The sequence below is a fragment of the Diceros bicornis genome, chromosome 7, assembly GCF_020826845.1.
Source record: "Diceros bicornis minor isolate mBicDic1 chromosome 7, mDicBic1.mat.cur, whole genome shotgun sequence".
In the NCBI taxonomy this organism is placed as follows: domain Eukaryota; kingdom Metazoa; phylum Chordata; class Mammalia; order Perissodactyla; family Rhinocerotidae; genus Diceros; species Diceros bicornis.
The window spans coordinates 10357289-10601081 of NC_080746.1; the positions used below are offsets into that span (position 1 = coordinate 10357289).

Consider the following 243793-nt stretch of genomic DNA (forward strand, 5'->3'; position numbering starts at 1 on the left):
ATCTATTTGTTTGTTTGTTTGTTTAGTGCTGCTAAAGGCTAAGACTTGGAAGAGATGGCCCTTCACCTTGGTAAAGACATTCCACATAACATCAGTAGATAGTGAATGACTTTTGACCAGCACTTATGTGTGGCAGGCACCGTTTCATGTTATTTTCATAATGTTCCCACTGGGTAGGTTTTGTCATGCCCGTTACACTTTAGGCAGAGGGGTTGAGGAATTTGTCCAAACTCACACAGCTAATGGCGGCAGCAAGAGGATTTGGATCTGGGTACTTCTCTAGAACCTGGGTCCCTAATGCAGCACCACACTACTGCTTTCATGAATATCTAAATAGGAAATGGGACAGAACTGAGAAGGGGCTGGTGAGCTAAAGGTGCTGTGTAACAAGGTAACAGCGGAAAAACCTTTGAGAACCCCCAGATGCAGCAGAACTGGGCCCTTCCCAATGAAATGAGAAGGGGTGAGCCGCCATACATCTCACCAGATGGCAGTTTGAAGACAGCAAGGATATTATTCTAATTGAGCTCTTATAATGGGATTGTTCATGGTTTGTTTACACACAGAAGTCCCAGTACTTATGTACCAGTTTCTCAAATCCCTGTGACTGTTTCTTGAAGGAACTTGAAGTCACCAGGTGGTTCAATCCTATCTATGACATCACCTTGGTAGGGCAGCAGACATGAATGAGACTCACTGAAAACCAAGGGAGTAGTGGGGACCCCATGTTGGACACCATTTAAGGATTGGAATAGAGGCGACAGAGCTCTTTTTTCCACCCTGCTGGGAGAAAAAACGTGGGAAAGACGAGAGAAAAGAGGTCTCTCTCCCCAGTCTCATGCCCCACCTCTGAACTTCCATCAAATGATTTTCTCGTAGTTTTAAGTAAACTGTGAAACAAGTCATGTTCCATTTATTTCAACAACTGTGTAAAAACCACAAGTTTCATCAATATAGAAAAGAAACTTTTCTTTGAACTTCTCTCATAGAAGAAAACTATGACCATCCTTTTTCAGGAGAAATGAGACGGGGCATTTGTATTAAAGACTTGAGGAGAAATAAGCATGTGTGCTACATGCCCACACATTTCCCTTGGCACACGTTGGAGGGGATGGACAGTTTGCTGACAGCTGTCCACGCAGAATGGAGCAGGCAGCCTCCAGCTGAGCACCCCCAGGGTGGGCTGAGGTCCCCGCAGAGGGGAAAACAGAGGGGCTGAAGTGGTGTTGGAGGTGGGGGAGCCTGGAGCTGAGCAAAGGTGTCAGCATAGACAGCGTCTGGACGGATACAGGGGGACGCTGCCCCTCCCCGGGAGGAGGGGTAGTCCACAAAGGCCCATCTCCTGTGCTGCTGGGGGACATTGGCCAAGGACTACGTGATTTGAATGACTATAATAACTGCTACGGCCTAGGACATTTGGGTTGTTCAAGTAGTTATATCCCCAGAAAGACTCTTCTTTAGTCAGTTTATGTCTTTTTTTTTTTCAAAAGCTGTGACTCAGAGCTTCACTGCCCTGCGCAATGTTCCACATTCACTGAGGCCTGTTCTGTGCCAGACACCAGCTGGTGTTGGGGATGCAGAGAGAACCAGGGCATGGCACTGCCCACGAGGGCTCTGAGGGGCCCAGGTGAGGGTCACACGAACAGGTCAAGTCAACTGCATTGTGGGTAAATGCAGTGACAGATCAGCACAGAGCATAATGGGGACATGGGGTAGAGAAAATGACATCTCCTGGGAAAACTGGGAGGTGACATGTGAGCTGGGTCCTCAAGGAAGAACTGCAGATTTCCTGAGGTAGAATGGAGAAAAGGACCTTCCATGTGGGGAGGCTTAGAGGCGAAGCCTCATAGGGATCAGGACAGAGCTGGGGATGAGAGAGACACGTGGGATATTTGCCTGAAGCCTTATTGAATGTAAGTGTGGACGCTGTCTCAGTTTGCTAGGGCTGCCGTAACCAGATACTACAGATGGGTGGCGTAAACCACAGAAATGAATTTTCTCACAGCTCTGGAGGCTAAAAGTCCAAGATCAGGGTGTTGGCAGAATTGGTTTCTCCTGTGGCCTCTCTCCTTGGCTTCTAGATGGCCAGCTTCTTGCTGTGTCCTCACATGGGCCTTTCTGCCTGGGCCAGTCTATCAGGTGTCTGTGTCCAAATTTCCTCTTCTTACAAGGACACCAGTTGGAGTGAATTAGAGACCACTTTAACAGCCTCTTTTTAACTTAATCACCTCCTTAAAGGCCTTACATTTAAATAGATTCATATTTTCAGTTAGTTGGGATTTAGGGCTTTGAAATATGAATTTTGGGGAGACACAGTTCAGCCCATAACAGATGTGTTGTTTTGTTATGATTGTATTTCCTTCATGTCATGTATGCATCATGAAGTGTTTATGTAAATGTGCATGTCACTACCCCTGAACTCATGGTTGGATGTGGGGTAGGAGCAGGCTGAGGGCAAGATGAGGGATGAAGTTAGCTGGGTTTTCCAGGATGTGTGGCGTGGGGTGGTGAGGGTGTTGGGGAGTAGACAAGAAGGACCCTCCTCCCGACTCCCACGGCATTGACCTGGCTCTCTGCCTTCACTGTCTTTACTTGAGGACTTGGAGTGAGTCTGTGTTTGAGTCTTCATTTTTGTCTGTGATAAGCAGTGTGACTCAGCACAATCACTTAACCTTTTGAAGCCACAATGTCCTCATTGGTAAAGTCCATACAAAACTCCTGTCCTGATCCATGATGTGCTGTGAAGAATCCAGTTGGGGCCCGTGTGTGCAGTTCCTTTGAAACCACACCTGGCTATTCGGATCTGATGACCTTTCCCCATCTCTGCAGCAAGGAAGAGAACCTTTAAGCCTGCCCTCTGCTCTGTGACCAGTGCTTCTGAGTGAGATAACTCCTCCCTGGTGAGAAGAGGGCTAAGGGCAGAGGGTCTGTTTAGGAAGGTGGCCAGGAGCACGTCCACAGGCACCCGCCTAGGTCAGACACCACACTCTCCCCTGGCTCACTGGGAAACAGGGAAACAGACCTCTCCTGAGCCGGTACTTCTGAGTTAAAGACGTCCTTTCCTCTCCCTCAGCATGTCCTCTTCCTCACCTTCCTCTTTGTGATTTAAACCCTGCTCTTACTTTTCTCCCCTCCTCTCCCATCTCTCTGTGTCTCCCTCTGTTTCTTTCTACCTCTCTTCCTTCCTTCCTTTTTCATTGAGACATAATTGGCATACTATAAGATTCACCCTTTATAGTGTACAAATCAGTGGGTTTTTTTTGTACATTCAAGAAGTTGGTCAACCATCACCACTATCTAATTGCTCATTATTGGGCCGGCCCCGTGGCGTAGTGGTTAAGTGCGCATGCTCCACTGCTGGCTGCCTGGGTTCGGATCCTTGGTGTGCACCAATGCACCGCTTGTAAGGCTATGCTGTGGCGGCGTCCCATATAAAGTGGAGGAAGACCGGCTCGGATGTTAGCCCAGGGCCACTCTTCCTAGCAAAAAGAGGAGGATTGGCATGGATATTAGCTCAGGGCTGATCTTCCTCACAAAAAAACAAAATAATAATAATTGCTCATTATTTCCTCACCTCCGGAAGAAAGCCTGTAACCATTCCCTCTTCCGCTAACCCTGGTGACCACTAATCTACTTTATCTTTTAATTTTTTAATTGAAATATAATTTTCACTCCATAAAACCCACCTTTTAAAACTATTGGGCCAGCCCCGTGGCTTAGCGGTTAAGTGCAAGCGCTCCGCTACTGGCGGCCCGGGTTTGGATCCCGGGCGCACACCAACGCACCGCTTCTCCGGCCATGCTAAGGCCGCGTCCCACATACAGCAACTAGAAGCATGTGCAACTATGACGTACAACTATCTGCTGGGGCTTTGGGGGGAGAAAAAAAAAAAAGGAGGAGGATTGGCAATAGATGTTAGCTCAGAGCCGGTCTTCCTCAGCAGAAAGAGGAGGATTAGCACAGATGTTAGCTCAGGGCTGATCTTCCTCACAAAAAACAAACAAACAAACAAAAACTATATATTATAGTGGTTTTTAGTATACTCATAAAGTTGTACAAACATCACCACTATCTAATTCCAGAACGTTTCCATCACCACAAAAAGAAATCCTGCAACCATTAACAGTCACTCCCCGTATCAGCCTCCTCCCAATCCTTAGTAACCACTTATCTGCTTTCTGTTTCTATGGATTTTCCTATTCAGGATATTTCATATAAATGATGTCATACAATGCGTGTCCTTTTGAATCGCTTCCTTTGTTTAACATACTGTTTTCAATGTTCATTCATGTTGTAGCATGTGTCAGTACATCATTTCTTTTTATTGCTGAATAGCATTCCATGTACAGATACACAACATTGTGTTTATGCATTCATCCATTGGCACTGATGGGTTTTTTTCCATTTTTTGGCTATTAAGAGTTATACTACTACAAACATTGTGTGCAAGTTTTGTGTGAGCTAGTTTCCATTCTCTTAGGTGTATACCTAGGAGTAGAATTGCTATCTCATATAGTAATTCATTGTTTAACTTCTGGAAGACCTGCCAAAGTGTTATACAAAGTGGCTATACCATTTTATATTCCCACCAATGATATATGAGAGTTTCCATTTCTCTACACCCTCACCACACTTTTTATTGCTCATCTTTTTGATTATAGTCATCCGAATAGGTGTGAGTGGGTACCTCATTGAGGTTATGATTTGCATCCCTAATGACTAATGGTGTTCACCATCTTTTCATGCCGTTATTGGCCATTTATAAATCGTCCTTGGAGAAATGTCTATTAAAATCCTTTGCCTATTTTTTTATTGGGTTACTGTCTTTTACTGTTTAGTTCAAAGTGTTCTTTGAACATATTTGTTATAGTAATATACTTATATATTTATTTATTACATATTTATATGTTCTGGTTACTTCTGAGATCCATGATTTGCAAATATTTTCTCACATTCTGTGGCTTTTCTTTTCATTTTCTTGATAGTGACCTTTAAAGAACAAACACTTTTAATTTTGATGAAGTCCAATTTACCTTTTTTCCTTTGGTTGCTGTGCTTTCAGGGTCAACCTGTAGGTGAGGTTTCCACATGTGGGCGAGGGGTTCATCAGAGGCCCGGGGAAGGGCTCTGTCCATCACTGCAACTCCAACCAAGTGCTGTTGAACCCTCAGCCTTTTCAGTCTGGGATCCATCCTCAGGGGGACAATCCTTTCCCTCAAGGGACATGCTACACAGCTAGGAACAGTGGAAGCACCTTAGAGAACAAGAGCTTTGGAGAACAGGACAGCAATGCATAGGCAGTGATCGTGCTCACGGCCAGGAAGAGTCTGGCAGGGCTGCGGGTGATCAGAGAAAGTGTTTGCTGAGCCTTGAGTTCTCAAAACACAGGTGAGGGAGGTACTGATATTATTAAGCACATACTAACTGCTGGACACTGTGTCAGGCTCTTTACGTTCTTGGTCAAGGTCAATCCCACCTGCCTCTGAGGCAGAAGAGGAAATGATGGCTGGGGAAGGTTAAACTGACCACTGAAATCACAGATGTGGTCAGTGTTGGAGCTGGGCCTGACTCCAAGAACTCTCTATTATGTCATGGGGCCCTTAGCACCTCTAGAGCCTAGAAGACGTAGAAGGTAGCATCGCAGTGGGGGGTGCAGAAATATCATCTCTTTTTGGTTACCTTTAGGTTGAGTTAGTCCTTCTACACCACAGGTTGCCTATTCCTCACATGTTGGAAGGTAAAAGGCCAGAATATTGTATGTAGCTGTGAGGCAAATCCTTCCATCAGTTCTTCTCTTCCTCCTAGACCGTGACTTACCTGCTTCCAATGCCCTATCACGTTTCTCATCTTCTCTTGGTCAACAGACTTCTGAGTGGATGATTGCCCAGCTAGGCATAGGGAGCAGTTAAGTCAAGGCGAGGATTAACTTAGCTCAGAGTATCAAAGAACAGCAAGAGATGACACCAGGATTAGACAGAGTGAAAGGAGAAAGAGCAGTTAAAGGAAGGAAGAATGGGCTCACCACTCACTACTGGGACAGTTACTTAATCCCCTTCCCACACCCCCGCACACCCCATTTCCAGGCTGGCCTTTCCCTCCTGCGTCCTGCTATGCTTCAAGTCCTGAGGCTGGAGCCCTCTGATTAATGTCTCAGTTTTGAGGGGTAGGGGCTGCAGAGTTGTTCTTCAGGGTGGGGGGTTGTGGGCAGTGAGAACCTGGCTGCTTCTACAACCTCCTTACCGTTTTTAGGCCCAAACCTCATCCCACTTTGCAATTCCTGGTGGCTCCAATTCTGGAGCCTTTCTGGGATCCACAGGGTCCATCAACTCCTTCTGGTTCTCCCTCCACAGGCCCTGAGGATCTGCATCAGTCAAGTCATTTATCTCTCCCCCATGGGTGTCCATCTCCACGTGCCGTAGTTTGGTGTTCCAAGTGCTTTCACGTTTTCTCCAAGATAAAGTGTGCACTCTGTCTCCCATCCTCCTTGTTATGATGAGTGGTCTCTGAGAGGAGAGAGAAAGAAGTCTTTTTCCTCTGTCATTGTAAACCTGAAGCCCCCCTGAGAAGCCCCCCATAAGCCATTATTCCCCTGACTGCAGCATCCAGACCTGCTACTAAAAGAACTATGCCTGTTGATTTGTAAGTAGTTGACCAGCTCTTCTCTCTAAGAAAGGAGAGTATCTCTTCTTTCTACATAACATACTGAAATTTCACAGTGATGTGTCCAGATGGAGTCTTCTTTTGTTTTTCTTCCTGCACACTTGCTAGGCCCTTTCTGTTTGAAGATCTATGCCTCACTGCAAGTAAAGAAATTTCTTTTATATTTTTTTGGTAAATTCTACCATTCAGCTTCTTTGTGTGTCCGTTTGTTTTCTGGAATGCCTATTGGTTAGTGTTGCACTCTGGGTTGATCCTCCATATCTTGAGTAATTTATTTTTGTCTATGTCTTTTTTCCCTGCTCTGAAAGATCTAAGGCAGAGATGGCGGGAGGGGAGGGAGGAGGGTGCAATATCGTGGAACAGGTTTTTGAGAAGGAGGGAGCAACAGATCACAAATGCTTCAGGGGACTTAGGAAGAGAGGGGCTGACAATGTTGAGTCCCAGTGTCCTGAGCTTCCTGTCCTCTGTGGCCACGTGAAGCTCAGGGCCAGGTGGCCTCTGAGAGGGCAGCCAACTCTGATGGGGTCTGAATGGCTAAAGTTCCAGATCCTGTAAAAAATGCTTTGAAGCTGGTGTTGCTCACATACAACTTAAAAAATGGAAGCACCTCAAATGGCACATCCCTCAGATCCACTTAAGTTTGGGTCTTCTCACCTGCTCCAGCCCCCAGCCTAAGCCAACAACCCAGAGGCTTCCCCAGGACTCTACTGAAGGCCTCACTGACACAGCAATTAAGTGCTCAGCAGAGGAAAAATCATCCCCACTTCCTGCTCCTTGTCCCTGTGATGCTTCACCCTTCTGGCTGCAGTAGGCCCTATGAAAAGGAGAATACCTGTGTGGGGCCTTTGGGTGGGGAAGTGACTCCATCATGCAAGTCCTGGCTCCAGGCCTCAGGGCTTGTCCTCCAGAGCACATGAGACCCTTCTGTTAGTTCTCTGGAGCATTTGGTGGTGTTTTCTTCTTTGAAAAACTTCTACGTTCTCCAGACTCCTTGTTACCAAGCAGTGGGTTCACTATACTTGCTACAATCTGAGCCAATTAATCACAACAAGTTAGGGATCAAGAAAGGAAGTTTTAATTTGATTAGCCGGCATAATTGGAGAGATGGAAAACAAATGTCTCAAAAAAACAATCTTCCAAAAATTACAGAGTCTTGAGGCAGTTGCATAGGGAAAATGGGCAGTAAGGAAGGGATCCAGAGATGTTGGTCTCCAGGCGTCACAGACTCCAGGCGTCACATTGTTCCATTCTTCTGTCGGCTTTGATGGGTACCTTGTAGGTATGTTTCCCACCTGTGGTCAGCCTGTTTCTGGAGAGAAACTCATAGACCAAAATTCTAATTTATCAAGCTATAAGAGAGTACATGTGTAAGTGGAGGCCATAAATCAGGAGAATATGTAAATTTTTTGGAGTACATGCAGAGCAGCAAGTAGTCACACAGGGGAGGGGCTGGGGACATTTAGTGTAGCAAGACGGCCTCATTTATGTTCACTTACATGCTGACTACTTAAAGACAAGGGAAGGGGAAGTCCTCTTCTTTTATTGGTCATTTTAATGACTGCATATAGAGGAACCCCAACTTTTCTGTGGTTTCTCTGCAGCCTTAGACAGCATTGGCCTCACCTCATCCTCAGTCTTGGGTCTCTCAACCACTGCCACTGAGAAAGTGGTCCCTGTCCCCATTTCCCCCTGACCACCTACCTGTCATGGACTTGTGCTCATCCATAGCTAGGAGGCCTGCAGTTCCTACCAGTGACAGCCATAGGACTGGTAGCACATATTCTCAATCCTTTAAGAACTTCCTACCCATTTTGATAATCATAAATATTTTAAAGCAGAGTGTGCATGAGGGGCAGGGCATGTGCAAGGGGCAGGCCTGCATTGGTGGAGTGTGGGGGCCTCTGCAGCGGGATAAGTGGGTCCACTTCAGTGTGTTGGGGCGTGTGCACAGGGCAAGATTTTGTTGACAGGGTGTGTGGATCTGTGGGTGGTGGGGCTTGTCAGTTGCAGCAGACTTGTGTTTCTCAAATAGCCACATAGGGGATTGGCCCCAACATCCAATGCTTGAAACAATTGTGTGCTGCCATGCCTGGGGCCAGCCTCCCCAGCTGCACTCTTGAGAGGGCTGACAACAGCCTTGCAGGCCAGAGGCCTACAACAACTGTAAGCTCCTGAGCCTAGCAACCAGCCACACTGGGGCCTACTCACTTAACAGAAAAACTGCAGCAGGAATGTGCTATTAGACCTTGAAGCCAACTGTGCTGGGGCTCCCCATGCCCGAGAGAGTGACTTAAGGAACCATAGCAGCCACATGCAGCTGAGCATTACAACCAGCTGGCCAGGAAGACAGCCTAGCCTCCCCAGGCACCTGCAGCAAGAGCAACCCTGCCACAACAGAAGGACACACATAGCCCACACAGGGGACACTCCTTGAATATTTAGAACTGGTGATGAGAGGTAAGCACACTACTGGGCCTCATAAGGCATCTCTTACATAAGGCTACCTCTCCAAGATCAGGAGACGTAGCTGACCTACCTAATACATAGATATAAGCACAGATAAAGAGGCAAAATGAGGAGACAAAAGAATAAGTTCCAAGTAAAGGAACTGGACAAAACCTCAGAGAAAGAATTAAACAAAACAGAGATAAACAATCTACCTGACATAGAGTACAAACTAATAGTCATAAGGATGCTCCCTGATCTTGGGAGAAGAATGGATGAACTCAGTGAGAACTTCAACAAAGAACTGTAAAATATAAAAAAGAACCAATCAGAAATGAAGAATACAATAATGGAAATAAAAAATTCACTAGAGGGACTCAATAGAAGAGTACACAATACAGAAGAACAGATCAGCGAGCTGGCCACAAGACTAGAGGAAATCACCCAAGCTGAACAGACAAAAGAAAAAAGAATTAAAAAGAATGAGGACAGTCTAAGGGACCTCTGGGACAACATCAAGCACACTAACATCTGTATTATAGGTGTCTCAGAAGGCGAAGAGAGAGACAAAGGGGCAGAGAATCTATTTGAAGAAATAATAGCTGAAAACTTTCCTAACCTAAGCAAGGAAACAGGCATCCAGGTATAGGAAGCATGGAAAGCACCAAACAACATAAATCCAAAGAGGCCCACACCAAGACACATTATAATGTGTCTTGAATTAAAGATAAAGAGATAAAGAAATAAAGGTAAAAAGAAAATCCTAAAAGCTGCAAGAGAAAGGCAACAAGTTACATACAAAGGAAATCCCATAAGGCTATCAGCTGACTTCTCAGCAGAAATCTTACAGGCTAGAAGGGAGAGACACAGTATATTTAAAGTGCTGAAAGGAAAAAACCTACAGCCAAGGATACTCTACCTGACAAGGTTATCATTCAGAATGGAAGGAGAAATAAAGAGTTTTCCAGATAAGCAAAAACTAAAGGAGTTTACCACCACTAAACAAGACTTAGAAGAAACATTAAAGGGACTTATACAAGTGGAAAAGAAAAGACCACAAATAGGAATAAGAAAATTATCAAAAAAAAAAAAAACCAATAAAATCACTGGTACAGGCCAATAAACAGTAAAGGTAGCAGATCTATGAAGCTAGTATGAAGGTCAAAATCAAAAGTATTAAAATTATCTGTTTCCATGATAAGCAGGTAATGGATAGCCACACAAAATAAAGATGTTAGATATGATATCAAAAACATAAATTGTGGGAGGATGAGAGTAAAAGAATAGAGCTTTTAACAAGAAGTCAATCTTAAGAGTCCATCAACATAATATGGATTGCTATATACATAGTTTATTATATATGAACCTCATGGTAATTACAAACTAGAAACTGATAATAAACACGTAAAAATTTAAGAAAAAGGAACCCAATATAATGCTAAAGAAAGCCAATAAACCACAAGAGAAGAGAGCAAAAGAAGAAAAAAGGAACAGAGAAGAACTACTAAAACATTCAGGGAAGAAAAGTAACAAAATGGCAATAAGTACATTCTTATGAATAGCTACTTTAAATGTCAATGGACTAAATGCTCCAATCAAAAGGCATAGAGTGGCTGATTGGATGAAAAAACAAGACCCATATATATGCAGCATACAAGAGAGACACTTCAGACCTAAAGACACTCACAAACTCAAAGTGAAAGGATGGAAAAAGATACTCCATGCAAATGGCAATGGAAAGAAAGCTGGGGTAGCAATACTTATATCTGACAAAATAGACCTTAAAACAAAAACTGTAACAAGAGACAAAGAAGGGCACTACATAATGATAAAGGGAACAATCCAAAAAGAGGACATAACATTTGTAAATATCTATGCAGCCAACACAGGAGCACCTAAACATATAAAGCAACTATTAACAGACATAAAAGAAGAAATAGACAGCAACACAATAATAGTAGGGGACTTTAACACTCCAGTGGATAGATCATCCAAACAGAAGATCAATAAGGAAATATTAGCCTTAAATGACACACTAGATGAGATGGACTTAGTAGATATATACAGAACATTCCATTCAAAAATCACAGAATACACATTATTTTCAAACACACAAGGAAGATTCTCTGGGATATATCACATATTAGGCCACAAAACAATTCTCAATAAATATAAGAAGATTGAAATAATACCAGGCATCTTTTCTGACCATAACTGTATGAAACTAGAAATCAACTGCAGGAAGAAAATTGGAAAAGCCACATATATGTGGAGATTTAAACCAAATGCTACTGAACAATGACGGAGTCAACAAAGAAACCAATAAATACCTGGAGACAAATGAAAATAAGACATGTCAAAATCTACAGGATACAGCAAATGCGGGTACTAAGAGGGAAGTTTGTAGCAATACAGGCCTATCTCAAGAAACAAGAAAAATCTCAAATAAACAATCTAACAGTGCACCTAAAGGAACTGGAAAAAGAAAAAACAAAGCCCCAAATCAGTAGAAGGAAGGAAATAATAAAAATTAGAGCAGAAATAAATGAAATGGAGACTAAAAAAATAACAATAGAGGGGCCGGCCCAGTGGCGTAGTGGTTAAGTTCATGCACTTTGCTTGAGTAGCCCAGGGTTCGTGGGTTCGGATCCCTGGTGCGGACCTACACACCGCTCATCAAGCCATGCTGTGGCAGCATCCCATATACAAAATAGAGCAAGATGGGCACAGACGTTAGCTCAGGGCCAATCTTCTTCAGCCAAAAAAAAAGAGGAAGATTGGCAACAGATGTTAGCTCATGGCCGATCTCCCTCACCAAAAGAAAAAGATATAGAAAAGACCAATGAAAGGAAGAGCTAGTTCTTTGAAAAGATAAACAATATTAACAACCTTTAGCTAGACTCACCAAGAAAAGAAGAGAGAAGTCTTAAATAAATAAAATCAGAAATGAAAGAAGAGAAATTATGATGGACACCTCAGAAATACAAAAGATTATAAGAGAATACTACAAAAAGCTATACACAACAAACCGGATGATCTAGAAGAATTGGATAAAATCTTAGAATCCTACAACCTTCCAAAACTGAATCAAGAAGAAATAGAGAATTTGAATAGACCAATAACCAGTAGGGAGATTGAAACAGTAATCAAAAACCTCCCCAAAAATAAAAGTTCAGGACCAGATGGCTTCCCTGGTGAACTCTACCAAACATTCAAAGTCTTCTTTGAACATGTATCCTTCTCAAACTCTTCCAAAAAATTAAAAAGGAGGGGAAGCTTCCTAACTCATTGTAAGAAACCAACATTACTCTGATATAAAAACCAGACAAGGACAACAAAGAAAAAGAAAATTACAGGCCAATATCACTGATGAACATCCATGCAAAAAATCCTCAACAAAAACCTAGCAAATTGAATACAACAATAGATTAAAAAGATCATACACCATGATGAAGTGGGATTTATTCCAGGGAGGCAGGGATAGTTCAACATCCACAAATCAATCAATGTGATACATAACATTAACAAAATGAAGAATAAAAATCACATGATCATCTCAACAGACACAGAGAAAATATTTGCCAAGATACAGCATCTATTTATGACAAAAACTCTGAACTAAATGGATATAGAAGGAAAGTACCTCAACATAATAAAGACTATATATGACAAACCCAGAGCTAATATCACACTCAATGGAGAAAAACTGAAAGCTATTCCTCTAAGAACAGGAACCAGACAAGGATGCCCACTTTCCCCACTCTTATTTAACATAGTGTTTGACGTCCCAGCCAGAGCAATCAGGCAAGAAAAAGAAAAAAAGGAATCCAAACTGGAAAGGGAGAAGTGAAACTGTCACTATTTGCAGATGACTTTATATATAGAAAACCCTAAAGAATCTACAAAAAAATTTTAGAAATAATAAATGAATACAGTAAAGTTGCAGGATACAAAATCAACATACAAAAATCAGTTGTGTTTCTATACACTAACAATGAAGTAGCAGAAAGAGAAATGAAGACTACAATCCCATTTACAATTGCAACAAAAAGAATAAAATACCTAGGAATAAACTTAACCAAAGAGGTAAAAGACCTGTACACTGAAAATTATAAAACATTGTTGAAAGAAATTGAAGAAGACACAAAGAAATGGAAATATATTCTGTTCTCTTGGATTGGAAGAATTAACATAGTTAAAATGTTCATAGTTCCTAAAGCAATCTACAGATTCACTGCAATCCCTATCAAAGTTCCAATGACATTTTTCACAGAAATAGAACAAAGAATCCTGAAATTTATATGGAACAAAAGACCCCGAATAGCCAAAGGAATCCTGAGAAAAAAGAACAAAGCTGGAGGTATAACACTTCCTGATTTCAAAATATACTACAAAGCTATAGTAACCAAAACAGCATGGTGTCGGCACAAAAGCAGACACACAGATCAATGGAGTAGAATCGAGAGCCCAGAAATAAACCTACACATCTATGGACAACTAATTTTCAACAATGGAACCAAGAACATACAATGGAGAAAGGAAAGTCTCTTCAATAAATGGCATTGGGAAAACTGGACAGCCATATGCAAAAAAATGAAAGTAGACCATTATCTTATACCACACACAAAAATTAACTCAAAATGGATTAAGGACGTGAATGTAAGACCTGACACCATAAAACTTCTAGAAGAAAATATAGGCAGTACACTCTTCGACATTGGTCTTAGCAGCATATTTTCAAATACCATGTCTGATCAGGCAAGGGAAACCAAAGAAAAACTAAACAAATGGGACTACGTCAAAGTAAAAGCTTCTGCACAGCAAAGAAAACCTAAGGAAATGAAACAGACGAAACGAAACAACAAAACGAAAAGACCACCTAACAATTGGGAGAAGATATTTGCAAACCGTATATCTGATAAGGGGTTAATATCCAAAATATATAATGAACTCATAAATCTAAACAACAAAATAACTAACAACTCAATTAAAAAGTGGACAAAAGATCTGAACAGACATTTTTCCAAAGAAGATACACAGATGGCCAACAGGCACATAAAAGGAGGTTCAAAATCACTAATTATTAGGGAAATGCAGATCAAAACTACAATGAGATATCACCTCACACCCATTAGAATGGCTATAATTAATAAGATAAGAAATAAACGCTGGAGAGGATGTGCAGGAAAGGGAACTCTCATACACTGCTGGTGGGAGTGCAAACTGGTGCAGCCACTATGGAAAACAGTATGGAGATTCCTCAAAAAATTTAAAATAGAACTACTATATGCTCCAGCTATTACACTGGTGGGTATTTATCCAAAGAACATGAAAACATGAATGAGTAAAGATATATGCCCATGTATGTTCATTGTAGCATAATTCACAATAGAAAAGACTTGGAAGCAACCTAGGTCCCCAACAAGGGATGGATGGATAAAGAATATATGATATATATAAACAATGGAATACTACTCAGCCATTTGCAACAAAATGGATGGACCTTGAGAGTACTATGCTAAGCAAAATAAGTCAGAGTGAGAAAGTCAAATAACCTATGATGTCACTCATAAATAGAAGATAAAGACAAAAACAAACACACACATAGAGACAGAGATTGGATTGGTGGGTACCAAGGGGGAAGGGAGGAGGGAGGATGGCAAAAGGGTGACTAGGCAAACGTGTATGATGATGGATCATAACCAGTAGCTGGATGGTGAACACGATATAATCTACAAGGAACATGAAGTATAAACAAGTACATCTCATATTTATGGAAACTTATGAAACAATGTTACCTCAATAAAAAAAAAATCCTTATACACATCTGCAAAGCCCTTTCTTGCAATTTCAGATCACATTCACAGCGTCCAGGGATTAGGACATGGATGTCTTTGAGGACCAGCATTCAGTTGCCCACCCAAATTCCAAGCTACATGGCTTTCTTTAAGGCGACGTGTATTTATAACTGTACCCAAAACATTTGTTTTGGCCAATATCAGTGTGTCTCCCTCACCTCACCCCCAAGGGAATCCCCAGGTTGCCTCAAGTCTACCGTGCCCAAACTTGGGCTGGAAGGCTGGGAGCCACGTGCCTGTGTCTTCCTGCTTTTGCCAACTCTCATCTGTTCTGGTCACAGGTGCTGCTGAGTGCCCCTCTTGCCTCATCTGGTGGCCTTCTCAAGGGGCCCTAGTGGATGGGGCTTGCTTGACCTCCATTTTCCAGCCCTTGGAGGAAAACATCTTACGTTGATGCAGACTTTCCTTCTAGAAACTACCTGAGTAAATTGAACAGTTGCTGTTGAAGCAGGGCTACATTACACCTTTTCCAGGGCCCAGGAGACTTTGTCTTTATGGGTCTTCTCCTCCACAAAATGTATTAAAATTCTATTTTATGTCTGCACTGGTATAAAGATGCATATGTTACTACTATATATTTAAATATGATCTTTGATTTAAAAGTTCATTTGTTCTCTTCTGATCCGAAAATGTTTCCCAACATTCTCGTGGCTCTCTCACAGTGTTGTGAGTCCTAAGCGCTAGGGCTGTCGTGCCTGGTGGGTAAGTCAGCCCTGGTCTGAGGGTGAGGGAATGGGCAAAGTCCGCTCCCTGCTCTACGACTCTGGGATTCCAACAATGCTGGTGAATGGACACCAACGTGAGTTTTCCCAACATGTGCCCTTAAGAACTCTAGAGAAACACTTGGCACTTAACAGTTTATGAAGGTTCAGTTCCATTGCAGTGAAGGCCAAGATTTTTTGTTGTGGTTTTTCAAAGCGTGAGGTTTTAATTTCTTTCAGCGTGTGTAAAATATCACTGCATCCAGAGTAAATGACTCTCTACCAGGTTCCAGCATATAATATACTGCATTTACACTTTGAAACCATGTCGCACTTCTACTACAACACTTGTTGGCTCCTTGACATTTATTTTTACTAATTTCATCCCTAACGGGAATGAAAGATGCCCTACATCAGAGATTTTTGTTTTTACTGATTGTCTGACAGTAAGTGATAAGTGTACCATACCCCCTTGTCCCAGTCTTTCCTCTTGGGCAATAACAGGTACACGGAAAAATCGCCTTCACAGGTGGCTGGGCACTCCATAGGTAAATTTGGAGAAAAAGGATTTTTGGCTATCTGTTTATATTATCTATTTATGAGAGAGACAGCTGTCCTCATCCCTTCCTAAAAGGAGGGAGAAAAATCTTTGTTCCATAGCTATAGGACATAAAAGATCTTCTGGATTCCCGCTGTAACTCTCTGCCATGTCAATAGAATCTCTCCAGGAGCTAGGTAGCCGCAGGTGTCTCTGGCCTTCTCAACTTAGAGGTCTCTCCAAGGCCAGGCCTCATTCCTGCCCGAGATGTCAATGCCTCAGGGAAGGGTGCTCCAATCTTTCTGGGACCTTGGGAGCTTCCCCTAGGGGCCGAGTTCAGGCTGTAACTATTTGAACCTTTCAGAGAGATAAGGGAAGTTTATTACTCTTCTGGATCAGAGCAATTAGTAGACAAATGGTTAGACATGTAATCCTTATGGCCTCTGAAAACTGAAGTGTTTCAAGGAGCAGCAAGAGCAAACAGTTTTATCATGAAACCATGCCCGTCTCCATGTCTCAAGAGGCTGGACCATTTTATAGGAGCACGACGAAATCCAGGGAAGATTCACTTCCCAACCAGACGTTAAAGAATCACTTTCAACATGTGTATTGGACACCAAAAAAAACCTAATATTTTGGTTTCCCTCATAACCTTACATTGTAGAGTGGGATGCGTTTTAGACATAAGCACACGTGATTTGGTAGAAATCTCTCTCCTTAGGCTGGAGAACAACCCAGAGGATAAGACGGTGATTCCCAAGGCCTCCCCACTGCTGGCTGTCTATCTGGGAATGTCTTCATCTCACCTTCATAAGTGAAAGATGAATTTTCTGAACAAAAGACTCTTGGTTGACATAGTGTTTCCTTCAGTGGTTGGAATGCCGTTGGCCCTTCCTGTAGGCGGACGCAGAACCCAGGGATGTGGAGGGCTGACCAAGGGACTTGAGCATCCTCAGGGTTTGGTCTCTGAGACGGTCCTGGAATCACTGTCCGCGGATACCGAGGGAGGACTCTACATCATCCCACTGCCTCCAGCCTCCGTTATTTATGAAGACAAGTCAGCTGTAATCTCATCGCAGCTCGCTTGCATGTGATGAGTCTTTGTTTTCTTGCTGCTTTCAAGACTTTTTCTTAGTCTCTTAACATTTTTACGGTGAAATATCTAGCTGTTGATCTCTTTGTGTTTATCCCACTTATTATGTTGAACTTCTTGGATGATGTATTGGTCGGGGTTCTCCAGGGCAACAGAATCTGTAATATATAATTACATAAATTATATAGATATATTTTTATATATGTAAATTGTAAATTATATGTATTGTATGTATAATATATGCTATAAGTATATACTATATATAATACATATACTATATGTGTTTCATATATATACTATATTCTCTAATATATACAGTTTGTAGGTGAGTAAGTAAGTATCCTCTACTCTTCTAGAGTCTTCTGGCTGTACCAAGAATAAAATTTACAGGAGGCAGACGAACATGAGAAAAATCAAACTAATTTCAATGACACGTATACCTGGGATTCCAAGGAAAACTGAGTTGTTTGCCAATGTGGCATAAACCACCACCTTAAATACCATCTCCTGCTGAAGACAATGAGAATGTTGCAGGTAGTGGCTTAGGACTTTAAAGGGCAAGAAGTCAATTCACTTGGAAATTGAAAAGCAAATGTTTGGTAAACAAATGTATACCATGCCATGCAGAGACATTCTTTTGACAATGTCTTAAAGTTTTCAAAGACAATGTACTGGTCTTTCACCTCTTAGGTTAAATTTATTCCTTGGTATTCATTCTTTTTATTCTAAATGTAAATGAGATTGTATTCTTGATTTCTCTTTCTTCTAGTTTGTTGTTAGTGTATAGAAACGCAACTGATTTTCGTCTATTTGTACCCCACAACTTTCCTGTATTCATTAATGATTTCTAATAGATTTTGGTGGATTCTTTATGGTTTGATTATCTCAGTAGATGCAGAGAAAGCATTTGACAGGATTCAACATCCATTTATGATAATAACTCTGAATAAAATGAGTATAGAAGGCAAATACCTCAACATGATAAAGGCCACATACGAAAAACCCACAGCCTACACCATACTCAATGGTGAAAAATTGAATGCTATTCCTCTAAGAACAGGAACAAAACAAGAATGCGCCATCTTGCCTCTCTTCGACATAGTGTTGGAAGTCCTAGCCAGAACAATTAGGCAAGACAAAGAGATAAAATGTATCAGAATTGGAAAGGAAGTAGTAAAATTGTCACTATTTGCAGATGACATGATTCTATATGTAACATAGATCTTAAAGATTCGGGGAGAAATACTTTACTCTGCTCTTGTTTGCCAAAACATCACAAAAAAAATGTAAATGTGTTTCATTTCCAAGAAATGAGACAATACTGCCAACAAACTCTATTTGTGTTCTGACCTGCACTTTACAAAAGTCTCAGCATTTGTTTATTTCCCCGAGTTTCTTTTAATAGGAGAGTATCTTTACTAGGAGTATCTTTGTTCACACCATACTTCAGAAGTTCCCTTAAATATGCCAAACCTCTTTAGATGATGGCACATTCACTAACTCACTTTCCCAAATCCTTAGGCTACAAACTCAGACTTTATTCAACCATTTTACAATTGTGAAAATGAGACAGAAAAGAGCCCGGTCTTCTCATATGACTCGGCTCCCTCAGTATGGCCAGTGGAAGCGAGCAGAGCCAATAATGCTGGGAGGAATGCAGCGCCCTCGTTCCATTAGGCACTCCGTTTATTCTGTGTCCTGGGGAAGCGCACTGCCATTTGCTGATCCTCCCAGCCTGGGGTTATAAAGCTGGGATTCTCAGAGGCTCTTGATGCCTCCAGTTCTGTCCTCTCTTCAGGCAATCCTTGGGGCTGTGGACAAACCAAGAGATGAGTAAGCACCTCCTGCTGTCACTGGTCATCCTGTCCTCGTTGCTGGGCTTCCTGCAAGGTGAGCTGGGGGAGCATATAGGAGGGCAGTGGGACTGAGGAGAATCTGGGTGAGTGGCAGTTTATATTTCCAGGCATCACCTCTCTCTTTGACTCTAAAGCTGCCTGCCTTGTCAGTAGAATGGACAACAGGTGAGATTACCACATGAGTTACGATGGGATCCAGGACATTTTCTTTTTGTAGGGATACATTTCAATGTCTTTCTGCTTCTAATTTGTTTTTCAAAATTTCAACAAGTTAAACACTTTTGAAAGCTGAGATGTTTTGGTACTCTGTTGAATACTTAAGATTTGGAGTTATCCTATAGAAACAAGATGGGCCCTCACCAAAATTTGCTTCAGATTCAAGACTGATGATGCCACGACTTGACCTGCACCAAGAGGATATGAAGAAGTTTATTACTTACCCACTGAAGCTTTCCTGGGAGAGCAGGGCTTGCTTCCAGGTTGGTCTTAAACTAGCCTGGAGGAACAGGGAAAGCAGATCGGCTTGGGATTCACATGGTTATTAGGACGAGAGGCAAGGTGAGGGTTCCTGCATGAAGGCAGGGGCTTGTGTGGTTTGAAACTCCCACCAGTGGTGAAGGAGGGAGCTTCTGGGGCCCAGATGTGGGGCTGAAGAGGTGAGTCTTAGAGCTGTCAGCTAGCAAACATGAGAAAAATGGAGTCAGATACTTTATTACATGAAAAAAATTTAGGGGACTCTCACGAAATGCTCAATACCATTGTAGGACATTTAGATTGAATAACAAAATAGTTCCTCAAAGGCTTAACCATTTTCAAAATCTGGTTAATAACAGGCGACAGGGAGAAAGATTGCTGAACAGTATATTTTATTCTACTTCACTTTCATCACAAAACTTTTATAGTTATTCTACCTGTGTGTGTATATACATACATACATATATATATAAATATGTATGAATTCATTTATACCTGATATGTGTAAATACACACACACACACACACACACACACAGTCACACTTGTTTGGACACAATTAGGACACAATTAAGAATTATGTATTCACCAGAACTAATTACAAATGTATTTTGTTCCATAGATTCTCAAGTAAGAACCTTGTTTTTGCTACAATGTTATGCTCTACTAGAATTTATATTTATACTATCACCATAAAAATCAATTATTTTATGTTCAATGTGGACTTTTTAAGCTGAATTTATATAGCATTCACAAAAAGTCAGATGTTTCACCTTCTACAGAACACATTCCTACAGCTTTTATTTGGTTCCATGGATTAATTGAAAAATGGAATGATGATTGGCATTAACTGGCAGCATTTGTTTGCAACTTTCTTCCTCTGCAAAGGGAATCAGCCTACCAATAGTCAGCATTTCTTTTTTTGTTAACGCACAGGAAGACTTGGAATAAAAAATCTGCAAAATAATTTAGAAGAATAGTCATTTGATCTAAATGAAAATTCATCATCCTGGCTGGTGTTCCCCCAGAAGCTGACTCTGAGAGAAAGGTATGAGTAAAAACCACATGTCTGGAAGGTGGTCCCAGGAAATGCCAGTTTGGGGAGTGAGGAAGGAAGACAGGGAAGGGGAGGAAGCTGATAAAGGATGGGTCATGGAACTAGACACTATGGTGGGCAAATGGAGCTTAATCCTGCGGGGAAATCCTGAGGACAGGGCAGAGCCGGCCTCAAGCTACCCCAACTCAAGGGTGAGAAGGTTGGAGTATTATCCACCAGCACCCCCATTGTTCTTGGGAGGGGGATGCTCCCAGGGGCCTTTGCCCTCCAGTATTCCAGCTTGTCCTGGGTGCGAGCGAGTGTGCTCCCACCTTCCCTGTGGAGTTGCGGGTGTTTGCAGGAGCACCTGCAGCACCTGGAGGTGAAGGGGAGGGGTCCAGGGAGGGGTACTCGTTGCATCTGCTTCAGTCAGTGATACACGAAGCATCCACTGCAGCAGCACATGGTAAGTCATCTTTGCGCACAGTTTTCTTAAAATAACTACTCACTCTTAAAATAGCCGCTGGAATCCTTAAGCAGACTTGCGTCTTCAGGAGGTTTCCTGTGATCAGTGATGGCGCAGGCCCGTGGGGGATGGTAAATGTCGACAATTTGTACAGTTATATAGTCATCATTAACTTGTGGGAAGAGGAACTGAATGTTCAGATCTTTATTGAGCATGCACTTTTCGAAGTTCGTTCCTGTTGAAAAGCTTTATTGCTACATAAATAAACATTAGTAAATAATAAAATAAATGTATAATTTTAGATTTAAACTCCATAAAACATGATGAAACTGTGGTGAGGGCACTTAGACTCCCTTCTCTTTGCTCTGTTGTGGGTTCTCAGCCTCTGTTTCCTCCATACATATTGCATTTATACCTGACCTACAATTTTTCACGTTTTGCGTTGACTCCAGTGACTGGTAGCTTTTTTACCACTTCCTGTTTCCACCATGACTTACCTGGGCCTCTTTTACTCTTTCCTTCTTTAAAATCCATTGTCTGCACAGCTGCCAGAGTGTACTTGCAAAACATAAACCAGTTAATGTCACTCCCTATTTAAAAACCTCCCATGGCCTCCTCCAAACGGAGAATAAAATCCCATTTCTTAAAATGGCCTCAAACTGTCCTGTCCAAGTATAATATAAGTCAAGTTACATATGAAATTTTAAGTTTTCGAGTAGGCATATTAAAAAATAAGGAATGTTTAAAATTAATTTTAATAATATATTTTATTTAACCCAATATAACTAAATATTATCATGTCAGCATGTAATTAACACTAAACTTACTGATGAGCAATTAAAAGAATGTTTTTGTACTAAGTGTTTGAAATTCACTTACAGCCCATGTGCTGTGACCAGTCACATTTCACATGCTCAATAGCCCCATGTGGCTGGTGGCTGCCGTGTTGGACAATGCAGGTCTAAGAGATGCTTTAGGGTCTGGCCTCTACTGACCTCTTCCATCTCACTGTCTAACACACTCATCCTTCTTCACTTTCCTCCACCTGTGCTGTCCTTCTTGTTCCTTGAACTGAACAAGCTGATTCCATCTCAGAACCTTTGCACTTGCCCCTGGATCTTCCTGGAACCAGTTTCCCAACTTCTCCCAGTTATTTAAATAGTCAGATTTTTTTTTAAAAAAATCACTCAGCTTTGAGTTTAATAAGCCCTAAGAAAACTTTTCTGAGCACTGTATGTAAAGTAACAGCCCCGCTACCTCACCCACTGCCTCTATCACGCGTACTCAGTCTTCCCTTTCCTCAGCCTTCCACTGTCTGCCTCCTTCTGTTCCTTCTGATCTTCCCTTTTACTTCCCATCTCCCCTGCCCCGCATTCTTTCACTCCTCTCCCTCCCCCAATCAGCACCCCTTTTAGACTGAGTCCCGTGGTTCTCCTAAGGAGCCTACTTTGGGGATGAAAAGGGAGAGTGGAGAGTGCCAGCTCTGTCTGGAGGAATGTGAGGAGGGGCTTTGTGATGCTGAGGGAAGGACAGAGTGGGCATGGGCAGTCCTGATTCTTTGTACAACTCCAACAATTCACTTGTTGTGTTCCAGCAGATGCCATTTACATGGAACATATTTTGAATGGTGTCCCTTGGTGTTGTGCCACAGGAGAGCCCTGAGGTGGAGGGATAATCAGTGGTAGAGTGGGTCAGGCAGAGCTGCACTGTAGCACATGACCTACTTCCTCCAGCAGCATGGTCCATCCTGGGAGTGGAGGGAGAGCCTGTCTGTACTTGGGCACAGATCCAGCACCTAGAGACACACAAGCCTCCTCCCAGGAGTAAGCCAAGCACGGAGAAATCATACAAGGCTTTCAGCACATTCATCAGGCAGTGGGAACTGGTCATTGTCCAGGCTGAGTCTGGGCCAGAGAGTGTGCTTCCTTTACTGACCAACTGGGAGGCTGGGCCAGAAGGGCCTCATTATGCTAGTTTTTACTTTCCAGCTCTACAGTGCTACCAGTGTAATCGAGTCAACGCCAGTGGGATTTGTGTGAGTGGGGGAGGCTTCTGCCAGACTAAAGGCAACCAGCAGTGCTTTGTGAAGAAGATCTATAAAGGTAGGTGGGTCCTGAGAGGTCTCCTGGGGTGACTTTTACTGAGGGTAGGGGCTGGCAGTGGGTATTCAAGGTGGAGGGTGGTATGAACCACCCATGGGACCACCTGGGAGCCTGGGCCCCAGTGACACTGCAGAGTGCCTGTAGGACCAGGAAGGTGGCCCCTCAGGATCTCTGGGAGTAGGAACAGCATAGGCAGGGAGCTGGTTTTCATTTTTTTACCTAAACTAGTGAAGCAGTATCAGCTGGTTCTGGTCCTGGGCTGACACTGGCCCTTATTGGGTTGGTGACCTTTAAAAGGAGAAGCAGCAATCTTCTGTTTAGCTCCTGAGGGTGACTGGAATTGGGCTGCTCAAATTCCCCTGAATGGACCTGAGTGTGGTAGAGTTTTTGGGAACTGAAGACAAGTTGGAGGAGAGGCGTAGGGGAGATTGGATAGGGTAATTTCTGTTCCTCCCTATCTGCCCTCTCTTGTGTGGGGAGATGAATTGAACCCTAATATAGAGAGCCCTCAGAGCTATCCTATGATAGCCCACTAGGGGGTCCTACCTCAAGCATCTCAATCCCAGGAGGCAGATAGTCATCCCTACCCAAGAGCATGAGTTCTTGATGGAATATGCCATTTTCTCCCAATTCCTTGATTAATTTGTTGATGCTTTGATTTACTGCTTCATTTAGCAATATTTATCATGAGCCGGGACAAGCCAGGCCCCACACACCAGGGTCTGAACCGTGGGCTTCTGGGGTCTCACTTGCCTTCTTCTCTGCCTCTCCAGATAACATCATTTTCTATGGATACCGGGGTTGTAGCAGCCTATGTTCTCCTATGATGCTTTTTAATCTCAATGTTGCTGTGGATTGGAAATGCTGCAATAACTCATCTCTCTGCAACAAGTTCTAAAGGCAGGGCCCAGTTTAGGCTTTTAGGGGCAACAAACTATAGGAAGGTAAATATATGGGGAAACTAATGGAAGATAAGGGCTACTTAGTAAGATGTTTCATATAGATTCCTCTGGGCAGAAGAGAATCTAGAGATGTCTCTGGTGATTAAGCATCCTCCTGCCCTCCCTACTAGAGAGGGGGAGGCCAGAGACTTTTCTTGTATTTGTTTCTTCCAAATTGCCTTCAGCACAAAATTATCCTTATGTCAAAGTGACATATTTTGGGGTGGCATACTCTGAACCATCCATGGGGCTGGACAGAGTCAGAAAACTCACTGTTCCCTGTCTGGCTTCCTACATTACTACAATCCCAGGCACCTACCCCTGACTTCCTTTTCCCAGGGCTCCTCTCTGCACATGCTGCACACCTGAGTCTTGATTAGGCTCAGCAGGGGACATCTGACACATTTGTTGATTCAATTACTTGTGCGTCCTCTTATAGACGCTACACACTCTGATTTTAGACCCACTCATTCTGATGTGACCTGGCACTTCTATGAAAGCCGTTCTTTCATCCCCTGGGAGTTTCATTAGCTCATACAGCTTTCCCTCCTCGGAAAAGTCTGGTTATAATTGTGGTTATCACCTGGTAATGGTGTCAGGATGGCCAAGCTTTCCCTTGTATTGAGGTCAGGCCTAGGCTCACAACATGCCATGGGCTGGGTGGGACAGTGGGTTTAGACACATCTCCTCAAACACCAAACCATGTGAACATTCCAAGACTCTCTCCTCTGGTCTCAGTTCATTGGATCAGTGGTGGATACTTGACCCAAGCCAAGTCAATAAAATTCTCTTTCCTGGGAATTTTATATTGAATTTGAGAGATGAATTCTTTGTGTGTGATTAGAGCTGTAGTATGAAACTCAGGTGCTGTGGGGTGCCATCTTGTGCTATGTGATGGAGAAGCCGAGAAATCTATCTGCAAGCACAAAAGAGTGAAGTAAACATGAGAGAGCAGAGGCATCTATGTGTGAGAGAATCTGAAGTTCTGACTTCTTTGTTGTTCTTGATTTCTGCATCCTGTCTCCCACCGCCAGCTAAGGCCAGGAGAAATTCCTGACAAAGGTGTCCATGATTGATCTGAATCATTATATTCATCCCCTCGCTTTCTTCTTTTGCTTAAGCTACTTTGACTGGGGCTCATGTTTGGATTTGTGAGAATGTAGCTACTAACAGTGGCTGAAAAAATCCATCAATAAATAGCAAAACCCAGCAGTTCCTGGAGATACAGTCTTCAGCTGCCTGGTGGTGACAGTGAACACATAGGAAAATTGCACCCGTTCAAACTGTTTGGGAAGTGCTGGGAGGAAGAGTGGGTGGGTGTCTGTAACCTTGGCCCTAGCTTTGTAGGATGTCCCCCCTTCCTAGAGTATTTGCCCCACTTAAGATTTATTTCCCAAAAAGAAAGCAGTGTGGAAAGGCAGGAACATTTTCATCCTGTAGGAGAGACAGTCCTGCAGGAGTGAGGAGGAGAGGCAATGGATTCAAGGCTTAAATCTGTTGGGTGAATTGCTTGGTATTAGAGCCATGCCCACCCTCTCCACTCCCCAAGGAAGAGTGGTCAGTGTGGGAACACCACCCAGAGAGCTAGAGCTGTCCCCTATGCAGGCTGTCTCTCGGCACATTTGGTTGAAAAGAATGAAAACCCACTCAAGTTAACTTAGGTAAAGGGGACTTCCTGTAAGGGCACAGGAGAATTTCCTAGCACCAAGTACAGAAACTTAGCTAAGCCTCAAGGGAACAGGGAGGGTGGCAGGCAGCCATGTTTAGCTTTGAAGTGTTTTGGGCAGGAGGGTAAATATAGGTCCTGTCACACCACCTTGAGGTAGAAGATCAGATTCTGCTTCACAAAAAACCTCTTTTCGTACTCAAATTGTCTTTTTTGCCAAACCATTCAGACATTTCCTCCATCCTCCTCTTTCTTGTGTCTGTAAGATAGCAGCACATCATACACATTCTTAGCCAGGCATGATTCATGTTAATGCTGTCCACTCACCTGAGAAGCATCAGATGGTATGTTCTGAACTCCCTCAGGCCACAGTGGTGTGAGGTGTTTTCAGTTGTTCCCTGAAACTTTCCTGCAGAATTTTGGAAAACTTGCCTATTTCTAGGAAGGTACGTAAGCAGTATGGCCACCAAAAAAGAGAGTACTCTCACCTGAATTGGGCTCTAGACATGGTGTGACCCTTCAAAGTAGAAGAAAAGAGGAAGAGGAGGAAGAACAGGATGATTAAAAGACTAAAAGTCTATCTGCCCAGCCAGCTTCTGGAGCATGAGAGACCCTAGGAATTGGCTGCAGAGAGAAGTCAATGTTTAGATTTTTCAGAGTATGTACTAGAAAACTAGAAACTTAGAATTTTTGAGAGGAAAGTAGCTAACTAGCAGATGGAAGAATTCCCAAAGATGATGAATGGAGAGGAATCAGGAGGGGTTCCATAAGGACCACATCCCTTCCTTTACACCTGCAAAGAGTCCAATCTACAAATCCAACAATAGGAGAAAGTATTCTTTAGTCAGGTGCTCTGAGCAATGCTGCAGATAGGAGTCATCCTCCATGTGCATACAGGAGAGGAAGGGGCAGGGCTCGCATTGAGTCCGTGAAGGTCAATTTGCTCTTCCACTAACCACCCTCCACAGCACCATGGCCATTGAAGACTCCTTTCCCAAGCCCAGATGTGTGACGGGGCCCTGATCCAGCCTCTTCATCTCTCCCTGATGCTCAGTCCTTCTCTGGAGCCAGGGTCTTTCCAGCACTTTCCCAATGAGAAAATGCAGCCTGTTGTGCACAGCGGCCCTGCTCTGTATTTTCAGAAATGAGTCCTGGTGGTGTGAGATGGAGTAGAGCATTGGAGGATGCAGGGTCTCAAAACCTGACTGGGTACCCCACTGATCACAGAGGAATGGGGTGCTCCACATTCAAGGCCTTTCTTGTCTTTTCCACTGGCACTTCTGACTTGCCCTGTGCATGGGTTGCATGTGCTCCAATGGCCAGAAAAGAGGTCTCAGGCACAGAGCAGTAGCTGTTGGCTGTGAGCAGCCTTTGGGATGGAGAGGGAGTGCTAAGAGGAGGATGGGGACAGGGCACCAACAGTATCTGCTATCCCCATCATCTCACTCATGCAACAACCTCTTCTCCCAAGGCTGCTGACTTCAGTCTTCTCAGTTCTGCCTTTTCCTAAGGGCCAAATAGGCTGCTCTTATTCCATCTTACCTTCTTTCCTGCAGTGGTCCAGAAAAGCACTGGCTTGAGGCTTGACAGGAAAATCTTGGAGTGAAATGAGCAGGAGATGGTGGAATTCTCTTTAGAAAGAAGTAGAGTGCTTATGGGATCTAATTCTGGCACATTGAATACCCACTTTTCATCTACCTGTGCTTACTGATTTAAATATTTCACCCCAAGCTGCACTTCATTAGCAAAGCTCTTCAACCTCATTAAAATGTAGTAAGCTCTTATGATTTTTTATGCTCTCAGCATTTATATCTTCAGGTGAAACAGGCAGTAATAATACCAAAAATAATAACCATATATTGCATTTATCAAAAGCAGTACTTTTGCATTCATTATATCTTTTGGCTCTCACAGCTCTGTGAGGAAGGTACTATTATTATTCTCATTTTATAGATGAGGAAACTAAAGCATAGAGAAGAGTAATAGGTTCCCAAAGAAATGGAAGCAGATTGCCACCCAGACACTCTGTCTTTAAAGTTTACAATACTGCCTTCCTACCCAAAAGTTATTGATTGGAGCAAGGATAGAAAAATTTTCTCTGTAAAGAACCAGAGAGTATATATTTTAGGCTTTTTGGGCTGTATGGTCTTTGCTCTAACTATTCATCTCTGCCATTTGTAGCACAAATGCAGCTTCGGAATATATGTAAATAAATGAGCATGGCTGAGTCCTAACACTTTATTCATGGATGCTAAAATTTGAATTTCATATAGTTTTCACGGGTCATTAAATATTATTCTTCTATTGAATTTTTCCAACCTGAAAAAATTGTAAAGTGACATCAGCATCATGGCAAAGTGAGTTGTTCCCTTTATCTCGCCTCAAAGTTACAACCTGTGGACATCCATTGACCAACAAAGGACTCCCTGCACAGCATACCAGAGTGCCTGAGAGATCCATGCATCTATATATCTGAAGGTGGGTGGGCTGGACCTCTGGGAAGCAGTAGAACTAGGGGAACAGCCCCCTCCACCTCCTCTAGCAGTGGTGATCCAAAGATGGATGCTCCCTGCAGTGGCCGTGGTGCCTTGAACTGAGGTTTTGAGGATCACACCAGTGTGCACTGGCAGCCAGAGGCTGCAGGAGCAATAGATGCCCTCACGGCTTAGCCTCTGCCCACCCCCAACAGTAGTGGGTGTCGTCCACAACTGCAGGCTTCAGGAAACACAGCAATGCCAACAACCCAACCCCTCCCACTCCCCCATCAGTGGTGCCAGTCTTTCTAGCTGTGGGGACAACATTCAAAATGTGGATATTCCTGGAAGCGGTGGTGATGCCCTGCCCTGAGGTTTCAAAAAGTCCACTGGAGCACCTCAGGGACCAGAGGCTGCAAAAGCAGCAACAGCATTCACAGCTAAGCCCCTACCCCTCCCCCAGCAGTGGTGGGTGGCACCTGTGACCTGAGGCTTTAAGAGCCACAGCAGAAATCATGACCCAGCCCCCAGTGACAGCACCCCCAACACCAGCTCTACTAGCAGCAGGGACTGCATACAAGACCCTAGGCTCCGGTCAGTGACAGCAACACCCATGAACCCAGCACCGCAAGTGCAGTGCTGCCAGCACCCCTAGATAACCCAGGAGCAGCGGTGCAGGTGGTGCATGGGGTAGCAGCACCTGAATTGTGGAGAGCCCACAGAGAACCAGTGGGGAACATGAGACCCAAGTGACCCCAGAAGCAGCAGAAGTGCTCACAGCCTGGTGATCCTGGTGGTGACACTCGAGACTGCAGTGATATCATAAGGAACAAGGCACCATAAACCTTGGAGGACAAGAACACAAGGAGGGCATTGATGATGCCTCTGACAGAGGCAGTGGAGTGTGGAAAGCCTAGGTTCTCAAATAGAACCAGAAGAAGCTCAGAACCAAAGCAACCAAACCCTTAGCCAAATAAGAAAGGTATTTACTACCACAAACTCACTGGCAGAGGATTAACTCATGAAGAACTACAGTAACTCAGTAGAATAGAAAGAAAATGACAACTCTCCTGAAACAAAACTTGAAATCATAGAAGATTGCAATCTAAGTGACAGAGAATTCAAAATAGCTGTCATAAAGAAACTCAATGAGTTACAAGAAAACTCAGAAAGATGGTTCAATGAGCTCAGGAATAAAATTAATGAACAGAAGGAGTACTTCACAAAAGAGATTGAAACTCTAAAAAGAAAAATAAATACTGGAGATGAAGAACACAATTAATGAGATGAAATAAAGATGAAAAAATAAAATTAATGAGATGAGATAAAGTTGAAAGCATTAAAAATAGAGCAGACCATATGCAGGAGAGAATTAGTGAGTTCGAAGAGAGAAATCAAGAAATGAATTCGGTGGAAGAAGAGAACTAAGATTGTTTTTAAATGAAGAAATTCTATGAGAAATATTCAACTCAATTAGGAAAAACAATATAATGATAATGGTTATCCCAGAAAGAGAAAAGAGGCAGAAAGGAGCAGAGAGCTTATTCAAAGACATAATAGCTGAGAACTTCCCAAATCTGGGGAAAGAATTGAATATAAAAGTACATGAAGCTAATAGAACTCCTAATTACATGATTATCACTAAAAGGCCTTCTCCAAGGCACATAATATTAAAAACTGTCAAAAGTCAATGATAAAGAAAGAATATTAAGGGTGACCAGAGAGAAAAAAAAAAACTTACAATGGAACCCCCATCAGGCTATCAGCAGATTTCTCAGCCGAAATTCTACAGGCTAGGAGAGAGTGGAATGATATATTCAAAATACTGAAGAAAAAAGCTATCATCCAAGAATACTCTATCCAGCAAAGTTATCCCTCAGATGTGAAGGGGAAATAAAGTCTTTCCCAGACAAACAAACGCTGAGGGAGTTCATTGCCACTAGACATGCCTTACAAGAAATTTTGAAAGGAGCCCTCTTACCTGAAACAGAAAGGCAAAGATTACAAAGCTTTGAGCTAGGTGATAAATAGACAGACAGAATCAGAAAATTGCAACTCTATGTCAGAATAGGTTAGTGAACAATTAATTATAACAAAAAGTCTAAGGGGCAAGAAAACACCAAAAATAACTATAACCACTTCAATTTGGTAACAAACTCACAACATGAAAAGAGATAATTTGTGACAACAAAAACATAGAAGGGGAAGAGGAAAAGAATGGAACCTCATAGGCTAATGGATATAAAATGCCATCAGCAGAAAAAGGAGTATTTCATCTATGAGATCTTCTATACAAACTTGATGGTAACCACAAAACAAAAAATCTGAGCTGAGTCAAAAATCATAAATAAAGACATCACAGAAAACCACCAAACTGAAATGACAGACAGAAATACAAGGGAAAAGACACAATGGAAATATAGAACAACCAGAAAACAAAAGATAAAATGTCAATATTATTAATCTATTAATAATCACTCTAAATGTAAATGGATTGAATTCATCAATCAAAGACACAGAGTGGCTCAATGGATTAAAAAACAAGACCCAACAATATGCTGCCTCTAGGAGACTCCTCTCTTCTCAAAAGACAAACATAGGCTCAAAGTGAAGGGATGGAATATGACACTCCAAGCAAACGGCAACCAAAAGAAAGCAGGAATAGCCATACTTATATCATAAAAAGTAGACTTCAAGCCAAAAAAAGATAAGAAGAGACAAAGATGGGCACTATGTAATGATAAAAGGGATATTCCCACTAAGAAGACATAACACTTATTAATATATATGCACCTAACATAGGAGCACCAAAGTATATAAAGCAACTATTAACAGAGCTAAAGGGAGAAACTGACATCAATAAAATAATAGTAGGGGACTTTAATACCCCACTTACATCAATTGGTAGATCATCAAGACAGAAAGTCAACAAGGAAACATTGGCCTTAAATGAAACACTAGACCACAGATGGACTTAGACATTTATAGAACATTACCTCTAAAAGCAGAAGAATACACATTTTTCTCAACTGTACATGGAACATTCTCAAAGATAGACCATACGTTGGGAAACAAGGCAAGCCTGAATAAATTTAAGAAGATGGAAATTATATCAAGCACCTTTTCTACCCACAATGGTAAGAAACTAGAAATCAACTGCAAGAAGAAAGTTGGAAAAGTCACAAATATGTGGACACTAAACAACATGCTACTGAACAACTATTGGATCAATGAAGAAATCAAAGGAGAAATAAAAAGATACCTGGACACAAATGAAAATGAAAACACAATATACCAAAACTTATGGGATGCAGCAAAAACAGTACTAAGAAGGAAGTATATAGCAATACAGGCCTCCCTCAAATAATGAGAAAAATCTCAGATAAACAATCTAACACTATACCTAAAAGAACTAGAAAAAAAGAGCAAACAAAGCTGAAGTCAGTAGAAGCAAGGAAATAATAAAAATTAGAGCACAAATAAAATGAAATAGAAACTAAAAAGATAATAGAAAGGAACAATGAAACTAAGAGTTGGTTCTTTGAAAAAATAATCAAAATTAACAAACCCTTATCTAGACTCATTAAGAAAAAAAGAGAGAAGGCTCAAATAAATAAAATCAGAAATGAAAGAGGAGTAATTACAACAGATGTTACAGAAATACAAAGGATTATAAGAGAATACCATGAAAAGCTATACGCCAACAAACTGGATAACCTACAAGAAATAGACCAATTCTTAGAATCATACAAACTCCTAAAACTGAATCAAGAAGAAATAGAGGGGGCCAGCCTGTGGCCTAGTGGTTAAGTTCAGTGTGATCCACTTTGGCGGCCTGGGTTCGCTGGTTCAGATCCCAGGTACAGACCTACAACACTCCTCAGGCATCCTGGGGCAGCAACCCACATACAAAATAGAGGAAGATTGACACAGATATTAGCTTAGGGCTAATCTTCATCAAGCAAAAAAAAAAAAAAAAGACTAAGGTTGGCAGCAGATGTTAGCTTAGGGCAAATCTTCCTCACCAAAAAAAGAAAGAAGAAATAGAGAATCTGAATAGACCAATCCTAAGTAAAGAGATTGAAACAGTAATTAAAAACCTCCCAAGAAACAAGAGTCCAGGACCAGATGGCTTCTCTGGTGAACTCTACTAAACATTCAAAGACAATTTAATACCCATCCTTCTCAAACTCTTCCAAAAAACTGAATAGGATGGAACACTTCCTAAATCATTTTACCAGGCCAACATTACCCTGATACTAAAACCAGACAAGGACAAAACAAAAAGGAAAATTATAGGCCAATATCATTGATGAACATAGAGGCAAAAATCCTCAACAAAATATTAGCAAATCAAATACAGCAATACATTAAAAGGATCATAAACCACAATCAAGTGGGATTTATTCCAGGAATGCAGGAATCATTCAACATCCACAAATCAATCAATGTGATACACCACATCAACAAAATGAAGAATAAAAATCATATGATTATCTTAATAGATGCAGAGAAACCATCTGACAAAATTCAACATCCATTTTTGATAAAAACTCTCAATAAAATGGGTATAAAAGGAAAGTACCACAAAATAATGAAGGCCACATACAACAAACCCCCAGTCAACATCATACTCAATGGTGAAAAACTGAAAGCTATTCCTTTAAGAACAGGGACAAGACAAGGATGCCCAATCTTGCCATTCTTTTTCAACATAAGATTGGAAGTCCTAGCCAGAGCAATTAGGCAAGAAAAAGAAATAAAAGGGATTCAAATAGGAAAGGAAGAAGTAAAACTGTCACTATTTGCAGATGACATGATTCTATATATAGAAAACCCTAAAGAATCCACCAAAAAGCTATTAGAAAAAATTAATGAACACAGTAAAGTTGTAAGGTATAAAATCAACATACAAAAATCAGTTACATTTAGGTAACAAAGAAGTGAAACTCTCACTATTTGCAGAAGACATGATTTTACATATAGAAAACCCTAAAGAATCCGTTGGAAAACTATTAGAAATAATCAACAACTACAGCAAAGTTGCAGGGTACAAAATCTACCTACAAAAATCAGTTGCATTTCTGTATGCTAATAATGAACTAACAGAGAGCTCAAAAAGATAATACTATTTACAATTGCATCAAAATTAATAAAATACCTAGGAATAAATCTTACCAAGGAGGTGAATGACCTATACAATGAGAACTACAAGACATTATTGAAAGAAATCCATGATGACATAAAGAAATGGAAAGATATCATATGCACGTGGATTGGAAGAATAAACATAGTTAAAATGTCTATATTACCTAAAGCAATCTACAGATTCAATACAATCCCAATCAGAATCCCAATGACATTCTTCACGGAAATAGAAAAAAGAATACTAAAATTTATATAGGGCAACAAAAGACCCCAAATAGCTAAAGCAATCCTAAGAAAAAAGAACAAAGCAGGAGGCATCACAATCCCTGACTTCAAAACATACTACAAAGCAATAGTAATCAAAACAGCATGGTACTGGTACAAAAACAGACACATAGATTAGTGGAACAGAATTGAAAGACCAGAAATAAAACCACACATATACGGACAGCTAACTTTTGACAAAGGAGCTAAGAACATACAGTGGAGAAAGGAAAGTCTCTTCAATAAATGGTGTTGGGAAAACCAGACAGCCACATGAAAAAGAATGAAAGTGGACCATCTGCTATCACTATTCGCAAAAATTAACTCAAAATGGATCAAAGACCTGAAGGTGAGACCTGAAACTATAAAACTCATAGAAGAAAATATAGGCAACACACTATTTGACATTGGTCATAAAGGAATCTTTTCAGATGACAGGCCTACCCAGACTAGGGAAACTAAATAAAAAATAAACAGGTAGGACTTTATCAGATTAAAGAGCTTCTATAAGACAAATGAAACCAGAATCAAGATGAACAGACAACCCACCAGCTGGGAGAGAATATTTACAAAACATACATCTGAGGAGGGGTTGATCTCCATAATATATAAAGAACTCACACCACTGAACAACAAAAAAACAAACAACCCGATCAAAATATGGGCAGGGGAAATGAACAGACACTTCTCCAAAGAAGATATACAGATGGCCAATAGGCACATGAAAAGATGTTCAACATCACTAATCATCAGGGAACTGCAAATCAAAACAACACTAAGATATCACCTCTTGCCCGTCAGAATGGCTATAATCACCAAGACAAAAAACAACAAATGTTAGAGAGGATGTGGAGAAACAGGAACCCTCATACACAGCTGGTGGGAATGCAAACTGGTGCAGCCTCTATGGAAAATGGAATGGAGATTCCTCAAAGAATTAAAAATAGAGATGCCCTATGATCCAGCCATCCCACTACTGGGAATCTATCCAAGGAACCTGAAACCAACAATCCAAAGAGGCTTATGCACCCCTATGTTCATTGCAACATTATTCACCATAGCCAAGAAGTGGAAGCAAACTAAGTGTCCCTTGACTGATGATTGGATCAAGAAAATGTGGTATATATACATACAATGGAATACTACTCAGCCATAAGAAAAGACAAAATCATCCCATTCGCAACAACATGGATGGGCCTGGAGGGTATTAGGTTAAGTGAAGTAAGCCAGAAGGAGAAAGATAAGCACTGTGTGATCTCACTCATATGTGGAATATAAACCAACACATGGACAGAGAAAACTGTATTGTGGTTACCAGAGGCAATGGGGGTGGGAAGTGGGCACAAGGGGTGAAGGGAGTCATATATATGGTGATGGACAAACAACAATGTACAACCCAAAATTTCACAATGTTAAAAACTATTAAAACATCAATAAAAAAATCAGTTGTATTTCTATTCACTAACAATGAACTAGCAGAAAGAGAAATCAAGGATACAATCCCATTAACCATTGCAAGAAAAAAAATAAAATACCTAGGAATAATTTTAACAAAGGAGATGAAAGTCCTATACATTGAAAACTATAAGATGCTTTCGAAAGAAACTGAAGAAGACATAAAGAAATGGAAAGATATTCTGTGCTCATGGATTGGAAGAATAAATATATTTAAAATGTCCATATTACTTAAAGCAATCTACAGATTTAAGGCAATTCCAATCAGAATCCCAATGACATTTTCCACAGAAATAGAACAAAGAATCCTAAAATTTATATGGAACAACAAAAGATCCTGAATAGCCAAAGGAATCCTGAGAAAAAAGCTGGACGTATCACACTCCCTGAATTCAAAATATACTACAAAGCTATAGTAATCAAAACAGCATGGTATTGGCAGAAAAACAGACACACAGATCAAAAAAAGAGAATTGAAAGCCCTGAAATAAAACTACACATCTGTGGACAGCTAATTTTCAACAAAGGAACCAAGAACTTACAATGCAGAAAGGAAAATCTCTTCAATAAATGATGTGGGGAAAACTGGACAGCCATATGCAAAAGAATGAAAGTAGACCATTATCTTACACCATACACAAAAATTAACTCAAAATGGATTAAAGACTTGAAGGTAAGACCTGAAACCATAAAACACCTAGAAGAAAATATAGGCAGTACACTCTTTGACATCAGTCTTAGGAGTATCTTTTTGACTATCACGTTTCCTCATGCAAGGAAAATAAAAGAAAAAATAAACAAATGAGACTACATCAAACCAAAAATCTTCTGTATGGCAAAGGAAACCATGAACAAAATGAAAAGACCAGCCACCAAGTGGGAGAAAATACTTGCAAATCATATATCCAATAAGGGATTAATATCCAAAACATATAAAGAATTCATACAATTCAACAACAAAAAAATGAACAACCTGACCAAAAATGGACAGAGGATCTGAACAGACATTTTTCCAAAGAAGATATACAGATGGCCAACAAGCACATGAAAAGATGTGCCACATCACTAATTCTTAGGGAAATGCAAACCAAAACTACAATGAGATATCACCTCATACCCATCAGAATGGCTATTATTAAAAAGACAGGAAATAACAAGTGTTAGAGAGGAAGTGGAGAAAAGGGAACACTCATACACTGCTGGTGGGAATGCAGACTGGTGCAGCCAACGTGGAAAACAGTATGGAAATGTCTCAAAAAATTAAAAATAGAAATACCACATGATCCAGCAATTTCACTTCTGGATACTTATCCAAAGAACATGGAAATACTAATTTGAAAAGATACGTGCACCCCTATGTTCATTGAGCATTATTCACAATAGCCAATATTTGGAAGCAAACTAAGTGCCCACCAATGGATGAATGGATAAAGAAGATGTGGTATATATATATAATGGAATACTACTCAGCCATAAAAAAGACAAAATTGTGCCATTTATGACAACATGGATAGAACTTAAGGGTATTATGCTAAGCAAAATAAGTCAGATGAGGAAAAACAAATACTGTATGATTTCACTCAAATGTGGAAGATAAAAAAACAAATACATAGATACAGAGTACAGATTGATGGTTACCAGAGGGGAAGGAGGTGGGGGGGCATGAAAGAGGAAAAGGAGGACATATGCATGGTGATGGATAGAAACTAGACTTTGATGGTGAACACGAAGCATCCTATACAGAAGCCGAAATATAATGATGTACACCTGAAATTTATATCACGTTATAAACCAATGTGACCTCAATAAAATAAAAAACTAATAAAATAAAATAAAAAAATGTAAAAACCATCCTTAGCTCACAGACCATCCAAAATCAGGAGTGTCTGGATTTAGCCCCTAGGAGTGGTACAGATCCCTGTCTTAGATGCTCCTGATACCATATGGGAACAAAGAGATGAACCAAAGGTAGCATCTCAATAGCTCAAAACCTGTGTCAGCCTCTGAGATGACTGGAGGTAAAGGTGCCTTAGATGTCATCCAGTGAACTTGTTCTCTCTACTGATGAGGAAACTGAGGATTACATAGGTACATACCCAGGCTTACAGAGCTGGAGGTTTTCTGGATAAAGCTCTTGTCACTACCACACATGACACTGATTTTTGGAAAATTAACAGTTAGCAAAGCAGGTTCATACAACCAACGAAGTTGTGATCTTCACAGTGTTGACTCTTTGTGTGTGTGTGTGTTCTGGGAGTTGAGAGAAAATCTAAGACTGTGGCCCTAAGAAACCATGGATCAGCTCTGTGGGAGGTCTGTGGGTTTTGAAGGGTATGTCATGGTCTCCAGCCCTCTCCTGGGAGCTTGCATTGACAGGGGGAGTGGAGAAAGTTTCAAATCACTGTGTTCTTAAGAACCATGAGCAAAGTGAAGTTGATGCCATTCCAAGAGGCAGGGAGTAGAGAAGGTAGACTTTATATCTTCCACTGACAAAGGGAAAGCTGATATGAAAGTTAGAGGAAAAGGTGCTCCCTTATTAAAAATCAATCCAGAACCCTAATTAATTTTAGTAGATAAGAATTCCAGGAAGAGAAGCTCCAGCTGAGGGATGAGGAGGGACTGACTGAGGAAAACACTATGTATGAAGGATCCATGAATGTATCAATCTACACAGAGACATCAATTGTTTCCCCAATACCCTTCCCAGAAGGTTTAATTTGTGGGTGTGATGGATGGGAATATTTCCCTCCTGTAATAGATTTTTTTTACTAGATTACTGATTTATTACAAAGAATATTAAAAGATAGGAATCAACAGCCAGATGAAGAGATACATAGGGTGAGGTCCTGAACAAAGGAGCATTTGTCCTTCTCCACAAGGAGCTGGGGGCATGGTACATGGAAGCATTCTGGTTCTCCGACATGGAAGCTCTCCAAATAAGGTGTAATCAATTATTATAATCCTTACTCCATAGGCTTGTTATGAGAGTTAAAATTGAGACAAGGCACACAAAGTTCTTAGCACAGTGCCTGGCAGATAGTAAAGTTTCAATGACAAAGAAAGTTATCTGTGTGTGTGTGCGTTATGGGATTAGTGCCCTTATAAGAAGAGGAAGAGACATCAGAGCTTCCCCTCTCTCTGCCATGTTGGGACACAAGAAGAATCTACAATCTGCAAAAGGACCCTCACCAGAACCCAACCATGCTGGACCCTGATCTTGGACTTCCAGCTTCCAGAAATGTGAGCAATAAATATCTGTTGTTTAAGCCACCCAGTCTAAACTATTTTGTTATAGTAGCCTGAGCTGACTAAGCTAGTGGTCAAAAAACCTGGTGGTATAAAACCCCTCTGTTAAACCCCCAGACTCTCAAAACCCTTGTGCACACAAATGCCTTCTGTTATTTTGGAGGAGAAGATGAATTCAGAAAAGGGGCTAAGTTCCTTGTGGGGTGGGTGTGAGCACAGACATGAGGGAAGCTGTGGAAGGCTAAATGCTGTGAGGTCATGAGTCCAGGGAAAGGAAGAACTTGAAGCCAAGAGTGACCACGAGAGAGAAAGTAAGCTTGAAGCCAAGAGTGACCACGAGAGAGAAAGTAAGTGCTGCCTGTACCCACATGCATGGATGCAGAATTGCCAAACAACCAGGGTGTTTTCCTGGGTAGGGGAGGGCAGGTCCGGGGCAGAGGTGCCTAGACCAGTCCATGGATCCCAGTTGGCTCCATCTGTGGAGACAGAATCCCATGGACACTGTGTGCCCATCCAGGTGGCACCTGCTGGAAGACAGATGTCAAGGAAATGGGTGTTTCCTTAGGAAGGACACACCAGGACTGGAGAGGAAGATTTTGAGTCAAGTGGCACTTCTAGACTAAGATGTTGCAGAACAGGCAGGTCTCTGAAGCAGAAAGGAGAAGGGGGCCAAGAGGAAGTCTCCCAGCAACCTGAGAGGGCTGGGCCTTCTAGGTCAAAGTGTCCATCGGCACCCACAGGAAGGAGGAAAATCCTCTGAAGAGTGATGTGAGCAGAGACGTGTGCCCAGTGCAGTGCCACAGGGGCTGTTGAACAGCGGACAGGCTGAATATGTGCCCCCAGGACCTGCAGTTCCTACTAGTGACACCAAAGGCCTTGTAGCACATCTTCTCAATATTTAAGAACTTTCTACCCATTTTGCTATTCATAAATATTTCACATAGCCGACCCCCTTCTCCCAAATACTACCAAGATAAAGAGCTGCCTGGGGAAGTATAGTTTTAACCTTCCCTTTCCAGGCCCCACTTACTCAGGTAGAATCTGTGGTAGTCTTCTTTCTCTGAATCCTCACAGTCAAGATTTTTCATGTTTTACCTTCTGTAGTTTGTGTTATTACAGCAGTTAATGTTTGTTTTCTTCTTCAAAATAATCACTGCCCAGGCAGCATTGATGTCCAGAGGTTTAGCCCTCAATCACTCATAATCCAGGGGGCTAAGCACTATAAACGGGGAAATTAGAGAGACCTCTAGGCTGGATTCTTTGTAGAGAGAACCAGGGAGAAGCTCCAAAGAAGCCAATCCCTTAGGGCTGAGCTAAGCAGCTGGGCCCACTCCCTCTTCCTACCTGAGCTCTTCAGAAATCAAATAATCAGCAGTCTAGAAGAACCATTTGAGTAAAATAGTTCTTTGTAGTCAGTGTGCTTATGGAGGCCAGGATAGGGCTTAGAATAAGGCCGAAAAAGCCAAAACATTTTTTTAAAAGGGCCAATTTGTCAACAAATAAGAGGCATAAACTGCAAGAGAAGCAAAAAGTTTATCTGGGGTCTCAAGAATTGCAATTTGGGGAGCACAGATTCAAAACCAGATAGCATCCTGCTTGGGAGTAAAAGTTAGAGGCTTTTAAAGGCAAAGAAGGGAGATTGTATTACAAAGAATTTTAATTGGAGTTGGAGGCAGACATTGATTGACTATTGATTCTATCTTCAGATAGAAAGTCCACAATCCTCAGTCTTTGTGATCAGGATGTCTGTTCTGCTGACTTCTCAAACAATCGCTTGTAAAACAATCGTCATTTCTGCCCAATCCAAGCGATACCGAACTTCTTAATCTCAAATTCATGTGCCTGATGCCCAGTAAACCTAACGCTGAGACACTGGTGCTTAGAGATGGAGGAAGATTTATTCGTATTGGCCAAAACAAGCAGGTGGGAGCCTGGGTTCCCTCAAATCCACCTCCCCAAGAACAGAAACCAGGGGATTTTATAGAGCTTGGAAGGACTGGCTTCAGAGAAACAAAAGGGTCGCTCCCGAAAAGCCTCTGGGCAATCTGACTTCCAGGCTTCAAGAGCTGCTGAGGGCTGGCCATCGGTGATCACAACATCCCCGAAGGCATTCTCCTTCTCCTGCAAAACAAGCTGACCAGTCCTTTGGCAAATAAGCTCATAAACCCTTGAGACCCCTGAGTCACCCCTCAAGTTACACAGGAAAAACAGCAAATTGGTTTAATATCTACAGTAATCCTCAGGTACCCGGCTTCACAAGGTTCAAGACAGTGAAGTAGTTTCTCTGAAAAGGCAGCTCTGACTCCATTTAAAATGGCTCTATTATAGTAAATTTTGACAAATTCCAAGTTAAGGACAAATTGATTAAATGGGTAGTAGTGGTAGAATATGAGTAGACACACAAACTGGCTCACCTATGGCAGAGCACAAAGGAAAGAGGTGGCTTCCATAAAAGCAGATTAAAGCATAAAAGCATAAGAGTTCATTAGCTAACTTTATAACAAGTATTAAAAACCAAGTGAGAACTTGAGTGTCAGTTTGAAATAAACGAGGGATTCAGACCTAAGATTATTTTGCACTTAGTTGCAACCTCTATTCCAGAGATGATTACCCAGTGCTAATGAGAAAGAATTGGGGCGTGGTAGGAGACCAGATGGAGCCCCACCCTCCACCCCACCTCCCACATCTATCCCACAGCCTTGCAGACTTGCAAGACCTGATCAGCAGCTGCTAGGAGAAAGGCACACAGCCTCACTTGCTTCCCTTGACCCTTTTTTCCTCTGAAGCAAATGTCTTAAATTGCTGGGGAGGTGCAGAAAATCCTATTGACCCCAGGTCACAGGCAAAGTCCTATTGTGGGTAAGATAAGGATAGAAAAAACAAAAAATCTTTACTTCTATGAAAGGGGCAAAAACTATCACCCAAGACTAAACACAGAATAAGGCAGAAAGACACAGAAAGGAGGGGCAAGAGTACTGAAAAAATCATGGTCCTGAGGCCCAGGCATACAGACACAGCCTAAGATTCCAGTTGAACCAGGTAACAGAGAGTCCCTCTGTTGCAACCACAAGTTTAGTAGCAGCGTTATAATGCTGAGAGAGGAGTGAAAGGGAGCAGAATATACGATCCCCAAATATACCTCTTATGAGGATTATTTTAGGCTGGTTATTTTTAAGAAACAGCAGACACAGGAGAAGCTCTGAGAACTGAGTAAAAGTTACCCTTTTGTAAGAGACATTTACATTTTTAAAGGAAATCTCCATTTGGAAGGATGTCTCCCTCTCTGCACCAAGAAGAGGAGGATGACTAAATCCCTAGAAATTCTTATCAAAGGAGAAGGCAGTGACTTAAATCTGCATAACAATCTTACCCTTGCTTACTGTGCTTTTCCTGGGTCACCTCCCATAACTGGCTCCCCCCTCCCCAACATCTTCTTTTGTCTTTAGCTGGAGATGGTATTTTAAGGTGGTGGCTTGGGCCATTTGCGAGAGTTACCCAGTTTTCCTTGGTCTCTCCCATGTATACAGAAGGTATGTATGTTATTAAACTTTTGTTTGTTTTTCTCCTTTAATCTGTCTTTTATTACAGGAGGGGTCTCTCAGCCAAGAACCTGGGAGGTAGAGGGAAAATTATTTTTCCTCTCTCACAGCAGCATAAGCTTGGAGAGAGTCCTCTTCTGTCATGAAGGAGTGCAGGGATATGTAAAAGCTGAGTGGGGAGGAACACAAAGAAAAACCCCACAGCATCCCGGACACCATCCTAAGCACAAGAAAACAGCAGCCCGTCACTAGAGGAATTTGAAGCCTGTGGCACGTGGACACTAATGATAGCAACAATAAAAAGTAACCTGTCATGATTCTTGACTAGATTGACTCAACCCCTCCTACTAACAGCCTGACACAAAAAGAGGCACATTCATTTCCAGGCATCAATATTATTTATCTCATTTTCTACTCTTCTACCCACAATGCTACGCATTTGATAAAGAAATTACAAAGACAAAAATGCAAAAGAAAACAATCCATTGTCAAGAAATAAAGTAATCATCAAAACTAAACTGAGCGATAGCCCAGATGTGGAAACTATTAACAAGGGACAGTAAAATAACTTTAATTAATATATAAAAGATTGAGTGGAAAAGTTAGACAACATGCATGAACAAATGAAGAATTTGAAAGGAGAAATGAAATCTCTAAGAAACAGTCAAATGGAGACGCTGGAAATAAAAAAACAAAATATCAGAGCTAAAGAATTTCTGTGATGGGCTCGTCAGTAGACTCACTACAGCTGAGGAAAGAATCAGTGAACTCAAAGACTGGGCAATAGAAATTATTCAACTGAAACATGAAGAGACATAATAGTAGTAGTAGTAGTAGTAGTAGTAGTAGTAGTAGTAATGATAATAATAATAATAAACCAGCCCACATTATCCAAGAGCTGTAGGATAGTACCAAACATTCTAACATATGTTATTATTCTCCCAGAAAGAGAAGAAATAGAAAATGGGACAGAATATATACTTAAAGACATAATAGCTAACATTTTCCAAAAATAGTAAAAAACATCAAAACACAGATCCATGAAGCTGAAAGAATCTCAAACAAGATGAATACTGAAAACACCTCCACCACCACCATCAAACTACTTAAAACCAAAGATAAAGAGAAAACCTCTAGGACATCAAGAGAAAAAAGCACTTCACGTATTTCAAGGTAAACTGTGATAAATTAAAGACGTATACCATAAGCCTTATGACAACCACTAAAAATATTTTAGAAAAGTATAACTAATAAGCCAATAATGGAAATAAAATGAAATCATAAAAAATACACAGTCCAAAATAAGGCACAAAAAATGCCTAAATTATTCTGTAGGAAAATAGCAAACAACCAGCAAGATGGTAACTTATAATCTAACCAATAACTACATTAAATATAAATAGTATAACACTCTTCAATTAAAAGCGGAGAAAATCAACTCACATTAAAAACCAAGACCAAATATATGCTCTGCTCAAAATACAAACGCACAAAGATATAGGTAGGCTAAAAGTAAAAGGATGGAAGAAGATATATACGCAAACACTAACCCAAAGAAAGCTGGAGTGGCTATATTATTATCAGATAAAGCAGATTTTAGGAAAATGAATATTACCACGGACAAACAGGAACATTAGTTAACTGTTTAAAAAGTCAATCCACCAAGAAGACTTAATAATCCTAAATGTTTTCTGCACTAACAACAGAATTTCAAAAAGCACAAAGCGAAAGCCAATAGAATTGAAAGAAGAAATAGACAGATTCATAATAATAGTTACAGATTTTGAAACTCATCTCTCAGTAATTGATAGAACAAGTGGACAGAAAATCACTAGATGGAATATCTGAATACACAACCAACCAATTAGTCTTAATTGACGTTTGTAGAATATACAACAGTAGCAGAATATATATTTCTTTCAGGCACACATGGAATATTCACAAAGACAGACCACACTGTGGGCCATAAAACTTCAACAAATTTAAAATAAATTAAATCATACAAAGTATGTCTCCTGACTATATGAAATTAAACTGGTAATCAATAAAAGAAAGACAACTGGAAAAACCTCCAAATTTTGGAAATTAAATAACACATTTAAAGGTAAAAGGAGGAAATAAAAGGTAAAAACTAGAGAATATTTTGAATTAAATGAAAATTAAAACATAATATATCAAAATTTGTGCGGCATAGCTAAACCAATTCTTAGAGGACACATATAAAATTAATCCCAGTCAAAATATCATCAAGCACTTTTTTTAGAAATCGTTAAGCTGATTTGAAAATCTTCATGGGAATGCAAAGAACCCAGAATATTTAAAACAACTTTGAGAAAGAACAAAGTTGAAAGATTCACACTACCTAATTTCAAGATTTACTACAAATCTACTGTAATCAAGGCAGTATGGTATTAGCATAAGGATAGTCATATAGGTCAATGGAAGTAAAGGGGGAGTCCTGAAATAGACCTACACCAAAATGGTCAATTGATCTCAGACAAAGTTGCCAAGGTAATTCAAAGGAGAAAGGATAGTCTTTCCAAGAAATGGTGCTAGAACAACTGGACACTCATATGCATAAAAAAAAAAAAAAGACCATAGACCCACACATAATTAACCATAGTTGAAGGAACTGTATAGCTAAAAAGATGAATCTTACTGTATGTTAATGATGACTTAATAAACCTGATTTTTCAAAAATTGAAAATAATCTAAATAACTGTACAGAACTTGTTAAATAAATTTTGTAGGTCATATAATGCACTAAAACGCAACCAACAAGGGATGGTAACAGAGAAGTACAGTTGGAAAGATAAACATGATACATTACATAATAAGCAGGTTATAATCTTTTAATATATGTAAATGTATATATATTTATATCTATATACACACATACATACACATCATGACCTGCTTCTGCTTTTAACAGCCTGGAAATATAGACCTGAAAATGTAAATAAGGTATGTCTCTGCATGATAGGATGGGATTGCTAGTGATGTCTACTTTTGCCAGTATTTTAACTTTTTCTAAATTGAATATGTATTTTACTCATATAATTAAAACATAAAAATAAAAATTCCAGACAACACAAACATAAAAAATTACAGGATTTATTAGGAAAAAAGCTAAACAGCAGAAAAGGAGAAAGACTGAGGAAGAGTGCACATGTGTGTGTGCATGTGCACATGTGTGTGTAAAATGAAGGGGGTGGTGAAGGAGTCCCTTCCAGCCTTAAGTTCTATGAATAAGAGGGAGGCAAGATACTGGAGCCATCGTGACCCTGGTCAGCCTGGCAGAAAGGGAGCCATTATACTGAAGGCACATTGAGGGCAGGGATCAGGTGTATCTTATTCGGTGTTATATAATCAGCATCTAATTACAGGGCTTAGCCGTCAGAAAATATTTGTTGAAGAAAGGAAGGAAGAGAAGGAGGAGGGAAGGAGAGCCTGTGATGTGCCAGACAATAATGGGAGAAGGGAGGGAGAGATGGAAGTATGGAAAGAGAAGAGGAAGGAGACCAGAATCTGAGGAAGAGAGAGGGAAGGAGAAAGCATCTATCTGGTGGGCTAAACTGTTGAAACAGCAACACCTGTAGCTGAGCAGGAGCAGGTTTCAGGGTTTGGACAGTGCTGGGGAAAATGAACTGGTCCTTTGAGGCTACAGGAGTATAGAAAAGGGCTAAATAAACAATTGAACAGAGCAAGGAAGGGCCAAGTCTCTAAAACCTGTTACAGAAAGATGTGTCACTGCAGCATACAAAATCCACTCGAGCATTTTGTTTGAAAAAAGACATGGAGAGGCACAGGTCCCCACAGCCCTGGTATCCATACAGGAGTCTGTCACCTGGAGAGGAAGAAAGACAAGAAATTTGTGGCCTCCAACTTCAAGTGCTTGCCACATAAGAGGTAAGCAATAAATATTTGTTGAGAGAATGAGTGATTCAACAAATGAGGAGAAACAGCACATTGTCCTGAGGAGTCAGACTGCCGGGTAGGGAGGGACATCAGCCACCCTGTGATGATTGAGATAGGCCCCTAGTGGGCCATCCTCCAAGGCCTCCAGTTCCCCAAAGTGCTACCACAAACAAGCTCCAGTGGAATTGTTATAGTCCAATTCCTGTCGTCCCTGAGTATGTATGGGGACTACCCAAGGACCCAGGGACCCTTCAACAAGCATTTCTTTCCTGATAGGTCTATGGGTCCAGTCAAGCACCAGTGGCAATCCAGCACCAGATCTAGAGGACACTTTCCCAACGTTTTAAGGAAAAAAAAAAACCCTCCCACACTCTCTGCTTCTGCCTCCTGGGCTCCTGAGCGAGCCAGCTCCCTCAAGATCAGGCAAAGGTCACCCCAGGAGACTTCTCAGATCCCACCTACCTTCATAGACCTTCCTCAGAAAGCACTGCTGGCTGCCTTCAGTCTGGCAGAAGCTTTCTCCACTCTCGCAAACCCCATTGGCATTGACCCTATCACACTGGAAACATTGTAGAGCTGGAAAGTAAAAACCAGCATAATTAGGCTCTTCTGGCATAGCCTCCCCGCTGGTCAGGAGAGGGAGCCCACCCTCCAGCCCAGACTCAGCCTGGACAATGACAAGTTCCCACTGCACTGAAAGCAGGTGATTTCTCATGCTGGGCTTAAACCTGGGAGGAGGGCTGCGTGCCTTGGGTCACTGGGTCTGTGCCCAAGTACACACAGGATCCCCCTGGACTCCCAAGGATGGACTGTTCTGCTGGAGGAAGAAGGTCAAGGGCTACACTGCAGCTCCGCCGGACCCCACTCATGGACCGTGATCACTCTTCCCAGTCCTTTCGGTAGCAGCCCACAGACAACGAACCTTCTTTGCTCCCTTTCAACTCAAATTCAGGGCTCTCAGCAAGAAAGCTCGAGGAATTGGGGAGTATCAGGGACTAGAACTGAGGTGGGAGGAAGATGGAGGCTGAAGCAAAATGGGGGAGGGAGGAGGAAGAAAGGGAAGAGGAACAGAGTGGGGCCAAAAATGGAGGAAGCAAACCGAGAGAGGAGGCAGAGAGGGAGGAAAAAGAATGGAGTGAGGATGAAGGCTGTGATCACCTCTAAGGTTAAAGTTAGTTCCTTGTGCCTTGCTCCTCGACTCCCCACGGCCCATCAATCCACAGCCCCATGTGGGTCTGCTCACCTAGACCCAGTCCCCAGGGTCCTGCCAGATGTCCCACAGGGGCTCACCGTGCAGGAAGCCCAACATCATGGAGAGGCCTAGCAGCAGCAGTAGGAGGTGCGTACCCATCTCAGACCCAGGACCAGAAAATAGCCAAAGGCAGAGCTGCAGGCCCTGAGCCCTTGAGACTCCGGCTTTATAACCCAGGCTGGGAGGGGCAACCAATGGGAGCTGAGGCAAGGGCTGCACATCCACAGGAGGCAGAGTGGACAGAGAGCCTGATAGTAGACCGGCGTGCCTGCCGGCCTCGCACGCTCTGCTTGCCTCTGCTGGTCTGACCGAGGGAGACACGTTCTTTCATGGCTTCTTTTGGTCTCATTTTTCCTAGCTTTAAATGGAGAATCACATCTGCCTTACTCAGCCAGAGGATTTGTGAGATTCCAGTAAGCTAATGAACCTGGAGAGGTGGGGCAACCTAGCCATGATCTTCCATACATAAGGGGACTACTTTCCTGAATATGGTGTGAATCCAGTTCTTGAAATCTTCTGATTTCATGGAAATGGATATGTGCCTAGACTGTTGCTAAATAAAGCACTAAACCCAAAATAGCAGATTTGGGTTTATCTTCCAGGCAGACTGCATTCCAGACTAGATAGAGATTTTTTACTTGTTGATACGCTTGATGAATGTAATCTAAAAACACTGATCTGGAGAAAAAGCTTTGTAGCTTTGGCATCTGGCTTATGCAGCCCGAGGCACACCCCAGAACCTGGGTCCACCCTTTCCCAAACACCAGACTTCAAGAATGAACATATCCCATCTCCTTCTGCATTAACTTTCTCTCCCAGCTTAAGAACAGGAAACTCACTGAAATGAAAGTTTACTCTTTAGGGGTATAATTATTCCCCAGCCCAGCTCTGAAATCTAAGGAGGTTGTGTCACCTACCCCATTCCAAAACGACATATGACATGGATTGAGAGCTTGCTATATGCCAGAGATGGTGCTAAATACTGGAACAATATGATTCCATTTGATTTTCATACAACAGCCTATATGGTAGTTATTAATATCTCCGTTTTATTGATGAGAAAATTAAAAGGAAGCAATTGGTAGCAGGAGACAAAGAGGATAACTGGCAGATTCAAACCCAGATCTGCAGACTCCATTGACCCTGTCACTCTGCCAAGGAAACCCAAGTCATGGTGAGTCCCAAGAGCCTCCAATTAGTGTCTGAGGACAAGAGGATGGGCTTCCTGCCAGAGATGGCTCTTTTAGACACAGAAGGGCCCTAGCACCAGCTCCACATTATGAACAAGAATGGACATATCTCAGCAGTAATAATTTTCTATAATCTACTAAGAATAAGGTTTGTACTAAATGGTTCTTCTGGGACTCCCATTTAGTCCTAAGCCTAGAATGCTTTGGAGGGGGAGAGGGAGTGGGCCCTGCTGCTTAGCCCAACCCTCGGGGATTCTTTTCTCTCTACTCTTGGAGCTTCTCCCTGATCCTCTTTCTGGAGGGCCTAGTTGTCCAAGCTGCCCGAGACCAGGGACTGCCCCTCACTCCCTCCACTGCAGTCCTTCCTGCAGTGGAAAAGACAGACAAGACCCATTTTAGCCCGTGGGGTGCTGAGGGACTCAATATTGTGCATCGTGCATGAGCTGGGGGTGGGGGCAGATAACATCAGAATCTTAGGGTGGGAGAGCATGTGTCATTTTAATAAATATATTAATATAGTTAATATAATACCCTTGAAAAAAAGAAAATAAAACTTAATTGCTTTCTTAGTACAGTCTACACAAAGCTTGACTAAATCATCTCAGCCCATGGAGGCATCAGAAAGCAGTCAACCCCCTGCTCAGCCACCGTCAAGGTTAAAGGGTATAGTTTTACACCCTAAGATTTTATATGTTTACCAAAACATAGTATGCATTTTTTAAAGATTAAGCAACCCTGCTCTGATGCTATCAGTGCGTGGTGAGAAAGAAGCGGTAAAGGCAGGAATTCAGTTATTCCCAGGCTGATGCAGGGGTCAGCCCAGACACTGCAAGAGAGATTCATTAAGGAATAAGCATGTCATTTAGCTCTGATCCCAGCAGACAGCGTCTCCCCAGATCCTCCCCGCCATGTGGCCTGCAGTCCTGGGAATAACTCCAGCACCCCCATCCCCAACCAAGATTCCTTGCTGATGCCCCTGAAATCCTGCTTCGCATCTTCCATCTTTTCTGAGTGCAGGGGACCAAATAACTTGGGATCCTCTGAGCCAACACTGTGTTGCCCATAAAACTTCTCCACAATCCTCTTCTCTGTTATATGACATAAACATAAGAACTTTGTGTACTGAGATAACTTAATGAGATATTTAGTTTGTGTGCTGTTTGCTAATTCTCCTCCCTGCCCTCAATTACAAGAAGGTAGCCTGGTTCCCTGGCAGAGTCTCCAGGAGTGAAAGGAGGCATGGCTGCAGATGCACCCAGTGAAGGCAGAGTCCTGGGCATCTCAGGAAACATTCCAGGGTGAGACCTAAGCTTGGCATGAAGGTGGCAGAACTCCAGGACTTTAGAGGAGTGTAGGCCCTTATATGAAGGTTACAGATAACCTTTATCAGTAACCAGTGGGTACAAAAGACTGGATACACTGGTCCCAACCATTAGTGCAAATTATCATTCCTCATCTGGCTTCAACCACAGTGGAATCCCTGGCTGTTAGTTTTAAAACTACTTATCAGTTGTCCTGTCAGATAGGAATTCCTATTCTGAATAAGTTTGCAAGCTTTCAGTGTGGGTCATCAGTGAGAAGTTGGTCATCAACTTTCCCAGGTGACAAGTACGTGGGTTTAGCCCATTGGTATGCTGGTAAATGTTTAACAACCAGCTTGTGGGGTGAGGGAGGGTAGGCAGAGTGCTGATTTGTAGCATTTGTATATTTCTGTGGCGTAAACGGCAATTTCGAGCTACCATCCTGACATCACTGAATAGAGAGTGGAGAAGAGATGTGCACTCCATTATATGTATTTCCAACATACAGATACAAGAGACCTAAGTAACCTTTGAGAGTGCAGACAATAGTAAAACATAGTAAAATAATTAATAAGTGGTGAGGTTTTGAGTATTTATTATCTTTGTTTCTAATACAATTTGTCAGTTTATATGTTAATTTTTAATAATATTCGTGTTCAACAACCAGGTTGTAAAACTCTGAAACTTTAACAATCAGCTCTCATAAACCAGTTCAAGTGAGCTCTCAGCATACCACTAGTTGAGTCACAGTTACGAAAAGTTGGTCAGGTGAAAGGTAGAAATTGCTCTATCCCTTTACTCACACAATTCCCAGTGATATCACCCATCCTATCCCTGACTGATTTGCTTTATCACAGAAGGGGCAAATCTATATGGACAGGCAAGCAGAAGATTTCCCACCTTTCAACAGGCCTCTCTTTTTCAGGTTCGTGGAGTCTGACAGTGGAGATGTAGTTTCTCAAAAGGACTGTGCAGATGTTTCTAACCAGCTGTTTGCATGCTATGCTATTGCAGGGATGTAGGGGTATGGAAGATGAAGCTGGAGAAGCCCTGTGACCTTGGAGATCTTTATTTGGAGTTTCTGCAGAAGATTAAGAGGCACTTTATTGCTCAGAATTTTAGTTTTAGAAGTCAGTTTTGGCATCAGAAAAAAGGAAGGTTCTGATAAGGACAACAGAGAGCAAGACAAAGGTGTTCCAGTGGTCCAGGGGAAAGAAGATGAGAGCCTGAACTTGGGTTACGTTAGCAGGAATAGAGAGGACCTGATAAATTGAAGAACTACTTAGAGGTAAAACTGGTATGTGTGAGGTGAGGGCAAAGAAGAAGTCAATCACTGAGCTAAAGGTCCCAGGAACAGAGTTGGGGTGCAAATGGTGAATTCAGTATTACAAGTGTTGAGTTTGAGATATTCTAGGATATCTAGATAGAAATGTCCAGCTGGTGGGGCCAGTCTGGTGGTGCAGCAGTTAAGTGCTCATGGTTCGCTTTGGCAGCCCGGGGTTCACAGGTTTGGATCCCAGGTGCGCACTGACTCACCGCTTGTCAAGCCATGCTGTGGCGGCGTCCCGTATAAAGTGGAGGAAGCTGGGCACGGATGTGAGCCCAGGGCCAGTCTTCCTCAGCAAAAAGAGGAGGATTGGCATGGATGTTAGCTCAGGGCTGATCTTCCTCACAAAAAAGAAAAGAAGAAAAAGAAGAAAGAAACGTCCAGCTGGTAGTTGGATATATGAGTCTGAACTAAAAAGAAAGGGATCTGTGGGCCAGATTGGTAGATTTGGGGAGTCTTCAGTTTGTAGGGGGTGAATTGACACGGATAAGACTTCCCAGGGAGTATGTGAAGAGTTAGGAATTAATTATCCTCAGGAAGATGAGATGGAGAAGTACAATTTCAGGAAAAGTGGGGAGGAGAACCATGAAATTGCAGAAAGCATCGCATATTCAGAGGATGATTATAAGTTGCATATGGAACTGCCGTGGGATGGAGCTTGGGATGAAGATGGAAGAAGGGAAAAGGAGGAGCAGAAAGATGAGACTGAGGAAGTAAATGTGGGGGCAGATTTCAAAAGGTCTCAATGCCTTTCATTAGCAGTAACACGGCACAGATGAAGCAGCATGCCTTACAATTTTACTGCACTGCCCTCCAATTTTTGGGGAGCTTCAGAATGGTTACCACAGCTATGACCCTTTCCTAGGTTTCTTAACATAGATCACATAGACTCTCCACTCTGGCCACCGTGAATTGCATAAAAGCCCTATGAGGTAGCCTGACATTAGAATTTTGTGCAAAAATGGTGATAGTGAGAGGATAAACCACTGAGATTCTCTCTTGAAAACTGAATGTGAGGAGAGTCAACAGTGCATATTAGGGCCAAAAAGTAGACAAAGTCACGCGTCAGGAGAGGTCAGGGGTAAGCATAAGCTGCGAAGAAACGGAAGTCATGAGTAAGCAGAAGTAATGAACATTCAGAAACTATAAGTAAGCAAAAGTTATGAATCAGTAGGAGTTATAAATAAGCAGAAGTCACAAATTAGAATAGAGAAAAGTGAGTTTAGAACAAAAGCAGCAGGAACATAGGCAGGAAGAGTAGAAGAAACTAAGGCCTATAAGGTAACTATTACTAGAACTGCTGTATCTCCAGAACCACCTTTCAAGTCACGGATTATCTTCAGGTCTCCATGAGGCCCAGGCTGGGTGGTGTGTATTCCTACATGTACATCTATGTAATTCCCTGTTACTTAAGATAAACTGACTGAGGCAGTGTCTCTCATCTCTTTTGTGTTCTTTTCTGTTACTCTCTCTTGGACTTCTCAGCTTGCTCATCCTGCATTTGGCCCCAAATAGTGGTCTCAGCACACAAGTCTAAATGACCTTAACTCAGTTCTCCATAGCTAATTGTTTCTATTTTTCTGTGTTCCAACTGCAAATTCCTAGGAGAAGACCCTGTTTGGCTCTGCTCATCTTTTTGAACCAGGCCACAAACATTACAGGGGCTGAGCTGGCTGATTCTTTGATTCATTTAGGGACTTTAGAAACTGGAACACCAGCTCATTTAGAAGAGATTGGCAGAGGAAGGAGACAGGGACTGAAACATCTCTGGATGTCTCAGCTCCAGAACTCTTCCAGTTCTGTGGTGAATTCTCCATCACCACGTGTTTTCTTATCTGGTGTGCTCAAATACACACAGGTTTGGCTTTGAAGTGTCAGACTGCTGGACACAGGGAGAAGATTTCCAAAGTAGACCCCCGGGAAAGCCAGCTTGGGTGGGATTCTGATACAGTCCTTTAAAGCCAACCTTAAGAAAAGAGGGAGGAAAAAGTTGAAGAATTAGGTCTAAGGAGAGAATATTCAGGCTTTAAGTTCCTGTCTTTCAGTACCGTGACTCCTGAGGAGGGGTGAGGCAGGGATATACCAGAAAGTTTTGATAACTGCAAAGAGGAGTGCCACCAAACTTTAAACAACTGGTGGGGAGTAGAAATAGCACCACTTCCTTTCCACTAATTTCTACTTCTTCTATAAACAAAAGTCTGACTCAATGTGATCCCAGAGCTATTTCCCCAAACTCACTCCACATGAAAGAAAGGAACTATTGACAGTATGCTCTTTCATGTCTTTCTCTACTCCAGAGGAACCTAGCCTCAAATCTAGAAATCCTAGTTTTGTCCTCCAACTCAAGCCAAGTAGGGTAGGCCTCCCTCTGCAATTTTTGACCCCTAGTGAAATCTCCATAGATTTTTCTCCATGAGGCAAAAAAAGGGCTCAGAAAAGACAATTCATTTGTTCATTCATTCATTCAGGACACATCTATTAAGTACCTATTATGTGGCAAAGCCACTGGTGATCTAGTAGTTAAGATTTGGTGCTCTCACCGCTGTGGCGCAGGTTCATTTCCCGGATAGAAAACCACACTACCTGTCTGTTAGTTGTCATACTGTGGCAGCTGCATGTTGCTGTGATGCTGAAAGCTATGCCATCAGCATTTCAAATACCGGCAGGGTCATCCACGGTGGACAGGTTTCAGTGGAGCTTCCAGACTAAGACAGACTAGGAAGAAGGACCTGGCCACCCACTTTCGGAAAAACCAGCCATGAAAACCCTGTGAATAGCAGCGGAGCATTGTCTGCTATAGCGCTGAAAGATGAGAGGATGGTGGAAAAAGATCAGGCTGAGTTCTTCTCTGCTGTACACAGGATTGCCAGGAGTTGGAACGGACTGGACAGCACCAAGAACAACAAATTTTGTGGCAAACTGCTATAGGTACTGGGGATACAACAGTGATCAAGACAGACAAGGACCCTTATTTCAAGAAGCTTAGAGTCCAATGGGGGAGACAAATATTAAACAAATAATTATGAGTGATATATACATCTATTCTAGATCCAGCATTTAGTGGTACATGTAACAAAGTGGTCCAAGAGAGGTGGGCAGGGGAGAAGTAGGAGATAAGGGCTAGAAGATCTCTGCCACTCAATCCCCCAAAAGTTCTAGCTTTATACCAAGTGGATGCCTCACCACATCCATCTTCTCAACTTGGTTACCTCCATGTTAGAAGTTTCTGCTCAAGGCACAGCTTTCAACTATCCCTTGTTGATCACTTTTCTGTGCCCATATCGCGTAAATTCTCCTTAGTTATCCATTTGAATTTGCCATCTCTTTCCTGCCAAAGCCATGATTGATATAGGCCTTTATGAAAAGACCATTTACAGAAGTGGTCATGGTTAAGGAAACAAAAAGAAGGAAAATTGGGGCATCTAGGTTTTAGCAATAGTAAGAGACCATCATCATCGCTAGGCTTAAGGGAGCAGGGGAAGGAAAACATGTTACCATAGCGTGGTTGAGAGCTGGAGCCGTGGAAGAGAGGATACCCAACAGAAGCTTTGTCATGTAAAGACCCAGCCAGTGTCAGAACTGTGGCAGGGAGGGAATAGGAAAAATAAATACTTCAATTTTAATCTCTCTCGCTCTATCTCTGTGTCTATTTCCCCACTCCAGTCATCCATTGGCTAAACCCAATCTGAAGCCAAACCCAACCAGCACTTACGTGATCAAGTCAATAGAGATCAGCCTTCTGGGGTACAGGGCCAAAAAAAGGCTGATTATTTTAGAGAGCAAAACAGAAAATAACCAGCCAATCACACCTCACTGTCAAGAACACTGTAAAAAGAGAGCAGATATCTTTTAAAATTTATTACAAAGAGTATATGTTATTTTGGTAATAAGATTGTTTTTTCTAAGATAGGGCGGAGAGCCCCAACACGCCACCTTACTCATGGCAAATTAGACTTCACTGATACAATTTGCCAACCTGCCTAACAGCCTACATAAGAACCTCAGAGCACAACCCATTGTGAGGTAACATGGGTTGTTTCTGAGGTTCTAGAAGTCCCAGAAGCTGTGACTCAGCATTGGGAGCTTCTGCTCACAGTTTTTCTTCACGGCTCTTGGGTGCCCCACACCAGGGGCCCCTCTTTCCCAAAATCCAGATGAAGTTTCTCTTACTAATCAGTCTTTATCTGCTTAGATCTGCCAGAGGTGAGTCTTCTACCTTGGCTTTGGGTAGATATGTAAGAGACCTCTTTAAGGTGTTTCAGCCCTTGAAGAAGGAAGACCAATATCTTAGTTACCCAAATCAATCTGACTCAGAATCAGGAATAGCTAAACAAGTTCAACTCTGAGAGCTCCTGAACCAGTTAATTCCTCCTAGTTATGGCTTTACCGTCAAAGGGGCCCACTGGTCTGGCACAGTCTCATTCCTACTTCTTTGAGCCACTCAACATTTTTACCTGATGCTCTGTGAGATGAGGAGATAGGTCTAGGTGTGCTGTGGAAGTCCAATGAATGTTTGTCCCAATGAGTGCAAGTGATCTTTCTGTAGTTAATATGGCAAGGAAAGATATAAGGAGATGGGAATGTGATGTGCCTAGAAAGCCATCTCAGAACACAGCAGGGCTATGAGCCAGAGACCTTACAAGTCTCTCCCTCATGGCTATATTCTATCCATCCAGTTGTCTCTGTCCCTCTCAGGATCCTGATTGATGCTGAGCGGTGTTCCCTCCCTCCTCCCACAGGAAAAGAGAGAGGCCATGAGCTCTCAGCTGTTGGTTAAATGACAAAGTGTTTTCTGTATTGTCGGTTCTCAAAGATCTTGTTTTTTGCCTTCTTAAACTTTCAAAAGTTGACTCAGAAACGTAGATACATAGCTGCCAGATGTGCCAGCCACATGGTGAAGCAGTGAGTCATAAACTATAAGAATGACTAAGAAATTAGTGTGCTTTTTCAAGCCCCCTTTCTATATCAGAAATATCTCTTTATTAAAACTTCTGTTAACTGTTGAAGAATCAGTCAAGCAGATAATATTTCTGTAACAACTTCTTAAAATAAAAACCTAAAAGCCTTACTAAATCTTATGTTTCCTTTATCAACATATTCTAATCCTAGTCTTTCATAAAGTCATTGACTATAATGACTGCAAGTCACCCAGAACATGTATACATATCTATTGCATGACTCTCACAGAGCAGAGTACTTTGAGGCCTTAGGCTACCTCAGCCACAAAAATCTCGTCATTCCTCTCAGCTTTTGTTGAGGATTAATAACTCAGTCATCATACTCTACTTGCCCTCCTCTAGGTTACTCAGTCTAATCAGAGTAATAATCAAATTGTCTGTTTAGTGCTACAGTCAATAAAATGAAAGTCATACTTAAGGAAAATTTGTTTGACAGTCATTGATGAGATGGATTAAAGGTAGAAGAGACTCACCAGACAAGAATGACCAGCTAAGAGTTTTGTAATTCCCAGTGTAAGGTGAGGAAGAGAGAAAACTAAAATTAATTAAGCACTTAGGCAATGGACTAGGCACTTCACAATTTCTTACTGAATACTCATGACAACTCCATGAAGTGGGTGTAAATGGTATGTCACAAGGAATCTCAATTCAGAGATATATAAGCAATGAATGTTTTCTTCTTAATAATAGATAGCAACTTTGCTTTGAGTCCCCAACCCGCAAGGATTGGGGATTGAGTGTGGGCAAGAACTTGAACTTGCCAAATAAAGGTGTCTTAATCCTTTATGATAATTTTTGTGGGTTCATTAGATATTTGTAAGCTCTAGTTTAAAATTTATCTTGTCCAAAGTTTAAAATCTTCCACCTTCAATTTTGACTAGAATTACTCAGCTATTGAAAATGACTTGCTTTCTCTCTCTGTCTTGAATCTCCATTCTTCTTGCCTTTCACCCATAGAGGAACTAGAGGGAAGGCTGGTGGTGGACTTCTGATTACATGAGTGATGATACATTGAATTCCTGATGCTAGCTTTGTCAGGGAGGCACATTAATCTCCCTTCAGGTGCTTTTGGTGCATGGGTGAGTCAGCTTCCCCACCGTGCATTTGTTAATATTATGGATCTTAAAATTCTTCCTTCAATCCCAGAGGTGGTCTCTGTGTGTTTCATTAACATCTCTGTCCTTCATGGTCTCTTGGGTACTTAGTTGACTTCCTCCAACATCTGCAATATCTTCAGGTGCCTGATCTAGGCCCACAGGAAACCTGGGAATCCCAAAACATTAGCCTTACTCTATACAAAAGTAGTCTTTACCCTGGATATTCTTTCTCTCATTTTCACCATCTCTCTTCTGTTACTTCTCCATCCCAGGAGCATCAGGTCAGCCTGATGAGCCTCCTGGCTCTATGGGTCACCAAGCTTCAGTTCGACAATTATCAGGTGAGTACTTTTCACTTGCAAACCCTTCAGATGGTGAGGCTTTATATGAGACTTCTTCAAGCGGGAACACTTTAAGTGAGCATGCTTCAGGCGACCACACTTCGATTGAACACTCTTCAAGTGAGCACGCTTCGGGTGAGCACGCTTTGGGTGAGCACGCTGCAGGTGAGCATGCTACAGGTGAGCACGCTGCAGGTGAACGTGCTTCGGGTGAACATGCTTCGGGTGAGCATGATGCAGTTGAACACGCTGCAGTTGAACATGCTTCAGGTGAACATGCTGCCAGTGAGCACGCTTCTGGTGAACAACCTTCAGGTGAACAACCTTCGGGTGAACAGCCTTCCAGTGAAAAGTCTTCAGGTGAACAGGCTTCAGCTGAACAGGCTACAGGTGAACAGACCTCAGGTGAAAAGCCAATGGGTGAACAGCCTTCAGACAGTCCAACTTCCAGCACATTTTCAGGTGAACCACATTTGGATGGGTGCTAGTCCTTGACTTCAGGTGGGAAGTAGGCAACACTTCAAAAAACCCAATTTTAGGGAAAGAGCGTAGGAGAAAGAATAGTTCACAAACAGCTCTCCCACAGACTCTCTTTACAATAATACCAGGAAGCAGGATCCAGGTTTTGTGGGATCCTGATGGCTAAACAATTTGGAGGCCCCTCCTTAAAAAAATAGCACAAATACAAAATGCCAGCAGTCCCTCCAACTTTACTCTACTTGAGAAATTATGTATACAAAAGCCCACAGCTCCCCTGGAAGGAACTCATGGAAGACTAACCTTCATGAGCTTCATACTAAATCTACCTCTCAACAAACTACATTAGAATACTTTGCAAACCCTGTGTAGAGATGTCTAGCATTGGAGCTGGTGGCTCCTTGTTTTTTTGTTTGTTTGAACATGGAAAGTAAAACATGCAGACACTTTTGTCTGTTAGATACAGAAATAAGTTCCCAGGACAACTGAAGTTCTTTAACTCTTACTAAAAAGGAATTGTTCAAGGAAGGAAAACAAGATCCAAAGTTTGATGCCTCAAGTTATTACCAGACATAAGTAATTCATATATCACCCCACTGCGTAAGTAGTGCAAAGTACTCCAAATTTTCAGATGAGAGAAGTGAGGCTAACATCACATGGCTAGAAAGGAGAAAACCTTAGATTCAAACTCAGGTCTAACTCCAAAGCCCCTATTCTTTCCACTGCTTTATGCTTCCTTAACTAGGGAATTGCCAATGGAGATAGTAAAAGAGGCAAAACGGAAGCATTTCAAAGAGAATGCCTTTGTGACAAGTTGACCTTCAATAAGCTCAATTTGAAAATGGAGAATGATGCAGACTCTCTACAGGGTTTACAACATCAGAATATTCTAACATAGCTTATTAATCAGTCAGATTTTACTCCAAGTGTTTGTGCCTTGTGGATAAGTGAGAGTATGATGGGGAGTACAAAAAGTCACGTGATAAGTTCTACTTTGCTTCTATTGAGTCAGACATGGCAGAAGGGCATTTAATTATTAATGTCTAGGAAGCCAATGGAGATATGAATTGGAGTAAAAGTTACAGTTACAGAAATTTTGGATCCATCAGCAGTGAAAATCATAAATGAAGCAGTAAGAATGAAGGAATTGCCTTTGGTGTAGAAGAGAGAATATGCTTTATCAGACAGACACAGAGCCCTCAGATCCCCAACAAGAACCAGGAAATGAAATGTGTTGTATCCAAGCTACTTGTTGCCCATCATCCCTCCCTAGATGTGTTATTCAAGGCTACACACCTGGTCCATAAGGGAATTTCACCAGGCTTATCTTAAATTTTCAGGCCCTGTTTTAAATTGCCACACATGCTCTTTTATGAATGATCAAGGAAAATGCCTTCGTGGAGAGGGAGTCTGCTCCACTCAGAACTCCCAGCAGTGCATGTTAAAGAAGATCTTTGAAGGTGTGTGGGGACTTCATGAGGCAGTCTGCCAGAGAACACATCAACCAACTCGAGTACTGATGGGGAGCAGTTAGGGCAGCAGGGGCCTGAGGAGGATCAAACTGTGATTCCCCAGAAACTTGGAGATTCAGGAGAACCTTATCTTTTCAAGAATTAAGAGTAGAATTCTAGCTACTGATAGAGAGGTAGAGAACATTTCTAGCAGGCCTAGAATGTCTTAAAAGGAGGTAGATAGACTGGCTGTCTCTTCCTGTTAAAGAAATATGTGAATTGCCCCTTGAGCCATTGAGACATTGACTGTAAACTCAGGACTGTGGCTATATATTCTTAGCACTTAGCACAATGTCCAGAACATGGTAGGCATTTAGTAAATATTGACTAAATGAATAAACTAATAAGCAATTTTCTATCAGTCTGTGTTCACAGGTTGCCAGACCTGTCTGAGTACATTCCCACATGTCTCCACCCTTACACTCACTCCTTATCCCCAAAATAAGGGATCTTGGTTACTTACATTCCATGAACCACACTGCCTGACTTCCCTTGTGGTTTGTCTGGTCCCTTTCTAAAGGGAGCAGGCAACTGATGGGGTGAAAGGGGAAGAGGGAAGAAGAATATACAAGTTGGAGGTCTTGGCGTGCCCGCATGGGGACACTGGGGACCATCGAGGAAGACTAAGGCTAGAGGAGGAAGCCTCCTCACTGTAGTCTGTCTCTGCTTCTTTCAGGTGGAAAACTCCAATTCATGGTTCAGGGGTGTGAGAATATGTGCCCATCTATGAACCTCTTCTCCCACGGAACCAGGATGCAAATTATATGCTGTCGGAATGAGTCTTTCTGCAACAAGATCTAGAAGCCTGTGCCCTTTCCTCCTTCTCTGACTCAGGCAGCAAAAATCCTCCATCACCCTACGGGGCTCAATTTATATTTAGTTTTTTCCCCAGTCAACAACTAATCACATCTGCCTCTGCCTGAGTGTCAGACAGAATGCTCAAATATCTTATCTTTCCTCTCCTATCCATGCCCTGTTACACATTCTTCTCTGTCCTCTGTCTTCCCTATTTCCCAAACCCATCTCTCATCATTCTTTTCTTTTTCAATAAATACTGCATGGTTAAAGAATATAGACTCCAGAGAGATTTCTTTTCCCATCAGCCAGTTTCAGGGTTAGCTTGAGCTTCCCTCTACTCTACACACTAAAGTGGATGCATTTTTAAACCACTCCATATTCATCAAAGTGAAGGGGTCCACCAGGTCAGAGACCACAAAGAGGAATGCAAAGTAGGTGTTAACTTTTTCTGAGCTAAACAATATTGTGAATCCTTCTTTTCTGACACCTCACTTTTCCATCCCTATAGCCACCCTACCCCCTTCTACTTATCATGGTGTCCAAAACTCACCCCTTCTTTGGCTCTCGAGAGTCTTCAGTCTTCAAGAGCCTACTGCTAACATAAGTATAACAATAAAATGACTCCTTTTCATTTATTTGCTAAATAAATATGTAGCAGATCATAATGCTTAAATCTTTTTCTCACACAGTGTTATTTGATCATCTCAGCATAGAGGGGCAAGCAGGTGAAAACACTATAACAGTCCCTTTCACTTTGTACATTTCACCTTGTATTAGTGTTATGTTCTTCAAGGTGCTTTCATATACAAGGTCTCATCTGATCCTCAGAAGAGAGCCCAGAGAGGTGGACAGGAAAGACAGCATCATCCTTATTTTATAAATAAGGAAATAATGACATAGAGATGTTTTATTCATTCATACTCCATGTTGTTCCAAACTTGCCAAGGTTATAGAGCTACAGTGAGCCAGGGCCAGATTTCAAAACCAAATCTGCATGATCTCAATCTGAGCTGCTTCTACCACACTATGAATGTTAGCCAGAATGATTCTTTCAAGACCAAAATCAATCCTCTCCTCCTACACAAGTCCATCTCCTTTCAGCCATTGCTCCTCTATACCTCTGTTTAAAAGCTCCTGAGATCAGCTGAGTGGTCTTAACAGTGTCTTTTGTAGAGCAAAAGCCTTTAATTCTGATAAAATCCTATTTATCAATTTTTTCTTTTGTGGATAGGGTTTTTGATTTCATGCCTAAGAATTATTGGAATAGTACACCAAGAAACAAATTCTACTATATGTAAAGTTTAAAAATTATATATATATATATATATATGCATTATGGACCCTCCCCACAAAACATATTGGTAACAGGCTCTTCATTGGCAATGAAGGCTGGAAGACAATGGAACTTCAAATTTCCTTTTTTTTAACAATCATTTATTAGTAGCATAGGTTTCTGACCATATAATTTTAATTTCCATCGCCTAAAACTCAATGATGCTTACATTCATATTTGTTTTTATATGGGAATATTGAAATTGACAACACATTTAAAATTTTTACTTTAATAGAGAAATACAAGCCATGATTAATCTATTATTTTCACCCATGGATTTAAGTATGTAGATATTTGGTTCAAAACAAATGAATGGACTGGGCACTGACTTCAGATGTGTATTTCCATGAAGATGATCATGAATATACCTATGCTCTCTCTTTTAATCCTGAAAATAATCTTACAAAAATGTTAAGATTAAATGATCCTAAGCAAGACAGACTGGAGAGTTTTGTTACAGCTGAAATAAGTGGTGGCAGCCCAGAGACATTTAGGCTCCTTTTCAAATTTCTGAGTGTAAATTATTTTGAACATATAGTTGTATCCCTGGATAAACTGGCATTCAAAATTAAAGGCCAAAAACCCGGAACTAAAATCCTAAACAAATTCTCAACTTGAAACATGGTTTACTAGGGGGAAGGAAGAGAAATGAAATCCTACTAACATTATTGACACTTTTTTTTTTTTGAGGGAAGAGGATAAATATTAGCTAAACCCATTAGCTATGTATGTTGGAGGAAATAATGTAAGTTCAAATATGTTGTTAAAATTTAAAGATAGGGGACTTATGGTTTCCATTAATGGTGAAATAGTTTGGTTGAACTAACCCTCCTTCAGATAACAATGATAAACTCTGGACAAAAAATAAGAAACAACTAATTGAAAGTTCCTCAAAAGGACCTGGAGAGAAGTCACACCTAAAAAAACAGAACAGCACTGAGTGAGATTTGCAAGTCTGTGGCTTTATGCCTGAGGGTACTTCTCAATCCACATATTATAGGGTAGCAAAAATCCACAGTTTAGTGGTTCAAGGGTTCAGAGAACATAGATTGGGGCTGGCAGAGCAGCTGTAAAATTAGGAAGAAATCCTGGGAAGAAGGGAGCCACAGAAGCCCTAAAACTAGAATATAAACTGTGACCAAATTCTTGGCTGATCGCTGACTCCAGGAGGCTCAACAACAATAGCAGCTGGAACCTGAAAGAACTGAGCAGAGATTTTAGCTGCTGTCCACCTCAAAGAGGACAGAGTTTGGAGTTCAAGTCAATCCGAGTTAACTACCTACTAGAACAAAAGTCAACACTCTTCAGAGGAACATACAGAATCCAGAATGTCTGTAAATGCATCATTGACTATGTCCACTATATAATAAAAAATTATTATACATAGAAATAACAGGAAAATATGGCTTATAGACAAGGGAATAAAAAAACAATACTGACCCCAAGATGAACCAGATATTGGAATTAGTGAACAAAAGCAACAAGCAACTATCAGAGATATGTTCAAGAACCAAAGGAAAATAGTGTCATATGAATAAACAGATAGGGAATCTCAACATAGAAACTAAAACTTCAAAAAAGAATCAAACGGAAATTTTAGAACTGAAAAGTACAATAATTGAAAAAAACCACTAGATAGTATTAACAGTATATTGGAGACCACATAATAGTCAGCAAATTTGAAGATAGAGCAATAGAAATTAACCAATCTGAAAAACAGAGAAAAAATATTTTTAAAAAATGAACAAAACCTTCGGCCGGCCCCGTGGCTTAGCGGTTAAGTGCGCGCGTTCCCAGGTGCGCACCGACGCACCGCTTCTCCGGCCATGCTGAGGCCGCGTCCCACATATAGCATCCAGAAGGATGTGCAGCTATGACATACAACTATCTACTGGGGCTTTGGGGAAGAAAAAAAGGAGGAGGATTGGCAATAGATGTTAGCTCAGAGCCAGTCTTCCTCAGCAAAAAGAGGAGGATTAGCATGGATGTTAGCTCAGGGCTGATCTCCCTCACCAAAAAAAAAAAAAAAAAAAAATGAACAAAACCTTAATGACATGTGGGACAATATCAAGCAATATAACACATAAGTAATTGGAGTCCCAGAAGACTAGGAGAGAGAATGAGACAGAAAAAGCATTTAAAGAAATAATAGCCAAAATTTTTCCAAATTGGATGAAAAACATACACATCTAAAAAGCTCAGTGAACTGAAGGGAGGATAAATGTAAAGAAAAATACATAGGCACATACTAGTCAAATTCCTGAAAGCTAAAGAGAAAAACTCAAAATTGGTCCAAACAAAAGATACATTGTAATAGGTACATAGGGGAACACTGATACAAATGTTAGCTCACTCCTCATCAGAAACAACGGAGAGCAGACAACAAGAGAATGACGCATTTAACAGCATAAAAGAAAAAGAACTGTCAGCCAAACGTTGTAAACAAGACAATTACCCTTTAAATGAAGGTAACAAAGACATTTCCATATAACGAAAAACTAAGTAAATTCAGAACTAACAGAAAAGCACTACAAGAAAAGCTAAAGGAACTTCTTCAAGCTAAAGGAAAATGATAACAGATGGAAACTCTGCTCTATAGGAAGAAATGTACAGAACTAGATATAGTAAATATGTGTGTAAATTTAAGACATGCATACTATTTCTTTTCCTGATTTTAAAAGCCAAGCCTGCTTAAAAAGAAACTTATTTTTCATGTGGGTATGATATATATGACAATAACAGCAAAAACAATGGGAGAGGTAACTGGAACTATACTTTTGAAAGGTTCTTATTTTTAAGTGAATAGTACAATATTACTGTTAATTAAACTGTGATAATATACAGTAATCCTTAGAGAAAAATCATTTTAAAAATACAGAAAGGTATAGCTAAAAAGCCAAGAGAAAAAATAAAATGAGCGTGCCCACGCCCTGGCCCCAGAGGCAGCAGCCCCCCAGACCCCCAGTCCCAGTGATGGCAGCTCCACATTGCCCCAGTCCCAGTGGTGGCAGCACACCCATTCCCCGGCCCCAGAGGTGGCAGCCCCCTGGTGCCCCAGCCCCAGTGGCTCAAGCCCAACCACACCCAGGCCCAAGCTGCCCAAGCTCGACCGTGCCCCAGCCACGGCTGCATTGGCTTGACCATGTCCCACTCGCAGATCCTTTGGCTTGACCACATCCCAGCTCCAGCTGCTTTGGCTTGGCTGCATTCCGGCTCCAGCTGCACTGGCGCCAGCTACTTCAGCCCAGTCACACTCTAGTTCCAGCTTCTTTGGCCCAGTGGCATTCTAGCTCCAGCTCCTGCTTCTTTGGCCCAGCTGCACTTCAGCTACAGCTGCTTCAACCCAGCTGCACTCCAGCTCCAGCTGTGTTGACTAGCCACACTCCAGCTCCAGCCCTTCCCATGCTCCAGCTCCAGCTGTTCCTGCACTCCAGCCCCAGCAGCCCCTGCTCAGCCCTGCCTCAGCTCAGCTGTGGGCTGACCAGAGCACCTGCAGCTAGAGGCAGGCACAGAATATACAGCTCTTGACTCCCCACCCAGTGGCAGCAAGAGGAAACTGTGACCAGATATTTTCAATATGAGGAAAAATAAGCCAACACCAACAGGTACTATGCAAAAATATATTAAATATCCAGACCAAAAGGAAAATTACAAGCACCTAGAAATCAACCCTGAAAGCACATGAATGTATAACATTAATGACAGAGAACTCAAAATAGCTATCATAAAAAAGCTCAAGGAAATAAAAGAAAATACAGATAGACAATTCAATGAAATCAGGAATTTCTTTACAAAAGAGATTGAAACTATAAAGAAAAAACAATCAGAAATCTTACAGATGAAAAACACAATATAGGAGATAAAGACAAATCTGGAAGCTTTAAGCATCAGAGAGGACAATATGGAGGAAAAATTAGCAATATTGAAGACAACAATGCAGAAATTCTCCAGATAGAGGAGGAAAGAGGCTAAGACTAAAAAGAAATGAAGAAACTCTCTGAGAAATATTTGACTCAATTAGGAAATCCAACATAAGGATTATAGGTATTCCAGAGGGAAAAGAGAGGGAAAAAGGTGCAGAGAACTTGTTCAAAGAAATAATAGCTGAGAACTTCCCGAACCCGGGGAAGGAGCTGGAAATACTAGTGAATGAAATCAACAGATCTCCTAAATATATCAAGATGAAAAGACCCTCTCCAAGGCATACATTAGTAAAGCTGGCAAAAGTCAATGACAAAGAAAAAATATTAAGCAGCTAGACAAAAATAATAAGACACAAAGGAATTCCTATGAGGCTTTCAGCCAATTTCTCAACAGAAACTTTACAGGCTAGGAGAGAGTGGAATGACATATTCAAAATTCTGAAAGACAAAAACTTTCAGCCAAGAATACTCTATCCAGTGAAAATATCCTTCAGATATGATGGAGAAATAATAACTATCCCAGATAAACAAAAGCTAAAGGAGTTCATTGCTACAAGACCCCCACTACAAGAAGTGCTCAAGAAGGCCCTCATGCCTGAGAAAAAAAAGAGAAAGGGAATACAAAGTTTTGAACAAAGAGGAAAACAGGTGAACAAAACCAGAAAAAAATCAGCTCTCTATCAGAACAGATTAGAAAACACCTAATTATAAAACAAATGGGAAGGAAAACAACAACAAAAAAATAACCTCATCACTTTAAACACAAACTCAAAACACAAAATAGAATAAGTTGTGATAGGAACAACTTAGAAGAAGAAGAGGAAAGGGATCGAATTGACTTAGTCTAAGGGAATAATAGGCCATCACAAAATGGACTATCACATCCACGAGAGTTTTTATACAAACTTCATGGTAACCACTAACCAAATAATCAGAACAGAGTCACACACGATAAATAAAGAGAAAACTAAGAGAACCACCATACAGAACTGCCAAACTGAATTGGTAGTCCAAAACACACGGGGAGAGAAACAAAAGAAATACCAAAGAACAGGAAATTGAGTGATAAAATAGCAACATTAAGCCCTCATATATCAATAATTACCCTAAATGTAAATGGACTGAACTATCCAATCAAAAGACACAGAGTGGCGGGATGGATTAAAAAACAAGACCCAATAATATGCTGCCTTCAGGAAACACATCTCAGCTCTAAAGACAAACACAGGCTCAGAGTAAAAGGATGGAAGACAATACTCCAAGCTAATGGCAAACAAAAGAAAACAGGTGTTGCCATACTTATATCAGACAAAGTTGACTTCAAGATAAAACAGGTAATGAGAGACAAAGAGGGGCAATATATAATGATAAAAGGGACACTCCACGAAGAAGACATATCATTTATAAATACTTATCATTTATAAATATGCACCAAACACAGGAGCACTAAAGTACATAAAGCAACTATTAACAAACATAAAAGGAGATGTTAACAACAACACAATAATAGCAAGGGATCTTAACACCCCACTTACATCAATGGATAGATCATCCAGACAGAAAGTCAATAAGGAAATAATGGATTTAAAGAAAAACTTGATGAGATGGACTTAAAAGATATATATAGAGCACTCCATCCAAACACAGCAGATTACATGTTCTTCTCAAGCACACATGGAACATTCTCAGGAATAAACCACATGTTGGGAAACAAGGCATGAGTCTATAAATTTAAGAAGATTGAAATCATAACAAGCATCTTTTACGACCATAATGCCATGAAGCTAGAAATCAACCACAAGAAAAAAATTGAGAAAGTGACAAAAATGTGGAGACTAAACAACATGTTACTGAACAACAAATGGATCATTGATAAAATTAAAGGAGAAATCAAATCCTATCTGGAGACAAATGAAAATGAAAATACACTGTACCAACTCACACGGGCTGCAGCAAAAGCAGTCCTGAGAGGGAAACTCATAGCAATACAGGCCCACCTTAACAAACAAGGAAAAGCCAAAATAAGCAACCTCAAACTATTCCTAACAGAATTAGAAAAAGAAGAACAAACAAAGCCCCAAGTCAGAAGAAGGAGGAAAATAGTAAAAATCAGAGCAGAAATAAATGAAATTGAAACCAAAAAAAAAAAAAAAAAAACAGTAAAAAGGATCAATGAAACTAAGAGATGGTTCTTTGAGAAGATAAAATTGGGAAACGCTTAGCCAGACTCACTAAGAAAAAAAAAAAGGCTCAAATGAAGACAATTTGAAATGAAAGAGGAGAAATTACAATGGATACCACAGAAATACAAAGGATTTTAAGAGAATACTGTGAAAAACTATATGCCAACAAGTTGGACAACCTAGAACAAATAGATAAATTCTTAGACTCATATAGCCTCCCAAAACTGAATCAAGAAGAAATAGAGAATCTGAATACACCAATCACAAGTAAAGAGATTGAAACAGTAATCAAAAACCTTCCAAAAAATAAAAGTCCAGGATTAGATGGCTTCTCTGGAGAATTCTACCAAATATTCAAAGAAGACTTAATACCTATCCTTCTCAATTAACATAGTTAAGATGTCCATACTTCCTAAAACAATCTATAGATTCAATGCAATCCCTATCAAAGTTCCAACAACATTTTTCACAGAAATAGAACAAAGAATCCTAAAATTTATATGGAACAACAAAAGACCCTGAATAGCTAAAGGAATCCTGAGAAAAAAGAACAAAGCTGGAGGTATCACACTCCCTGATTTCAAAATATACTACACAGCTATAGTAACCAAAATAGCATGGTACTGGCACAAAAACAGACACACAGATCAATGGAATAGAATCAAAAGCCCAGAAATAAACCCACACATCTGTGGACAGCTAATCTTCGACAAAGGAACCAAGAACATACAATGGAGAAAAGAAAGTCTCTTCAACAAATGGTGTTGGGAAAACTGGAGAGCCACATGCAAAAAAATGAAAGTAGACCCTTACCTTACACCATACACAAAAATTAACTCCAAATGGATTAAAGACTTGAATGTAAGACCTGAAACTATGAAACTTCTAGAAGAAAACATAGGCAGTACGCTGTTCGACATCGGTCTTAGCAACATATTTTCAAGCACCATGTCTGACCGGGCAAGAGAAACAATAGAAAAAATAAACAAATGGGACTACATGAAACTAAAAAGCTTCTGCACAGCAAAGGAAACCATCAACAAAACGAAAAGACAACCTAACAATTGGGAGAAGATATTTGCAAACCATACATCAGATAAGGGGTTAATTTCCAAAATATATAAAGAACTCATGCATCTCAACAACAAAAAAACTAACAACCCAATTAAAAAATGGGCAAAAGACCTGAACAGACATTTCTCCAAAGAAGATATACAGATGGCCAACAGACACATGAAAAGATGTTCAAAATCATTAACTATCAGGGAAATGCAAATCAAAACTTACAATGAGATATCACCTCACGCCTGTCAGAATGGCTATAATTAACAAGACAGGAAACAATATGTGTTGGAGAGGATGTGGAGAGAAGGGAACTGTCATACACTGCTGGTGGGAGTGCAAACTGGTGCAGCCACTATGGAAAACAGTAAGGAGATTCCTCAAAAAATTAAGGATAGAACTACCATATGATCCAGCTATTCTACTGCTGGGTATTTATCCAAAGAACTTGAAAACACCAATGCCTAAAGATACACGCACCCCTGTGTTCATTGCAGCGTTATTCACAATAGCCAAGACTTGGAAGCAACCTAAGTACCCATCAAGGGACGAATGGGTAAAGAAGATGTGGTATATATACACAATGGAATACTACTCAGCCATAAGAAACGATGAAATCCAGCCATTTGTGACAACATGGATGGACATTGAGGGTGTTATGCAAAGTGAAATAAGTCAGAGGGAGGAGGTCAAATACCATATGATTTCCTTCATTAAGTAGTAGATAATAACAACAATAAACAAACACATAGAGACCAAAAAAAAAAAAAAAGCTAAATACATATTTGTATTCTAGCTATTAAAAAAAACCAAACAAAAAAAAAATACCTATCCTTCTCAAATTATTTCAAAAAATTGAAAAAGATGGAACGCTTCCTAACTCATTCTATGAGGCCAACATCACCCTGATACCAAAGCTAGACAAGGACAACACAAAGAAGAAAAATTACAGGCCAATATCACTGATGAACATAGATGGAAAAATCCTCAATAAAATATTGGCAAACCGAATACAGCAATACATTTATAGGATCATACATGATGATCAAGTGGGATTTATACCCGAGATGCAGGGATGGTTCAACATCTGCAAATCAATCAATGTGATAAACCACATTAACAACATGAGGAACAAAAATCACATGATCATCTCAATAGATGCAGAGAAAGCATTTGACAAGATCCAACATCCATTTATGACAAAAGAAAAAACTCTCAATAAAGTGGGTATAGGAGGAAAGTACCTCAACATAATAAAGGTCATATATGACAAACCCACAGCCAACATCATACTCAATGGTGAAAAACTGAAAGCCATCCCTATGAGAACAGGCACAAAACAAGGGTGTCGACTCTCACCACTCTTATTCAACATAGTACTGGAGGTTTTGGCCAGAGTAATTTGGCAAGAAAAAGAAATAAAAGGTATCCAAATTGGCAAGGAAGAAATGAAACTCTCACTGTTTTCAGATGACATGATCCTATATATAGAAAACCCTAAAGAATCCATCAGAAAACTATTAGAAATAATCACCAACTACAGTAAAGTTGCAGGAGACAAAATCAACTTACAAAAATCAGTTGCATTTCTATACTCTAATAATGAACTAACAGAAAGAGAAATCAAGAATAAAATCCCATTTACAATCACAACAAAAAGAATAAAATATCCAGGAATAAATTTAACAAAGGAGGTGAAAGATCTATACAATGAAAACTATAAGACATTATTGAAAGAAATCAATGATGACATAAAGAAATGGAAAGATATTCCATGCACATGGATTGGAATAATAAACATAGTTAAAATGTCCATATTACCTCAAGCAATCTACAGATTCAATGCAATCCTAATAAGAATCCCAATGACATTCTTCACAGAAATAGAACAAAGAATCCTAAAGTTTATATGGGGCGACAAAAGACCCTAAATAGCTAAAGCAATCCTGAGAAAAAAGAACAAAGCTGGAAGCCTCACAATCCCTGACTTCAAAATATACTACAAAGCGATAGTAATCAAAACAGCTTGGTACTGGTACAAAAACAGACACACAGATCAATGGAACAGAATTGAAAGCCCAGAAATAAAACTTCACATCTACAGGCAGCTAATCTTCAACAAAGGAGCTAAGAACATACAATGGAGAAAGGAAAGTCTGTTCAATAAATGGTGCTGGGAAAACTGGATAGACACTTGCAAAAGAATGAAAGTAGACCATCTTCTTTCCCCATACACAAAAATTAACTCAAAATGGATCAAAAACCTGAAGGTGAGACCTGAAACAATAAAACTCCTGGAAGAAAATATAGGCAGTACACTATTTATCATCAGTCATAAAGGGATCTTTTTGAATTCCATGTCTCCTAGGACAAGGGAAACAAAAGAAAAAATAAACAAGTGGGATTTCATCAGATTAAAGAGCTTCTAGAAGGCAAATGAAACCAGGATCCAAAAGAATAGGCAACCCACCAGCTGTAAAAAACTATTTGCAAACCATATATCCAACAAGGGATTAATCTCCATAATAAAGAACTCACACAACTGAACAATAAAAACACAAACAAACCAATCAAAAAATGGGCAGGGGAAATGAAGAGACACTTCTCCAAAGAAGATATACAGATGGCCAATAGGCACATGAAAAGATGTTCAACATCGCTAATCATCAGGGAAATGCAAATCAAAACTACACTAAGATATCATTTTACACCCATTAGAATGACTATAATCACCAAGACAAAAAACAACAAACGCTGGAGAGGCTGTGGAGAAACGGGAACTCTCATTCACTGCTGGTGGGAATGCAAACTGGCACAGCCTCTATGGAAAACAGTATGGAGATTCCTCAAAAAATTAAAAATAGAAATACCTTATGATCCAGCTATCCCACTACTGGGTATCTACCCAACAAACCTGAAGTCAACAATCCAAAGAAGCTTATGCACCCCTATGTTCATTGCAGCATTATTCACTATAGCTAAGACGTGGAAACAACCCAAGTGTCCCTTGACTGATGAATAGATAAAGAAGATGTGGTGTATATATATACACAATGGAATACTACTCAGCCATAAAAAAGACAAAATCGGCCCATTTGCAACAACATGGATGGACCTGGAGGGTATTATGTTAAGTGAAATAAACCAGAAAGAGAAAGACAAACATCACATGATTTCACTCATAAGTGGAAGATAAACTAACACATGGACAGAGAGAACTGTTTGGTGGTTACCAGGGGCAAGGGGTTGGGGTGTGGGCAAAAGGGGTGAAGGGATGCATTTATATGGTGACCGACAAACAATAAAGTACAAAAAAAACTCACAATAAAGAAATAAATAAAATAAAATGAAATACTATAAAATGTTTGATTAACTCGAATAATGGCAGAAAAGGAAGAACAAAAGACAGCAATTAGTTGGGCCCAACTGAAAAATGGTTGACAAAAAAAGAAGTACCAAAATGGTAAGCAAAAATCCAAACATTAATAATTGAGAAGGACACATAATCACTACAGTGGTCTTCCTATCAAAAATGCATAACCTGACTCTAATCATGTGAAAACACCAGACAAAACAAAATTTAGAGATGTTACCTGAAGTAACTGGCCTATAATCTTCAAAATTGTGAAGGTCATGGAATACAAAGACAGAGGAATTATTCCAAATTAAAGGAGAATAAGAAGAAATGAAAACCATGCACAATCCTGACTTAAACATAAACCAAAGGGAAAAATTTTTATAAAGAATATTATAGGGGGCCGGCCCCGTGGCTTAGCGGTTAAGTGCACACGCTCCGCTACTGGCGGCCTGGGTTCAGATCCCAGGCGCGCACCGACGCACAGCTTCTCTGGCCATGCTGAGGCCGCGTCCCACATACAGCAACTAGAAGGATGTGCAACTATGACATACAACTATCTACTGGGGCTTTGGGGGAAAAAAAAAAAAAAGGAGGAGGATTGGCAATAGATGTTAGCTCAGAGCAGGTATTCCTCAGCAAAAAGAGGAGGATTAGCATGGATGTTAGCTTAGGGTTGATCTTCCTCACAAAAAAAAAAAAAAAGAATATTATTGGGACAATTGACAAAATTTGAATATACACCATGAACTAGATAATAGTATTATATCGATGTTAAATTTCCTGATTTATGTAAACTAAAGTAGGTTGTTTATGAAAAAGTCCTTATTCTTAGGAAATACTTATTGAGTTATTCAGAGGAAAAATAATACCAGTTGAGATTTAACAGTGGGAAAGATTATTTGGACTAATCCTCACACTGAAAAAAATAACTAAAAGTACTAGAAAATTTAAAAATATTGTAAAAGATCCAAAAAGCTAACAAGATAGTATGAAATTAACAGGCCAAAGTTAAAAGGAAAACAGAACCCAGAAAATAAGTAAACAACTGAAGCCACTTTTTCCTTGCGGTCATTTGACAATTCCAGCAAACTGGAACTTTTATTTTGATGGCCTCATGGAGTGAAAGGGAGAGAAATTTAAACTCACAGCCCACACAGGAGGTAGAGACCCGCTAGTGGCTATATCTTCAGTGTAGTGGTGAACCAGAAGTAAACCAGCCCTCTCATAGAATTGAAGCCCAAATTCCCATTTCCTGAAGAGTACAATAAACCTCAAGTGTTGAACTTTATTCAAAGTGGTTCCAAAGTGGTAATACCTAAAAGCACACAATATAACCAAATGCATATCTTCTCTGGTTGAAGACTTCTTCATTTCAGGCCCCAATTTATTCCTAAAAATAATTTTTCAAGGATAATGAGCAGCACATAGTAAAAGATACACGAGCATACAAGGAAAGAAACAACAATGAGTAACATTAGAAATGACACAGAGAAACAGATCCACAGAGACTTCAGATTGGAATTTCAAATATATAAAACTATGTACAAAGACAAAAAAAGAAGAAGAAATGATCTGGAATGTAGCACACAGACAAAAAGATAAATGAGAGATTAAGAGACATAGAAGATAGTAAGAAGGTCAAGACAAGTTTAACTGGAATTTGAGAAAAAGAAGAGACCAAAAAATGGGCCAAAGGAAATACCCAAGAAGATAATGACTGGGAGTTTTCCAGAACAAATGAAAGGCAAAAATTCACAGCCTGAATATGCCCAATGAATCCCAAGCAAGATAAACATAAATTTACATCCATACAAAGCACAGTGAAACTGCAGTCACCTCAAACAAAAAGAAAATCTAAAACATCAACCAGAGAGGAAAGAGAGATTCCCTTGAAAGGAACAACAGCTGACTTCTCAACAGCGATAATGGAATGGTATCATCACTGTGCTGAAATGACTACCAGTGCAGAAATCTCTATCAGACAAAAAATATTCTTCAAGAATTTAGGTCAAACACAGCATTTTCAGCCAAGTGAAAAAAAACTAAGAGTTCACCACCAGCAGACCCTCACTAAAAGGAAAAAAAAAAAAAAGATAAACTTCAAACAAAAGGAAAATGATTCCAGATGGAAGGCCATAAGAAGGAATGAAGAGCAAAAAGAAAATTGGCTCAATCTACATTATATGAATAAAATAATAATAATGTCTTAAGAGATTAAAATATATCACATATTTACATTGAAACTTAAACACATCTAAACCCCTGGACACTATATATAAAACACAAGAATCAGAAAGGGAGAGACAAGAAGTTAGACCAGCTAGGAAACTCAGGACCCAAGAAATGACAGTGTAAAGTTCCCTGTTTTTTTTTTAACCTCATATATTCCAGATGTGGAGCTGAAGAATCCAGTAACCTGGAAATGTCAATGGGCAAAGACAAAAACAGCCAACAAGGGCCTCCTATCTCTAAACAAAGAACCAGTTAAGAGGTTATTTGGCAATACAGAAAACTTTTAGACAATAACCACTCTATTATAGCTAAACGCAGAACCAACTACAGTCCCACCCTCACCCATGCAAGCAAAGGCCAAATGACAAGCCTACACTTCCACCCTAATGAGGCTGCCATTTAGGTGCCCAACATCCCTGCTGGGGTTGCATCAGAGAAGGCCACGTAGGGAGCCAGGAATTTCATCCCACCAGTTAGTAACAAGGCTCTTGCCAAACAGTGTCAGCGCAGGCCACATGGGAAGCCAGAAATTCCACATCCACTCAACAATAGTGGGGAGTAGCTTCCCACCCCCACTGAAGCAGTATTAGAGGAAGTCTAGTGGGAATCAGGACTTTCACCATCACCCAGCAGTAATGAGGCAACTTCCACTGGAACTTCCACCCCTGCAAAGCAGTAATGAAGAGCTCTCCAACTTGGGTGTCAACAGAGGCCAATGATGACCCTGGACATCTACTTCTACCTGATAGTGACAAGGTAATGTCCCCTCTCGTTGCTGGACCAGTGTCACAAAAAGCCAAAATAAAAGGCTTAAATGAGATTCAGTCTAGAATATAATACAAAATTTCCAAGTTTCAACTGAAAAATCACTCTTCATACCAAGAATCAGGAAGATCCCAAACTAAATGAAAAAAGAAAATCAATCGATGCCAAAATTGAGAAGACAGAGATGTTAGAATTATCTGAAAAAGATTTTAGCAGCCATGATAAATGTTTTCATGAGGAATTACAAACATCCTTGAAAAAAGTAAATAGCCTCAGTAGATAAAAAGTTTCAGCAAAGAAATAAAACACAAAGAAATACAAAATGGAAATTTTAGAACTGAAGAATATAATAACCACAGTAAAAATCTCAGTGGATTGGACTCATTAGCAGAATGGAGAGGAGAGGAAAGAACAAGTGAACCAGAAGATAGAACAATAGAAATTATCCAATCAGAACAACAGAAAAGAAAGAAACTAAACAAAAATACAAACGCAAAGAGCAGAGCCTGAAGGATCCAAGAAACTATAACAAAAGATCTAACATTCATGTCATTGAAGTCCCAAAAGAGAAGAAGAAGGAAAGCAGGACTGAAAAAGTACTCAAAGAAATAATAAGTGAAAACTTCCCAAATTTGGGAAGAGACAAACTAGATATTCAAGAAGCTGAGAAAACACCAAACAGTAAAAGTCTACATCAAGAACCATCATAATTAAACTTCCAAAAACTAAAGACAAAAGGAAAACCTTAGAAACAGCCAAAGAAAAATAAAACCTTATATATAGGGAGAAAACAATTAGAACTACAGTAGATTTATCATCAGAAGTAATAGAAGCCAGAAGTGTCACAAGTTTTCAGGTACTGAAAGAAAAGAAACGTCAAACAAGAATCCCATACTCAGCAAAATATCCTTCAGGAATTAAGGAGAAACCAAGATAGTCTCATGTGAAGGAAAACTAAGAGAATTTGTCACCAGTGGATTTATTCTAAAAGAATAGCTGAAGGAAGTATTCTTTTTTTTTTTTTTTTTTGTGAGTAAGATCAGCCCTGAGCTAACATCCACGCTAATCCTCCTCTTTGTGCTGAGGAAGACCGGCTCTGAGCTAACATCTATTGCCAATCCTCCTCCTTTTTTTTCCCCCAAAGCCCCCAGTAGATAGTTGTATGTCGTAGCTGCACATCCTTCTAGTTGCTGTATGTGGGACGCGGCCTCAGCATGGCCAGAGAAGCGGTGCATCGGTGCGCGCCCGGGATCTGAACCCAGGCCGCCAGTAGCAGAGCGCGCGCACTCAACCACTAAGCCACAGGGCCGGCCTGAAGGAAGTATTCTAAACAGAAAGGGAATAATGAAAAAAGGAACCTGGGAACTTCACTGTGGTAGGCAGAAAAAATGTTCACATCCTAATCTTCAAAATAAACAAATGTTACATTACATGGAATAGGAAAAGTAAGGTTGCAGATAGGATTAATGTTGCTAACCACCTGACTTTAAGATAGGGAGATTATCCTGGATTATCTGGATGGGCCCAAGGTAATCACAAGGGCTTTTACAAGAAGAAAAGGGAGACAGAAGAGAAGGTGAGAGCGATGTAATGTGAAAGGGACCAGATCCTCTGTGCTGGCTTTGAAATTAGAGAAATGGGACCATGAGCCAAGGAATGTGGGCAACCCACTGAAACTGTAAAAGGCAAAGAAATGCCTCCAGAAAGGACCACAGGCCCCTCAATACTTTGATCTAAACCCACTGAGGCACGTGTCAGACTTTTGACCTACGGAAGTGTAAAATAATAATTTTACGTTCTTTTAAGCCATTCAGTTTGTGGTAATTTGTTAAAGCAGCAATAAACAACAAATACAAGCAAGTAGACAGAAAATCAGCGAAGATACCATACGCCAAACCATACACCAAAAGGATCTAATCAACATTTATACAACACCCCACCCAATCCAATAGTTTACACATTCTTTTCAAGTACCCATGGAAAATACAAGATATGGCCCATATCATGGGTGATAAAACATACTTCAACTATAAAAGAATTAAAATCATATAGATTTTGTTCACCAAACACAATGGAATCAACCTAGAAATCAACAATAGAAAGATAGGAAAATATCCAAATACATGGAAATTAAAGAACATATTTCAAAATAATCCATGGTTGAAGAATTATCAAGGGAAATAAAAAATACATCAAACTGAATGACAAAAGAAAACACAATGTATCAAAGTTTGTGGGACACAGCTAAAGCAGGGCTGAAAGGAAAATTTATAGCAATAAATGCACACTGTAGAAAATAGGAAAAGGCTCAAATCAATTATCTAAGTTCCCATCCTCAAGAAGCTAGAAACTGAAAAGCAAAATAAACCCAAAGTAAGCAGAAGGAAGTAAATGATGAAGATAAAAGTAGAAATCAATAAAACTGAAAACAGAAAAATAGAGAAAAGCAATAAAACAAAGAACTGGTTCCTTCAAAAGATTAATTAAAACTGACAAACCTCTAGCAAGACTGACAAAGAAAAAAAGAAAAGATACAAATTACCAAAATCTAAATGAAAAGGGGATATCACTACAGATCCTGAAGACATCAAAAAGATAATAAGAGAATACTACAAACAACTCTATATACATAAATTTGACAACTTAAACAAAAAGAACCAATTCCTTAAAAAACACAAACTACCAGAACTTGCTTATTATGAAATGGATAATTTAAATATCTTTGTAATTATTAAGGATATTGAATTTATAATCTAAAAACTCCCCCAAAAGAAATTTCCATGCCTTGATGGTTTCACTGGAGAATTCTACCAAATGTTTAAAGAAAAATTAACACCAATTCTACACAATCTCTTCCAGAAAACACATGTGGAGGAAACACATCCCAATTATTTTAAGAAACTAATGTTATCCTGATACCAAAACCAGATGAAGACAGTATAAAAAAAAGAAAGAAAAAAAAAAACAGACCAATATCTCTCATGAATACAGATTTAAAAAATCCCGAACAAAATATTATCAAACAGAATTCAGTAACACGTAAAAAGAATTATACACCATGATCATGGGGTTTATTCCATGGATGCAAGGCTGGCTCAATATTTGAAAATTAATCAATGTAATCCATCATATTAACAGGCTAAAGAAGAAAAACATATCAATTCATACATAAAAAGCATTTACCAAAATTCAACAATCATTCATGATAAAACTCAGAAAAACAGAAACAGAGGAGAATTTCCTCAACTTAAAAGATAAAAAAAACTACAGATAACATTGTCCTTAATGATGAAAGACTTAATGATTCCCCCTGAGATTGGGAACAAGAAAAAGATGTCTGCTCTCATCACTCTTATTTAACATGATGCTGGAAGTTCATAAGCGAAGAAAAGGAAATAAGAGGCACGAAGATCAGAAAGGAAGAAATAAAATTGTCCCTATTTGCAGACAACATGATGCTCCAAGTAGAAAATTTGAAGGAAACTACAAAAACACTCTTAGAACTAATTATTGAGTTCAGCAAAGTCATAGAAAACCATATCAATGTAAAAAAATCAGTTGTACTATATACCAGCAATGAACACTTAAACACCAAAACTGAAAATACTGTATCATTTCCAATGGCTCAAAAAAAGAGAGAAATATTTAGATATAAATCTAACAAAATATGCATAGGCCATGTAGGCTGAACACTACACAATGCTAATGAAAATTTCAAAGATCTTTTTAAAAATGGAGAGACATACTGTGTTCATAAACTGGAAGACTCAGCATAATAAAGACGTGAATTCTCCCTAAATTGATAGACAGGTTTAACAGAATTGCTATCAAAAGCCCAGCAATGAGGAGTGACATCAGCAAGATGATGAAATAGCACATAACTCCAGGCTCTCGTTCCCCCACAGAAACATTAAAAAAAAAAAATAGAGACTGGCTAAAATAACTTTATAGGAGCTCTGCAAAACAGTCAAAGATCTATAGCAAACAACTGAACACTCAATCAAGAAAAAGTCACATTAAAAATGGTAGAAAACTTCATGGCATTTTTACTCGTCCTTGCCCCATCCCCTTTTCCACATGGTACAGTCAGGAGGAAGCAGCAGCCCAATTGCCAATATACTCCCTCCAACTGGAAGGAATAGAGCAGATCTCATTTGCAATGTTCGAACCTGTCTGGGGGCTGCCTGAAGGGCTGCTCTGTTTCAATCAACTCCAGAGCTCAGGTAAGGAAAAGCAGAATAGCTCAGATCTCAGGCTGGGAAAAAAAACATGGAAAGCAATGAGCACTGCTTGTGAAACCTGCAGAAGGATTACAGACTAACAGATGTCTGAGCAAGAGATTAGGCATAGAGAAATACAATGGAACATCTAAAGCTAGGAGAAGCAGCTGGGGTGAGATATTCTGAGAAATTAAGTCTCTTAAAAGCAACTGTGTATATGGGGAAATAGAAAAATAATGCACACAAGCCCAAGCAAGACGAATGCCAAGAAGAGACCAGAGAAGACCTAAGTCTTCACCCCAGGCTGATCTGAAGGCTCAGAAAACACCCTGTTAATTAGCAAAAGTCTTTTTCAGCATGGAGCTAGTTTCTCACCATGGGAGAAGTAGTTGTTTTTCCAAATGCCTTCTTTTCAAAAAAAAAAAAAATCACAAGACATCCAAAAAAACAAAAACAGGAAAACATAGCCCACTCAAAGGAAGAAAATAAAGTGGCAGAAACTGTCCCTAAAGAAACAAAAGCACTGGATGTACTAGACAAAGATTTTAAAACAAAGGTCTTAAATATGCTCAAAGAGCTAAAGGAAAATACAAACAAGTAAAAGTAATCAGGAAAATAACATATGAACAAAATGAGAATATCAACAAAGGGAGAGAAATCGTAAAAAGAAACCAAACAAATCTTGGAGCAGAAAAATATAATAACTAAATCAAAAAATTGACTATAGAGGTTCAACAACAGACTCAAACAGGCAAAAGAATCAGCAAATTGAAAGACAAGTCATTCAAGATTATTGAGTGTGAGGAATAAAAAGAAAAAGAATGAAGAAAACTGAAGAGCTTAAGGGACTTATGGGACACTATCAAGCAGAGCATATGCATATTATTGGAGTCCTAGAGGAAGAGAGAAAGGGACAGAGAGATTGGAGAGAGATTTGGAGAAATAATGGCCAAAAACTTCCCAAATTTGAAGACACGAATCTATAAATACAAGCTCATTGAACTCTAAGTAGGATAAACTGAAAGAGACCCAAACCAAGACACATTATAATCAAACTGTAAAAAGACAAAGACAAAGAGAGACTCTCGAAAGCAGCAAGAAAAAAGCAATCCTCACATACAAGGAATTCTCAATAAGATTATTGGTCAACTTCCCAGCAGAAACTTTGCAGGCGAAGACAGTGGGGTCATATATATAGTGTTGAAAGAAAACATGTCAACCAACAATTCTTTCTCTCTTAAAAGCATGCCTCAAAAATGACAGCTAAGGAGGCTGGCCCGGTGGCATAGCGGTTAAGTGCGCACGCTCTGCTTCTGTGGCCCGAGGGTTTGCGGGTTAGGATCCTGGGTGCACACTGATGCACATCTTGTCAAACCACGCTGTGGCAGCATCCCATATAAAGTAGAGGAAGATGGGCATGGATGTTAGCCCAGGGCCAATGTTCCTCAGCAAAAAGAGAAGGATTGACATCAGATGTTAGCTCAGGGCTCATCTTCCTCACACACACACAAAAAAAGACAGCTAAATTAACACATTCCCAGATAAACAAAAGCTAAGGGAGTTCATTATAACTAGACCTGCCCTTTAAGAAATACTAAAGGGTGTCCTTCAAGTTGAAATGAAAGGATAGACAGTAAAATAAAGCCATATGAAAATATAAAGATCTCTAATAAAGACATAGACAAATATATAAACCAACATTATTATAATTTTGTTTTGTAACTCCACTTTTGCATAGGATTTAGAAGACAAATGTATAAAAAATAATTTAAGTCTATGTTAATGGGTATACAATATATAGAGGTAGTTTGTGATATCAATAAAATAAAATGGGCAAGGGAAGGAGCAAAGCTGAAAAGGACAAGAGTTCTTCTACCCCAAAATTAAGTTGGTATTAATTTTAAATATATTGTTATAACTTTAGGATGGTGCAAATGTAAAATGGTGCAGCCACTGGCAAACAACACAGTGGTTCCTCAAAACATTAAAAAATAGAATTACCATATGATTCAGCAATCTGGATCCAACCATTTCTAGGTATATACCCAAAAGAATTGAAAGCAGAGACTCAAATACATATTGGTACACCCACGTTCATAGTAGCATTATTCACAACAGCCAACAGGTAGAAACAATCCAAATATCCATCAAAGGGTAAATGGATAAACAAAATGTGGTAAATAAATACGATGGAATACTATGCAGCCTTAAAAAGGAATGGAATCTGATACATGCTACAAAATGGATGAACCTTGAAAACAGATGCTAAGTGAAATGCACCAGACACAAAAGGACAAATATTGTATGAGTCTACTTATACGAGGGACTAGAAGTATTAAAATTCATAGAAACAGAAAGTAGAATGATGGGTTCCAGGGGCTAGTGGAGAAGGGTAATGGGGAGTTATTGTTTAATAGGTCCAGAGTTTCAGTTTGGGAAGATGAAAAAGTTCTGGAAATAGATGATGGTGATAACTGCAGAACAATGTGAATGTACTGAATGCCACTTAAATGAGACACTTAAAAATTATTAAAATGATAAATTTTATGTTGCATATATTTTACCACAATTAAAAATAAAACCTAGCAAGATATTTTGTAGACAGAGACAAGATTATTCTGAAATTTATATGAAAAAGTAAAGACTAGTATAGCTAAAACAATTTTGAAAAAGACAAAGTGGAAGGAATCAGTTTACCCAAATTCATATTATATAGGTACAGTAATCAAGACTGTGAGATATTATTGGAGAGAGAGACAAATACATCAATGGAACAGAACAGAGAACCCAGAAACAGATCTACAAATTCGCCCAATTGATTTTTTACAAAAGTGCCAATTCAACGAAGGCAAGAAAACATTTTCAACAAATGGTAGTGGAACAACTGGATATTCAGAGGCAAAAAATTAAACTCGACTTAAGGTTCACACTTTACACAAAAATTAACTCAAAAATCCATCACTGTCAAATGTAAAATAATAGATCATAACACTTTTAGAAATAACATAAGAGAAAATCTTCAAGATCTAGGCATAGACAAAGGATTATTAGACTCTGTGTAATAGACACCAAAAACATCATCCGTAAGAGGCAAACTTATAATTGGACTTCATTGAAATTAAAAACTTTTGTTGTTTTTAGATCTGTTAAGAAGATGAAAAGGCAAGCTACAGAAATATATTTGCAAACCACATATTCAACAAAGAACTAGTATCTAGACTATATAAAGAACTTCCAAAACTCAATACAAAAAAAAGAAAAATCCAATTAGAATATGAATGAAAGACATGAAGAAATATTTCACCACAGGTACACAGATGGCAAATAAGCACATGAAAAGATGTTCAACATCATTGGCCACTAGGGAAATGTAAATTAAAACCACGATGAGATATTACTATATACCTATCAAACACAATGGCTAAAATAAAAAATAGTGACACCACCAAATGCTGGTGAGGATGTGAAGCAACTGGATTACTCACATATTGATGGTGGAAATATAAAATGGTATAGCCACTCTGGAAAAGTCTAGAAGTTTCTTTAAAAACTAAACATGCAACTACCATGAGACTTAGCAGTTGCACTCCTGGGCATTTATCCCAGAGAAATAGACTATGTTCACACACACAGATGTCTATAGCAGCTTTACTCCTAATAGTCAAAAGAGCAGAAATAATCCAGATGTCCATCAACAAGTGAATGGTTTAACAAACTGTTAGTCATCCATACCATGGACTACTACACAGCAACAAAAAAGGAACTAACTTGATATATGGTAACGACCTGGGTGAATCTCCAGAGAATTATGTTGAATAAAAAAAGCAATCCCAAAAGGTTACAGTACTGTATGATTCCATTTATATAACACTGTTATAATGACAAAATTATAGAAACGGAGATTAGTGGTTGCCAGAAGATGGGATGGAAATGAGTATGGCTGTAAAAGGGCAACATGAGGGATTCTTGTGGTGATGGAAATGTTCTATCTTGACTGTCTCAGTGTTAATATTCTGGTTACGATATTGTTTTACAAGATGTTATCATTGGGAAAAACTGGGTAAAGAATACACAGGATCTCTGTATTATTTCTCACGACTACACATGAATCTACAATTTTCTCAAAAGCATTTATATAGACATATTTACATACACACACATAATATTAAAATACACAACAACAATAGTATATAAACTAGAAAAGTATAAGATCCCTGGATTGTCCAGAAAGAGTACAAGGGATTAACTTCAGATTTTGATAAGTATGTATACTGTAAATTCTAGAGAACCCTCCCAAAAAATAGAAAAGAGTTTTAGTTTCAAACTAGGAAACAAGGAATAAAGAAAATCATTTTTAAAGAAAATACCAAGCAAGACAAAAGAGAGAGAAAAGAATGCAAATCCAGCGGGACCAAAGTAAGATGGTAGAAATAAATTGAAACATATCAGTAATTATATTGAGTGCAAATGAAATAAGTGCTCCAGTTAAAAGATAAAAATTGTCAGACTGGATTTAAAAAATAATTAAAAGAGGTACATTTTACACATGATTTACAAAAGTTAAAGGGAAAAGGATAAAATAGATATGCCATGGAAACATTAACCAAAAGAAAGCTTATGGAGCTATATTAATATCAGGCAAAAAGTATTACCATGTCTATAAACAAGGTCACTTCTAAATAAACAGTTTAATTCACTGAGAAGACATGACAAGTGTGCGCCTATATACAACCTAAGAACACAGCCCCAAAATACATAAAGCAAAATTAATAGAATCATAAGGAGAAATACACAAACCTATAATCACAGTGAATTTTAACTTACTTCTTCAGTAATTCATTGAATAAGCAGTATGGATACAGAAAATTTGAATATGATTACATGAGTTGATCACATAGATATATACAGAAGTCTGTACCCACCCAATAACTGTACACACCATACTCCTTTTAAGCATAGATGGAATATTTACAAAAAATTAACTATATTCTGAACCACCAAGCAAGATTCAACAAATTTCAAAATACTGAAACCATACAAAGTGTGCCTTATGACCACAATTAAGCTAAAAATCAATAAAAAAATATTCTTAAAACTATTACCACCCAGCAATTCTACTCCTAGGTATATATCCAGGAGAAATGAAAATGTATGGACATACAAAAATTTGTGCAATAATTTTCCTAGCAGCCTTGTTCATAATAGCTAAAAAGTAGGAAAAAACCCAAATGTCCATCAACTGATGAATAGATAAACAAAATGTGATATACACATCCAACTGAATATTATTCAGCCATAAAAAGAAATGGAGTACTGAAACATGCTACCCCACGGATGAACCTTGCAAAGATGAAGTAAAAGACACATATCATACAATTCCATTTATGTTAAGTGCCCAGAATAAGCAAACCCATTCAGACAGAAAGTAGATTAGTGTTTCCCAGGTGTTGAGGGAGGAAAAATGAAGAATGACTACTAATGAATGTGGTTTCTTTCCAGGGTGATAAAAATGTTCTGGGATTAGGTAGTGGTGATGGTTGCACAGTTATGTGAACACACTAAAAACCACTGAAGGATACACTTTAAAGGGTGAATTTTATGTATATAAATTATATCTCAATAAAAATTTTTAAATAAAAACAATCCCCAAAGGTTTGGAAATTTCAGAAACATAATTCTAAATAATCCGTGGTTCAAAATATAAATTTAAAAATATTTTTAAAAAATTTGAGCCAGAAAACAAAAATCCAACACATGAAAATTTGCGGCATGAAGTGGTACTTAGAGGGAAATTTATGATTTTAAATGCTTATATGCAACACATATAATTGACACAAGAGTAGCATCCTGAATGTACGTATTTAAAGGAAACACAGAGGATAGAGGAAACATGTGAAACTGTACCAGTGATGCAATCAGCAAACCCAGACTAAAAAAAATTATAGAGTAAACCAGCTGGATTCTTCCACCAATAAATTGCAAGGGGAAAAAAAGTCAGAGAGAGGAAGGGAGGATGAAGGGGGACTTTATAGACCAAAAGCAACTTACAAGACACCAAATTGGTAGTGTGTACTTTATTTGGACCTTGATTCAAAACATACTGTATAAAAAATAAGAATTGGGTACCTGAACACTGAATGGATATCAGTTTAGAGCACTGGGAAAAGGATAATCTTTTCAATAAGCCGTGCTAAATTGTATAGTCATATAGGAAAAAAATGAAACTTGACCTCACATTATACACAAAAACCATTTTCACATGGATTGTAAATCTAAATGTGAAAGCTAAAACTATAAAGCTTTTAGAAGATAATATACAAGAAAATCTTCATGATCTTGAAGGAGGGAATGAGTCCTTAAATAGGAAGCAAAAAAAGCTAGCTAAAAGAAAGGTCATAATTGGACTACATTAAAATTACATGAAACACATGTAATTGACAAAGAACTAGTATGCTGAACATATGAAGAACTGAAATCATTAAGAAAAAGAAAAAACAATAGAAAAATGAGCAAAAGACTGGAACAGGCACATCATAAGATACTCAACCTCATTTAAAGTTAGGGACAAGCAAATTAACACCGAACTGAGATATTACACACCAACAATCTGGCAAAACTTAGACTGAATACATCAAATGTAGGTGAAAATTTGGAATACTAGAAACACATATTCTGTTGATATGAAAATTCTTATACTTTAGTAGATCATTCCAAACTGTTTTTCCAGTAATTGCATACCCTTTCCTACGGCAGTATAACTGGTACAATCACTTTAGAAAACAACTTGTCATTATTCTACTAAAGTTGAAGATATGCATATCCAAAAAGTTAGCAATTCCACTCCTAGGTGTATACCCTAGGGCCTAGAGAAATTCATGGACATGGTACAAGAATGTTCTTAGCAGGATTGTTAATAATAGCATCAAGCTATAAACAACCCAAATATCCATTAGCAGTAGAATGAGTAAATAATTAGTGGTATGTTCACAAATGACATCCTATATAGTAATTAAAATCAATGAATTCAATACATATAATAGCACGACTATAAAAAAGCAACACAAAAAATATATACAGCATAATTTCATTTACATAAAGTTCAAAAACAGGCAAAACTAAACTATACCCCTTAAAGATGCATAAATAGTTGTGAAAACTTAAGAAAACCAAGGAGAGGATTATTACTAAAGTAAATTTTGTGATTACTTCTGGGAGAAGGGAGTGGGTTTTAATGGGAAAAGAGTACATGGAGCCTGGAAATGATCTTTCATTAACTGAGTTGTGGTTAGACAGATGTTAACTTTATAATTGCTTGTTTAAACTGTACATATTTTATGTATTTATATTTATCTCAGCAAACACACGTAGTACACACACCACACTACACACACACACACACACACACACACACAGAGCATGGGTTGACCTTTCCTCCATAATTTTAGCTGTTATCTTCGGGTAATAAGTTCTTCTCCAGGCTCATTTCATCACTTTGCAAATTTTCACTGATAAGCAGATATTACTTTGAATACTGAGCGTAAATACCCTCTCCCAATAGCATAAAGAACACTGCAGAAAAATTATGGCAGCTTATGTTTACTGAATACCTTTTTGTGCAACACAGTATTCTACACTTTTGGTATTCATTAACACACTTAAGATTAAAAACAACTCTAAAAGGTAGTTATCATCAGCCTCTTTACAGAGGCAATTGCCAATGTCCACGTACTTATAAATGTCAGAGCTAACCGGTCCAAACCTGAATTGAACTTTTTCCACCATTCTATACAAACTCCAATAGCTGATAAAGTTTACTCTCTATCTATTCACCTTCCCCTCACAATATTCTATGGTATTTTCCTTATCTGATATTTAATTCATTCATTCATTTATTCAACAAATATTTATTTAGCACCTACTATATTTTAGGTACTGTTCTATATAGAGGATATACAAGGGTGAAAAGAAATGACAACGTCTAAGCTTACATTTTGGTGGGGGAGACAGACAATAAGTAATTTCAGACAGTGATCAGCTCTCTGAAGAAAACAGAATAATGTGATAGTGATGGGGGTTAGCAGAAATATTTGGGCAGAGAGTTGAATGCTAAATCAGCCATGCAAACTAATGGAAGGGGTTCTGGGCAGAAGTAGCTGTAAACATCAAAGCCTTGAAAAGGGAATGAGCCTTGACATATTCAATGAACAGCAAGAAGGCTGCCCTGCCTGCAGTACAGTGAGTCAATAATGCAGTGCCAGGTCAGTCAGAGCAAAGAATTTAGATTCCATTCTTAATGCAAGAGGCAGCCATTAGAGGTTTTTAAGTAAGAAAGTGTCAACAGTATAATTTACCTTTTAAAACAATAACTTAAGGATCTATGTAAAAGAAAGACTGTTTGAGGGAGACAGGGTTGAGAAACAGCAAGAGTAGAAGTGAGAAGACATTTGTTTTTATTAAGAAATCCAGGAAGGAGATGAAGGAGCTTGAACTAGAGTGGTACCAATAAAAATGGAGAGAAGCTGAATGGAATTCAGCTTCCAGATATATTTTGAGGGTAGATCAATAAACTGAGTGTCTATTTCTTCATTAACCAACTATTTATTGCATGCTGTAATGTATCTGGCACTGCTGTAGGTGCTGGGGATACAGAACTGAACAGGACAGATAGGGTCCTTGACCTCAAGGAGCTTACATATTACATATTCCAATGGGGAAAAGAGACACTTAATAGATAAATAAATATATCCTATAACGTCAGATAATAAGTGTTACAATGAAAAATAAAGGAAATAGAGTGAGATAAAGGTAGGGTAATATTTTAGATAAATCAGGGAAACACCTTGCATAGGAGGTGACACTTAAGGGAAGACTTAAAGTGAAGCACAAGCCACACAAATATTTGGGAGTAAAGTACTCCAGGTAGAGGGAACAGCAAATGAAAAGACCTTGAGGTGAGAATGTGCTTATGTAGTGAGGAGACCAGCAAGCCAAGGTGGCTAGAGCAGGATGAGTAACTGGTTAGTGGCAGATGAGGCCAAAGAGGTGGCTAGAGGGCAGATCCCATAAAGCCATGTAGGTCATAGAGAAAATTTTGCATTTTGTTTGAAGTGTGACGAAAAGCCATGAGAGCTGACAGTAGGGGAGGGATACCTGATTCACATTTTAGAAGGATCATTCTGACTGCTTTTCTGAACTGCTGAAAGATAAGTAATAGGAAAAGAGAGAAAACAGTGCCTTCGACTAGAGTGCTAACAGAGATATGAAGTAGGATATATTTTGGATATGTTTGCTGAATTAAATAGGATTTGCTGAATTGAATGTAAAATATGAAAATCATGTCAAGGATGATTTCTAGGGTTTTGGCTTAAGGAACTGGGGAGCTGAATGCAACATTTACTGAGATGGGGGACACTAGGGAGGAAAAGGTTGGAGGACAGGGATCAAAACTGGTTTTGGTCATGTGATCACTATTAGTCAAGTGGAAATATCAGGTAGGCTGTGGCTATAAAAGTCTGGAGCTCAGCGGACAGGTCAAAGCCAGAGATAACTTTGTTTTTGAGAGTTACTAATGGGTGAGAATTGTCAAATTCTCAAGAACAAAATTTCTTTCATGTTTGAGAATTTACGGGCTCAATTCTTAGGCATTGCCTATTAGTTCAAATTTATTCCTCCTATGGGTATACTGCAGTAACACAATTTACCAATATACACTAATAATTGATAAACTCTAACCATAAAATTTCATATGTTCTTGGCTTCAGACTAAGATAAGTGATTTTTATAAATTATCAAGAAAAAGGAATACAAGCCCCAACCTAATACATTCAAAAGTTAATATAAATTTTATTAAAAGAACAAAGTCTTAGTAAATCCATTGGTAAAAGAACCAGGAATCAGATTTATTTCTTTTATAGCTTCCTTACTTCTCCCTCCTCTTTTATTCCTTACCACCTAGAAGCTTAGTCACCAATAAGTTCACAGAGTTAACTATTCATTTTCAAATAGAATTTATTTTTTAATAAAGAATTAAAATATGGCTGTGAAAGTAGAAAATAATATAGAAAAATATTTAAAATGTGCAACAGTAATTTTAAAGATAGTTAAGCACTAGAGTTTATGCTCAACTTCTACTTGAAAAACCAACCAGTATTTTATATTATTAACTACACCAAAAAACCCATATCTACTTGCAATTTTAATTAATAGTTATAATTCAGGGACAGGTTTATATACCTGGCCAGGTCCTTTTGAAAATATAAGTACAAGTCTTGGGGATATATTTTTTGAAGTTGACATCACTTCATAGACTGATAAATCTACTGTCCAAAAGTCAGAGGATTGTTTTTACTAATTCATCCATATAATTAAATCAATGTGGAGGAAATATGTATTTTTTGGCAGAAACCAAATGTTTTGTTAAAAACAGGACAAAAGTATCATCTTTCATTATGTTGGTATAAAAGTTAGTAAACTCATGTATCCCCAAAGCTTGGTTTCCACCAGGTGGGTCTCAAATTCAGACACTAAACACAGATGAAGAAATATTTAATGAATTCTATCCACGTCTCCCCAAAGTTTTATTTATAATTAAAATATAGGTATTACTTGTATGAAGAATATACAAAAAGCAGTGGAAAATGTTTTGGGAAGATGACTCTTCAGGGTTGTTTGCAGTTTGCAGAATAGGATAATCTTCTCTAGGAAGAATAACGTCAACATAGCAGCACTATATTCACCAGGAATCTCAGAGCCAATGGATCTATCATGTGGCAGGAAGCCACACCTTCTGGCTGCTTACAACATCACTCAGCTTCCCCTTAATCTTCAGGAAGTGTCTCTTGAATTCCAATCCATCACCCTATATTAGGAATAATATCCAAAAATAATATCAAAAAAAAAAAAAAACCACTATGCCATAAAATCAAACTTTCTTTAGTGGTAAGTAGAGACAAACATCCTTAGGTATGTCCAGCTACAATTCCCTTCAAGTCTTCTAATGAAGACCAAATATCCTGGTAGAAAAAACAGCTACATAAATAATTCTGACTAGATAGCCGGCCCATCATTATTTCCCATCACACTGGTCTCAGAGAGCAGAAACAATGACATCCTGTCTGTTTCAAGAGTCAGTATCTCTGGACATAAGTCATTTTCCATAGGGCTTGGGGTTTGTACACTAAAAATAACAACTACAAGACTTGACAAAATACTGTGGCAACAAAGTCAGTGATTCACTTATGAGAAAAATTTCACTACACCAAGATCTTAATAATTTCATTCCATACCAAGCATTTGGACAACAGTATCCCAGCAAATCTCCAGTATAAAGAATGTGATCTACAACTCCAACCTCCTTTAATTTTTTTTTCTTTTTTTTTTGTGAGGAAGATCAGCCCTGTGCTAACATCTGCCAATCCTCCTCTTTTTTTGCTGAGGAAAACTAGCCCTGGGCTAACATCCGTGCCCATCTTCCTCCACTTTATATGGGACGCCGCCACAGAATGGTTTGCCAAGTGGTCTGTCGGTGCGCGCCCGGCATCTGAACCAGCGAACCCCGGGACGCCGCAGTGGAGCGAGTGTACTTAACTGCTTGCACCACCAGGCCGACCCCCCAACCTCCTTTAGAGTGACGTACAATCTCTCAGGAAATAGAGAAAATCCTATTTTGGTCTTACATATCAAGGGCTTTAAAAACTATAAACTCAGAACCAATAATTTCTAAAGAAATAATCAGAAATGTGAACAAAACTCTATGTATAGGAATATTATTATAGAATTACTTGTAATGGATAAAAGTTCATTAACTAAATGTGCAAACATTTTTGAAAAATCATAATTTTTATTAAAAAAATATTCTATATGAATTCAGTAAGAAAAAGTTTAGAATGCTTGAAAATATTAAGAGTAATTACTGCTAGACAGTATAATTTAAATTATTTTTATTTTCTTATTTGTTACTTATTTACATTTTCTATAAAAAACAAAAACCTGGGGCTGGCCCAGGGGCGTAGTGGTTAAGTTCAGAGCACTCTGCTTCAGTGGCCCAGGGTTCGCAGGTTCAGATCCTGGGCATGGACCTATACCACTCATCAAGCCACGCTGTGGCGGCAACTCACATACAAAATAGAGGAGGATGGGCACAGATATTAGCTCAGGGCGAATCTTTCTCACCAAAAAATAAATAAACAAATAAAAACCAAAAACGTTTATAATAAGGAAAACGTCATTTGAAAAAGCTATGTTTAAGAAGAATAATGACAAGAACAAATGTTCAAAATATTAAATGAAGAAAGCAAATTACCACATATTTACAAATGCCATGTATATATAAATATAATGCCATTTAAAAAAATCTCCACCTAAGAGTATTTCCATATGGTATATACTATAAGCAGGAGAAAGACTACTATAATGAAATATATCAAAAATAAGTCTGTGTCTTCTCTAGATCATAAGATCAAACTTGATTCCTATTTTCTTTTTAATACTTTTTGTATTTTTAAAATTTCTACAATGAACATGTGTAATACTTCTTTAAAAATAGCAAAACAAAGTTTTTTTAAAAAATGTGCTCTTCAACAAAGTTTTTTTAAAAAATGTGCTCTTCTACATACCTTAGAAAGCCGGAAGTCAACCAAAATCTTCTCATCCATTTCTACCAAATTCACTTTGAAAATCAGTTTATTGTTTCTTCTATCAGTTGTTGATACAGTAACCTAAGGCAATAAAAATAAGGTTAAGCTAGATGTGTGGACAGAGAATACTCTAAACTAAAACTATAATCTCAGGTCAATGACATTACTGGAATACAAATTTGAGAGGCACTTCTATAACAGAAGCAGTGCCACATGAAAATCTCACTCCTTCCAGGGACTTCCCTCTCCCAGTGGGCGTGTGTGCTCAACCCAAACCAACCTATAAACAGGATGCAGCCCCATTACCAGGATTGAGTCTTCGCAACAAGATAAATTTAGAATTTTACCAAAATACAACTGAAAGAAGAGACAATTGAACAGAATAAAAATAGGATGGGAGGAAAAACAAGATTATTAAAACATAAGAAAGAAAAGGAGAGGCCAGATTTGTGGCTGAAAAGCTACAGCAGCAATCAGAAGACGGCGAAGGTTTTGAACGGCCTTGCCTTCCACTTCCAGTGTTTTAGAATACCTTCCACTTTCAGTGTTTTAGAATATTCCTATGGTCTATAAAGAAGCCTAGGCTAGATGAGCAACATGAAAAGAAAGGCCCAGCCAACAGTCAGCACCAAGACCCCAACGTGGATGAGGCCATCTTAGACCACCAGCCACAGTAAAGCCATCAAATGACTACAGACGGATAAATGAGCCCAAGCAAGATGAGGAGAAGATTTGCCCAGCTATGCGCAGCCCAAATTACAAAAACATTTGTAATAATTTTCACTTCAAGGAATGACTATAAAAAATATACAGTGTACCACAATTGTGAAATACTGGAACAACACATGTTCTGGGAAGACACTCAACACATCTGAATTAAGCTATTAAACTTCAAAGAGGAAAATTCTTAAAGGATTCAGGCAGCAAGAGTGAATCAAAAAATGATGTCAGTGAAAATGGAGAAGTAAGGATCTCCAAAAGCCCACTAACTCCACAAAAGCAATAAAAAAAAACTGGCAAAAATTGTCAGAATCAATTTTTTCAGAACACTGGAAACTAAAAGCTTGCAGCAACACAGAAGCAGTCATACAAAACAGGTGAAACTCAGTAAGAATAGTGAGCTTTCTCACACTGTAACTTAACCTGTTCCCATTCCCCACTCCTCAGCTCAACAGTAGCCTTGAAAATAACGGTCCACATTCCAGGTACAGGTACAAGTGGCAGCACAATAAATCTCATTCACAAATTGTCTTCAGCTGATCTGGCTCCCTGGAAGACCTGCTCAGAACACTTGTCTTTATTTTGCCTGACTGACTAGAATTCATCTGTGCTAAAGCTGCCACCTGGGAAGCATTTGTCAAAAACATTTGCAGGCAAATGCTTTAGCCTCTGCTTACTGAGGCAATAGATAACAGTTGGGGCAAACAACAGATTACTCAAAAAGGTTGGAAGGAAAGGCTGGGGAGTAAGACGTTTTTGAGAGATAAGGGCTTTGAAAATCTTTTACATATTCCTGGGAATCTAAGGGTGCACAGGGCAGTGGACGTACTCAGGAAAGATCCGAAAAAGCCCTAAGCTTTACCTCTGGCTGACTATGAGGCATTGGACAAGCAGGAAGTGAAGGCTAAGGCAGAGTTGTAAACTGCCTGGCTGAGTATTAAAGGCATGCCCCAACACTCACACAGAACCTTTCTGCAGAAATTAGATTTTTTGGTTCCAAAAATTTAAAGAACTCTCTGCCCAATGATTAGCTGACTTCCTAGCTAAGAAAACAAAGATTTCAGAGGCTACACATGACAAGGAATACAAACTTTGCAAAATGAGATCAGAAAAGTCGCTAAACAATCAACAACTACATCAAGGATCAACAACAAACCCTGGGAAAATGGGAAAATCTGATTTCCAGAGCTGTCACATTATAATATTCAAAATGTCCAGTTTTAAACAAAAAAATGACAAAGCATATAGAGAAACAAGAAAATATGGCCCATACACAGGAAAAAAGCAATCAATAGAAACTCTTGCTAAGGAATAGAGAGAAAGAAGGAAAAGAAATGAATAGAGCCTAAGAGATCTGTGGGACATCATCAAGTGTATCAGAACATGCATAATGTTAAGTCCCAGAGGGAGAGGAGAAAAAAGGCAGAACAAATATTTGAAAAAAGTAATGGCCAAAAACTCTCCAAATTTGATGAAAAATTACCTACATATCCAGGAAGCTCAATGAACTCCAAGTAAGATAAAATGAAAGAGATCCACACTGAGATACATCACATTCAAACTCTCAAAGGCAATGACAAACAGAGAATCTTGAAAGCAGCAAGTGAGAAGTGACACATCATGAACAACAGACACTCAATAACATTAACAGCTGATTTCTCATCAGAAACCATGGAAGCCAGAAGGCAGTGGGATGACATACTCAAAGTGCTGAAAGAAAAATTGTTAAGCAAGAATTATATATCTGGCAAAACTATCCATCACAATGAAGGAGAAATTAAAACATTCCCAGTCAAAATATGAAAGAGTTTAAAACTACCAGACCTGTCCAAAAAGAAATGCTAAAGTAAGTCCTTCAGGCCAAAATTAAAGGATACCAAATAGTAACTGAAATCTACATAAAGAACACTGGTAATTTACATAGGTAAATACAAAAGACGATATTAATGAATTTTTTGCTTGTAACTCCTATTTTTCCTACCTAATTTAAAAGACAACTATATAATTATAAATCTATGTTGATGGGTACACAATGCATAAAGTTGTAATTTGTGAAAATAACAGCATAAAAAAGGAGCAGATCTACATAGAAGCAAAGTTTTACATACTATTGAAATTAAGTTAGTATTAAGTCTAACTAGACTGTTATAAACTAAGATATTTGCAATCAGGGCAATCACCCAGGAAAAAAACTAAAAAAAAAGAGTAAAAGAAATGAAAAAGGATTTTAAATGGTACACTAGAAAGTATCTATTGGGAAAAAAAAGGCAGTAATGGAAAAATTGAGGAACAAAAAACACAAGATACAGTAGTCCCCCCTTATCTGCGGTTTTGCTTTCCACAGTTTTCAGTTACCTGTGGTCAACCTCAGTCCAAAAACATTAAATGGAAAATTCCAGAAATAAACATTTCATAAGTTTTACATTACATGCCTTTCTCAGTACCATGATTAAATCTCACGTTGTCCTGCTCCATCTCGCCCAGGATGTTAACTACCCCTTTGTCCAGCATATCCACACTGGATACGCTACCCATCCATTAGTCACTTAGTAGCTGTCTCAGTTATCAGATCGACAGTTGCAGTATTGCAGTGCTTGTGTTCAAGGAACCCTTATTTTATTTAATAATGGCACCAAAGCACAAGAGTAGTGATGCTGGCAATTTAGATATGGCAAAGAGAAATCATAAAGTGCCTCCTTTAAGTGAAAACATGAAAATTCTCAACCTAATAAAGAAAGAAAAAAATTCATATGCTGAGGCTGCTAAGATCTACAGTAACTTTTATTACAATATATTAAAATAGTTCTATTTTATTATTAGTTATTGTTAATCTCTTACTGCACTTAATTTATAAATTGAACTTTATCATAGGTATGTATGTATAGAAAAAATAGTTATGATTAGGGTTCCATACTATCCACAGTTTCAGACACACACTGGGGATCTTGGAATGTATCCCCCATGGATAAAGGGAGACTACTGCATGAGGAAAACAGCAAAAAGGCAGAAATAAGTCATTTCTTATATGATCATGTTAAATGTAAATGGATTAAACTCTCCAATTAAAATGGTGAGACTGGCAAAACAGATTAAAAAAATATAATCCTATAAATATATGCTGTCCATAAGAGACTCATTTTAGATTCAAAGACACAAATAGGTTGAAAGTAAAAGGAAGGAAAATAGTCCATGCAAACTACAACCAATACAGAGCTGGAGTGGCTCTATTAATATCAAACAAAATAGATTTTAGCAAAAATTTTTGCAAGAGACAAAGGACATTATATAATGTTAAAAGGGTCAATACATCAAGACACAGCAACTATAAACATGTTTACCTAGTATCCAAACTCCAAAATACATTAGGCAAAAACTGACAGATATTATAAGAAATAGAGTTCAGCAATAGTATTTGAAGAGTTCAACACTCCACTCTCAATAATGGATATAAAAATTAGACAAAGATAAACAAGGAAATAAAAGATATGAACAACACTATAATGCAACTGGACCTAACAAACATAAAGAACACTTCACCCAACAACAGCAAAATACACATTCTTCTTAAGTACACACGGAACATTCTCCAGTACAGACCATACGTTAGGCAACAAAACAAGTCTCAATAAATTTAAAACGATTTAAATAATATTAAGTATCTTCTCTGACCACAATGGAATGCAATTAGAAACCAATAATAGAAGGAATTTTGGAAAATTCACAAATATGTGGAAATTAAAACAACATACTTAAATAACCAATGGGTCAAAGAACAAATCATGAGTGAAATTAGAAAATACTTTGATATGAACAAAACTGAAAACTCAACATACCAAAACTTGTGGGAAGCAGCAAAAGCAGTGCGTAGAAGTACATTTATGTCTATAAGCACTTAAATTAAAAAAGAATGATCTCCAATCAGTAACTTAACCTTCCACTTTAAAAAAATAGAAAAAGAAGAGCAAAGTAAATCCAAAAGAAGGAAATAATAAAGATAATAATGAGATAAACAAAATATAGAATAGAAAAACAGAAAAATCAGTGAAACCAGAAGTTAGTTCTTTGAAAAGATAAACAAAATTGACAAACCTTTAGCCAATTTGACCAAGAAAAAAAGAGAAAAGACTCAAATTACTAAAATCAGGAAGAAAACTAGGATCTTAATACTATGAAAAATTGTATGCCAACAAATTGGAAAACCAAAATGAAATGTATAAATTCCTAGAAACAGAAACTGCCAAAACTGACTAAAGAAGAAATAATACATCTAAATAGATCTGTAACAAGCAAAGCTATTGAGTCAGTAATCAAAAAATTTCCAGCAAAGAAAAGCCCAGGACCAGATGGCTTCATTGAGAATTCTACCAAAAGTTTAAAGAATTGGGGCTGGCCCCGTGGCCTAGTGGTTGAGTTTGGATGTGCTCCGCTTTGGCGGCCCGGCTTTGGTTCCCAGGAGCAGACCTACATGACTTGTGAGCAGCCACGTTGTGGCAGTGACCCACATACAAAATAGAGGAAGACTGGCAACAGATGTCAGCTCCGAGCTAATCTTCCTCAAGTAGAAAGAGGAAGACTGGTGACAGATGTTAGCTCAGGGTGAATCTTCCTCAGAAAAAAGAAAAAAAAGTTTGAAGAATAAATACCAATCCATCTTAAATTCTTCCAAAAAACAGAAGAGGAGGGAACATTTCCCAACTTGTTCTATGAGCCTAGTAGTACCCTGATACCAAAATCAGACAAAGACATTGCAAGAAAACTACAGACCAAATCCCTTGAAAAAACTGAGTAAAAAAATTCTCTGCCAGCCCTGATGGCCTAGTGGTTAAAGTTTGGCATGCTCCACTTCAGCAGCCCGGGTTCAGTTCCCAGGATCAGAACCACACCATTCGTCTGTCAGTAGCCACGCTGTGGTGGAGGCTCACATGGAAGAACCGGGACTTAAAATTAAAATACACAACTAGGTACTGGGGCTTCGGGGAGAAAAAGAAAAAAGAGAGGGAGATTGGCAACAGATGTTAGCTTAGGGCAAATCTTTCCCAGCCAAAAAAAAAAAAATCCTCAACAAATACTAGCAAACCAAATCCATCAACACACTAAAAGGATTATGCACCTTGATCAAATGGAATTTATCCCAGGAATGCAAGTTGATTCAAAATATGAAAATCAATAAATGTAATATACCCTATTAACAAGGAGAAAAAGCGGAAAGGAAAAAATCCCAAAAGATCATTTCAAGAGATGCAGAAAAAGCATTTGAAAAAATATAACATCTTTCCTTAATAAAAACACTCAACAAACTAAAAATATAAGGTTCTTCTACCTGATAAATGGTATAAAAAACCCACAGCTAACATCATACTTAATGGTAAAAGACTGAAAGTTTTCCCCTAAGATCAGGAATAAGAAAAGGATGTCTGCTCTCGCCATTTCTGTTCAACATAATGCTGGAAGTCCTAGCCAGGGCAATTAACCAAAAAAAACAGAAATGAAAGTATCCATACTGGAAAGGAAGAAGTAAAACTTCTAAATCTCTATTTGCAAATAACATGGTCTTATATATAGAATGCCCTAAAGAATCTGCAAATAAACTACTAGAGCTAATAAATGAGTTCAGCAAATTTGTAGGATATAAGACCAGTTAAAAAATATGCAAAAAAAGTTGCATATCTACACACTAGCAATGAATAATTTCAAAATGAAATTAAAAAACATTCCATTTACAATAACATCAAAAAGAATAAAATCTTAGGAGTAAATTTACCCAAGGAAGTACAAGACTTAACACTGAAAACTACAAAATATTCTTTAAAGCAATTAAAGAAGACATAAATAAATGGAAGACATCCTATGTTAATAGATTTGAAGACTTAATATTACCAAAATGGGAATACTCCCCAAATTAATCTACAGATTGTAATCCCTATCAAAATTCCAAATGCCTTCTTTGCAGAAACAGACAAGCTAATCCTAAAATTCAGATAGAAATGCAAGTGACCACAAATAGCCAAAACAATCTTGAAAAAGACGAACAAACTTAAAGATTCACATTTTCCAATTTCAAAACTTACCACAAAACTACAGTAATCAAAACAGTATGGTACTGGAATAAACACAGACATAGAGATCAATGGAATAGACCTGAGAGTCCAGAAATAAACCCATACATCTATGGCCAATTTATTTTCAACAGAGTGCCAAGATCACCCAATAGAGAAAAAATAGTCTTTTCAACAAATAGTACTGGAAAAACTGGATATCCACATGTAAAAGATAGAATTTGGACCCCTACCTCACATCACACACAAAAATTAACTCAAAATGGATGAAAGACCTAAATGTAAGAGCTAATTCTATAAAACTATTAGAAGGAAACAAAGGTTAAATCTTCATGATGTTGGATCTAGCATTATTTTCTTAAATTTGACATCAAAAGCATAAGCAACAAAAGAAAAAATAGATAAACTGAAATTCATCAAAATTAAAAATTTTTGTGGGTCAAAGGACACTAACAAAAAAGTGAAAATAGGAGAATTTTCTCTCACAGGATGGGAGGAAATATTTACAAATAAGACATCTAACAAGGGTCTAGTGTACAGAATATATAAAGAACTCAACAGTAAAAAGAGAAACAACCTGGTTAAAATATGGACAAAGGATCTGAATGGATATTTCTCTAAGGAAGGTATATAAACAGCCAATAAGCATATGAGAAAATGTCAACATCATTAATCATTAGGGAAATGCAAACCAAAAGCACAATGAGATAAAACCTTACTCACAAAGACAGCTATAATCAAAAAAGCAGAAAATAAGAAGTGTTGGCAAGGATGTGGAGAAACTGGAACTCTTATACATTGCTGGTGGGAATGTAAAATGGTGCAGCTGCTTTGGAAAGCCACTTGGCAGCCCTTCAAAAAGTTAAACATCGAGTTATCATATGACCTAGCAATTCCATTCACAGGTATATACCTAAGAAATTGAAAACATATTGTTATGGGCTGAACTGTGTCCCCTCAAAATTTGTATGTTGAAGCCCTAACCCCCCCGGTACCTCATAATGTGACTGTATTTGGAGACAGGACCTTTAAAGAAGTAATTAAGTTAAAATGAGACCATTAGGTGGGTCCTAATCCAATCTGACTGGTGTCTTTGTAAGAAAAGGAAATTAGGATACAGAGAGAAACAGATATCAGGGATGTGTGCATACAGAGGAAAGACCCTATGAGAAGGCAGCAAGAGGGTGGCCATATGCAAGCCAAGGAGAGAGGCCTCAGAGGAACCAATCCTGCTGGCACCTTGATCTTGGACTTCAGTCTCTAGAACTCTGAGAAAATAAATTTCGGTCGGGTAAGCCGCCTAGTCTGTGGTATTTTCTTACAACAGCCTTGACAAACAAAAACACATGTTCAAACAAAAACTTGTAAAAGAATATTAATTGCAGCATTCTTCATAACAGCCAAACCATAGAAACACCTCAGATGTCCATCAACAGATAAGTGGATAAACAAAATGTAGTCTATCCATACAATGGAATATTATTCACCTATAAAAAGGAATAAAAGTACTGATAAATGCTGTAACATGGATTAACCTTGAAAACATTACACTAAGTAAAAGAAGACAGACACAAAGAGCCATATATTATATGATTCCATTCACATGAAATGTCCAGAATAAGCAGTCCATAGAGACAGAAAGTAAATTAGTGGTTGTCAGGGAATGAAGGGAAGGAGGAATAAGGAGTGACTGCTAAATGGTATGAAGTTTATTTCTGGGGCAATGGAATGTTCCAGAATTAAATGGTGATAGTTGCACAATCTTGTGAATATACTAAAAACCACTGAATTAAACATTTTAAAATGGTTAAATTAATGATTTTTATGTTATGTGAATTTTATGTCAATAAATCTACCTAAAAAAAAAAGGTAAATTATCTATACAAATGAGAGGAAAATCAGGCTGGCCTCAGATTTCCACACAAACATTTCCCCCTAACTTTTAATTTTGAAAGCTCACAAATCTACAGAAAAACTGAAAGAATGGTACAACAAATAACCATATACCCTCATTGGCCTTATCAAACTAGGTAAGTATATGTTTACTTATCTTCTTTTACATGGTTGATTGTTTTTCAGTTTGTTGGTTTTTTTTGCATGTGAGGAAGATCAGCCCTGAGCTAACATCCAATGCCAATCCTTTATTTATTTATTTATTTTTGCTGAGGAAGATTGGCCCTGGACTAATTATCCGTGCCAATCTTCCTCTACTTTATATGGAACGCTGCCACAGCATGGCTTGACAAGTGGTGCATCGGTGTGCACCCAGGCCACCAAAGCGGAGCGTGCACACTTAACCACTTGCACTACCAGCCAGCCCCATGTTTTTTAGTTTTTAAACTAAGTTACAGATGGCATCACTTCACTTCAACATGTTTCTCCTACAAATAAAGACATTCCCCTACAAAACCACAATATTATGACTACACCCAAGAAATTTGACACTGATACAAAAACATTATCTAATATAAAACCCATATTCACATTTCCCCAATTGTTCCAATAACGTGCTTTATAGTTTTTTTTCTTTAAATCCATGATCTAGTGAAAGATCATGCATTGCATTATTTATCAGGTCTCTTTAGTCTCTTTTATTTTTTACTTTTTTTGTGAGGAAGATCAGCCCTGCGCTAACATCTGCCAACCCTCCTCTTTTTTTGCTGAGGAAGATTGGCCCTGAGCTAACATCTGTGCCCATCTTCCTCCACTTTATATGGAACGTGGCCATAACATGGACTGCCAAGTGGTGCATCGGCACATGCCCGGGATCTGAACCGGTGAACCCCTTGGGCCGCCGCAGTGGAGCACACGCACTTAACCGCTTGCGCCACCAAGCAGGCCCCGTGTCTCTTTTAATAGAGAATATTCCCCTCTATTTGTTTTTCATGATAGTAACATTTCTGAAATGCCTAAAGTCAGATTAGAATGTCAATGTTATAAATATGCTATAATAACATAAACAACAAAAACTGGTAGGTGGGAGCAGGGGAGACGAAAGTGTGAGATTGTTAATGTATTCATCTTTCATAGAAAGAAATCAATTGTTACTGTTACAATTTAAGTATATATAGTTTTTAAGAAAATAATGACATAAATCTCTTAATATTTTTAATAACCTTAGAGAAGTCTTTTAAGAAATATTATTTCTTAAGGTAAAAAAACATTTTACTTAAATTCCTTCAACTTCAATTGTTTCTTTTTCAAATTAAACCAATTACTTTATACTTTTAAAATATACTGATAATGATAGTTTTTTACACAAATATTTAAATTTTTCTTCAGGCAAAAATATAATGAAAATCAGTGAAACATACCTGATTCATACAACTCTTCTTCCATTGATAGCCCAGTTTCTCACAAGTCTCTTTCAGGCATTGATAAGATTTGTCTGCATCCAATTTGGTAAAAAATCGTGTCATTCTTTTGACCAAGCGCTGCCAAGGGTTCTACGTGTCAAACAGAGAAGAGCTGATAAATCTGATACCACCAAAAGCAGTCATATCATAGCTATTTCGTCTGAAAATTATTTTCTGTGACTTAAGATTCTTACAGATGACGGTCTCCTTTAATTCTCTCCTCCTTGTCAAAAAAAATCTGTACAAATTGAAGTGTTAATACTATATTTCTAAGATTTAAAGACCTAAAGACAATAAAAAATAAAGGGCTTCCATATTTACTTGAAAAACTGAACCCCTTACCTGTGAGGATCCTGGAGTACCAAGTAACTGACTATTCAGAAGCATATGATCAGGACATGTGGGCTGGGAAAAACTGATCCCTTGTACCAGTTTATCAATGTATGAAGGGCTGGTGTCCCATAAGGAAAGACCCGTCCGCGGCTCTGGCTGGGAACTGGAGTACTTCACATTTTCTTCACTGAGGCATTAAGATATGAGGAAAAATATACCTTTAAATAATATCTGTCAGGCCTTTCTTATATCACATTATCATTCTCACACTGATAAAAATTATATTCATTATTAAGAAAAAATATATACATTATTATTTTTCATTCAACAACTACTTGTGATGCAAATAAACACATGTGAAAGTGAAAAAAAAAAAAACCTACTTGATCTTTATTAATTAATCTTACCTTGAAGCACTGTTTACTGGAGAGAAGTCCAAATTGGATTGAATGTGCTTAGAGAATCCACTAGGAGACTCTGATACACCACCTGAAGTAACTCGGGGCCTCTTCGCCCCTAAAAAAGAAAACAGTAACACAAATGCTTTTAAGTCTTCTATGCAGAAATTTTTTAATTAACTCAACTGGCAAGTTGAAGAAGTAAAACCACATCTAAATCCATTTATTTAACACGATATTTATACGACAAATAGTGGCTCTTCCTACATGATTTTACAAGAAATGTGGTCATTATGAACTTACTAGCATTCACTCGTCAAATTACACGTTTCACAAATTCTGACCGGTAACTGTATTCCAAGTGTGGGGTATCATGTTAAGGCCTTAATTTTAGTGGTACCATTTACGGTATCAGAACAATATTCCATGAAGACAGAGAGACCCAGCTAAAGGATCAAAACTTTTTAAAATAAAAAATAATTTAGGATAATAGCAATAAACATTATCAATTTGCACTATCCAACATTCTACGCTCCCTGGGAAAATCTTTACCAAGGATAATCATTATATAGAAAATGATGCCACCATAAGTTCATGGTTACTACCCTCAGCTGTATCCTCAACACTGAAAGTCAGTCCTATGTTTCTCTAGTCAGTTTCCTCTCCCTCTTTCTGCAATAATTGTTTTAAAACTTCTACACTTTTGTCAAATTTCCAAGACCATCTTCCAGCACCTCATTACTTACCATATGATACCATCTCCCATTTCACAAATTGGGTTTTGTTCACAAGTAAAGAAAATTTCCTAACTCCTTCACTTGCCACTACCAAATCTGCTAATTTACTTGCATTCCTACCCATCCTCTCTTCCCTTCCATCTCCCATCAAACGTTCATCCCTCTACTTGTATTTGAACCCATACCCTCCTTTCTCCTCAGGGATCTTCACGCTCTCTTATTCCCTCTCTCAGACTTTCAGCCTCTTCCTCTCAACTGGATCTGTCCTGAAATCATTTAAATACGCTTAAGTTTAGCCAAACTTTTTATTTATTAATCTACTCATTCAAATATTTTATTGAGCCTGCTATGCATCAGGCAGTAAGATGGGAGAAGTGGCATGCTGGTGTGCTGATGAGAAATACCCTGTAGAGAGGGATAAATTAATTATGCAGGAGAAACAGAGAAGAACTGCTAGACAATGACCCTGAATAGGCAAAAGAGAACTGAGCCTAGCGCACAAGAGAAAGAGCTGGTATATCTGGAGCAATTTATCCATAGCAACCGGGGAGAAAGCAGAGTATATGAGCATAGAGGCAGTTGGTTAGGTGGGTGGAGATGATGTGGGAGCTTGTGGAAGTTCCCTTGTGATGGCTTCTATTTCCCAGTGAAATAGGAAGTACTATAACCAACTGAGAGTGAGGATGAGGAAGGAGGTATTAGAAGCTGAAAAGAAAACGTATAAAAGTGTGATTTTGAGGTTGTGAAAAAAGTGGTGAAATGCATTATGACTGCCTCGCACAATTAAGGGACCACTTGAGATCAATGATCCCGAATTTAAAGTGAATGTTGTTGTGAATTTTTCTCCAGCTGCAATTAGCTGTGCAAGTATAACTGTAGAGTAGGTAGAAAACTGGATTAAATTTGAGTTAGGTTTTTCCCAGTGAGTATGATGAAAAGGGAATGCGGCAAGGAAGCTGAAGATGAATGTAAAGAAGTCATTATAATGACTGACCTTGGGATTTAAAGCAGGATGGAACTCAGGACCTAGGAAGGGGCAGATAACAGATAGTGAAAAGGTAGTAGAATTAATGGACTGCAAGTCCAGGTAGGGTCAAAGAATTGTTGGAGTCAGGGTACTAAAGAGAGGAAGCCAGAAAAAAAATATGCTGGTGGTCAGAGTAGAATGCTTGAAGAGAAGATCACTAGAGAAGAGAAGGTCAAGGAAATGTGAGGTCAGGATACTGGAAAGATCATCCAAATAAATATTTAAATCACCAAGAACCATGACAAAAATTATATCAAGAGTCGTGTTGGAGAGAGCGACAATGCAGCAGGAATTTTAATTTGGGGTTCAGAAGTTGATTATAACAAGGAGGGAATAGTGGGTGGTTGAGTCTGATAAATATGAGATTCAAAATGGAAGGGAGAGGAATGTGGGAAAAAAGGAAAGTGACAAGAACAAGAAGAATGCCCGACCCACTCCCAGATCAAAGGGTACAAAGGTGTGGGAGAGAAAACATCTACCACTTGAGAGGAAGCAGTGTCCTCAGGGGTGAGTTGAATTTCAATTAGAACGAGGTGAAAGGTAAAAGAAACATTCAGAGAAGAGTTAAAAATTCCTCATTCTCCCGCTGTCCTCTCCTCCCACTCACAGCCAAACTTCTTGAATGAGCTACCTATACTCTGCTTCTTCACCTCTCTTTTAGACTACAATCACTATACTCTAGAATTTACTCCCAACTCTCCACCAAAACTGTTCCTGCCAAGATCATGAATAACTGCCATATCACGGAATCCACTGGACAAATTTTGAGGCTTCATGTTATTAATTCACTTAACAGTATCTGCCACTGTCATGCATTTTCTTCTCTTAGCCTCAATTACTCCACATTCTCTGACGTTCCTCCCACCTCTCTGGCTACTTTTCTGTTTCCCTGGCCCCCACCTACCACTTAAATGTTGGCATTCCTTAAAATTTCATACACTCAATTTCGTCTACCATCATAGTTTACATTACCATCTATCTGCAGAAAACACCTGAACTGACATCTCAAGCCTCACACACACATACACATAAATACCTACTGGACAGTTTTACTTAACTTCTCAAATTCAACATGCCCAAAATCAAATAAAATTTTCCCCCAAATCTGTTTTTCCTCCTGAGTTACATCCCAGTAAATGGTATCACCATTTATACAGTTGTTCAAACCAGAAAGGAGTCATCATTGATTCCTCATTCTCCTTCATTTTCTACATATAAACAATCATCAGTCCTATCAACTATCAATTCTAGTTCTTAAATTTCTTTGGAATATCTCTCTTCTTTCCAATCCCACTGTCACCAACCTAGTCCAAGCTACCATCTTCTCATGTCTAGGATCAAAAACAACTTTTAAAAAAAGTAGCCAGAAAGATCTTTTAAAACCAAATATATGATCATGTCATTTCCTTGCTTAAAAGCTCTCAAAGGTTTCCCCAATGCCCTTGAGCTAAAGCCCAAAATCCTTAACATGGCTTACAAGGTCCTCCTCCACTACTTGATCACTACCTACCTCTCTGGCCTCATCTCAAACATCTCTCCCTTCTCTCTTCACTCCTTTACTCAACAAACATCTACTGAGTGCCTACAATGCACCATATACTGTGCTAACCACTAGTGATACAATGAACAAGCCAGACACAGTCCATGCCATAGTGGCCTTCTTTCAAATTCCTCAAATGCACCACTTTCTAAACCCCAAGACATTCCAAATGCTGCTTCCTCTGTTCAGAATCTGCTACTCATCTTGCTAGCACTCATCTGGCTAGCTCCTCTTTAATCTTCAAACCTTAGATTTAATATGATTTCCTCAGGAAGACAAGTTTTCTCCGTCACTTAAGACTTGGTCAAACACTTAGCTATAGTACCCTGACTTTCCACTTTATAATTATTAATAAATGTAAAATTATTTTTATGTTTGTTTTTCCTACTAGTCATTATAAGCTCCATGAGGACAGAGACCACAGCTATCTTGTACTGTTGACTTGTGATACTGACTTTGCAAGTACCTTTTCTTTCACAGAAAAATATACTTGTTTTTTAGGCAAACGAAACCAGGATCAAAATGAATAGGCAACCCACCGGTTGGGAAAAAATACTTGCAAACCATATATCTGACAAGGGATTAATCTCCATAATATATAAAGAACTCACACAACTGAACAATTAAAAAACAAACAACTTGATCAAAAAATGGGCAGAGGAAATAAACAGACACTTCTCCAAAGCAGATATACAGATGGCCAATAGGTATATGAAACGTCACTAATCATCAGGGAAATGCAAATCAAAACCACACTAAGATATCATCTTACGCCTGTTAGGATGAATATAATCACCAAGACAAAAAACAACAAACGCTGGAGAGGCTGTGGAGAAACGGGAACCCTAATTCACTGCTGGTGGGAGTGCAAAGTGGCACAGCCTCTATGGAAAACAGTATGGAAATTCCTCAAAAAATTAAAAATAGAAATACCTTATCATCCAGCTATCCCACTACTGGGTATCTAGCCAACAAACCTGAAACCAACAATCCAAAGAGGCTTTTGCACCCCTATGTTCATCATAGCATTATTCACTATAGCCAAGATGTGGAAGCAACCCAAGTGTCCCTCAACTGATAAGTGGATAAAGAAGCTGTGGTATATATATAGAATGGAATACTACTCAGCCATAAAAAAAAGACAAAATCATCCCATTTGCAATAACATGGATGGACCTGGAGGGTATTATGTTAAGCGAAATAAGCCAGAAAGAGAAAGACAAACACCACATGATTTCACTCATACGTGGAAGATAAACCAACACACAGACAGAGAGAACTGTTTGGTGGTTACCAGGCCTAGTGGGGTGAGGAGGTGGGCAAAAGGGGTGAAGGGATGCATTTATATGATGACTAACAAACAATAATGTATAACAAAAATTTCACAATAAAGAAAAAGAAAAAGAAAAAAAAATACTTGTATTTTAAGGATATTACCTTTCTTGAGTGGTTTGTTGTACCATCTATCTTTTTTGATGTCAGGGATGGTAATCCTTACTGACGGATTCTCAACTAGGATTTTATGCAGTAGAGCTGAAAACAAAACATTAAGACAACATTTACAAAAGAGTCATGCACATTAGAAAAGCCTATAGCCTGTGGTATGGAACACATTCTCTATTGGTCTCCTTACAACCGAATATTATTTCTAGGGAAGAGAAAAATAAAGCTACTGAAGTATTGCTTTAATTTCATGCAGTTTTTCTTTGCTACTGTCTATATCTTAGAATATTCTTCCCAGATCTGATTCTCAGTTGTCTGCAACTAAGAAGAACAAGAGCCAGGTGGAAATGCTTCCCCCCATGTGATAACATTAACAAAAAAATACAAAAACCCCCTTATCCATTTTCAGTACCCAACTTCATTGGTCCAATATGTCATGTTAAATCCTCATTCACACAGTTTTATAAGGACAATCTACTTTCCAAAAACTTTTTCTTTTGGTGAGGAAGATTGACCCTGAGCTAACATCCGTGCCAATCTTCCTCTATTTTGTATGTGGGATGCCGCCACAGCATGGCTTGATGAGCAGTGTGTAGGTCCGCGCCCAGGATCCAAACGCTTGAAGCCTGGGCTGCCAAAGTGGAGTGTGCAAACTTAACCACTACACCACCAGGCCAGCCTCTACTTTCCAAAAACTTTGAAAGAGACAGTCATATAAGCAACCATCATCCTAAAGTATCTTAATTATCTTGACAAAAAATTCATACATCTCCCACTACCAAAATCATTTTCTAATGGACCAAAGATTTAAATGAAAAAATGGAGCCATGAAAACATAGGGAATTTTTTTCTAATATTAGGGATAGAAAAGACCTTTCCAAACATGACCATATAGTGAGAAACCACAAAGGACAAGATAATAGATTTGAATAAATAAAAATATAAAACTTTTGCATGTCAAAATAGCATAAACAAAATAAAAGTACATAAATGGTGAAAAATATTTCTAACAAATGTGAAGATCTAATGACATTAATGTTTAAAAAAAAAAACTCACACAGTAATAAAACCTCCCTGTCAAAAATGAGCAAAATAGACAATCTACAAAAATAGACAAAAAGCCAATAAATATATAATGGATATACAACCTCATTGGCACTAAATTTAAAATAAAAATAAAAAACAGTGAATGTATTTTTTAAAGGCCTATTAGAAAATTAGTCAAATATTTTTTTAAAAATATAAACCAATGAGATGGTGATAAAATGGTACAAACTTTCTGGGAAGCAATATGGCAAAGTAAACCACAATAATTAAAAACTATATACATCCTTGACCCTGTAGTTCCACTTCTGGGGATTTTTTTAATTAAACAATTTAAAGGTATGTGCATTACATGGATGATCATCATTATCTCTTTCATAACAGTGAAAAATCAGAAAAAGTCTAAATCTCTAAAAAAGTGAACGGGATGAGTATAGTAAGGCATATCCACACAGCAGAATACTATCATAGCCTTTAAAAACAATGATGTAGACCTGCAATTATAGTTATGGAAAAATGTCCACAAAGCATTAACATAAAAAAACAGGTTACAAAATAGCATGTGTAATGTGATCTCATCTTTTGTCAAAACACACATACTTATAACTAATATACATATATAACAAACATATATTAAATATTTTTACAACAATGTCTAGAAGCACATATCAAAATATTAAAAGAAGCTATTTCTGAATGCTGGGATTATAGGGTTGGTTTTTTAAAAATTTTTATTTATTATGTTCTAATTTATCTACAAGGATCATGGATTATTTACATGATTATTTAAAAATTAAAAAGAAAAAAAAATGTAAGAAAAAAATTCAAAAGGCAGTAGGCTTCATTATCCAAGAAATCAGTACTTTCAATCAAGATAACCCAGTTACCTAGAGGAACAGAATCGATTTTTTTCCAAGGGTTGAGGTATGTTTTTTTTTCTTTCCAATCAGAATATTCTTGACAACTGTCACTGGGCTGGTCCCATGGCAATTCTAAGAAAGAAATAAGTCCCAGTTATCTGAGTGCTCGCATCGTTATACAGTAAAGATTTTAAGGGAAAATAATCAATTACACAAATCCATTAAAAGTTTCCTCAAAATTAATTCAATATGGTTTTCAAACCAAAAATGCAACTCACAAAAATTTCAGAGGCACTTCAAAGATGGATGAATCACTTCCTGCCCTACTCTTTCCAAAAGTATTCACATGAATCTTAAAAGAGATAGCTATTGTGTTACCTCATTTATCAGCTATACATACCTGATTTTTAAAAACTTTTGGGGTTAAAAGTTCCAACTTAGTTATAAATAAGTTACTATCACATAAATATGGATTCCCTTGGTTTATTTCATTCATTTTGGTCTAACACATTTGGCTTTCCATAAGACAGGAGTTTTATCATGATTAAACAGCTGTTACCTCCAGCCAACATCGCAGTAAGTACTATTCCACAGGACCAAACATCAACCGGTTCTGCATGAAATTCTTTCCTCTTTAGAAGTTCTGGAGCAACATAAGGTAAAGTACCACACATCTTGTTCAATAAACGTTCACGATTATTATGCCGAAACACTGTCGCCAAGCCAAAGTCAGAGATTTTGAGGTTATCTAAACCAAAGGAAAAAAGAATAGCACCGGATAAAAATGTTTTGTATATAGATATACCTAAAGGAATTAAGTTTTATTGGAAAATCCCTGTTGTTACTTAAGGTTCATAGAACTTCTCTACCTTAAAATGACCAAAAAGAAATTTTAAAAAACAACAAATAAAAGACATCATCATCTAGCTATAACTAGAAAAAGGCCTCATTGCTTCTATCAACTTAAGAGAAATACCATCAACACACAAAACAATATGGACCACGTTAAAGAAAGATACTGCCTTCTGGAAAAGTGCATTCCAGACTTAGGCTGAAAGCAGAGCTGAGCCTTTCATCAGATTGTGCAGAGGGCAGAAAGGAAACATCAACAATATACTAGGCACAACTTTCTCAGAAGCAAACAAACCCAGCTGGCAGGATGGTCTTTCTTTTTTTTGGAGTTTTTTTCCATGTTTGTATCTCTAAACAATATATTTTACATATTTTTGACCTTCATAAAAATAGATTCATACTTGTATGAATTCTTCTGCAACTTTTTTTGCTCTATATCATTATATTCCTAAAATTCATCCATGTCATTACTTGTAGCTATAAATCATCCATTTCATAATTTATCTGTTCTATTGTTGATAGACATTTGAGTTGTTTCCAGTTTTTTGCTATTATAAACACCACTGCTGTATATATGCATAATGTTTTATTTTTTAAACCAGGTGGGTACACAGGTGTTTATTATATTTTAATTTATTATATTATGTATTATACATTTTATATAAATTTTTGTGGGCCTGAATTTTTTTTAAGTTTTAAATAAAAGTAAAGGTTTTTATGCTATACAAATACAATGTAAAAGGGTAAAAAGTAGGGGCTGGCCCAGTGGCATAGTGGTTAAGTTTGCATGCTCTGCTTCAGTGGTCGGGGTTTGCAGGTTCAGATCCCCGGCGCAGACCTATGCACCATTCATCAAATCACGCTGTGGCAGGCGTCCCACATAAAATAGAGGAAGATGGGCACAGATGTTAGCTCAGGGCTAATCTTCCTCACCAAAAAAAGAAAAAGGGTAAAAAGTAAAGTCCATATGCACATAAGAAAAAAGCATATATTCTATGATCTAACTTACATTACGTTTTACACATATCTCCACTTGGGTTGTGAGGATAAAGAAGAGAGATATCATATCTCACAACCCAAGTAGATTCTCTTACTCTGCCCATTTTATAGATGAAGAAAGTGAGGCAGAGAGAAGTTAAGCAATTTACCCCAAGGCCACACACCTATTACAAGGTGGCCTAGATTAAACCTAGGTTCAAAGGACTCTAAAGCTTAAGCTCTTAATACTATGGTATACCACCTCTCATATTTAAAGATACATTCAATCCTTCTTTTCCAGAGGGTTTTATGTAGCTTGAAACCTGTATTTAATCAAAAAAGGACTTAATTTGTAGATGAGGAAGGGGAAGAACTAACTGTAATACCATCAAGGCTATTAACATTCAAAAAGTAATGGAAATAGAATGAAAAATGGAAGCGAAAGAAATTTTCCCAGCTGTGCTCTCATTTCTCAGGATTCATCAACAGACCATTCTACAGTTCCTTTTTTCCCACACAAATTTTCTGAATATCTAAAATTTTGCTACGTGCCTTATGAAAGGCCAACTTACAGTAGGTTAAACAACCAAGGGAGGATCTTAGGTAGCTAGGTTAGCAGATGGGTTAATAAAAGGGTATCTAAAAGATATTCATCAAAACATTAACAGTGATTATAACTGATTGGTGAGCTTCTGGTGATTTTTTACTTTCTTCTTTATACTTTTGCTCTTACTTCATGATTATCTTTTATCTTTATGAAGGGAAAAAAACCAATACTTTAAGTTTGGGAACAAAGTTCTCATATTCCAGATATTATTACATACTCACATCTCCATTTTTTAGTAAATAAAGTGGCTTCTCTTAATTTATCCCCTCATATGAAGGTGAATTATAGAGTTCAGGAAGAGGTTAGGAGGCTGATAAGAAAGTACAGTTACCTGTCATGGTGAACAATGCTGCCAGAAACACTAAACCTCAGGGTTAGACAAAATCTTAAAAGTACTTTGGTCCAACTAGCCAAGCAACGTTTAAATTCCCCTTACCATATCCCTGATGATAATAATCCAGTGTTTGACTCTCATGTTATAAACTCACTATATTCTAAAGCAACCTATTAAGTTTCTGGACAGATCCATTAATGGGGGTCATCCCTGTACTACCTTCCACATAGTTTTCACCCACATATTCTGAAGAACTGTATTCAACAGGTAGCAAGTTTCCACCGAGTTCCTTCAGTTATTCCTTATTTTACATAGTTTGTGGCCCTTTCATCATTCTAGTCAGTCTCCTATAAAAGTACTTCAGTGGTCTACGTGCCTTTTACACTATTGTCCCAGGACACCCATTATTTCCGGTGTGGCCTCACTGAAGAAGTGTTGGACTGCCATCTTCCTCATTCTCAATAACATCAACTTAAGTTTCCTAATGACCAAATTACACTGGGAACTAATATGAAGTTTGCTGCCAGCTAAGTCTTTTTTAACCTGCTTTGCTGCCAAAGATATGCCACTCAACTATACTTACTTGGTTAGTTTTTTCCATCCAAATACTGGACTTTAGATTTTTCTCTGTTGGAGAACAACTTGTTAAATCTGACCCATCTCTCTGGTCTGCTAAACTCATTCATTCAATAAATATTCTTGAAAGCCTATTTGCCAGGCTCTATTCTAATGCATTAAATAAAGCATTAAACAAAACAGACAAAAGTCACTGCCTCTTGCAGCTGACATTTCTGTCATCTCTCTTTTTTTTTCCCCCCAAAAGCCCCAGTAGATAGTTGTATGTCATAGCTGCACATCCTTCTAGTTGCTGTATGTGGGACACGGCCTCAGCATGGCCGGAGAAGCGGTGCGTCAGTGCGTGCCCGGGATCCGAACCTGGGCCACCAGCAGCGGAGCGCGCGCGCACTTAACCGTTAAGCCACAGGGCCGGCCCTCTGTCATCTTTTTGGATTCTGATTCTATAAGCTAACACTTTCACTAGCCATCCCTCTCAGTTTTTATGGCATCCATAAAATATATCTAAACTCTTTTCATCCAAATCATAGATTAAAAAGAACAAACAGGGGCACAAAGCTAAGGTCCAGGGTATTCCAATAGAAACTTCCCTTTATTAATTTATTAAAGAGTTGTTTAAGACTATTCATATAGTTATTCATATAGTGAGCTACCCTTGCATCTAGGTCAGATTTCTGTTTCATCCACAACTATATCATGAAAGACTCATAAAGTCTAAATATACTGAGTCTCTCAAATTTCCTAGACTTTTCTTTGGATTTTTTGCCCTGAAATTTCAATAACACAAAAGCCTTGATCCTGCGTTGTACAGCTATATTAAAATAACTTAGGTGGCAGTGACAAAATGCTCAACTTACCCCTTTCATCCAATAGGAGATTTTCTGGCTTAATATCCCTGTGAGTTATTCCAATACCATGCAAATAAACCTAGGAGGGAAGCATACCAAAGTTCAGTAACTTACTTCAGTCACACTAATTTTAAGCAAAAGGAAAAGAGACAACTGTACCTACCACCCCTGCCATGAGTTGATGGAAGAACCTCTGAGCATCTTGTTCAGGCATGCCTATGTCTGGCTCTATAGGAATTAATTATGAAAGTTAGTTTACCAGGTAAATATAATCAGGCATCAACCACAAAGTCTCCTAATGCTAAGGTTAGACATTTGTGATTGTACTGTAGCAACAGAATCTTATGCTAACAGTTAAAGACTCTGGAGTTCACCAACTCATATAGTACTTAATAGCTCACATTTTCCCATCTGTTCGTGGCAAAAATAAATTAACATCACAGGAAAATTACAGAGACCAAAAACTATCATCCAAATCAAGAATGCAAGCCATACCTTGAAAGCCCCTGCTCATCTTACACTAACCATGATCTATATGGTATCCTTCAAATTCTCCTCTAATTTCTTCTAAATGCTATAACAATATTTCTCCTACCTCTGAAATGTAATTGCCAAAGTGTAAGCCTGGGCAAATCTAAGCTAATTTCACTAAATAATTAACAAAAGATTTAAATTTCATATACTCTCTCACTACTACAAAGCTGTGAATGTCTGTGAAGTTCCTTCAGGAAATACAGTTTTATTAAGAAATGTTCTATTGTCAGTTATCTTTTTGTACTTTGATCTCCCTCATTAACTTTTTTTTAAACGTTTTATTTTTTATTATTTTTTTCCCCCAAAGTCCCAGTAGATAGTTGTATGTCATAGCTGCACATTCCTGTAGCTGCTACATGTGGGACGCAGCCCCAGCATGGCCAGAGAAGTGGCGCATCGGTGCGCGCCCAGGATCCGAACCTGGGCCGCCAGCAGCAGAGCGCACACACTTAACTGCCAAGCCACGGGGCCGGCCTCCCTCATTAACTCTTGATTTTTTCTACACTCAACTCTCTCCTGAGATACATATTGGAGATTCTAATAATCAGTTTTTAACTGTTAATACAATAGCTTTAAATAATCAATTTAGATTCACAGAATATAATTTATGTATTCCTCAGTGTTCTGTAATATAAAGCCTTTGAATCTACATAGAATATTTAGGTGGCAAACACAGACATTACTTAATATATATAAAGCAATCCTAGAACATTCTCAATTATTTCATTTAAATAAATAAAGAAGAAATATAACAACATGCTATTATTTATTATTTTGTATCTGTAAATGTATGCAATGATTTTATGTAACTAGAATGTCTACAAAGAAAAAAACTGTCTAGGCAAACAATAGATTGCAATTATAATACTTCACCATGAGATTAGTTTATCATTCTTAAACTCTACAAAACAGCAATCTCAACCAAAATCACATATACAACTTGGGAAAAAAAGTTTTCTTTGATGACTCTATATATGCTTTCATGTGTTAACATAAGTTGCTAAAACAAGAAAATTTACTCCAATTTCATTATTGCATAAGCAATTGGACAATGATCAAATAGCAGACCCAAGATTCAAAACCAAATTTAGAAATTCGTTTAGTAGAATAAGTATCTTAAATCTTTTCCATACCTATTCTATCAAAAAGTTCTCCCCCACTGCAGTACTCCAGAAATAGATACTGGATATTGCCTTCTCTCCTGTGACCATAGAATTTCACTACATTCTCATGATTTAACATTTTATTGATACAGATCTCTTTCTTAATATTTTCTGGACAGTCTATGGCACGCTTCATGTCTACTATCTTCACTGCAACTGCTTCTTCAGTTCTTCTATTCACAGCAAGTTGAACTCTAAAAAGGAAAAGGAAGACATTTGAATTCTTTCTTTTAAAACTTCAAAAGATTAAACATGACTCATCCAACTATTTTACCTTTATTACTTTCTCTACAAAGGAGAAACCAAGGAAACAGTTTCTGCCATGTTCTCAACAGATACTACTCCTTTCTGACATGTAAGGTATGATAGTTAATGTCCCAAGGAAGTCATTATGCTATACATCCAAAAGTCATTTAATAAACGCTTGATAAAATAAATTAAAATGGGATAACAGCAATTGTATGCCACATCACATATATGCATACACTATTCATTTAATTTTAATAACATTACCTAACATATATCAATCCGACACTACATACACCTGTGTTAACTGTTCTAAGCATCTATGCGGTAGGTACTACTATTGCCATCTCACAGCTGAGGAAACAGAGGCACACAACCGCATTAAGAAGCTTGCCCAAGAAAACAAAACAATGACCAGTATGTGACAGAGTGAGGGTTCGAAACCAGTCTGACTCCAGTGTCTGTTCATTTGCTCACTTAACCACTATGCTTAAACCCCAGGAAGGGATATGTGGGAAGAGAAACTGACTTTAGAAGTCTCTTCCAGCTCTTTACAAACACTGTTGGAAAAAAGCAAGAAAAAAATTAATTCTTACAAAAGATTGTGCAGCTTCAGTTCCCAAAAGTCTTGGATTTCAAATGCAAAGATCTGTTCGCTAAGGCACCACTGTATTAGAATAAACAACTCCAAAACAATGAATATGTATGTACTCAAACAAGACAACAGAGAGAAAACTAAACAAGCGTGAAGGCAGGGTAAGCGGACTCAAACTCACTCTCCATAGGCACCTTCTCCCAGGGTTTGCACCAAGTCCCAGTCTTCCACAAAGGGCACTGCCATGACTCCACTACGAACCACGGCTGCAAAAGGTAGGAACCCAGAAATGATGGGGATGAGAAGAAGCCTCAATTATCTGTAAAGCCACTGAGCTCTGGCTCTTGCCATGATTCCTCAATATAAATAATAGCTCTTGGTTTCCCCTTACACCTCATCCACATTTTATCCAAGTCTTTTAACCACAAGCAAGTATGTATTCTAAATTCTGGCACTTTGTTGTGTTAATCACAATCCGCATTCCCACGCAACCCGACGGCTGAAACTCCGCCTTCCTCAGGCCTCAGAAGAAATTTAATAGTTCTGTTGAGGAGCTGGGGTACAAATGCTTTACGGTGGATGACTGGGGAAGAGGGTGAAAGAGGTGGGGTTTGGGTGGGAGAGTAAGAGGATGCGGCCTCATGGGGGCGGAAATAATAACTACGACCCCTGCAGCCCCTCCTCTCCACTTGCTCAGTCCCAATACCCACTCTCACCCCGTCCCAAAGGCCGGGAGGAGCCGGGGCGGGGCCAAACTGCCCCAAGAAGCGGAAGGGCTGGGTGGCAGACGGACGGCCGGGGCCCAAACCCCTGGGGTTCTCAGCCAGCAGAGAGTTGGTCTCTCCAGTCCCTCTACAATGGGGACCCCCAGTACTCCTCCACCCTCCGAAACCGCCCTCCGTGGGAGTCTCTCCGATCCCCTTCGCCTGTCCCCGGTAACATTCTCTCGCCGTGCCCCTCCTAACTAATGTGGACCCCGAACTCCTTCTCCAAACTGGTTACCCACCCTACCGACCGCCTCTCCTCACCCTCGTCCTTTGCCTGCCACCACAGGAATCCAAATACGGCGCTTTTCCCGCCAAAACTTGCTCGCGTCACACGGTCGCAAACGTGCGCACCCTTGCCGTAAAGCAGGAAAGCGCGCGTTCCCGTGACCGCTGCCGTAAGAGTGGCCGCTTCAGGTGGCGGGCGCCGGGAGGTTACCCCCAGGTTTAAGCAGGCCGGGCCTTGGGTTACTTTGGAGTCGAGGCAAGGTCCTGGCTGAAGAGATTTAAGAACTGCCCGCCGCATCAGTGCGCATGATCTCTGGGCCCAGACGCGAAGTGGTCTCCGGTGTGGGACCTCGGCCAGGCGGCCCTCACGCTCCTGGGCGGAGCCGAAGCCCCTCCGGAGATGTGCCTTGACACAGCGGGCGGCGCGGTCCTCGCGTTCGCGCCCCCTGTGTTCTGGACCTGGCGGGCGGGCGGGATACGTGCCTACACCGACCAGCTCGGGAGCTCCGAGCACCTCGCCCGGCTGCTGGCAGGATTGTGAGGATCACATGCAATGACTGTTGCCTCTCTATGTAACTTTAAAGTGCGCTACAGAAAAAACGAGAGCGGAGAAGCTAAGAGCTGCTGTTGTAATTGATCTTTTGAAGAGTGAAAGGAACTTTGTGGTGGGAGCCAGAAGCATCAAAAAAGACTGGCCACAGAGGAATGAGGGTGGGAACGCGCCCGGATGAAGAAAGCTATTTATTTGTAGTTTGAGGTCATGTCAGGATAACCAATCTTATCATGTCTGAACTGGCTCCAAAACAAGACCTTAGCCCAACCTTCGTAAAGTAGGAGCATCTGCATAGCTTAGTTCTACTCGCTTTTTCATTCTTAATGTGTAAGATACAGGCAGGTAGAAGCAAAAAGGCGTTTCGCCTCATTTTACAATGCCAATGTTAAAAGTAACCAGTTTAAATGGGAAAGTAAATTCAGGGAAAGGGGACTTGTTTGAGCACAAAATAATGTGGAAAAACTGAAATAGGTATACCCCCTTGACAGTAAACTAGACTGGGAACTCAAAACGCAGGCAAGATCATCTCCATTCAATTCTCCAGTTCTTAAAACTGGGCCACATACGTTGAGCATAACTTGCTCTTGCCTGTGATACTGGTAATAGAGTAAGTGTAAAATATATTACACAAAATTGCATACATGTGTCTTAAAGTAGCAAAGTCAGGGCTAAAAAAAACAAGACCAGAACATTTCAAAATGCTTACGCAAGAAGTTTTTAACCATGACATCACAGTTTAGGCTTCATATAATAAAGTTTTCGAAGTCATTTACTCCATTTTCTGTAGTTTCTGCACTGTGTGCTGCAAACAAAGAATATGAAGAGAGAGGAGGATCTGTACAGTTCCTATGTGTCTGGATAGAATTAAGGTATTTTAGCCTGAAAGAAATCAGTATACAGGATTCAGGCAGAATACTACTGCAAGATAGCATGTGGGAGAATGAACGAATGCACACAGTAGCCTCTATTCTCTTCTGAAACTTTACTAAAATAGTAAATTTTAATAGTAAATATTAAAATAACAAAATAGTAAAATTTACTATTTTAAAATAATAGTAAATTTTTAAAAGGCAATAACCCACAAGAATAGAGTATGAAAAAAAACCTTTTGGAAAGTGGCAAGTCTTTAGATGAAAGGTAACTTAGATGAAAGAAAGACGAATCCTAACGCCAGCAATGAGAAAGCAGAAAAGCAACATGATTTGCATCCCAGAACTCCCAAAGGCTCAAGTAGAATTATCAACACCAGGTAACTGAATGTGGAGGTGAACATGGGGCTAAAAAGAGGGTAGGTTGAAAGACTATGTAAGAAGCAAATAAACCCTTGGATCCTCTCTGTCCTCTGTATACCCAAAGAACTGCCCCTCCCTGAAACAGACACAAGACTTGAGAGGGTAACACGTGGTATCTGAACTGGACAGCATCAGGCATAGCTAAAGGCTGTTGAAAACAAAGGGATCAAGTTTAAGTTTATGCACTGAAAGTAGAACCTCTGAGCCTTTTTTCCCCCACTTTACTCCCAGAAATCTGGCAACTTGGCTTGTATCCTTAAGAGGATATACATGCCTTCTCCAGGGAATCTTATCTATATAAAAGAAAAGATCAAAAGATACCAATATCCGGACTTCCTAACAACTCAGATCACAGGAGAGGGAAGCCCACATTCAATAAGCCCCACCCCACCCCAAAGAGCCCTTACAATCAACTTTTTAGGGTCCCACTCTTCAAAAAGGGCAGACAACCAAGAATTTGAAAAGGCCTTTAATAGGAAAAATGTCAAAACAAAGGAATATTCAAACAAAAAACCTCTTGGACATTTAAAAAATATGATAGCAGAAAAAAAGGAAACTAAATAGATATGTTAGAAAAAAAAGTTTAGGAAATCTCCCAGAAGGAAGAGTAAAGATGGAAAACAGAAGGGTAAATATAAGAATATTGAAAGACTAATCCAGGAAGTCCAACATCCAAATAACTTATTTTTCAGAAAAAGAAAGGGAGTTGAGGGAATCCACAAATAACTCAAGAAAATTTCCCTTAACTGAAGATCTTGATTTTCTATACTTAAAAGTTTAAAGTACCCAGCACAATGGATGACCCACTCCAAGACACATCATTAGGAAAATTTCAAAACATTACATACAAAGAGAAGATCCTAAGAGGTCTGGGGTGGGAATGAGAGGGAATGGCCACATACAAAAAAATTAAGAATCAGAATAGCATTGCATTTCTCAACATGTAGAAAATAGAAAATAATGGGCCAATGCCTTTAAAATAATTCTAAGGAAAACTTCTTCCCAACCTGCAACTCTACCTAGCCCACCTCTCAATTAAATGTCACAAGAAACATGCAAGATCTCAAGAAATTTATCTCCCACAGGCTTTCTCAAGAAGGTACTTAGAGGTGATAAATCAAAGAAATCAGAGGATTAACACACACAAAATGACAGTGAAAGAACACACCAACCCAAGAAGTGTGTAATCTAGAGTAAACCAATCCAAACTGGGACATACCAAAACAGAAGACATCTCTAAGAATGAGTTATCTAATAAGTCTGAACACATTAAAAGGATTAGTTGGGGGCCGGCCCCATGGCTTAGCGGTTAAGTGCGTGCGCTCTGCTGCTGGCAGCCCGGGTTCAGATCCCGGGTGCGCACCGACGCACGGCTTCTCTGGCCATGCTGAGGCCGCGTCCCACATACAGCAACTAGAAGGATGTGCAACTATGACGTACAGCTATCTACTGGGGCTTTGGGGGGAAAATAAATAAATAAATAAATAAGAAGATTACCTTTAAAAAAAAATAAAATAAATAAAAGGATTAGTTGGCACAAATGAAGGAGAGTTTGGGGAGAAATTAGTGACAAGTACAAAAAAAAAAATGAAAAATCTCCCTCCGAAAAAAAGTTATGCAGAGAAAAAATAGTAACAGTATACCACATGGTCTAGTTGTGAAAAGCCATAAGGTAAAACCTATGGAGCTAACCTAAATCATAACTATAATAGAAGCTTAAAGATGGTAAGAACAAGTGTGGCCATGGGAACAGCAGGATGGGGAAAAAGAGCTAAATCCTCCATTTCCACACCAGAAAGTCAACCTAAAATTGAAAAACCAACACATACCAAAATAAAGCAAATTATTTAATGATATGGAGGTAAGTAATGTGAGAATCAGCAGAGTTGAAATTCATTGCCTCTAGGGGGTGCAAAACAGTGTTGTTGCTTTTTAGAATTATTTTATTATTTTTACACTAAGAGCACTATAACAATGAAAAAAGAAACGTAAATTTTTTAAAAAGATAGCTTCATGTAGCCTAGAAAGGTAACAAAATTAAAATCGTAAGAGCAACAACTATAGTGATAAATGAAAGAGTTATCCCATATATACTATAGATGAAGATCACTAATGATCTCTAACTGGTATTACTCATATAGGTAAAAAAAAGAAGAAAAAAAAACCCCTCAGAATAAGCTCTTCCACTAGGAAGGAATTCTGTATATATATCAAGTAATGTATTTACATACAGTAAATCAAATCTTACATCAAATCTAAATCTCACCCACAGTTGAAGCGCTTGGTATATAAATTGGTTTGGAAGGCTGTTTCCTGGGTATACAAGTATACCTGAGCATACCCTTTAGGAGCACCATTTTGACTTATCTAAAAGCCATGTAATTGCTCCTGTTTCTTAAAGAGGTAACACTAAACAGTTACCCTGTATTATTTCTAATGACTTAGGGTTTATATATATATCACTGATATGTGTCTTATGTTGTAAAATACATATAATGTCCTACTGTACTGAACATAAAGCTGTTTGTCCTGACATTAAATATCGATGGGACTACTACTGTGTTTTGAGTTAAAATTATTTTTAAAGTTTCTCTTCCCCTGCAGTTAGGCTAGCACTGCTCTCTAGGTACCTGCTAATAGCAATTCTTCCCCCTTCTAATTTGTAGCTTGTCTGGCAAGGGCTTCAAAACCAGATCATCAAGCTTGTTAGTGATATTTAATAACAACAAATAGGATAAGACTAAGGGAAAAAGAAGCCCCCCTTACATAATCACAAGAGTTTTAGTGCAAAAGCTAAATCAAATGAGCAGAGACATTTACTGTATCATGGATAAGTGAGAGTACTGAAAAGCTGGATTTCAAATAGATATGTATGATTATATTTCAGCTGATTTCAAAAACACCTACTGACCAAGTTCTATACATAATGTTGGAGGGGTTTTTCCCTCTACCTTGATAACAATAATTCTACTGTTTGCCCTGAGTCTTCAAAACTGCTGACTTTGGTCTTACTTGATTTATTCCTGCTCCAAAAAAAAAACCTATCTAGTCCCAAAAAATTGCTGAGATCAGGTATGGCTAGCCACCTTCTGTCCCTTGCAAAAAGAGCCTCTAAGGACGAGATGTTCAGAACAGAGACATGATGGCAACAAAGCTGCCTTTCCTGCCCAGAAATCCACTCCTCTGGTCCCACAAATATTTATTCATTTGAAAAAAGTTTATTGAGCACCCACTATGTGCAAGGCATTGTGCTATGTGCTGCAATTTTTGAATTGACAAAATTATTTGTATATGTAGGATCTGAGCTAGTCCTTGATAGTTTTCCTGATTTGAGAAAGACAGAATGTCCCTACGTGGCTCATTTAGGGAGCAAAGAACATGGATGAGGTCTGCTTTCTGTCCTATCAGCCCAGCAAAAACTTTTGCCTTCCTCAAATCAGTCATAAGTCAAAACGAATAAGGCACATTTTTAAAAAAATTCCCCCCTTTAATTGACCAAAGTAAAGCCATGACATTTCATTTGGTAACCTGCTCAAAATTATAAAAATCATTGCATTTGACCCAGCCCATACTACCCAGGGCAAAAATTCCAGACAATTCTAATCCCATCGTGCTCTGTTCTTATAAACTGCATATTTAAAAACATCTTCAGCGTCCTAAATGTGACGCGCTCAGTGCGAAGCATATCGGAGCTGGATGTAACATTTATGTCCTTGACAAGCCTCGATTATCCAGGTCCTTTACCTGCAACATAAAGATGTCAGTTTAATATTTACAATCAGATTAGCTTAGGAGAGCTTTTCTACTGGGTTGGGTTCACCCAGACAAGAAGGGAGTATGTTGGATTCTACTCCCTGGTTTGGCTTTGTGACTAAACGAGCACCGGTTTGAGACTAGCTGCTCTCTGCTTAGCCTTTTGGAGTACCTCTGTTAGGGGCAGTATAAATGATCTACTCTCCAAATGTACCAAGGGTTCTCAATCTTTTCTTACATAAGAGATACAACACACTTCTACGTGACTCTCTATGCCATAAATTCTTCAGCGGGAGAGAAGAAAATGTAGTTCGAAAACACAAACATAGACACTTTCTCTTTTTTACCCCATCTAAGCCTGATAATCACTAAAACAGATCAAGTACAGGCCCAACTGGAAAAACTATCATTGCAACCACTGCCAAAATGACAGCAGACTGAGGCGTCTACTTTCTAAAAACAATCTAAAATAAAAATAGTAAAATTCTGAGTGAGTTGCAAGCTACTTTTCAGACATTAGAAATGTCCCTATTTTAGAAATATGTGGCCCATTTTGAAGCACTTGAAGCATCTGCTCACCTTGTATATCCTGACTAGCCAATGTTCTGTGGTATATGCTTCCTCCAGGACGTCAAGCTCAAAGTCTTTATTCCCAATCTCAGCATTCCGGACACGGTCAAAGCCTGGTGGACGCTCTAGAAAGGGACAAAAAAGGAGACACACTTCCTTCTATAGTGCTGATTTCCTGAAGAAATAGTAAATCAGTTTGGTAAATTGTCCACTAATTGGAATGTTACTCCTCAGCCTACAGTTGTTTATAGAGAGTAAGACCTGCAGAAAAGGACATCAGATACTAAGGGCAAATCAAGTGTTACCCTAACTCAAGTTCTCTCCAAGATGATACTTGGCAGAGTCCATGGAGGTTATCTCTTTTAAGAGATAGGGGGCTGAGTTCCAAGCCCCTCTATTCCTGAGGATTGCCACCCAGAGGCCTCTGTGATACACCAGTAACGCTTGCATGGATCAGAGAAGAACCTAGCAGAAGTCAAAGGCCTGCATCTGCTTCAGAAATTGTCCCTAGTGCAGAACCAAGAAATTGAAGTCAGAAGGAGAGACTTAACCTAATCAAATTACTATCAATGTATTTATCTGAAAAAATGATAAGTCGTTTATCTCACTCTATCCCCCTTCATTCCTTTCTCCATTGCAATATCTTTTACTGAGAGGCAATAAAAAGTAATGGGTAAAAGCACAGAATCTAGAGCCAGGCTGCCTAAGTTTAAACTGACTCTGCCACTAGTAATGTGACTTTGGGCAGTTAAGTAACCTATTTATACCTCAATTTCCTCATATAAAAAATAGGAATAATATTAGTATCTACCCTTTGGGTTGTTGTGAGGATGAAATAAGTTAATAGATGTAAAGCACTTAGAGCAGTGCCTGGCATATGAAAAACACTATATGCGTTAGCTATCACTGTTCTTACTATTGTCATTAGTGTTAGTATGAATCACTCACTGGCTTCTGTGTAGACCTGTCCAAAGCGGTAGTAACACATCTTGTACATAAGGCAGTTGAGCAGCACTGGAGAACCCTCACGGTCCACACGGAATTCCCCAGTTGGAGTATAATAATCATGCTCCTTAATATGTTTTCCTGTGTCTGTGCTCCCTCCAATCCGGACCATCCACAGAAACTTGTTGATGTCTAGAAAAAAAAGAAAAAGAACTGCTGCATCAAAAAGGTTGCTGGAGCTAAATCTCCTAATGAAAATGTTACTATTTCTAAGGAAATTCCCCAAAATATTTTTCTAATGGGGAATGGTACCATTTAACTCTAATTTATGAAAATAGGAAAAGACAATGTGCGGACAAAACTTTTTTTCCTCAAAATATACAACTTATAGATTATTAGACTCCTGAAGTCCTATGGTCCAGACTTAAATCATAACTGAAATTGGTCCCAGGTATTAGCTATGGTTAACTGTCCAATATAGTAGCAACTAGAAACATGTAGCTACGGATAGTTGAAATGTGGCTAGTCCAAATTAAGATGTGCTGTAAGTATAAAATACACACTGGATTTCTAAGACTTTGTCCAAAAACAAAACAAAAGTGGGCAAAATATCTTGGTTACATGTTAATAATGTTTTGGATATATTCAGTTAAATAAAATTATTAAAATTCATTTCCTGTGTTTCTTTTTATTTATTTTGATGTGGCTAAGAGAAAATTTAAAATATGTGGCTCCCATTATATTTCTATTGGACAGTACTGACCTAGGAAGTAGGGAGCTATACCAGAAAGGTAGAGGAGACACGAATATGCTCCCTCTTGACCTATAGTTGCACAGTTACAAACCACCAAAGGGTATCTATGAGAAGTCAACATTTCTATGTCAAACACATTACCAGGCTCCATAAATACTGATACCACCATCACTCAGGTTCTCTCTCTTAGAGTATGTCACTCTTTGTATCTCTTCCACAGGCTTTATGGAAACAGATGGTTAGTATAAAAAGTATTATTGATCCATAAGAAAAAAAGATTCCTACTGCACTACTGCAAAGAGTTCCAGGGGATATCACAGTGGTTAAGAATACAGACTCTGGATCTAAACTGCCTAGGTTTGAATTCCAGCACTGCCAGTTCCAGGCAGGTGACCTTGAGCAAGTTACTTGACCTCTCTATGCTTCAGTTTCCTCATCTGTCAAATTATAAAAATGAGAGTATCTACAACAATAAGAATGCTATATTATTATGAGTAAGAGCACATAAGGCATTTAAATACATCATTTGTCACATATTAAGCATTCAGTAAAAAATAATACTCTCCTCAGATACTGTCAGCATTCTTACCTCTGCCTTACAAATGGAAAAACTGAGGAACAAAGACTGAGCCTAGATCACACAGCTAGAAACAGAATCAAAACAAAACCCCAGAGTGTCACCTCAACAGTCTTAGAGCACTGGTATTATAGTTTCCTGGCAGGTATGTCTGAATCAAAAACCTGACAAGCTTTAAAAATGGAAGCACGGGGCCAGGCTGGTGGGACAGTGGTTAAGTTCATGTGTTCTGCCTCGGCGGCCTGGGGTTCGCAGGTTCAGATCCTGGGCATGGACCTCTGCACCGCTCATCAAGCCATACTGTGGCAGCGTCCCACTTACAAAATAGAGGAAGATGGGCACAGATGTTAGCTAAGGGCTAATATTCCTCAGCAAAAAGAGGAAGATTGGTAACAGATGTTAGCTCAGGGCTAATCTTCCTCACTAGAAAAACGAAAAAACAGAATGGAAGTGTGCACAGCAAGGGACACAATCAACAAAATGAAAAGACAACCTACGGAATGGGGGAAAATATTTGCAAACCATATATCAGATAAGAGGTTAATATCCAAAATATATAAAAAACTCATATAACTCAATAGGAAAAAACCACACAATCCAATTAAAAAATGGGCAAAGGACCTGAATAGACATTTTTTCCAAAGAAGATATTCAAATGGCCAATAGGTACATGAAAAGGTGGTCAACATCACTAATCATTAGGGAAATGCAAATCAAAACCACAATGAGATATCACCTCACACCTGTTAGAATGGCTATCATTAAAAAAACAAGAGATAACAAGTGCTGGTGAGGATGTAGAGAAAAGGGAAACATTGTGCACTGTTGGTAGGAATGTAAATTGGTGCAGCCACTATGGCAAACAGTATGGAGGTTCCTCAAAAGATTAAAAGTGGAAATACCATATGATCCAGCAATTCCACTTCTGGGTATATATCTAAAAGAAATGAAATCACTATCCCAAACAGATATCTGCACCCCTATATTCACTGCAGCATTATTTACAATAGCCAAAATATTTAAACAACCTAAGTGTCCAGTGACAGATAAATGGATAAAGAAAATGTGACATACATATATACATAATGGAATACTATTCAGCCATAAGAAAGATTGAAATCTCACCATTTGCAACAACGTGGACAGACCTTGAGGGCATTATGCTAAGTGAAATAAGTCAGACAGAGAAAAGATCATCCACTGTATGATTTGTGGTTGCCAGAGGCTGGGGGAATTGGGTGAAGGTGGTCAAAACTTACAAACTTCCAGTTATAACACGAATAAGTTCTGGGGATGTAATGTACAACATGGTGACTAGACTTAATACTGTATTGTATATTTGCAAGTTGCTAAGAGAGTAGATCTTAAAAGTTCTCATCACAAGAAAAAACAATTTGTAACTATGTGAGGTGATAGATGTTAACATAATTTTGCAATATATACATATATCAAATCATTATGTTGTAGACCTTAAACATATACAATGTTATATATCAATTATATCTCAATAAAACTGGGGGAAAAAAGATAATATATAAAAGAATAGGTATGGCTGTGGTTTAATAAACAGACCCCTGGTCTACTGGATCATCAGTCAATGATATGTATCTGATCTTAAAATTTCCACATAATGTAATACCTAAGAAAACATTTTAAATCTCTCATTTGTTTTCTTTTCTATTAAAAATTTCAAAAATTACAAAAGAAGAATGGAAGAGTGTGAGAAGTAACAGGTACAGCATGAAGGACAGCCCACTGCTGAATGATATTGTTGTTTACAAAAAAAGCTCAAGTTAAAGGAGGGTAGTATTGTATCAAACTCTGACATAAGAGAATCTGGACTACCATCAGATCTAAATATTTTATTTTAGATCTGTGTAAGCATTATTTTTTTCGTGAGGAAGATCGGTCCTGGGCTAACATCCATGCCAATCTTCCTCTTTTTGCTGAGGAAGACTGGCCCTGAGCTAACATCTATTGCCAATCCTCCTCTTTTTTTTTTTTTGCCCCTTTTTCTCCCCAAAGCCCCAGTACATAGTTGATGTTATAATTTCACATCCTGCTAGTTGCTGTATGTGGGACACTGCCTCAGCATGGCTCGACAAGAGGTGCGTCAGTGTGCGCCCGGGATCCGAACCCAGGCCGCCAGTAGCAGAGCGTGCACACTTAACCACTAAGCCACAGGGCCAGCCTCTGTGTAAGCATTTAATAGAAAATGAGTAACATGAAATAAACATGCTTTGCCAAAATGGCACAATCTTGTTCATGACACTAATATCCCAAAGAAGTTTAAATTAAGAATATTTAAGAAACATGAGATGTGACCATGAAGTGATGAAACTTTTTAAAAACACTATAGAATTTTTATACCCAAATGCCTGTTAATCCCTTTAGAAAAGGTCATTTTTGGAACTTGTACCACTTAGCATAAAAATGCTCAAAATAGTCTGGAATTTCTCATTTGGAATCGTCTTCAGAGCTCAAGTCATGTGCGTGTGTGTGTTTTTTTAAAAACCCATGTTAGGGGCCGGCCCAGCGGCATAGCGGTTAAGTGCGTGTGTTCCACTGCAGCGGCCCGCGGTGGGCAGGCCCGGATCCTGGGCGCGCACTGATGCACCGCTTGTCAAGCCACACTGTGGCAGAGTCCTATACAAAGTAGAGGAAGATTGGCACAGATGTTAGCCCAGGGCCAGTCTTCCTCAGCAAAAAGAGGAGGATTGGCATCAGATGTTAGCTCAGGGCTAATCTTCCTCACAAAAAAAAAATAAATAAATAATAAATAAAAATTTAAAAACCACTTTATTGAAATATGATTGACATATATAAAGCTGTACATACTTATACAACTTGGTGAGATGGGTTTTTTTTTTAAATAGACTCAGTAGAGACAAGAATGATAACTGAAGATGAGTTGGGGCAGGAGGAGGAGGGATCAGCAATTAAGACAATACCAATGACTGTTTTTTGGCACATATTTGTATATGTGTCTGTGTGTGTTTGTGAAAGATTGAGAGAGAGAGAGAAGCTATTCTAAAATGTTAAAAAGCATTCACAGAAGGCACCAGCTGGAATGTTACCATGATTAAATAACAACAACAATAATAATAGTAATAATCTCTAGACTTTGGGTTCACTCCTTTTCCTTGTACAATACTTCTCAAATTTTTCAGAATTCCAATAAAGCCTAATAATTTGAGCTTGAGAAATAAATTCAATGTGAGAAAATAAACCAATACTGTCTTCTTTCATGATTTTCACATGCAAGCTTTCATGAATTTAGATAATAACATTGTTCAAACTGTTTTTTAAATAGTAATCTTATCTTTCTAAAAAAAAAGTCTAGCTTCCATACATAGGTCAGATTAACTGTCAAATCATCATCTTTCAACAATTCAAAAGCATAGCATAATGTCCAAAGAAAGGTTCTCTGTTAAGGCTTTCTTTCTGAATGAGTCTTTCTTTATGTAAACCTAATCTAAACTACCATTCTCACAAATTAAGCAACCATTTGACCTAACTAAATCTCTGATTTTCACATTTTTATAGTCCTCCATGACCAATTTATTAGGAAGGAGCAGCTTGTCCATCTTCATTAAAACATCTGTATTACCACTACATATATGCACAAATGAAAAAGATTTCTAATACCAAGCATAAGCAAGGATGTAGAGCAACGAAGAATTTCAGACACTGCTGGTAGGAATGTAAATTGGTACTACCGCTTTGGGAATTGCTGCCAGTATCTATTAAAGCTGAACAACATGCATTCTCTCTAAACTAGCATTTCCACTCTTGGGTATATATGTTTACCAGAAGACATGCACAAGAATGTTCATAACAGCATTATTCATGATAGCCCCAAACTGAACATAACACAGATATCCATCAACACTAAAATGCACACATTGTGTTATATTCACACAATGGAATACTATACAAGAATAAGAATTAAGAAATTATAACCACTCGCAACATGAATAAATCTTGCAAACATAATAGTGACCAAAAAAGCCAGAAACAAGAGTACATACTGTACTACTCCATTTATAAAGTTCAAAAATATGCAAAACCTCCCAGGTGTGTGTATATATATATTTCAAAACTTATGAAATTACAGATTTTAAATATGTGCAGTATACAGTGTGTCAATTATGCTTCAATAAATCTATTTAAAAAACAAACAAATGGCATTAGAAGCCAAGATAGTGGTCACCTTTGGGAGATGGGGGAAGATACTGCAAGAGATATGAGGAGGAATTCTAGGACACTAGTAATGTTTCTTGATCTGGGTGCTGGTTACATGGACATGTTCCCTTTGTGAAAATTCATCAAGCTATACACTTACAATATCTGCATCTTTTTAAATGTTAAACTTTAAGAGAAAGTTAACTTTAAAAATCTGTATAATCCAGACCTCTTGACCTTAGCACTATTTCTTTTCATGCTAAGTTCCTTTGTCAAGTTTTCACATGCTAATTTCCTTAACTTCACACAAAAAAATATATGTTCCAAATAATGACATTCACTTTTATGCCAGCATTAAACATACACTTCTATTCACCTTAGCAGGCAATAAAAGGTTGACTGAAAGTGGTCACTTAGCACTAGTGTTAGTGCTAACACTCCAGGGAACTATCTTTCTATCACATATATGTGTACATCCGTATATATAAAAATACATATACATACAAACATACATACACACACAAAATACTTTCCTGTAGTATCTGGATATGGTATTATCATTAGAAAGAGAAAACCTATAAACAATTACACACAATCAAATAGTGCTGGTGCAACTGTTTGTGAAAGTTCAAGTCTGTGGACACACGTCATTGCTATCATCATGCTTCCTCTGCTTGTACTAGACACACATGGAAAGCAGTCTTATTACTTTATACTGACACTTTATATGTACTATCTGGGTGGGTTTGTTAAGTCTGTCTATATCAGAGGGCACAGATAATCTAAAATTCCAACATCTTTAAGAAGCAGCCATATATTCAAAGAAAATTAAGATAGAAATATGATAGTAATTATTAACTATGGGAAAACAAAAGTTACTCTAGATGAGAATGTAACCACAGTGCACTGGTTGACTCAGCAGTGAATAATATTTACATAGTCACGGTTCTGAAAACACTTTATTTGGATTTAACTAAAAACTAAAAATTAACTCTACTGAGAAGATCCAAGAGGGAAAGGGGGAGAGGCAGTGATACAAAGGACTAAATTCCTTATCTACTATAACAATGAGTTGATACAGTATATCTAAAATGATCAGTCAATGAATAGCAGAATATACATATTATTTAGAAATATGAATGTAAGTACTAGAAGAAACAATGGAAGGAATGATTGCCTCTGGGAACTGATGTTATAAGGGGGCTTAGGTTTAGGGGCAGAGGACTACCACTTTTTATTATAAACCTTCAGAAGTGTTTAACATTTTAAAGTATAAACAGCTATTTAATTTTTTAAAAGTTTTTTTTAAGGCAGAGAACTGTATTTGGATGATTCTTCTAAAAATATGGTTTTGCTAATAATGGGAACATGGTAACATATACCATATATATATAACACATATATATAAAACATTTTAAGCTGGCAGATGATTCTACAGCTTAAACCCACTAAAAAATGCTAATTAAGTTCGTTTTCAGAAGCCTTATGTTCTTTGTTTATTTACTGGTTGTGGAACTACTCCTAGGTCTTTGAACAATTACAGCATGCCGTACCTACATGACAATTATCTACATTTACTTCCAACTTGCTGCCACACACACAAAAAAGTAATCAAAATTATTTTGATATCAAAACTTATCAAATTACAGTTTTGAACCTCAAGTTGCAAATACTTAGGAACTTTCCCAACTAAGAAAATAGTCTCCTGTAGCTAGAAATAGAATCAAGTACATTACCATCAGAGGAATACCCAGTAAGGCCTCCAAAAATGACCAGCACATAGCTAACATCAAGCTCTCTCATGATCTCATAGGCTTTTTCTTCTGTGGATGCCATTGCCTAGAAAAATACATGCACATTTCTCAGAGCAAAATTCCAGGTCATGTGATCCATCATGGAGAAATATTTCCCACTAGACTCTGTGCGCCAAACACTAAAATGAACCCTTCACCTTACCTGCCCTACTCGAGAAATATGGGTATTATTCCAAGTGTTGTTATCCACTAAAATCGTCCGATTCGCCATAGCTGTAATCTGGTAGCCATAATCCCACCATGACATGACCTTCGCATCCTGACAGAAGAACAAGAAATGGAAATAACAAGCTTCTCACTGTCTCCAAAAATCAAATACAAAAGAAGGAGTAGAAGGGCATCTGATAGGAAGTGAGGCATGGCTAATTAATTTCTTCACAAAATAATGCATGCCTAACCAGAAAATAAATCTTGCCACCTGGTCCTACATTTATATACAATCATGAACTCTCAGTGCAAATTATACAATCCAACATTCCCAATACTTTCATCCTGGATCACCTTATACAAAACAAGCACAGTGGGGTCAGAAGTGTAGCAGACTGTGCAATATTTCCAAATAAATAGCGGTGTCATAAGATAACCGTATTAAATAAATGACCTTTAACAATGTCACAAAAATCAGTTATTATAAATATGGGGAGAAACACAAATCACAGGATATGATGGGCAAGGATTAAGAAATTCTTCAAGTTTTGATTCCTAAGAATCTAACTCAGAAATACTGTTCCCAACAGCTACTGCAAAGGAAATCACTTCAGATTCTCAAAAGTCATAAAGCAAAATGTTAAAAATGGTTATCCTCAGGTGATCACTTCATGGAAAATTTATCTTTTTTCTTGCTTCTATTTTCTGATTTTTCTACCATGAACATGTATTATTTATTTGTAACTTTTTTTCTTCTTTTATAATTGGGATGGTCTACCTCATGATAAAATCACCATGCTGTCAATACAAGTGTCCAAGCAGAGTGTAGATAATTACCAGTAAAGGTCACTATAGAAGAAATCCTAAATTGAATGAAGGCTGATCTTTAAGGCTCATTCAACACCAGGGTTCTGTAGTTTCAATTTCTCCAAGCCTTCCACCCATCTAAAAGCTGTATGATTCACTATAACATCAAATGTCTCCCTCTTCCCCCTACCCCACAACCCCACTTCTCCCAAATCTTCACCTCTGGCGTATTGTGACGAAGCCAATAGTACGCTTCTCGAAAGTCATCAAAAATGATCCTACTGCCATCCCCACCACGGGCAGAGAGCACAATGGAGGGAGAAGAGTAGGCCTCACTGGTCACCCAGGTTGAATGAAAGGTGTAGGTGATGAGAAAGAAAGCCATGACCAATATCATCCCACTTGCCACCTAAACAAGGAAGAAGAATTGTGTTGTAAACCAAATTAAACTTACACAACACAGAACAGTTTCTAATACACAGTCAATAATATAGATGAGCCGAATCAAAATAAGTCAGGGGCTACATGAGTTAATTCTGACCACTTAGGACAGAGCTCTACTTTACTTTCTCACTCAAAAAAAAAATATACACACACAAACACATGCACACACAGTTTCCCAAGCCCATTCCTAGTGTTGTTTAATTCTCACTTCATTCTTAATAGGGTAGGTAGAATCCTGCTGCTTCTTGCTCTTCTTGTCTGGACGACTTATGTCCAGATTCTTCATGTAAGTGGACAGCACCTGGGAAACTCCAATGCCAGAAAGAATGCACATAACAGGTGCCAACACTAGCATTAGACGCACCTAAAAGAGACAGGAAGCAAAATCACAAGATAATCAGTGTTCTACAAATTAAAGATTTCGACCTATTAGAAGATTATGACATCAATTTAGGGGTTTTCAACAAACATGATTCTTAAATGAAACTGAAAGAAAAAGAAAATACTTAATAGATCTATAGTAGTAGAAGAATATATTCTTAAACTTTGTTTTTAAGTTATATATAATAGATGTATATATGTGCATACTGAGTAATGATACGATATAAAATGTATTTCTTAACTGTGGTTTGGGGTCAAGAAAGTGTGAGAAACACTGTCATACTACAACATATAAAATCTCTCCTCTTTTAACAACCTAGCACTCAGCAATCCTCCCACGCCTTTAAGAAAAAAACATCACCTCCCTTTTAAAGACACCCAGAAAGAGAGCAGAAGGAACCTGGCCAGGGTCACTTTCTCCAACAAACGTAAAAGTGCCTCTCCCTAACACAAGGTTATGTATCCGAAAAAGTTGACCCCACAATCAGAATTCCTGGGAAGGGTCAACAACAGTAGGCAGCTTTAAAACTCAGCTGCTCAAATGCTAAGGGAAGCATCTGTACAATCATCAGTACTTTCTGAATCCAGCCATGCAGGAAAAAAAAGCACCTCAGAGTTAGGGGTGGAAAGGTTTGCTAGGACTGAGGGCATTCCTCACCATTACAGCTGAGAAGTACATGCTGGTCACACCATACATGATGATGAAAATCCTGGCATCAGACAGGTTGCTAAAGCAGTAATAGAGACCAACTACAAAAGTAAAAGTAAAAAGAAGTAAGCAACTGAAAAAACAAACTGTGCGAAGATGTTTACTACAGCACTCTTTAAAACAGCAGAATACCAGAAACCACCTAAATAAATGTCCAACATTAAGGAAGTACTTAATTATAGTGTATTTATAAAATAGAATATAATACATCAATTAAAAATTGCTGCAGGAGATTATGGACTATTTGCCTTCTTCTTTACACATCTCTGTACTTTAAAAAACTAATAAATTATATATCTTAAATACTGTTTCTCTAAAATAATACTAAGTAACAGAAATTACCATGATTCTTTATGAAATGAAAAAAATCAGGGGAAAAAACTGTATCACCTCATTTTTATTCAATAAATAACTGGATGAATATACATCAAAATGTTAACAATAGCAACAGATGAGTGGTGAGAACTCCTGAAATTTTCACTTTTTTACTTGTCTATATTTTTTACAATAGACAACTAACTTTCATAATAAGAAAAAAACGTGAAAATTATTTTATAAAAAAAAAGAAAGCCTCCTATGACTGGCAAATTCCAAAACATATCTGGATTGGCCAGAAGATAAGTTAGATAAAGAGGCTTTACAATCAATCATGGCTATTCACAAACTTCAATACTGCCAAGAAGATAAATGGGGAGGAGGCAGAGATGCAGGTGGTGGGAGAGAGGTACACTAGAAATGCTCCCCTGCAAAAAAAAATCCTGAAATTAGGGTTGAATTTTAACTTATAATACAAATTAACAGAAAACTGTCAGGCTAATTTGCCAGTATCTGCAACTGTTCAACTTCTGACTCTACTCTGCTTCAAACACTAGAAAAATGTGCTAGCCATCCTCTGTACTGCATAGAGTAAACAGGCAAAAAACAAAAACACAAGGATGAGCGTAGTTTACTTATTTTGAATCAAATGGCAATTCTTACAAAGAAGGCCACTTCAGAACACAAGGCAGACAGACCTGGAAACATGAAGACGAGAAGCTGCAGGTCAAAATAGTATGAGGACCAGGTTGTAGGCTGATGCTCAGACACAGAAGCAATGATGGGGATGTTGTTCTTAGCATAAGAAGGATCCAGCAGTGAGTAGAAACGCCCCGTCCAGGGAGATATTTTTCCTGGCAGCAAAGAGGCAACAAATATTTCACAATCACTCCTGAAACAAAATAACATCTGATCCTAACTAATCGCAACTTCTCGTTTTAATAAGGTTATCTGAGACAGAGAAGGACTTGGTTTTTGTTTAAATGATACCAATACTTTGAGAATTTCACTCCTTTCTTTCAAACTGGAAAGTACTTTTGTCAGCATAGCCAGCAGAATAAAGACAGGCTGTATATAAGCTCAGAGAGAAGAAGGGAGGCAGAAATGCTCCCAAGAGGGTTTTAGGCCAAATCTGATCAAAACCAAGACCAACTCTATACACTAAGTCAACTAGGTCTTCCAGTGCTGCTCTGAATACACAGAGACTTGGGCAAAATCAAATCAGCCTCTAAGAAGTGGAAGTGAGGAAAATGAAGGAGGAGGAAAATGTGGCATGCCAATCAAATGAAACAGCCACAGTTTAGCGCATTTGGGATTAGATAAGGCCACACTGTAGGGTATGACAAGCAATGTTAGGATTTCTCCCACCCTACCAATAGTAAAGAAAAGAAAAGAAAAAAAAGAGAAAGATCATCAGGTAAGCTACAGTCCTTTCACCAAGTGTAATTCTTCTGAGACTAAGAGCTGCTCTAACAAGACATTCTTTGCTATGCTGAATTCAAACACTGTGCTAACCAGTGGACTGAATGCGAAGAAGTAGGACTTTATATGCTTGAAATGAAAAAGAGAAACAGGAGGAAAAAAACAAATCTTTCTGTGGTCAGGAAATAATCTGCATTTTTGGAGTTTATCATATGCCCATACCCATTTACATTTAATACTAAAAGCTGTGAGCCTTCCCTACCTGTCAGCATGAGAAGAGCTCCCACGGTGAGAAGGACAAAGCCTACCAGGGAGATGACACTTCGGAAAAGAACTTCAAATTGCTGTGGATTCAACTTGCTGCGCAGATAATCCACAAAGGCATGGATCTGGCAGAGACCAAAGACCCCAAAGGCTGCCATGTGCTCTGATGAAAGGACGGGCTGTAGGTGAAAGCGTACGGAGAACTATGTTAGGAAAAGAATGGGGCCAGCCTAGATACGAATGAGTTCTGATGCCTCTAAGGAATTAGGGACTCTCTAGGGAAGAGTGTAATTCATCTGTCACATTATCCAAAAAATATTTAGAGTCTCCCAAAGAATACCATACTCTATCATTATCATACCTCTAGCCTTTGCTCAGGATATTTCTTTAGCATGAACTGCAATTTTCTCATTTTCCCAAAATTCACTGAATTCAATGAATTTTTCAAAATTCATTTTCAGCATTTACTGAAATTCTCATCATTCAAGGCCCAATGCAAATACCATTTCCTCCTAATCTGCCAAACTGAAATCTATCACTCCATTCTATGTTCCACACACTTTATTTTTATTTTTTTTGTGTGAGGAAGATCAGCCCTGAGCTAACATCCGATGCCAATCCTCCTCTTTTTTTGCTGAGGAAGACTGGCCCTGGGCTAACATCCGTGCCCATCTTCCTCTACTTTATAGGGGACGCCACCACAGCATGGCTTGACAAGCGGTGCGTTGGTGCATGCCTGGGATCGGAACCTGCGAATCCCAGGCCAACAAAGCAGAGCACACACACTTAAACAGCTATGCCACCAGGCCGGCCCTCCACGCACTTTGGATCTCTTCTGTTGCTTAAAAATTCTTTGCTTAGAACAGTGGTTCTCAAACTCTAGTGGGCATCACAATCATGTGGGGGATGGGGAGAAGAGGGAGTGTTAAGACATGTTTTGCTGGGGCCGGCCCGGTGGCGCAAGCGGTTAAGGGCGCGCGCTCCGCTGTGGCGGCCTGGGGTTCGCCAGTTCGGATCACGGGCGCATACCAACGCACCACTTGGCAAGCCATGCTGTGGCAGTGTCCCATATAAAGTGGAGGAAGATAGGCATGGATGTTAGCCCAGGGCCAGTCTTCCTCAGCAAAAAAAGAGGAGGATTGGCAGATGTTAGCACAGGGCTGATCTTCCTCACAAAAAAAAAAAAGACACGGATTGCTGAGCCCACCCCCAGAGTTTGATTCAGTAGGTCTGTGGTAGGGCCCCATAATTTGCATTTCTACCAAGTTCCCAGATGCTACTGATACTGCTGGCCCAGGAACTTCATTTCCAGAACCGCTACAGACTATAGACACGTAGTATAGCATATACTTCCTTCCCCCCAACAAGACTGTAACTTCCTTAAGGACCAGGACCATATTTTCACTTTTTATATTTCCCATAGATTAGTGAATTGCATACAGTAGGTGATCCATAAAGAAGTACTTGCTGACCTCAAATGTTCCACTTTCATAAGAATTTTACATGAGAACTCAAACACACTACATTATTCTCTGATTTAATAGTTGTCTCTCAACCCTATAGGGTAATGTGGTTAAAAAGTTTGTGCTTTGCTTCCTAAAGGACTTTCACTTAGGCCCCCTTAGGAAGTTCAGGGGTCATGACTATTAAATGGGGTTATTATTAGCATTAAAACGGACTAGAATAACTTTGATCACTCACATCAACTCAGCTCAACCAAAATATCCCTCCTCCCCCCACAAATCTAAGCCAAATTAAGTCATTAAATTATAACTTCATGGAGTAAATATTAATACACTCCTGGAAGCAGACTTTAATGACCAATTACCAATGATTCTGTTGCTTCAGTTAACACAAGAAGTCCAAGGTTAGACCCGTGAATAAGTTCAGAATCCAACATAAACCAATCTAGTTGGAGCTGCTTAGAAAAAGTGGAAGAAACTAAAAACTCCACTCAGCCTAGGCTCACCTGGAAACCCACAAAGGAGATCTGCATGGAAAGAATGGTGCCTAGACAGTAAACAGTACAGTAGGCCACATAGATCCGGTGGGAGAAACGTCCTGTGAGCATCAGCACCAGCACATGGAGAGGGATCAAGTTGATCAAGAACACATAACCTCCCCATGAAGAGACCTGTGACAGGATAAAAAAGAATAGTTCATCTGAGTACTACTCCTCAAACCACCACCATTATACCTTAGGAAATCACCTGTGACCTTTTTAAAGAACATCTCTTACAGTAACTGTAAACTTTATTTATGCCAAGAAGCTTAAAGAGTTTGATTTCTTTAAACAGGAAAATCAAATTCACACCTATTACTGTAACTCAATCCCCTGTCCCCTATGGCTCCTGCCACCATGATCACAAAACAAGAGGCACCCAACCCTCAGGGTTAATCCAGATGCAATCTATTGTAAGGTCAGATGGAGGATTTAGGGATACATGGGAAACGTGAGCAAGTGGAGGCAGTTAAGGGAAGAAGTCTAAGTGTATACATGAGATTGACCAGAAAAAAATATATTAGAAAAGGAAAAATTTTAAGGGAATATATCAGAAAAGAGAGTCGGCCAACCAATATGTACCCCCCCAGAGGAAATACAGTATCGGGAGAACTTGAAAAATTAAAAACATTATCTCTAGCTTGCCATTATACAATGGATATCCATGCCTGCCTTGGACTGGGCTTTGTATGGATACAAGAGACAAGACTTTCAGCCTCCAGTCCACGGTCTCAAAGCCCAAGAGCTACTTCCATTTTGTATCAGTTGATCCCAAGGGATATTCAGACACAGAGAGACTTCTGGAAGAAAGGAGTAAATAGTTACCATGTAGAAATAAGCAAGGGCACATTTGGCTGCCCAATAGATGGAACCAGTCTTTACTGCTTTGATCCACATGTAGTAGGTGAGCAGCATGCAAAAGATGGCAATGCCTGCCAAAAGAACACAACAAAAATGCAATAAAAGGCCGTGCTGGCATAATACTTAAGCATACAGTTCTGGAGCAGACTTCCTAGATTCATATCTCAGATCTACTACCCATTAATAGTGTAATTATTTTACCTCTCTTTGTCTCAGTTTCCTGTGAAAAGGAGTCCATAACAGTAACTACTTCATAAAAGTGTTGTGAAGACAAATTTAATTATTCCATGTAAAGCACTTAGAACAGTACCTAGCATACAGCAAGCACTCAGTAAGTGTTGGCCATTATTATTACTGTTCTTTCCAGGCACTAAATTCCCTGCCTGTGTAGTCCAAAAGATATCCTGTACTATCCTGAACCTTCTTGTCTCTACATCTTAGCACAAGCCGGTCTTTATGCCCCAACTGCCCCTCTCCTTAATATTTACCTAATGAAGTCTCAACTTCAGGGCCCAGTTCAACCTCAGCTACTTCTAAAAAGCCTTCCCTGATCCCCAAATCTGAATTAATCTCTCCTTTCACCAGATTCCCAAAGTACTCTGTTCATACTTCTCTCATGGCATATAATACTGTCTGTCTGTTATTAGTTATTTTTATAGGTCTGTATTTATCTTAATAGATTATGGGCCAAAATAATTTTATTCATTATCTATCTCTATAATTCCTTAATTACGAGCCAAAATAATCTTATTATCTATCTTTATATTACCTACCACTGTGTTTTCCCAATAACATTCAATAAATATAGATTGAACTGAAAATAAGTCAATAAAAGTCATTATAGTTTTAAGACCATCCATCCTTCTTATCTAGGAAAATAAAGCAAATGATTACAATGTTAAAACAATAGTACCATTCAACTAACTAAAAATTAACTCTATTTTCATGAGTCCAGCAATGAGTCAAAGGCCTTATATAAGGAAAATTACCAGCTACCTTTCTAGAGGGGATGATGGAGAGAATATAAACTTATCTGAGGTCCCTCCCTGTCCATTTCTAATCTTCTCACCCAGACATCATTTTTGCTATTGCTAAACAAAAGATTTGAACCCAGATTTTACAGCAATTCATGAAGCTCTCTTGGATAATGAGGTAAACAGATCCTACTCAGCATTTTAAGTCTTACCTTCATTATCATAGGAGCCAGCCACAGATCGAGAGATATATCCAGGAACTACAGCAATCATGGCAGCAGCAAGAAGTCCAGCCCCTGCGTCCTGTAAGAAAAGAAGTGTAAGAAGTTAACACCAATACATCTATGAGAGAGAAGATCCCCTAGAGATCCTCTAGAGAGGAGATCCTCTAGAGAAGATCCTCTAGAGAGGAGCAGGATCCACTAGTCCATTCTGTTTATAATGGACCCAGAGAACAGTCCAACATTTTCCAAGGTAGATGCAATGCTAGAAATGCTAGAAATGTTCACAGCACAAGAAAGCTAAAATCTTCACAACCAATTCCCCATGACGATACCAAGTCTGAAAGTGAGTACACACATGCTAAAGACAGACAAATCACGTACGCTGTCAGACATCAGACATTGCCCCAGAAGGGGCTGTTTGGCTGGAGTGTCCCCAGGCTTATGAGTCCCTATCTCTAACAATCTCTGCACACCACAGGAACACCAGTCACACCTCTAAAAGCTATTCAAGGACAATCAAAGGAAGATAATTATTATTTGAGCTAAAAAGCCAACAAAGATAGGAGATAATCTATAGGAGATAATCTATCTGGACTAAAGATGCCAGGAACGTAGATAATAAAGTTGGAAGATCACCAGGTAATCTGTGAGCTCTGGAAAGAGGAACGACAAAATATAACCCACACTCCAAAAGAGTAAAAACTTGTCTGTTGATAAACGTTAAATTTTGGATCAAGGGCAGCAAGGAGAAGGATGAAAAATATTCCAAACTAAACTCAAGTTTCCCAAGCCCTCCTACTAGTTTATCACCTCTCAGATCTCTCTCTGACACCAAAGCTACAAACTAAGAACAGCATCCAAAGAGCCAGGGTAGGCAAAGCAGAAACCTAGAAAAAGAGAGTCAGTATTATGGAGTCTACTACAAAAGCCAAGTGGTTTAAGAATTTTTAAATACATGTTTAAAAAAAAAAATTAGCAAATAATTGCTAAGTGTCCATTTCCAGCAGGAAGAACTAACCACTTTGGAAAACTTCCTGTATTTTTCCTCTCCCTTAGATTGTAAAGACTTCAAAATCTAAACCTTACATTTTGCATTTTAAATGTTTTTTTCCTTTATGTAGCAATTTACATTTGACCTTCCAATGTTCTCTTATAAGGACAAACAGTTGCTAATGATAAGAAACTACATATTCTAGGGAGAGGCTGGAGTGAACTCAATGATTCAACCCAGTAAAAGCTGTCTTTAGCCTCTGGCTCCCTGCTCTTCTCAGGCTCTCAGTCCCCCACCTTTAGCATCTACTAGAGAGGTTCAACAACATTCATTCCCAAGCCTCCTGTCACCCCAAATCCTTCACCTTGAGCTCTTTGGTAAGGTGGTACGTGACGATGGTGGTGAAGGAAGAGAAGAGAGGGGCCAGGAACACACAGACATTCCGAATGTCGATGGTGATGTGGAAAAAATGGAGTACATGGTAGATTGCAGCAGAGGTGATCATTAAGCCTGTAACAGGAAGAAGAAACTCCATTAGGTTATCCTAGTAAGACAAAGAACTTAAGGGAAAGAGAAGGAAAATCCAAATATCAATAGTGACAACACAGGTCTCGACAAACCACCAGAAATATTAACACATCAACTGCAGTAGGCTATAAATGTCTCTCCTAAGGATTCAATCAGAAGTCCAGAATTTATAAAAAACCACCCATCCCCACTCTCCCATTCGTGTTCTCGTGTCTATATAAGATCTACTTTTAGGAATCTGTAATCAGATTGAAATCACAAGTGTCACAAAATGAACATATTAGAAATAAAAGAAACTGTTCCATAATATACAAATACCTTATTTCTGTTTTAAAAAAAAAGAAAAAATCCTGTTCGCTTCACCTGGGTAAATGGTTCCTCCAATGATTCGTCCCAAAGGGTACCAGGCCCGGTCATCAAACCAGTTATGGAATTTATAAAATCCCTCCTCAGCCAGGAACCGGGTAGTCCGATAATTAAAGTACCTACAGCAAGAAAGAAAAGATCTCTGTCTCCTCTTCTTCATACTCAAATACTTGCATCAATTTGCAGTGAATTTTGCTCCTTAAGTTATACCACTGAGGAACTTATCATTTCTCTAATACAAGTCAGTTTGGTAGCAAAAATTATGCCAAGCATGAAAACCATTTTAAATTATCATAAGTCTCTTCATTTCTAGCTCCATGATTGTCTCAACTAAAGTATTGCTTCTCTCATAAGGAAATGCAACTGGACCCTAATATTATAATAAAGCCCTCAAGCAGGATACTTCACCAGGCTGGCATACAGTAGGCATCAGCACCAGTAAGAGAATTCAAGTACCCAAAAGACAGGACGGCTGAGATGTGGCCACTAATAAATTTGGCTCTTTTCAAAAGACAGGAACATACAAAAGAACATATCCATTCAACACACAAGAATACATGGATAATTTCAAGTGATGAGCATCTCTAAAGATGTTGGTATAACACCATACGCAGAATGAAAATTTTTTAATCCACTCCATAACACAAACTTCTTAATGAGTGTTTAAACTTGTAACGAGGTCTACTCATGTTGTTATTTAAAACAGTTCTGGGGGCCGGCCCCTTGGTGTTGTGGTTAAGTGTGTGTGCTCCGCTGCTGGCAGCCTGGGTTCGGATCCCGGGCGCACACCTACACACTGCTTGTCAGGCCATGCTGTGGCGGCATCCCACATAAAGTGGAGGAAGATTGGCATGGATGTTAGCTCAGGGCCAGCCTTCCTCAGCAAAAAGAGGAGGACTGGCATGGATGTTAGCTCAAGGCTGATCCTCCTCACAAAAAAATGAATAAATAAAAAAAAATAGAACAGTTCTGAATGCTACATAGCAGTATAAAAATATAGATTACATTAAAAATATTTGATATAAAATGCTTATATAGCATTTTGCAAAGACACAGTTCTTTAGATCCAAGCTATGTAACTCCTTCTCTTAAGTTTCTCATTTAAAAAGAAATTTAAAAAAAGGCAAAAAATAAACATAAATAAAAATTTAAGTAAACAAATAAAATAAAAGAACTTGTTTAACTGCTAAAGATAATCATGACTAACCATCTTTCCTGCCCACCCCTCTAACCCTATTTCCTCCTGGGTCAGTCAAATTTTAGCAGCTGAAGTAAGTAGAAGTAGCAGATGGTAGAAATCTCTATCCTTCTGTTTGTTGCTGATGAATGTTATTTTGGTAACCGTCAGAGAGACAAAAGGGATGAGGGCAGCAGGCAGTCAATATGTGTTAGAATTGTGTCTTTTACCCAACAGTAGGAGAGGCAAAGTGAGACAGAGGAAGTATAAGTTAATGGGAATAGGCCTGGACTGGGGTCACCCCCTGGGCCTCGGTTTCCTGCTCTGCAAAAGGAAGTATCAAATCACATGATCTTTCCAGTCCCTTCCAGCTCTATGACTACAGAGCAGATACTCTTGCTTTCCCTGACCATCTCACCTCAATGTTTGCTCATCTAGAGGGACTGAGAAAAAGCCCTAACAGACTGATGATCAAGAAACAAAAGGACGTAAGTTTCCTCATTCATTAGAAAAAATATACATTGATTTGGGAGGCTCCAAAGAAAATATTTACATGCCTCCAAAGTGCTTCAAATATCTACACAAAACAAAATGACAAATTTATAAATACATGCAAGTATTAAACTTTTGAATCAATGCTCCATAAGCTGAATATGCTATTTTTAAGATATCAATAATACTTCAAGAACTTAGATCCTGCCTCTCCAAATTTTTAATTAAGCCTTAACTTTAGGCAATATAACACAGTAACTCCAGTGTCTGGAGACAGACTAATCTAGATTCAAATCTTGGCTCCTCCACTTACTAAATGTGTAAACTTGAATAGCCTCTCCCAGCCTCAGTCTCCTCATCTGTAAAATGGAGACAACAGTACCTCCATCTCATAGGGCTGTTGTAAGGATTTAGAGATAATCTGTAAAACAGTGCTTGGATCAAAATGAATGTCAGTAAATGTATTTCACCCATATCTTTTTTATCTAATAAACAAAATCCCTAATCAAACTGATAGCTTTAAACTTTCCTCAGTGTCTTAGAACTTAACTGGTAGGCTTAATTTCTACCACACAAATTGTTAAACAAAAAAACAAAAAAAAATGTCATGGATCTCAAGTTCACGGCTTGTAATTTTCTATTGAGCCTCAAATACAACATGCCCCTTTCCCTCAATCTGCATCACTGTTAACCAAGCTGAGAAGCCAGACTTCTCTTAGCCTAGCCAGATCTTAAATGACAGGCAGGCACACCAGCAATGCCTCTCACATTTTTTATGAGTTTGAGAGACTCACCTGGTTAATTCCAACAGAAATGTTTCAAAAGGAGACAATTATCTCCTTTGGAAAACTTAGAGTTTTTTCCCCTAAATGTATAGAAAGTGCACCTCCATCACTGAGAGCTGACTGGAATTTGAATTTGAAACCCATGAACCTGAATGCTTCCCAAAGGAAATACCAGACCAAGCAAAGGTACTCACGGATCAAACTCATGGATGACACTTTCAAATCTCAAGACAGCAAACAGACGAGTGGAGAATGCTGCAAAAACCAGAGAATTAATATTGTAATAGTGATGTGCCATGAAAAATAGTAGATAGTAGTATTATAGAGATAACAGTATTATCTAGCACAGAAGTCACAAGAAATATAAAATGATCCCTGAATAAAGTATTTATCCATCCCTCCCATGTAGAAGAAACAAAAGAAGTTCACTTTCCCCTGACAATGACACCTTAATTTTCCACTTAGGTAGGACACGTTTAACTACTTATTATCAAGGCCTATAACAATGCATTCACCCACTAACACTGCACTCAACTTACAAGGCCCTTTTTTATATGTATGTTGATCTCCCCTCCCCACAACTAACCTTAACTTTGGAGCAAACTAAGAGGTAAAGCAATCAAGGCTATACTTGCGACTCATGAAGAACTAGAAAATCTAAAAAACACAGTAAGTTCTGAAAAGACTTGCAGAAATACTATGGTAGGCAACTAAACTGAAGACAATTGTCTTTTACAAAATTCACTATAGAAGGGTCCCCCATAACTGTTTCAGCCCTATGAGAAAACCGAATTGGCAAAGTATGCTTCCCATTATTTCCCAGATGATCACTAGCCCTGACTTTTATAATCCTTGTTTCTTTTAATTTGCCTTCATAAAATTATACTGATGGAGAACAGTAAAAAGAACACATTACAATCAGCTAAAAAGAACGAGGCATTTAAGAAAGCCATTCTTGATTTTTTTCAAGATTTTTCTCCTTTCCCTCCCCAAAAGACAGAGGTCCACATGCACACTCACATAACACAGCAGCCATTGACAGAATGAGAAGCTTCAGAAGTGTGTCCTGCTTTTCATAGGACAACCGCAAAAATCCCAGCTTAGTCATCTTGACATCAATGGGTGGCAACAGATGACACTCAAATAGCTAAAATGGAAAAGTCAAGACCATATGATATTGAACGCCTTCAACTTACCTAATTCACTTTCAAATTTTATGGTAGTAGAGAACTATAAAGGAGACAGCAGCTAGTGAACACACCAGAGAGGGTCAGGGCTAATATTAATACCCAACCCTTTTCTGAATTATGATGGACTGGCAAGAAAGTAGGCACAAGTCAGGTCTATGTGTCAAGACTAAAAAGGAGTGATTAGACTCTATCAGCATAATTCTGTTTCCCACTCCCTCACAGCTACGAAGTGCATAAGCACAACTGGCAGTAGTGTGGTACAACAGAAGTAAAGAGGAAACACAGGAATAGAAAAAAAGGAGGTTGGAGGAAGAGATGCAAAGAAGATAGGAAAAATTGGAAATAGAGAAAAAAATAAATGCGGAAAGAGAGCATTCAAGAAAAGGCAGGAATGTATGAAAGAAAGCAGGGAATGAATAGTGAGTACAGAAGTGCAAATAGAAAGCGGAGAAATAGAAGTCATGACTGAATCAGCACAGTTTACAGCCCTAAATTTCAGTTTCAACTGACTGGCTACAAGCTTCTTTCTGTTCCAAATCCAATGGGGCTGCAGGGTCAACTAAAGAGCACGACACCAATAATGCAGGTACAGTCACACACTCAAGAGGCAGAGATACACATACATAGATCACTGCACTTTCAATCCCATGTATCACAATGGACCTACTGTTCAGATCTATTCCCACTTCTAATCAGCTGTCTCAAGGCATCTCTGTAATTGACACTGCTGTTTTAAGCCACTGATCCCAGAGACAACTCATGGAACCAGATGACAATCTAGAGAGAAAAGAAAATAAATTTTTCCTACTGAAGAAAGAAAAACTCAGGAAAAAGAAAAAACTAGCTTGAAATAAAATGTTGAGGGAAGCAGTTTGTAGACCATTCAGAATGGTGATCACTTGATGGACAAGATTTATTAGCACTCATTTACCATAAGAGGTTAGCTATTTCTCTTTAAGATAGTACTGCCTTCTTAAACCATAAACTGGCCAAAGGCTAAGTGATAATGAATGTAATAATAAAGGATATGCAACACTCTTTTAAGACCACAGGAAAAAAAAGGAACCTGCACCCTTAAGTGATCTTTTTCCCACTATTACTAGAGGAAAGCGAAAAAATAACACTGGACTAGGTGGAAGGCATGAAGAATCATACATTCCTAGCTCCAACAGTGAAAAGTCAAACATCTTTTCCATAATTAACTGTCCCAGAGGAGCAGCTGTACATGTGTTTTTAATTATAATTCCGAAGGAAAACCTTATCTTGCAATCAAAAATAAACACCTAAGTCCAGGAAGTCAATAATCCAGCCACATCCCTCAGGCTTGTTTTCTGGAATGCCTGAAATAAAAAAAACTTAACACCATAGGGGCCGACCCCCTGGCTTAGCGGTTAAGTGCGCGGGCTCCACTGCTGGCGGCCCTGGTTCGGATCCTGGGCATGCACCCACGCACCGCTTCTCTGGCCATGCTGAGGCCGCGTCCCACATACAGCAACTAGAAGGATGTGCAGCTATGACATACAACTATCTACTGGGGCTTTGGGCGGAAAATAAATAAAATAAATCTTTTTAAAAAAAACAACACCATTGAGTTGACATGCGTCACACACCTGGAAGAGTAAGCAGAGGAAATGAGAGTACTTGAAGCTCTACCTGAAAACTGAGTAAAGGAGCTGGTAATTTAAGGAAGAACCTTAAGGGAGTTTTCATAGTGTGCTCTCTAGTTGTTCCCCACACTGCTAAAGCAAATAAGAACAAAAACACTTTTCTTACGACACTTAGCATCCGTTCTCCTCCTCAACTGTGCCTGCAAGCTGTGACATCCTTGTCCCACCCTAATTCTAGCTTCCAAGACGGCAACTTCCCCACTCCCGTTTACCTACATGCTTTCTCACGCCCTCTCACACTCCTTTACCCCCCTCCACCCCGACTTCTGCTCACTCCTGCAGGTCCCACCCCCCTCCGTCTCCCTTCTTGACACAACTCAACACCTCTGACACCACCACCGCGGGAAAACCCAGCACATCAGCATCCTACGCGCCTTCCCCCCACAGGGCCAGTCCCACTTTCCCACGCCCTCCTGGCCTAAGCGCACGCCCCATCCCAGACCTTCCTATCCTTCCATTCCAGGATGTCCCCACACCCACCTCAATCCCCCTCCTCTGCAAGGCCCTAGACCCTGCTTCCCTCCCCTACCCTCCACCCCCGCCGCCTTTAGAGCCCCACCTCCTGCACTTCGTTCAGCACCACCGACGCCCTGGACTGCACCTGCGGCTAACTCGCAATGATATCCTACAGTTTTCTTACCTGGCTAGCGTTCCTCAGGAATCCGCTCCGCTCCCTCTGCCATCCGTTCAGCGGCGCACCCAACCCTGGCAGCAGCTGGGTCCGCCTCCCGGACCGCTCCCCATTGGCTGGCTCAGCCCCATACGACACTTCTGGAGAGCGACAGGATCGCGGGACTGTCTGTCAGGTCCGGAGGCGTGGACAAAGCCGCGCTCCCACTTCTTAACTGGACAATATAGATATCACTTAGCAGCCAGGAGGCGGGACTTCGTGCTCCCCCCGAGCTGTGACAGGCCTGCTCGTGAGAGCTAGAGCGCCGAAAGAACATGCTCGGAGCAGTTTGGTTGACGGCCGAGGAGTGACGTGTCGGTCTGCGGACCGCGAAGGATTCGCGGGAGAAAGTGTGGCCCGGTTACCTCGTTCATGTGACCAGAAGCGGAAACTACGCGGAGGAATAGGCCGAAACTACAAATCCCAAAAAGCTGGGCAGTGTGACCTCTTGTTTTTGTTTCTGAGATTCTTTTTTTAAAGTAGAAATTGACCGTTACCTAAATATAAGGTTATAGAGGAGGAGGGAAGAATTTTCTATGTATTCTCAATGAAAATTCAAACGCTTCCTGGTGCAGACCGTTACATCTTGGACAGGATTTGTCTGACAGTTCTCTCAAAAGCTGTTTTTGACCATGCTCGGGTAACCCGTGGACTAGAGAGCCCTGACCGATTTCACGCGGCATTTCCCGGTCTCAAGCCCCTGACGTGGTGGATGAGCACACCTGGGCCTCAAGTGATCGTCGGGTTGAGCTGGAAGAATCCCCATTGCCGCAGAGGCCGTGCTCCCACGCGGTGGACGGGCTTCTGCCGAGAACCAGCAGCAGCCTGGCCGTACGTTGTCAGCTCACGCCTTTCCCCTTCGTAAAATATCTGCCAGCGAAAGCTGCGGTAACTTGCCTCCTTTCTCCCTCTCTCTCCTCACCAAAAAAAAAAAAAGAAAAAAAAAATGTTGCTGAGCCCAGGGAAGGGAGCGAAGTTTCAGCAGCCAATTCCAGCACGTGTCAGACACGCACGTGTACACCCACGCACTCCCCGCACTCCTGCTCCCTACACACTTCAGTGAGCGGCGGCTACGCCAAAGAGAAGGGGAGCATCTGGAAACTGTTCAGACTTAGTGCCAGTGCCACTCTACTATGAATGCAACTGACTAAACTCACTGAAAGCACACTTAAAGCAGTGCTTGGAAATCACGTGTATTTTTCAAAATTCACATGACCAGGCTCACCCCAGGACATTGTGATTCAATAGATCTGCTTTTTTGTTTGTTTTTATAATGTGTTCAATGTAATTTTATTAACAGAGGGAAACTGAAGGTGAACCTGAAGGAGTTTGAGAACTTCAAGTAAATGCTTTTCCATACAAGATTTAATTATTTTCTTAAAAGAAAAAAGGAATTGAAATTAGAAAGATTCCTTTAAAGTTAAAAAAAAAAAAAGTATTGTTGCAAGAACATTAAGATGTTGGGGTTCTCAATTTTTTAAAAAATTGAACATGTTTCTTAAAGGGAATGTTTAAGTTTTCAGGTGGTAGAATTATGTCAGCTTTTTCAGAAGTCAAAATATGCTACTAAAGAACAAAGTTCAAAATGTAAGCCTATTTTTAGGATGATTCTTTAGTACCAGTTGCTAGGGAGAGGCTTATCTATAAGTAAAACCAAAGTATGGACAGCAAAGTCATGGGAAAAATTATTATGGTACTATAAACCAGAGACTATATACATGAATTCAGCATATCAGCTAATCCTTCTCCCTCCTGATTTATTGGACCAAAAGTTTTGACTTGGTTGTTTCAGAAAAACTTTTTACTGTTCCATCAATTGCTTAAAAGAATGCCCTTTTTAGCTTGCTTTGTAGGAATCATGTCATTTCTGTGGAGCTTTCAGTCTTTCCTGAAGTGTCTACTTTTTACTTTTTTTTGTGTGTGTGTGCTGCGGAAGATTTGCCCTGGGCTAACATCTGCAGCCAATCTTCCTCCTTTTGTATGTGAGCCGCTGCCACAGCATGGGCATCAATAGACGAGTGGTGTAGGTCCACCTCTGAACCAAACCAAAGCTGAGCACGCTGAACTTAACCACTAGGCCACAGGGCTGTCCTCTCAAGTGTCTACTTACCTCTTTTATATCATTGATCAAAAGAAACACATGCCTTTATCTCATCTGGAGCACACCAGGGTAACAGTATCTATTTTCTTCTTGGAGATATTCTCCCCAGAACCCACCTTTCCAAATGTGCTGCAAAGCTTTGTAACCAGGATTTCTTCTCAATGCACGTCTGATTCCACTGTTTCGTGTTGTTTGGTTGGGTGTTTTAATTAGTCATTTTTGTTTCTTGGATTTACTTTTCACTTTGATAGACTTTTCAAGTAACTTGTTCAGAAAAGCTGAATGGAAAGCAAACAATGCCTTTATTTTGTCCTTAATTAATAGCATAGCTAGATTTTGAATTATAGGAACAAAATTGGGACCCACCCATCCCATACACACAGGAGCACATAAAAGCACACTTTCAAGGCATTACAACTTGATCTTCCATTATCAGTTGTTGTTCTTGAGAAGTCTAACGCCAATGTGAGTCACAGTCCTTTGTAGGTAACCTGTTTTTCTCCCTGATAAATTATTTTTCCTTAGAGATCCCATCTATGTGTTTTTTTCTTTCTTTCATTTTTCCTGCTTTACGCTTAGCAGGCCCTTTCTATCTGAAAACTCCAATTTTCATTGTCCAGGAAATTTTCTTCGATTTTATTCTTATCTCCATGTTTCTGTTCTCATTTTCTGAAGTTGCAATTAGACCAATGTTGGATCTCCTGATTCTTGGATATGTCCATGATTCTTAACTTTTTTCACGTCTTGATCTTTTTGCTCTGTGTTCTAGGAAATTTCCTCAATTTTATCTTGCAGTTCTCTAATTTAGCCTCCTCAGTGTCACTTTTATAAGTCATCTCATTTTATTCCCACAACTGCTTTAATTTCCAAGCACTTTCCTATTCTGTCCCTTTCTCACAACAATCTGTTCTTTATGGATGCCAATAGCTTCCCAAATTTCTATGAAAGTAGTTATTGGAATTCTTAAAGTTACCTTGTGTTACTAGACCTACTTAACTTTCCTCCAGGGCCAGGTGGTATGTCATGATTCTGATGCTGATCCCTGGTTAAGAACTTCTTATCTAAATGATCCAGCAGTCACTATTTTTCCCATAGGTCTGAAAGCACTACAGAACATTTAAACTTGAAATCGGGAGCACAAGAACGGTAGGCTGAATGTATGGCCTAATCTCTCATTCTACTCAAAGATTCTCTGAATTCCAACATTTTATCCAGCTTTGTGACCTATGGAAAATAGCAGCTATTTGAACACGTAATTTTTAAAAATTTGCCGATCACTTGTCAGTCCCCTTCATGTTACGTCCAAGAGGGAAGTGATACCTTTCCGGTTCACCCTTGAGTCCCCAGTGGCTTGCACAGTGCCTAACAGAGAAGCTGTTCAAATGCCTTTTCCATGTTTAGGTCATCTGTTTCCCCCACTTGATCCTTCACTGGTTCTATGGAATCACTTTAGGTCCATCCAAAATATTTTACTGATGGATGGCTCTCATTGTTAAAAAGGCCTAAGTTACACTGACCTGAAGTCAGCACTCTTAACTTCCATCTGTGGTCATATAGCATAGGAGGAATGTTAATGGCAGAGGGGAGATAACTGCTAAACTAAATGTCTATTCTATCATACTATTGATGAACTGATAACCTTTACCAGAGCAATCTTGATAGGGGTAAACAAATATAGAAGCTGAATGTACTACTATTTGTGTGTGTGTGCGCGTGTGAGGAAGATCCAATCCTCCTTTTTGCTGAGGAAGACTGGCCCTGGGCTAACATCTGTGCCCATCTTCCTCCACTTTATATGGGACGCCGCCACAGCATGGCCTGACAAGCAGTGTGTCAGTGCGCGCCCAGGATCCGAACCCGGGCCGCCAGCAGCGGAGCACACACACTTAACCACTACACCAGGGGGCCAGCACCTGTACTACTTCAATAATCAGAAAATAAATAGAAGTGGATGGAAAATGAATAGACAGTGGACAACTACAGTTGCCCTTTTATTCCCACAGATGTTACCCTTTTAAGGTGGTTCACAAACCTAACCATTAGTTCCCATCTTCTGGGTTTGTTTCAGTTTGTCACCATTCCTCTTACACTTTATCTTGGCCCTTACTAAGTACAGAGCAATTAACAAGTCAGTGCACAAATCTGTCCATTTAAGTTTCCAGCAGACTTAACATACTCAGGTCTGAAGCATCCACTTTCTAATTCTTCAAGAGTTGCTATAATGAACAACTCAACTCTAGATAGGATAAAAGGGTAGTGTTCTGAATCATGTTTACCTATCCAAGCTGTGATGTCTATCCCTGAAAAGAACTTTTGTGAACATGATTCCTTAGATCCCACTGGTTGCATGATTAAAACTCAAGCTCTCATTTCCATCTTTAGTGATATGACCTCCCTTTTTTTCAGTTACCATTAGTCTGCCTCAAACTGCCATTCTGAACTTGGCAAAAACAGAGCCTACTCTCCCTTTGATCCCAGTTTCCTAATCACTGCCCTCAGTGCCCATACCCTAGTGAAAAGGCAAGATAAGTTTACACTGCTTTTGTGTACATGCCTCATTTGAGATTGTTACCAAATTTCTATTGTAGACATGCCTAATCTAGCCTTTGTACAGGCCTGGCCTCTCAATTACGCTAATAAAACTGTGTAGGTTCCTCACTTCCAGTTAAGCATTTTCTATAGCCAGGCACAGTGCGGGATAAAATCACGCCTTCATCTACTCAACCTCCTTCACCCTTCTAAACTAGCAAAGACCAGCTTAGTTGGTACAAATACAAATTGCTGGCAGCAAAGTTGTGGCCACTTAAATAACTAAGCTAATTTTTAAAACTTAAAAAACTAATCTTAAGTAGGGTAATCACTGATCAGTTACAAGCTGATGAAATACTGAGGTTTTCTTCAAACCACTCCCACAGCAACCTGGAAGTAGTTCTCTGCAATACTATTGTCAAATGACCAGAGACGTCACAGGAATGTTCCAAGTAAACCTTATTTTAACTGTGTTTTTTATAATTTTTTGTGCACAAGCTGGAAACAAGGCCTACTTCCAAGATGCCCACTATTTAAAAACCTTCTGCACATCGACCTTGGGTTTATATCTCCCAGCAATGATTTTTAAGTCTTTGTCTTGTACACAGTAAAAGTTTGTTAACCAACTGTCTAATCTCTTCCCTAATGAGAATGTTCAATACACTGAAACTAGAATGACCTCTCTCCCTTCGTAGGTACACAGGAGAGATGTACATACAGACTTTAAAACAAATAACTCAACAATCCCAAATTCTCTCACAAGATGTTAACATGATTATAATCACATAATCCAGATTTTCTTGGGGAAAGTTTTTCAGGACTAATCTCACAAAGCTATAACCAAGTTATCTAAAACAAAGTCTTGTGTTCCATGAATATGTTTCTTGAGGTGATGATTTGTAAATTCAGCCATTACACACTTGTGGGAAACCAGCTCACGTTTAATCATGACACTTTAAAATTGTACAAGTGTTTTGACACCCGCACCCTCCCTCCATATTTAGTCTCATTAAAATGACAGGAAAACACCAATCACAGGTTTAATGGGTTTAATAAGTTTACCCCTTCAGTTCCTATTTGCAGCACCCAGTATTCCTTTGAGATACCCGAGAGACCCGGCAGCGGCCAACCGTAAATTTCAGACCTCCAGAGTTTAAAAGTTCTGGTTCTTTCAGCATTCTGTGTTGCAGTGGCACTTGTCCAAAATTGGTACCTCCCTATAGTTGGGAAACTTTATTATGTACCAGTGAAAAAAGCCTTTTCTCCCTTCAAGGGAAGAAAGAAAAATCACTCCTCAAAACCCAGCAGATTTGGCTGTGAGGTCTTTCCTCCTGTCCCATCTCTTCAGGCTTGTTTTTTGCAGTGGAGCAAAAGAGACCAAAATCTAACCTGAGTTACAAGAAACAAGACAGTGATGGCTATAAAGGGAGTGACCAGGAGCAACAAGAAACTCCTTTACCTCCCACATCCAATATATGTGCTTCACAGAAAAACAACAAAAATAACAGGTCCACAAAATACAACAGCTAGAATTACAAAATCCATTCATCCAAGGGTGGTAGAAGGCAGGAAGGGGAGGGGGGAGGGTAAATGGCACAGGGAAAAAAAGTATTCAAATCAGTCCAGGCACGGGGGCTGGGAAATGCTAGAAAAGAGCTGCAGAAAAACCTGTGGTCCTTTCAGACTCACCGGTGTTAAAAATCCACATACTGGTGTCAGGAAGATTCTGCCTTACGTGCACCAGAAACAAAAATCCCATTTCCTCAGAGAGAAGGGAATGCAGAGGGCCCTTGGCAGAGTGGGTCCTGCCTTCCCTGGTTGGGGAGGTGAACAAGGAAAAGAGCTGCCACAGCCTCCTTCCAATCCCACCCATACCCTCTGGATGGCAGGCGACTCAGTGGCCTGCAGCAGCCTTCAGTTTGGCAGGAGACGGATGTGGTGAAGGGAACTTCTCTGCAGAGGTTGAGCTACTCAGGGCAGACTGCAGGTAGACAGTCTTGTGGAAGAGTCTGTTGCTTAAGAAAACCACCAAAGAGAAGAGGCGCAACTGGAAAAGGCTAAAAGGCAAGAGACCCAACTTGTTAGATCCTCAGTTGATCAAAATTATTGTTTGAATTATTTGACAACTTATTTGACTGCATTAAACTTAAAATGACCCAGAGGAAAACAAGACAATTGAAATTTGATCAAGGAAGTACAGGTATTAAAGACACATGGTTTAAAGAGGCAGCAACTGAAGAATGCACTGGGCCCTGTGGCTGTTAAGAGTGAAGTGGAATCACCATTTGAAGTATCAGGGCTTAGAGGAAATTAAGTTACGTTTCAGATTAATTCTGATTCGAGAAGTACTTTTCTATGGCTGACTTCAGGGTACAAACTTCAAGCGATGTCTGAAAAAGCACATATAGCATATGATATTTTCAAGAGTTTCAAGGGAATGTCGATTATGCCTACTAAGATATACACTGAGCACTGCTGGACAGTAAGAGCACGCAAAAACCCAAACAGATCTGAAATTTCTAATACTTGTATCCTCAATGACGTAACCAAAATTGATCAAAGATTAATCAAGCTTTTCTTTGAAATAAAACTTCTGGAATGCTATTATTGCTAAAGATTCATTTTAAAATATTTTGTTTTACGGGCCGGTCCCGTGGCATAGTGGTTAAGTGCGCGCACTCCGCTGCTGGCGGCCCGGGTTCGGATCCCGGGTGTGCACCAATGCACCGCTTGTCAGGCCATGCTCTGGCGGCGTCCCACGTAAAGTGGAGGAAGATGGGCACAGATGTTAGCCCAGAGCCAGTCGTCCTCAGCAAAAAAAAGGGGAGGACTGGCAGATGTTAGCTCAGGGCTGATCTTCCTCACACACGAAAAAAAAGAATTAAAAAAAAAATTTTGTTTTACTATTATCATCAATAAACTCAGGTAGCCAGATCACATGGTCCACTACTTTTTTAAAAAGTTGGCCATTCTTACAAAAATGAAGTTAACTACAGATGTTTTTACAAGTGCCTTATATTCAGTGAGTTGTTAAATTTTAAGAATACGTATAATGAGGCTGGCCCCGTGGCTTAGCGGTTAAGTGCGCGCGCTCCGCTGCTGGTGGCCCCGGGTTCGGATGCCAGGCACGCAGCGACGCACTGCTTCTCCGGCCATGCTGAGGCCGCGTCCACATAGAGCAACTAGAAGGATGTGCAGCTATGACATACAACTATCTACTGGGGCTTTGGGGAAAAAAGGGAGGAGGAGGATTGGCAATAGATGTTAGCTCAGAGCCGGTCTTCCTCAGCAAAAACAGGAGGCTTAGCACAGATGTTAGCTCAGGGCCGATCTTCCTCACAAAAAAAAAAAGAAAAGAATACGTATAATGGCATCAATTTTTTTTTCCCCCAAAGCCCCAGTAGACAGCTGCATGTCATAGCTGCACATCCTACCACTTGCTGCATGTGGGATGCGGCCTCAGCATGGCTGGAGACGCGGTGCGTCAGTGCGCGCCCGGGATCCGAACCCGGGCCACCAGTAGCGGAGTGTGAGCACTTAACCGCTAAGCCACGGGGCCGGCCCTGGCATCAATTTTTGAAACATATTTTTGTGTATATATGCATGGGGGAAATTTTGAGATATATCCCAGAAATGTTTTTCTCTCATTAAACCGTATATTAACATTTTCCTGCAAAATATAGGTTATTAAAAAAAAGTCTCATTCATATAATTGTAGCATTATAGCCCCAATCCTTTACACAGAAAAAACTTACACTTTGGCTAATACTGGCTAATACTTACTATGCTTTCCCAGGAGTCTTTGCTTCATTGGCGCTGATAATGAATAAAGGAAAGAGGATAGAGAAGAGGCAGCCACTGTAAACAAAAGAAAAGAAACAATTAGTCACCATCATAACAGTCATGACTTTGGAGAAGATATTAGAAGCCCAAAGTTCCTTTGCCTCCATTGCTAACTTCATGGCTTGATAAAACCTTAATATATCAAACACATCGTTCAAAAAAAAACCAAAAGATTTTTCTAAGCATTGGGTATGTTTAACACTGCCCCAGGACGCAACATAGAAGAAAGAATATGGAATATAAGATCATACAGACTAGATTTTAATGCTGACAAATGTCCATGACTATCAAGGGAAAAAAAATCCTACAGACGTCCTGATGGCCAAATAAGAATGCAGAATGCCAAGCACAGAACCAGGCATACAGATGGTGCTCCCTACATTGAGTCTTCATTTTTACTAGTCCTCTTCAAGTCCCTCCAGCCAAATTACCTGATAATGTATGAGGACTGCATTGCTGTGAGGAAAGCCAAGGGCAAACCGAACCCAAAGTAGTAAGGCCAATTCCTTTCTATGTTTGACAACCGCTGGTGCATTTCAATTCCTAAAACAAGGGAGCCAATACAATTAGATTGTGTATTTCCTTTTACTCAAAAGACTAAATATGGTAGACAAATTATTCGAGGTTTGAGTTTTAGGTACAGATCTGCCATTTAGAACACAGTTTAAAGTGTATGCATTAGAACTGTCCAAATCTGGGCCGGCCCCGTGGCTTAGCAGTTAAGTGCTCGCACTCCAATGCTGGCGGCCCGGGTTTGGATCCCGGGTGCGCACCAACGAACCGCTTCTCCAGCCATGCTGAGGCCACGTCCCACATACAGCAACTAGAAGGATGTGCAACTATGACGTACAACTATCTACAGGGGCTTTGGGGGAAAAATAAATAAGTAAAATTATAAAAAAAAAAAAAAAAAAAAAAGAACTGTCCAAATCTGATATAAAGCTTCTATGCAAAGTTTTTACAATTCAGTAATCACAATTTCAAAGCTGGCAGGCTAAGTGAATTATGAACTACAACATCAGGATCCTGTCAGAATTAGTCTTGAACAAATCAAGGTATCAAATAAAAAGGCAGCCATCTTCTAGAAATCAATTAACTTCTTTCAACCATACACACCCATAAAAATATGCCAAGAGCTTTAAAAATATCCCCAAAAGAATATGAATGCACTGACGTCAAATTGATTTCTCTAATTCAGAATAACTCGTGCTCATTTATGCCACCTTACAGCTCAGTCAGAGTTACATCACATTAAGCACCATAAAGATAATGCTACATTGCCTTAACCACCAGCATCCAAGTTAGGAGTTAAACTCCCTAAGCCAAATGTAAGTTCCTTCTTGCCAAAGAGGCTACTTCCTTCCAAAGATGGTTCACCCATGGCCTAAGTACTGAACAGTTTAAGAGGTCTGCTTATCAGCTGCATTTCCAAACTGGGCCTCCAAGTTCTGAGCTTCTTTAGATACACTTACCTTTATTAAACCAACGATATTCGAAGCAGTATAGTGAGTAGAGAAGGGACATATGCAGGAGACTAACCAGCTGACCAACAAGATGGATGGGAAAGAGACTCACAAACATCCCCTGAAGAACAAATACGGAAAATCTTAATTCCAAAACTGCAGAGACTATTCACCTGCCACTCTGGGTCATCACCCTCTACCCCGATAGCCTCATAGTTGCTTCAAGTTTCTGAACAGCAGAAGGGTGGAGAATGACTAGGGTGGCAGGGAAGAGCAGGAAAATTCATGTTTCTTATTGTTTTATCATTTTTAAATTCTCTAGTTCCTGTGAAAAAATGATTTAAAAATCATTACCTCTGACAAAGCATATCTGCCCCAGTATAAATGCAACACTCTGTCTTTGTGCTGCTCCCTCCAGTGAACTTTTTTTTTTTGTTAAATCTGCCCATGTGCCCAGAAGGCCAGTCTCACCTGAATGAGGAAAAGAGCCTGCAGCAAAAGGTTGAAGAGCATGTCAGCAATTATTTTGCTGACACTAGGGAATGGGTGAGGCTTCCTCCCTGACACCTCAAATGCCAGATCAGCTATGTCCTGTAACAGAGAAAGCAGCTCACCAAAACATGAATTAAATGACTTCAATATCCATCCCAAAGCTAAGGCCACCGATATGCCATCAGACCTGCCAGGTGAGAAAAGCCCCCGGACATCTGGCAATAAGACGCTCAGGTGACCTGAGACAATAATTCCATTCTACAAGAACACAAAGATCACCCACTGGCTGCTTGACCAAGAAAGGTTAAGGCTGTGAAATCACTCACTACATAGCCACTAACCTCACAGGCTGAAACCTGCCACCTGTCAACCCATCATGCTCTAGGACCCAGACTCCATTCCACCCTGGACCCACCTGAAACCAGATGGCATTCACAACTTTGCTAAGCACAAACAAGGGGAGCACCCAAAGAGCACTGAAAATTGATGTGAGGAAGAATTCCAGCCACGACCAAACATCTCCATGTAGTGATGGATCACCTAAGAAAGGGGAAAGAGTTGTTTGTTTAACTGGAGAAATGGAAAAACAAAAGACCAAATACGGAACCCCTAGATTGTGACTATTCTTCGCGGCCCCCCCCCACACACATCTTTGTTTCTTGCCAGCACATCACTATACCTATTTCAGATAGTCTTATTCTTCAAGGACACACCAAATTCTGGCCCCAACTCCACTTCAGAGCAGCCACAGATATGTGCAGCCTGCCTTGAGACAAACCTGCTTACCTGGTGGTGACTGAGATGTCACAGTGACTAACAGTACATAATATGCAGGAAACCACCTGGGTTTAAATACCAGCTCTGCCACTTTCTGATGGTTTATAACCTTGGTAACTCATTCCATTTCTTCATTCATAAAATAGTATCTATAACAGTACCCATTCAAAGGGTTAAGAGGTTTGAGTTAAAAACATCTAAAGCTCCTGGTTTATAGGAAGTGCTCAGTACACTGAGGGAGACAGGGAAACATCTCCCACCTCCATCCCAGGCAGACAGCACAGAGCAATGTATATACACTTACCAATAATTTGGGCTGTTACTGACTGAAGCACAGGAATAAAAACTCGATAAAACAAGAGAAGACTGAACTAAAGGAAAGAAGCAATAAGGTAAACATTAAAAGCCCTTTTTTAAAACAAGAGTTCCAAGTTTCAGTTAATTATTTTACAGGTAGAGGTGCCTTTTACAAATTTGGAGGCCTGAAGAGGCACCAAAATTGGACTAAGAGGTACAAATCTGACACTGCTCACAAAAACAGTTTGGGGGCATAGAAGAAATTTCAACTAGTATTCAGGCCAAAATACAGGCATGTACTAAATACATAGTAATATTTTATTAATTAAAGCTAAAGTCTGAGGGGCCAGCCCAGTGGCATAGTGGTTAAGTTTGTGTGCTCCACTTCGGCAGCCCAGGGTTTGCAGGTTTGGATCCTGGGCACAGACCAACACACTGCTTGTCAAGCCATGCTGTGGCGGAGTCCCATATAAAGTAGAGGAAGATGGGCACAGATGTTAGCCCAGCGCCAATCTTCCTCAGCAAAAAGAGGAGGATTGGCAACAGATGGTAGCTCAGGGCTAATCTTCCTACCAAAAAAAAAAAAATAGCTAACATCTGAAAACACCGGTGAAATGTTTAGATTAAGACAAGTTGAATTGTATTGAATTCCAAGTCAAAGGAAATATTTAATTACCTGTCCTTCAGAGTACTCAAATTACACTTAATCCTGTGTTGGTTCTCAGTTAATGGTAGGCAATCTTTTCAAGTATGGGTTTCAGTAGTCATCAGTGCCCGTAGACTGATATAACCAGATGCAAGGAAAACCTCGCCCTTGTCCACCTGCCATTCCCCTCTGATCCCCTCATTGTTGCTCTTGGCAAAAATGTCCAGACAATGTCAAGAGAAATTGTTACCTCTAACAACATTAAAACTTGTGAATGAGTCATTTTGTAAAAAAATACAAGCGTACATTCAGGGCTATCCCTGACATTTGCACACAAGTGTTCTTTGAGTGGGAATAAAATCACTACAAGTGCACAGAATCCTGAGTTATAGTCTTAAGCATTATCAGCAGGTGAAAGCTTCTTGTCTAAGTTTCAAGAAAACAGTTGAGAACCATTAATATAGCAACAATCTGAAGATGCTTGTACGGTACCTGGAACTTGACGACAAAGAACTTACCCAGAATACTCCACCATTCCAAGCACAGCACTGGAAAATTCTACTAACGATACGTGGCTCACTGGAAAAGACCATACATATTTAGCTTATAAGGCATATAGGCTATTTCCATACTGTCATTCAGTAGCTCTCCATTTTACATCTTTTGTTGTTACCATATTATTTTTCCAGTACCTATTGTTTCCAAATGTTCTCCTAATATCAGTTAATGAGAAAAAGGTTGAAAATATTTCTAGAGAAGCAGCTTTTCTTAAAGAGAAAAAAAATGTATTTTCTAAAATCCAAGATTGGAGAAGATTAAAAGAGGATGTCTGAGGTTCTTCTATGAATAAATAAATCCATGCAGGGTCTCCTAAAGTACCCATCAATCCAAATGATATTTTTTGGGGTCCTCTATTCACCATTCTGAATTTTTTTTTTTTCTTAACACCATGACATTTTTTTTTTTTGAGGAAGCTTGGCCCTGTGCTAATATCTATTCCCAATCTTCCTCTTTTTTCTTTTTTTCCTCCCCAAAGGCCCAGTACATAGTTGTATATCATAGTTGTTGAGTTATAGCTCTTCCATACAGGATGCTGCCTCACCATGGCTTCATAGGCAGTGAGCAGGTCCGCACCCAGGATCCGAACCGGAGAACCCTGGGCCACCGAAGCAGAATGCGTGGAGCTAACTGCTATGTCACCAGGCTGGCCCCAACACCATGGCATTTTGAGCAAGGATTATTGCTAGACCCTAGTTTAATTCAATGTGGGGGAAAAAAATCACCTATAACATTTTTTTGGGAAAAAATACAAAAAAACAAATGATGGGGTACTGAAACTTCAAGTCACTATGTAGGGCCTTAATTCCATACTGAGGATCAATCACTTCCTGAAGGGCCTTCCAGGAGGGCGCTCAGCCCTTTGCTGACATCAGCCTCCACTGCTTACCTCTCTTGCTTCCTCTCTATGCTCTGGGCTCTCCTCTGTGCCAGGACACTACTTGCCCTTCTTCGACGCTGTTCCTCTCTCTTTTGCTGAATTCGAGCATCTAGTTTTGAGATGGTACAAATTCCCCAGATGGAGTCTTTGATTCCCTACAGACAAGGGTATTATTTTTAAAGAAGGAAGATTACGGATCAGAGAAGACTTTCCAGAGTTACATACAGTGAAGTGAAATTAAAAGGGGAAACCACTGTACTTACTTTGCTACCTGGCTTAATTTTTTTTTTTTTTTAAATTCCCAATATACAGAAAAGTTTCAAGAATGGAGAACTTCCCAGTACCCTTTCTCCAGATTCACCAGATTAGTATTTTGCCACATTTATTATTATTTGTATATTTTTTTTTCTCTGAATCACTTGAGAGTAGGTCATTACATCATGTCCTTTTACTTTTACTTCTTCAGTGTATTTCCTAAGAACAATGATATTCTTTTATAACACAAGATAGTTATCAATTCAAGAAATTTAATACTGAAATACTTTAATCTACACTGCATATTCCAATTTCTCCACTTTTCCCAATAATGCCCTCTACAGCATTTTTACCCTTCAAATATCAGAATTCAGTTAAGAATCACATATTGCATTTAGTTGTCATGTCTTTTTAGTCTCCTTGAGTCAGAAACAGCTCCTTAGCCTGTCTTTCTTTTTGAAGTATACAGGCCAGTTACTCTATGGTATTCCCTCAATGCAGGTTTGTTTCCTCACTATTGGAGCCAGGTTACACATTTGTGGCAAGAACATCACAGAAGTGCTGGTGTGCCATTCCAGGTATTACATCCAGAGGCACATGAAGTGCCTGTCCTTGCTGGTGACCTTAATTTTACATAGTCAGTCGAGGTGTTTTCCTGCTTCTCCACTGTATAGTTGCAAATTTTTCCTCTTGTAACTCATAAGCAATCTGTGGGCAGACACTTCTGAGACCATGCAAATATCCTGTTCAACAAGTTCTCCCCCCTACATTTAGCATACATTGACAATTCTTGCCCAAACCAATCTTGAATAACATGGTTGCAAAATAGTGGTTTTCCAATCCCTCCACACTTATCAATACTATAAAGCCAAGTTACTGCCGTTCCCTATACTCTTTCAATATCAATCAAATGCCTATAGTACGTCCTATATCCTGTATTTAAACTCTAGTGATACAAGGATAAATTAAACACTGGTCTCTAGAAAGGACCAGGGCTGGACTAAGGTTGGAGAGAGACACAAAGAAATAATTACCGTAAAATGTGAAAAGCTGTAGGACAGGAGCATGCCACATAAGGCAGAAACAACCTGGTAGTGTTGCTGGAGGAGAGAATGTCCTTAAAGAGTATATGACCAGGGAGAGGGCCGTTAAGTATATGAAGACAGTGACAGAGGCACTTGCCAACCATATTGGAAGAGCTCCAATAGCAGAAAGGAGCCACAAATACCAGAATTGCCTATCGCCCAGTTCAAAGAACTGCATTCATTCATCTACCCACCTACATATTGAGCATCTTCTATGAGCTAGACATTGGGCATATGGAAATACTCAAGAAACATAACTTAGCAGGAAAAGTACACAAGTAAAGCAAAAAAAAAAAAAAAAAAATTAGTTTAATAAGTACCACAACAGATTTATGTCCAAAGTAGAGTGGTAGTACTGGGATATTCAACTTCATGAAGAACAGGAAGAAGAAGGCATTCTGGAAGCAATGGCCAATCTGGATTTAAGGATGGCATTTTCACCTATTGTTATTAGCTAAAACAAATTTTAGAGATAACTGCCAGGATACAGAGAAATGGGCAAGTTTATGTGCTACCCACTGATAAGAGCATAAACTGGCACAGTGTGTACCTGATCTTTTATCTACAAGTAATTTTTAGTCTTATTTTGCTTTTAACTTCTAAATCTTCCACAAAGTTTAAATATTTAAGATAGTTAAGTTCAAATGGCTGAGAGCCTAGCATGTACGAGGATAAAGACAGGATCTCCACTTGAGATGCTTAGTCTAGTGGGGCAGACAAACATTAAACAGCACACTGTAGAACTGATCCAGGGTTGAAATTTTATAGCACAAGAATGGCAAGATAAGGAGGGAAAGGTATTAAAAGCAGATCCACAGCATGAAGTCTCTTTGGCCCTAAGATACTCCTTCAATTCCCCCTCTTTTACTCAAAGGTAATAAACTTGTAAACACTCCCGTTGAGGGAAGAACCCCCCTCCTACATCCTCCATCAGAACCGGCCTCGCTCCTGCTCCTAGGAATATAGCTACAAGGGCTACAACTAGCGCATTAGACCTCAAACACCCACTATAATGGAATTTTGTGCTATTGGTAATTTAGGTGACTAAGTCCTAAACAGATCTTTATGGGACCTTTTCCTAGATCATCATCATCTGCACCTTGTAGAATGGGGGGGGGGGGGGCGGAGATAGGGTTCGTAATTTAAGTCTGAATGAAGTAGTTTAGGTAATAGCACTGTGCCAACGTTCATTGCTTAGTTTTGACGAACATACCATGGTTAAATAAGATGTTAAACATAGGGGAACCTGGTGAACGATATAGGGGAACTCTCTGTACTATCCTGTGACTTGTCTGTAAACCTAAAATTATTCCAAACTAAAAAGTTATTAAAAAAAAAAAAAAGGCTCTGGAGCCAAGCTGACAAGGGTTCCAATACCAGAGACACTCACTAGACAGGTCTCCCAAGCCTTAGCAAGATGCAGGGTAATACTTATCTCTTGGGTAGTGTGGATTAGAATGAAAATCTGTATGTGAAGGACCCAACAAGTGTGATAAAACTTCCAAAAACATCTAAAGGATTTCTCAGCAAAAAGGTCAAGAGACGAGTTAAGTACTCACCCTGGCAAGGTCCTGGAGAAAGGTTTTGACACTGTCAGCCATCTCTTCACCACCCCAACTACCAACTACACGGGGGAGAGAGAAGCGTCCCAAAATCTTTCATCATGAAGGGCCTGGAAAAAGATGGAGCATAATGGGGGAAAAAATATTTATCTTAAAAATAAGTTACAGACAGTCCCCAACTTATGATGGTTCGACAACGTTATTCAACTTTACGATGGTGCAAAAGCCATACGCATTCAATAGAAACCATACCTCAAATTTTGAATTTTGATCTTTTCTCAGGCTAGCGACATGTGGTACGATACTCTCTCACGATGCTGGAGGGCAGTGGCGGAGAGCCACAGCACCCAGTCATCCACACAATCACCAGGGTAAACAACCGATACACTTACAACCATTCAGTTTTCACTTTCAGTCCAGTATTCATTAAATTACATGAGATATTCAACACTTTATTATAAAATAGGCTTTGTGTTAGATGATTTTTGCGCAACTGTAGGCTAATATTAAGTGCTCTGAGTGCGTTGAAGGCAGGTGAGGAGGCTAAGTTATGATGCTCAGTATGTTAGGTGTGTTAAATGCATTTTTGGCTTAAGATATTTTCAGTTTACGATGGGTTTATCAGGGTGTAACCTCATTGTAAATTGAAGATCCGTATTTCACATACATTTCTACATGATGACATTTTTCCACATACTTACACCTCTAACAGGAGTGCAGTAGGTTCTAGCATTTAGGTAGATATTAGCACAGGGAACTAAGCAAGATTATACCTGTAACTGCTGAAACCTGAAATCCACAAGTTTTTTTTTTAATCACTTACCACCCTTTCCCTTTTACATGAGGTAAATGTGCTCTTGAACCAGTAGTCTCCTCTTAGGGCCTTGATGTCCCTAACTATCCCTCCCATACATTCCAAGTACTTCTGAGGATTTGGAGATGGGTAATAATTACATTTCAATATCCTCTTAAACTACATATATATATATATATATATATGTATATTATTTTTTTTTTTGCTGAGGAAGATTCGCCCTGAGCTAACATCTGTTGCCAATCTTCCTCTATTTTGCATGTGGGTCACCACCACAGCATGGCCACTGACAAGTGGTGTAGGTCCAAGCCCAGGAACCAAACCCAGGCCGCCAAAGCGGAGTGTGCCAAACTTAACCACTAGGCCACCAAGGCTGGCCCCTCTTAAACAATATTTATGTTTGACGTATAACCTCAAACACTTGAATGAAAACACAAGGGCAAGATGAAAGTTCTAACAAAAATTACTAAATATGATGCACTTCACACACAGGACCCTCCAGCACACAGGTAAGTTTAAGGTAGGATGTTAAATTGCCCACCAACACCTCCAAATAGGCCTCTCTATGTTTTCCAACTTTAAATACATACATACATATGTACAATTTTAATAAGTATGCAAGAAACAGATTTTAAACTAGGCCAAAAAAAGTTCATGTGTGTAAATATTCTTTAACACACTCCAGCTTTCCCATTTTATTGATTTCCCAGGTGAATGAGAAATCTAGCTTCAAAAATTAAGAACTTGCAAGTTCATGTGTATAAATATTCTTAAAATACTGTGCTCCCATCTAATGTCTTTAGGGTGAATGGAAAACCCATTTTCAAACATTTTATTAAGAACTTTCAATTCTAAACTTCTCAAACCTGACTAAACCAATCGAGGGTATTCTCAATTTAAAAGATAAACCATAATGACAAAATTTCACAGGCAGCTTGTACAAGCCTCCAATTTCAAAACATAAGCACACTTTACTTGACCTATAACCACTTCACCTAACTGTACCTTAGTGACCTAACTGCACTACTGCCACCCAGAAATGCAAGAGCAGGGAATACAGCAGCAGGAAGGCAACTTGCACAACACCATGTGTATCATCAGTTCCTGAGGTCAAATCCTACACAGACAAACTTGCTTCAGGTAGAGAGTTTCTAAGATAAGAAACCTCTGTTAATACTCCCACTTAACAACAAAAAAAAACACTTCAGAGGGACAGGATAGCTCTGTGCAGGTGAACAGTAAATGCTCAGTGATGTACAAGATACCAGTTTGTAAAGACTATCATGGATTCACTGCTAACCAGCTACTTCCTCATCTATAAATTAGGGGTATTAAAATTCTTCATAGTTTTTTTTTTTAGTATAAAGTGCCATAACATGAAAATCAAAACTTCTATACAAACATAATCCCACTAAAGAATGAGCTAGCTTGGGAGTTTAAGGAAGCCAACTACTGAGTCTGGGTTTCTCACAGGGCACTGACAGGGAGCTTGAGGCAGGTCAGTCCCCGTCCAGGGTAACAGCTGTGATATCAGAACCGTGGCCATTAACACCTGGCTTCTGCACGTACCAAGTGGCAGATCACCTACTGACCAACAACGGCCTTTGAAGGACCAAGTCATTTCAATTTTGTACGGAGAACCTAGCAGCCTTCCTTACAGGAATGTTTGACGAACTGTCCGATTTGACAAAAAGCTGAGGCACGGAGAAAAGTAACTTGCCACAATTAAAGGCCACACAGAGACTGAATAACATAGGGAGAACCCTACAACTGAGCTGGAGGAAATAAGCTGCATCTGGTTCACATCATTTTACAGACGGAAAAACTGAGTCTCCGAAGTTAAATGGCTTGCCCAAGATCACAGCAAGCGAAAGGCTACAGCGAACTTCAAAACCCTGGCGCTCTAACCTTCAGTAGGGACTTCTTTTTACTCAAGCTCTGCAAAGAGGCTTTTTGTTTAACCAGAGCACCCCATGGACAAATAACTTCTCTTAAGCCTGGAAATACAGCCGACCATTAAATTCCTAACAGTCATTAGAACTTATTAGGCACCTACGGAGGCAAAGTCGTGTACTTTCATTTCTAAGCCACTAAACCCAAATCCAGAAAGCAGGAAGCTATCATTTCCTACTCCAGATGCAGAAAAGGTAAGCATCTTCACCTCTCACCGGGGCTCCACGGACTGCCTCCGAACCCATGGGTCCGCTTGGTCTGGTCTCCTCCAATGGCTCCTTGACAATTTCGACTGGAAACTAGTCTCCCTCCGCAACCACAGCTGTGCACGAGGTGCGGCGCAGGCTCACCTCCGGTCGCATGGAGCGCTAAAGATAGCTGCGCCTCACCTGGGGCAGAGTCCTGCCCCCTGACCGCGCCCCGCTTCCGCCAGGGGTCCTTCTCCCGAAGCCCCCGCCCGGAACCACACACACCAGCGCTCGGGCCCTGCCTGCCCTCACACGCCCTCACCGCCCCGGCTGCCCCGGGCCCCTGGCGCGCGCCGGGTGCGCGACGTCAATGCCCTGGCCGCGCCTGCACCTACCCGGCAGCTCTGCCGCCGCAACTCCGGCCCGGCCAGCCCCTCGCCCACCGCGGGGCCGCTCGGCTCCTCCGCGCCCAGCCGCCCACTCCCACCCGGGCGCTCCCAGGGCCGGGGCCGCTGCGCCCGTACTGGGCATGCCCGGGCCGCACGGGGCCGCTGGGAAGTCGGGCGGGCGCCGAGCCGAGTCTCCCGGGGAGAAGGGGGCGGGACCGCAGCGGCAGAGGGGGCGGGGCCACGTGGGCGACGGAGCCTGGGAAATGCAGTCCGTCCGCGGGGTCCCGCACGCCCCGCGCCGCGTCCGGCGACGCCGGGGAGACCGGACGTGCTTCCCTAGTCCCGTCCTTCCTGATCCCATATCCTGTTCTTTGCCCTTTCCCCTTTGCTTCTACAGGGTTGCTTGTCCTTCTAAAATCCTGTGAAGCCTATCAGCGGAACGGTAACATACAGAGGTCCCCTTGGTTTACTTGGAGATTTTCTGTAACCAGAGTACTGAGCAATGATGGGTTTAAGTCAAACTGCACTGAAAATGATTAATAGGTCAAGCCTCAAGCAGTTCGGCTGCATTGGGTGTGTACTCTGACGGCAAAAGTGATAGTTGAGATAAAAACGATAAAGTAAATAGAAATAAAACTTTTCATTTCCATCCCCACAGGTCCATTTTTGCCCCAGGGTTGGCAATTCCTTGGCATCAAACCATCAAGCCTCACCTATAACCTTGTTCTCCCCTATTCCCAATCATATCTCCCCATTTCTTCTTTTTTGCCCACTTCTATTTTTCTTCCTAGCTATGCTTAGAGCTGCTGCTGCTACCTGTAGAATCAGATTTTTACAACTAGAAGCTGTTTAGTGCTATCTCCTATTTGTGAGGATGCCCAGATGTCAAGTGACTTTATTCAAGGTCAGTGGCAGAACAAATACCCAGGCTTCCTGACTCTCCTTCAGTTAAGTGGGCTGGGAGGTTGTTCACCTCTTCTACCCTGGCCCAGCTTCCAGCCTCATTCCAGAATAAACTAGCCCTCTACCCTGAGCCTCCTGAAACCTTACCTTCTCTCTAAGAAAAAGGACTTAGGTTGAATCTGACAAGGTCTGAGAAAGGAGTAAAGCAATCAGAATAGAAGCCCTTAAGTAAAGGGCTGACCTAGGATTTATATGTAATAACTCCTGTTGGGGCAAGGGCAAAGGCGGGGTAGGGGGTGCCGAGGGGGAGTCTTTTTTCTTATTTGTTTCAGCCTGGGCAGTAGTCTCATTTTCAGTGAGAACAGATCTAGGAATATCCACTCAAGTTTCCTTTTCTCATAAATCTATTGCTTTATTTATTCCACCACTAAAGTCATTACAAAAAGGAGACATCCCTAAACTTTCCTTTTGCCCGATATGAGTAAATGAACTCTTCAACTGTTTATTACATAGAAAAGATTTTTATTTCTTTTGGAATTTTATTTTGATTAAAATAAGCAATCCATCTGCTGAGGCTTAGATATCTTGTTATAAAGAGATTTAGGTGGTTTAATGATAAACCGATTATTGCAATGATCAATTACAATAGTAGCAATTCCTCCAAATTCTATCCTTTCTCTAAAGTATGAATTTAGAAAGAATTTAGTAGATATTAGTCTACTCTAACTTGCTTGACGGAAGGAAATCTTACAAACCTCAACACATATAATACAATCTAGAATTAAAAAACAATAATTGTACTTTTAAAGAGCTCTCACGTCCTTATGACAGATTAGATGCCACCTGTGAGACAAATAGGAGAGGATATTATTTTCCTAGTTTCAGAAATGAGGAAGCTGTGTGGCAGAGCAGTGAACTCGGAAGACTTGATCTCCAGTCTAGCTGTGAGCCTTAGTTTCTAGATCTATAACGTAAGGTTGCTAAAATAAATGGTATCTATATGAGTTCCCTTCTAATTATGTGATTCCATGATTTAGTGAATTGGTGACAATACCAGATCTACAGGCCAGATCTCCTAGTTACCAGCCTTGGAATCTTCCAGGAGAGAGAGATACTATGATTTATTAAACATCTACCGTGTACCAGGCCTTTCATATTCATTATTTCACAACAACCATTTAAGCGTTGTAACTGATAAAAAATTCCAACCGATTTTCTTGGATTCCCAGTGCCATGCCCTTTTCTTTACCATACCTGCCTTCCCTAATGGATCACTACAAGGCCTCCCAGTTAAATTTAGGCTGAGTATTCTCATCACTAAAGTAGTGCTCCTCGAATTTTAATGGGAAAACAAATCACCTGGAGACCTTGCTAAATGCAGATTGATTCATTCTATCTGGGGTGAGGGCCAAGATTCTGCATTTCTAACAAGCTTCCAGGTGATCCATATAAACATTTACCGAGTGCCTGTTATCTATCTATTTTGGCTAGGTGTTTGGAATACGTGATGCCCTCAACTTCCTTGTTCCAGTGGGAAAACAGACAAGGTAATGCAATGTGATAAAGACACAGTCTTGGGGGCCAATGAGGAGTTAGCAAAAAGAAGAAAGGGTGGGGAGGGGATTCTACACAGAGGAAGCAACGCAAGCAAAGCTACTCAGCGTATTTAGAGTATTATGGCTGGAATTAGAATATGAGGAGAAATGGCAAGAGATAAACTTCCTATTTATTGAGTGTTCTCTATTTGCCAGACTTTTTTGAAATAATAGGATTTAGTGGTAAGCAAGACAGACAAGATGTCTGCTTTAATGGGGTTTACATTCAAGCAAATAGACAGGATAGGATAAAATAGAATAAAATAAGATAATAGTGATAAATGATAGAAAAAACCCCATGGAAATGTCATAGAGAACGGCTGGTAGGGTGGCTACCATTGGCTGTTCGGAGGGTAGGAAGGGAAGGCATGTTTGAGGAGCTAATTTTGTGTTGAGATTTGAATGCAGAGAAGAAGCCAGTCATGTAAAGATCCAGGGTTAGCTAAGGGAAGCAAATACATAGCCCTAAGGCAAAAACTTGCTTGGTGTGTTCCAGGAACACATACAAGGACAGTATGGCCGCAAACACGACAAAGTCCTATTTGGCTGCTGCTTCTTTACCTCCCACCTCCAATCAATCACAAAGTAGTTTCGATTCTACCCCCAAAAAGCCCTCAAATCCATCCCCTTGATTCCATGTCTACTGCCACCATCTCTCACCTAAATTATTGCAAAAGTCTTCCTGCTTCCAGTCTGCCACCTCTAATCCATTCCCCACACAATAGACAGAGCTTTAGAAAATAGAAATCTGATTATTATTCTCCCTGCTTAAAAGCCCTTCAGTGGCTCCCATTTCCATCAGAATAAAGCATAAACTCTTTATCTTCATTATAGTTAATAAAGGCTCTGGGGATCTGATAAATAAAGAGGTATGCCTGCATACCTGTTTCACCACATGCTTCTCTATACTCTGTATTTCAGTCATAATTTCTAAAACACTCCAATGTTTCTGTTTCTTCCAGGTCTTCATCTGGCATTCCCTCTGCCTCCCTCTGGCCCCTCCACACATATACGTTTCTCCTGGCGGAGTCCTCCTCATTCATCACATCCTCTGTGAAACCCTTCCCAACCATCTCTCTGTAGCTCCTGGAGCACCCTGAACTCCCCTTATCAAAGAATTCATCCTGCTAAATTGTAATTACTTATTTAATTATCTTTCTCTCCCGTTAGACTAGGGGAAGACTATTACTGCTTTGTTCTTTTTTATATTCCCATTGCCTAGCACGATGTCTAACATTAGAGTAGGTACTCAAAAATTTGGTGGGAGAATAAGTGTATGAATTAGTGAAAGTTGAGATAGGCAGTTATATCATAGCTTTTTATGTCATCGTATAAAGTTTGAACACTGTCTTGGTGGCAGCAAGGAGCCACTGAGGAGCTTTAAGGAAAATGATACGATTATATTTGCATTTATGAAATACCATTCTAGTAGCAACAAGACACATGGATTTGGGGCAGACAACATTGGCAGCAGTGAATAATTGCATTATTCAAGGGAGGAATGATGAAAGCCTGAATCTGCAGAAAACAGTTTAGAGGGATAACAAGAAGGAAGAAACTTAGAACTTGATGATTGGGTGAGGAGGTAGAGAGAAAAAGGGCTCGGGAATGGCTCCTGCGGTTCTAAGTTGGCTAACTTGATGGATAGAAATGTCATTACCTGAAATTGGAAATAAAGGAGAAGTAGGAATTATGGAGGAAGATAAATTCAGGTTTAGACATGTTGAGTTTCGGGTGCCTGCCATATATACAAGTGGATATATTTTAATAGGCAGTTGCATCTGGACTCAGGAAAGAGCTCTGGGTAGCAATACAGATTTGGGAATCGTCGGCATATAGATGATAGTTGAAATGATATAAGTAGAAGATATCACCCAGGGAAAATGCATCGAAATGAAGCAGCATAAACTGAAACCATGAGTGTATCAGCTTCCAGTGAGTTCTGTGAGTCCTAGCAAATTATCAAAACTAAGGGAGGTCTTGGGGACTCCTGAATCTGCAGTTGGTGTCAGAAGTAAGGATGGTCTTGTTGACTGTACTCCCTCTAACTTCAGAGTTCCCCAAAAGGCATGCACAAGAATATTCATAGCAGCACTATTCCTAACTGCCAAATTCTGGATACAACCAAAACATCCATCAACAACAAATGGATAAAAATGTTTTGGCACATTTATAAGGTAGAATACTGTATAAATGAAAATGGATCAATCTCATAAAATTGTTAGGCAAAAGAACCCAAATGTAAGAGTATGTGTACTGTACAGTTCTACTTATATAAAGTAAAACGCAGGCAAAACTAATCTAGGTAATAGAAATCATGTTAATGGTTATATCTGGGAAGGAGGGAGGAACGGAAGTGAGGAGGACATTTAGGTTGCTGGTAATGTTCTATTTATTGATCTGGGTGGGAGTTACATGGATGGTTCACTTAGAAAATTTATTGAGCTGAGCGCTTAAAATTTGTGCTTTTTTCTGTATATATGTTATACTTCAGTGGAAAAGTTTTCGTTGAGGAAAGCTTAAGTGTGAAGGAGAAGAGCTCAGGCATTAGGTAATTGGAACTAAAAGAGCCTTTCTTTAAGTTGGGAGAAAATTGAATATTTTTTGTAAGGGGAAAGAGCCAGATACAAAGGAAAGTTGAAGAAACCAAAAAGAGAAGCTAGAGAAAGATTCCTGAAGAGATTTGAGAGAGGATAAACTCAAATGTTCTGGTGGAGCCTTTTCTATTTCTTAAGGCAAGGTGTGGGGAATTTGTTAGAAATACACATTCCCACCAGAGATTTTGATTCAGTATATCAGGGATGGAACCCAGAAATTTGCACTTTCAACCAGCTGTCCAAGTGTCTGTGATGCGGGTTGGCTTGGACTTAACATTGAGAAACATGGCCCTGAGGTAGTGATAGATGCGGAAAGGGCATAGTGTTGGGAGTCAGAGGATTTTTGTTACTGTTCTCTGTTTGCCATTTTACCTTCTATCAGGAGAGTTTGTGTTTTTTGCTTTTTTGTTTTTGTCTGTTTCATTTTAGTGCCCATAGGTCATATACCATGCCAAGCTCTGAGCAAGGTTATTTCATTTCTCCAAGTTTCAGATGCCTCCTCTATAATAACATTATCTACTGCAGAGTAATTAAGAATCAAATTAAATTACGTAGGAGGGAAATTCCTGTTCTGGCCAAAATGTAGTAACAGGGACTGGACTTACCACAACCCCCCATACGAAACAACTTGCAAAACAGACAACATACATGAAACAATATGTTTTCAGATATTAGACATCAGCTGATACAGGACAGTGATCCCTAAGAGGGGAAAACAAGTGAGATGAGCCTACTATGGCTCTATCTCACTGTGTGGAGGCTGCAGCACAGAAAGTGGAAACCCATGTGGAACCTAGCAGTCTCCCTGAGTTTAGGAGATGGAGTTGGAGTCCCGGGAGGCAAAGGTGGCTAGAGTCCACCAGAGAAGAAAGAGTGCAGAGAGGGGTGGAGGCCCTAGAGATCTGCAGAGAGACCTTCTTGCATGTGCAGCTGAGTACATATCAGAGCTCAAATGTGAGGAAACTACTCAAGTTTGAGGAAGAGTCACCCAAAAGGATTAGAGGAAATAATCCCTGAACCTCACAAAGAGCTAGGAAAGCTTTGTGTCCACCAGTTAGAGTGGAAAAAACTTGGTAATTAAAGGACATAGGGTAGAATAATGCCTGGAAAGATATTGCCTCAGTAGTGGGAAAAACTAGCCCCTACTAAAGGCTGCTCTGGTCCTACCTAACAAAGTTGAAAAGCCGTCCTCATCCTTGGAAGTACCAAAGTGGTTCAACGAGGTTAACTATATCCAGAAAAAAAGGCTCAAGAGTATAAAATATCCAACTCCCAACGAGCAGACATTCATAATGTTTGGCATTCAAAAAATAATAAGCAGGCATGCAAAGATGCAGGAAAATATTATGCACAATGAGGAGAATAACCAATCAATAGAAATAGATTCATGAATAACACAAACAACAGAATAAGTAAAGACATAAAGAGAATTATCGTAACTGTATTACATATGTTTAAGAAGGTAAAGAATAAATTAAGTTGATACATGAAGATACAAAAAAGGTCCAAATCAAACTTTTAGAGATTTAAACTACAATATCTGAGATGAAAAATATGTTTTATGGAATTTAAGCAGATTAGGCACTACAAAAGAAAAGATTTGTGAATTTGAAGATGCACACAGCAATAGAAAATATACAAAATGAAACAGAGATAAAAAGAGAATCAGTGGGCTATGGGACGTGTTCAAGAGACCTAATATACATGCATTTGGAGTGCCTAAAGGAGAGTGAGGTAGGGAAGGTAAGAATAAAATTTTTGGAGAAATAGTGGCTGAAAAATGTTCAAATTTGATGAGAACTATAAACCCACAGATCTAAGACCTCAACCATCAGAAACATGAAGAAAACTACAGCAGGGCACATCATAATCAAATTGCTTAAAATCAATGATAGAGAAAATCTTAAAAGCCATCAGAGAAAAAAGAAACATTATATTTGGAAGAACAAAGATAAGAATGACAGCAAACTTCTCATCAGAAACAATGCAAGTCATAAAAGTATGTAGCAACCTCTTTAAAGTGTTCAAAGCAAAAATTTGCAACCCAGAATTCTATGCCCAGCAAAATATTTTTCAAAATGAAGGTGACGTTAAAGAACTGAAACAGGGACTCAAACAAATACATGCACATGAATGTTCGTAGCAGTGCTGTTCACAAGAGTCAAATGGTGGAAGCAGCCCAAATGTCCCTCAATGGATGAAAAGATAAACAAAATGTGGTATATACATACAATGGAATATTATTCAGCCATAAAAAGGAATGAAGTATTAATACATGCTACAACTGAATGAATTTCAAAAGCATTATGCTAAGTGGAAAAGCCAGTTACAAAAGGCCACATATTATAATGATTCCCTTTATATGAGATATCCGCAGAGACAGAATGCAGATTGGTGGTTGCCAGGGCCTGGAGAGAGACAGGGAATGGGAAGAAACTGCTTCATGGGTACAAGGTTTTATTTTGGAGTGATGAAAATGTTTTGGAACAAAATGTGATAGTTGCAAAACACTGTGAAGGCACTAAGTGCCACTTAATTGTTCACTTTAAAATGGTTAATTTTATGTTATGTGAATTTCAGCTCAATATATTAAAAAAAATAAAGGTGAAATAAAGGCTTTTTCAGATATAGACAAGGTAAAAGTATTCATCACCAGCAGATCTGAACCACGAGAAATGTTAATGGAAGTTTTTCAGGAAGAAGGAATATCAAACCAGATGGAAACCCAGATTTACGCAAAGAAATGAAGAGTTCTAAGAATGGTAAATATGTGAGTAAGTATAAAAGCTTTTTCTTATTTTTTAGATCTCTTTCAAAGATAATGGGCTGTTTAAAGAAATAATATTAATATATTGGAGGTTTATAACATATGTAGAAGTAAAATGTACGACAACAATCGCACAAAGGCCAGGAAAATAGAAATAAAGGTATACTGTTTTAAGATTCTTATATTATACACGAATATAATATTACTTGAATGTAGACTGTAATAAGTTAAAGATGTAAACTGTAAACCCTAAAACAACCAGTAAAATAACAAATCAAAGAGTGATAGTTAATAAGCCAACAGACAAAATAAGATAGAATCATAAAAGATACTCAGTTAATCCAAAAGAAGGCAGAGAAAGAGAAAAAAGGGGGAAAAGATAGGTGGGACAAATAGAAAACAATAAGATGTTAGATTTAAATTCAGTCAATAATCACATTAAATGTAAATAGTCTAAACACTTGCAATTAAATTTATGCATTTAATGAGAAAAATGCATTGTAAACTGTGCATCGGTAAGATTTTGCTAGCTGCCTCTTTGGCCATCACTGGAATCATGTATTCTAGGAGTCTTGGCCACATGGTCTGTAAGTAGGTGGAAGGGGCCAAAATTCAGTTGGCAAAGATCCCATGCACGAATAAACCAGTGAAAATATGTTTCAGCCATTGAAAGATGTTATGAATAATAGATTATAATGTCCTGTCAGGCAGGAATTTGCAAGTGAAAAAGTAGAAGTTTTACTTTATTCACTTGAACTAAAATATCCAAATAAATTATTGATCAGCATAACTACTATTCATTAAGGGCTTCCTATATGGCAGAAACTGGGCTTGTATTTTACATACATTACTTAATTTAAACCTCAAGCCAACTCTATAGGAATGGTGTGTTATCAATCATTTCTCTCAATTAACAGATAAGGAACTGAGATTTAGAGAGGTTAAGTAATTGCCCAAGGACAAACAGATAATAAGTGGCAGAACCAATACAAACACAGATCCATGTCACCTCAAAGTTTATACATTTAACCATTGTTCTATACTGTTTGCTAAAATTGAAGACACAAACTTCTGGTTCATAACTGATCCCAAATTATTTATCAAGCATCTACCTTGGACCCAGTCCTGACACAAGTGCTAAGGATACACAAGTGACTAGTCCATACTTTCAAGGGGTTTGTCAGTATTGTAGCAAACATTTGTATGTAAATAATTACAGCAATGTGAAAGTGCAATTTGAGATTTAATAAGGGAAAACTCAAAAGGAAGCTCTATAGCTTGGCTAGAGATGTCAGGGAAGGCTTTCTGAAGGAAGGGACATTACTGTTAAGTCTTGAAGGACTAGCGAAATCTCTTCGGGTAGACAGGAAGAATAACCATTCCAGCTTAGAATGAGAGAGAGGTAAGGTGAATTCAGGAACTGCAAGCACAGATTCCATGGGAGAGGGAATAGGAAGGAGAGGCTGGTAAGGTGAGCAGGGACCATCATAGAGCTTGATATATGACATGCTAAGGAGTTTTAACTTCTTTTTTTTGTTTTACACTTTTTTGGGTATCAGTTTGTTATGAGGGGTTTGGGGATTCGATAGGAGACGTAAAAGAAACTTTCCACTCCAAACAAATGGACCAAAGGTATATTTTATTATATAGGGGACAGTAAAGGCGATAGTCCGCAAACAGATCTGAATAGGTCAAATATCAAGAGGGAAAAACATCAGCTCAACTGGAACGGGAAGACATCCACATTGACTGAGATACCAGCGGATTTGAATAGATCATATAACGAGAGGGAAAAACATCAGATCAACTGGAAAGGGAAAACATCCACATCGACTGAAGGGAAATGACACAAATCAACTGGAAAGAGAAAAACCAGGTTGACCGAAAAGAGAACACATCAGATCTGTTACTCACAACATCCATGCCCCACTGCCGGGAGAGTCCCTTCAATTGACACGGCTGGGCGAGAATCACACGTCCTGGGCAAGGCGTCCCTTCCACAGGTGAGACTCTCACCAGGCCTCGGTTTCCAGCAGTTTATATAAGCAGTTACAGAGTTTACAGAGAAAGCATTCAGTGTTCCCATGCACAAATGGTTATCAGTGGCATACGTGCACTGAGCCTCCTCCCAGCCGGGCAGTTGTGTACGTGCATTGTTTCCCCTGGTTATCACCCCAGCCCAGCACAGATGGCCTGTCTGCCCCAGGCCATGACGCCCAAAGGACCTTGAAATTCTTACAAATTGCAACTGTCTCTGTGGGAGAAGGGCCAGTTCCCACCACACAGAAAGCAGCTTTATATTTCTTTGTGTGTTGGTGGCTGTAGGTTAATGGAATGGTCAAACATGGCTGTACTCATGTCAAGACACAGTTACAGCTGATTGAGTTCATTGTACTTCTCAGTTCATAATACACTGTCGTCATGGTCTGGGAAAGGCCCTTCCTGTTTATTTTTTTCATTTATACATTCCCCTTTATCACCAATTTTCCACCCCTTTTCCTACACAAATGTTCCAATGTGTTTGATATGTATCATTGTATTTGAATATATTCTTGTAAAATGTGATGTGTGTTATAATATATACACAATTTTTTGACTTTTTTTGTTAAGATATAATTGACATATAACATTATATTAGTTTCAGGTGTACAACATAATGATTCAATATTTGTATGTGTTGTGAAATGATCACCACAATAAGTCTAGTTAACATTCATCACCATACAGAGTTACAAAATTTTTTTTCTCGTAAGGAGAACTTTTAAGATCTACTCTCTTGGCAACTTTCCAATATTCAATACAGTATTATTAATTATAGTCACCATGCTATGTATACATAATTTTAACTTACATAAATGATATGCCATAGATTTGAGCCTGTTTCATACTTTTTTCACTCAGCACTATTTTGAAGATAGTGTTAAGTTGATAAGTAGATATATCTAATCCTTTACTTCCCATTGCTGCTTAAGGTGACAGTTTTGTCTTGACTTTTTCCTGTAGACCCAGAGGAACCATTCAGACATGGCTTGTAAAGTCAGACGTCTGCAGGCCCAGCAAAGCAGGCTGAGCAAGATGGACTGGGTGGAGGAGGCTGTTACTTAGTTTCGGGTAGTTGCTGCCATTTGGCAATGCAGGAAATGTTGCAAGATGATAAAATTCAACAGAGGCCAGAAATCAGGATTTTCATGTGAAATCTCCTGAATTTTTAAATGTCGGAAAAACTGAAGGCCAAATGAAACACTCTTGCAGGGTGGATTTAGCAATGGATTGCCATATCCTGACTTTTACGTGAAAACATTTGAATTAGGGAAGGAATGAGATCAGATTTATGTTTCAGAAATGAAGGAGAGGATGAAATAGAGTAGAAGGTAGGAGACTGAAGGTTATGGATTGAGGGTTGAATGTGGATGAATTGAGGGGCTTATGGAATGAAATTCTCACACATGCTACATGGATGAACCTTGAAAACATTATGCTAAGTGAAAGAAGCGAAACACAAAAGGACAAATATTGTGATTCCACTGATATGACGTACCTAGAATAGAGAGAGAAAGTAGAATAGTGGTTACCAGGGGCTGGGGACAGGGAAGAATGGGGAGTTATTGGTTTAATAGTTATGAAGTTTCAGTTTGGGATAATGAAAAAGTTCTAGAGATGGATAGTGGTGATGGTTGCAACAATAATGTGAATGTGCTTAATGCCACAGAACCGTATACTTAAAAATGGTTGAAATGATAAATTTCATGTTGTATATATTTTAACACACACACACACACACACACACACACACACACACAAAAGCTGACTCCCAAACCAGCCCTTTCTGTCAATAGGAAAAAACTGAGTTTATTGCTTACTGCAGTAAGGGAGAACACCACCTGGACTGAGCTTTGGCAGTATTTCAGAGGGGAAAAGTAAATCCAAATTGAGAATTCAAAGTTTGATTTCAGGCAATTCTTTCAATACTGGAGACTTGATTGAGGATAAGATTGAGTAAGAATCATGATACAGCTGTTTAGGATTGGTGAAATAAGCAACGCAAAGATTTGAGAGGAGGGATTTAAAGAATCATCTTTAGATAAGAACTTTGTTGAGATATAATTCCCATACCATGCAATTTGCCCATTTAAAGTGTACAAATCAACAGTTTTTAGTAATTTCACAGAGTTGTGCAACCATCATCATAATCATTAGAACATTTTCACTACCCCCAAAATAAACCCCGACCGGTTAGCAGTCATTCCCCATCTTCCCCCAATCCACCACCCACCACCACTAGACAGCCACCAATCTGCTTTCTGTCTCTGTAGATTTACCTGTTCTACCTATTGGCCTATGGTGGGAGAAAAACCTTTTCCTCTAGGTTCAATGATGGGGCCCTTCAAATTAGCAACAGACAGATTAACAGGAGAAAAGAAAACAAGTTTTATTCATAGGCATGCGGGACCATTCAGATGAAGAGGCTTTCTGAACAGCTAGAGACAGGGGTTTATATATCAGTTTAATAGGAGGAAGGGAGGGGAGAGAAAGGGCTTCCATGTGAAGAACAAATGATTTGCTGGAGTTTTTTTTTGTTTTGTTTTATTTTTAGGAAAGATAAATGGGCTTTTAGGGAAACAAATACCCAGTGTGGCAGTTTGTGGTGAAGTTTGTGTATGCAGTTTCTCTTCCCGGGTGAGTGTGAGTGCTCAGGCGTCTTGCTGGTTGTGCAGCTCCTTCAGAGGGCTTGTGGCAGCTTCACTCTTGGAAGCCTTTGTCTTCTTGTCAGATCACGTTAGCTCAGAGAAGGCTTCCTTCTTCATCTGCTGTAAGTCAAATGTCTTCCATTTAAAATAATCTCTATGTGAACTCCAGGGGTCCCAGTGGGTCTCCACACCTGTTATGTTTCATATAAATGGATCAGACAATATGAGATCCTTTGTGACTGGCTTTTTTCACTTAGCATAATGTTTTCAGTGTCCATCCATGCTGTAGCATGTATAAGAATTTCATTTCTTTTTATTGCCATATAGTATGATTCAAAGAATTGTAGTGCACAAACTGTCTGTTAACGCCTTCCACCAAAGAGTTGATGGGAAATTCTTATAAGGTGCAATCAAACCATTTGCTTGAGCAAGACAGTCTGGGAAGAGTAAAGCAATGCTAGCAAAGACAGTGAAATAGCAGCCCTGTGATTGCAGGCAGAAAGGAAGGTTTTGGTTGTCAGTGCTCAGGCCGAGTGTGGGAATAGAGGGTTTTGGTTCTCAGTATTACCTCATAGGGATAATGCAAATAAAGTGCTTAAAATGGTGCCCAGAACTTATTAAGTACTCAGTAAATGGAAGCTCTTATTACTATTCCTATCTAATGTTTGAAAGGCAAATTTCCATTGATGTCATTACCAGAGGTATAGTTAAAAAATAAAATAAGCCTATGGTGAAACCTTTAATCAAGTAAATGTTGATCCTCTCAGTTTAACTGGAGAAAGCCTGCAACTAGAAGTGCTCCTTCTTGTTTACCAGAAACAGAAAGGTAAAAAATAGTTTTCAAAAAAGGTAAAACAGGACTCTCATACACATTAAAAAAAAAGAAACACAAGTTAAAATTTTAATTAATTATTAATGAGGGAACCAGTAAGATGTTACAACCAGTTGAAAGGAGAAGTTAAAGAAATACAAATTTATATGGAGTAAAGGAATGTCAAAAAGAATTTACAAATAGATAGTAATCTGACTTCTTCCAAGGTTCAGGGGAAAGAGAATCCAACTGAATCTCCACTTGGCAGGATTAATTTGCATGTCTCTAGGCAAGAATTGTTTTGCATTTTCATATGTTATTTACAATTACAGAATTGTAAAGTAACTCAAGGGCAATGAAGGGGTTCAGAACACGCCACCCCAAGATATGCCTCTCTGGCATGTTGAGTATTTTGAGCTGAAGGCACTTGAGAAACAGCAGAGGTAGGAAGGCCTCTCTGTGCTCCCGCTTTCAACCTAAAAGCAGGTCGTAACATTGCCCTCAGAGAGGTGCCCTCCCTGTACCAGGAAGAGAAGAACATTCATCAATAGAGACTAGGAGCCCCCACCGAAATGGATCTGTACGAACAGACCTAATAAAATAGTCCTGATCTTCCACTAGTTTCCCCACATATTTCCTAGTCACTTTCCCACAATTTACTGCCCCTATCTTAAACCCCTTTGTCTTGTCACTTTTCCAAAAATTTATCATTTTTTTGTTTAAAAACGATATAAACTCTTGGTCCTGACTGCTTCTTCTGGTCTTCATTTTCCTTATGAAGTCTCCCATGGGCACATAAAAATATTAAATAAAATTTGTATGCTTTTTTCCTGTTAATTTCTCTTATGTCAGTTTAATTCTCAGGCCCAGACACATAACCTAATACAGCAGAAGGAAGTTTTTCTTCCCCTACAGCAATGAAGGTCTAGAAACAGATAATTCATAAGGGTGTGCTCTAACCAATGGCTGGTTTTCCACTGGAGACACTCAGTAAATCTCTTTTTCTTATGCAAGCAAACAGTGATACCGGCTCAAGACAAGGTTGACATAAGGGAAGCCATATTGTGGAAAAGAAAAACTCTATTGTAACTTTGAATGACCTTTGACAAACTAACCCAGCTGGATATGCACCCTCCAGAAGAACTAACTGCTCTGTAGATTTTATGACCCCTGCTTGTGCATGTACCTCCCAGCTGCGATAAGATGATAACTGTTTTTTTGAGTTCCTTAGGAATGTGATGACCCCCGAACAGAGAATCTATGCTGATAGACATCATCAGTGAAAACTGAAAGAGCTGGTGTGGCACTCCCAGTCTGTAACACCAGAAGGTCAACATTCCTAACCCCCTCCCCAATAACCCATGGCCTATATAACTACTGTAAGATTTTGTGCCCCCTTAAGATGGTTCTTTTGGATATGAGCTGGCCATCTTCCCTCTTGCTAGCAAGCTGTAATAAAAAAGTCCTTTTTCTCCGACCACCTTGCCTCTTGACTATTGGCATGTCTTGCGGCAAGCAGAAGGCCCCACGTTGGGTGGTAACAACAGGAGTTATACTTGTTATTGTTACCATTTTAGATATGGTGAAGTTGAAGCAAAAGATAAATAAGTTGCCTGGGACAACACAGTACAACAGTACCAATTTCTCCCTCAGTAAATATTTAGGAAAGTAGTCTCCTTTACTCCTCTTCACCTTGACAACACCCAGGAATTAAAGAAACAATACATTCGTGGCAGAGTTAAAAATAAAGGTTCTGGACTGAATTTGCTGAGCCCAGGAATTAGAACAAACTTAAAAGAATTTCTCCTTAATTAACTAGAGATTTAGGCCAAAGGGCCTGCTTTGTTTGACTTTTCACCTTAAACTACTAGAGCTGTTGGAACTCAGTAATTTGCTAAGACCTAAATACTTATTTTTGATTTTTATTCAGTTTTTAAACAGCTTTTTGAGATCTAATTTACATACCATACACTTAAAGTGTATAATTCAATGGTTTATAGTATATTGACAGAGTTGTACAACCATCACTACAATCTAATTTTAGAACATTTTTTTTGCCTCAAAAATGAACTGTACACAGTAGCTGTCACTCCCCATTCCCACCTCTCTCCCCTAGCCCTAGGTTCTCTCTCTATAGATGCCTATTCTGCTGGACATTTCATATAAATGGAATCATACAATATGTAGCTTTTTGTGTCTGGCTTCTTTCCCCTAGCACGGTGTTTTCAAGGTTCATTCATTTATAGCATGTATCAGCACTTCATTCCTGTTATAGCTGAATAATATTCCATTACATGAATGTACCACATTGTGTTGATGAATGTATTAGTTGATGGACTTTTGGCTTGTTTCTATTTTTTTTGGCTATGATGAATAATGCTGCTATGAACATTCTTGCACAAGTTTTTATCTGGATTTATGTTTTTATTTCTCCTGGGTATATAACTAGGAGTGGAATTGCTGAGTCATATGGTAACTCGATGGTTTGTTTGGGTTTTTTAAACTGTGGTAAAACACACATAACAAAATTTGCCATATTAATCATTTTTTAAGTGTACAGTTCAGTAGTGTTAAGTATATTCACATTGCTGTCCAACCAATCTCCAGAACTTTTTCATCTTGTAAACTGAAACTCCATACTGATTAAACAACAGCTCCCCATTTCCTCCTTCCCTCAGCCCCTGGCAAACACCATTCTACTTTCTGTTTCTATAAATTTATTCTAGTTACTTCATATAAGTGGAATCATACAGGATTTGTCTTTTGTGACTGTTTTATTTCACTTAGCATGTCTTCAAGTTTCATCCATGTTATAGTGTGTATCAGAATTTCCTTCCTTTTTAAGATTCAATAATATTCCATTGTATGTATATACCACATTTTGTTCATCCATTCATCCATTGATGAACACTTGGGTTATTTCCACCTGTTGTTTATTGTGAATAGTGCTGCTATGAACATGGGTGTGTCAGGGAGGAAAAACTTTTCCTCTACTCTCAAGTTCAGTGCTTGGAGTCCTGTGAATTAAACTGACAAAAAAAAGTGGTTAACAGGAGAAAAGACATATATATATATTTTTTTTTGGTGAGGAAGATCAGCCCTGAGCTAACATCCATGCTAATCCTCCTCTTTTTGCTGAGGAAGACTGGCTCTGAGCTAACATCTATTGCCAATCCTCCTCCTTTTTTTTTCCCCCCAAAGCCCCAGTAGATAGTTGTATGTCATAGTTGCACATCCTTCTAGTTGCTGTATGTGGGATGCAGCCTCAGCATGGCCGGAGAAGCGGTGCGTCGGTGCGCACCCGGGATCTGAACCCGGGCCGCCAGTAGCACAGCGCATGCACTTAACTGCTAAGCCACGGGGCCAGCCCCACATAATTTTTATTAACATTTATGTGCATGGGAGTTCAAGAAAAGAAGTGAAACTCAAAGAAGTAGTTAGACTTGGGGGCTTATATGCCCTTTTAACAAAAGAAAGAGGGTCTGAGCTTCAAGGGACAATAAATTGTGGGGAATTGACTCGGAAATATATGGGGGGATCTAATGGAATATAAGGGCTATTTTGGTAAGGTCTAGTTATGCAAACTGATCTTGGTGTCAACTTTCCATCTTTGAAGATAAGAGTTGCTTTTCTCTCCCTGGTATGGAGGAAAGAGCACTTTCCTCAGAGAGAAATTTATGCCCTGCTTTCAGGCCCAGAAGGTTACTGGGTTTTTTTTGAGGAATTGCCTTTTCTTTTGACAACTGATAAAAGCTGAGAGAAAATTCACCATAGCAAAATCTAAATAAAGTAAATTGTGTTTCAAAAATGATGTGCTACAGGGCCGGCCCTGTGGCTTAGCGGTTAAGTGCGCGTGCTCTGCTACTGGCGGCCCGGGTTCGGATCCCGGGCGTGCACCGACGCACTGCTTCTCCGGCCATGCTGAGGCCGCGTCCCACATACAGCAACTAGAAGGATGTGCAACTATGACATACAACTATCTACTGGGGCTTTGGGGGAAAAAATAAAGGAGGAGGATTGGCAATAGATGCTAGCACAGAGCCAGTCTTCCTCAGCAAAAAGAGGAGGATTAGCATGGATGTTAGCTCAGGGCTGATCTTCCTCACACACACACAAAAAAATGATGTGCTACAACTATGTAGAACAAACCAGTAACAACAAAAATTGTGTATTTTAAAAAGAAGAAATAAATATTTTGATTTTGGAACTGTGAATTATTTCTTTCTTATTTTCCTTATTTTTGAATTTTATTTTAAAATACATTTCTTTGTATTTGAGAAGAAGCAAACTTTGTTTTTGAAAACTCATGGTGTGGCCTAAGATAGTCGATCCAGGGAGGAACACCAGACAGAGAAAAGCAGATTCTCAGACAAGATATCCAGCTGAGGAGACAGCAGAACATGTGCTGCATTTTGCCATTTTCCTAGCTAGACAAAGAGCCCAGATGTATTCATATATTTACATATTAACATGATCTTCACAATGTGGTGCCTATTTGGACCCCACACTAGGCAAAACAATGGACTTGAACTAGTGCCAGGCACCTCTCTCCCTAGGTTTAGGGAAAGAGAACTTGAATGAAGGCAGCAGGATTTGGTCCAAGGTCCAGCTGGAGACATCAGAGATAAACAAGGTCCGTCCTCCAACATCCCCTGGGCTGAGACCTCTTCCATGCCTCTTTTTGCCCTGTGGGCAACAATGGTCTCCCTTTCTCTTTTGGTGGATAGGTGCTGCCTATGGGAATGCAGCAGCTCTTCTTAGTAACCATGGGAACCTTATTGGCATGGCAACCTGGCAGCCACAGTGAAAAGCAGCAAGGGGCGAGGGGGATGAAAATGGTGGAGGGATGAAAGTGGTGGGAGGTACTCCTGTGAAAGAGGGCGGGGGGAAACAGCCTTCCTTCATGCCGAAGAGAGAAAAGAAGGAGGAAAGATGTCCAGCTGTCTGGATGGCCCCAAGGAGAAGCTCCTCACTTCATAATCCAGTTGGGGGCAGGGCTGTAAGCCACGCTGGGCCCCAAGACATAGACCTATTGATGCTTTTCTGCTTTAAAGTGTGGCTCAGCAGCACCAGGAAAGGAATAGGGGCTGGGACTACATCGTCTCACAACATGTGGGCAAATTCTGACATTAAGTTTTGATCGCAGGCAAAATACCATGCAGAGCCTTTGTTGGGCTCTGAGAGTCCAAGCACCTTTTATTAAAGACATCTAGGGATGAGGAAATTTTCAGGCAGCACCTAGAGCAAGAAATAAATCTATGCAACAAGGTTGAGAAAGGCTGAGAATGCAGCAAAAAGCAAACAAACAAATAAACCAAGATCCGCTAGGGAGAAAGAACTTCTACTGGAGAGGAAGGAGTGAGCAGCAGGGCAGTTGGTGGCACCCCGCCGGTCCTTTTTTTAGGCTTCACTAGGATCCCTGTCATTCCTGGTTTCTCTGATGGACAGGGTGTGAACTGGGGCTATCCTGGGCTTTGGAGTCAGATGGCCTTGGGTCAGAACCCCTGCCCTGCACCTTATTTACCTGTGTGAGCCTCCAACAAATTACTCTGTCTCTCAGACTCTATCTCCTCATCCCCTAAGACAAAGGATAATAATGCCTGCTTTATAGGGTCATTGTGAAAATTAAATGAGATTTTAAAAGTTTAATAAACATCAATCTTACTTAAAGGTCCTTGCATGATAGCCACACAAATAATAGCTACTCTTGTTACTCTGCTGGCTCTTTAGAAATGGCTCTTTGGGTGGTTCTGCAGCATCATCTGAGATCTGACCCAGTTTTTTTTTTTTTTTAATGCATCGACTTTTAAAAAATAACAGCTTTATTGAGATATAATCACAAACCATAAAAGTCACCCTTTTTTTTTTTTGATGATGACATCTCTGGTTTTTTATTGTTATTTTAGGTAACCTTGATTTATAACATTGTATAAATTTCAGGTGTACATCATTATATTTCATCTTCTGTAGAGACTACATCGTATCCCTCACCAAGAGTCTAGTTGCCATTCATCACTGAAAAAATGTGCCCCTTTACCCCCAAAGTCACCCTTTTACAGTGTACAATTCAGGGGATTTTAGTATAGTCACACAGAGTTGTGCAACCACCACCATCTAATTTTATTACATTTTCGTCACCCCAAAGAAACTACACATCCATTAGCAATCATTCTCCATTTACCCCTCCACATAGCTCCTGACAACCACTTATTTACTTTCTCTCTCTTTGGATTTATCTATTCTGTACATTTTGTATAAATGGAACCATGCAATTTGTGGCTTTCTGTGTCTGCCTTCTTTCACTTAGCCTAATGTTTTCAAGGTTTATCCAAGTTATAGCATGTATCAGTACTCTGTTCCTTTTCCTGGCTGAATAATATTCCATTGTATGTATATGCCACAATTTGTTTATCCATTCATCTGTTGATGAACATTTGGGTTGTTTCCACCTTTTTGGCTATTGTGAATAAAGCCACTACGAACATTCAGGTACAAGCTTTTGTGTGTATGTACTGATCAAGTTTTAGTTTATGGTTTACCAGGCCCCATGGCCTACATATGATCAGATAAAGAAATGGAAAATATGAAAGAGAGGCTATGTCAATACTTCTTTTTAAATTTCCTCCTGACTCTACTTTCCTTTACTTCTATTCCCTCCTCTCTCTTACTCTCATCTTTCCCCTGGAGTAGTCTAGTCAGGCTCATGCAAATCTCCAGATGTGGCACTCTGAGATGCTCACAAAAGATATTCTTTTTTCCCCAAAAAAGATATTCTGGAAGTGTGGAAGGGGGAGAGGGAGAGAGGGAACTGAGACATAAGGCCAGACTTATTATTCAAGGGCAATTAAAATATCATTTAGAAACATTGTTTTTAACTTTTTTTAATTGAGATAGCCTATACAAAAAGTGTACAACTCAATTAATTGTCATACACACACACACACACACGCCATTTAGGAATTGCCTTTCTACCAAAGTATGTGTAGTTGTAGGGTGTCCAAATACAGTGTGGAGATACAGAGTACCCAGTTAAACTTGAATTTCAGATAAATAATGAATACTTTTTTTAGTGTAAGTCTATTCTATGCAATATTTGAGACATCCTTATTCCAAAAAATTATTCATTGTTTATCTGAAATTCAAATTTAACTGAGTGTCCCATATTTTTATTTGGTAAATCTGGCAACCCTAGAAAGGGAAATTAAAGAACATCCAATGGATATAAATCATTTTTATGACTGGGTAGCCACTGAGGTTTTGTTCAAGGAAATCCCAGAATAAAGTGGAATTTGGAGTTAATTTGTAGAATTAATTTATTTTGCTGTCTTCCTAGGGTTTTGTGTGACTAAGTGCTGTGTCAGTTTGCTTTCCCACAATATCTCTATGAAATACTTAGAAGTTTAAAAACGGAGAAACAAAGGCAAGAGATATTAAAAGACACTCCAAGATCCCTCAGTGAGTTTGGGGTCAATTTAAACAAAATGTTGTGATTGGTTTTTGAAAGAAAATGTAGAGTGTAGATTCATTAAATTTAAGAGCAGGAAAGGATTTTATTCGAAGCCCTTTTTATTATAGACTAGGAAATTGAGGTTCAGAAAACCTAAGTAATTTTCCCTAAGTCACAAAGCTAGCTAATGGTAAAGTCGACACTGAAATCCAAAATTCCTGACTCCTAGCCTAGGGAGCTTTTTCCAATTTACCTACGCCACATACCCTGACACCTCTCCTCACTTCCCTTTAGTTTTCCTCCCTTTCAATGTGGTTTAGATAACCGGATCAGCCATAATCACACAAGTATGTGAAACACTAAACTGAGAATTCTTCCTAGATCTTGCACGTCGTAGACAGCCGAATTACTTAATATGGATCAAATATTTTTCTATTCCAAAGTTTACAAAAGGATTTAAGAATGATTTCATTTTTTTTAGCTGTAAAGAGTTGCCCTTACCAGATTTGGGGGTAATCTTTTCTTTTCTAATAGGTAATGATTGAGCTTCCTTTGACTTATACATTTTGCATTTCATCCATGTCCAACCGTCATACTCAATGAACAAATCCTTAACCTGGAAAGAATCTGGATTTATTTCAATATGCAAATCTACAAAATCAGCAGATTTTGAATGATCGTAGATTGCCAAGCTTCTCAAGCTTCTGGTTTTACATTCATTCTATGTCTGACTGCTTTGTGTGTTTCTAAGACAGCAGTTAGTAGTTTACCTCATCAACTTCTTTTCACATGTTCCAGGGACCTGATCAACATCCAACAATGAATTTTTCCTTTCACAGCTCTCCAAAACCCAGTCACAGTGCCGTGATGTGTCAAGAATTTTGTAGGATATCATTTGGTCTGTATATTTTAAAGCGAGAAATCTTACTCATCACCACCCCAGCATACGTCTTCTTCGGGGCTTGGTGTTCAATGTTGGTAAGCTCTCACCTTGTATGATGTGACAACTAGAAGAGATGGGCTTATTTAAATTCTGGCTACAACGACTTTGTGAAAAAGACTAACTGATGAAAATGAGACTTTAAGGGAAATGTGGGGTCTTTGCTCATCATTTTCACAGGGTTTAAAATGCTGTCATGATGCAGAATCGAGGCCTTAAAGAGGACAGCTGTGGCCTAGGGCAGCATTTGCAGAGTGTGCTGGGCTCTGAGGGTTTGCTGGTGAAGTGACTTTTATATGGCTAGACTGGTGCAGTGAAATGGCAGTGTTCTTCGGCATTTTCATTTCCTCAAGTTCATTTCTGAATCATCACATCTCTGATTACCAGGATATCCTAAGGATAGTGGAAAATAGAGAAGGTTACCTGAGACTGAGGGAAGTGGGAGTTGGTCCTTAGGGGTTTATACAAATGATGTCCCTCCTTGGCCTGGGGGGGTCTCATGAAGAACCAAAAATTAACCTAAAAGTGAGCTCATGGAGCTGAACCATGTCATGAGCGTCCCCCCATCATGACACTGCTGTCTAGGTCTACTTCCCATTCAGAGTGGGAGACAACAATAAGCCTATGCTGTCCCCATTCACCCAGGGCACATGCTCATCTGTGCTGATAAATCACTTGGTAGCCACAGAGAAGAGAAGATGAAAGACCTTTCTTTTTCGACCACTGTGGATCTAAAAGCTTCACCCACCTTGGGGACCTCATTTTCCTTTTCCTATTAAAATTTGTGGTTCTCCTTTCTTGAAATATCCAATTCTCTTCTTTATGGAAAAAAAAGTTATCATCACATTTACACTTTTGGGAATTTCCAATATCTTGCGGGCTCTCATTCTTTATTTGCCAGCTAGTTCATGTATTTTGTCATTTTTCCTCAGATAACAGAGATGACTATTCTGGAATTTATAATTATTCTTGGGGTTGATTTATTGTCAATTTTTATAATACTGCTTATTCTTTTTGAAAGTAATATGGTCTAGTTCTTGGTGCATGTGCTTTGTGGTAGGGAGTAATTACCTGCTGACTGGATGGCTATGAATAGATTTTGAATCTTGGGGAATATTCAATTTCCCTTGTAGAAACAAATCAGGAAGTTTAATCAAGCCTGGAGATAATGTTGGTGTTTGAGAACTACCAGTGATGGAAAAATCAAGTAGTCTTAAAATGTTATCAGGTATGAGCTCATCTTTATTTGCTGGTTTGTAATTGACGTAAGTTTTCAATAAAGAATCAGCAGATCATTTCCAGAATGTCATGGAAAACTGGCTTCTTCAAGAAGGATCCTCCTAAGGAAGATCAAACAGGATGAGCACAATATATATCATGCTATCACCGAATTTCTGACCTTAACCAGCCATTTCTTGCTCATGGCTTTGAAAGCCATTAAAAAAAAAAAAAAAAGGGAATGGGCTGCCCTGTGAGGTCAAGTTTCACATCACTAGAGGTGTCCAAGTAGAAACTGTGTGTAACATCGTCTAGGAGGGATATTGGTTTCTGACTCAGGTGGGTGGTTAGACTGTGCCTTTTCACATACCCAAGCTTTGGCTCTGCTAGTTCCCTCAGAAGGAAATGCAGCCCCGTCCTAGCAGACTGTTTACTCACCCCTTAAAGACACACATCTAAGGTAGTGGTTCTTAACTGGGGTGATTTTGTGATGTTTTTTCACTTGGTGAAGTCTGGAGATATTTTTGGTTGTTACAACTCGGGGGATGCTACTGGCATCTAGTGGCCAGGGATGCGGCTGAACATCATACAACACAGGATAGTCCCCAACGACAAAGAATCATCCAGCCCAAGATATCAATAATGCCGAGCTTGAGAAATCCTCCTCTAAGTTAGGCGACCTTTTAAGCAAAACCCCTGCTCTCTTCCCCACCATCCCATGGCAATCATAGAGCTTTGCTTAAAACACTTCATATCTTCTTTAAACCACTGATCACTTTGTTCACTGGCAGTGTCATTTGTTTGGAAACTTTTTTAAGCTCTAGAAACTAAGAATAAAATTAGACTTACTCTCATTGGAGAAGTGCAGAGATGGCAATAGCTCTACTTATCAGCCCAAAGGAGGAGTCTTGAAACTCCTAACAACAACAACAACAACACACAAGCAGCACTTACTGAGCACTTACTATATGCTAGGTCCTGTGCCAAAGCTTTACGTGGATTGCATACAGGAGGTATTAATATATGTTGAATGTTGAATTATCTTATTTAATTTTCTAGAGTTCTGTATTAGTTTTTTAAGACTGTCTTACCATTATCACCAAGTCATTGGATTTCAGGCCTACCCTAATCCACTATGATCTAATCATAACTAATTACATCTGCAAAGACCCTATCTCCAAAGAAGGCCACAGTCTGAAGTTTGGGATGGCCATGGTCTGAATGTTTGTGTCCTCCCAACATTCATAGGTTGAAAACCTCATGCCCAATGTATTACATTTGGGGCCTTTGGGAGACCTCAAGAATGAGATGGAGCCCTCATGAATGGGGTTAATGCCTTTATAAAAGCGGCCTGAAAGAGATTCCTAGCCCGCACATAGTCCGACTATGTGCGGACACAGTGAGAGGAGGGCAGTCTGCAGCCCAGAAGAGGCTCTTTATCAGAACCCGACCACGCGGACACCATGATTGGACTTCCGGCCTCCATTGCCATAAGAAATAAATTTCTGTTGTTTATAAGCCACCCAGTCTGTGGCACCTTGTTATAGCAACCTAAACAGACGAAGACATGGGTAGACGTGAATTTTTGGGGGATACTATCCAACCCACTACAGTTTGCCCTCTGGCTTCCCAAAATTCATGTCCACCCCTTGTGCAAAATACATTCATCCCCAACATCCCCAAGTCTTAACCCATTCCAACATTAACTCTAAATCAAAATCTCATCTAAATATCAACTTAAAATGTTCCAAATTGCATCATCTAAATCAGGTATGGGTGAGACTCTGAGTAGGATACATTCTGGAGCAAAATTCCTCTCCATCTGTGGCCCAGGAAACTGGTCTGCTCCCAAAATACAATGGTACTACAGACATAGGATAGACATTCCCACTCTGAAAGGGAGAAAATGGAAGGAAAAAAGGGATCATTGGTCTAAAGCAAGCTTGAAACCCAACAGGGCAAGTTCCATCAGGTTTTAAGGCCTGCAAACAATCCTCAGTGACTTAAAGCTCCATTCTCTAGGCCCGGGGCAGCAGCCCTGCCTTTAGTCATTATTTCTTTTTCCTGAAGGATAACAAGTTTGCAGCCGAGTACTTCTAAAAGCCTGTTTCCTGATTGTGGGATTTCAGAAGTCTAACAGTCATCCTTTTTGTGTGTGTGTGTGAGGAAGATCAGCCCTGAGCTAACATCTGATGCCTATCCTTCTCTTTTTGCTGAGGAAGATTGGCCCTGGGCTAACATCTGTGCCCATCTTCCTCTACTTTATACAGGATGCTGCCACAGCATGTCTTGACAAGCGGTGCATCAGCATGCCGGGGATCTGAACCTGTAAACCCTCGGGCCGCGGAAGCAGAGTGCACGCACTTAACCACTGGGCAACCGGGCCGGCCCCAGTCACCTTTTATTTCATCCAATCTTTGTCCCTTTCAGTCCAGGCTGGCAGTATTTCTGTTGATATAAAATTCTCAGAAACTTTACCTGCAGCTCGATGCTTGGGAGTGAATGGGTTCCAGGCCATCTCATTCCTCATTGCACTTTTACCATAAGCAGCAAGGAGAAACCAGGCTACATCTTCCACACTTTAAAAATCTCCTCAGGGCCGGCCCCGTGGCTTAGTGGTTAAGTGTGCGCGCTCCGCTACTGGCGGCCTGGGTTCAGATCCCGGGCGTGCACTGATGCACCGCTTCTCCAGCCATGCTGAGACCCAGTCCCACGTACAGCAACTAGAAGGATGTGCAACTACCACATACAACTATCTACTGGGGCTTTGGGGAAAAAAAACGAGGAGGATTGGCAATAGATGTTAGCTCAGAGCTGGTCTTCCTCAGCAAAAAGAGGAGGATTAGCATGGATGTTAGCTCAGGGCTGATCTTCCTCACAAAAAAATAAAATAAAATAAAAATCTCCTCAGCTAAATATCTAAGTTCATTGCTTTCAAGTTCTACTTGCCATCCAACAGCAGAACACAGTTCAGCCAAGTTCTCTGCCACTTTATAACCAGATTGCCTTTCATCCAATTTCTAACAACATGCTCCTCGTTTCCATCTGAGACCTTACCAGAAGCACCTTTAACATTAATATTTCTAGCAACGTTCTGTTCATGACAATATTTGTGGTCTCTGTGGTAATAGAAGCTTTCTTTACAACTCTTCTCATTTTTTTCTGGTTCTTCGCCAGAATCACCTTTAACCTCTGTTTCCACCAACAGCCTCTATTGGTTAGGCCTCTATTAGGGCAATCTAGGATTTTCCTGTCATATGCCTCAAAATTCTTCCAGCCCCTATCCATTACCCAATTCCAAAGTCACTGCCACATTTTTAAGTATTTGTACAGTAGCACCCCACTTCCCAGTACTAAAATTTGTGTTAGTTTGCTAGAGCTACCACAAACTGGACGGCTTAACACAAGAAAAATTGACAGTCTCGCAGTTTTGGAGGCTACAGTCCAAAATCAAGGTGTCTGCAGGGCCATGCTCCCTCTGAAGGCCCTCAGGAAGGATCTTCTTGCCTCTCCCAGCTTCCAGTGGCTCCTGGCTGTCCTTGGTGTCCCTTGGCTTGTAGCTGCATCACCCCAATCTCTGCCTCCAGCACCACACAGCCTTCTTTCCTGTGTCTCCACGTGTCCTCTCTTCTTCTTATGAGGACATCAGTCATTGGATGTAGGGCCACCCTAATCCAGTATGACCTCATCTTAACTAATTACATCTGCAAAGACCCCGTTTCCAAAAAAGGTCACATTCTGAGGTTCCAGATGGATATAAATTTGTGGGGAAACACTATTCAACCCACTACAGGTTCCAAGTAGCAGAGTTTGGAGATCAACACACTAAACTCTGAACCTCTTTAAGGCACGCCTTCATTTTTACCTCCCCAGCTTCTAGCACGGGTCAGAATGCAATAAAAAAAATGTTGCCTAGAATTTGTACACCTACGCTCATAGCAGCATTATTCACAATAGCCAAAAGGTAGAAACAACCCAAATGTTCATAGACGGATGAATGGATAAACAGAATGTGGTACATCCATACAATGGAATATCATTCAGCCTTAAAAAAGAATGAAATTCTGACACATGCTACAACATGGATGAACCTGCAAAGCATTATGCTAAGTGAAACAAGCCAGTGCAAAAGGACAGACACTGTATGATTCCACTCATAGGAGGTCTTAGAATACTCAAATTCATAGAGACGGAAAGCAGATTGATGGTTACCAGGGGCTGCAGGAACAGGAATGGGGAATTACTGTTAAATTGGTACAGAGTTTCAGTTTGGGATGATGAAAAGTTCTACAGATGGATAGTGGTAACAGTCGCAATAACAATGCGAACCCCGGGCAGCGCAGCGGAGGGTGCGCACTTAACCGCTTGCGCCACTGGGCAGGCCCAGGGACCTTATTCTCTTGCTTTGCCTTATGGTTGAAATGTTTGTGGAATGAATGCATGAATGAGCAAAGGAAAGCTCCCTGCTGCTTTCAGCTGAAGTTCTCAGCTTAGCCCAGAGGTGCTTCACCATCAGACTCCCACCAGTTCCTCTGACCTCATATCTACCTTGACAAAAGTACTTGGGGTTCCCCAAGCAGACATGCTCTTCCGGGTGCCTTCTGCTGATACTTGCAGTTCTTGCACTTTTAGTTGTCTGCTTTCTTGAATTATTAGACTTTGTATTAACAGCATCTACAAGCACAGGCTTATGCATAGTAGACAAGATAAATGACTGAAATGACTGAGGAGTAAATTTTCATAAGGCCCCAGTGTCCTTCCTTATATGCCTCGTGAATCTTCCTCTACTATCTCAAGTCCTCCTGGGCCAGAAACCTCACTCAGCTTTATCAGCCTGGATCCAGCTCCCACCCTGCATCTTCGGGCGATAAAAGCGTTTATCACTTCTGACTTGAGGTCTGAACCTGCTTTGGCGTGGCCGGCATCCCTCAGCTTGCCCATCTCAGCCACCAGTAGAGTAGAATGGGGAGTCCAGAAAGTCCTAGGGGGTCTTTGAGCGTGTCTGCGGACATCGGCCTGCCCGTCCACTCAGCCACCCGCCTACGTTTTTACGGAGAATCTACAGTGTAAGGCTCTGTGAGGTATCCACATTGGGATTTATTGCACGTACACGTCTTAGAGCTTCTGAATATTCATGAGGGAAGCAGAAAGGCCAATGTTAAAGGAGGGAGAAATAGTAATTCATAAATATTAATCAAGGCAGGCCACATGCTCCAAGGAAGGCTATGAATGTTAACGAGAGGATGACGTCTGGGTCCCGCGCGCGCCAGTTGGGCGGGTGCCCGAGCGCGGGCGCGGCCCCGGGAGCCCGGGCACGAGCGAGGGGAGCTGGGCGGAGGGGCGGGTGGAGGAGGGGAGCAGAGCCGGGCGCCGGCGGAGCTGCGGGGGGAGCGCTCGCTGGCTCGCAGCTGCCATTGCCGCTGCGCTGCGCTCCGGCCACTCGCCGCGACCCGTGGATGGGGGTGTCCAGCTGAGCCCCGTGATCCGCCTCCCTCCACCAGGACTTTGCACAGGTGCCGTCGCGGGGGGCGACCTTAGTCCGGACCGTCCCACTGCCGTGGGTAGGGGTTGGACGGGGGTGGTGAAAGAGGCCCTGCGACTTGGGATGCTCCGCAGGCAGGTCTGGGGGCACCGCAACTCCGGCACCCCCAACCTGTCCCATTCTGGAATCGGAAAGGAAGAGCCCGGAGGCCGTCGCCCTCCTGCCCAGCCCTTCTCGGGAGCGCACCGGGGACGCAGCGTCCGGGGCCGGGAAATGTGGGATGATGGGCACTTCAAGCATCATTAGAGCCTCGGCCCCCCAGGCCTGGCGTGTGTGTGTGTGTGTGTGTGTGTGTGTGTGTGTGTGTGAGATGGGAGGCGGTGCGGTCTGGGGCTGGGGGAGGCAGAGAACGCCACCGGATGGTGCTGGAGCAGTGGGTCGGTACCTCCTCCTAGGACCATTATCTGGTCTGGTCACCCTTAAAAGCCCCAGAATCATTCATGTTCCTAAGAACCTGACCCCGCACCCCGCCCATGCCCCTCCCCAGGACCGTGCATTCCTGCAGTGTCAGAACCGCTGGCAGCTGCTGCAGACGCTGGGAGAGCGATTGGTTTACCACGGAACAGGTCGGAGAAAGGACGTGTGGTGGTGGTGGGGGCTCGCTGCCCTCCTGGGGGCCCGGGGCCTCTGGAACTCGGGGGCGCAACGCTTGGCCGAGCCCCAAAGGGGTATTATCACAGCCCTCTCTTCTTCTTTCTTGCCTATCCCTTCTCTCCTCGCCCCTCGGCACCCCTGAGCCCCCTCCCACTCCCATATCCCGATCTTGTTTCGGCAAAAGGGCTGTGGAGCGTGTGTGCGGCCTGCGGGATGAGCCCAGCTTTCTTGGAGCCCCAGCTATTGTGCTGCTTGGAGGAGCCTTTCTTTACCCCCAACAGTTCGGGGAAAGGGGGTGGGGAGGAGGGGGGTGTGAGATGAGGGTGAATGGAGCAGCAGGAGGAGGGGTAAGGGGGATAAGCAGAATCACAAAGGGGTTGCTGACTTACAGGCGATGAAATACTGTGAAAATGTGATGCTGGCACAAACATGTCCATACAGTGGGTTTTGCTGAGGAGCAGTGAGAAAACTGAAGGTGGATCGGTGGAGGGCAGGTTTTAGGGATGAATATTGAGATAGGAGGCCATAGAATCAATTGATCTATGAGACAAGTAATGGGAAGAAGGGGGACATGGAGTGAGGCCTCTGTGGAGGTACAGAGGCCCAGCAGGGGGAGGCACGGTGAATTCTCTACTGCTCTGCTCCATGCTGCTCAGCTCAGCAAAGCAGGGACTGGTAATTTGTACCGCAGCCCCACGTTGCGGCTAGTGCATCATTGTGCTACAGGAGAGGGTTACGTGTTTCCTACTGGGTCTCTGTTAAGCTCCGAGCCCTCTTTTCTTTCCAAATTACACCATTTATTGGGAACCAAAATAAATGGAATAGATCATAGAACATAATCAAACTATACTCTTGCACTCTGTTCTGTGATAAAGAGAAAAAGACAAGACAACCCTCCTATGATTTCTTCTTTCTGCTATTTTTTGTGTATTTCTAAAAAACTGATTTGGAAGTATAGAGAAAGAGGATAAACTATCACTCGTATTAACCCTGGCTTTTAAGGGGAGGGGGCCTCTGAGATGAGCTGTGAATGAAGACAGGGGCAAGCTTGCCAGGATGCAAGAGTCAGACATTTCAGTTGGGGGGCAAAGGCACCCCACCGAGAGAGAAGATGAAAAGAAAATGAGCTAAAAGAAGGAGAGAAGGGGGTACCATTTCAAGAAGGGCTGCCAGTCCCAACCCAGAGACCCCTCTTTGAGGCCATGGTAGGGCCGGTGAGAATGCTTGGCTCTCATCTCCTCTGCCACAGCCTGGGGTCTTTCTACAGATGCTGGGCTCAGTCTGGGTGCTGAGTAACTTCCGATTCCCTGCACAGGCTTTCAGTTTTAGCTTCATCTCCAGCTAGTCATTCATGCAGAGCTTCTTGCCTCCTGGGTAGTGAGTTGATGAAAAGAAATCAGGCTATATTATGGATTGTTCAAATAATCATGTTTCTGAACTCTAGAGCTGTGATATCCATTTCTTTTTTTATAATCTTCTAGATAAATCCATCTTCTCTAGAGCCTACCTGGGCTGAGGGTAGGTGCTTTCAGCGTAATCTTCCTGTTGCCAACACTCAAAACTCAGTGTAATGGATAGGGGCTGGAAGAATTTTGAGGCATATGACAGGAAAAGCCTAGATTGCCCTAATAGAGGCCTAACCAATAGAGGCTGTTGGTGGAAATAGAGATTAAAGGTGATTCTGGTGAAGAACCAGAAAAAAATGAGAAGAGTTGTAAAGAAAGCTTCTATTACCACAGAGACCACAAATATTGTCATGAACAGAACGTTGCTAGAAATATTAATGTTAAAGGTGCTTCTGGTAAGGTCTCAGATGGAAACGAGGAGCATGTTGTTAGAAATTGGACGAAAGGCAATCTGGTTATAAAGTGGCAGAGAACTTGGCTGAACTGTGTTCTGCTGTTGGATGGCAAGTAGAACTTGAAAGCAATGAACTTAGATATTTAGCTGAGGAGATTTTTATTTTATTTTATTTTTTTGTGAGGAAGATCAGCCCTGAGCTAACATCCCTGCTAATCCTCCTCTTTTTGCTGAGGAAGACCAGCTCTGAGCTAACATCTATTGCCAATCCTCCTCTTTTTTTTCCCCAAAGCCCCAGTAGATAGTTGTATGTGGTAGTTGCACATCCTTCTAGTTGCTGTACGTGGGACTGGGTCTCAGCATGGCTGGAGAAGCGGTGCATCAGTGCACGCCCGGGATCTGAACCCAGGCCGCTAGTAGCGGAGCGCGCACACTTAACCACTAGTCCTAGATTCTGGTTGGATTGCCCTCTTGTTGCTGGTTAATAGTATAGATTGTGCCATTTCAAATAAGTACTTCCGTTGGTATCACCTACTCCTTCCAGCTCCCCCTTCTCTCCTGGAGAAGAGTACAAAGTTAAAGGAAGTGTAAATATGTGAAACATCGGCTGCTTAGCTTTCATGTCTCTCTGAAATGGGCCCAGTGATCCAGGAGGCTCTGACCGAATGAATTGAAAATAGCAGGAGTGCTTTAGTAAAAAAGATGACAAAATTCATTCAGCAATAGTTCTCTCATGTAATAAGCGTGAGAGAACTATTTGAAGCACCCCACATAGGCTGTCATGGCATGGATTGTTTTACTTGAAGCACTCTCACCCCATATTTCCATGGAACTAAATTATCCTTATTTTCCTAAAATCATTGACATTTATTGGACACTATGTATTCTACGTATTGTGCTTATTCTTCTATGTATTGTGCTTAGCGCTTCAAAGATTACCTCATTTATTCCACAAAATAACCTTCAATGTATCTTAAACTTCATTATATGGATGAGGAAACTGAGGCACAAAGGGACTGATAATTTGCCCACAAAGAGTTTCACAGCTAGGAAGTGATAGGACCAGCGTGGGAACCTGGAGTCCAGGCTCTTAACCACCCCAGAGTCCTGCCTCAGTCAACACAAATCCCTGGTCTGTAAGATCTTCCTTACTCTCTAATGTGCTCTGTGATCTTTTCTAAACTCACTTTTTTGGCACTCAGGGATTCCTAATCCTTTTTGTGCTATGAGCCCCTTTGGCAATGTAGAGAAACCTATGGGATCCTTCTCCGAATATGTTAAATGCATAAAATAAAATATAGTTATATTCAAATTATATATTCAGTTATATTCCATAGACCCTAGGTTAGCAACTCTTGACTGGCAATTAGTTGTGTATTGCTTTATAGCTGTGCTGTCCAATATGGTAGTCACATGTGGCTACTGGGCACTTGAAATGCGGCTGGTCTAAATGGAGACGTACTGTGAATGTAAAATACACACTGGATTTCCAAGACTTGGTATGAAAAAAGAATGTAAAGTGTCTCGTTAATATTTTAAAATATGGATTACATTTTGAAATGGTAATATTTTGGATATATTGGATTAAGTAAAATACATTATTAAAATATACTATTACAATTAAAATTATTAATTTAATAAGTTATTAAAATTAACTTCCCAAGGTATTAGCTCTATACCAACACCGTCATTTTAACAAATGAGGAAATCAGCACCCACAATGCTTGTCACTCAGCCAGACATTGGCAGATCCTTTGGCTCCTGTGTTCTTTCCGAGATATCACACTGCTTTTATATCTTTTGTATTCCAAGGTCCTGTCATGTTGCCTTTGCAAACCATAAATACTCAGAATATGTTTTGATGCGATGTGATGGTAACTGACTTAAACCCAGTACAATCCCAGTAAGAACCGTCCAGGTCCTCACCTGGCGTGTCCTTTGTCTCGCTTACTTAAGAGTTTTCGTTTTGTAGGTAGAGATAGAGAATAGCACCCTTAGGTCAACCCCCGTGGTTTTTGCTGTCTGTTTGATTCTCCTCAGGTAGGGGTTCCAATGTAAGCATCTAGCTGGATCAATAATCACACAGACAGGAGAGGAAAGTTTGGTTGCCTTTCTATGTTACAGGGAAGGAAGTTGAGTTTGCAGAGAAGGGTGTGATAGACAATAATGCTTGTGCTGCCTGAAATTGAAAATGAGGAACTGTGTGTGGGGGACAGAAGATCGTTTTTCAGTGAGCACACATTGATTCATCACCTAGCCGCAGGGCCATGTGTGCTAGGAGCCATGGAGGATATCCAGAGGACGTCTGAGCCCTCGAGGAATTTAAATTAAAATTGGGGAAGGGTTTGGATGTACACAGAGATGGATAAATCAGAGTTGAAGGCAGTGTATGAAGAGGGCCTGGAGCTGTTGGGAAACGAGGGGAGGCCTGAGTGTGCAGCCTTCCAGGTTGCAGTGCCCAAGATGGGTATGGAATCTGGCTTTGGAGCACCTAGGTAGTTGGGTCTGTCTCTTAGAGGATCATAGATCACATAATCCATTCCTCTAGTCCCAGACGTAAGCTCTGCGTCTGGGAAAAACTCAGGTGCTTGTTTGAAAGTCTCTATTAGTGTTCTGTTAGTCTATTATTTATTGATGAGGGCAGTAATATCCAGGTCCATGAATCCCTATCCAAAAACCCTTGGGGCCAGGGATGTTTTGGAATTTAGATTATCTCAAAATTTGAAAGGCAGTAAGAGAGTGCATATTCTGCATATCATCCCCTGGGGGCTGGAGTAGCAATCTCTATAATTTAAAAATATAATATTTCTGCAGCAAAACACACTAAATAGGATAAATTAAAACCATTAGAAGCTTTATATTCATGTAGATCAGGTTTAGTTGCAAATGAGTTTAGGTCAGGTCAGGTTTTGCCACCAAATATGTTATGAAAAACTTCCAGTTTTCAGAGCACATGGTTAAGGATGTGGACCTATGGTGGTAATAATAATAATAACAACAGGGAACATATACTGAACAACATTGATGTTTATTATCTGCCAGGCCCTGTTCTAAGCACTTCCTATGTTTACTCCTTTAACTCATATGACAACGCTTTGAAGTAGGTCCTGATATTATTTCTGTCTTGGGAAGAATAAAAGGAATCACAGAAAAGTTAAGTAATTTAATAAGGTCACAGCTGGTAAGGAGCAGAACAGGATGCAAACCCAGGCAGTCTGGTCTAGGGGCTGCATACTTACCCACTACGCTCTGTTTTTGGAGCAGGGAATTGCAAGCAGGTGTGTCTCCAAAGTTTCCTCTGTTTAGGTCAGTATTATTCACACTGACAGTGATATTTGAACTCCTTAAGTGCATAACAGTGAGGAAGTGCAGAAGCCATGAATGCCGTAAAGAGGAATCTTTGTTTTTAGAGGGATACAGACTAATGGAATATGTGACTATGGTTCCTCAGCAGAGCTGACACAAAAGCCCTGTCCAAACTCACATTATCTTGTTCATTTCTTCTAGATAAGCGAATCCTGAAAGTTGCTGTTGTTCTATTGCTGTGCAAGAATGGAGGCCCCATTGGTGAGTTTGGATGAAGAGTTTGAGGACCTTCGGCCCTGTTGCTCAGAGGATACAGAGGAGAAGCCGCAGTGTTTCTATGGCTCATCTCCCCACCATCTGGAGGATCCCTCCCTCTCTGAGCTTGAGAATTTTTCTTCTGAAATAATCAGCTTCAAGTCTATGGAAGACCTCGTGAATGAATTTGATGAGAAGCTCAATGTCTGCTTTCGGAACTACAATGCCAAGACCGAGAACCTAGCTCCCGTGAAGAACCAGTTCCAGATCCAAGAGGAGGAGGAGACCCTGCAGGACGAGGAGTAAGAAGTCTTAATTCCTCTCTCTTGCATCAGACAAGAACCCTGTAGTCTGGGGTTCCTTGACATAGAACTAGTTTTTGTCTATGGGCTCATGGCATATTACTTATATTTTTACGTCAGTGGGCAGTGCCCTGGTAATTGCTGACATTGTTCTATTATGTCGCTTTACAGTCACCTGTAGAGCCTTCTTAAAATTGGAACCTTAAAGGATTTTTAGGAAATAGATCAGTTTTCCTAGATATAAAATAGAATTTCAGGGGCATGGTAAATTTAGGGGTCTATTTTCAGCTTTCTTTATATCAGTGGTAATCCACGCCAGTATTAGAAATAAGGACCAGAAAAAAAGTTAACTGTGATGGAGGAATCTATGTCATTGGAACAATTTGCTTCAAGAAACACCAGAATTATGAAAATCTCCAAATTGTTTACAACCCCTCAGGACTGGAAAATTATCTACAAATGTTAAGCTATGTCCCAATAAGAAAGCATACAAGTTGGATTGAGAGCCCAGGGAATCACCCTGGACAAAATAAAGGTGATAACTTGGTGAAGTGGCTTTTGAGTCTTCAGATTCCCTGTGTCACTTACTAGCTACCTTCTAGGGCTTAACAGTAGTCAAGAAAAGGAATTTGAGAAAAGTGCTGTTCAAGGAGGAAGTAGAAAGAGAAGAAGGGGGTAATTTGTTATATAAATTAAAGAAGGGTGTTTTGGGAATTCAGTAAAAATAGGCATGAATTCCCTAAAGAGATAAAATATGCATCAATTGTTCTTTAGGAATCACACAATAAATGTCAAATAGTTGGCCATGGAAGTTTGGAGCAACTGTGATTTTTGTTTCTCTTTTTATGGACTCTAGTGGGAGAGTTGCACGCAAATTAAGTGGGGTAAAAGGCATGTCGTAGAGGATTGAACCTGACCATATTTGGGAGATAGTTGCTTGCTTGAAGACTACTAAGACTATATCTCTGTGAATACGTGGCTATATATCTGTCTGTCTTACTTTTATATCCCTGCTATCTAAGACAGTGCTTGGTAAGGGATCAAGCAATATTTTTTGAATGAAATATTGAATACTGAACGAATAGTATGAGCAATAATAGCTAACCTCATAAGTACATGTAATGTATTTCGAGACCCACACCGTTTCCTTCTTTCTCTTTAATTAATGCTAGCCTGATAGAGAATATTTCACTCTGCTGACCAGTACGATAACTGTGGGCTGTATGTTTCAATTCACTTTTAAGTTTCAAACTAATTCTTTTCAGATCCTGAGCTTGTTATAATTTGGTTAACTCCTTTAAATCAAAAAAGAATGGCTCTGGGGCTTTATTATACAGAGTATTTTTTCACTCTAGGTCATTGCCTGGTGCAATGAACTAGAAATACAAAGACTATGAATTCTAATTTTCATGCTTTCTCCAGCTTGCTGTGTGACCTTGGGCTAGTCACTTAACTCTAGTTGACTGCGTGGGTCCTCATCTTTGAAACCTCCAGAGCTCAATCTTGATGAAGCAGATCTAAGGACTTGCAAAGAACCTAATTTCTTACCTCACTCAGGCTGTGCACTGAAAATGACATTTTAAGATGTGTCCAATTCCTTTTGTGTCCAACAAATCATTTCTCCCCTATGTATCCCCCCAATCCTCACCTTCTACCTCATTAAGGATGAAGGCCCAGTGAGCAAGTTCTTATTCTCTTTTAGCACATTAGTGGAGACCACTCAATGTTAATTACCGTCAAGCGGGATTATTGGTGTTATCCTGATTTTTCTGACTTGCCCACCTCATTGACTGCCTCAGTTAAAAGACCAAAGTTTGAATAATTCCTTAGAGATAAAGTATGATTTGGAGGAATCTGGGAAGAGAGAAATTGACACTGCACTTTCTAGGCATTCAGCATATATAAAGTTTTACAACTTAAAATAAAGCTTAGAATTAAATTACATACTTTGTTTTATAGACACCTATCCAGATATTTCAACTGTAAAATTATGGTGGGGTAAAGGAAAAAAATAATTTAATATCTACCCTGGTTGTGATTCTCCTGAGCATAGCTTGTAGTAAACTTGCTTAGGTTTATTATTAGAGGGATATTTCATCCACAAATGAATTGAAAGTGTTTTGGGTGGGTTAGAGCTAAGTAATAGAAGCTTAAAACAAAAGCAATGAAATTCTTGGTCAAACTAACCTCCTTAAAGATAGCACAAATCATGAAGCAAGTGCAGTGATTCCCTTTGAAATTTTGATTTCTTTAGTTCTCATTTGGAACTATTTGGCTATTGGGGAACTGGCTGAGATATCAACTTATCTCTGATTTGTCAGGGTGTGGAAGTTCCAGGCATTAAAAGAAAGCCAAATATGAATATACATTTCTTGTTTTTAAATTTAGAAAATATTCCAGAATCTCTTTGCATATGTGTGATCACCTTTTCCTTTGTCATCAGACAATGAGAGATCAGACCTGGAAGCCAGAGCTTCATAGGGGACACTACAAGATGGAAATGAGCAATCCTCACCCCATGTCCTGCCTCACTGGGGCCCCTATCAGCCCTCCTTCCAGTACCCTGGAGACAGAGGGCCAAACATGTGAGAGCAATGACAGTTTCGTGTTCTTCAGATAGAATTATTGGCTTAAAAGTGATGTTAAAAATCAAATCCACGCAATAAAGATATGGTGTGTACTCAGCCATACTTTAAGTTGAAGACAAGTAAGTACCAAATAATCAGACAGGGAAAGCTGACAGATAACTGATTTTTAGGAAAGTTAATTCTCTTCTTAGAGGTTCAGTTTTCCCAGATAGAAGGCAGAGATAGTATTAATAGTATTCTATGTAAGCATTTGAAAGAATCTAGAAGGTTGTTCAAAGTTATTAAGGAATTCATAATTCCAAAGTATTAACTGCAAAAATATACTCATGTTAACACACATCTAAGTGTGGATATTGGCATAACTGGACACAAAACACTGGACAAGGGCAATAACCAGCCTAGAGGGGATTAAGGGAAATGTTACCAAGTTGGAATTCTAATAAACCCTTTAAGCTGTCTACCATATTGTCAGGAATAGGTGTAAAGAGGTGTGTGTGTGTGTATGTGTGTGTCTGTAGCAGGATTAATGTAGCCTTGATGGCTATGTTGCCAGTTCCAGACCCAGATTTTTGTATATGTGTCTTGTCACAATCCATTCTATCTGGTTTGCTCATCCTCTGCCAGCATCCTTTTCCAAATCCTAGCCCTCTGTGGTGAAAGATAGTTTGGTCAATTCTACAGGCATCTAAGCCCAAACTATAAAGTGTGTACATGAAAAGCCTTTTCTGGTATTCTAGGGACTGAGAGAGCTAATTGAATCTCGGGTGCTATGGCAGCATAACAAACAGGAACTGTGGCAACCTGTTTAATCTTAGTTCTTTGATAAAAGATATAGTAGGTAGCTTTCAAAGTCTCCTTTCCCAAGATAAGAGTAAACAGCAGGATGCGTCTCAGGGAAGTGGAATTTTACCTCTTCTACCTCAGGGTATCTATAAAAGGGAATATGTCCATTCCCAAGGCCCCTGCTTATGAGGGGATGGATGGCATCTCTGGGAGAAAAGCCCTTTCCATTCTCTTCCTCACAGAAAGCTTTGTGTTTTCCCTCCCACCACCAGCTCTTCATTCCTGTGGCTGCCTGCCTGCCAGTGTTCTGCCTTTGCCTTCCATTTCCCCTGGTCTGGAGATCTAGACAGAAAGCAGTCATGCACCCCGCTGCCCCTGCCTCTCCTCCTTTTGTATATTAATGAAGCACAATGTCCAGAATAACGTAGTTACAGTGTTTCCACGCAGAGCCAGTTTCTGAACTGCTGTTCTAGGTCGTGATTTGGAACTCGGTATATTGTTTTGATGCCCACGCCAATGGCAATCATAAAATTCATAAAGAATTGGAATAGATAAGTGGTTAGGAATATAGGCTTTGTGGCTGTATTTCATGGATTCAAATCCCACCTCTATCATTACTGGCTGTGTGACATTAGACTAGTTAATTAACTTCTCTATGTTTCTGTTTTTTCTCATTAGTATCTGCCTTATAGAGTTGTTGTGAGAAAGGAATGAATTAATCCACATAAAGGGTTTAGAATAGTACCTCGCTTATAGTGAGTGCTCAGCAAGTGTTGGCTGCTATTGTTATTATTGTTAAATGGGTCCCAAATAAGTATAGGAAGAGGATGCAAGTGATTACAAAGAGATGAGAGTGGCTCTGTCTTAAAGGTTGTTTATGAACCTCAAAGGATAACAAGTATGTCAGAAAGGAGAAAGAAAACTTGGACGAAACATGAAAAAATGAGGATGGCTTGAAATCCCGAGGAGATAAAAGTTTAGGGAATTGTTACTAAAAACTTGAATTAGAAGATGAAATCCCGAGTATGTCAGTGAAGGCTCAGATGAGAAAAGTTGCCACTCTCTAAACGATTTGAGAGAGTCCCCAGTTGTCACTTTACACTGGAAGTAGTCACTTTACACTGGACAACTGGATGTAAACGTTTTCAAGGTCATTGGAAAGTGTGCAGTCCACTAAAGGTCCCAGCTTCCGTTCTGCCTAGGATAGGTAGGCTCCTGCCTATTTTGGGCTTTGCCGAATTTCATTTTTCCAGGTACTTGCTGCAGGGACAAGTCCGAAGGTCAGTGCCTGCATGCTAGTTGTTCGCTCTCGCAGCAGAGAACGGACTGCAGTGATGCAGGGAGAAGTTGTCCGCTGGCTTTTCTAGAGGGTGTGGTGCTTGGAGTTTCTCTTGGAGATAGCAAATCATATTTGCCTCTGGGCTTTAGCATGCTAATGAGACTTGGATTTAGAAGTAGGCTGGATTAATGAAGCTCTAATAGTGCCTGATGGAGATTGGATTATCACCCATGCTTAAGAAGTAGACTCTGAAATCCTGCTGAATAGATGTCTAATGGACACTTGATGAGTTTTCTCAAAGTGCTTTCTTGTAATTGTAGGGAAATAATGAGTAAGTGGATAACCCAAGCACTGCCATTAAATTCTGTTTTCGAGTTCCTTTTATTTGTTTGATCACCAATTGTATGCATTGTGCACTAGGAAAATCTCTTTACTCATATACCTGTTTATCATATATTGTTCCTGATTTTATATATGTTAGGAGCACTCCCCTCCCTCATTTTATGTATCTGATTTCAAGTGTCTGATATCTGTGTGTGTGTATATATATATGTATATGATCTTGTGTGTGTGTATATATATATCATCTTGATATATATATGTAATTTGCACTTATCTTTTCAGCCTCTTACACCATATTTTGTCAAGCTTTGAATTTGACCAATATGTATGCATATTTGCTTATTTTTAAATAGCTATTTCCTTATATTAGTATATCTAAATAAAATTTGCCTTCTTACATCTTGGCTTCATAGATATCACTCATGTTTGATATGCATAGGCACCTGAAGGAGATTGTATAGAGCTTTCATTTCTCCTTATCTAATATAACTCAAGTGCCACTGGCTTCCATGGGTGGTGTTATTTTAGGAGCTTGGTTTACTGATTTACGTTAATCTCTTGGTATTGACTAATTTATTCATTTTCTTGTGTGTAAGAGTTTGTGACTTCAGGATTTTCCCCAACTCCCTCCCCTTTTTTCCCCAAAGAAATCTTTCTGAAATAAGAGAGTTAAGTGACAAGAATTGTAGAAAAACTCTTATAAGGTACATATCTGAATTTTAAAAAGAAATGTAATAAAGGGAGCCTCATTTTCCCCCACTAAAAATTAATTGTGTAGACAGAGAGTATTTATTGGTTCCTTTCATATATTTGCCTTAGAGTGTCCATGATGGAGATACGGTACCCTTAGACTCTACATTGCTAGAGGGCAGGATTGTGTCACCCATGGGCTTGCTAGAACAGTTTGAGTGATAAGTTAGCATTAACATCATTGGCATTATCCCCTTACCTAGAATAGATGTCAAGGAGTTAATTCTTGACCATTTAGATTGCAGGCCTCTGAAACTGAAATGCATATAAAGTAGATGATGACCTTGATGTTAATGAGATTCAGCCAGAGAATCTGCCCAGATCTATCCCTCTCTCTCTAACTCTTCTCTGCCCATAGGAAAGGAAACATGGGCATTTCTTAGGTCCATGAGACATGAGCTATTTGGTTGAGGGGCAGATTTATTTTCAGAGGCAATTTGTTTATTGCCAGAGATGGTTTGATCTTAGACTCTACCGTTTCTGTCTCAATGGTGAGAAATTCCTCTTTTCTTAAACAGACACCTTTCACACGGAAGCTCCTGGCCGGGTTCCATTCTCTAGGTTCTTTCTCTCCTGGTAGTGCCTCTAATTCAGTTTTTAAGCTGCTTTGCTCCTGCATACTAGAAGGCAGATGATCTCAGCCTGGCACACACAGAAGCCTCTCTCCTCCCCTGGCCCAGCTCTTCCTTCCTCCAGCCTGGGCCAGGCCACAGATGTGTGCTAATGAGAGCTTCTCTTTGTTTACAGGGTTTGGGATGCTCTGACAGACAATTACATCCCTTCACTCTCAGAAGACTGGAGGGACCCAAACATCGAGGCTCTGAATGGCAACAGCTCTGACACTGAGGTAACTCTCTGGGGCCCCCTGCTTAATAAGACTTGAGAAGATGTGGATTCCAGTTAGAAAAACATTCAGTGACTCAACAGTCTTCCCCATTATGTAGTGAAGCTCAGCAATAGCTCAAAATCATTGCTAGGAAGGTAGGAGTTGTGGAGGAGGTGAAAAATAAGATGGGGGGTGGGGGACATCCAGTGTATATAAGGTGATTGGAATGATTATCTGTAAAAAATGTAAATGCAGATAACCTCTGTTGCTGATCTGTGTACAACAAGCAAAATAAGGTGGTCTGAAATAAGAGGAGGAGAGTGACTATCACAGGCTTCTTTTGTGTTCAAGTAATGATGGTTAAAAAAATGAAGTTTTCCCATCTAAAATGAACAGTTCAGTCCCATCAAAAACAGTGCTGAGAGCAAGAGCTGACAGTTCTGTGGCAAGTTCAGGGTCTGGCTAATGGCCAGAGATGGGGCCCAGATGTTAGTGCAGTGGCCACACAGCGGGGAGGAATTCTTTATGAAACTCAAAAAACAAGACCTTTACGTGGCTGGACCTGAGTCACATTTTGTGGTTACTGATGCCAAAGAAGAGAGTAGCCTAAGGACATCTGAAAAAATAAAGAGAATACTTAATTCGAGTTGTTTTACATAGTCTATGGGAAGTGACCTTTCAGAAGATCTAAATTGCCCCTCCTCGCTGAATCTACATGTAGCAAGGTGAATCGTTTAATGGCTCTGTCCATGCTAAAAGCCAATTTCTGCCTTGCTTGGTTTTCTAGTTTCAGCTGTAAAGGAAATTTGACAATTTCTTATCAGGAGGGGCTGTCACAGCTCTGTGGGCTCAGCAAATGAGGGAAGGGGTGGATCTAATCTCCCCAGGGCTCCAGAATTGAGTCCAAGTAAAAGAGCAAGAGGCAGATTTCCCTTACTGGGTGATACTTCTGCAGATCACTGCCCAAAATAGCAAAGCAAAGACATCAGCAGTTGGCTGATTTGTTGAAAAGGTGGCTGTATATCCTTGTTAACTCTTCTAATAATTAGCAATCAAAAATACTCACAACCTCAAGGCTTCATTGACTGGGGCGGGTAAGGTGGTGACTTTGAGACTAAGAGCTTTGCTACAAGGCTACTTAGCATAGATGTAGGAGACTGTCTCAGGTCCTGTTTTGGACTCCCGACTGCTTATTTTCTCTTGCAATGCTTATAGGTGTGGTGTTTGGTACTTACACAAAATGCAAAGGAGAAGGAGGCAGTAATGTAAGAAATCTGGTTACTGAAATTAAATCAGGTCCATCATGGTACAAAAAGCAGATTTTGCTTTATCTCTTTTGCCACCTTTCCAACTCATTTTGTGGATTAAGTCAAGGGATATATAAGATACCCTGACCTTCAAAAGGACTCTAATTTATCCTCATTTGCAGATTTCCCTCAAGAGGGTTAATATTTCAGGGCAAATTGAATGACCCTGAGAAGGATGATCTTGAGCTCTGTTCCTTGTAGAGTTTCTTCCATCTAACCCATGGGAAAAGGACAGCGTAGCAAAAGTGGATGGATTAAGGCTGCTTTATTTCATCCTCTTTTATTATCTGGATTCATTATAGTAGAAGCTCTTTTAACTGACCTCAGATTCAACGACTTGCTAGATTAATCGGTGCTCAGTATTCCTTCTGTAAAACACACTGACCGAATGCCCTTGGCATGCTGAGTGCACATAGCTGGCAGGCTTCTCTCTCGCAAGCCCTCTCATCTCTTCTACTTAAGTGGTTCATTGCCAAGAATCAGTTGTATTTGTTCCCAAACCTGTTCATGCTTGTCCTTGTGACTGTAACTAACTAATTTAATTAAATATTACAGAAACTATTGAATTATGACCACAAAGAGGGTCATTTTTGCTTTTTTAAACTCAAAGTAACCCATGTACAAAGTTTTAAAAGTCATATAATACTTTAAAAATAATATCACACTTAAAAAAAACCCAGCAGCCCCCTGACTTGTCATTCCCTACTCCATAGAAGCAACCACTTTTATTTCTTTTAGCATTTCTTTTGGCATATATCTCTAATTTTCTAAATAACACATTTATATTGCTATTTCTCTGATTATTTAAAATTAACACTTTTGTTTGTTATCTATTAACTTTGTATTATGGAAGATAAGATTTAATTCTTTTACACCACCTCAAATACACTTAGCCTTCCCCCTTCTAATATAAGGTTGTCACCCCTTTATAGTTAAAACAATATTAAATATATACCCTACTGTAACTACATAAATTCTATAAGAATATTTCCTCTCTTGTACAACTTTTTGTTTAATCTGGAGTGAAAAATTACCTTGTTTTTTCATTTGCTTAGTTTCCCGTATGTTTAACATTAGTTCAACTCCAAACTCCGAGTGAACTGTCAATGTCACAACATGGGTAAAAAAAAAATCAGATATTCTATCAATTCGGTTGTTTTTTTTTCTTGAAAATATCTAAACTAGTACCTCCCTCTTTCTGCTATAGGCTAGTATGGATATACTCTATATCTGGTGCACAGCTTTCCTTCAACTTCGTCCTGGGGACACTTGCCACTTTCTCTTGTCTCTGACGGCCATATTTTTATCTTTCTGGGTATATTCCCTTGTTTTGGTGAGAAAAAAAAATTCGGTATATTCTTGAGAAAGGATACAGAGGAATATGTTTTTTAGAATATGTGGAATGTCTTTATTCCCCTGTCATATACTTAATTGCAAGTTTGACTTGATAGTTATTCTAGGTTGCAAAATTTTTTACTCAGAATTCTGAAGGCATTGTTCTCTCATCTTTTAGCTTTCCGTTGCTGTTGAGAAGCCCCTCTGATTCTGTCTTTTATATGTGACTCTCTTTCAATTCTTTCTAGAAGCTTTTAGGATATTCTCTTTTTATTTTCTCATTTGAAATTTACAGTAATGTACCTTATAGTGAGTTTTTTTTTTCATTCATTATACGTTATACTCAGTGAGCCCTTTCAAACTGGAAGCTCATGACTTTAAATTGTGGCATGTTTTCTTGTGTTATTTCTCTGAAGATTAATTATTTCTGTTTTCTGCCTCTACTGAGATGATTATATAGTTTTCTCTTTTATTATGTTAATATGATGAATCACATGAATTGATTTTCAGATATTAAGTCTACCTTGCATTCTTGAGATAAACCCAACTTGGTCATGATGTATTATCCTTTTATTTCATTTTATTTTTGGTTTTCTTTTTTTCTCACAGCTTTATTGAAGGATAATTGGCATAGGGTAAATGACACATATTAAAGTGTGCAATTCGATAAGTTTTGCCATGTGTATACATCTATGAAACCATCACCACAATCAAGATATTGAACATATCCATCTCTCCTCTTTCTCACTCCTTAATCTCCAGGCAACAACCACCTGCTTTCTGTCACTGTAGATTAGTTTGCTTTTTCTACAATTTTATATAAATGGAAACATGCAGCATGTACTCTTTTTTGTCTGGCTTTTTAAACTCAGTGTAGTTATTTAGATATTCACCCATGTTGTTGCATATATCAACAGTTCCTTCCTTTTTATTACTGAGTAGTGCTCCATTATATAGACAGACTATAATTTGCTTATTTGTTCACTTGTTGATGGACAACAAGTTGATGGATGATGAGTTGTTTCCAGTTTTTGAATATTGCAAATAAAGCTGCTAAGAATATTCTTGTGTAAGTTTTATTGTGGACATATGTCTCCATTTCTCTTGGGTAAAAATTTGTGAGTGGAATGTCTGGGTCATATGGTAAGTGTATGTTTCACTTTTTTTTTTTTTTTAGCTGAGGAAGATTAGCCCTGAACTACTATCTGTGCCAATCTTCCTCTGTTTTGTGTGTGGGTCACCGCCACAGCATGGCTGACGAGTGATGTAGGTCTGCGCCCAGGGTCCAAATCTGCGAACCCAGGCCGCCAAAGCGGAGCACACCGAACTTAACCACTACGCCACAGGGCTGGCTCCTTTCAGTTTTTAAGGAACTGCCAAGCTGTTTTCCAATTTGAGAGTTCCAATTATTCCACATCCTCACCAACACTTGTTATGGACAGTCTTTTTTGTTTTCTTCTCCCTAAAGCTCCAGTGCATGGTTGTAGATCCTAGTTGTAAGTCCTTCTAGTTCTTCTATGTGAGCCACCGCCACAGCATGGCAACTGACAGACAAGTGGTGTGGTTCTGCAACTGGGAAGCAAACCTGGGCCACCGAAGCGGTGAGAGCACTGAGCTTTAATCATTAGGCCATCAGGGCTGGCTCTGGACAGTCTATTTAATTTTAGACCTGCTAGTGGGTGTATAGTAGTATCTTATTTTGGTTTTAATTTACATTTCCCTAATGACATATGATGTTGAGCATCTTTTCACGTGCTTATTTACAACTTATGTATCTTCTTTGGTGAAGTGCCTGTTCAAATCTTTTCCCCATTTTCTTAATGGGTTGTGTGTATTCTTATTATTGAGTTGTAAGAGTTCCTTCTGTTAAAAGATCAAGAGGCATATTAAATTTTTAAGAGTTTATTTGAGCAAAAATCAGTTTGAATTGGGCAGCGCCAAACTGGAAGTGTTAGGATCATTCCACCTACAGGAGCTAGAGGAAAGACTTTTAAGAGAAGAGATGGAAGCAAAGTAAGAAAATTATTTGATTGGCTATAGTTTAAGTGGCTGCATTATTTGGAAGCACTAGTTGGCTGTTTGTGATTGATTGTCCTTTGGTTTGAATTCTTAACCTTGAGGCATGAGAGGCCTAGGTTTTGGTTCCCTTAGTAGGCTACTAAGGCATTAAAGCCACCTCAGTCTAATGGGCTCCTTGTTTAATTAACACATATGTTCTAGATATACGTCCTTTGTCTGACATATGTTTTACGAATATTTTCTTCTTGTCTATGGATTGCCTTTTAACTTTCTTAGCATTATCTTTTGAAGATCAAAGGTTTTTTAAATGTGATGAAGTCCAATTTATTGATTTTTTTTTTCTTTTTATAGTTTGTATTTCTTGTGTTGTATTTAAGAAATCACCAAACGCAGGGTCACTAAGATTTTTTCTTAAGTCTTCTAGAAGTTTTATAGTTTTAGCTTTTATGTGGTTTATGATCCATTTCAAGTTAGTTTCTGTATATGGTGTGAGGTAAGGGTTAAGGTTAGTTTTTTGTGTGTATGGCTATCCAGTTGTTCTAGTGCTATTCATTGGAAATATTATCCTTTCTCTATTATCTTGGCATTGTTATTGAAAATCAATTGACCATATTTGTGTGGATATATTTCTGAATTATCTATTCTGTTCATTGATATATGTGTCCCTCTTTATGCCAGTACCAGGCTGTATTGATTACCGTAGCTTTATAACAAGTTTTGATATAACATAGTATAAGTCTTCCAACTTTGTTCTTTTTTTCAAAGTTGTTTTGGTTATTTTAGGTCCTTTCCATTTCCATATGAATTTTGGAAACAGCTGATCAATTTCTACAAAAAAAGCTTGCTGGAAATTCAACTGTGATTGTGTTAAATCTATAGATTAATTTGTGTATGTGGATCAATTTATTACCTTAAAGTGGTGAATTACACTAATTGATTTTCAAATTATTAAATCAGCCTTTCATTCTTAAGATAAATTCCACTTAGACACAATTTATTATCTTTTTTATATAATGTGGAATTTGATTTGCTAATATTTATTAAGGATTTTTGCATCTATGTTCATGAGGAATCTTTTTCTGTAATTTTCTTTTAAAGTCATAAAATGTATTGGGAATTTTTTCTTCCTCTATTTTCTGAAAGAGTTTGTATTAGATTGGTATTATTTCTTCCTTAAATGTTTGATAGACTATACCAGTCAAACAATCTGGAACATGGTTTTCTCCATGGAAGGTTTTTAATTACAGACTCAATTTCTTTAATAGAACAGGGCTATTCAGATTTTCTATTTCTTCCTGAGTTGGTTTTGGTAAATCATATTTTTCAAGGAATTTGTTCATTTAATCTAAGTCATTGGCTGTATTGACAACAAAGTTGTTTATAATATTCTCTTATTCTTTTTTTTTTTTTGTGAGGAAGATCAGCCCTGAGCTAACATCTGCCAGTCCTCCTTTTTTTCCTGAGGAAGACTGGCCCTGGGCTAACATCCATGCCCATCTTCCTCCACTTTATATGGGATACTGCCACAGCATGGCTTGACAAGGGGTGCCTCGGTGCACACCCGGGATCCGAACCCCGGGCCACCGCAGCGGAGCACGTACACTTAACCGCTATGCCACTGGGCTGGCCCCTCTCTTATTCTTTTGATGTCTGTAAAATCTATAGTGATGTCCCCTTTTTTATTACTGATATTGTTAGTTTTTGTTTTCTCTCTCCCTCACCCTTCTCTCTCATCAGTCTGTGTATGGGTTTGTCACTTTTATTAATCTTTCTGGAGAACTACTTTTGGTTTCTTTTTTTCTCTATTGTTTGTTTATTTTCTAATTTATTGATTTCTTCCCTTAACTTTGTTTTTACCTTTCTTGTTTTTACTAGGGGTTTACTTCACCCTTCATTTTTTAAAACTTCTTAAAGTGGGAGCTTAGATCAGATTTTAAACTTTTTTTAAAATAACTGTCTTAGTCCATTTGGGCTGCTATAACAAAACACCAAAGACTGGGTAGCTTATAAGAAACAGAAATATATTTCTCACATTTATAGAGGCTGGAAGTCTAAAATCAGGGTGCCAGCATGGTGGAGTTCCAAGCTGGAAGAGGGCTTGCAGACTGTCAACTTCTGGCTGTGTCCTCACGTGGTACAAGGGGGCTCAGGAGCTCTGTAGAGTCTCTTTTATAAGATCACTGATCCCATTCATGAGGGCTCCACCCTCGTGACCCAAGCACCTTCAAGGCCACACCTCCTAATATCATCACATTAGGATTTCAACCTATGAATTTTGGGAGGACACAAGCATTTAGACTATAACAATAACATAAGCATCTTAAAACAGTAAAATTTCCTTTAAGCATTGCTTTAACTAAATCTCACAATTTTGATATGGTGTGTTTTCATTATCATTCAGTTCAAAATATTTTTAAATTTTCTCTTGTAATTTCTTCTTTGACTCATGGGTTATTTAGAAGTATGTTGCTTAATTTCAAAGTGTTTGGGGGATTTTACAGCTATCATTTTGTCATTGATTTCTAATTTAATTTTGTCAGAGAACATGATCTGTACAAATTCAGTCTTTTGAAATATATTGAGACTCATATACGGCTCAGCATCTCGTGCATTTTAGTAAATGTACTATGTGCCATTAAAAAGAATGTGTATTCTGCAGTTGTTGATTGTAATGTCCTGTGAAGGTCAACTAGATTAAGTAGGTTTACAATATTGTTAAATTCTTCTGTATCCTAACTGATTTTTTTGTCTATTTATTCTATCAATTACCATGAGAGGAGTATTAAAATCTCTAGTTATTATTGTGGATTTGTCTATTTCTTTCTTTAGTTCTGTTAGCTGTTGTTTTGTATATTTCAAAGCTCTATTATTAAGTTCATACATTTTTAGTATTGTTATATCTTCCTGATTAATTGACCCTTTTATCATTATGAAATATCCCTCTTTATCTCTGGTAATGCTCCTTGTCTTGAAATCTACTTTATCTGATATGAATTTAGCCACAACAGTTTTCTTATGCATACTGTTGGTTAGGTATATATTTTTTCAATCCTTTTAGTTTTCATCTATTTGTGTCTTTATATTTAAAGTGTGTCTTTTACAGGTAGCATATAGTTGGGTCTTTTATATTCAGTCTGACGGTGACTATCTATGCTTTTTTGGTTTATTGTGTTTAGTTCATTTGCTTACTGTTTAGTTCATTAACATTTAATGTAACATTAATAGTTTGTGTTTAGGTGTACCATCTTGCATTTCTATCTGTCCCTGTTTTTATTGTTGTTCTTCTGTTCCATCTTCCCTACCTTCTTTTGAGTTAATCAAATATTTTTTGGTATTCCATTTTATTTCTTCCATTAGATTTTTGGATTTTTAGCTATACCTCTCCTTTTTGTTTTTTTTTTAGTGTCTGCTCTAGGGATTACACTCTGCATTATTAAGTTATCATAGTCCATTTAGACTTGTGCCACTTCACATAAAATGTAAAACACTTTCAACTGTATAAGTCTATTCCCTCCATCCTTCGTGCTATTGTTGTCATATATTTTACTTCAATCCACATTTTATACCCCATAATACAAAGTTATTATTTTCACTTTAGACAGTTAGTTATCTTTTAAAGAAATTAAGAAGAAAAAAAGATACTTTTTTATATTTACCCACGTATTTTCCATTTTTGGTATTCTTTATTCCTTCCTGTAGATCTGATTTTTCCATCAATTCCTTTCAGGCCAAAAAACTTTCTATAGTATTTCTTGTAGTGTAAGTCCACAGGTGACAGATTCTCTCAGCTTTCATTTATTTCATGTTTTCCCGCTCTTTCAAGGATCACAGACTTGCACTGCCTGTGTCCAGTGCCAGAAAACAATTGGCTCACAGATTTTTTTCAGACTTATAGTTGTTCATGGCAGGAGGGTTAAGTCCAGTATTAGTTACTCTGTCATGGCTGAAAGAGGCCATCTCTTCTGTTCTTGCTCTTCAGAATTCCTTTTATTCAAGTGTTGGAGTTAAACCACTCTCCTGATTTTTTCCCCTCCCATTTTCTATCTACTTATTTTGTTTTACTCTCTAGGTGATTTTCTCAAACTTATCTTCAATTCTTCTATTGAAAATATTACTAAATTTTACTATCATATTCTTAATTTCTAAAAACTCTTTCTTGTTTTTTGATTAATTGTAGTACATAGGTCTTGTTTCAAGGAAGCACTGTTTTCTGTTATCCCTCAGAGGGCAGTAATGATAGTCTCTTGGAAGCAGTTTCTTCTGCCCTTGATATTGCTTTTGGTTTCCCTTTTCTGTATATTTGTTTTAGCCCCATCTTTCATGTTGGGGATTGTCCTCAAATGCCTGACAATTCTTGGGTATATTTTCATATTTAAAAATGAGGCTAGAAGGCTGAGCTCTTTCTGTGGGGTCAGGGCTTGTCTCCTGCTGGACCACACTGCAGAGTGATCAGGAAGGACCTAGTCATTTTGTTTGGAGACCCCAAAAATTGGCATGCATCTGTAGGTCTTTTTTCCTAGGCAGTGTCCCAGAAATGTATTGACCACAAAGTGGAGTCTTCCAATGTCTTGCTTGAGGAGAATATGCCTGGCTGCCAGCCTCCTTGGAGCCTCGTCAGGGAAGGAGGCTGGGGGGCTCTGGTAAGTATGTAGATTTTCACTTAATCCCTCTTTTTTTGGTAAGATCCCTCACCCCGACTTTCAGGTGGCCTGGTGTCTCTAAGTCCAGAGCCTCTCTAGCTCAGACTTTCCAGAGTGAAATCTCCAGTTGCCTTTCTACATGGGAAGGGAGAAGAGACTAAGGGTCTAACTGCTCCTGATGAAGAATCCTGACAAATCTTTCTCTTTTCAGCCCCACCTCACACTGCCACCTGAAATCTCTGATTCCTGAGCCTTTCAAGATCTTCATTGTGGATCCACTTACTTTTGGAAGTTCCTCCCACAGGGTTTATCTCTCTCTAGTTTGCTAGGTCAGCGTCTGCTTTCTGGCATCTCTTTTGCTATTGTCTTTTCTCTAGTTCATTTTGTCCCTGTGGAATATTCTTTTTTTGATCCCTTTGCTCTCACTTTAGTAGGATTTCAGGAGAAAGAGGAGATAAATGTGTGTGCTCAATCTCCTATGCACCTTCCTTCTACTATAAAAAAACAGAAACAGGAAATCACTTTAAAAATTGTATTATGATGTGGATGATGCAAGAAAGACTATGTGAAACTCTACTCAGAGGCCCGTCATAGAAGAAAAGGCCTTGGTTTTACATTAGGAGCTTAGTGAATAAATAAATGTACAGTTATATTTTTAGGTCAAAATAATATGCTTGAGCTATGTATTTATATATGTATGTATGTATTATTATTATTATTCACAATTATCTACTTTTATTGGGTTTTTCAATTAATTAAACTATTCTGTTCCTGACTGTGATGTAAAAGACAGACTTTTTTGTCCCTATAACTTTAATTAATAGCACATGGTGGTTGTCTTGGACAAGGGGAAATGGAAGTCCAGGGCACTAAGTTACCTCTTTCTGTTTTCCAGGTGACTTAGCAGGTAAGTGGTCTCTGGAGGTGGGACTGAATATAGGGGGTGATAGTTCTACCTTCAGTCCTCTCTTTTTCATTTGCTCATTAATTCTTTTAACAAATATCTGTTAGCCACTTGCTGTTTGCTGTGCTCTGGTACATCTCACTGTGGGGATACAGAGGCATTGACTTAACCACACAAATGTTTCCTGGTTGTTCACAGGCGTAAAAGGGTATAGTGGCCCTTTCTTGGGCTGGATACACATTGGTGATTTTTTTTTTCTTGTTTCTACTTTTTGACTGGAGGTGAAAATGTATCTTTGTTGTCTTAATTTTGGTCAAGAAAGCAACCACTCATGTAAAACAATCATGGTAAGGGGAGGGAGATGTTGTGCAGTAGATATTCCCTTTCCTTTGAGTGAAATCATCTGGAATGCTTTAACAAAGGACACTGGTTAATAGTCATTATTGTACATAAGGACTCATTGTAGTTTTAATCCTCACTCAGACTACCGTGTAGCAAGATTTACCAGTGTTACAGGCTCCAGGGAAGGTTCTCTGCATTTATTTTCAAGCTTTAGGCTACTGTGTTACAGCCCTAAAGGCACACCCTTCACCAAAAGCAGGAGGAAGAAACAGCTTGCTGAATAGTATGGCCAGACTGGATCTAGGTCTTTGTTTCACAATTCTGGGAAGAGGTGACTCGAAGAATGATTTTTCTTGGAAGAACCATAGTTCACTTCAATAGTATGAAAACAACTTGCAGTTTTAGTCTACAAAGAAATTCAGCCCAAAATGACCTGGCATTGTTTTTGGCTTTAGCCGTCCCATTTTTACAGCCTTCCCACTGCCACACAAGATGCTAATAGAACGCCCTGTGGCAATTTCTGTGCTATGTCATATATTGGGAATAAGAGATCCATATACCTTTCCATATACATAAGTGTATGTGTGTGTGTGTTTATATATATGTAGATATGTACGTGTGTGTATCCATATATATAATCCATATGTAGACATACACATATCTATATGCATATACTCTTATCCATATACATAAGTGCTGTCATTTTTCAAAAATCTTTCTCTTTCTCCCAGTTAGTTCACGTCCAGCTTTCCATTCTCTGCACAAGATATTATCCTGGTAACGAAGTGAAGGTAGGGAGTCTACAAATGACATTTGTAAGGAAAGAGGGCTTGTTGAGAAGTGACAGAAGCTGTTGGAGCAGAACAGAGTCTGGTAGGATTGAGAGAAAATGTGGGACCAGTCTAAAGAGTGAGGAAGGATGAGAGGAGCAGAACCAAAAGCTAGAAAGGGAGGAGAAAAGGCAGAGACAGGGTGGACGTGGTGAAAGCAGAGTAGGGAATAATCCACATGTAGAAGAGGGAATGAGCCAGGACTTTCTGGGAATACTTTGCGTATGCTTCTCCTTTTATTTTATTTTTTAGTGGCAGATTTCTGAGGTCTGAGAAAATATGGGGTAGGTATAGCTCTCACACTGCTAGGAGCTCACGGTAACTTTCACAAGCTTATAATTGACTTTCAAATCTCTTTTTACCCAAGCCTGACAAGTTAGATCTGTAGGCTCTGTGCCAGAGAGGGGGAGAGGAGAGAAAGCTCTAAGAGCCATTCATGCCATTGCCCAAGTTCCCAAATGTTTGAACAGCAAGAAGGATCTTCCCTAAAAGCTCCCTCCCTGCCTTCAACCAGGTGTTCAGAGAGAGGACTTTGGGAAGGGAGACGGTGTAGTTGAAAGACGCAATATTAACAGTCAGTGAGGTAAACCGACTAAAATTGGCTACATTTCAGAAAATGTAAACATTTCATTTTTAAAATAGACCTAACGTCCAAAAAAATTTCTGGTTATAGACTGACACTTGCTGTCAGATGCTTATAAAAAATAATTCAAACAGAAAACAAAAATCTCTGTTTCCCAGTATGAGTCAAACTTCTACCACGGGACTTTCTGGCCCTAAGAAAGTTCTGCCATATGAATGTAGTTGTGAACCAATTGTGGCTCCAAGAGTTTCGTTCTGCACAGTGGGGAGCTGCAGGAACCAGGTGATTACCACAGATGGTAGACTTGGCAGAGACAGGAGCATATGAGTTCGACAGCAGAAAAAGCTGTCACCATCTGGCACATAGGCCCCTCAAATGATCCCATTGCCTCCCTGTCCTACCCCTTATCCAGGGTGAGTGCAGGTGGCCTTTAAGATATATTTGATTAATTTTTTTATAACATAGTCCTGGTTTTAAGCAAACACATGATAGAAGTTCATCATGTGTTTTGTTAGGGGTGTCTGCCAAGGCACAGCTCAAAGAAAAGGGGAGAAGTTTCTGAGGATAGACTACCTCTGACATGATTGCTTGGATTGGAACTGGGGTGTTTCCTGTCAGAATAGGAAAAATGTCATCCCCAGGAAAGAGGCAGATCAGCATGCCAGCTACTGGTGAACAAGTAAAATTGATTCCTGGATGAGAGGTGTCTCTGCAGAAAGATTTCCTGGAGGCACTTCTTGTCAGTCCCTATATGACTTTCAAATCAGACTTCTGGACATAGATAGCTTGTTAGGTGGTTTAGTGTTTTATTTTGTGCAGAATTTGAACATAAATGCCAAACTATGGCTGTTTGGGATATGGTCAATAAAGCCAGATATGCCGTGAATACCTTGCTGGACTTCAACATCTAGAATCTCAATGGTTGTGAATTTTCAGAATCTTACTTGGGATTATGGAAGTTTGGAGACACTGGGCAAATGTTTTGATTTTTGTTGTTGCTGTTTAGCTTGTCTGTTAGTTTATGGTCAGGTTATTCTGTGGCATGTCCCGTGGTAGATTCATTACCTCCTTCATCAGCTATGACGCTACGTCTAGATTCCAATAACAGGATGGCGTTTCATCAAATTCTGAAAGCATAACTATTTGGACTGGAACAATCCTCCCCTTAAAATGCCTAGTAAAGTAAAATCTGGAAACAAACCCCCAGATTGAAACTCCTTATATAAATAAGTGTGCCTTTGTTGCAAGAGTTGGTTGCAGTATCACTCACCTTGAGAAGGTTCCTTGTTCACACAAGGATGACCTGTCTGTGCATTAAAGAACATTGCTGCTCCCTTTGAGTCAGAATGGTGCTGGCCACTCATCCCTCTTTGTCCTTTTCTGACCAAGTTGGACTCAGTGATGCATGCTGTGTGGAAGGGATATGTTTGGAATTGGATGAAACTCTGGACACCACATATGATTCCCTCTTTACACAGTGGATGATTGGAGTGGCCTCTCAGTCAGTGTCATCTATTCTAGAGACTAGAGAGAATCCTAGTTCTGTTGATGGTCAATCAGAATTCCGCCCCCCCACCCCCCTTCAGATCCATGAGAAAGAAGAGGAAGAGTTCAATGAGAAGAGTGAACATGATTCTGGTATCAATGAGGAGCCTCTACTCACAGCAGATCAGGTACGAATATCTCAGTTCTTGGGACTTTTTGTTCTTTTGACAGAGAAAAAGTTTAAGAGTACATACTTGCCACATCCATTTAAGGCAGAAGAAAAATGTATGGTCTTGTGGTGGCTGTGTTGATGACTTATAGTGTCTTTGATTAGGAATTTCATTTCTCCTTATGCCTCATTTTACCTACCTGCAGTAAATAGGAACATAATTCCTGATGCTTGGGTTGCGTGGGGTCTGTGTTTGATAACCATCATGGATCGGCCCAGTGTTTACTGGCTTCACTTCCTGCTAAGCCTCTTATTGCAATTCATTGTACTTGGAGTCAGGACACTTAAACAAGGGTCCCAAATGCCTGTTCTTGCAAAAATAGAAGTGACAGATGAGGCTTTTTTGTGATGGATATTTTCTCATATTTCACAGAACACTAAAAATGTTGATCCTTTCAAAAGGAGTCTTAGAAACACTTGTGTCTTTGGGGGGAAAAAAGAGATATAGTGCTTCACATTTGATTGAGTTAGTTATATTTTGGTTTTAATAGTTTATTAATTAGGGAGAATAATCTTGGGTCTCTGGATTCCTTATTCAATCTTGCAGCTGGCAAATATTTATGAGTGCTTGTTTTGAGCAGGCACCATACAAGTTTTTTCACAAAGTAGTTCTGAAAAAGCTCCACCAGGAGCCTTCAGTGCCAGAAAGTGCTTTTCAGTAAAAGAAACTCTTTCAGGGCCGGCCCATGGCTTAGCGGTTAAGTGCACGCGCTCTGTTGCTGGCGGCCCGGGTTCGGATCCCGGGCACGCACTGACGCACTGCTTCTCCGGCCATGCTGAGGCTGCGTCCCACATACAGCAACTAGAAGGATGTGCAGCTATGACATACAACTATCTACTGGGGCTTTGGGGGAAAAAAATAAATAAATAAAATTATAAAAAAAAAAAAAAAAAGAAACTCTTTCATATCCGTGGTATAAAGGTGGGATATAAGCAGGTAAGGATCAAGAGAGTGAAGGGAGCCAGATAAAAAAGAATAAGGGCTAACAGTTATTCTTGTGAATTTTAGAGGAAATAGAATTCAATGATACAAATTCAACGACAACTACAGTCATGTGCTGCATAATGACGTTTTGGTCAATGACGGATCACCTATGAGACGGTGGCCCCATAAGATTAGTAGCATACAGCCTAGGTGTGTTGTAGGCTATCCCATCTAGGTTTGTGTGAGTATGCTCTATGACGTTCGCACAACGATTAAATCACCTAAAAACGCATTTCTCAGAACGTATCCAGTCACTAAGCTGACTCGTGACAGTACTCTGAGAGAAAGAGAAACGCAGTCATAAAATTCTAAAGGGGGGTGTGTCATTTGGTTGCATTCTATAAATGGACTCAGGCTCCAAGGCACAGCATCGAGAACAGACAGACATATAAATGCGCTGTTGTGACCAGACTCACCTACGGACTCCTTTCAGGAGCAGTCTTGGCTTATTCCAGTTTCTTTATGTGGAGACGATTAACGTACAAGGTAGTTCACCCTCGTTCCTTGCGGCCGTTATCTAATCTGACTCTCTCTTCTAGGAGCTGTCCCCTATCAGGAGTCTAGATTAGAGCTGGGTTTCTGATCGATTTTCTGCTCTCCAGACCCTGCCTATCCTTTTATTATTTTATCATCTTTATTTTCACTTGTTGCTGGGCAGCTTTAGTTCCTGTCTAGGTGAATTCTGGAGAAATAGCTGTTTTCCTCTATGTTAAAAAAGCCTCCTCACTTTCAGTTGTTCTAGGGACACTTGTCTTTTCCAGTCATAAGCATTGTGACAGTTAATGGATTGGGTTTTGTGTTAAAGTTGAGTAGATAAAATATTTTCCCACTAAGAAATAAAGTGCTCAGCAAATTGAAGTAAATGTTCCTTTCTAGGCAGCTCTGCTGCGTTTCCGGAAAGAGTAGTTTATTTCCAATAAAGCACTCATCTAAATGGCGTTTTTGGAAGAGGTTTTGCATTAAAGAGTGCTTTACATTAAAGTGAGAGTGTATGTAAGCCTTTGGTCAGATCTATTCTTATTATTATTCAATATTTATCAAGTAGCAATATTGCTTTAGGAATTTTACAGACAGCAAATTAGAAACGTCCCTAACTCGTGAAAATTCAACAGAGCGGGCACTCTCTTGTGTACCTTCTTCAGGTAATTGAGGAGATTGAGGAAATGATGCAGAACTCTCCAGACGCTGAGGAGGAAGAGGAGGCTCTGGAAGAGGAGGATGGGGGAGAGGCCTCCTCACAGGCAGACTCGGTCCTCCTGCAGGAGATGCAGGCCTGGACCCAGACCTTCAACAACAACTGGTCCCATGAAGGTGAGGGCCCAGGGCGGCGGGCTTGCTGAGGACGGACGTGCACTCTGTGCCAGGCACTAGGCACTTGCTTCTGTAGCTAACAGAACCTCGAAGCCAGGGAGCTGGCAACACCTTTCTTACTGGGCATCGGGAGAGAAGTTAGCATTTTGGGGCAGGGGGGAAAGGCAATCAAACAAAATTAAAATGGTAAAACTAGCCAACGAGCAAGACTAAAGCAGCAGTAGAAGAAATCCGAACCCACTCTTCAAAATGATGCTACCATAGAAACAATGGAAAAAACCTGCAAAAGGTAATGATAATAATAGCTCATATTTTTGGAGAGCTTTCTATGTGCCAGGCCCTGTTCTAAAACTTTACATACGTAATCTTATTTCATCCCCACACCCGCCTCATTAGGAGTGAGCTGACAGAATACTCTGAGAGATTAAGTGACTTGTTCAAGGCCACTGTTGGGAAAATATAGTTAAAAACAAAATCTCCTCCCCACCCAGAAAACCTCTCCACAGAAGTAGAGGAGAAAGAAAACAATTTTATTACAGAATAAGCATTAAGTCAGAATGTGACGCACATCCCAGACAACCTGCTAAATGGATTGCAAAACCAGAAAGAAACCTCACTCTTGTCTATAGCGAAGTGGATACAACCCATTATATTAGTATGTTTTGCAATTTGGAGTCGCATGACAAGGGAGGCCCCTGTTATCTTCTTTAATGATGTTACTTTTCAAAGCAGCGACTCCCTGGTGCTTGAGGAAACATTCCTGAGTCCTGAGACTGGCAAGAGGCTTATTTAGCCGTTAAAATGATTGACATACGTTTGAAAAGGACAGAAAAAAAAATTCTGGAAGAAAAGGGAGGTGAGAGAATGGGAAAGCCTCTTCCCTTATTTTTAACAGGGAGAATCAAGCCTCTTATTTTTAATTTGTATTTGCCCTTATACCACATACAGGTCATAAGGGGTGGATCCAAAATTTGAAGCCAGGTAGGTTAACTCCGAGTCCACACGCTTCGTCTGTGCATCGTCTTAACTCTGTGAGACAGGTTTGTAGTCATGATGATCATGCAAAGAAAGAGGCGGGTAAAGCGTGAAATGAAAAAATGTAACTAACACAGCAAAGGCAAAACTGAGTATAAAATTCATCAATCCATAGGGATAATGATGCCCATGTTGCAGGAGGGGTCACACTCCTGGGAATAGATCCACATGTGGGGTGAAGGGGACTTACAAACAACAGAGAGAGAAGGTGGGCTGGTCAGGGCATAAAGGTCCAAGCACAGGTTAGAATAGTCGTAAAAATAGAGGCACGATCTGAAGAACTGCATCCTGAAAGTAAAACTCTGTTGATCTCAGGAGCAGAGGCAGGGTGACAGCCCACAGAAGGAATCTCTGGAGGGATGGGGCAGATTTGGCCGTGGTGCTGCATTCATAGCCTCCCCAGTCGGGCCATTCTTAGCCACACAAAGGTCCCAAACATAGAAATGTTCAGCAGAAGACTCGTGAAAACAGCTGAAATGCAGAGTGAAATGGCAAAAACAGAGGGAGGAGGACTGCTCCAAAGAGCAAAATAAAGTTGAACCAAGTCAGCAAATATCCGGGCAAAGCAGAAATGAAAAGGAAAAGGAAAATGGATTCTGAAGTAGAAACAAAAGATACCACCAGAAAGGGACAAATTCGAAAAGATGCCCCCGAATCTATTTTAGATGAAGAAGTCTTAGGGGATAAGAATTTAAAATAGGGGGCCGGCCTGGTGGCGTAGCAGTTAAGTTCGCGCGCTCTGCTGTGGCGGCCTTGGGTTCACAGGTACGGATCCCAGGCGCAGACCGCCGCACTGCTTGTCAAGCCATGCTGTGGCGGCATCCCATGTAAAGTAGAGGAAGATGGGCACAAATGTTAGCCCAGGGCCAATCTTCCTCTGCAAAAAAGAGGAGGATTGTCATCGGATGTTAGCTCAGGGCTGATCTTCCTCACAAAAAAAAGAATTTAAAACAAAGTTATATGTATCCATTATCTCAGGTTCCCTTTCCTGTTCTCTGACAGTAGCAGACCACTCTATGCCAACTAGCCAGGGTCATTTTTCAATACACGTTGCCAGTCTTCCACACGTTTCACATATTTTTGAATCCGTGAACTGCCACACGGACCTATAGGTGTAAAGAAGGCCTCGGATCGCTCTGCTTATTTCGCTGTCAGCTGTGTCTTAACCAGTTCTTGGGAATAAACACCACCTCTTTATTGCTCTTCAGCACAGATGCCAAAAACCTCCTCTTAATGTTTGTTTTCCCTCTGATTCTTGACCCATTTCACATGAAGAATATCATAGACATAGGAAAAATAGGAGGACAGAACAAGGATCAAAAAGCACACACATTTTTGTGGACAGAGTCCACAAGCTTCTTTGGGGGCTGTTTCTTCTTACTTCTTTGTTTCCCGAGAGTGATGTTCTCTTCTGCAGGCCATATACTGGCCCCTCCCTTCCCGGCATGCCCCTAAACTGTGAAGGTCTTTCCTGGCCCTTTAAGGAGTTGGAACAGGTCTCTTCTAGAGGGGCAGTCCCATCTCAAGCAGCAGTGGCCCCAGGAGCCTCTCCAGTGGGCTCTGGCTGGGATGCAGGTGTCACCTGTGGATGGTCTTCCTCTGCAGGACTGAGGCACATGTCTGGGTCTGAGCTGACCGAGCTGCTGGACCAGGTGGAGGGTGCCATCCGAGACTTCTCGGAGGAGCTGGTGCAACAGCTGGCTCGCCGGGATGAGCTGGAATTTGAGAAGGAAGTGAAGAACTCCTTCATCACGGTGCTTATTGAGGTTCAGAACAAGCAGAAGGAGCAGCGAGAACTGATGAAAAAGAGGCGGAAAGAGAAAGGGCTGAGCCTGCAGAGCAGCCGAATAGAGAAGGGAAACCAGATGCCTCTTAAGGTATGTGAACAACCCTGCTGGAAGACGAGGTGCGTCCAACCGCAAACCCTCGCCATTCCAGGTCCCAATACCAACCCTGCTGTGGACTCATCAACAGACCTGTACTGAGCAGTGACTGTGAGCAGGATACTATGGCAGTGGGCCATGAAGAGGGAGAAGATACCACCTGTCTCCTCTACTCCCCAGAGGACTCACGGTCTAACTGGGGGAGAGAGGACGTAAACATTAGAAAATAATTGAATGTGGCATGTGTTCTCTTAGACGAGAACTTAGAAAGTGGAGTGAAGGCATTTAGCATTGAGAGGCATTGTTTCTTTGGACTGTGTGTCAGAATTTCTGCTACTGGCATAGAGTCCTGACTTAACTCTTTAGGGTGTGGATAGGGTGTTGCAGGATCGAAAATTATCAGATGCCTTATGGTTATATTGACAGGATTCTTCAAACCTGCCTTAATCAGGGAAGCTCAGCAGAATCATCTAAAGAGCTTTTCCAAAATACCTTTGTCTAGGCCCCATCCCAGACCTACTGAATTGGGCTTAGGCATGTACATTTTGAAAAATAAGATAAGGTCACTTGCTTTACATCTGCCCTTCCCAATGGCTGGACATTTTGTTTTCCATCCTAAGATATCGCATCATCATCTGTCCAAGTTTTACGGTACTGCTGTTTACATAACGGAGGCTGAAATGAGGAATCTTCGGGAGTGTAGGGGGTCTTGTTGCCCTGAGGGACTTACTAAGTCTTTGAGAATCTACTATTTATTCTTCCAAAGCTCAGGCTGAAATTTTGGCCCGTCTCTTAGCCCAGGTCTTACATTTACTTTCCGGTCGCAGAACCGTGACCGTGGGGCAGTTATCTGGGGCAGTTATCTGGGACAGTGCGGTAGCTCATGGGTGTGGGTAGTTTAGGGAGTTCACAGAAGTCCCTGGGGTGATGAATACGGAGCAGGAGGCGTGAGCTCTTCTTGAGTCTCTTTCTTCTCCCCCAGCGCTTCAGCATGGAAGGCATCTCCAACATTCTGCAGAGCGGCATCCGCCAGACTTTTGGCTCCTCAGGAACTGACAAACAGGTACGAGCAGTCTCTCTGCTCTCAGCTTTCCGCCCGGACTCTCTCACAGCTTGGCCTCCGAAAGAGAAATGGGGGATGGTGATTCGCTAGAATTATCCCAGCCCTTGGCAGGCAGGGGAGGGGTCCTAACATTTTCTTCTACTCTTAAGGGAAACAGAAAATGTCTTTTTAAAGGTGAACAGTTTTTTGAGCTCCAGTATTCTAGGATTTATCTAAGGGTAAAACTTAAAACTCAACCCTGCTTGTAGACTTAAGAGTTAAGTTGTTTTAAGAACAAAATGCGTTAAAAGGGGAATCCATTTCATGATTGATCCCCTCCAAGAGGTTAATTAATTCCACATTGGATCTCTGCCTGAGCCAGTCCCACCAAGACTGCCTCTTCACTGGCCCGCTCTGACCATAACCCACGCAGTGGCATCTCCTGGTTGGCTCCATTTAGTCAATTAGTTGCCTGAGAACTAGCTTGTATTTCTGGTTATTAAGACAGTGTTCAAAACTTATATTGAGTGCCTGTTGTGTGCTAAGCTCTGTTGCTAGGCCCTCAGGAACAAAGATGAATAAGTCCTGGTGCATGCCCTCCTCGAGTGCATAATCTGCTAGGGATGGCCGGGGTCTAGATAGACAAGTTTGAGATGGTGGAATAAGTGCACATAAATTGTGTGTGTGTCTTAGACGTATTTGTAGCTGAATCCTAAGTGTTAGAATTCTAGGACTGCAGCTTGGGAAGAGATTTTAGGAACATCTAACCTAGTCCCCTCATTCCACAGCAGTCTGAGCTAAGGCCCAGAGAGATTAGGCATTTTCCCAAGGCCATACTGCAGTTGCAGAGCCAAGACTGAAATACAGGCCTCCTGACTTTCTGTCTAGAACTCTTCTCACTCACAACCCCAGGCGCCATTAGAACCCTTCATGGTCTTTCCGGGTGTTCTTTGATATCCCACTGGGCCCTAAGACGATTTTGTTGTAGAAGCACCTCATATCCAGCAGAGGGAGCAAACCCAACATCCAAGACTCAGGGCGGGGTTGAGGTTCTCTCTCTAGCCTGTCCTTTTTCATAAAAGAGAAACCATCATTCTCGAATTGCACCCCAAAGGATAAGAAAATATAATACCCCCCCCCTTAAAATGCTCTTTGCTCTCAGCCCGAAGGAAAAGCTCACCAAGATTCCTAAATAACAAAAAAGTTTCTAGTGTTGGAGGAGTGTAGAAGTTGGAATGGAGGGAAATTTTTCTTGGCTAATAGGGTGAAGTCTTAGTTTTAAAGAGACATTCCCCAAAGACGAGAAAAGGGTCCTGAAACAGTGGTGTGCACATTATCATGGATCTTGTCAAGAATGTCTGTCGCCGGAGTGCGTTTCTTAGAGAAAAGCATGATGCCATGCAAATTGTCGGCTATGTCTTACACCCGGAGGGACCGTATCTTATGTCTCAAGCCCTGCATGCCGTGTTTGTCTCGTAGTATCTGAACACAGTCATCCCTTACGAGAAGAAGGCCTCCCCTCCGTCCGTGGAAGATCTGCAGATGCTGACCAACAGTGAGTTCCTCTCCTCCTCAGCGACATCAGCTGCTTAGTTTGCTCCCTCGCTCCCTGTGAGTTGCACCCTTGGTGCCTCAGGCCTGAGGTGTCCCGAGAGAAGTTTTAGACGGGTCAAAACGTGCTCCATAGCATTGCATCACGTCCCCCTGCACAGGGGTAAAATTAAAGTACTCTGTAGTGATACACAGAGCTGTCTTGTCTTTTCTCCGCTTCCTGTAAGGGAAGAGACTTGCCAGAAAAAAAACGAGCTGGTGACAGAGCTTGGGGGTGGGTAGGGGGCAGTACTGGTGTGCAGGGACCTTTTGTGGTTCACCCAGCAGTTCTGAGGCTTTACATTCTCTATCTTGCCTGTTCTCTTCTCTGCAATTTGAGGTTGCCTGGTCCAAACGTGTGCCCCGAAGCAGGGAGCTCAGTCTGTGGGACTGGCTGTATTTTTAACAAGAAGCAAGGTTTCTTGGGTGGGGGAGGCTGACTGGAAAGAATAGCGTCTGGTTTTCCTTTCAGGAAATGACTGCCTCCTCTCCTCCACTTTGGCTCTATTGTCAAATAATATTACTAAACATTCTGAGCTATGGGAAAAAACAGTGTGAGATAAAGAGCCTTTTGTAAGCAAAATCTCTTTATATACATCAAACACTACAACCCCCAAAGGGCCAGGGGCGCTTGGTGTTAGCCATCAGTGTCAGCTTGATTTTTTTAGGAAGAGAAAAATCCTAGGCTGAGATGTGGTGACAGGCTCAGTGAATCATGAGAATGTCCATCTCCCTGGCAACCGTGCACTGCATTGAGTGACATATGAACCAGGCTGCACAGCCCACTGCAGCACTGTCTGGGAGGGAATGGGCCAGCCGAAGGGCTATTTGATGCCCCAGGGGATGGGAAGAGGAGCTTCATCTGTTCAGCGGAGGAAGATAGATACCTGCTGGGCCTGGTGCTAAAGGTGACCAAATGTTATCAATTTGGAGAACTAAAGCAGGAGGTTCTGGTAAACGGAAATCCTGCCTACATCAACAGATACTATGTCCTTGAGAATCTGGAATATTAAATTCAAAGTACATTGGCTTCCTCTTAACTCATTTTATACTTCATTTGCATAAATATGCACCGAGACTTTTTAAAGGGAGCAGAGAGAAATGAGCTGACTTTTATAGGTGTTTGTGTTTTCACAAGTAGTGAGCATTTGGAAAATAATTTGGACAAATTAGGAAGGTTGATATATGTAAAGTACTCTATCATGGTCTTAAAAAAAAAGGAAGAGCTATAAATTTACTCCAGATACCCATTCAGGAATTCAGTGTGAAATCCTTTCATTTTACTTAAGAAACAGTGGGTTTGCTTACATTTTTTAAGTTCATTTAAAAAATTATAGCTAGAGTGTATCCATCATTTAGAATACTTTGGAAATATAGAAAAATGAACAAAGGAAGATAAATAATTCATTGTCCCCTCCACTGTGGTTACTGTTTTGCTGTTTTTAAGCCATAATATTTTATGTCTTTTCCATATAGTTGGGATTATACTGGCTATAAAATTTTGTATCATGATTTTAGTCACATCAGTTAACATTTGGTTAACATTCTTTTTATGCCTCTCTCTTCTATCATGTGGATATACAATATTCCAATATTTTATACCCTTTAAAATAAAATGCCATCTTTCCTGAATACCAATTCTCCTGTAGGTTATGAAAACTCTCTTATTTGGCAAATTCTTGTATGGATTTGTGAACAACGTCTGCTCTTTGCCCTACTCCTGAATCAAGGACATAGGCCAAAGACCAGCTCTTGGGACCAGACAGTTCATATAAATTTTGGATTTTGGAGATCCACTTAGACACATATTGACTGAGTACAATTAGTGTGTTTTTACGGCTATCTCCTTGGTGCGGCGTTTAGTCTGCCCATGTTCAGTTGCAAAGTATTTCCAGCCTATTAATTTGAAAGGAATGCATGTCTAAAAATACAGAAGAAATAAAACAAAAGAAATCAACACCTGGAGGGCCTCCGGTTCAGGCTTTTTCTTTTTCTGGACCTGGCCACTGACTCATGCCACTGTCGGGCTCTGTTCTTCACCTGCTCCTGAGTTTTGGAATCAAGTTTCCTTACCCTGACTGGAAACTAGGTAAGGTAATCAGTGGAGAGCAAGGATTTGGACATGGATTGGGGGTCACTCTATTGTCGTGGTTGCCTCCTGACCCTAGCTATTAGTGCCGGCTAATTTCTCTTGTTTTCTCTGCTTGCAAAAAGTAGTACATGCTCATTAAAAAAGCCAGACACTGTAGAAATGTAGAAAGGAACCTCCCCTGTGGTCTCACACTCAGAGATAACCACTTTTAAGTTTCACATACATTCTTCCAGATTTTTTTCTATGAATATTAGCGTTTATTTATTCATTTAAAAGTTTATAATACATAATGTTCTGCAGCTTTCTTTCTTCGCTGATAAGTATGTCTTGTACATATAGATCTCTCTCATTTTTCATAAAGCTCTATAAGACTTCATGGAATACATAGACCATAGTATATTTAAGGAATTTGTTGACGAAGAAATTTATTGGCAGACTCCCCCTCCCTCATTTTTTGATATTGTAAACAAAGTCCAGTGACTTTCTTGAAGGATTTTCTACAAAGCTGACTTCCACAATATTAATTATGACTATGAGAAGATGCTACCTAGTTTAATAACAGAACAAGCTATTTTAGAAACTTTTATAAAAACCCTTCAGGGCCAGCCTGGTGGCATAGTGGTTAAGTTTGTGTGCTCTGCTCTGGCAGCCCAGGGTTCTCGGGTTCAGGGGCCCACTGCAGACCTACCTAGGCACCGCTTATCAAGCCATGCTGTGTCAGGCGTCCCACATATAAAGTAGAGGAAGATGGGCTGGGATGTTAGCCCAGGGTCAATCTTCCTCAGCAAAAAGAAGAGTATTCACATCGGATGTTAGCTCAGGGCTAATCTTCCTCACCAAAACAAAACAAAAACAAAAAAAACCCAAAACCCTTTAGGCTTTAATAACTTCCCTATTGTTTGCTTCATGTGTAGATCATGAACTCTTTCGTTGTTCTGTAGTAGTCTGTAAGCTCCTTGAGGGTCCCTAATTCTTTTGCATTTCCACAAATTCTCTCACTGTACTGGGCATAAAATAGAAAATAAATATTTATTAAATTAAGTTCATTTGTTATTAATAAATTAAAGGTGAGAAATTTTTCCAATAATATCTGTTTATATGAATAGAATGTTTTTAAAGACAGTTTATTGGGGATTCAATAATGTGATGACTATTATTCTTATCATTTAGATTGCATCTGAAAGCTGAGTCTTTTTTTAAATTGCTTTATTTGTTTTTATGATTACTAAAGATATATACTTAGGAGATGATGGGGAAATTATAGATGAGAAAAATAAAGTAAAAGATACAAGAAAAAAAGAAAAGAAAGTCATCAATGGGCCACAATGACTTTGATGTATTCTCCTCCATCAGCGTGTTGAATGCTGACTCTTGACAGAGGCTTCTAGACTTTTGCTCAATACTCAATGAATGTATTTTCACTCACTTTGGATTAGTGGGTTGTTTGGCCCTAGAAGTGAGCTTTATGCCCTGATGGCATCTTGCCTCATCTCTCTCTCTCTCCTTCTCCAGTTCTCTTTGCCATGAAGGAGGATAATGACAAGGTGCCCACTTTGCTAACGGACTACATTTTAAAAGGTAAGAGCAGCTCCAGGCCTCTGGAAGCAGGGGGTCCTCTGGGGCCCCCTCTCCCAGGACTCCTATTGAAGGTGTGGAACTGACTCTGCAGCCTTCCCAGGGCCTCCATGCCAGACCAGACCTGGCAGGGCCAGGGAAATCAAGCGGACAATTGTGAGGCCTTGCAGGAATGGGTTTTTGCCTCTAGACGTTGCTAGGAGGCCTGAGGAGATTCCATCACCCCCTAGTCACCAGAGTGACTCCACATGAAGAGCAGCCAAACCAACAAAAGACTTATTGTGTAAGTTCTGTGGAGTTTGGGCTATTTAGTTAGGAAAAACAAAGCTTGAGGATACTTTTAATAGTTTTCAGCTGCTTGAAAGGCAACAAACTACAGTCATGATTAGCTACATCCTTTCATAAGTTTTTTTTTGTTTTATCTTTTATTATGGAAACTTTTAACATATAAAAGTAGAGTGAATGGTATAATGAATACTCATATACTTCCTGCTTCAACAGTTGTTAACTCATGGCCAATCTTGTTTCATTTATACCCCTGCCCAACTTCTCCCCTCCATGTTATTTTGAAGCAAATCCCAATCTTCATTTTTTTAATCCATAAATATTTCAGTATACATGTCTAAAACATAAGGACTCCTACATAGAGACAGAGATTGGATTGGTGGTTACCAGAGGGGAAGGGGGGAGGGGGGAGGGTGAAAGGGATAATTCGGCACATGTGTGTGGTGATGGGTTGTAATTAGTATTTGGGTAGTGAACATGATGTAATCTATGCAAACATAGAAGTATAATGATGTACGCCTGAAATTTATACAATGTTATAAACCAATGTTTCTGCAATAAATAAAAAATTAAAAAAAGAAATCAAAACCATGCCATTAGAATCTCAATAGCTGGAGTGTATCAATGACAAAAACAGTGGAAGAAAGCGTTTTTTGCGGGGGAGGAGGCATTTACATCAGATTTCAGGATGGTTACAATTTATCAGATGTAACAGAAAAATAAACTTCACAAGATCCTAAAAAAAATAATAATAATAAAATAAAACATAAGGACTCCTAAAAAAATCATACCCACAACATCATTATCACAACTAGGAAAATAAAAAATTTCTTGATGTCATTGATTAACCAATCAGTGTTCAGATTTCTCTATAAATTTTTTTTCAGTTTATTTGTTTAAATCAGGATCCAATGGAGGTCTACGCATTACAGTTGGATAATATGTCTCTTTTAATATATATATCCCCTTTCCTTCCTCTCTCTCATTACTTGAAATTTATTTCTTGGAGAAATCAGGTTGTTTGTCCCATAGAATTTCCTCATTCTGGTTTTTGCTGGCTAGTTGTGTTCCCATGATTTAATTAATATGTTCTTCCATCTTTTGTATTTCCTGTTAACTGATAGAGCTAGATGCTTGATCAAATTCAGCCTCAAATTTTTTGATAAGCCTCATATTGTCAGTGGTTGTAAACTTCCATTAAGAGACACATACTATCTGGCTGTCTTTTTGTGATGTTAATATCTGTGTTAGTCTGCTCAGGCTGCTAAAACAAAATATCACTGAGTGGCTTAAATAACAGAAATTCATTTTCTCACAGTTCTGGAGGCTGGGAAGTCCACTATTAAGGTGCTGGCAAATTTGATTTCTAGTGCGGTCTCTCTTGATTTGTAAACAGCCACTTCTCGCTATGTCCTTACATGGCCTTGCTTCTGTGTGTGAGGAGAGAGAGCATGAGAGCTCTCTAGTGTCTCTTCTTAAAAGGACACTAATCCTATCAGATCAGAGCCCCACCCTTATGACCTCATTTAACCTTACTTCCTTAGAGGCCCCATCTCCAAATACAGCTGCACTGGGTGTTAAGGCTTCAACATGTGAATTTGAGGGGAACACAAACATCCAGTCCATAACAATATTCATTGATGATCATTCATTTCTAGATCCTTTATTTTGTTAGGTTTTTTGCTGCACAACAACACACAACTTGGGGTACAGTTTCAGAGGCTTGTGGACCTCAGTTAAGAACCTCTGAGCTGTGTTGTTTCCATAAGGATCAGAGAGATTGATCTTAAATTTCTGCAGGGGGAATTTAGGCTAAACATTGGGAAGAAATTCTGACTCTTAAAGGTTTTAAAAGACCAGCAAATTTCTCAAAGGAGGTTTTCAAAGGAGGTTTGTAGAAATGGGTTCTGTAAGTCTGGAAGCCTGAGGGACTAGCCTTTACCCCTCATGATCCACTGAAATGTCAGGGAATTTATAAAACTAGTTAACATTTACTGAGCACTTTCGACTTGCCTCTGAACAACGTGGGGGGTAGGCAGAGGCACAGTCTGTTGTACATATGAAGAACAAGCACAGATAGGTTGAGTAATTTCTCTAAGGTCGTAGAATTAGTAATGGCTGGATCCAGGATTTGAACCCAGGCAGACGGGCATTGGAAAACGACGCACTCGATTGTTACACCAAACCACCACTTATCACTGGCTCTTCCTTCTTCTGGAAGGAAGACATGTGAGTGCAACTATTCCTTGGTTCTAAGAGGGCAGTTCTCTGCTGAGGACGCTGGCAAGAAGCCAGCATGACCACTCTCGGCCAGGGCCACCCTGGGCTGGCACGTCCTGACCCCCACTGTGCACTGACCTCTCTTTCTCTTCTCTTTTCAGTGCTCTGTCCTACCTAACCTTGCCCTTGGGAGCAGCCTTGCTGCGGAGGTCACTGAGCAAGAGTCATTCCACCACAGGGACTGCATGACACCACGTAACCTCCGACGTGTATTTAAACGTGTATAGCTTAACCTGGATTAAACATGAGCAAATGCTCGAGGTCCTCTGCTGTTGGCTTCTAGTGCTAGTACTCATTGGATGCATGACCGAGGGGCAGGGCTGGTGACGTTGCCTCCTCTCCGCCCATGTCGGAGGAAGGCAGATGCTCTCACCACTCGTTATGTAGTCTGGCTCCAGCCCTCAAAAACAGCTTACATTCTAAGACTAATTTTGAAATAAACCTTCATTTAATTAATATTCTTCATGTGCTTTGGAGCGTGGTGTTCATTGGTCCTCTGTTCCAAATCCTCTAGAGAAAGGATGTGTAGCTGCCTCTACATGATGTTCCGGGCCTCTGGCAGCCAGCCCGGTGTTTAGGGACTGGGAGCATGCCCTGTTGTGGGTCATGGTGGGGCTGCACGTGGTACAGACAGAAGGGGGAGGCCGTCCACAGACTCCTAAGATCTTGCTGCTTGGCACCATTAAAGGGAGCTGCACAATGAGTTGTAGGAACTAGCCAGTCAGAAAAGGGGTCAGCCCAGGGGGGAGATTGTGAAGTTAGAAGATAGAAAGTGAGCCTCAAGGTGGAGCCAGGCAGCTGCAGTGCCTCCTCTTGGTATGGCAGGGCCCCCACAGGGACCTGGAGGTCAGGGCTGGAGGGAGTTGGCTCTGCTGGGCTCTCCCAGCATGGAGATTGCAGCTGCTTTCCTGACCGCCCCCAGCGACCCCTAGGAACAGTACCCTAGGACCGTGCGTGCCCTCCCTGCCCTTCCTGCAGTCCCAGAGGTCCAGCAGCTCTGACACCTACGTGCTGTCTCCAGCATCGGCGGCAGGCAGCTGCAAGCCTTGGTTGACCAGCAGGTGAAATGTTGCCCTTGTATTCGGATGTATTTCGCCACCACCTGAATTCTCCTGGCTTCCATCTTCTGGCTTGAATGATAGCAACCCTGCCATTTCCCCCAGCCCCACCTTAAAAGAAAAACTTATCTAGCGCTTGCTGTGCACCTGCCACTGGCCTTATCACTCTGTACACGTTATCTCATATCACAGCAACCCCGTGCGGTAAATAGGTCCTAGCACCACCCTGATTTTATGGATGAGGAGACCAAGAAGCAGAGATGGTCAGAAGCAGTAGAGTCAGACTGGCACTTCGGTCTCTGATGCAATCAGACTTCCCCTCACTCTGGGGAGGTGAGTGTGTGCTTTAAACTGAGCATGCCATGTGGAAAGCCGTACCTGGTCACATGGGCAACTCCACAGAAGGTCCTAGGTCATGTAGGTGACAAGAGAAGGCATCCTTGGTGCCTCACCTCTCACTTCCTGTGCCTCTGCTTTTCTCAGAGCAGTGCTGCTGAGCAGTAGCCGTCTTACCTGGGGGCTGAGGGGACTTAACCCCCCAGGGAAACTGCCCCAGTGCCTGCAGCTCTCGCTCAGGCATCTACATAGAGCAGAACTGCTCTGTAGATAGAGCCCTGGCTGCTATAGGAAAATAGAAGCAACCATAGGTACCCATGCACATCCTCAGGGGTCAAGAAATTGACATAAGTATCAATGCTTTGACAAGAAGGGATGACTTCAGTTCTGCATTCATTGGTGCTTCGCTGAGGATGTAGAGGGTCACTGGTGGTGTGAGGTCATTAGCAGGTTTAACACTTTGCCAGCTATGGGGTTTTTCACCAGTCTCAGCAAAGGGGAAGCAGTGGATCCTCAAGAGCTTTTCCTCCTGCCTTGGATTTGTCAGATCTGGGTCAGCCACTCCTTTCCCCTAATTTATCCTGCCAGCAGGTGTCTGAAGCAGCAGAGACAAGCTAATCAAAGCTGCTGGCAGTTAAAAATAAATCTCAAGTGTCAAGGCTGCACTCAGTCTAGGAGGAGGTGAGCAGGGAAGGGTGGGAACAGTGGCCCTCTTCTCTCTCCTTTTGTCCACATCAGGAGTGTAGAAGAAATATTAAATAAATTCCTCACGGTTTTGCATTGCTCATCCCTCTATCCCTGGTGCTAAAAGTGTGACCCCCAGACCAGCAGCGTTGACAATATCTGGGAGCTTGTTAGAAATGCCCCACCCCAGAGTCAGAATCTGCATTTTAACAAGTTCTCCAGGCAATTAGTATTTGCATTAAGGTTTGGAGAAGCTTTGCTCTAGGTTTTCAGAGCTGCTGCAGTACTGAATCTTGGAGGCTGAACCTGGGAAAGAGCACATAGTGTGATTAAAAGGTGAAGGCAGTTCTCTTCCTCTTCCTCTCTTCTCATCCTTCAGGATGTAGTAACATCGAGGAAGAGTCCCAAGGGCAGACTGATACTTCAGAGTCCAGTCAGTCTTGATTGCAAAACTCATGTCCAGTGTAGGATGTCCACACTCAGCAGGAACACTGGAGAGCCCAGGCCTGCAGGCCACCCTCCTATGTAGGCAGGAGGTTGGTCTGGCCAGTAGGTTCTTTAACTGGAGTGTGTTCCCGTCGATTAAAGGCCTTGATGTGGATTTTGCTAAATCTAATCTGATCAAGTCCTGGTAAGGAAACTCCACCATAGAGCCAGACGCCAGCCTTTATTTGTGTAGAGTTGAAACAGATGTCATGTGAGGACAAGCCATTTTCCAAATGCAATATCCCCACATTCCCTATCCTTATATCTCTTTTTCAGGATGGGAGACAGATATGATATATCAGAAAGAAAACCCAAAGGGAAGGGTGTGTGGGCCTAAAGTTTTGGGGATAAACTGGATTTTTAAAATTAAACCTTTTTGATGCCCAGGAATAATGTCTGGAGCGTGACTGTCTTCATCTGGTGGTCAGGGAAAAAGGGATGAGACGATCAGTAAGCAGGCATGATCCTCCAGGTGTCTTAGGCTAAATGACAAACCAAGGCCTAACGGACATCAGTGAGTCCATTCCATGAGCATTTTTTGAGCGCCCACTATGTCCACCCCAGCCCAGTCACTGAGAGCACTTTGGGTCTCACCGAAGGCCAGAAGCAGGGAGCACCCCAGGGCGCCCAACTTTCCTTGCAGCGGAAGCATGAAATGGGAGAGGCAGCCTCGTTTCCACGGAAGCCAGAAGAGGTGACTCTCATCACTGAGCCAGCCTCTGTGATTAGTATGCGTGGAGACGAGAGTAATTAAATGCTGCTCTTGGAGAAGAGACACTCGTGTTCTTGATGGTGCCTGATTACTTCCTCGGGAGGATGAGAGAGTAGTCATTAGGATTTCTTTCTGAGCCTGAGCTTTGCTCTCCTGCTCCCCTCACTAGATAGGGAGGCAGAGGCCACTCTGCTGACCAAGAAGTGCTTTGGCTTCATATTGATGCCTTTCTTTTAAAAGAACAATGAGCCACCTTAGCCCACAGCCCAGCAGCTCCACACCCCGCCCAAGCTCTCATGCATATTCATCCTGCTTCAAAGAGCACAGCATGGAATATGCAAATTGACCAGGCAGGAGCTGGTTGGCATTTTGATAGTAGCTTTGTCTGAAAACCCCAGAGACACGTGCACATCTCGTTCCTCTCTCTCTCCCTCTCCTTTTCCCTCTGTCTCTTTCCTCTACCCTGTGTGCCCCTCCTTGTTCTCTCTTCCACCTCCAACCTGCCGGAGAACAGGAAAATGAATCACAGAACCATAAAAGCAAGTTAGTGCAAGAACCAGGCATCTGTATTCCAGTCCAGTGTATTTCCGCTTCATCCTCTCCTCTCCTCCTCGCTGAACAGAGGAATTTTGTTTTTTCCCATTAAAGTGTTGCCCAATCTGGCAATACCCCTGGGCCCTGGACCTCTGCTCTTAGTCCACTCCCCCTACTCGTCTGAGGACGCATGCTATGCTGTCTCTCTCAGAGATAAGCTCCTTTCTCTTTGTCCTTCTCCTTCCACCTTCCAACCTGCTTTTGCCCTTACTCTCTGCAGTCAAGCCTAAAAAATCTAAGAACCTGGACTTGCGCCCTGAACAGGAAGGAAGGAATCACCTACACAGGCCTGAACTAAGGAAGGCTTGAATGTCAGCTGTTGTCACTGACGGATCACTTGGGCTCAACAGTTCCTGACCTCACACGTCAATCTAAACCACATCTGAGTGACCATCAGCAACAGTGCAATTGACCTTGCTGTTGCCCGCTTCTTCATCCCAGTCTGTTCATAGTCAACAGCAGCCTTTCCTCCAAGGCCAGCTCTCCAACCCCCTCCTGTAGCGCAGCTCCCGGAAAAGTATGCAGAGCAATTTCTTAAGCTCAGAGGACCTAGGTCCTGCCCTTTCTCCCCCAAAATGCAAAAAGGCATTGCAGACAGTTCAAGTGAGGAGCTGGTAGGCTCTGCCATGGTAGAAGCAGGCTAAGGTTCGGATCCCACATCTTTGAATGCTGTTTCATCTGGGGACCTTAGAGGAGAAAAGCAAAGCGCAGGGATGCAGGTGCCTCTGAGGATTCAGGGAAGAAAAGGCCCTTGACCTTGAAGGCCAGCCTTGGTCAAGCTGAGGCTTAGGGAGGCAAATTACTTCACAGAAAGAGCATGGGTTTTGGCCTTAGGTTCAAATCTCAGCTCTACTACATATTAGCTAAATCATTTTTGAGAAAATTACTTAATATCTCTGAGCCCCAGTGTCCTCATTTTAGACAGGGGAATACTAATATTAACAATAATACCAGTAATTCTTCCAGCGTTATTTTGAATAATCTACAGTATCTAGCATATTTGCTAAGCGCTCAATAAATTGTGACTTTTATTTTCACTAGTAAACTTCAAGGAACACAGAGAAACGGCTGGGCCCTATAGCCTCTTGAGCCTTGGGGACCTGATCATTTTTTCAATCCAATGGACACAGAAGATCTGAAAACAAAAACAAAACAAGACAGGCCTGTTCCCCTGAAGTCAGCCTTACCCCTACCCTTTATCCTACTACACCCTGCTTAGTGGCCCAGTGAGCCCTGGCACCTGCTGATTCCAGAACCAGTGGCCTCCGGCACTCCTGCTGGACAAAGAGACAAAGCAGAGGCGGGAGTTGGATTAGATTCTGATTTCTCAGCAGGTGCATTCAAGGGGAGTGGTGGAAGAGGGATGGTGAAAAGTCAAACTTATTGTAGAACTTAGAGAAAAGATTCTATTTTCACCGGCAAGGAGACAGGGGGAGTCACAGAAGAGGAAACACCCCAGGAAAGACCACCCCAGACACACTCAGAGAAGCCTCACATGCTTTGTGATTCGGGGGTACAGGTGGGACATGAGGATTAATTCAAGACGTTTGAGAAAGACATCGCAGATCTCCTGAAGTGCTGCTCCCCCGTGTTGAGTAAGCCTCGAAGTTCACAATTAAACAGTCTGGAGGGTTTTTTCTTCTTCCATCTGTCTGCAGAAGGCAGGTCTCAGATCACCAGTGGAAGGTGGAAGGCTCAGGCGGCTCTGTGTAACAGTTTGGCCTTTCTGCTCCGGGAGGAACTGGGCTCCCCGAGGCTGGAGGTGGACGGTAAAGGTGACGACAAGTTGTAGTGTGCTGTGGGTGGGCTTCCGATACAGGGTGGGCAAGTTGGGTTTACCGACCCTTAGTGTACTTTCCAGGACTGAGAAACGATTTGTTCACTAGGGGCTTGGATTCTTGTTAGGCACAAGAGGGGCAGTTCTGAGAGCATCGAGGCGTTTTCAGCTCCAGCAACCGCACTGCAGATCCTTGTCTGAAATCAGGCTTGGGTGAGGCAGCGGTTCAGAACCTCCGGAGGTCTGCTAAAAGTGCACCTAACTTTGCCCCACCCTTGGAGAATCTGATTTAGTAGACTGAGAATGGAACTTGGGCACCTGCAGCTCTGAAAGCCTGTGCAGCAATTCTAAGGTGCACCCCAGCTGAGAACTCCTAGGATGGAGGTTGGGGAGAGACGAAGACGCCATTGCCGTGGAGGTGCTGTGCAGACTCCATCACTAGAGAGCAAAGTTATTTCACCTCCTTCCAAAATGTGACCCCACGTGGATCCCAGTGACATCCAGTCAAAAGGGCAGCAAGAAGTGTGAAGTGGTCTAGCTGTTGGACGCCTGGGCAGTGACATGAACCTCCGCTTCTCTAGCAGGGTGGGGCTGTCCAGAGAGAGAAGCAGCATCCCCAGGAGAAGCCGGGAGCCTGTTGTACTGTCACGCACAGGACTAGAGTTTCACACATTATCACCTGAAGGGGAATGTGACGGCCATCTCCTCTGACCCCTCAATGTGCAAGTGAGGAAGTTAATTTAGATGCTCCCTGTATATAAGGGGAAGTTATTGGCAGAGTCTTGGCCAAATCCTGGGGAACCCAGTATTCTTCCTTTCCCTGAAAAAGAGCATGGGAGGCCCACAGGTGGCCAGAGCTGGCCTTAAATGAGTTTGATATAATAAAAATTTTGCAATACTGGGGGGAACAACCACCCAGAAATTCACAAAATAACAGGTGGATGGGAGATATGCACACCTGAAGTGAGTTCTCTGAATAATGCTTGGGTGTAATAAGATGAAAAAATGTATCTGGAAATGAAAAGGTATAATGAGATATACACAACTGAAGGGAATTGTCTTAAATGGCTGATTGTAATGAGATGTACATAAATTGTAAGGCTTGTAATGAAATGAAAAAAATATTCTTGTCTGATAATGCTGGGTGTAATGTTTCCACCTGAAATAAGTCGTCTCAGTGCACTGAGTGTAATGAGATGCACATAATTTTAAAGAGTGTAATGAGATGAAAAATAAATCAAACACTTGTCTTAAAATGAAAGATGTACTAAGATGCACACACCTGAAGG

At 40.0% G+C, this 243793-nt stretch overlaps 7 protein-coding genes across 11 annotated transcripts; 3 read left to right on the top strand and 4 right to left on the bottom strand.

Annotated features, from left to right (window-relative positions):
• The first annotated feature begins 19124 nt into the window (after window positions 1-19124).
• Window positions 19125-24126, top strand: LOC131408285 (secreted protein of Ly-6 domain 1-like). Its single transcript, XM_058544877.1, has 3 exons — window positions 19125-19185; window positions 23115-23228; window positions 24002-24126. Exons 1-3 carry the CDS (start codon window positions 19125-19127, stop codon window positions 24124-24126), a joined length of 300 nt encoding a protein of 99 aa, XP_058400860.1.
• A 20985-nt stretch (window positions 24127-45111) lies between these two features.
• LOC131408282 (protein PIP-1-like) lies at window positions 45112-47230 on the bottom strand. Its single transcript, XM_058544873.1, has 3 exons — window positions 47170-47230; window positions 46342-46455; window positions 45112-45808 (listed from the first exon to the last, which is right to left on the bottom strand). The coding sequence occupies exons 1-3, from the start codon at window positions 47228-47230 to the stop codon at window positions 45684-45686; spliced, it is 300 nt and encodes a 99-aa protein (XP_058400856.1). The 3' UTR covers window positions 45112-45683.
• Window positions 47231-51494: 4264 nt separating this feature from the next.
• LOC131408162 (acrosomal protein SP-10-like) lies at window positions 51495-60134 on the top strand. Its single transcript, XM_058544717.1, has 6 exons — window positions 51495-51662; window positions 55080-55152; window positions 57277-57570; window positions 57616-57807; window positions 59163-59282; window positions 60010-60134. The coding sequence occupies exons 1-6, from the start codon at window positions 51495-51497 to the stop codon at window positions 60132-60134; spliced, it is 972 nt and encodes a 323-aa protein (XP_058400700.1).
• Window positions 60135-89030: 28896 nt separating this feature from the next.
• Window positions 89031-116355, bottom strand: CHEK1 (checkpoint kinase 1). The gene is made up of 12 exons (XM_058544872.1): window positions 116271-116355; window positions 115219-115442; window positions 113715-113779; window positions 113561-113630; window positions 109916-110104; window positions 109384-109488; window positions 107447-107542; window positions 102715-102823; window positions 102317-102494; window positions 101933-102064; window positions 91822-91923; window positions 89031-90065 (listed from the first exon to the last, which is right to left on the bottom strand). Exons 1-12 carry the CDS (start codon window positions 116333-116335, stop codon window positions 89970-89972), a joined length of 1431 nt encoding a protein of 476 aa, XP_058400855.1. The 5' UTR covers window positions 116336-116355; the 3' UTR covers window positions 89031-89969.
• A 4397-nt stretch (window positions 116356-120752) lies between these two features.
• On the bottom strand, window positions 120753-147995 carry STT3A (STT3 oligosaccharyltransferase complex catalytic subunit A). 2 transcript variants are annotated; one of them, XM_058544871.1, is made up of 18 exons: window positions 147911-147995; window positions 145434-145560; window positions 144608-144668; window positions 141957-142078; window positions 141430-141575; window positions 140063-140153; window positions 138841-138947; window positions 137983-138147; window positions 136012-136192; window positions 135026-135181; window positions 133962-134053; window positions 133131-133286; window positions 132699-132887; window positions 131667-131783; window positions 131447-131549; window positions 124198-124386; window positions 123259-123374; window positions 120753-122670 (listed from the first exon to the last, which is right to left on the bottom strand). In XM_058544871.1, exons 2-18 carry the CDS (start codon window positions 145519-145521, stop codon window positions 122632-122634), a joined length of 2118 nt encoding a protein of 705 aa, XP_058400854.1. In that variant the 5' UTR covers window positions 145522-145560; window positions 147911-147995; the 3' UTR covers window positions 120753-122631. The 2 variants fall into 2 exon arrangements, with proteins under 2 accessions (XP_058400854.1, XP_058400853.1); XM_058544870.1 differs by lacking the exon at window positions 147911-147995 and adding an exon at window positions 146271-146380.
• A 5495-nt stretch (window positions 147996-153490) lies between these two features.
• Window positions 153491-167869, bottom strand: EI24 (EI24 autophagy associated transmembrane protein). 2 transcript variants are annotated; one of them, XM_058544879.1, is made up of 11 exons: window positions 167779-167869; window positions 164426-164538; window positions 161536-161681; window positions 160607-160667; window positions 159450-159516; window positions 158784-158908; window positions 158348-158467; window positions 157886-157997; window positions 156845-156956; window positions 156354-156428; window positions 153491-154627 (listed from the first exon to the last, which is right to left on the bottom strand). In XM_058544879.1, exons 2-11 carry the CDS (start codon window positions 164465-164467, stop codon window positions 154465-154467), a joined length of 1023 nt encoding a protein of 340 aa, XP_058400862.1. In that variant the 5' UTR covers window positions 164468-164538; window positions 167779-167869; the 3' UTR covers window positions 153491-154464. The 2 variants fall into 2 exon arrangements, with proteins under 2 accessions (XP_058400862.1, XP_058400861.1); XM_058544878.1 differs by lacking the exon at window positions 167779-167869 and adding an exon at window positions 167404-167707.
• A 28262-nt stretch (window positions 167870-196131) lies between these two features.
• On the top strand, window positions 196132-237314 carry FEZ1 (fasciculation and elongation protein zeta 1). 3 transcript variants are annotated; one of them, XM_058544880.1, is made up of 10 exons: window positions 196134-196251; window positions 202182-202537; window positions 209027-209126; window positions 222652-222738; window positions 224907-225075; window positions 227716-227987; window positions 228976-229056; window positions 230515-230590; window positions 234230-234295; window positions 236959-237314. In XM_058544880.1, exons 2-10 carry the CDS (start codon window positions 202227-202229, stop codon window positions 236973-236975), a joined length of 1179 nt encoding a protein of 392 aa, XP_058400863.1. In that variant the 5' UTR covers window positions 196134-196251; window positions 202182-202226; the 3' UTR covers window positions 236976-237314. The 3 variants fall into 3 exon arrangements, with proteins under 3 accessions (XP_058400865.1, XP_058400863.1, XP_058400864.1); XM_058544881.1 differs by lacking the exon at window positions 196134-196251 and adding an exon at window positions 196826-196846; XM_058544882.1 differs by lacking the exon at window positions 222652-222738 and having other exon boundaries at window positions 196132-196251.
• The last annotated feature ends 6479 nt before the right edge of the window (window positions 237315-243793 follow it).

Coding starts and splice junctions, on each gene's coding strand:
- LOC131408162 (XM_058544717.1), top strand. CDS start 51,495: ATGGAGAAGTACAATTTCAGGAAAAGTGGGGAGGAGAACCATGAAATT. Junction 57,808..59,162: donor AACTTCCAGCACATTTTCAG/GTGAACCACATT, acceptor TTAAATTTTCAG/GCCCTGTTTTAAATTGCCAC. Junction 59,283..60,009: donor GTTAAAGAAGATCTTTGAAG/GTGTGTGGGGAC, acceptor TGCTTCTTTCAG/GTGGAAAACTCCAATTCATG.
- EI24 (XM_058544879.1), bottom strand. CDS start 164,467: ATGGCTGACAGTGTCAAAACCTTTCTCCAGGACCTTGCCAGG. Junction 159,517..160,606: donor GGAATGGTGGAGTATTCTGG/GTAAGTTCTTTG, acceptor TCTTTCCTTTAG/TTCAGTCTTCTCTTGTTTTA. Junction 158,468..158,783: donor TGAATGCCATCTGGTTTCAG/GTGGGTCCAGGG, acceptor TCTCTGTTACAG/GACATAGCTGATCTGGCATT.
- STT3A (XM_058544871.1), bottom strand. CDS start 145,521: ATGACTAAGCTGGGATTTTTGCGGTTGTCCTATGAAAAGCAGGACACA. Junction 138,948..140,062: donor TGGCTCCTATGATAATGAAG/GTAAGACTTAAA, acceptor TTCTTTTGGCAG/GCATTGCCATCTTTTGCATG. Junction 124,387..131,446: donor TACTGGGTATTCCTCTGATG/GTAATGTACTTG, acceptor TTTTTTTTCTAG/ACATCAACAAGTTTCTGTGG.
- FEZ1 (XM_058544880.1), top strand. CDS start 202,227: ATGGAGGCCCCATTGGTGAGTTTGGATGAAGAGTTTGAGGACCTTCGG. Junction 202,538..209,026: donor GAGACCCTGCAGGACGAGGA/GTAAGAAGTCTT, acceptor CTTTGTTTACAG/GGTTTGGGATGCTCTGACAG. Junction 222,739..224,906: donor CTCTACTCACAGCAGATCAG/GTACGAATATCT, acceptor TACCTTCTTCAG/GTAATTGAGGAGATTGAGGA.
- LOC131408282 (XM_058544873.1), bottom strand. CDS start 47,230: ATGGGTACGCACCTCCTACTGCTGCTGCTAGGCCTCTCCATGATGTTG. Junction 46,456..47,169: donor GATGTTGGGCTTCCTGCACG/GTGAGCCCCTGT, acceptor TTTACTTTCCAG/CTCTACAATGTTTCCAGTGT. Junction 45,809..46,341: donor TCTGAGGAAGGTCTATGAAG/GTAGGTGGGATC, acceptor CTTCCTCTCCAG/GTGACAGACTCCTGTATGGA.
- CHEK1 (XM_058544872.1), bottom strand. CDS start 116,335: ATGGCAGTGCCCTTTGTGGAAGACTGGGACTTGGTGCAAACCCTGGGA. Junction 115,443..116,270: donor GGAGAAGGTGCCTATGGAGA/GTGAGTTTGAGT, acceptor TTTCCTTTTTAG/AGTTCAACTTGCTGTGAATA. Junction 107,543..109,383: donor AATCGATTCTGTTCCTCTAG/GTAACTGGGTTA, acceptor TTTTGTTTTCAG/CTCTACTGCATAAAATCCTA.
- LOC131408285 (XM_058544877.1), top strand. CDS start 19,125: ATGAGTAAGCACCTCCTGCTGTCACTGGTCATCCTGTCCTCGTTGCTG. Junction 19,186..23,114: donor GTTGCTGGGCTTCCTGCAAG/GTGAGCTGGGGG, acceptor TTTACTTTCCAG/CTCTACAGTGCTACCAGTGT. Junction 23,229..24,001: donor TGTGAAGAAGATCTATAAAG/GTAGGTGGGTCC, acceptor CTGCCTCTCCAG/ATAACATCATTTTCTATGGA.